The 288,358-nt window shown below is 40.0% G+C and overlaps 6 protein-coding genes across 25 annotated transcripts; 2 read left to right on the forward strand and 4 right to left on the reverse strand.

The window, feature by feature from the left end:
* Positions 1-14,865: 14,865 nt before the first annotated feature.
* On the forward strand, positions 14,866-121,319 carry GPM6B (glycoprotein M6B). Of its 5 annotated transcripts, none has more exons than XM_005516640.2 (8): positions 88,800-89,107; positions 96,391-96,510; positions 107,037-107,223; positions 110,689-110,845; positions 113,975-114,146; positions 116,025-116,098; positions 116,404-116,469; positions 118,809-121,319. In XM_005516640.2, the coding sequence occupies exons 1-8, from the start codon at positions 89,047-89,049 to the stop codon at positions 118,956-118,958; spliced, it is 987 nt and encodes a 328-aa protein (XP_005516697.1). In that variant the 5' UTR covers positions 88,800-89,046; the 3' UTR covers positions 118,959-121,319. The 5 variants fall into 5 exon arrangements, with proteins under 5 accessions (XP_014106006.1, XP_005516697.1, XP_005516698.1 ...); XM_005516641.2 differs by having other exon boundaries at positions 88,802-89,107; positions 117,169-118,951; XM_014250531.2 differs by lacking the exons at positions 88,800-89,107; positions 96,391-96,510 and adding an exon at positions 14,866-15,047.
* A 141-nt stretch (positions 121,320-121,460) lies between these two features.
* On the reverse strand, positions 121,461-152,141 carry OFD1 (OFD1 centriole and centriolar satellite protein). Of its 4 annotated transcripts, none has more exons than XM_088052287.1 (23): positions 152,126-152,141; positions 151,270-151,371; positions 149,272-149,472; positions 148,429-148,497; positions 148,316-148,343; positions 147,457-147,564; positions 146,607-146,743; positions 144,403-144,576; positions 142,374-142,480; positions 141,380-141,499; positions 138,938-139,011; positions 138,209-138,300; positions 137,874-138,063; positions 137,104-137,234; positions 136,564-136,675; positions 134,504-135,112; positions 132,062-132,194; positions 129,219-129,319; positions 125,568-125,687; positions 124,356-124,507; positions 123,600-123,770; positions 122,904-122,974; positions 121,461-121,918 (listed from the first exon to the last, which is right to left on the reverse strand). In XM_088052287.1, exons 2-23 carry the CDS (start codon positions 151,363-151,365, stop codon positions 121,873-121,875), a joined length of 3,042 nt encoding a protein of 1,013 aa, XP_087908413.1. In that variant the 5' UTR covers positions 151,366-151,371; positions 152,126-152,141; the 3' UTR covers positions 121,461-121,872. The 4 variants fall into 4 exon arrangements, with proteins under 4 accessions (XP_087908413.1, XP_005516695.2, XP_087908414.1 ...); XM_005516638.3 differs by lacking the exon at positions 152,126-152,141 and adding an exon at positions 151,503-151,633; XM_088052288.1 differs by lacking the exon at positions 152,126-152,141 and having other exon boundaries at positions 124,356-124,504; positions 151,270-151,611.
* Positions 151,681-157,528, forward strand: TRAPPC2 (trafficking protein particle complex subunit 2). 4 transcript variants are annotated; one of them, XM_088052291.1, is made up of 5 exons: positions 151,681-151,736; positions 152,556-152,665; positions 154,320-154,462; positions 155,199-155,286; positions 156,137-157,528. In XM_088052291.1, the coding sequence occupies exons 2-5, from the start codon at positions 152,573-152,575 to the stop codon at positions 156,233-156,235; spliced, it is 423 nt and encodes a 140-aa protein (XP_087908417.1). In that variant the 5' UTR covers positions 151,681-151,736; positions 152,556-152,572; the 3' UTR covers positions 156,236-157,528. The 4 variants fall into 4 exon arrangements, with proteins under 4 accessions (XP_087908417.1, XP_087908418.1, XP_087908419.1 ...); XM_088052292.1 differs by lacking the exon at positions 151,681-151,736 and adding an exon at positions 151,749-152,121; XM_088052293.1 differs by lacking the exon at positions 151,681-151,736 and adding an exon at positions 151,749-152,095.
* A 3,534-nt stretch (positions 157,529-161,062) lies between these two features.
* Positions 161,063-176,800, reverse strand: RAB9A (RAB9A, member RAS oncogene family). 7 transcript variants are annotated; one of them, XM_014248667.2, is made up of 3 exons: positions 170,085-170,220; positions 166,679-166,766; positions 161,063-162,144 (listed from the first exon to the last, which is right to left on the reverse strand). In XM_014248667.2, exon 3 carries the CDS (start codon positions 162,108-162,110, stop codon positions 161,505-161,507), a length of 606 nt encoding a protein of 201 aa, XP_014104142.1. In that variant the 5' UTR covers positions 162,111-162,144; positions 166,679-166,766; positions 170,085-170,220; the 3' UTR covers positions 161,063-161,504. The 7 variants fall into 7 exon arrangements, with proteins under 7 accessions (XP_014104142.1, XP_005516694.1, XP_014104152.1 ...); XM_005516637.3 differs by having other exon boundaries at positions 170,068-170,207; XM_014248677.2 differs by lacking the exon at positions 170,085-170,220 and adding an exon at positions 169,533-170,046.
* Positions 175,854-189,494, reverse strand: TCEANC (transcription elongation factor A N-terminal and central domain containing). 4 transcript variants are annotated; one of them, XM_014248639.2, is made up of 3 exons: positions 189,141-189,206; positions 186,855-186,956; positions 175,854-177,142 (listed from the first exon to the last, which is right to left on the reverse strand). In XM_014248639.2, exon 3 carries the CDS (start codon positions 177,132-177,134, stop codon positions 176,052-176,054), a length of 1,083 nt encoding a protein of 360 aa, XP_014104114.2. In that variant the 5' UTR covers positions 177,135-177,142; positions 186,855-186,956; positions 189,141-189,206; the 3' UTR covers positions 175,854-176,051. The 4 variants fall into 4 exon arrangements, with proteins under 4 accessions (XP_014104114.2, XP_014104107.2, XP_014104103.2 ...); XM_014248632.2 differs by lacking the exon at positions 189,141-189,206 and adding an exon at positions 188,853-189,129; XM_014248628.2 differs by lacking the exon at positions 186,855-186,956 and having other exon boundaries at positions 189,141-189,494.
* A 10,280-nt stretch (positions 189,495-199,774) lies between these two features.
* EGFL6 (EGF like domain multiple 6) lies at positions 199,775-231,099 on the reverse strand. The gene is made up of 11 exons (XM_088068717.1): positions 231,011-231,099; positions 227,828-227,937; positions 225,562-225,654; positions 222,626-222,745; positions 221,692-221,811; positions 220,598-220,732; positions 218,754-218,876; positions 211,662-211,985; positions 202,696-202,782; positions 201,082-201,347; positions 199,775-199,870 (listed from the first exon to the last, which is right to left on the reverse strand). Exons 1-11 carry the CDS (start codon positions 231,097-231,099, stop codon positions 199,775-199,777), a joined length of 1,563 nt encoding a protein of 520 aa, XP_087924843.1.
* Positions 231,100-288,358: the final 57,259 nt, after the last annotated feature.

Genomic DNA, 288,358 nt, shown 5'->3' on the forward strand with positions numbered 1-288,358 from the left:
TCCACTGGGGGAAAGCCCTGTCGCAGATTACCATGCATAAATTTCTCTGTTCCTATTTGAAATGTTCCCAATGTGGTGATGGTGTTTTCCCTGTGCAGTTCAGTTCAGAAAAAAAAGAAGAAGAATGGGTAGGGTAGGACTGGGCTGTTCTTACTTTTCAACACAATTTCCAGTTCTTGCTGTGGTTGACTTTTCATACAACTGGTTCTGCTAACAGAAGCAGAAATTCAGGTCTCAAAAGTATTTGTAGAGACCTCATATAAGACAAACATTGAATTCCTTTCCTACTTCGCATAAAGTGTAAAACAAATTTATAAAAATAAATATATAAAGGAAATTACCTTGCCTTTGGTTCTTGTAAGGATTTTTAAGAGGGTTTAGTAGGCTTAATATGCTATGAGGTTAGAAGGAGAGAGAACTGGATGAATTGTTCCCTAGGAACTATATACTAACTCCTGAAAGGGGGAAATATCCTACTGCAGACTTAAGAGTTGCTGCCAAATAATCTCATTTCAGGGGATGGGCCAGCAAAATGGGACATCTGGCCCAGACGTCCCATTTTTCTGGAAATTCAGCAGAACTTGAAAATTCTGTGTTGCAGTTCTTTTACTCTATCTCCCATGTCATTTTACATTTATGATAAATATCTCACATAAAAGCATGTGATCATGGAGGAAATGCAGCAGCAACTCAAAAATGCCACTTCCATCGTCTGTAACATTTGCCTTTCTTGCACACACGTATTATGCTGCAGTCCTCAGTCATAGGAACATGCACACATTGTTCCCCCAAAGATACAATGTTCCTTGGCCAGAATGCACCTGTGGTATTGCAGACTTGATTCTTCCTTCTCCAGAAGGTTGCACCTTTGCTTTCAGTTATGCCAGTTGTTGGTATAGTCCTGCCCAAAGGGAATTCTTCACTTGCTGATGGTACTGTTTCTCATGAGTTTTTCCCAGCTCCAGTAGAAGGAATTACACCCTGAAGTCATCCAATCAGTCTTGATTTCAAAAACTGGTTTCTTCATTTGTTACATGCAAATCAGGCTGATTTTCAGCAGAAGAGTTTGTGATTGGTTGAAGATGCTCTGAAGAAAAGAGAAAAATGTATTAGGTCTTTTCTACTACATTCTTAAATAAGGGAAAAAAAACCCTTTCAGAATTGGTGTGATATAAATGTAACATAGAAATGAAGCAATGATCTATTTCCTACGGAAAGAAAAGTTGCTTACTTTTATGCTTTGGTGATGTTGTCAAGGGCTCATGTTCTTTTAGAATTTTTTCCCCATACAGCAGCTGACAGCTCAGTGTGCATGTGTGTACAGGCGACCTAAGAAGAGACTGACTCAACCCTTTTGATGAGCATCATTTTCTCAATCAACATTACGGGTAAGTATTCATCCTTTTTGACAGGGGTCTCATTAATGGCTGGCTGCAAACATCTCACACTTGGAAAAAGCATTAATAAAAAGCAATCTAAATTTCAGTAACAGCCTTTATGAAGGATAAACATCACATACATAACACATACAGATTTGGTCACTTGTGTCTCTTAGTAAAAGTTTCTCATTCATTACATAAAATATGCTGTAAATATTGGTGTCTTCATGTCTTGTTGCACAAAGAGCAGTCTAGCTCTTGGTGTAGAAATTGAGAAAAGCAAGACACAGATTCAGCTGCTTGAGTTTTGAGTTTTAAGTGTGATTTTTGGCATGGTGGGCTGAATATTTTGGCTGAAAGAATTAGAGAGGGGCCAAGATTATTGCCCAAAATGTGAAATACAATCTGTCAAAAGGAAACATCCCAACTCTGTTTTCCTTCTGGTTTCTTAAAAGTGTAAGCTCCTGGAAAATGTATTATTTCATAAATAATACATTCATCCTGTGACAAAAAACTTTTTTCATGTTTGTGTGCTAATCAATCAGCTGTCTACCCTAACTTGTTGTCTCCTGTGTTCCTGCATGGACATAATAATATGTAAATAATAATAATAATAATAATAATAATAATAATAATAATAATAATAATAATAATAATAATAATAAAATTCTTACGGGCTCTTTTCTAGGTAGAATAGCAGCCAGTAAGGAAGGCTTAGCTGCTTCTGAAGGGTGGTTATAGCCAAAGTGTGTTCAAGGCTTCACACCTCTTCCTATATTCTCATGTAGCTGGAATTGCTGAGCTGGCACACAGTGACACGTGCAGAGGAGCTCAGGGTGGGTAGGTGACAGACCATGATGTTGCCATTTGGGTGTTGTGTTGGAGACCTGGCTGTCACAGCAGAGGAATTACTTGGACTCAGTCCATTCTTTGGAATTGGTCATACAGGCATCAGCCTCAACTATTGATATCAACAGGCCAGGAACAGCATGGTGTTGCTTGGAAAAAGTGGAGAAAGACATGTTTCTTTTGAGTTTTCTTCTCCTGAGCTTGCTGTCAGTAATTGAGATTCTCTGTGCATGGATTTCATTACACAGTCACAGAATACATTTTTTCCCCTTTAATCATGAATCCTTTTTTTCTAAGAAGGCAAGCAAGCAGAGTAAATGCAAACATACATAGTTTTTGAAAAGAAAATACTTTTCAGCCTAATGATGCCAATACCACTGCTGGTTCCCTAAACTACATTGAGATCTTCTACCTGCAAAGCCTTTTGAAAAACCAAAATACACCTAACTGCTATCCCCATGACTGTTGTTTTCAGCCATCCCAAAGACATACATTTGTGGGGAGAAAGGAATGAGAAAAGGATTGGTGGGGCTTTTTCTAAATAGAATTACAAGTGGTCCTCCTTAACTTTTAGTTTGTTTTAAATAAAAGCAACAATTTCTTGACTCAATAAGAAATGAGACAAAAAGTCTATGAGGAGTTATTCAAAATAAATTACACCACTGTCTTCAGATGTCCATAATCTGGTCCTTACTGATAGCTGGGAAGGGGTAAAAAAATACTATTTTATTTATGTCCCCTAGACAGTTGCCTTTGGGTGTTTGCATAGGAAGATAACCAGATTTCCGATCTGTTTATAGGGATGTTTAGAATCTTTCCACACGCTTCTACTGAAGATGAAGATTGAAATACCAGTCTTGAGGTTCAGCTTTCAGCTATCTCATGCATTCTTCTTTTCTAGTTACAGCAACCCCTCCTGTTTGGTGACTCAGCTCCACCAAAGGTTACTGTCATTGAGGTCAAAAGGAGTCAAGTTGAAAGACACCTAGTGCAAAGCTGTTTAATGTAATCTCATTTACTTGTTAATTTGGCCTGAGATTCAGTAAATCATTTTCATCTAGACTTGTACAAGCAGCCAGCATGGAAAAGTGTCTGCATTGCATTTCAGCAATCTTGATACTCTGAATCTCAGTCATCATGTCTGGTTTCTGCTACCTCTGGCAACAACGTCATCTCATACATTTCAGAAACTAATTAGGAGATTCCATTTCCTGTCACTTCCACGTCTGCTTGTTAATACTGCAGGGCCTTCTCACTTGCAAAGCATAATAAAATACCAGGAACATCCCAAATTTAAGTTGTCCTTTGTCAGAGAGTTGGAAAAACTGTAAATGTCAATATAATTACAGATTATATATTTTAGGCTTTTTAAGATCCTGTAATATCTTCCCCATGGACAGAAAGCAGGGACTTACTGTTGTAACAGAAATCAAGTTGAAGATTGAAGTATGTGTAGCATATTCCATGAAGTGGCTGAGTAATGGCTGAAGGCTCTCCTTCCGCTCTCCTTTCATGAAAAATGGTGAGGTTGAGCTAAAACTTCAGCCAGTTATGCTACAATGCACTTGAAACACACAAGTTTTGTCCATTTCTCCAAATAGAATAATTCTTACAGGACTACAGAATATGAATCTGAAATGGACTGTAAACCAAGAGCAGTCAAATGAAAAATCAACTGCATAAAGAGAAGGCAGTAGTATTCACTACTTTTTATCAATTTTCTCTACATGTGTTGATGAATTTAGGATTTCCAGAAATGCCAGACCACACTGCACTAGAGACAAGAAAGTATTTGTTAAGCAAAACATGACATTTTCATTGATACCGCACTGCAACAGAGTTGTGTCAGCACTGCCACAGCTGCTTTGTGGTCCTGTTTTGGTGTCACTGCCCTGGGTGTTGGGGGCACACAAGAAGTCTTTCCTTGGCACCTCCTCAGAGAAGCCCTGTAGCTGAGCATGCTCATGGCAGCTGTTTCTGTGTTATATCCTGGACCTGTGGTGATTGTCACCTTTTTCCGCTGGCTGCTGGACTCGGACGTGACAATGTACTGTCTTGCTCTGAAAGGATGCTGAGTGTGGGATATGTGTGATGACATGATGGTCCCATGGCAACAGGCTGTGATATCATCATTGCCAGATGGTGAATTCTTTCAGGGACATATCAGAAAGAACAGCTGTGTTGTGCTGTAGAAAATCCTTACTCCAGAACTGCTCTTCTCTGTCACCACAGAAAACAGAGAAAATGACAGACAAAATTTTCCCTCCTTTGATTTTCCTGTTGAGCAGATCCCTCTCCAGGTCACCTACAGCTCCATGTATCTCCAGAGTGCAAAAGTGCTTTATAGAGAACTTCTAACAAGATTAGTGTTTTTCCCCTCCTGAGTGTTTTACTTTACAAACATGCTTTAGAAAGTCCTGTACTTTCTCTGTCAACAGCAGTTAAATCTTGTTTAAAAGCAGAAAAAGAGCTGCCTTATCATCTCTTCCCTTCAGAAGCTCTTTTAGTCTAGCTGTGTTACTTGCATTTTCAAGTCTTAACAAAATGAAATCTGTTTCTTTGGCATGGTTAGAGCTAAAGCTTTTTTGTGGTAAACACATTGATAATAATTTGCAGCACTAGTGATTTGTGTTACTTCTGGAAACTGTCATTCCAGGCACAGCCTGCAGTGTGATAGTCCCCATCAGCATGATGGAACTGTCCACCTCAATCCAAGAAGATAGAACATCCTACTGGATTAAAATATACCAACTGCTTATATTGTTGGAATTTTTTAAATACCTTACTTAAAAGAAGTAATTAAAACAATTTTGTTTTGCTACTTCAACTTCCTTCATGACAGGCTTTTGAAGTCTGAATTTATGTAAAACTGTTAAAACACTAAAAAAATATAGCAGATCCTCAAGTACAATGCAGATTTTTTTCATTCTAGTAAGGTGCCCAAAACTATTATAATAACTGTAAACAAAATGTCTGCAAAAATTGTGTTATTTCTTGATTTTCCAAAGTTATTTTAATTTCCTGGTTTCCAGGATTAAAATTTGACACTTTTCTTATGTACTTCTTACCTCAGCACCCTTTAAAATGTTGAGTGGCCTAGCAGCTGCACTTTCAAGGCCTGAAATGTATACCTGAATGTATACTAAATGTAGAAAAAACACTTACACTGCCTCTCCCACCACTGCCATCACCGCCATGAAGCTACCTGGAATGAAATGGCTGTGCACTGTGATGCATTTTTCTGGCCACATCTGTAACGCTTTATATCTACAAGAATCTAGCTGAGCGCTTTCCTGGGCTTCTCATTGCCTCAGTTCTTTTCAGCACACCTCTCTTCTTGCTCCTTCATGTTCTTTTTCACAAAGACTCCTTCTTGGCTGTGTCTTCCCCAGCACATGCTGTTGTGCAGCCTGGTGATGCTCTCTCAGTTCCTACGCTCCTGTCTATCTCATGCAGGGAGGGCAAAAACTGTTGCCTGGACACTCAGTTGCCAGCAGAGCACATGAGAAGGACTAATGGAGTTGACCAGATTTTCTGGTCAGTGCCTCTGGCACCATTAACACTGAAAGAAGAAAGCACCAAGACCCTTCCCACAGCATTGCCCCTGACCTGTCAGTGGGTAGATTATTCTCTCCTCTTTCCCTAGCTAAAAGAAAATTTCCCCACTGATGTGCAAGTGGTGGGAATTGTGTCACTGCCAGTTTGTTTCTTCCCACTGCAGCCAATCGGCCAAAACCTTTCTAAAGTTGCAGTGCAGTGAACCACCACGATTCTGTTGAACACCAGGGAAAGCTTTTGTAAGACTTTCCCCTAGTGGGAGAAACAATTGCTGGATACAGTGCCTGGTCTTCACAATCCATCTGTTAAATTTATGTGCTTCAACAGTACATCTCAGTCAACTGCACCTCCAAGGGCAAGGAGTAACTGTAACTTGGGAGCTCAGCCATTTGGAAGACCAACCAGGCAACTGTGATTTATTCCTAACCAGCAGACGAGGACCTTGCTAAGGCAGTTTCTCAATGTAAGAATGATTTTATCTCTTTTTTCTCTCTTTTCAGCCCTCTTGGCCAGCTGGCATCCCGTTTTTTACTTTTCCAGCAGGCATTGGTTCAGTTTGGCGTGATCCTTCAGAGTGGGAGCAGTAGCCTATTTAGAGCTTAAAACACATAAAGACTGACTGGCTGGAACTCCAGAGAACAACCTAGAGATGAGGGCACTTAGCCAGACCATCTCTGCAACACCATTGTTAAAAGAACCTGATATGCGTGTTAAGTAAACATCAAATATGCAAAACCCAGTATATGTAACATGCAGATAATAGCATAAGGTAATGGGGCCTATCTCCAAATAAATAACAGCACCCTCATAACCACAGGCAGTTTCAATACTTTCTGTTCACTTTCAATGTCCTCTGGATGGGTCATATCTATGACACAATAAAACTCCCACAAGCTCCAGCAGGAGCTGGATTTAGTATTAAACCCTGGCTAAAATGAGGGAAAGAAATTTCTCTTGCACACAAAAAGGCAAAAGCTCAAGAATAAATGTGATCCAGGAAGTTATTATATAAAGGCATTGATAATTTCATTTGCATATAAAATAATAACAAGAACGGAAGCTAAATTATCCCATATATACAGAAACCCTGGGTGTTCAGGATTGGCTATTCATTATTCTCTTGTCATATAAAGCAATTCAGTCTGCAGCTGCATTTCTCTTACAAATCCAATTCAATCAAGAGAACCGAAACATCATTAGCAAACCCACTGATTTATCCACCAGTAAAGTGCTGATACAGGCCTCTGTTCCTGCTGCTAATAAATTTTCTGCATAGCAGTGTTGGCTCTCTCTAGGGATCTCCCATTATTCTAATGACTACAGATTTCTAACTTAACCACTGGAATTTTTTGACCTGAAAGTCTGTAACAGTAGGGTTCAAAACCTGTGGGAGACACAGGAAAGAAAGGACATGAGCCAAACTACCCAGTTGCATCAGAGATGTGTCTAGATGTAAGTTTAGACAGAGCAGCACCTGGTGCCTTAGAAAATTGCTGTAGTAGGACCGTTTTTTCCCCTTTTAGAAATACATTGTCTCCTGTTTTGCTCATCACTTCCTATTTCCCTCAGTGGGCTTGTCTGCAGAGCTTTGCCTCCCTCTCTGTACCTTTCCCTGGCTCCTGCTTGGCTTGTTCCCTTAATTGCCAGCCTGCCAGGCTCATTTACCTCTGCCTCAACCTCTGTTCTCCTACAGAACTGCAGGAAATGCTCTGATAACCCCTGGCCGCTGTTGTCTCTGGTTCCTCCTGCACATCATCTACCACCAGGGCTCTGGGCAGTCCCCTCTGAGCTCATCACAGCATCACTTTGTTGATACTTCATATGCATGAGCTCTTACCCACTATTTCAAGGCCTGGGCATGCACTTCTGCTTCCTTTTCAAGGTGGACTTCAAACAGTGTCACTTCTAACAGCCCAATGGGTGTTAGAAGTAATGTTGTCTTTTGGGAATAATTTTACAAGCTGCAGCTTCTGTAGCTTCTTTAATGGCCTTGGGTCATTTTGTCTGCCAGGTTCTTGTGATGTTTGGTTTGCCTGTAGCCCTTTCATATTTTAAGCACAAAGAAGCTATTTCCTTGGAATATTGGATGGCAGAATTAATGTTCTAGGCTATCTGGCAGTTACAAAACACTCATGTTCAGCCTGAACTTTATTTAAAAAAAAAAAAAAGTACAAAAAGTATGAATCTAGATTCACCTATGACAGTATAACTTGTTTAATATAGTTTTAATAAAAAGTTTTATTACATTCCTCACTTGGAATATTATTTTTCTATTTTCTGAACATGATATGGAGAACAAGAGTCAAATAACAAGAGTCTTAAAAAAGTGTTCTTTATTTGAAAAATACAGGCACTCCTATCTATCTTACGTATGGTATAAAGGAAGATAAAATTATTACCAATGTAAGATACTTGACACTTTCATTTACTTTTTTTATCTTTTCTAATTGAAGAATGGATACATATGGGTCACTAGTGTGTTCTGCTTTTATGTTTTAATCATGTACTTGTGCATTTGCAAAAATTAGCTGTCTGTACTGAAAGTAGGAGGAAAATGCCCTTGTTTAGAATAAATGTTTGGTTTCTTTTAGGAAAAAATCACCAGGTTTATTAGTCTAGGGAATGAAAATTTATATTAATCTTCCAAACTCAACATTTAATATCAAAACGTTATCATGTTAGTTTTCAAGTTTCTCAGCTGCATTTATCAGGTTGGGCTTTCTGGGAGGCCGCTCACTCATCTGACCAGAGTGGGTTGAGCTTTTCTACTCCTGAGTGTCACATTTCTGGCAGGTCTAATGTGTTTGGCTTTCTGTGAAGTCAGAAGGAGGTGAAGCATTTCCATGATGTCAGCAGATCTGAAGCCACACCTTCCTCCCAAAACCACATCTCACAGAGCTGATGGAGGATGTTGTGTCTTAGAGCCGCTTCTGTTTCAGTGTTAGAGGCAGTGAAAAACCTGTGGGGCTGTGCCAGCTCCTGTAGCTCCCACAGCCCAGGACATCCATCCTCTGCAGCCTGTGGGCACACCGAGGATGTTACATTATTGCTGGCTAATGGAGTCTTCCCCATCTTTCCTCCAACACATCACATTTTTGCCACAAACCACAGCTCTGGGTATAGCCACTCGGCAGAACTGGAGTGTGCAAAGCAGGGAGAGCAGTACAGAAGCAATAAAACATACTGCGTGTGGGAAGGGAAAATCCCAACACAAAACCCAAACCAGCATTTTGGAATGTTTCTTAGCAGAACACTAAAGCTGAGTGGCCCTTTAGGACAGAATTTAACGCAGTTTAGTGATACAGTTTAAGGCACCATTCATGTTTGCAGAGCAGCATTAAAACCTTCTGTAATCGGTTATGAGCTTGTACCTATTGACAGAAGTGAAAAAATGAGAACTAAAGTGAAATCAGCTGGCTGTTTCTTAGTCTCCATTGCCTAACTAGAGCAGGAAAAGTGTTAAAATGACTCCTGCAATTTTCCTCCCCAGTTTTTTGAGTTTGATTTTTCAGTTTGCAAAAATGGCACCTGAGAATGTTCTTAAATGCTCTATGTGCCTCCCATCAAAGGAGTTTTCTACTTTGGAAAAAGAGAGAGAGCCTTGTCTCAAAACATACTTTGCCAGGAATTCTGTCCTGATTAGGCTGCCTTGGAGCGCTTTCTTGGGAGGTTGCCATGCTGAAGTTGTTGGATGGCAGCCATGTGTTCAACACTCTCAAAATAAAGTCTTTTCCCTTAATTTGCAGTGCAGCAGAAAACTGAGGTTAAACCTATTGATGCCGCTGGAGGGTGGGGCTAACATACATATGTATGCAATTATTTTCAGAATATTGCAATGAGTGTATATATGCTCACACAGAGGTTGCTCTGAAGTTGAATACTAATGTTTCTTGGGTATGCATTTTGCCCCTCTCTGGTTTCTTCATTCACAAATTATTCCACATTCAAATCTCCCCAGTGGTACTAATGAAAATGTTGGATAATCCATACATTTGAGTCAGCTCCTCCTAAAGACCCTAGGCTGGCCTCTCCAGCCCACATGATCATACCTCACAATAGGAAATTAGCAAAGCACTTCAGTTAGTGTTTATATCCAAGCCTTCTAGACTGAACTCATCATCTCTGATCAATCTCAAATGAATTTTTGAACCCAAACGTTTTAGAATGAGGTATGTGGAAGAATGCCTTCATAGGATTATTGTATCATGATTCACATAGCAGGAGGTAAGACTTTTCTCTCTCTCACTTGGAGAAAATGTTGTCAGCATTTCTACATTTCACAGATCCATTCAGGAGTATAAAATGAGATGAGCTGTACATAAAATGAAAGGTTGTATCCACTTGTTTTTTTTTCTGTGTAACACTCATCTGTTTTCAGATTGTTGGTGTACTCTTTCACTTGCAAGCTTTCCACTCTATGTAATCCTTTACTGAAACCACTCATGCTGTCTTACACCACATATTATTTCCTACACCATTCCCTACCAGGTGTGTGTTATATCTGTGGAATGCAGACAGCTAAAGGCACAGAAGCAAGTGCATGTATCCAGAATAAAAACATATACATATATATATATATATGTTCTGTGCTTAGGGCAAAGTCCATAATATAGGCCTAAGTAAAAGCAGAGGTCCTAATCAATATATTAATCCTTCATTTCCAATGATATCTCCTAATTTTATTTTTGTGTCTTTAAAATCACAAAGCAACATTGTTAATTGTTAATTCCACAAGTGAGTTCCACAAGCGATATCTGAAACAGAGATGAGTCTATCTGTTAACACTGAAGATGCATTTAGTACTCCATAATTAACACCAAAATGGTAATCACTAATTTTCAGATAAAATTAACTGTGCTGCACTGGGAAAAAAATATGCATTTTGTCGAATATATAATTATATATTTTTCAAAGCAATCACTGTTTATATTTACATATTGAGAAACAGTTGTTGGAAATGTGACCTACTTGGTAATAAGAAGCATTTTAATTTTGAAAACTATTTATGTCTTATAATATCGTACCTGAATGTTAAATTCCAGGAGGAGTATCTACATGTTGGCTAAACCATATCAAATTACTTCTCATTTTTTCTCTTTCCCTTTCTCTCTTTTCCCCCAGACTAAAAAGTGCCAAAGATCTGAACCATTTTGTTCAGCATTTTGCTGGATGAACTTTGCAAACAGCTCTCTGCAGTGAGCACTAAAAAGTGGTCTGGTAGCAGCAGTTGGAGTCTAAAGTGGATCAGCCTCACATAATAGGTACAGAAGACACAGGAGAGCATGAGTCATGCCTCTTGATCTACCCTGAGATGCTGAGATGTGACCACACAGGTCACCTCTTCTTTACACACAGATATAAAGTGTACAAAGGGATCCAGTTGTCACCTTACTTCTCTTCAACATCCACAGCCTCTGTGAAGAGAAGATCACATGGGAGAGAAAAACCACAGTATGCCTCAACTGTACATGGAATCACAGAATCTCATTACAGAGAGAATGGCTGAACTCCCCTTGAGAAAGGTCTCAGAGAACACTCACTGCAACTAAAACCAGTTCTTACCACTTCTCATTTCCTTAAAGCTGAAATACATCCATGTTAACATTCAAAAGGAGGGTGTTTTATGGTCCCTGATTTTATAGGGTTTTGGAAATTTGCAGGATTTTTGCAAAAGCAAAAATGGAGTAGTACTCCATACACTCACTCTAATCCTCTGGAAAGTGGCCATGACTGGTATCCACTGACACTGCCTATGTAGCAGTCAGATGAAGGAATATCATGATTAACCATTAGCTTCACTGTTAGCAGAGAGAGCCATGGCATACAGCTGATGTGGGAGCTGAGAACCCACTGAAACACACAACCCTTTAGCACATATTTTTTATTAAACCACTGTCTTTAATGCACCAGAATGTTTAGTCAAAGCTAAAATATTAAGTGGAAACACACTGCCTTTGATTCTGTTTTTAACTGGGGAGGTTTCCTACCTGGGGCAATCTGTCTAGTTAGACAGCCTGAGGAAAGAGTGGGAGTGGAAAAGAGAGACGAACAAACAGGTAGCAGCAGCTATGACACCATTCCATCCTCAAAAAAGGGATTTGTTTTAGAGCTATGATGTTCTGCAGTGAAGAAGTGGAGAAACAGATGGAGTCTGGTAAACTAAAACAACAAAAAATAATTATATGCAATGAGCCTTCCCTTAATCTAGAAACCTGTTTCACCACTAATTGCTGGAAATGGTCAAATAAAGTAAAATATGATATTTCATACTGATGCCATGCCCTTGGTTACAACTAGTGAGATGCCTACATCCCATCTTGCCTCTTCTTGACTAATATTGAAGCTGAAGTTAAATTTTCTTCTGAACATGAAATGCCCCCCTTAAAACATCTCCAGAGAGGAACATACTGCTCCAGAAGAGGTTAGGAGGTAATCCAAGCATATTGCTACAGGGAGTGAAGGTGTCTTGAAACACCTAGTACCATGATTTAGTATTAGGGTAACTCTGCACATAGAAAAAATGTTTGCAGATCACCTAAACTGTGGAAAAAGTTTTTACCCAATGTAGACAAATTACATAAATCAATGCAGAATTCTAACCTTCACTTTCTCTTTTGTAGAGCAAATCTGCAACACTCATTTTATAATCCCTTGATGAAGAGATTGTTTGGATCAGTCTGGCTTCTGGCATAATTTACAGCAGGTCTTTAGCCCTTCCTTACAGCTACCAGTGATAGCACCCAAGGAGCCATTCAAATACAGAGGCTTGCTGACATGCTGGACACTTCAGCCTTTCTCCTTTACATTGTGTGCTAGATACAAGAGCAAGAGCATGGACCAGAACCCAGTCATAAGCCTTTCCCAAAAAGGGAAATACCTGTTTCTCCAGACATCTTGGTTCTGAAATGAAATCCATTAGTTTCTATTCCTAGCAGAAATTTCAAGTATTCCCATCTCCTTGGCCTCAATTGAATATTACAGTGTAGTTTTGTTTAAGGAACCAAAACTTCTGTCAACTTCTCTCTTCACTTATCAGAGACTTGGTAGCTCTGCGAGTGGAAATCCCCACTGACTGCTGAGCCATAACCAATATTTGGATAGCTGTTCTTTTTCTTATCCTTTGGAGAGAAAAATTACCAACATTTGTGAGAATGGCAGAAAGTGAGTCCCTCCTCTCACTGCAAATGTGTTGATATGGACAACTTCTTTTGCACTCCCTTAGGAATATCTGCCTCATACTTCAGTGTAAGTGTGTAAACCCAGTCTGGACAGCACTGACCAACTTCCCTTGAAGAACTCATTCTATGGATTTCAATGATGCAAAGTTACCTATAAATGTGAGTACAGTCAGAATTACAGGACATTTTTCAGTTGATTCTATTATAAATCAAGCTATTAATCAAGTGTGCTGTAGAAACTTAAAATAATATAAATTTCAACTAATTTTTATTTTAAAAAAGAAAATTAACTTACACCTTCACCAGCACATAGTGCTGCACACAGTGGGATGCTCTTACCATTTGCATTTTGTTCCTGCCATATTTCAGTGCTATTTAGTGCCACTCTAGTTAAGGGTCATGTGCTACTTCCATAATTAATCTAATTTTTCAAAGGTGCATAGCTCATCTACTTTAATTCCCAGGGAGGTCTGGAAGCAGCTTGCTAGTGATCAGCTTAGCTATGATTTTTTTTTTTTTTCTATCCTTATAAAATGGCTTACTCCATCAATCCACTTATTGCCTGTTAGAGGAGAGGCATTTACTCCCTGATCCCGCGTTGCATGGTGTTGAGCCCACAGAACTTCCTGGAAAAACATATATGTTCATTAATCAATGCAAAAGCCTCAGATCATTTTGGCCCAGGAGACTGTGATTTTTATGTTAATGGAAAAGAAACCACACATTAACATTGCAACTTTATAATGAGTGCACACACTATTTTGGGAGCAGGGGCCTGAATTTCCAAAGTACAAACTAATTTTCCTGAAAATTAGTGTTCACACTTCTGTCACTCTTTTGCCTTTGAATGTTATTAATACATTCTTAAGTAATCGATCTCAATTTGAGGTGAAAAATATAGTTACATAATTGAATAAATTAATGTGTTAATGATCATAGGAGGAAATGAAATATATCCTTACACTGCCCATAAATAAGAGAAAATTAGTGTAGTATTATTGTGGCAAAGACAAAGGAAATGCATGCCAAGTACCCAGTTAATGTAAATCAGCACAATCTGATTGATATTAGTCACTGTAGATGCACTTATTCAGTCTAAAGCACTGGCCTTTGCAACTGAAGCAATCAAACTGCTCTAATGGTAAAACTCCAATTCAGGAAAGCAACTAAACTCAAAAAGTGACCTTGCCACTCTCTCCCATCCCTGTCTTCAGTGTCTGTGAAGGATCACTCCTGTGTGACACTGTCATTTACCTCCAACATGTCTAGGTGTGGAGAAGGGGCTACTGGTAATCTCCTAAGGGAGATGCACCGATATGCGCCCGAACTCCCCAGTCTGTTACTTCCCGGTCCCGTTCACCGAATTTTCCCAAAGCACACATCCCTCACGGTGCTTAAGGAATGACAAAGTCCCTGCGAGCACCGTCATGCACGGCGGTGGCTGGAACGCCGCTCCCGCAGTGCCGTGTGACGCTGTCAAGAGGCGTGAGACGCTTCAGAAGGGGCTGTGAAGATAAGAATAACATTGCTGAGCACTGGTATGGACAGTAATGGAATGATGTCGTGTATGAGCACACAGTGCCCTTGCCATTGTCACAGTGAAACATAAGGGGCAGGTGTCTCTGAAGGTCAAGGGCGCCCGCAGCTCAGGTTGCCAAGGTTGCCCGGGCGAGAGAGTCAAGGCTCCTGCCTGGCCGCGGCCGCCCGTCCCTGGAGCCCCTGCGGACGAGCCTTGTCCCTTGTCCCGCTCCTGCGGGAGGCGGGCACGGGGCGAGCGCGAACCCGCGGCAGGCGGCGGTGGCCGCGGGGGGGCGCTGTGCCCCCTGCCCCGCTCGCCTGCCCCGGGCCGCCCCTCGCTCCCGCCCCTGCCGGCGCTCCCGCCCCTCGCTCCCGCCGCTCCCGCCGCAGGCCAGCCCAGCCCAGCCCGCCAGTGCCACAGCTGCGGCCGCTGCCGTCCGCCAGCCCGCTCACCCGGCACGGCACAGCCCAGCACGGCAAAGCCCGGCACGGCACAGCCCGGCACGGCACGGCGAGCCCCTGCCCTGCGCCCCCCGCACCGCCCGACCACGCGAGCCAGCCATGGGTAAGCGAGCGCGGCTGCGGCAGAGCCCGCGCCCCGGGGCCGCGGGGGAGCCGCGGGGAGGCTGGGAGCGGGGGCAGGTGCGGGGCAGCCCCGGCGGGCGGCAGCCGCCTGTTGAGCGCCCCGGCAGCGCGGGGAGGGGGGGGCGGCCGCCCCTCCGCCCGCCTCGCTCGGCGCCGCTGCCTCAGAAACTCCGCGCAGGGAGCGGGAGCGGGCACAGGGACACCCTGTCCGGCGGGACAACGGGACCGTGCTCGCCAGCTGCAGAGCGCTCCCTTCCTCTGGAAATAAACCATTAATGTGGATGGTGATGATGATAACAATAATGCAGAATGCGGAATGTAGTTTCGGAGGCGGTTGTCCATCCCGCGGTCCATCCCTCAAAAGCCGAGGAAGAGGCGCACTCGGGGCTCAGGGGTGGCCGTGGGGCCGGAGCGGCCCCGGGGCTCTCCGCGGGGCTCGGTGCCGCCGCCCGGCGCTGGGGACTCGCTCGGTCTCGCCCGGCTTCCCCTCGGGGTACGGCGGGGCGGGGGCGCGCAGCCCCTCTTCACCAGAGCCGCGTCCCCAGAGGTGCGGGTCAGCTTTCGCCGCGGTGGGAAGTTCGGTCGGGAGAGGGGGGATAGCCTCGGGACACGGGGAGGAGAGTGGAGGTGCCTCTGGAGATGGGCAGCGCCGAGTACTCCCGTGTGCCAGGCGTGATGCATTTAGGTGTGAGCGCTAGGGAATCCTGCGGGCCATTGGGATAACGCGGTGCGCTGTTCGCTCTGCAGCGGTGGAGGGAGGTGGGTGTGGGTGGAAAGTTGTGACTTCTGTTCCCAAACTTATGGGGAGGGTAGCGCTTGCGTGAGTGTGTGGACAGGAGCAGAAATAGGGCCCTAGGGAGGGAGAGATTCGTAGTGCACATGGGTCGGCAATCAGCACCCACCTTCAGCATTCCCATCCTTTCGGCATGGGACTTTTAGTACATGGGCTGCTTCCCGCGAGCTCTCTTTCAACCAACAATACATCCGAATTAATTAAGCAGTAATGAAAATTAGGTGGTTTGGAAAAAGAAAAGATAGAAAAATACAGAATCTTTGGTCTGGTTCGCCGCTGGCATATCATTGCTTAGAGGTTGCAACTCCTAAAGCAGAGCTATCAGTGCGTGCCCGAGTGTTAATATGCACATACTGATGCTGGCACACTCTCTGGTTTTAATTAAGAAGAAAAAAAATTAATTACTCAGCCAAAGCTAAAGGAAGCTGACAGAATTCCTATGGTTGCTACTTTGTTAAATTAATTCGCATCACCTAATTCCCTAATTTCTAAATGCTTATTAAGTGTTTTGTTCCCTAGCTTAGTAGAGATCAGACTCCTCTAGTATTAGTGTCTTTTTACTAATCTTTTTGTAAGTTTTCTGCACCCCCTTTAGTGCACAGTAAAGTACTGATTTCTGTAGCCTCAGCAGCTCTGGTGGTTGAAACAAACCAACAAGCTGTATTAGCAGCATCAAAAAGCTTATTTTTTGTGTCCATATTCTGATACTCATTTTTTAGATTATTCTTTTCCTGTGTGAACTTTTGATATTAAATGAAGCTGCACATTTTGCAGCCTCTCTTCTTGTCTGTATCTTACTATCTTCCTCTTAACTTACACTTTTACTGGCATGGGTTGGTGTCCTATAGGATTAATAAATGGGTTGATAAATCTTGGAATGGGAAGGGAAGAGGGATAGAAAGAAAGAAATGCTTTTACTGTCTTCTTGAAAGTATTGATTTCCATGTGAAATTGTTCTTAAATGTCTTTGCTGCTAAGTGTGTGAAAATGGTTTTCCTTCAGTGAATTAAGTTGCTGGCAGTTTGAAATCAAGACACTGCTTTAAATCTTCGTCAGTGATTCACCTTAAGGAGAAGGCCATCTTAATTTCAGTACTAAAATCTTAGAAAAGCACTAAAATTAGTCTTGCACATTGTGGGTCTGCAACAGTGTGTGAAATACATAATTTATGTCCATATAGAATGTGTTGTCCTGAATGTAGCAGTTGGGAAAAGGGGAGTGAAGACAAGAAAACTTTTCTTGAACATTTTGCTCATAATGATGATAATGACAACACAAAATTCCAAGGTCTACCGAGTTCTTTGCTTAGAAGCATTGTTGGATGACCAAGCTGTGTCTGAGTTAATGGCAGTTTGATCAGTCAGGAGAGGGGACTTGGAGCAGAAATTTCATATGAAGTACTTCAAAAAGAAGCCTTTGTCAGCTGGCAGTCCAGTCCCCCATGAATACAACGTTTTGTTTCTGTCATTGCATAACTGTTGCCTTGGCATTAGGTAGACTGAGGCTGATGTGATTGTCTCACCAGTCCTTGTGTGGAGCCCCAGTGCTGTTATTGAACTTCTTCATCTGATGGCAGGGGTGTGTTAGACTGCTTCTCATTAAGACAGTTTGAGTTGTCCTTGCTCACACTAAACTTTTATGTAGGACTGGCTTACCCAGGCTGGTTTTTGTTTCCCTTTTTGGAGGCTGAGAGCCCTATGCAGCCATTGTTCTTTGGGCTTTTGACTTCCTCAGCACTTCTGAAAATTTGGCATCCTATTTTCAACACCAGCTAGGGTTTGCACTGGCTGGATGGAGGGTCCTCAGTAATGACCAGTGCATTGCTTTGTGTATCTCCTGTGAGAAGTCCCACCCATGGGCATCTTACATTGTGGCACACACTCTCTAAAACATAGTGTTTCACTTAGAAAGTGGGGAGGGGGGCTGTTATTTTACAAAATTAACAACAAAAAAGAAAAGTGAAAACTTTTGGTTCCTAGAAGTTTGAAAAGCATGATACAACGTCATTTCTTGGGAACTCTGTGTTTTTGTAATTTTACACCTTTTCTTCTTTGTACTTTCCAAACTGTTGCTTTTTATTAAAAAAAGTAGCAGTGGGTACATATATTATATTTGAGTTGATGCGATTTTTGGAAAGAGATAAGGAGAACATTGTCTGCAAACAGAGGATGAAATGATGCCTGTCTTTATGTGGGTTCTAGTCCCATTTCTCTGAAGCCCCACTGCAGGAACTGCTGCCTTGTGGAGACTAAAGGCCTGGGAATTCCCAGAGGAGTCACACTGGGGCCATCTCCTGTCCTTCACACCTTTTCCAGCACATCTAGCTCCATCAGTAGAACTTGCTTCTGTGTACATGTAGTTCCTGCCTGCATCCCAGAGCAGACCATCCCTTTCTTGTAGGCATTATCTTCAGGAGTTCCAGCTTAGGGGCTGTTGCCATCCAGAGAAATGGTCCTTGCTTTTAGATGAAGTGTGTCTGAAGTAGGTTCACATATTCCCTAAACCAAGCTTTCTTCTTATAAACAGCTGTGGGCAAATCCTGAAAGAGAATAATTCTTTCTATTCAGCTGTACACTTCATTCAGGTAGGAGCTGAAATCTTTTGTGTCTAACATTAATAGTAAAATCGGATTAGCTTTGGTCACTAAGGATGGCTGGATTTCAATTTTCAAGTGTTATAGTCCATATTTTCTTTAATTGTACACCTCTTAAACATATTTAACCCCATTAAAAGAAAAGAAACTAATATTGAATTTATCTTCTCATAAGACCTGTGAAATACAAAATTTTATACTGCTGCCCTTCCTCTATCTCTGCAGCACCTGTTTGTGCTGGGTTTTTCATTTGCCTTCTCACTGTAATCCTTCTTGTCTGAGAAGGAGGTGGAGGAGAAAATGTTGTGCATTTCAGATATTCCTGGTATCGTAAACAATTTATGTTTTCACTATATTTACAGGTTCTTCCTCATCCTCTCTTTAAGTGTGTGGTTTTGTAATAAGGGATATCTTCTGTCCTGTGTGTTAATTCAATGTCTTCTAGATCTTGAATTGTTACATTTCAGAAATACATAGTGGATGATAGATTGCCTCTCTGGGAGGTCTGAACTGTCAGTGCCTGATTGCATGTCTTTTTCAGAGTATTCATACAATTTTTAAAACCAATTGAAGTCTCCAGGTGTTTTCTAATCATATAATATTTTGTTTTGACCTTTAAAGATCAATAATCTAACCCCTCTGCTATCTGCAAGGATGTCTTTTCACTTGCTCAAAGCCCTGCCTAGCCTGACCTTGAACACTTCCAGGGAAGGAGCATTCAGGGACAACTTCTCTGAACAATATTTAGTAATATCTAAAGTCTTTATCTAAAAAAATAAGTCCAGAGTCCATTTCAGGATAAGGTGAAAGAAAATTTGAAACCAAACCCAGTGAAGACCGCTTCCAGTTATCTCTTTTTTTTTCATCATACAGCAGTATCACATTGAACAATTCATTAGTGAAGATTTCTCTCTTCTCAGAGATACACAGTTGTTGAAGCCAGATGCAAAATAACACCTCTTATTCTATTTCCACTGATAGTTTTTGGATAGAAACGTGATGTTGTCTTTTCAAAAGTGGGAGAACAGTGGAATTTTGCTGAAGTGAAGCATTGCTGAGGGAACTGCCGTGTGTTGTTGCGTTGCCTCACTCTCCACAACGGCGGCTCTTCTCACTGGTGGATTTCTCTTCTGTTTGACCTCCCCACAGGCACCCCAGCCATGTGTGCCCTTTGCCTTTCCTCAGACATGCACACACCTGGTCCCCATGAGCGCCTGCCCTGCACCTGCCCAGGCAGCACAGCTCCTCTGGGCACTCCTCGCACCGTTCGCTGAGGTGCCGATAGCTCGCACAGAGACACGGGAGCTGCCTTCCTCGAGCCCACCTGTAAAAAATTCAACCTCTTCATGGCCCCGCACTGTTAATGTAGTGGAAGATGATGGAGCACATGGCAACCCACACTGGCACTGAGGTTCCAGTCTGGTGAGGCATGTGGTGGGACATTTGGGAGCTCATTTTCCAGGATTCGCTTATGCATGCTTGTGGCTGCATTGGTTTGAGAGAAATCAAGATTCTTTCTGTTCTTTTGGCTGGCTCCTTAAAATCCATTTATGTACAAGTGCCTCTGGGTTTGCATTGGTGTGAGCAAATGTAAGGAAAGATAGATTAGTTCTCATGCGGCACATCAAAGATGATTGTATCAAAGTGCTGGGTCCCAGCTGAGCCTGCAAGCCTCTCTCTGTACAGGTGCAGAGTCCTGTGTGGTGACAATTACTGGGTCAATACCCACAGTAGTCAAAGGGCAAAACAGAGCCCATCATGTCCATCTCACAAGCTGGCTTCTTCCAGGTCATGTAGCTTGTGGCCCAAAGAAAGCAAACTTGGCTTGACAGTACACAGAGAGGAATCCACATCTCCTGATCCCTTCCCAGCCTTTATTCTGCAGGCAGGTGTGAACTTGAGACAGCTTTGGTGCAGGGGTGGCTGTGCCAGTCAAAACCCTGTCACCACCCCCATAAAGACAGTGGGCATCAGTGGAGATGTCACCATCCAGTGTAACAAAGAGGTAGCATCCTATGCACCACTTAATTCTTAGCTGTTTGTTGCTTTCTATTGCTGCTCTGTCTTGGTGCTTTGGCAGTCTTCCTCTCCATAATTATTTGTCTCTTGGGTTTTAGGCTCAAAAGCTTGCATGGTAGTTGTGGCTTGGGAAACATTTACAAGCAACACAAAGAACTATGAGAATTCAACATCTTTTGTTCTCCCTGGTTTTGGAGCTCTTTGACTAGCAGTAAATTTCAAAATGTGAATGGAGTTTATGTTTCATTAACAGAAGGATGTGCCAGCCACAGAGCTATTGATAGGTACAAACCTCAGTGCTTTTCTCTGCATCACTTTTGAGTGTGTTTGTTTTATTCTTTGATAGTTGTGCACATGTCACACTTGGAAATTTTAGCCTAAAGTTACATATACAGAAAAGGGCTTTCAGAAATGTGTTTGTACTTTAATATTTGGGATACTTTTTTTTTTTTTTTTTTCCTGGGGCCAGATGTTGAAAAGGACTGTGGCTCAAAAATAGCTGGGACCTGGGTCATGAGCAAGACTGGACTTCTTGAACTCATTTGAAGTATCCAGTATAAGATACAGCTTTCATAATTTTGTTTGGGGTTTTTTGAATGTCAGTTAAGTGTATAGAGCAATTGCTGCATATTGCAGCCTAAAGCTCTTGTCTTTGAATACACTTCTTCAGTGGCAATGGAAATACAAGAATTGCCCTGGTGTAAACCATACATAAATCAGAGTTGGATTGCACTGAAGGCAAACACTTGAAGGCACACAAAACTTGTGCAGGAAGGAATAAGGAAGCAGCTGGCTTGCCTTCCAGGTGCTGGTTTGTGGATAAACAGACAGAAAGGACAACCTGTGTTAACAATGCAGCTGGTGGGGAGATCCAAACCCACAGTAAATGATGGGAGTTCAGCCAGAGGAGGATTATGTTTTGAGTAGTGCACTGGTTTTCTCAATATTGGAAATGGATACTTACTGGTTGTTTTGCTGAGCTGGAGCAGTGGAGTCTACCACTGATAGCTAAGTGGGAAGGAATCTAACTCCCTTATGCTGCAAGCAAGGCACGGCTGGGGCTCTCCAGTGTCTGGGTTCACCCTTTAGTCCATGTTTTTGCCATCCATTGAGGCTTCTCAGTCCTAATGCTGAGTATGTGTCAGTGAAGCTGCTGGGTGCAGGTGAGCTCTGTTTGCCTGTAGTCACCTGCAGACACCCTGTAGGAGCCCCCCTGGCTGTGTGGCTGCTCTTGGGTCTTAGCTATCTCCTCAAGAGACATTTCACACTTTTTTTTTTTTAATTCCATGGGTTTATATGTGTTTTCTGATGGACACAAATGTTTCATGGCATAAGACAGTGCTTTCATCAACTTAGACTTCTTTTTAAAATTTCTGAAGTTCGCGGTTCTGCAATTTTCTGTAAGGATTTCTGGAATGGAGTCCTTGGCACACACAATGCCAAAAAACACTGTGCACATCTGAGCTAGTGCAGAGCACTGGCTGGATCTTGAGTACTTTTTCATAAATTCTTTACTAAAGTAGTTTTAATTTTCTTGTTCTCTGTGTTTTCTGTATCTTATAGTTTTCTTTTTTCTTTGTTTTATTTTTTTGAAGGAAAAACTTTTGGAAGGTTTTAAGTGATTGCTACTTGTGTCTAAACTTAGGCTTTTGTTACCAAAACCGTGTTGACATAAATGTCATGCACTTTCCCAAACAAAAGCATAAAATGAGATTTTGTATTTGTTAAGCATACAGCTGAAAATAAGTTTGCCACATGGAACTTCCCTTGTGGGAAATGAAATGCTTTTCTTGAGCTGTTTAGGCGTGCGTTAAAAAAAAGTCATGAGGAAATAGAGATGTCTAGTGGGAGTATTTGGAGTTCTTTTGGTGCAAGCACTGGGATTTGCTCCAGCACATCTGTGGAGAACCCACAACTTGCAAGGTGTAAAAACAAGAACACTTCATGTAACATCTGCTCATGCTCTGTGATGGGCACAGGTACAAAAGCCTTGAAATCTCTGAGATACTTGTCATGCCATGTCAAGGGAATGTAACAGAATCCAGTACATGGTCTGTTACTGCCTGCTCTCCAGCCAGTGAAGTTATTAGGTACTAAAGCTGATAACAGTTACATTGAGCCAAAGTTTTGCATAAGCTAATGCGAGGAATGCAGTGCAGAGGGGGCTTTGCTATGTGTGACTGATGGAGCCCGCATTAGTAATTATTTCCCTCATGCAATGTATACCTTCACTTCATAGATGTTTCTCCCATCCTGTGCTGAAATTGAAATGGTGATTTCTTGTGCTTGGTAACTGTCTGATGAAAATCTCCTAATTCAGATTATGTCTGGAGACTTAAATAATGATGTGGAATGAAAAATTGCCAGATAAGTAATTTTTGCTGGGCTTAGCCTGCAATTTTTCGTTTCGCTCTTTAAATTATTTTTGAACAGTTTGAAAATACCTGTTTTTCTCCTCAAACTTTATCTATGAGAAGCCTACAATAGATACTTTATCTTAAACCTTCTCCTAAAATTCTTCGATATTTTTTGTGTTATCTGCCTCTGATATTCTTGCAATACCATGCTTGAGAAATTGTTGTAATCTATCACATACTAAATTCCTCTTATTCCTCGGTGGAAACTTCAGGAAAGCAAAAAAAAAAAAAAGAACAAGGAAGGAGTAAAAAGACTCAGAAAAGGCTGATTTAAAGTAACTGGCAGACTGAAGGTAGGTATTCAAGGAGGGGGTGGAACTGAAACAAAACACAAATGACGGAGCAGTGTGAGTCAAGACTCAATTGATTTCATCCTTGAAGTCTGCAGATTTCATTAAAATTATTTTATATTCCTGTAAAACTTTATTTCTGGATTTTTTTTATGTTTCCTATGGCTGTCATCATAAAATCTGCTAAATGTTTTCCCATTACCATCAGCTTTCTAGCTTGTCCAGAATGGTTTAGGCTCTTTCCATTATCCTCACAGAGCAGAAGTACTGGATATCATGGTCAAACCTTGTCCTTCCCTCCCTCTAGGCTGTTTTCCACTAGGTTTTTTTGGGCAGGGGTGTGTGAGTAGATAGTTCCCTGCCCCCCTTATTCCTGTTGGCATTTGATCCTCCACTGAAGACTTTCTCCATGATGTGACGTCTACAAGCGCTTGCTGGTTTTGCACGCATGCGATTCAAGTGCAGCTGTGACTGTGACTTGTACTTCCAAGTAACTGATGTACCTCTCTTAGAGACAGAAAACCAGAGAGACTTTAAAAGAAACAGCTTTAAAATAAACAGAAAGTCAGGAGACACTTCCTTAAAGCAAAATTAAGTGCTTTACTAGAGGGAGGTTGGAGTCTTAGATTTCTATTTCCACAGTAACAAAAAGGCATGGCACATGTGGAAGATTAAGTGTTGTTGCCAAGGCTAATGGAAATGTCCCAGCTGCTGTTAAAACCTGACATATAACTGTGTTAATTACTGCACACTGAGTCTTCTGTTCCTATAAGAACATGCAAAGAAAAAGGTTCAGGAAAATGCCAGGGTAGTTACAGTCAGCACTAGTTCCTTCTCCCTCTTACAAAAACACATTTAGTTGATAAAAATACTTTGTTTCATGTTTGATTAGTTGATCTTAGATAGCACTGGTACTTTTTGACTGTAGAGATACCTGCAAAATTGGTCAGTAAGATGGCTTTAGGATGACTATCTACTTTCTGAAGATTACTTACCCTCTTAGAAAGAATTATGTTCAGAGTGGTTAGAAAATTAGAAATGTTCCTTGTTTGTCACAGAGTTGTTAGGGTTTAACCAAGGGATGAGAATGGAAACAGTACCTGAGTTTCTGTTGGAAAAAACCCCAAAGAAACCCTGCCAGTTACTTGGAAGTGTAGTGTCTTTGTTCATTAGTTGTTCCTCTGGCCTGCTAACTGGGCTTCCTGTGCAGAACTCCTGAGAAGAGACTGATGAGCATGTCCTGGTTTTGGCCAGGACAGAAGTATTTTCTTGTACAGTAGCCATGAGGGGGCAGGGTCTGGAGCCTTGTGGGTGTATCTGGGTTGCTATTCTGTACCACCCACATCACTGCCAGCGATGGAAGTAAGGGACACCTGGGAGGAACGTAGGCATGGCTTGCGGGGTGTGGGGGAAGCGTGGCATGTGTAGCGTGTCTGCCATCGTTTTTCACTGTCCCAGGCTTGGTGATCATATTTGCCTGTAAATCACCCTCTTTTTATATACTTTTTTTTCTTAGTGTTGTTACTGGTACTGTTAATTTTCTTATCTCCTCACTGTTTTCAGTAACTTGTTCTTACCTCAACCCATAATCTCTGCCTTTTGTCTCCCATCAGAGAGGGGAGGAGGGGAGTGGCTTGTTGTTTTCTTTATAGTGAGAGTACTGTATTGGGGAATGCCCTTCCTAGAACAGGATGGTGGACTTCATAAGAAGACACAGAAGGGGAAAAGCAGTTCTCCAGCCAAAATGTGAGTTCCCAAAGCACTCCTTGCTCTTTCCCATCATATAAGATTATCAATTCAGAAAATACCATCATGCTTGTTTAAGTTATCTACTGTAATCCTTTTAAAAATACTTGATCCTTAAAACCCTTGTTTTTTAGGGAAGAGACTGGTAGATATTAGTAGGAGGGAAGCATGCCTTTTTCCTTCCATATGTGTTTGTGAGCGTGACTGCTGTGCCCACTTCCCACATGGTCAGTAGTCTGTCTTCTGCATGTGTGAAACATCCCTTATGTTGGCTCCTGTACCTTGTAAACAAAGTGTTTTCTATTGCCTTACTCAGAAAATATGTCAAGCTTTTTGTTACATATGTTTCATTGCTCTGACACTTGTGCTTTGCATTTGCATGTGGTTCTTAGATCTCTGTGGAGAGACATTTATTCTCCCTATCCAAGTTTAAACATAGGAGAAAAATCATGGAATTGTAGGATGGTTTGGATTGGAAGGTGCCTTAACAATTATCCAGTTCCAACTCCCCTGCCATGGGCAGGGACACCTTCCACTAGACCATAGCTCCATCCAGCCTGGCATTGAACACTTCCAGGGATGGAGCTTCCACAACTCCCTTGGGAATCTTGTTACAGAGTCTCACCACCCACACAGTAAAGAATTTCATCCTAGTTGTCTAATCTAAATCTGCCCTCTTCTCAGTTTAAAGCATTTCCCCATGTCCTATCACTACACTCCTTGGTAAAGGTCCCTCTGCATCTTTTTTGTAGGCTCCCTTCAGATACTAGAAGGTGCTACAAGGTCTCCCCAGACCTTCTCTTATCCAAACTGAACAACCCCAGCTCTCTCAGCCTGTCTTCATAGGAGAGGTGCTCCAGCCCTCTGATAATCTTTGTAACCTCCTTGGGACCTGCTCCAGAAGGTTGATGTCCTGTGCTGAGGATGCTGGACCCCAGGGCTGGATGCAATGCTCCAGGTGGAGTATCACGCTGGCAGACTAGAGGGGCAGAATTACCTTTCTCAACCTGCTGGCCGTGCTGCTCTTGAGTCAGCCCAGAGTACAGTTGACTTTCTGGGCTGCAAGTGCACACTGCTGGTTCAAAGTCAATTTTTCATCCACCAGCACCTCAGGTCATTCTTGGCAGAGCTGCTTTCAATCCACTCACCGTCTGGCCTGTATGCATGGTTGAGATTGCCCTGACTCAGGTGCAGGACCTTACACTTAGCCTTGTTAAGCTTGCCTTTGTTTGCTATTTTCTTGTGTCAGGCTAAATCACTGATATCACAGCAGTATCCCAAAATTGAATTTATCCTGAGCCTTTGCATGTGGTCCCAGAGACATTCAGTATTGCCAGAGACATTTTATGCATGCAGGTGAGTTTCACATCATGAGTGGACTTGTAGCAGTAACCTGTGCTCTCCTGTGGCAGACACAGAAGATGGAACTGTGACACTTAAAGCCATCAGGCTTGGCAGCTGTTGTGTACCCTGCTTTGTCCTGAAGGGGACAGCCGGGAAGAGCACCCTGGTGACAGCCTGCATCTCAGGCCTTCCACAGCACTTGGTATGTACTGTGCCAGTGCTTCCTGCTAGGAGATACTGGCAATTCCTTTAAGATCCTTCCCCTAAGGTCATCATGGCTTTAAGGAGCTTTTGCACTTACTGTCTTGGAAACTGCCTTTCTTCCTTGAGCATGTCCTGCCAAGGCAGCTGTGTTTCTCTTAAGCACTGAAGTTGATGATACAAAATATGAAGCTTGAGAGGAGGAGATCAGGATTCCAGAACTTCTTAGCTGTGTACTCACTGTCCGTGTCCCTTCTGTGGGAGACTGGAATGATCAGGAGATTTTGTGGCTGCAGGACAAAGTGTAGGCCATGGCTTGGACATCTGTGATCTTTTCTGCAAGGGTTTTTGAGGAGGGTGCTCATATGGCCTTTCTGGGCTTAGTGTGAAAGAAGACAAGCTTTTTTTTTTTCCTCCTGGTGTATTTTTGTTGTTGCTTTGTATGTTTGTTTGTTTTATTAATGAAATACAACAGAAATTGCTTTCTTCAGATGTAACAGTAACGTTGCACAAAAGAGTCTTCCTTGTGTTTGTGGAGGCTGCTGACAGTCTTTGGTTACATCAAGCCCTGTGGAGTAGGTGGCTTCAAATCAGAGGGTAATGAGGATGCCCCTGTATGTGCTATGGCACAAGCTTCAGAGTGTGGAAATCTGGCAGTGTTCTGCCTGGGCTGTGTAGCTTCTCTCCTCTCAGGGTTCATGTAGTAACCTAAACTTAATCTCTATTCACTTCATCTTAAATTGCCCATTAACTCAATCTTATGCTGGCATGCAGACTTTTTCGTTTCCAGTTTTGCTTGGGAACGCTAGCTCTTTAGTCTCTTCATGAAGCTGTGTGTGGGCTTACCTGCATTTGCATGTTAGGAGTTTGCTCAAGGAAATACCTTCCCAAATGCTAGCTCCAGCAGCTGTGTTCCCCTGCAGGCACGTGGAAGAGGCAGGGCAGCAGTTGCCAGCAAGCGTCACCGTCTTTTGTTTCACTCATAGCTATGGTGACCCTGGATGTGAGACCAGGAATGTATGCACTGGAGATGATTTAAGGAAATGTGCAGCACTGCATACTAATTGATTCAGGTCATGGTACTCACAGGATAAGTGTAGCAGCTTCCTGCCTCCCAAGTGGTTCCTGTGGTTCTGATGTGAACCTCTTTGGCTTATGCCAAGAAAAAAAAAAAACTGCGTAGTAATTAAAATTAACCTGACCTGCTTTAGAGGAGCCTGGTTTGAATTAGGGCACGATTATTAAAGCAGTATTTGGCTCTGCTAAATCTTTCCCTTTGCTTCCACATCATTCATTTCCTGCCATTCCATCAGCTCAGTAACTGGGGTAGTATCTGTTTATATGAGACCACTCATGTCTGAGGAGGAAACCAAGGCTTGGCTAACACAAAGCACAAACCTTGGTGGGATTCTGACAGGGTGAAGGGCTTGGTGGCCAACAGGGTCTCTGGCTGTCCCATCTCCAGAAAGCCAGCACTATGGGAGTAGAAAATGGAGAGTGAAAAGATAACTGTGTGCATAACTGACCTGAATGCTGTTCTTCTCATGGGTGTCTAAAATAGTTAACATAATTGGGCTGCTTGGAGTTTACTGCATAAATCCAAGTCCTCTGAGCTTTAAGGGCATTGCCTTTTATATCTGTGTGTGGGAAATTCAAGAAAAGCAAGAGTGCAACAGTTTTAATCTCAAACCATGGAAGCTTCATCAGTTTGAAGGCTCAAAGTCCCTTGCTTGTGGTTTTTGTTCCCATGAGCTAGACGATGTGCCTGTTTTGTCTTTATATGTAGACGACACCATTTTAAGGTTTCTTCAAGCCCTCTTTGTTGGCTGGGTAATAGGTAAACAGGTAAAATAATGATAAAATAAATAAAATAATTGATAAAAAAATGCATTAAAGCTGTTTTTTGAATAGGAGCATTTTGCATCGGGTTGTCTTTCCATCAGGTCACAACTACAAAGTGCCAGTTTCAAGGTCTCTCATATGACAGCTGTGCTGCTTGTTTTCCAAGACGTTTTTCAGACAGGAACCATTGGCAGCTGCTAAAGTGTTTTCCCAAATTCTTCTCTGGTGTAGTGCCTGGATGCCCTGATGCTCCTGCCTTGTTCTGCTGTACCATACAGTGGTGTGGTAAGGTCCTCCATGGTTGTGCTCTGGTGATGGAGTGAATATTCTTTTTTCACCATTTGTTTGTTTTTACAGTGTTTAAAAAGCTGATGTTGGCAGAAAAACAAAAACCAGTAGGATTAGTTTTGATCCAAACAAGCAGGATACTTGTATTAGAAAGGTCTTTCTCTCAAAAAACTGAAATGTTTCTTGGGAAAAAAATGTTTGACATGCACATTGTGTTATGCTGCCTTTTTTTTTTTTCCTCTGAAAGATTTGTCTCTGCAGTGAAATGAAATTGATCCGTAGTTTGAAGACTCGTATTGGACATCCCCTCAGCTTGGGAACAATTGGAAAGGGAAGCAAATATGAGTTGTACAGAGAAACATCATTTTTGGCTCTGATTTTCCCTGATTCTTCCTTTGAAGTTCTAACTTATCTTTTGAAAATATGAGAAATTAGAGGTTACTAAACATAATTTTCTGCACTCCTATAGAATGATTAAGCATTGATAATATCTAAACATGGCAGTCCCTTATCCCTTTTCGAAGAATCACATTTTTACAAGATACCATTAACCCCCACTAGCTGTAAAGTGTCTCATGTTCTCTAGAGAGCATCTCTTTGTGGTCTCCTTGCTTTTTGTGCAAGGATCAGTGTCCTTCAGAGAGCTGCAGATGCCTAGTGCTTTAACACTGCAAAATCTTTGCTCTTGGTTCCTGCTCCTATCCAGCCATTGTCTGTTGTAGTCCTCGAATGCTGAAAAAAAAAGTCACAAGACTTGCTATTATTTTGGAGGCTTTTGTTCGCTGTTTGTTTTCTGAGCATTTAGTGGCTGGTACTTACTTCAAATTTTCCTTCTTCCATGGTGATGAATGGAAATCTACTTTTTTTTCTTTTTTTTTTCCTCTCTTTTTTTCTATTTCATAATAAAAGATGAAGGCTTTCATGCTTTAGAACTGGGAGTTGAGCTGAGCACCAGATCTTGAGAAACTTGGTGATGCAAGAGGCAGTTCTAGCATGTTTCTGCTTACATAACTCTAGTACCTTTGCTATTGCTTTGGGGGAAAAAAAGGCTCAGTGTGTTCCACTTTACCTGCCCCTGGTTTTTATGCTCTTTTGTACAGGAATATGTTTCAGTTCATCCCTGTTGGGTAACTAAAGAGGCTCCATCAGTTGTTACATCTTTGTTACAAATGTGTAGTTTATAACCAATAAATTTGAGAGTGTGGGAGTGGGATTTTTCAGAGTATGTCATTAAGGAAGTGTTGCAAAACTGATGTAAGGGTCATATTCTTTTGCTCTGCAAGCTCTGCATTTTCCAGGCAAACTTTGCCATAACAGAGCAGTTAGGAAGCAGTGGTTAGTGGGTCAGACAGGCCCAGGGGGCTAAACTGAGGTTTGCTTAGCCAAATGTTAGTGCTTTTTAATCAACACTGAATTTTGCATGCAGCATTCTCTTCCTTCCCCAAAGCCATAACAAAAAAAATACAAGGGTGTTCAATTGGGTCATGCACAACATCTGTCCTTTACTAAACCAGTCAGGGAGGTAGCCCAGTGAGGGAAGAGAAGCTGTCTATAACTACTGTTAGAGTATCTTTTCACCACTGTGGCTTTGGCAGTCTGGGACAAGCAGCTGTCAATGAAAATCCGCGTGTCGTACTCAAACCCCAATTTAGAAGGAAAAGGAGAATTTCCTTTCGGATTTTGTGCTGGATTTTTACAACAATTGCAAAATTCCAATAAAACCAATGAAAATTGGAAGTGAAATTAATTTACAGTGCTGTGAAATAATTGCATAGATTTCTTTTCGCCCTGTTCAGCTTCCTTAGGTGTTAGGCTGCTTCACACTAAGGAATTGTTTTGTCAAATCTCTCTGCTGCCACCTGTTCAGTCTCCAGTAAATGTAATTAATGTGATGGTAGGAATGACAGAGGCTTTGGCCTCTCTTGTCTAGATGGTTTATATATTCTCCACCACAGACTATGTGTTAATTGGGCTATCCTGATAAGTTTCAATTTGCTTTGGTACAGGACTTTTTTGACGAAAGACTCCATGGAGGCCAATTTAACTTTTAAAAAGCCCATTGCAGTAAAAAAGCCTCAGTGAACATACAGTGCGGGCATCTTTGATTTGAAGTTTTTAAGTTCAGCTGAACTTCTTCCAATTAATGGGAGTTTATTATCACCCAAAGCAGGCTGAATCTATGCTGTATTTTAAGCTAAGAATCACAATTTACTGGATACTTACTGGTGGCTGCTGTGAAGGAACATAAGAGCAAAAACCTGTAATTTTCTTTTTTAAAGTTCTGAAGTAATTCACTCTTCCATGAAAAGAAATACAAGGATCTACTTTGAAGGGACTCACAAGGATGACTGAAGTCCAGCTCGTGGCCCTGCACAAGACAGTCTCAAGAGTCGCACCATGTGCGTGAGAGTGTTGTCCAATCACTTCTTGAACTTTGTCAGGCTTGGTGCTGTGACCACTTCCCTGGGGAGCCTGTTGCAGTGCCCAGCCACCCTCAAAGGTGAAAAACCTTTTTGTGATATCCTGTCTAAACTTTTCCTGACACAACTTCATGCTGTTCCCTCGGGTCCTATCACCAATCACCAGAGACAGGAGATCACAGCCTGTCCCAGTGCTTTCCTTCATGAGGAATCTGTACACTGCTGTTGCTTTACTGTTGCAAAGAACAGGAAAGTTAACTTGCTTTTGCCTTGTTTTGAGTGAAGAGCTTAAAAATAAAAGCAGTAATTATTTTTAGGGGGTGGTTTTCTACAAAATATTATGGCAGTGGATGACTTTCCTCTGAAACTTCCAAAGCCAAATAGTATTAAAGGTAATGAAGATTACTTTGAAGTGGGTAACTCCTCTCTGGAAAGCCTGGACCTACTGTCTTCTCATAATGCTCAGTGTTGGCCTCTCCTTTCCCATTATATGGCAAGCTGCAGAGAGGCAGTGGGTGCAAGTGGAAGTATAAAATGCATATCGATAAAAACCAAAAAACCAAATACGCTAGAACACGAAAGCAAATGCACATTTATTTAAATAACTGATTCTCAGAGGAGAACTGTGTTTCAGGGTACAATCTGTTAGCATCACATCCTGATTAGTATGGAAATTTGTCCCAGTTCAGAAATGCACTGGTGGATGTGTCTTCTCTGATGCACCAGCAAGCATCCTTGTGAGCTTTAGAGGCAATACTTGGTGTACTTGGCAGCAGAATATACAGACACATACTGAGTCTGCTCCTTCAGGGTCCCTATGTGCATGCTTGTGTTAAAAGAAATGTCAGAAAACACCCGTGCACAGCAGGCAGAATTTAGCTGATTTTAGACTTTGCAGTAGTGATTTATTACTATTGAAAATGTTTGCTTGCTTTAATGGACAGGAAAAGTCATGTTTTGTGTTAGACTTAGAAGCAGGAAGAAAAAAATGGTTTGGAACAGCATATAAAGCATGACTTGGAATAATTTTTATTTGGCTGAAATATTGCATTAAAGACCAAATGAAAGACTTCCTTAGCTTCATTTTTCAGGTAAGTAATTACTGAAATATGCATTGATACATGATAATCCAGGAAACTTCTGATTATAATGAAATCTACCAAACATGATTTACGCTATTAGGACAATTTTGGAAATGTGGTTGAAGATCACACCATGGAAATAGAGAAATGATTTGTGAAAGCATGGTTACTGGCCCCTAACAGATGTTTCAGGCTAGTAATGGGGCAATGTACATACAAACTTTGACTTGGAACTCTTTCCCCCCGCCCCCAGAACCACACAATACTTTCGTTTCTGCAACTCTATTGCTACCACTGTCTTTTTATCTAGAAACCAGTTGTGATAAGAAAAAACTTGATCTGCAGTGGAGTATAATTTCAAATTTTATACTGTTTCATAGTTGCAAAATACATTAATAAAAACCAGGCTTCTGACTTACGTGTTGGGAAATGCTGTATTGATTGAAAGGACTGCAGGAGAGCTTTTCTAAGTTGCATTGTTCAGTTTTTTGTAAAAATGCAGAAACATCCCCAAATGTGAGTTAATTTTTCAGTAATGAAGTGCTAGCAATTACTTTTACTGCAGTCTTCCTGGGTAATAATTCTTCTATAGATAGCTCCCCTTGTATGTGCATCTAATGGTATCAATTAATGCTGTAATACATACACTATTTCAAAACTGCATTATATTGTGAATAAACTTTCATCTCTGAAATGCTGAAACTCCTTTAGATATAACCATACTTAAAACTACATGTAGCAGCTAGGTGGCAGAAACTGTGCCTTTTTAAAATAAAGTGGTACTATAAATGCAGTAATGTTGCTTTGTGGTGACTGTTCAGATTCTTTAAAAGGAAAAAAACTTTGTGATACCTTTGTATTGCCAGAATTGTATCCTTTGAGAAGTAAACAGTAAGCAACTTCCTTCCGTTTTATTGATGGTATCTTTTCTCTAAATGTCTGAATGGTCAGAAATAGATTTTCTGTTGCATACCTGTGTTAATGATTTAAAAGCAGTGACTATTTCATGGGTTCATGTGTCAATGATGGCCCAGTCTGCTGGGTTTTTCTTCTGTGTAAAACGCTGGCCCAGCAATGTATGAAGGGGCTGTCTAATCTGTGAGCTACCTGTGCTGTGGCAACAGCAAATAATATTTTAGAGTGCACCATCTTAGCAAAGTTAAACAATTTAGTTTGTTTTAAGAGTCCAGTAGACTTACTGAAGAACGACTAAGTTATTTTGTGTGACAGGTTGGGAAATAAGTGCCTTGTTGCAAAATGGGGTATTTAAGAAAATGCTTGAGGATGCAGAACATATGACCTCTCTAAATGAACACTTCATGTGCAAAAGGTCTCTTAACTCTTGGCTTTTCAATAAGCTTGATTTCTTAAAGGCCAGGTTGGTTAGAATTTGGAACACATGAGCTGCAAGGTGGTTCATTTGTTGTGATGTTTAACCTTCATTAAATGAGGCATTAAATAAGAGTATATAACTACTAGACTCAGAAGACAACATGCAAGTTTTCCTCATAGCTGAAATTGTCAAGAGCAGGGTGTCCTAGGGCAGTGAGAGGGATTAGCATATCTTATGTGTATTGAACATTGAGGAACACAGGTCTTTTGTGGCAGCTGAATAATTTCTAGGGTTACTGTAAAGCCCTTTCAGTCACTCTTGCTTTTTAATGTCAGTTTTGCACATTAAAATTATTGAGAGAGCATTATGTTTTTGATTACAGAAAATGCAATGTGATTAAAATGTTCTTAAGAATCTTCCCAAGAGCTTTTTTTTATAAGAACAAGCATATTGACTTAGCAAAATGCTAAGCTGTTCATTAAGGCAGTTTGCTGCTGCCGCCAGCCTCATGTGATTTACATGAATTTGAAGTCATAGCTGTACCTGTTTCTTGGGTTTATGGCTTTGTGCAATTGAGTTGAATTCTTTTAGCCTACTTCTCATTAATTTGTTTACATATTCAACATGCTTTATGGGCAATTACTGTCTTCAAAATGCTTCAGTGCCTAAATGGAGGGTGATGCTGAAGAAGTTTCTCAGTGCAAACACGTGACTTAGAGTTGCAGATTTGATTCATACTTGTTCTTAGCAAGTTATCAGCTAGTGTGTGTGTTTGCCCTCTCCAGAAGAGTGATGTCTGAAAAGGCTCATAAATCTCATCCCTTTGCTTTCTTCTGTTGCAACCATAATGTGGAAGACTGGAAGGCAAAATGAGCTATAGCTTAGGAAGAGGCATTGCCTTGCCTTTAGGAAACCAATGGCAGATTTTTCCTGCAGTTTAGTTTCCTTCCAGCATTTTCATGGCACTTTCCTATCTATCTTTTTATGTGTGCTTGTCTAAATATTGAAATATTTATCATTTTAGAGGAGACAGACAAAATTACAAAACCCCCAAAAATCAAGCAAGAAAAAACCCTGGAGAAGCCCACTGCCACTTCAGAATTTTGACTTGAAGCTCTCTGGGCTTCTGCCACCTCTGGAGCTTCATAAATATGAAGCATGTCCCAGCTACCAACCAGCCTGTTACTGCTTTGTGTGTTTACATGGGAAGGCTGAGTTTCGTGGTCATCCAGACAGCAGAGGGACCTCAGCCTCTGCTACATGACTGAGGTGCCAGACAGCGTTTAGGGTTTTGAAAAGAGTAGCTGTGTTTCCTGGAGTTCGTATGCTTGGCTACTCGTGAGTGGAGAAGCTCTTGTTCTCCTTCCTGGTCTTGAGACAAGCAGTCCCTTCCTCTTTGTTTACCCATCTTTACAGATGAGTTTTCCCTCATGCTCTGCAAGTAAAGTTAGTGTACTCTGTCAGTGGTCTTTCAAAGGGAGGGAGAGAGCCCACAGCTGGAGCAGGGGAGAGGGAAGAGGTACATCTGCTGTGAGGCCCTAGTCCCTGCTCCACTGGTGACTGAGTGACCTGGGTTAAAGAGGAGAGGGAGCGGGTGGTGTGCAGGGGGATTACACTTAGAGAAGGGAAAGGCTGCACACGGAAAAGTGGAAAGTCATGGGAAAAGAAGCACTTCTTGCACATGAGGTTAATAAAGAAAAAAAAGAATTGTCTAAACGGGAAGTGAGTTAAAATTTGTGCTTGGGACCCTGTCAGTTAAATCTTGATTTATGTCTTCACACAACTTCTGTATGTAGTTCTATATATTATTACTGCCATAGATGTCAGTATATGCATTTTTTTTTGGATACGTAATGCGAGTAATGCAATGTGACATAAATCATCTGGAATTTAAACTCATGTTGTGCCCAGCTCACAATTTAGTACTTCTTTCCACTGCTAAATTGAGTTATGGTTTAACATCTGTTGGGACAAATTGGGCTACATGGCAAATTGTAAGAGGGAAAGTGTGTGTGACTATTAGTCATTACAATTTTAAGTGTAGCTAAATTCTCTTTATCTTTCAGCCTCCCTCATTTCATAAAAGAATCTTGATCTTGGCCTTAGAGCCACTGATTTACGTGGATGAGTGGTTTCTCACCAAGAAGAAAGGCTAGAGAAGAGGGCAGCCTCTCCTCTAGCCTTATGTAAGGATTCCTCATGAATTTAATATGGAATTCACAGTCTGGTTTAAAAGAATTTGGGAAGCTGTGTCAGTGATTTACATTTCTCAAGGACACAGGTCATCATGGTATTTTCAGGCCAGATTCTGATATCCCTTCTCCACCAAGAGTTTTCACTGCAAAAAGGTCCAAATTCAAAGGTTGACTGTAGCATATGTAATAAAAGCAGCAGAATTTTACTCTTTTTGGCTTTTACCATGTCCGCTGTGAACTTGAATAATGCTTTTTCATCATGTTTGTGAGATAATCCCTTTTTTTTCTGCTTGATTTATTTCTAACAACTCTGAAGGCCAATGAATATGGTATTTTCTGGAATGAAGTGTGTGTTTGGAGGCTGGGGGGAGTGTCAAGCTGTTTTTTGTCCTTTTGTTTTGAACTCCTCTTCCACAGAAGACGCGGTGTCCTACAGACAGATAGAACAATGCTATATTCCGCTTTAGCATCGAATCACAAGCAGGGTCTTTGGAATTAAATTTGGCGAATTGCCTGGATATGTCCAGTTTTTAACAAGCACTGCTTTGTGCATTAGCACCCTACGCTTCCTCCCTCCCTCCCCCCAGTGCTGCCACTGAAGAGAGGAGGAGAAACAAAAAAAAAACCCTAAACAGAATAAAAGCATCTGTTAGAGTGAAAATGGGGAAGAAAGAAGGGATGAAAAGGGCAGAAAAGATGTATGCCAGAATAGCTGTCAAATTTGTCAAAAGAGCTGGAGAGCTGGACTACTTTTTAAGTTAGTCACACCCCTGAGTATCTGATTACCTATGTATAATTTAATTTTTTATTTATTTTTTTTTTTACCATTAGGAACAGTGTAGATGCAACACAACCTTTTGTATAGAATGCAGCTCAGTTTTCATCAGAATGTTTGAATGCTCATTTACGAGGACTTTGTACCCAGGCATGAGCATGTGAAAATTTGACACTCCCATGTTCTTTCAGGGAAGGGCACTTGAAGATGATGAAGGCTCTAGAGAGTGAGTCGTATGAGGAGTGATTGAGGGGGCTGGGGGTGTTCAGCCTGGAGAAAAGGAGGATCAGGGGAGACCATACTGCTCTTTACAACCACCTGAAAGGAGGCTGCAGCCCACTGAGGCTTGGCCTTTTCTCCAGGGAACCTCCAGTGACAGGATGAGAGGTCATAGCCTCAGGCTGTGCCAGTGGAGGTTAAAGTTGGACATCAGGAAGAACTTCTGAATGGAAAGATTTGTTAGGTGTTGGAATGGATTGCCTAGGGAATGGTGGAATCACCACCCCTGGAGGTGGTTAAGGAAAGACTGGACACGGCACTCAGTGCCGTGGTCTGGTTGGCAAGGTGATATTTGTAGGTCAAACTCTGTGATTTCAGGGGTCTTTTTCAACCTAATTGATCTTGTCATTCTGGGGTTCTTTTTTTGAGTCTGCAATTGAACATGTGTTGTGGTGAGGAATATAGGTTATTACTGAGCATAATAGCTAAGTCAGGGTTCGACAGACTTTGAGGTACATATTAAAACAGTATTTTATTAAATATTATTGTTTGTGCTGCTTTTCTTTTTCTTAATTTCCTGAAGGATAAATAAATGGAAGTGTCAAGTTCAAAGGATTATTTTTCTTGAAAGAGATCTGTGAATATATTTATATGATGACCTGAAAGACAGTTACCCATGAAGAAAAGTACTATCCTACTGTTGGTAAGCTTATTGACAAAATGGTAGGTGAAGAGCTCCTTCTGGCCCCCTGGTACCCTGTTTTACTTTGGTCAAAAATGACTGCAAATCACTATTAAGGTACTATTTTTACTCTGCTGAAAAAATGTTTGTCTGGTACATTTAACGCAATGTGTCATTTCAGCCTACCTACAGAGAAAATTTCAGATTTAAATGAGGATATGTTCCTAAAATCAACTGCCTTGCAGTAGCTACATCCAGTAGTGCACTCCAAAGAAGAAGGAATCGTGAACAAGTGTGCAAATAAGCCAACCCGTTAATGAGAGGGGGATAGCAAGGAGGTGGCCCTCTGTGCTCCCCAGCTGGGCTAAACTCAGGGGAGCTGGAGTCACCAGACAAAGCTGAAAACAGAGAGCTGTAAAGCTGAGCGGAATTCTTGTAATTCTTTTGAACTGTAGGCAAAATTATTTCACAGTGAAAATTGTACCAGAGGAATGTATAAGCTCAAATATTTTCAGTGTAGAGAGCAAAGGGAAATCCATGGTCAAGTAAATGGCCATAACAGATGGCGGGTGTTTTCTGCATTTGCATTTTATTTTTGACCCAGGAATGAGGCTCTGGAGCAAATCTCATTTATCCTTGTGCACTGTGTTTTGGTTCAAATCTCAGAGCAGTCCTGGAGTCCATGACCTGGTTTCCTTTTGTAAGAAAATGGCCTGAAATTTGCCCTCCAGGAGGGCACTTGGGAAGTTCCCACCATCAAGGGTTGCTCAGTTCATGGGATCAGGTTAGAGTTGAAGTCACCTCCTCACTTCCGAAAGTGCATGGGTACTGAGACCTCAGCAGTGACTGTTCCCCTGCAAGTCTGCTGCTATTGCTTTGCAAGTTTATTTTTCAGTTGAATCTCCAGTGGCCACTTAAAACATGTTGACTATGCTATAGATAGCTTTTATGGTAACTTTGCACGTGGTTTTGGCATGCATACAATATGCAGGTCTATTTTCAGAAGATGCATAATCTAAGTTTTTTTATTTATTAAAAGATGGAAGCTAAATAATAAATCAGCTTAAAGTCGTACTTGGTTTGAATGAAGAGCCCAGCATTTTAATGCATTCCAACACCTTCACCTATCACTGTTATCAGTTACTAAAACAACTGTATACCAAATCTGCCAGCACATGTGTAGCTAGTAAACAGAAATAGTTGCATCTGATCACTCTTGACCATGTGTATGCTGTATTTTAAACCTGCATGTGATCTCCCACGTGCTGCCAGCCATCCACACTTGTTTTGGCACAAGTCTTTGTGAGCTGGTACACATCTGAGGGAAGCTGGAGAGGTGGGGAGCCCTTCTGAGGAAGTGGGAGGTCTGGGGAGCTCATACTTGTCCCTCTCTGCAGTGAGGGTGGGCTGTAGGCACCAGGGCGGGCATGGGCTCACCTGGCTGCCTTCATCAGCATCCTGAGGAATCCTGCAGCGTTGGTGAGGTTAGAGCACTTGTACTTGGGCTGTCTGGTGCAGCCTGGCAGTGTCCTGCTTCTGGCAGGCGATGTGCAGGGCCAGCTCTGGGAAGCACTTCCTGGCCCCAATGGGTGAAGGTGATGGCTACGGTTGGGGTTTTTTTTCCAAATCTGAACTACTCTCTTGAAGCAACTGGGCTAGCACATAAATAACATGAGCAGGAAAATGGGAGTTTAAAAACAAAAAGTCATTTCAGTAGTCTCTAATTCTGGGTGCTTAGCTAGTGACTGCTGCTAATCTGATTTGTCTTTCTTTGAAACCTAACCAAAAGCGTAAGCTCCTTGGGTATATGCTGCACACAATAATCATGTAGGTAATAAATCTGTGTAAACCTCAACATAGGTTTTCAAAGTTTCAGAGGTAGTTTTTCTTATCAGGAAAGCTAAAGAAAGTATTTTATTTAGTTTTTAATTTGCTTTTATGGCACATCTCTCTCCACCCACCATAGCTCCCCAGTTGTTCTTGAATAGCTGATCAGGGTTCAGAGTAGTATCTGTGCCAAGGAAATGGTGCATGTGAAAAAATCAGGAGGTAGAAGTTATGTCACAAGGGAGTCAAGTTATCATGACTCATTTCACTCTGCCCTTTAGATCTGATGCTTTTTTTTATTTGAATTAGTTTCTGTAGTTTTCCCTTTAAACTGTGTTTTGGTTTGGCAGAGCAGACTTGATGAGCAAGTAAAACAATAAAGTGATGCTGAAATGGTGGTGTTGAATAGGCTGTGGCACAACTTCTGAGATGCTAATAATTTATTCAGGTGGAAGGGCCAGCAAGATAAGAGTACCTCTGCTGTGAAGAAAGGCTGACAGAATTGGATTTGTTCAGCCTGGTAACAACTAGGCTTTGGGGTGACCCAATTGTGGCCTTCCAGTACCTGAAATGAGCCTAACAAGAAGGATAGAGAGAGACTTTTTACAAGAGCATGTAATGACAAGACAAGGGGGAATCTCAAACTTGAGAGTAAGATTAAGGCTAGCTATTAGAAAATATTCTTGACCGTGAGGCATTGGAACAGGCTTCCCAGAGAAGCTGTGGATGCCCCATCACTGGAAGTGTTTAAGGCCAGACTGGAGCTCTGAGCAACCTTGTCTAGTGGAGGGTGTCCCTGTCCACAGTTGTGGGGTTGGAACTAATTTATCTTTAAGGTCCCTTCAGACACAAGCTATTCTATGATATTTTTAGTCAGAATGGAGACATACCACGGCTTGTTGCAGCCCAGCAGTGGAAACCCTCATCTCTTGCTGGGCCTGATGGGAGCTGTGGCTCTTCTGCAGGAGGCCCAGGTCTGCATGGGGCAGGGCTGTGCACACCAGTAGGTGCAGCCAGGAGTGGCTGTATCCTCAGTACTGTGGCTCATTAGGGTTGGTTCTGTAGAGTGAAGCCACTGTTCATAAGGTCCCAGTGTCCTTGCTGAACATTTTACTGGAGGGTGGAGGGTCATGTCAAATTAGCCCTGATTGGTGTGCTTTGTGTACTCATAGAGCATCTCTGGGTTTAGCTGCACTAAAAAGAAAGTTTGTGTGCTCCAAGGCTACACCACAGTGTGGGACAAAAGGAGTGGCAAAAGGGGATGACTGGGAGATGTGTCAGAAGTGCACTTATCTCTTCATCAAAATAGTAATTGTTAGGGTTTTTTGCTCCCAGCTGTTCAGTTTCCATGTATTGTTGTAAGAGATCAGTGCTGATTTTGCCTGTTGAATTTAGCATTACTTTTCCCTGGCTATTGAAAGGATCACTGCAGTGCACCCTAGTTTTTTGTTGGTTTTTGGCTGAAGCACATCACTTAGTTATAATTCACATGATATTGTCTGTCACTACTGAATTGCAGCGTTGCCCTTGTCAAAACTTGGCTCCAGCTGTTCACCAGAGTGGTGTGAATAGTGTTTGAGTGTGCACATCTGGTCATTTTGGAACAGGTTTAGTACATTCTTTTCTGTGCTAGAGTTTAATTTGCAGCTGTAAAGCAGACAGACACAGCACTAAATTACTCAGTTTCAGATAAATGCTTTCTTTGTGACTGCTTTGTGAAAATGATTTATGGCAATACTCTTTATCCTGATATGTTTCTTTCCCTTCTTTTGCCACTTGCCCAAAGTCTGACATCCTACAACTTGTGTGTTAGTCTTTGCATCTGCTTACCAAGTATCTAATTATTACATAAGCTGAAGATGCAGATTGTGTAATTTAAGCAATAAACTGAAGTAGAAATTTAAATTGCATACTTTTTGGCAGTTGCTGAAATTGAGAAAAAAATAAAAATTGAACTTTTGCCCATGAGTACCAACAACTTCTCTGTCCTGCACTTGAGGAATGTTTTTGTAATCTGTTTCAATACTCTTAAAATAAAACTAGGAAAAGGGACTTTCACTGTCTGGGAGAGCCAGAAATTGATTCAGAAGAAGCAAAATTAGATTTTTTCTTTCTCACAGAATTTCACTTGGATGTGTTTTGATTAGTAAGGCCATTTTTCAGAGGGGAGCATGTGCAAAGATAATTACTGATCCGGCATAGATCTCAGTGATGCTCAGATTCAGCAGACTTCCATTTTCAAGACTTAAAGTAATAAACTGAAAGTATTTTTTTCCCTTGCAGGCTTAGATCTTGGTATTTCTTTCAAAGTAATAAGTGAAAGGAGGAGAAATGGAGGGCGCCTTTTGGCCACAATTGAATCTTTATCTCTGCTCAGCTTTTGACCTTGTCACTGGCAATGTCTTTGCCTCTTGCATCTTCTCTGAGTGAAGATGTTAAGGCTGAACCTGTTTTATCTTTTGCAGTTTCTAAGAGGATCAGTCTTTGTTTTTCATTAATAATGATAAATCTATATTAATTTTGTTATGAATCATTATAAGAAAGACATATCATTTATTCATTTAATTTGAGCAAAGAACTTGAATGCTTACAGTTACCTGTGTTACAAAGGTGTAAGCTTTTTGTGTTTTTTAAGGAATAGTGTCTTTCACAGTGAATTGTTGGACTTTGTTTCCTTCTTCAGTTCTCAATTGACTGGTTGAGAATGCTTTTTGTCCCAACTGCCCCCCAGCAATTTCTATCTGCATTGTTGCTAGAACCAGCTGGTGCAAGCTGTTACCACTTTGCTGCTTTGGCAGTTCTGGGGATAGTATGCTCAAGAAAGTGATGTTTCCAGGACCAGTCAAAGCAGGTGCTAAGTGTTAGACAGAGAGACCATGGGAAGAGTGGGTGATAGTAACTTGCTGTTTGTCACCTAACCTGAATTATTGTACATTGTTGCTCCTTTTTGCTTGGGATGCAGAGAAGAACTCGCTGCAATTATCTTTGCAGTCTTATCTTAAAACCCTCTCAATTTTATTCTGCTTTGTAAAATGACTTTGAAAAACACCTCATCCAGTTCCAGTAAAGAGGAAGCCGCCTAACTGCTTATTGGTTGAGCCATTGGGAAGATGAATAGTTGAAGTGGAAACCCAAGAAGTGGAAACAGAAGTGTTTGCTTTGTACCTTCATGAGCCAAGCTCATCAGGCAGTAGATGGTAGAAGCTTCATATTTGAATTCCTGTCTGGACACATATTACAGTGCTCTGTAATCTCTTGACAACCTTTCTACTCGTGTGGAAGTTATTTCTGTTGTACAGGCATTTTCCCTCTGCCTCAAAACAGCATAAGTGCATTGACTATGATATCTTCAGCACTATACACTCTTGTGTGTTCTCTTTCCCAACTTAATTTAGCTAAGTTAACGCACTGCTAACTTAAAATCATTAAAATGCACTTACGAAGTAAATCACTCAAAAGCATTTTACTCTTAAACTATAAATGATTTTCATTTGGTGTAGGTCAATTTGCAGCCACATGGCTTTTGCAGACTCCCGATAGGGAGGTGGTTTATGCAGAGAGAAATTTCTTTCTTTTTTTTTTTTTTCTTTTTCCTTTTTTCCTTTTTTTCTTTTTTTTTTTTTTTTTGAGCTGAAAGAATTCTACACCAATGTGGAAGGTCATGTTTTGTTTATTGGGAGGGAGGCAGTTTCTCAGATGGTTTTATGGAGCTAAGTTGGGGCTTGTACAGTTAAATTGTATTTATTTGCAAGAGATTACTACTGCTGTAAAATGAGTCAGTACACAGCCTTTGGGTTTTCCCTCTTCTAAGCTTTTGAAAATGCTTAATGCACATATGTTCACTGTCACATATATACATGAATATAAATACAAAAAAATCTCTTCTACATGGTCAGAGTATTTATCTAGTATTGTAATCCTTCTGTCTTACTATGAAATGCATATGTTAGATTTGCTGGAATATTTTTTGTGAATTCCTGTTGAACTTGCAGTTGAACTGCAAGTTTGGTTTTTATCCAAACACTGTCTTGAATGCTCTTGGTTGTTTTTACAGTGCAATTAGCTTTATTTTTTCTCTCTGTTATGGTAGAAGACTTTTGACAAGTGTGGTGGCTCTTAGTGAGAGGTCAATGAAACTGAAGTTATTGACAAACCTCACTGGTGCACGAAAAGAAGAGCACACTTTTTGGGGTACTTTGTTATGATCAGTGCTTGTTCAGAGGAGGATTCACTGGCTCTTCTCTGTTCTGTCAGTGTGCAAACCACTAAAATGTTCAAAGCAGATTAATAATGACTTTGGCTCCTTGATCTGTCACTGCTTTGTAACTGCTTTATTGAGAGATCAGAGAGGGAAATGTTTAGGGGACTGGAGCATATGAGAAAGGAGTCAGAGGGAAGGAGGCAGGCTGGGATTAAGGGGCTGGTCTAATCCCCAAATCATAATGGATGTGTGTAAGAAAGTGGAGGTAACACTTACATGTGCACACCACAAGGACAGAGGACAGTTGTCACTTGTTGCAATAAAAGCATTTTTTTTTTTATTTGACATAAGAAGAAAGAACTGTAGTGAGAGTGGTTAAGTGCTGGAAGTCACTTAATCACTTAGGTTATGCAAACTTTGATCTTGGATATTTTCAAAACTCAAGTGGTCAAGGTCTGGCAACCTAGTCTAACTTCAAAACTGTACCTTTTGTAAGCAAGACATTGGACTTAGTCACCTCGCAAGGCCCCTTCCAAATGACTCCAAATGGCTTAATTTGCACATTTCATAACACACCTTTGTGGGGTATGTACGGTCCTGTTTCTTCCCCCATTTCCCCTGTATCCCCTCCAGGGAAATACAGACACACAACTGTAGGAGGGATATCCCTGGCATGAAAAAGACTTTATAAGTTTATTATCAGTTACTTGAGAAGGTCCTGTCAGACAACTGGTCTTTCAAACAGCTGCCAAACTTCACAGGGAAACTTAATTCTGTGATTTGTCACCACCCTCTAGGTGAAAAAGATGCAAGTCAAATTTTAAATAGATATTAAAAAGATGCTAAATATTAGTGGGAACATGTTCCTATAACTTCTAAATAGCTTTCTGTGACCTTGTAGTCATATATAACTTATCATATATAAATTTTTGCAGTGTCCTGCTGTGAGGTGAAGATTCTGCAATGAGGTCAGGTTTCAGCTCTCATTTAATACACATTTCATGTCTCCTCCCCTCTTATACAGACTTAGAGCCTGTTACTATTTTTTGTTGATGGTTGATGGCAAACACCTTCAGATACTTCACTGATGGAAGATTTAGTCTGAGTGCCTGTTGTTTCAGCATTATGTAACAAGTCAGGCCATGATATGAGTATTCATTCACATGGTCACTGCAGAATGCTGAAACTAGGCAACCATAGATGGATAATTGAAATGGCATCAGTCAACACAAGATAATTTTCCATTTTCACCTTGAAATAGCAAACATTTATTTTAAAGGATTGATGAATTTTTAATAATTTCTCTATACATTAGCTAGTCAAAATAATTGCTTTACCTGTGACTGCCTCTGCTCAAGGATCAGGTCACTATTTTAAGAAGCCAGAAGAAGTAGTACAACCAGTGTTAGGCATTTTCCCCAGTTTGAAAAACTATTTTGTTTAAGCTAAGTGTTTTTTCAATTTTTTTTTTTTCTGCCACTTGGAATAATCAGTGACTCTTGTGTTTCAATTAAACTGAAAAAGAAACCAAAAATAAACAGGATGCCTACTACAGTGCTGGTTGGTAGCTGGGAGCTTGTTCTCACTCCTCAATCATGTAAAGGATCTACATCAAAGCTGTCAGTGTCACCAGTCACTCATTAGGCACATTAGCTACTAACGGGGGGGAGAAACCAGGGAGCTGTGGTGCACCTCAGTCATCTGTGTCACCATAGAACTGCCCAACTCTTCAACTACTTCCCTGTATGAATTGTGTGATGTAACTGATTTCATAGCCACAAAATATTTGAAATTATTGTTCCTTGTTACAGGATTAAAAGATTTACGTATTTTTGAAGTGTTTCCGCGACACTCATTGAAGTGTTTTGTTACATGCAGAAGAATGCTACTGAGTGTTTTGAGCCATCGAGACTGGCTTTTAACTTCTTGTGAAGGTGTGTTTAAAATATATCTGTTGTGTTTTAGACAACTGTCATTGAAATTTGCTGCTGTTATGTGGTTAAGGTTATTGTATTATAAGTTCATAACTGGACTTTTCCTGAATGGAAATACTGCTTTTGGGAAACTGATGACCAAACAGAGCAAATATGTATGTTGAATAGTTACATTTGTGGAGTGCAGCCAATACCGATGTGTGGAAAAAGTTGCATAAGTTTTAGGAGATACTGGAAAGATCTGGTCACTAATGAACTATAAAAGATTTTCAGAAATTAATGGTCTTATTTTTATATTTTCTATTGCTTTCTGTGACAACTTTAAGGACAGAGATGCCAAAAATCTGTAGATAAAAGCTGTTATGCATTATCCAGAGCATTACAGTAGCGTTTCTTTAACTTTATAGTTAAACAAAGAAAAGTAACTTCTACAAAATTTCATTTTAAAGGATTAGCATATATGAGCATAAAATAGGAAAAAAAGAGCTTAGCTGTACTGTTCCTGAATCAATAAAAACTCCAGCATGATCATCCTTACTTTACTGACCTGATGAGAAATAATTGTTAGGCTTTCAAAATACTGTTCTTTATGGCTGAACAACAAAATACCAAAGGAATTACCCTTTTCTGTCATGTACCATCGAGTAAAAGATATCTAGGTAGTTGAAACTGGTGGAGAAAGCCTTTATTCCCTCTGATTCTTTGGATCAAAAAGGAAATTGCAATGTCGCTCTTCATAAAACCCTGTCAAATGCCTTGGAATGGGTCTTTGCTTTGCTTTGAAAGGTGGGAGGTGTTGTCAGGGTGGTAGTTCAAGTCATGAGATGGGGCAGGGGTGAATTGTTGAGGCTAAGAGCTTCTCCTCCTCTCTTCTGACCTTTGAAAATGTCTTTGCCATTCACGTCTGCTGAATGCATTTCCTTTAAGTGCAGTAAAGGAGAATTTAACTGCTCCTGTCAGCTCTCTAATAGATACATGGCTGTTGGTGAAAGCACTTGTAAAGCAAAAAAAGGTGAATTAAATCTGGTAATCATGTCACCATGAGAAAACACACTGATATCTATCATCCCCTTGGTTCTTTCTCAGCTGCTTGCAGTCTCTGTGCAATTCCGGCACACATTTTTGTTACTCCTGGAAAACCTCCAGGGACAGACAGTGTGGGCAGCTCTAGGTGACCTCTTCTGATCCTTACACCTGGGGTGGACATTTGTTTTTTCCATTATTCCTCTCCCCTCAATAACTGTCTTCTCACAGTTTTGTAACAACCAATTGAAATTTCTTTTTATCATCATTTTAAGCCAACTGCACTATCTGTCCTGGGTGAATAGGGAGGACCTATTCTGAGGTCCTCTGATCCTCTTCACAGAAACCTTTCAGACATCAAAATCTTTTGTCATGCTTCTTTCTTTTCTTTATAGACTACCAGTCTAGTGGGAGGTCCATCAGAGTCTAAAAAGTGAAGATACCTGTGTGTTCACAGGTGTGTTCAGTAACCAATATATAGCATAATACCCCATAAGCAGTTGGGAAAAAGCATGTGTACACTTCCTTCCTGTAGATCACTCTTACCTTGATTTACATGGCCTTAATCTATAATGGTCAATTAGTGACCCATAATGCCCAGTAACACATAACTCGACAGAGAAGAATGACTTGGAAAAAGCTGGGAGCAGTAGTTTCTTAGAGTTGCTAAATCACCTATGCAGTCCAAGCACTGCCTGTAGGTGAATTGGAAAGGTGGGCTTACTTTTCAATAGCTGGGGTTTGTGACTGTGCACCCAGCCCAGACCTGAGCAGCTCTTCATGCCTTGGTTAGTCTCCACAACACCTGCAATGAAATGCTTCTGCTTGAACCATAGTGGGGGATTTTAATCTGGCCTTGCTTGAAGCTGCTGTTGTCATTTTTATGGCGTGCAAAGGGCACAGAGAGGTATTTCTGCTGCTTGGGTTCAAAAGGGCCTGCTGGTTCTGGTGAGCATCCCCATCCAAGATCCAGAAACAGTGCCAGAGAGCCTGGCCTGAGGATTTGTGGTTTTATGGTTTCTTAAAAATGTATATTAATGAGGTGGACTGTGCAGACTGCCTAGAGAAGTTCTAGATGTTGTCGCCTGAAAATCTTCCTGCTCAGGAAATAAAAAATGTTTTTTTAATGAAAGCTTATTTTGGATTAAGCAAAAGCTTAATCCAATTCAGAGTGGAGTTTACATTGGTGTGTATAAGCTCTGAAACAAGTCTTGGTTTCAGCTGCATTTGTTAGTCCAGTGACAAATTATAACTCCTAAATCAAAAGAATCTTGTCTGGGGGTACAGATGTGGCCTCTTGCATGTTTTCTGTGTACTTTTCATCATTAGTTGTTCTAATGAGGCAGTGGGATGGGGCCTTTGTATATATAGGAGTTTGAGGTGGTGGTTTAACTGGGGAAAAACAGGGGAAAAACAGCTGGTCTCTGTTAGTTTCTCCTATCAGAAATGGGATTTGACATCAGTAGATGAGGCTTTTCTGTGAACTGAAAGAGGATGTGGGGATGACAGCTTAACCCCAGCCTCTCAGTGAAGATTCAGTGGGATTTCTGTTTGCTGAATGCCACAGCGCTTTACATGAGGCCCAGGAAATACTGTCATATTATTTACTGTTTTTTCACTTGTGCTCTTCTGAATATAATAATGAACTTCAGACTGAAGAGAGGAGTTAAAACTGAATAATACATGAAGAGATTTTGAAGGCTGACAGTGATGAAGCTTGCTTTGATGCCTTGTTCAAACACTGGTCAAGACATAACTGAAAACCTGATCCTGTCTCCAGTCCCTTTTCCCCTTGGTGTGGGTGCCCCCACACACCTGCCTGTATGACTGAAAGCCTGCTCACTTGGGCTTGTGGTGGCCTCTGCTGGTATTCCTCTGCAAGGGAAAAAAGTCACAAGCCCAGCTGTTCTAGTTTGGTCCATTGAAAACATAATAATCCAGAAAATCTCTCCTTGTTAAATGAAGTTAGGGAGAGGGGAGATGAGAAAAGCTCTTCTAGTGCATCTGCTGTTGTGCCCCTTTGAATCAAGACCTATCACCAAGAGTGTAGCTCTTAAAGCTGAGTGTTCTTCTGCTGACCATTACGGGTTTGTTGCCTCCAAGAGCAGATGTGGCCTGGGAGAAACTCATCTTGAGCCTCGAAGCAGCTCCTGCCAGCTTTGGTGCTGGGTTGCAGCTGCAAGCCAGCTGGGGTCAGGCAGCTGGGGGAGTCGGGGTGCTCTGCCCTGCATGCTCCTCAGTTAGCCTTACTTGCTTTGGATCAGGAGTATCTGCACTCAGGCTTAACCTGTTCCTACCACTCCAGAATAATTCGATCCCACAGGTCATTCAAGCTACTTAGAAGCCTTCCAGCTGTCGTGGATGAAATAAAATTAAAAAAATCAAGAGAGGCCTTGAGCAGCATGTATCAGTGAGAGAATGCTTTGAATTGATTTGAGTACAGGGCTCTTCCCTGCTCCTGCTAGACCAGAGAAAGCATGTCAGTGGGTTTGCATACCAAGGGAAGCATTGTAGGAGAATGTGGAACTGGGACAAGAAACATCAATGAGAGAAGTTGGTGTCTAGGTTGTGTCTCCATCCTTCTCAGCTGAAGAGCAAGGCATTGCTGTGAGCAGCAAAAGGCCTTCTAGCTTCAGTTTAAGTGACTCTTCACATGCTTCTGAACATCGCACTAGGATCTGTTTGTAGGCTTTTGCCAGTGAATTATCGGTGGGGGAGAGGGGATCTATGGGTGGTTTGTCCACTAGGTGTGTTTAGTTTTTTCTAGGAAGTAGTAAAGTTTCCAAGCTCTAGGGTGTTCTGGTCCCTCCTGGCAGTTGTAATCCAAGGAAGGTGTAGGCTCCTCTTTGGGTTTTTTTCCCCTTTGGACACCCAAAGGTTGACTCTCGAGCCATTGGGGGTCAGAGCTTTTCAGATCTGTCTGTGAACTGAGCTGCTATGCTTATCTAGCTCATGAGGATGGCAGTCTGGTGCAGAAAGTCAGGCTGTTGGAAAGTCATGACCCAAAAGCACATGGTTTGGTTTTGAATGTTGTGCTTTGAGTTCATCAATTTTGCCTCTTGGTCAATAGTTAAAGGTTACATATTTAGGCTTTTTATCAGAAATAAAATCCAGGCTAGAAAATTTGGTTATGTATTTTGTTTTAAGCAACTTATAGCTCATGTTTAACAGTTGAAAAGCTGAAGCCTTGTTAAAAGCACTGAATATCATGAGACTTGAAATAAAATCATGAGATGGCAGTGTTGCTTCTAGCAGCTGATCTCTTTGGCAGTGCTTAATTTTCTAGGTCTCTGTGCAAATGCTTTTTGCTTGCTAAAAGCCTTGTATTGACAAATTACAGCCAAGGCTAAATGCATGATTATTTCCACTATCTAACCTGTTTATCAATTTTGTGTTGCTTCTGGATGTGTCAGTTGAATATCTCACAGACACAAATTAGTGCACTTGTTTTCCTGGCAAGGCATAGATTTTGAATATGGTTAAATGTATTTAAATTAATCTGACATCTGGGGATGTGGGTAGTGAGAACAGGTTTCCATGTTACCAGCTAACTTTAGCCCTGTAGCTGAGGAGACTCTCTCTGTGTAACCGTGTGGGGTGGCAGGAGGGAGCTCTGCCATACTCTGGCAGTGCTGGCTGTCAGGAGCGCCCGAAGGGACTGGCCTCTTGGGTGATGTGCTTCAATTTAATCCAAACCATTTCGACCACAAGGACATTGTTGGCCTAAGAACAACCAGGGAGCTTTCCCGTACAGGCTCAAATGATCCTTAAACTCCTTCTGGCTCCTTCTGTCCCTTTTAGCCTGAGTCTATTTAGGTGTGCTTTGAAGGAGGGCATTGCCAGTGGGGGTGAGGGTACCCTTGAACTGGTGCTATTGCATCAGGCTAAGGCAGGCAATGCTTTATCATTTTGTGTTTAAGTGCTTGAGATTTAAATGTGTAAGACCCTGCCTCCTTGGGCTTGCCAGGTACATCAAGACTCAGCTAACATTTGCCACTAGAAGAGGTTTCTGTGAAGTCAGTGTCACATGCTGCTTGCTTACTGTGGTCTGCTGGCACTGTAATAACACTGCAGTGCTTCCATATTGAGCTTGAAAAAGTGTCAGCTTACTTATGCAGCCCTTTAAACAGGATCCAGTCCTTAGCAAGATCTTTCTCTGTGGATCAAAGAGTAGCTATACTCTTTAGGCACTTGGAAGTTTTTTTCCCCGCGTCTTTTCTTCTCGCCCCAAAGCTTTCTTGCAGTTTGTATCCTCAAAGGGTGACATTTTTTTTTCCTTTCAGCTGGAATAATGGCTGCTCTTGCTGCACTTGAATAACATTGATGTTCTTTGAGCAGGGGGAGGCAGAAGCATTTCCTGGCTAGACAGCAAACCAAACTGGCACAGGAATAAGCTTTTAAACAGCGTGCATGCTGTGTGGGCAGCCTTCTCCAGGGAATGCAAGGATGGGAACTTCAATATATGGAATCTTTGCATGGAACTCAACAGCTTTACTGCACACGAGTATGTCCTAGAGAAGAATTGGCTGTGGCTGAGCACGGTGGTGACAGCTGCTTCAGAGCTATGGCAAACTCAGGTGGCCAAGCTTGGCTGCGTGATACCCTGGTGGTAGCCTCTTGGTCCCCTGCAGTGCCATGAGACTGTGGAAGCAATGAAATGTGGCCTAACAATGTGAACTCAGGAGGAACAAGTAAGAAAATGGAGGGTTGAAATAGAGCAATGAAATGTAAAAATATTCCTTCCTGGAAAGGGCTTTCATGCCATTTAGAATGGAAAAGAGATGCGCCTGAATTCTTCTGCCAAGATCCCCAGTGCATATTGGCTTGGCTTCAGTAATTTTTAATAGAATTCAACCTCAAGCACTTCCAAATGAGCAAACAGAAGCTGAATTAACTTAAAGGATTCTTCTCCCTTTGAAAGACAGAGATAACAAAAGAAAAATTCATTATAGATATGAATGAATGGATACCTGCCTGTCTCTTGTTTTGGGGCTTTTTTGTGTCACTGAAACTTATGTGTGGCTGTTCAAGCTCTGTAAGAGTTGTTATGGTGAGAGTTAATTTTGAAAGGCTGTAATTTACAGGTAGGAAATTATTCAGGATTTCAGGGAAAATTTCAGCAGTATATGTTCCAAGTACCCACTAACAGCTTTAATATACCAATTCCAAACCCTCAGGGAGTTAAAGGAGAAAGAGATGTAAAAAATGGCCAGATTCACTTGCTAACATCTGCTTTTGTCACTGAGTCAGGATACCAGGTTATTGCTGTGACACAGCTGGGCATCATTACTTATGTTTTTAAGCAACATGAAATTCCTCTTCCTGTGTTCCCACAAACATCATGCTATAGATATTTTTTCTGTGTATACATATGGACATGTTTATTTCCTAGGGGATGGATGGACTCTCATAGTGCTTATTTTCCCATGGTATTATTTCAGGACTAGTTGATGGTTGCAAAAGATAATTCCCCAAAGAGGAAGATACCAGGTCTAACTTGTTTTAAAGCTTGTCTCTGGCCCAGTCCTCATTAGTTAAAGGGGAGATTTCTTGCTGTGTACTGTGGGGTTGAGAAACCTGAAGGGGACAGCGGAATGTTTTGTTGCTCCACATAAAAGAAAATAATTTTGTCCTCCCAGTTGCTCCACCCAATTTTTTCAGTTAGGTGATTGCATCAAGCTGTGTGGATACAATCTGTGCTGTAGCCTGGATGTAATCTCCATGAAAATTTTGAGTTGTCTTACACAGAGTACCTTCAATGACGGGTTTGTTGAAACTTTGTCACCTTGTTCTCAGAAATGTCAAGTGAGGAATTTCATCTTGATTTTCTTAAGTGGATTAGCCCTGGCATAGCCGCAATGCTACTCAGTCTTCAAGGTGCCTTCAAGGTTGCAGTGTCATAATGGCTTAAGCAATATTGCTCTCAAAATGTGCCTGTTAGCAACTTTCAGCATTAATGATAAACAAAATTCATGTAGAAAAACTTTTCAGGGATTTTAATCTATCATAGTGCAGAATTGTTCAGCTGATACATAACTTTTTGTGCTTTAAGTGTCCTGGAATTCTGTTTTTTGTAGCAAATGCCATGTTTTAGAAACTGTTGCAGCTGGTTGACAGTCAATGTGTTTGGTTCAGTTAGTTTTGGAACTGAAATTCTAGTTCAAGGTTTTAAAGAGACAAGACACAATATTAAAGTGGGATCCTCTAATAACTTCAGGCATTTATGAGCAAACTGGGGGAGGAAGGGTGTGAAATTCTCTGCTAAGGACAAATGACTGGGAGCCTCGGGTTCACCTCTTGGCTTTGTGTCATGTTGAACTTGTGCCAGTCCCCTCAAAGCTGAGGATGGGGAACACTTGTTTCACTAGTGAAAATGAGCTATGAATGGATGTTGGTTTTGATGTGCAGCTTCCACAAGCAGATCAGTACAATGTCTGTCAGACTGTTTCAGGTAACAGTTGACAGTGTCACAGAGCATAGATTAAACAAGGGTTACACTTGACTTTGAAAATTGTTAAAATTGTTGCTGTTCTCGTGCAGATGTTGGCTGTTGGAAGGGTGTTTTGGGATTACAGCATTATGACTCAGAGGTGTCATCCTATCTCTTCAAGTGCTGTTTATCCATCTGCGCTGACAGTTTTCTCCTGACTGTGCAGGGATGAAAGGGAAAGAGACAAGTCTAGATCTGATGATTGGCTGTATAATTCTCATACTTCAAAGGCTATTGCTTGTTCTTGTCACCTTCTGCACTATTTATGTTGTATGTAAATCATCTGATCCACGTGGTACTCCTAATAATTCTCAAGCTGTTTGCCCAAGTTGCCCATCACTGTCTTTGCTGCTATAGAAACAAATTGTTCCCAGTTTCATAGGAGGAATATTTTCTTTTTCTGTGATTTGGTTACAGTGCATCAGAAATTGAGAGTCCAGGCATTGTTCTCTATAACCAAGTGCTTTTAGAAGAGTTTTTGGAGGATGCTGCCTAACATTTGTTGTTTGTTCTGTTCGGAAAATCAAGTGGAAGAGGTGGAGGATGGGTATTCAATCATATTTGCTACATTCTGTTAAGGGAAGCACTGCCCAGAAGTCTTGCAGCAACACGTCATTTTAAAAAATGAATGTCTGCCATTGTCTTTCACTTGTCCTTTGTACCTTCATGACAGTATGACTAGTGTGTTCCCATTGACTTTTTCTATGCCAGCATTGGGCAGCCACTATTTATTTCACAGAATCACAGAATATTCTGAGTTGGAAGAAACCCACAAGGATCATCGAGTCCAGCTCTTAAGTGAATAGTCCAATAGGGATAAAATCCACAACCATGGCATTACTAGTGCCATTTTCTCACCAACAAGTTCTTTGCATCATTGTGAACGAGAAAAAACAATCCCTATCTGTGGTATCTTGTGCATGCGCTAGGGGAATTTATGATGGTACAATGCAAACTTTTGCCTGCACTTAGCTAACTTGCTGCTGAATTGTTTCTAGGTATGTTCCCTGAAATCAATTAAATTGTTTCTTCTTTTTTAATGTATGTGAACAATGCATATTTTTTATGCATGTGAAACTTTTTTATGCATAGTGAAGGGTCTGGAGGAAAAGCTGTATGAGAGATGGCTAAGGTCACTTGGTCTGATCAGCCTGGAGAGGAGATTAAGGGAAGTCTAATCCTCCTCACAAAGGGAAGCAGGGGGGCAGGCACCAGTCTCTTCTCTCTGGTGACCAGTGACAGGACCCAAGGCAATGACAAGAAACTCTGACAAGGGAGGTTTAGGTTGGATATTAGAAAAATGTTTTTCATTCAGAGTGGCTGAGCATTGGAATGGGCTCCCCGAGGAAGTGGTCACAGCACCAAGCCTGACAGAGCTCACGAATCACTTGGGCAATGCTCCCAGGCATCACAATCTCATGGTGTGATTCTTGGGGCTGCCTTCTGCAGGGCTAAGAGCTGGACTGTGATGATCCTTGTGGTCCCTTCTAGTTTAGAATATTCTGTGAAACAAGGTATTCTGACATAGGCTGGATTGCTACTCAGACAATTCTGTTGACTTTCATTGTGCATATTTTTTTGCACAAACTTTCTGGTTCTTCACAATGGTGCCATGTGTATGTGGAAAGAGCTCCCTGTCTGGAAAGGTGATATTTAGCTTAATACCCCTTTCCCTATCAGGCCATGATCTCAAACATCTGAGTCTCAGATTCTGAAAAAATGTGCCCTGGTTTCACTATTGCTTTGTCCTTTTAGTCAAGGGATATTCCCTCCCATCTGTTTGGTTTGGGGTTTTTTGGTTTTTGGTTTGGGTTTGTGTGTTTTGTTGTTTTTTGTTTTGGGGTTTTGTTTTAGTTTTTTTTATTTTTATTTTTTGGTTGGTTGGGGTTGTTTTTTTGTTCAGCTCCACTTACCTGTATCCCAGATGATTCAGTCTCGGATGACAGCAGTCTGCTTTCTTCCCCTGGCACAGCAGGAGCCTTCTCCCTGAGCATTGTAGGTGCTAATGCAGTAATACCTTTGCTGATTGTGACGGCTGACAGCCTATGGCTGCTTCTTGGCAGAACAAGAATGCCCTCTCACAGCAGAGCTGCAGGGTGGGCACATCAGTTGCATTTTTGCATTTCACCAAGTGGAGAAAATTCGCATCAAAATGGGTGTGGATTCCCCTTCTTGGTTCCTTCAGTGGATTTTCATCCTGCTGTTACTGAGTATCTCTGCTCTGGGTTCTACCTGTCAGCCAAACTGTAGCAGTGTTTGATTTCAGATTTGGTGGGATCCACTGCTAACGAACTGAGGAAAAGGGAGAGGGAACAGAGGAATTGAGGATAATTTTGACTTACTGGGCTCTCAGATCAGGTCCTTGAGTGACAACTGAAATAGGCAGAGAATGAGCTGCATCACTCCCACTCTGTCTTCCCCTTTCAGTAGTTTCAACCTTGAGGGTACATTGTTTTAAGCATATCTAATTTATTTGCTCAATTTTTCATCCTTAAATTTGGCAGGAAATGTCTCAGAAAGAAGCTGCCCTTTTTATTTTATTTATTTATTCTTTTTTTACATTGAGGGTTTTAATGTAAAAAAAGAGATTTCTGTGAAAAAAGAATAATTGCAAGCAGATCATTAAATTACATACTAGCTGATGATACCTAGCTATCCTGAAGGTAAACCTTGGTATTGGATATGGAAATGAAGATGAGCTCTTTGCGCTCTTTGTGATTTGCAGCCAATGAAACTTGAACATGGAGCAAGAGAAGAGAAAGCTATCAGAAATGCCCTTTTGTCTACCAGTATAAGCAAGGGAGAGTGAGCAGTGCCCTGCCAGGAAGATTTGGCTGTGTGGCATGTGCTGCCATCCTGTTTTGAAGCAGGTCAGGTGTAGGGCTCAACAGATGCTCCAGAGCACGAAGGGTTGGAGGTGAGCGGGTGAAATGCTGACTGACTTGTGTTGGCAGATAGGAATTGAGGGATTCATTAGTCATGCTGTAGTCTCTTGTTTTGCAGTTTGTCATGATGAAATGAGAAAAAAGAGTTGGCTTTTGATAGCTGCAGAGGGCTTTTAAATACTGCAGGTTGAAGGCCGCTGTGCTTGAACAGTGTTTTCTTCTACAGCATTTGATCATTGAAACAGTTGTCTTGCAGATCAGAGAGACATACATGATGGGATTAGCATTACCAGCTCCTTTGATTGCAGAAAGTGCTGGATCTTGTTTTGGAAATAAGCAGAGAATGGTCCAAGGAGACTCTATTATAAATGTTTCTTCTGTAGGACCACCTCTTTCAGCTTCTGCAAAGTTGTGCAATACCACAGTTCTCATCTGACAGAATTAGGGTCTGTTCCAGTAAAAAACAGTCAACTGGAAGATAAACAATTTCTTTTTCTTCAAATCATCTTACTTAAAGGTACCTATTTGATACCCAAATATGTATTCTTCATCTGTGTTTGCTTGCTCTCTCCCCAGGAGGCTGTAATGTGCTTACTTGAGAGAAGCTTTGCCTTGCTGTTCTTCAGTGATTCATTTTTGTGTGGAAATTTGGTCTAGACCTATGCTGTCTGTCAAAGAAGTATAGGATATGAGATATGTCGTCCTGGTCACATCATTTTAATTTTAGATCACAGGAGGGAGGAGGAAGACAAACAAGTCTTTGCAACCACCTACATCTTCAGGGTTGAAGTCATAAGTGTCTAAAAGGGTGTTAGTAGAAAATGATAAGCTATGAAATCATCCATGTAGGTTGATAGATGGGTAAATATACAATGAAGTGAAAAATGCCATAGAATTAATAGTTGAAGAAACATGAGTATTTGTAACCTTGCTAATGTCTGTGGCAATATGAAGTACTCAGGAATAAATTAGAATAACAATGAAGGGAGTAAGCTTATGAAAAGTTTGAAATATATTCTATCAGAATTGGGCAAACATTTCTCAACCAGTCATATCTCAGAGGTACACTTCCACCTGAGAAAACACAGCCAAGCCTTGTGAAATAATCCATCCAAGAGGAAACCCAATTAATGGGCCATTTTGCAGTGCTTGCTTGGTACAGAAAAATGCAAAATTCCTCCTCAAAGTGAGATCAGTTTAAAGGGACTGAATGCTGGCAGCCCCTCAATGAGAGTCTTCCAAGCTCAGTTTCACCCCTTCTCCTACTGACATGTAAGTAAATAGAAAGGTTTAAAATAAGTGTTCCTCAGTGTAGTAAATGCAGTTTCACCAAAGTCTTTCACAAAGTTTTCCTCCTCAGACATTAAATGTTGTTCTTTCCCCATACTCTCTTCTGTCCTTGTTGCTCTGCAAGCATTGGAGATTTTTCATGTTAGCTGTCAGCAATTACTCTTTGGGTTCTACTGCTTGTCACAAATACCCTTTTAGCTCTTGCAGGATGGGACATAAACTGCCCTGTTTCAGACAGTTCAGGTAAGTATGATATTTCAAGAGGATTCCAGCCTTGGGCATTGTTCTTGAAACAGGGAACCTGGTAATTTTTTTTCCATTTCCATGTTAGCTGAAAGTATCCAATACAAGAAGCTGATGGTTGAGCTTTCCAGGAATGGTGCCTTTGGGGTGCTTAAATACAAGAGGTCACATTTGTTTATCTATTAAGGGGCTGCTTCTGGACAAATATGTCCAGGGTCCTTGCAATGCTGAGAATTAACCTGACAAAAACTGAAGCCCTCATCTTTGAATAGCTTCTTGATATATGTGCAGTGCGGGAGCAGCTTTTTTACACGTGTGTGGGGGGGAAGAATTGAAGCATTCGGTATTTCCAAAATGTTCTAACCATACTGTCAGTGTTGCTTAGCAGCAGAGGGTTTAAAATAGTGGTATTACTCAACAGTGTGAGCCACGTTTGCACATGGTAATGTTCTGTGTCCTGTATTGACTTGCTGCATTATAAAAGTGCTAAGTTAATGTAAAGAAAGTGAAGATAACTCACCTCCTTCTCTCCTAACTTGAGGAACAAATGGCTGAACAGTGACATGCCTTCCTTATGGTTTTAACAAGCAGATGCCCAGCACAGGGATTCCAAGGTGTGTGCATGCAGACCTCACTCGTGTGCAAAGGCATCTCACACCCCTGTGTGCCTCTGAGCAGGTGCAGCCCTCGACCCAGCACCCTGTGCTGATGCCAGCTCAGGCTGTGCATTTAGTGCAGCATCAGCTGGCTTGGGGGGGCCTGGCAAGGAACAGCAGGGACAAGAGTAGGTGTAAATAACACTCAGTGGTCTCCCAGCAGCCTAACTTCTCAGTCTCTGCTAATGCACATTCCTGCCACACTCATCTGCTTCCTGGGTGGTTTGGTCTTCTGAAGTGACGCTGAGAGTACCTGAGGTGGAGGTACCACTCACCTGTCCCACCTGTCCGTGGGAGTCCCAGCCTCCACTGGAGTAGGTCAAAGGACTTGCAAGACTGCAGCTGTACTTGCTGTCATCTCCAGAAGAGTGGAATATTGTAGTGATGAAGGCAATAGATCACGGTGGCATAAGCAAGAAGTTTGGTTCAGATATCAAGGAGTTCAAGGGTTTTGTCCTCTACAGGATTAAACTAAGGGTGAATGGTGGTTAATAATATAATAATTGTATGTAATACTATAGATTACTATAATAATATTATGTCAAGATAAACAGCTCAGTGTATTACATGTTTTACCTGCTTTGAAGAGCTTCAACTATTGCTTTAGAGCCATAGCAATACTTGCTTAGCATTGCTAATGATTTTCTTAACAAACATGACTACATATTATTGTGTCAAAAAAGGGCCATATTTTAAAGCCCTGAAGTGAATTAAAATAGCAACTGGATCTGTCTTTAGTGTTTTGTATGCTGTACCGTGGAAATAAAATGTTTACCAGATGCAGATATTTAAATGCTGACCTTAAAATAAGGCAAATATGTTTCTTAAGCGGATCTCTCTGTTTTTTTCAGTATTTAAAACCGTGGCCTATTTCTTCAGTGAAGGCTCATAAACAACCCATTTAAATGGCACAGTTAGAACATCATTTAAATTTACAGCTATTTTATTTATGCTTTGCCTGGAGTGTGGACCATGTTATGACAGGCATTCCCTCACACACAGTATATGAACAGTGGAGGAGTATGGCCATTAAGTGTTAATCTAAGACTGGGATTTGTGCATGTAAAATACTTCATTCAACCACTTGCAGTTTACAGGGCAATGTTTCAAAAAGAAACGTGGTTGCGCTTTTGACAAATAACACAGTATAAATTATGATGATTCATGTTAATTTAAAATGCTGGTTTAAAGTTTCTGAGAAGGGGAGCTGAGCTCAGTTAACTGTTTTGTGTTGGGGATAGCAATGGATTTAATGATTCCATGACTTACCTGCCATTGCTTTACCACTGTAGAGACTAAAGACACAGGGACAATGAAAAAATTGGGCTTTTTCCAATTGTTTGGAAAGATGATGGTTTTCAGTTGTTAAAAGAAAGCAAAACAGACATCCCATCTTAATCAGAAAAAGGACACCTGATGTGCCATGGGCTGACACATTTTTTCCCCCAGGAGTGATTATGAAAGACATGAAGGTCATATGAGACAACTCGAATTTCCCTGCACGCATTTTGTACTTCAGAAAGCAGAGACTCTCTTGAGATGTCAGTTGCTAAGAAAAATATCCTTGTATTTCCAATCAGGCAAGAGGGACTTGTGAAACCATCCCTGCAACCTCCTGTCACTTTGTTTCAAAGTTCCTGCCAGTGGAGGTGCATTCACAGGAGCCCAACTTGTAAATTCTTCAGGTGCACAGGAGATGGTGCAAATAATTTCTGCACTACTGGCTTTCCACACTGGGGCCATATGTTAGCCAGCTGATGTCATATGCAGACTGAGGATGTCGCTGTCCTGTGCTGCCTGGTTTGCTTCTGAGCTGGCAAAGCGTTTTAGAGAGTGTGATTCAAGGGTAGTGCTTAAGGACACACTACAAAGAGGAGAGAGCTTTTTCAGCTGGGATCCCTGTCAGTGAATTGCTCTGAACAGATTCTTGGCTGGAGGAGAGGAAAACTAGGGGATTGGAAAGTGCTCAGCACAGCTCAGTGGTGCATAGGTATTATTTACCACGTCTGGTTAGTCCCTGAAAAAAATATTTCTCTGTATAGTGTACATACATGTACATACATATGTGCTATAACCAGCCTTGAAATGTTTATCCTGTATTTCAGAAGTAACTTGTTCTTGTGATTTCTAGTAACAGTGCTCATCTATGACTTGTTTTCTAGATGGTTTCCAATGAACAAAAAAATTTATTTAGTTGGAGAAAAGCAGCTGAATTAAAATTAGCTGTCCACGTACACAATATTGTGCTTTATATGACTGGCTGCCCTTACTGACACACAGAGATGAGCAGGATTTATTTCATCAAAATCTTGCTAGAGCTTGAAGTTTTTCACAGGTTTGCAAGATGAGCTTTTAGTACCCTTACATGACTCACCTGGACTTCATCAGAGCTTGGGTTTGGCCCTTTGACAGCATTATTTCTGTGTATGTGCTCAATACAAGTGTTGTCTCAAGACTTGCATGTTGCCTTAGATTACCAGTTTGTTTTCTCAGAGGCCTGGTGACTCCATACAGGAGCAGGGATGGGATTCCAGTTCTTTCTAACACCTTTCTTAACTAGGTTGGTGTTCTTGTTCCTTTTTTGTGTGTCTGTGTGCTTAGGATCATGAATATAAATTCAAGCCTGTTGCTATATAAAGGAAGCAGAAAGCTCCACTTTCAAACTGCTGCTGGCACAAGCCCAAGTTTGCCATGAGTGTCTCACATTAGGCTCTGAGGCCAGGCCAAGCTGAGAGATACATTTCCGGGTTCTCTTTGGCTTTAGAAATTGGTTTTACATCTGGAGACAATGCTTCCATGAAATGCTTATTCCCTTTGGGCAGAGCAGATGTGGACCCTGCACACAGGCCACGTTCCCGCACCCGGATGTTTGTTACGCTCTGCTCAGCTGCTGCTCTGAGTTCCTGGCTCCCGCAGGGGTTGCAGTGGCAGAGCTGGGGAGCAGCACGCTCCTGCTTAGACGTATGATGGGTGATGGGCACTTCAGGACAGCCAGGTGAGCCTCTTCTTAGTGGGACCCAGGAAGGAACCTTTGTCTGCATCTTCTACCCCTAGGCATACCCAGGTGAATTTTTCTGGTCAACCAGACAAGTGTAGTGAATGTGGTGGTACTTCTATTTGTGATTAAGTGTTGCATAAATTACTGCATAAAACTGCACTGCTGAAGTGGTATGCACATGCCTGACCTAAGTGTCTAAGTTCTTGGACTTTTGCACCCTGCCAATTCAGGATCTAAATAATGAAAAACAGAGCTCAGCTGCATTGTTATGACTTCACTTCCCTGAAGTTCGTTGCTTTCCCATGTTTCCCAGTTGTGCTGTCTTTGCCAGCTGTGCAGGTAGTCATCAGCTGTGGGGAGCTCTTACACATGTCATCTCCTCTTCTGGGATGACTTAGCCTTTTGCTGTTCCTCACTTTCCTTCTTGCTTTGAAGAAAGTTTTTCTTCTTAATTTTTTCCCTACAGCCAAATGAACAATGTTCATTTGTTTTTGTTTAAACCTAGGTCTTCTGCTTCCAAACACAGATTAGCTTGACTCTGCTTTTCTACCCTGGAGCAGCAGTTGCCAGTAGCTGAAAAGGAATTGAGCTCTAAGTGTTTCATTCGTGTGTGCTGCTGACATGTAATTAAGGGGCAGGCCAGAATGTGGCAAGCTGTGGTTTTGTGTTCTGTCTCTGCTGCCTGGTAGATGCTCATGTTTAAAGCATCCGTCTTGATCTTTGCTGTTAAGGGAGAGTTCAACAGTTCTTCTCCAGGGTGAATGTGCTCCTGACAGTACCTGTGTGCAATCTGGTATGTTTTGCTAGGAAAAGCTCGACCTGAGGCAGAGCTGGGGTCAGCACTTAACTGCTGGCTGAGGTGTGCTGCTCAGTGCCCTGTTTCTTAAGCCTGCCTTTTTTCTTTTGGTGAATAGAGGTGTCTAGAAATCAATCCAGGAGCTGGTACTTGCAGAACTCAAGGCAGTGTAATATTGGGTGGATATTTTTGGGGTCTGTCTGCATATTTCCTGGTGGTCTTCCCTCTGCAATTTAGATGTCTTGGAGCTGCCAACACTTAGTGGTGTGTATGAGCTGTAGGATGGGGAGGTGCAATGCAGTCGTAGATATCTCCTTGCTGCTTCCTGCCTCCTCCAGCCTATCTCTGTTGCTGTGGCAACTTGGAGCACCTACAGGCATGGAGCTGTTGTTGCCTATCCTTGCCTTCATGCTTCATAATCCTCATATTTCTGTGCCTCTCAGTTTATCACATGTTTTAGGACTTGGGGTGTCTTTTGACCAAGGCTAGAAACTGCTAAATTTTTAGGAGGGCGTTTGTCTAAGACAAGATGTCATAGATTACTTTTGGTCACGCTGTATTTTGTGTTGTGATTGTGTTTGATTAAAATTCCTCAGGCTTCTTTTCTGAGTAAAGCAAAGCACGTGGTCATGCAGTGTCCCAGTCACACGGTAACAAAGGACTCCATTGCAACATTTCATTAGAAGTCTGTGTATATCACAGTTGCTTCCATTTCCAATATCAAACCCACTAACAACCCAAGGGAAAGTCTAATGTGCTGTCCAGCTATCTGCAGCTGTCTGGAAAGTTTTTTTGCAATCCCCATTCTCTGTTTTGTTAAATATTTTCTTGTGCTCTTTTCAATCATAAGATTTTTTAGTTTTATCAACTATTAAAAAAAATTATAATGATCCAGAATCTATTTTGCTGTCACTTCCTTTAATGTAATACTTTATCTTCCGCTAATTAAGCTCTTTATCATGAGCAATTGCTGTCATCTTATACAAACAATTGCCAAAAGGTTATCTTCCTCTAATAAGAGCACAGGAAATTGTGCTAGGGATTACAGGCCCTGTGGAGGTTTGCCAATAAATCTTCTACATAAAATATTTGTAGTCATTGTAATTGAATACTGTACTTTATGCTAGTGTGGAATCACATTCCTCCCTCGAGTTCATCATGCCTAAGTCTTAGGGCTTTTATGGTGCTTATGTGTTTAACATGCACTTGCTTCTGCAGCCAGAAAATAGATTTAAATTACAGAGGAAAGAAAATGGCAAATGTTTTACTTATCTCCATTCCTGTGCTACAAAGAGTAGTAATACAGATGCAGATACAGGCCAGTGGAGGGGAGACTGTCATGCCTGAAGGGCTGTGGCAATGCCTGTTGCTGATATGCCTGTAGAGAAAGTGCAGGCAAGAATGAGGGGCATCAAGTCAGACTCATCAAAGCAGATTTGGTTTCATGGGGACTGTAGTGAAATTATAGTGTTTCACCCTTCATTTCAGATGAAACAAATTCATGCAGCTTTTCTTGCATCTCTTTCCTTCTGACTTGGCTTGTGGTTAATAGCGACACAAGCTAGAGAGAATCTAATTTGTGCATGTCCTCTGCACCTCTGACAATAATGTATGTGTGCTGGAGAAAAATGTATCAAAACTGAACAGGTCACCATGAATACTTCCAGCCATCCCCACTCCCACTTGGCTCATTCTTTGGTTAATTAGATTGTTCTAGTCAGGAGTCCTGCAAAATTGAACATTGGGTGTTAGAATACAAACAAAACTCTTTCTTTGTTTAATGGTCTTTTGACTAATGGAATGCTTTCTTGATGATTAAGATTAAATGAGATCTCTGGAATAGGATCATAAATTTGGTGTTGGCTCCAAAAGCTGAGGTTCAGAAACACCTTTCACTAACAAATAACTATCTCAATTTTGCCCATTGTGCATCCATCTCTAGGAAAGGCCATTCTTAACATTTGTGTGATGTGCAGTGGTGGGGTGTACCTCTCATGGCAGGTCCTCTCACATCCAGCTGATCTGTCCAACTCTCTGGTCTGGTTCATCACCCTAGCTTTTCCTCAGCTTTCCTTTGTAAATTATGGGGGTTTTTTTGGTGCAGATAGGATGTCTTTTGGCTCTTACATGTATTAGGATCTTATTAGGCAAGCTGCATTCTGGAGTGTTACCTATCCTCTGATCGAACTCATGTTCCTTAGTACATCAGGAGCTTTCTTCTCATTCATTTAAAACATCTTCTCACTAGTTTAAAACACAGCATTTGAAATGGCCTTAAGTAATCCAGTTCTAGTGCTTATCAAAATACAAAATTAAAATAAAAGCTAAATTTCAGTTTTATAGTGTATTCAATATAAAAATAATCCAGCCTCAGTGAAGAGTTTTGAGTCCAATTTTTCAATGCCTGAGCAGGCCCCCAAATCTGCTATGCAACATGCAAAATGAAGCTCCCAGTTACTCTGAAGCCAAAACTGGCCATTATAAAACCTCTGTAAGCTGGCTGCTAGTCTCAGCTCATTATGAGGGAGGTCATTCTTCCTTACAGCAATGAATGTAGCTTTTGAGTACATTTTAAAAGTTTCATTTCATCACAATGTGGATGAATTGTTTCAGTCGTGATCGCCTGATGGGAAACTAACTTTCTTCTTCCTGGGAGAAAAAATAGTGTGTTGATTCTTGCAGCAGCTTTTAGAACTGCAGGATGTGATTTCCTTGATTCTTATTTTTTTTTTTTTTTTAAAGACTTGAAGATTTTTGCACTAACAGAGGAATTTTTTCCTTTCTTTTTAATACAGAGTAGTCAGTTTTCTTATGAAATTGGTGAATATGCAGAATAAATTTTTCAACAGACTCTTTCTGTACATCATCTTGAAGTGTTTTTTGCCAACAGTGTTTTCCATTCCTCCATAAAAAATGTGTGATTGCAAAATGCTTTAAAGAGTGTATCAGTTTCAGATTTGGCTGAAATGGTTTAAATAGGGGAAAGAAAACAAGTTTGTTGGTTTTTTGTTTGTTTGTTTTTGTTGTGGATAATCTTTCATACCCTAATTGGAAGAGTTTGAAGAAGACGCCAGGTTCATTTTGGAGATGTATAATAGAATGAAAAAACATGTCCTCAAGCCAGTACACAAGAATTGCCAGTGAGATCCAAGGAAATATTTTCTTTTCCCTGTGAGAATGGTTAAGCATTGGAAGACATTGTCCAGGGAGGCTGAGAACATCCTAAGAGAAACTCAGTGCAGAACTGGCCAAGTCCATGAGCAATCTGCTGTAGCTGACCCTGCTTTGGCCTGGGCATTGAACTGGAAACTACCAGGAATCCCTACAACCTAAATTATTCTGTGATATTAGTCTTCTTTGTATGAGCAATATCTGTGCTATTGGATGAATTTGCTGTTCCGTTATACAGTTGCATTTTCTGCATGATCGTTGACAACTGCAGAGAAATAGAGAGGGGGTGGTTTTGGTAGAACTGAGAAGTTTCCAGCAGCAGATAGCTGGTGAGCAGCTCCAGTCAGGAGTCCAGTGCAGCCAGCTGCTGCTCATTCAGGATATTATCCTGCAACTGTGGATCAATGGGGTGGGTGTGTACAGCACTCCTTGGCCACTTTGTGAGGACTGTCATGTTACTACCTCTGAACAAGTATGCCCAGCCTCGATTTTCATTATGCACATTAAAACATTTGTTGGTGAACAGAAATGGTAAGTTTAAAGTACTATATAGCTTTACTTTCCCTAATATTGCCAGGACCAATGTAGAAGAATCCTATCTCATACCACTAGTCCCTGTATGCTGGGAAAAACAGATAGCAGCGCTTTCTAACACATCTTCTCCCAGCAAAACTCCAGGACTTTTTCCAAGTAAGTATGTGCTTCAAAACATGTTTAAATGTTACATTTTCACATGACTTAAACTAAACATTTAAAGTATCATGGATATTCCATTTTAATCCTCTGTAATCTTTTTGATTACTCTGTGGTTGTTGGCTATTGACTGCCTGTTGCTGGAGAGATTCAAGATGATCAAAAAGGCATGTGTTATGTATTGCTTCCTAACTCAATAGATCAAAAAGGGAAAATTCCTTGGCATTAACTATGTTTAAATATTTCAGCAGAAAATCGTTATGGCTTCCAGAAAATGTTCTCTGTTTCCTTTCTTGCTATTCAGAAGTAATTCATTAAATCAGGTTATTTTAGTTTTTAACATGGATGTGTCAGTGCTATCCTGTTGCAGGTCCATGTAAATTCTGAGCTATAAACATCAAAGAAATTCTGTATCAATGAGGTGTGTGGTCTAGGCTGGAAGAAGATAGATAAGAGAATTTAATTTCTGGCCGCATTCTTCATATTGGTGTCCTTAATGCTTATTTTCTAAGGTGGTTGGTGACAAGGAGGAGTACAGACCTCATGAAGCACTACATAATGTTCATGAAAGACAAAGTGTTTCATTTTCAGATAGGTATGAAAATTTTTTTTTTTTCTGAAAACTCAGACAAATAGTGTTGATGTATCTTCTATGCTGTATAAAGTTGCACAAGCTATTTAAAACTGTCACACTGAAGAGCTGAGATGAAAGTCTTTGTGGCCGTTAGCTCTGACTCAAAAAGAAATCCTTGGATTTTTTTTTTTGTCTCTCCCACCACCCTTAGAAGTGGTAAAGAAATTCCTTTAGTATTAGCTGTTTGTGAAGTACCCAAGCTGTATAGTCCAACCAGCCTAATTAAGGGTGACTGTTACATTCTTATTTACCAATAAGGGGAAAAAATACATACGGAAATTTTGGTCACACCATTTAAACAGTAAAAAAATGCTATTGTGAATGAATTATACGCAATGTAAAATGTCTTCATAAAAATCCAATGTGCTTCAAGTCAATGCTGAAGTGGAAGAAGTGGTGCATAGATAGAGGGGAATGATGATCTGTTTTTTATTTAATTTAACCAGCTGAGGGTGGTGAAGATAGTGTATTGTTGTAGTTAAAAAAAGGATTGCATCTAGAACCCAAATCCAAGAGAGGAATAAAGGCAGTTTGAGACCCATACAGTTTGTGATGGATGATGGAACATGAGCTCTTGGTGTAGAGCACTCAGAGAAGGGGTGCAGCTTAAACCCAGTTACAGGAGTGATGAAGATTCAGTACTGTGTGAAAGGGTTTGATTCACATGAGTTGCAAGGGGAACAGTAATTGTAGAAAAGCTGCCAGGGAGTGAAGTTTTGCTATGATCCAAGAGCAGGTCAGTCTCTGTGTGGGGTAATATTTCTACCAGTGGACAGAGTTTGGATTTATAAAGCAGTGGCATAACAAGTTACAATGTCTGGAAGCTGGAACACAAAATACATGCTACTAATAAGTAATATTCTTTATTATGCTGATGATTCATCTATGAAAGAACTAAGCCATAGATTTAGCAGGTTCCTCATCTGGCCAATTCTTTCAAGATACCAGATTAGCTATCTTTCTCCAGAGGAAATGTCATAGCCTTGTTGGAAAGGTAGAAGACAGTGAGATGATGGAGGACTCGCTGGATGAAGCCTTGTGGGCTATAATAATCTGGAAGCTTTGTGATCTGGAATAAGTCTGTCAGGAACTGGAGTGAGGCCATCAGGTTTTTTCAGATAGGCTGCTGAACAGCTGTCAGACACTAGCTGCCAGATAACATAAAGAATGTGTCCTGCGTTGCCAGAATGTCTAAGTGATTTTGGCAGTGGAAGGAAATGTGGGCTTGCTTCATAGTCTTTTCACCACAGGAAGGGATGATGCATATTATAATCTGTTCTAGCAGAGCATTTGTTTGGGCACCAGAGGAAACAAAAGAAATTACAGGACAAAAGTCCAGATCAGTGCCCTGTGGAGAGGGTAAGACCAGGTCTTGGAGGCTTTTACGTGCAGTTAAGTTTCACTCTTCAGGTAACTTTTAGAAGAAGATCACTAAATCATGTAGTACTTTTTGCTGACAGTTCTGACTTGTTTGAGTCTGTTATACATTGTTGATTGAGAGTAGCTTCTACTGGACTCACCAAGGTTAGAGATGGGAAATTTGTCTGCTTTTACATATCTTTGGTCCAGCAAGACTTTCTTCTCTTTGCTTAGGCTGTGCCAGTTTGGAGCTACTGCCCTTTCACAAGTGTCAGATCTGAATGTTGTGCTTTACATCCAAATGGATGCTAACTTCCTGCTGATTTAGGTATCCACTTTTCTCAAACCCAATCTCCTGGGGGTTTATTCCCCTCGTGGCAGGTTCACACAGCTTGAGCTGCAAAATGTAGACCATGGAAATATTGAGAGGGAAGCTCCAAACCTTTTCATTTTCATCTTGACTCTTCCTGTACCACTTAAGCATGTGTCCTGTGGGTTTTGGAATTAGCACCTAGACACCAGTCTAGCTTGGTGGGTCTTTATGTGGACATACTATCTGCATTTAAATTCCAGTAAGAAAGTCACCTTCTGATGCTGCAGTTGGTCTTGTCCCCCTACCTATCTTGTGACACCCTGGCCTGATATAGCACTGTATCACCACGTGTTGGGGTGGTGCAAGGGTTTGTCTCCTGCCTGTTAGGACAGGCTGAGGTCTCAAGGTGCCAAGTCTTTCTCTAGAGCCTTCCACATTACCAGCTTCTTGTCATCCCTCTTCTCAACTTTCTTATGAGAAAGGGATAGAGATGGCAAAGACATCAAACAAACCTGGAATTCCTCAGTTTATAGAAACAGTGATGCAGTCTGTGGACATAAAATGGGTAACAGTAAGGAACCCTAGACTGTATGGACACCACTGAGCTCTGTCTTGCTTTTCCTTGAAGGTGCCTCATCTGGAGAGAGGCATGAGGAACATACCAGTGCTTGTCAAGAGAGATGACTGTCAGCCACTCCCAACTTCACAAGCTGATAGTGAAGAATTACACTAAAATAGTGACTGCTAAATTAATTCTAATCAATTGGAAATCAAGAACTGAGAAAGGATGAATATACTGCATAAGTACAGCATTGTTCATATAGCATAGATATTTAAAATGTTACTTTCCTGCTAGTACTGAGAATCTGCTGGAAGTCAGTCTTAGAACATAATCCATTGCAATGAAACACTGCAGAGAAATTATGATTAATTTTCTATTATAATAATCATATTTATATATAATTTTTGACTGTTCAGTTCTGTGAGGGACTTGTATCTCTAGGAAAAAAATTCAGGAAAGCCACCAAGGTTCACATGAAAGTGGGGATCAATGCATTTTCAAGTACATTTATTTACTCAGCCAAAAATAAGCATGTGCAAACATTATAGGGTTCAACAGGAAACCAGTGAACCAGCTAGCTTCCAAAGGAAAGATCTTGCTATCTGTTTCCACAGAAAAGCACCTCTAGCCATTACCATATTTTGAAAGGCCACTATTATTGGGTATTTTGTTCTGTAACCCGGTGTATAATCAAGACTAGTAAGAGAAATTTAAAAATTATTTTACAGTAATTCAGGAGTAGTTCAATACCATCAAAGACAAATCATTCATGCTATCCCTCAAGTGCTTTTTCTGTTGTTGTTGTTAAATCCTTGCTTCTTTCTGTGAAGTATCTGCTTTGCTTTGCTGAAGATTCCTCACATCTCACACAGAAGGTTCTCTTCCCCACTAACTCCAGGCTGTGTCTGTAGGTCAGGTCTTTCTCCTCATAAACTGGCAGTTTGCATCTCACGTGTTATTGGGAAGTTCTTACAAACTTCTTGAATTCGTTATGCTTTCTGCAAACAGTGCTGCATTGCAAACTCCTGCATGGTGCTGTGCATGGTGAAGGAAAAGAGCATAGCTCAAAGTTCTTTGGGCCATTATGTGCTCTGGTTACTTCTGAGTAGCAGCCCCCATGTATGGGGCTGTATACATGCCTGGTGTTGTTTTATGCTGCTGTGTGAGAAAATGAAGCAGTGCAGCAAGATCTGAACAAAAAATTACCACCTTTTACCAAAAATGTATTTTTTTCATACCAACTTTTCTGAGTCTTCTGCCTTAATTAATCCTCTTTCTTGATTATTCACTTAGAAACGAGTGAAGTGCAACAATTCACAAAGTCTACTTATGTACATAGAGCCATGAGGTGTATTTACGTATAGGATGATTGCTTCCATGTACTTTCCCAGGAGTTTTGTGACTAGCTGTCTGAGCTGGCAGCAGAACTGAATTACTGGCATTGTAATGCCTTGCTGAGCTGTAGTGGTGCTTTTGGAAAATATCTTGGGTATCACATGCTTGAGAGAAAGATGGGAGTGCCCATCTTCTACTTGTAGTGAGAGCTAGGGAGAATAAGAAGAAACCATTGTCAAGTTCAGGTGTTTACACTGCTGTACCTGCATTTGTAATAAACAGGTATTTCCCTAGTCACTGACAAAATGTTGCTTTTCCTCATCAGATGAGTCAATTCACAAAGAGACAAAGTTTCTATACCACAAGGGCATTCCTGCCAGAGGACAGATTTTTGTATCAGATACATCAAACAGGCTGAAATTATATCTAATTAATGACTGTGTAAGCTGGCCTTGTGCTAGAAGGCCATATGTTCATTTGTGTAGACATGATGAAGACAGGCAAACAGCATCTGCAGAGATTACAGATCTGCCCCAGAGCTGCTTACTCACTGTGAGGCACTTGATGAGGAAGGCACTGCTAATGCCAACTGCCTGAAGTACCACTGATACTCACTGATTGTACATGATAATATGTGAATTTTCATGGCACGTTGCTGCCTGCAGTCTTTTGTCACTATGGGATGGGGTCCCCAGCATGTTGATTGGTTGGGGGTACCTCATTTGTAGAAGGGCTGGGTTGTGGTAGAAATGTTCAGGTACTCAGGGAAACCTGTGTGTGAGCACTAACATGGCAGATAGTTTATAAGTGTTTGTTTTTATCAGGAGAAGGGAAGCAGGCATGAGTGGGAATGGCTCAACTGTGTGGAGTTACAGCTGAGAGCTTTTCTCCAGCCTGTGGGAGCAAAGTGTCTTTCATCATTAAGTCCACTAGTCCTGAAGATGTGTACCATAGCTAGCAGGAATATGTGTGTGCATGTACCGCTGTTAAGTATATTTCTAGCCAATGAGGGAAGGGAAAGTGTGTTTTAAAGGCATTCAAATAGTAGTTCAGTGTAAAATCCCTCCTGGAAATCTCTCTCAGCCTTTGAGAAGGCACTGAGAGTGATTTTTAGTTGTTTTTCTTTTCTGGTGGAGTATATTGATATCAATTATATTTCAATGAATGAATAGGAGACTTTGGGAAGAGCCAGAGGAAAGTAAATAATTTTGCTGTGATCCATTTTGCTAAGATGAATGGTGACCATTTACCTTTCACCAGATTTGTTTTGCCTCACTGGGGAGATGATGGCTTGGATTGAATAGGCAGAGTCTGGAGAAATTCTATTGAGCTAGAGGAGAAAGGAATTTCTTTGTGCTTGAGGAGTTTTGTATTTGTCCTCTGGGATGAAGGATAAGTCAAACAGGCTAATTTTGTAAAACTAAGTCACGTCATTTTTCCCCTGGTATTTTTGCCATATCAGACAGCTCTGTCTTTCTAATACCATTTTTCTTCTGACTCTTATTCTGCCAGAACCAGCATTCTGGGTAGATGGCTTCCAGTGCTCTTCTGCCTGTGAAGAAGAAACATTAGGCAAGAGTCAGAGAAGGGATATTGTTCAGCTTTGTGGCCACATATATCCTCACTGTCTCCGTATAGGAACCCTTAAATCCTCCAACAGTGAGGATTTGCATTAGAAGATTGGAAGGTTTGTAGTTACTTGGCAGTGATATGGAACCACTTTTACACTTGTCTGTATACCATCAGTGGGCAAGTGGACTTTTCTGATCAATTGCAGAAGAAATTGGAGAGATTTTAGTTGTCTTGGTGGGTTTAGTTCTTAATTATCCTTTTGTGCCATTCTGTTGAAACGTGTTTGTTAATCGCTCCAGAGTACTTTAGCTTCTTTCAATATATTGAATTCCACTTGCATGCTTTTAAAAGTGTTTGCGCAGCATATGCCTTTCTTAGGAGTATGGGAAATATCCACAGTCTGAAACAAAAGTGCAGTGTTCCAAACTCAACATCCATGTTGTTATCCCATAAATTAGTACACACTGTGCTGTTACGTAAGTTTGCCTTGTGTCAGAATAATAAAAGCTGAGTGTACTAAAAAGCTGATAAGCCTGCCATGAAGAATTACAGTGTTCAAATTTTTCTGCCTTAAGATAACACCTGTTGCGTTACTGACATGCTGGTAGTATAGTGTATCTTGAGAGCTAGCATAAAAAAGAAAAAAGAAAAAGGAATTTTTCAGGCCGTTCAGGTCTGAGCTTTGGCAGCCTTGAATTTAGTATTGTCTCAGAGCCACTCTTATACAAAAGGACTTCAAGAAAGCACAGCTGTTCTGTATTTTTGGATATTAAAAATGGACAAAGTCACTTTTCAGTAATACTGCCATAGCCTCGAGGACCGAATGCAAAAAACAAGCGCTCCTTCTGTTGGCAGGTGGGAAGTTCAATCCCTTAAAAGGCAAAATAAAAAATAATAAAATAGATGGTTGTGCAGATTCTGAGGATAGCCTGCAATGAGGGTGAAGGGACAAGTACCCCACAGCTGCCAGAGAAAATCACTGCTGGCTGTGTGTACGCATAAAGTGACAGCGCGCTTCCAGCAGCCCTTAAATGAGTGGCGGGGGGGAGAGGGGAAGTTCACCCCTGCTACCACTGTTCTGCACAATGATCGCCTTTCTGGGTGCTGGGGTCACAGCTGCTGTCTGGAGATTATGTACAGAAGCACTCTTCTTCTCTGGAGAATGAGGTTTCCTGGAGGATTAAGCACAGGCTGAAAGCAGGAGGAGTTATTCAGGAGGGAGACAAAGACCGAGAGCCCACGGCTGTGACAGGCAACAGGGGCGGAAGACTGAGAGCAAGAACACAACTGCCAGGATTTGCTGCTTGGATGGGAGAGCCTTCATTTAGGGATCCTGAAGTAGTCCAGTTGTGGGGTGGAAACCCACTGAGGATTTGGCATGACCTTGCTTGCTGGTAGGACTCAAAGTGTCCTTTCACACTCATGTGGGAGGTGGAAGGAGTCTGAAGGGCTCTGCCACCATTTAGTATTCAGAAATAGTGATCAGTAATCTGAACCCCCATGTAAAGGTATATATGCACTCCCCATCTGCTCAGAAAGTGATGCTTTTGGCATTGCCTTCTGTCACTGACATGTTCCACCATGACTTCTGAGCCTGCTGCTTTGGTGTTTCCTTCTTCCCTCTTCCTTCTTAGCGTCTTCTTTTTTATCTCCTTTTTTTTCTTTCTTATCCTGCTATTTCACCTCTTGGGTACAACATTCCCAGGCAAGTATCCAGAATATCCTTCACCCACGTATCATGTGCCAGCACCTCTGTTTTGTGTAGGAAGGTCTTCTATATTTGAAACCAGGGCCATCTGTCTCAATGCTAAAAAAAAAAACAAACAGGTTTCTTGCAGTTTTCTGTAAGGGCAATGGACACAGTTCTTCTGCATAACTTTAAAAGGAAAAATGCAACCTATTCTATAATAACATCTGAAACTTCTATTTATCAGTTCTAAAGTTAAGTCTTATTTCACCTACTGGATCAAATTTCCCACAGATCCCATATACTGGCAACTTCTTTTTAGTGGCTTCAGAATCCACTAGTGCTTTTTATAATCTGAAACAAATTAGTGCTGCACATAATGTAGGAAAGGAGAGGTGGAGGCAGAGGAGGCTGACAATGCATGCGTTCAAATGATGTGAAAGTGCAAGTGGGAAAAATTTGACTGAGTTGGTAGAGCTTGTCAGAGGGGGTTTCAGGCATATCATGTATTAGGAAAGCATAGCTATTTTAAAAGAATGAAACTTCTTAAAAGGGGCAGAATTCCAGAAGGATGTTAATGAGTAAGTATTGGGTGCCAGTGTTTAAATGTAATGTCATGGATGTTAATTGTTGTTCCTGCTGTATGGATATTTCCTAAGTGCAGCATGACTCTTAACCAAATCACTTTTAAAACTTTATTTCTATTCTTTATTTTCTTTTAAAACTTTATTTCTATTTATTTCTCTCACTTTGTAAAATCCTCTCTAAAAAGGAGCAGTGTCAAATAAATTTATAAGAATTAAAAGACTGCTGTTACAGCTGAAAATAGTTCATGCTTTTGATGTTACATTTAGGCACAAACATAAATAAACAGGAAATCATACAAAAATTTTTGAGAGGAGAAGCTCAGTGTGAGGTAGAAATGTAACCTGTGCTACTCACTTCTGGCCCTGGCTGATACATTGTTAAGAGCAAAATGCTGAAGAGTGCTCATTTGCAAGGAGGAACTGAAGCAACTTTGATTTTTTTTTTTTTAATCAGAAGTCTTGTGAAGAGTACTGATGACTGCCCACATCTGGTGAATTGGATTAGAATCTAATTAGTATGCAGAGTTTAGAAAACTTTTGTAAAGTTTCAAAAATAGTGCAGAGGAAAGAAACAGCTTTGCTGAAAATTCAGAGAAGAATTACTGTTCCTCTGAGCATAACTTGAAAGTAACTTTCCTGCTCCTTCAAGATGTGGCTGTCATGGATGGTAACCTATTTTATTTAACATTTTCTGTTTAGATAATCCATTAAGTCTAAAGATATCTGTAGTATCTAATTGACCCCTGTAGCTGAGAGTCCATCTGGAAATCTAGGCACATACTGAGAAAGATCAATAAAGCGATTTTAGTGTTTGTGAAAGCAATTTTTGTGGCCTAGTTTATGCTTCAAAAAGAATAATACACCTGTCCTATGTTTGTGAAGTACCTCAACAAACACAAAAGGATATCCCATTTATGTGCTTACTTTTTCAGCACTGTGTTGTAATAGCATATTTCCAAGCAAAAACATACTTTCCTCTTTAATCTCATTCACTTACATGTACATCAACTATTCTGTGTAAGAAAGTGTTTAAATTCAGGCTGAAATGTGGTCCAGAGGAGAAATGAAGGCAAAAACTTCTTCTGTAATTCTTACGGTAGAAGAATAGAAATTCTTTCCCCATGTCTCTAAATTTAGGGCTTACACCAGCACTGAGAAGTATTTTTTAAAAGAAAATGGTGATTTGTGAAATAGAAATTACAAATATTTTAAGATGCAAATGGCTGCTTTTTTGTCTTCCTTCTCCATTGCAGTTCTGAATGTCTGTTGTCTGCGCAGCCTTAAGGGTGCAGTCTCTTTTTCTGTGGGACTGCACAGGGCTTATTTACAGACCATATCCATAACAGTGCTTCAGCTTGCAGGGGTGGAAAGTAGAGCCCACTATGTATTGGTAGTATATATTTTGTGTCCTGAAGGAAAAATCTTAAACGGTATTTATGAGAATGGATCGGCATAACACTAGCAGATGATTCAAACTGTGGAAAAATTACATTTTACTCCTCTAGGGCATCCCACATACTTAGTTGCTACATCTTGGTTTAGTTGAGATTTTTTTACACACACATATATATATAAAATTTTTTTTCCTCTTTGATCTATTTAGAAGAGAGATAAAATTCTGTCAACATCTGTGGTGACGTAACACTGCAGATAGAGCATAGGTAGAGAGAAAGGAGGACTGTGTCTTTTGGGGAGAAAAGGGTTTATAAGTATCCAGGCCCTTGAGGGTTTCTGGGTTTCTTGGCTTCAGTAGTACAACTCTGTGAGGAAGCTCTCTGTAGCAGAACACAGGCTATTTCTCCCTGGTTTGGGATCAGCTTGTGCAGCATGTCTGGGACCATGCAGGATCACTGTGGAAACGTCAGTGCTTGTAGAACCATGGGCTCTGTCCAGCTATTGCTCCCCAACTAGGATGCAGTAGGATGCATAGGATGACATGGGGAAGCATTTACTTCTCCTCTCACTCTGCTCTATGCCTATTTGCACCACTCTCCTGATCTTGGTAGTGATGTAGCTGGTGGCCCAGCTCTTCAGTATTTGGAATTCTCTGTTTTCCAGCCTTGATCTGAAAGGAATTTTCTGTTTTATGAATCCTGATCCTCTCTCCAAGGGCAAACTTGAAAACCACAATACTTTTTTCTTTAACATCTGTGTGTCTGAATAAGTTCTGGGACCCTTGCATTTGGAGCAGAAAATTTAGACTAGCAAATTTCTACCATTTCCTGAAAGGACTGAAAATCACCTCTGCCTTGATATATGCAGCAAGATTCCCCAAGTCAGGGCAGTGTTTAGAAAGTAGCAAAAATAGTAATGATCCTTGAAATCAGTTTTTTTAGACTGAGTTAAAAGGACAGGAAAGGAAATGTGTGGAGCTTGTCCTGCTTCACAGCACATCAATCTCTTGTGTGAGTGCCAATAGTTTTGGGGTTTGGTTTTTTTTCACAAGTTTAATATAGAAGGACAGAAAACTATTTCTGCCTACAGGAGCAGGCATAGTGTATCCTGCATTCTCTGTGTCTTCCTCCTCTCACTGAATGCTGAAGCGTGAAACGTATTCTGAGATGTTTCTATGCTGTGCACTTGCACAGCAGAAAACAGCAGTAGGTGGGGTATTGGAAAAGTTAATAGCACTTTACTCAATGTGGAGGTGAGAAGGTAGTTTTGTTTCAGCAAGACAGTGACTCATGATGCCAAAATGGATGTGATGAGGGTGGTTTATTTTAGCTTAGATATCACACATACCTGTTGAGGTCTGAGATAAAGCAAGCAAACCCTCAGTAAGCATACTGTCAGAGTTCAATACCCTGTAGTGATCCAAGTTGTAAAAGCCTGCCTCATCACATGAGAACACAGAGCGCTCTTTCTGGGGCTCTCTGAAAGGAAGAGTGGTGCCTTTGTTGGCAGGGTGCTGCCCTGTGCCAGAACACCACAGCGGATAGCGGCATGTGCTCTGTATTCATCGTTGGTCTGAATCCAGTGAATCTGAAGAATAAATGAAATTTGAGAATATTTCCTCGATTGGGGAGTGCTGTGATCAGGTCCCATTGGGTGTCAGCAACGTGAAAGGCACTGCTTTACCCTGGTCTGAGTTCTTTCACTTCCTTTCTTCTTCATACCCCAAGAGGCTGAAGAGAAATTCTGCAGGTGAGACATAGTATTTCTAAATAAGTGGAGGGCTTTTTTTCTCAGCTTTCTCTTTCCTTGGTTTAAATTCAAAATTATGACACTGTTATACCTGAAGTTTCTTTTGACAGACCTTCACTCCTAAGAAGCCTAAAATCTCATTGCTGAGTTTACTGGACCTTTTTAATGGGCATATCTCTTACTACCTGTGGTGGGTTGACCCTGGCTGAACATTAGGTGCCCTCTAAAACCACTGCCCTCCTTAACTGGGTAATGCAGAGAAAATGTAGCACAAGTCTCATGGGTTGAGATAAGGAGAACTATATATGAATGGAGCTGAGATCTGTTTTATTTAATTTTCTGTGTCAAGCTGTTGTGGCATTTGATTCCAAAGGACTCATCTCAGAAAGCGTGCTTACAAAGTGAAGTTCTCATGCCAGTGTGAATGAGAAAATCAGTCTCCATTTTGGTCTTCAATTCCTCTTTTCTCCTGCCTAGACTGCTTTGTTACTCTCACCCATCTGTTAACAACCTAATGAAGGCCTCTGAAGGGCTTCTTAAGTCCCTTCTACTTTTGCTTTGCCATTAGACCTTCCTGTGGTAACGTGGCAGCCTTGTCTACTATTTTGGTACCGAGTTGTGAAATGCCTCAGAGCATGGGAAAATGCATGTCCAGACTTTAAAAGGTAAGTTTCATGTGGTAGTAGAGAAATTCTGCCAAATAATGTGTCGTCCTCTCCAGGCAGATTCCTTAGTGCCCCTGAAAAAACACATAAAAAGTGAACCAGTGGCTACTGGAGACTATAAAAAAGCTTTTCCGGGAGTCAAGTTGGCAGAGCTGGCGCATCAGAGAAGAGTGTGAGTCACCAGGGATCAGACCCTTGGGCTGCAGACACTCAGTGTTGCAGAGGACCTTGTGGTGGGAAGGGAAGGTCCCTGCCGGAGGGAGGAGGATGTCTATGGTCAGACCTCAGTTGCTGCTGAGCAGTTGCCATATGGACACTACTGTGCCAGTGCCATGAGCTCTGTCATTGTGGTGGAAATCAGTGAGTGAAATGCCTCTCCTGCCAGGTTGTGCAGATCTGCAGGGGCTGGCACTCTGCGGGAGGGAGCGCGGTGCTATGTGGGCCGCTTGGCACGTGGCAGGGTGGCAGTGGATGGTTGAGAGCAAAGTGCTCATGCACAGCAGTTGTTGAGTATCTTGAGCATTGCTGCAAGAGAAATCAATGAGGAGATGGATCCTCATCCTCAGGAAAGTTTTCTGAAACAGAACAGAAGAGTCTGAACAAAGCAGACATTTCTCCTACAAGACTCCTGCAGACTGCAACCCAGGTTTTTTTCTGAAGAGCTTTTATATCCATCTCACTTGCAAGCTGCCTGCCTAGGATCTCATTGGCATTCTGCTTTTCTGCTGTAATCTCATGTTGTTAAGGAGTGTGATTTTTCTTCTTAGCTGTGCCACATATAGAAGATTACATAAATACTGTGGAAATTTTGGGAGAGGGAAGATGAAGAAGAAGAAGAAAAACTAAACCCAAACCACCAAACCCATCCTCTTAAGAAGCATTTTGACTTTGTAACCTTATGTCTTCCTCACAGAGAAAATTCTGTTTAATGTAGGAGGAAGGAAGACACGCGTCTTTACCAAGAAAACCACAAACTGGCTTCCTAATGGTCCAACTGTGTTAATGAGCAATTACAAACACACTGAGCTGAGGTAGATTTATTCTCCTGGCAGCTGTTGCCCAAAGATGGTTTGATGCAGGAATGCTTTTTCCTCTTCTTCTGCGTTGAATTCATTTCCATCTCCTTCCTCTTGCCCTCTTTTCCTGGGTAAATAGAAATTCACTTTCCAGTGAAAGTGGAAAGCCACTGAAGCCATTTCATAAAGGTGGTATTTCTGAGGTTCAGCTCTCCTGTTAAACCAAAGGATAATTCCAGGATGGGTAGAAGGCTTTTTTTTTTCTTTTTTCTTTTTTTTTCCCTGTTCCTTACAGCCCAGCGATTCAGTTTATCATTTTCAAAAGAGATACTATCAACGGTGTGCCTGATATACAGGGCTAAAATTGAGCTTTGAATACAGGACCCTTTCTACTGGGTTACCATGAATGTGTTCGAGTTCTGAAACCCTCGAGGACAAGGTCCGGGCAAGTGTTGAGGGCAGCCGGGCAGGCTCGCTGTGGCTGCAGTTCAGTGGTGCACAGACACCGCGCTGCTCTTTGCAGTATCCAAAGATTGTCTTCTTCCTCTAAAGTCTGAAACCGGTCAAATAATAAGATTTTATCGGTCGTGCTTCCTTCTTTACAGAAGGAGTGAAAATTTGTTAAATATGCTTGCAGCTCGGGGAGGAGAGGAGGAATAAAACTTCAAGCAGTGCTGCTAAAAACAGCCTGGGCTGCTTTTGTTTGGACGTGCAAAACGCAGCAGCTTAATGCCTCCATTGTATGCAGGGGGAAATATGCTAATTCAAAGCACATTTCCCATCAGAAGCCCTTTCAGGCCTGTCATCGCTGAGATATGAAGGCTGATAAAAGCGGGGAGCAGGGGCGGCCCGGGCTCTGGCAGCGCGGCTGCGGGCATTGTGTGCTGACGGGCCCGCTCACCCGTGAAGGCCCGGCCGGGCGGGTTCCCATGGGCGCCTGGCCTGGCCCGCGGCCCCGCCGGGGCACGGGCCTGGGCCCCGCCGCCATCGCCCAGCCCGCAGCCTGTCACCCGCGGCTTCTCTCTGGGTAACACGAACAGCTACTTTCTGTTCGCTTTAAGTGCGGTTTTAGCTGAAATAACAGATTTTTCGTGACAAGGCCTCCATCGCTGCTTTTCCAAGTTGCCAATGCGTGCAGGGCAGTGGCGCTGAGCTCCCTCTGTAGAGTCACCTTCAGCTCGGGAAATGGGGGATGCTGCAACTGGCAAGACTTCTTTCTTCTCAGTTATACAGCAGAACTGAGTCTCTGAAATGCTGCTTAGTCTATTACCATATTATATGGTTATATTTGAGGTTGAAATAAATGTATTCATGTTTGGTATGTGCTAAAACTCTCTAAGCACTGGTCTTTAAATACTGACTATATGTATAAAAGCCTAGAGTTCGGAGTTTTTTTTCCTTCTCTCTTAAAGTTGTGTAAAGGTCTTAAAATGATGAGGTTTGTCTCAGGACCCAGTTGGTCCAGAACTAAGGAGATGCTCAGTTTACTCAGGAATATATTTTCTGTCTTCCTTTAAACATGTGTGTATTATTTTATTGTAGAAAATTTGAGATTTAGTGAACTTGACGATCTGATAACGTTGCTATGATATTTGCTTGGAAACAGTTTGAAATGGCAATGAAAATTTAGTTATAGTTTGTTTGCCTCTATAAACCTGCAGTGTACTAATGGCAAATTAAACTAAGAAAATGGATTGTGTTTGCAATCTGGTGATGTTCTGTCTGCAGTAGAAGTATGTACTACCCTTGAACACACAATTAGTTTCTGAGGACCATGGCTGGAATTAAGTGCTTATAAATACTTTTAAAGCTGTGGCTGGTCTTCAGTTTCTTTCCTGTACTAATAAACTTGTGAACAAGCTGTTTGGGCTGTGTGATTTTGGCTGGGCATGAGAAACTGTAGTCTTTTTCTGCAACCTGTGGGCAAGTCTTTGAGCTGCAATGAGAGGAGCTCTGTCCCATGTTAAGCAACATGCCTTTGGTCACCTCCAGGACAGTGAATGCACACTTGATGTAGTAGTTTTTTTCCACATAGAGTTCTTCTTACAGACTAAAGAAAGACTCTTAGCCAGAGCCTTGGGTGTTGTTTCTGCCTTGTGCTTTTCTCTTGTTTTTATATTAGGGTTTTTTCAGTATCCCTTCTCCCTTTCCCTGGTTCCTTAGCTCCTTTCTTTTCCTCTCCAAATGGTGCAGAAAGGAGGAGCAGATAATTGTACTTCAGGAATCACTAGTAGTGAGATATATGGAAGATGTGTCTTAGTACTACTGAAATCAAAAGTGCCTGGGGCATTTTCAGTAACTAAAGTGAGGGCCTACAGGGGAAGCACATAATGAGATTGCTTAGAGTTGACACGTAGGAAGCTCCAAGTGCAAGGGAAATGGTTACAAATGTGCTGAAAACCAGACAGTAGAAATAAAATGGGATGGGAATGATACAAGGAACAGATGAAGAAAAGTAGATGCTAAATGAATTTCACTCTGAGTCATGACGAAGTGCAGAAGTGATGCCTTTCAGCTGTTTAAAACAAGTGAATGCCATGTTTGGAAAGAAACAGTAATGGGGATGTAACTAGAGATCGCTCAGAGGAGGGTCTGGGTGGTTTTGAGGCAGCAGGACTGGAGGCCATTTCAGAGGCTGGGCCCCTGCTCCTTCTGGAGAAGCCGCTTCTTCTGCACTGACTGCAGTGGGGCCCTGGCCATTGTGCAAGCCCTCCTTTGTGCCAAGCCTCAAAACCTGCCGGGCCACAGAATGGCTCTTCTCACCAAACACTGAAAGGCTCCAAGCTTGAGACACTTGGAAAATTAGGCGAGACAAAGTGTTGAAAATGTATACTCTAGGGAATAATCCTGCCCTGGCAAGGGATTTTACTTGACAGCCTATCTGGGAATCCAGGCTGAAAGCTGCTACTTTGTCCTTAACTCACCCTATAGCACTTTTGTCTCAGAGCTCACTTTGTATGCAGGATCACCCACTGCCGAGGTTCGGCAAAAATTAAGGCGTGACATGATCCAGACTGAGCTCCAACCACACTCGTTGTTAGCAGGTTAAGTCATTCCCTGTTTATAAAGGTAAAGGGGTGGGTTTTTTTTCTTAATTGTGCTGAACTCGCTGAGTGCACACTTAGCCTTTTGTGGGCGCAAGTGAAAGACCTGTAGAACACTTGGGCGGCGTTGTTTGTTGTTCTCTTCGGCACTCTCAAAGGCTTTGCAAAGTGCAAAAGAACCACTACTTTAGACATGACTGGGATCCCAATCGCTGCAGCTGGAAAGAGGGGACTGGAAAAGCTAGACCAGAGAAGTTGCTTGGCACATATTTAGTCGATGAGTTAATTGGACACTCTCAACGTGGGACTTGTTAATGTCCTGCTGCTTTCCTAATGAGGATATCTGCTGTTGCAAAGAATACAGTGATTAATTGGGGACCCGTTCATTAGTGTCTTAACTGAGGATTTCATGACTAGTGTCTTATGTGTGAACAGAGACTATATTTGCAATTCAACAGGCAGTCCAGCATTGCACGACAGAACTGGTGCAGGATCTTTCCCAAAGTATAGTTTAATTACACTGGAATGGGAATTTTCTGTTTTACGAAACAGCTACAATCGTCTGTAGCTACCGATGCTTTCAGCTACAGATGCTGAAACTTCAAACAGTGAATTTCAGTACCTCATACTAATCATTATTTTGATGCTTTCTTTTACATCAACATTTTGACTTTTGAGTTCACTGGGTCATTCAAAAAGTTGACACGCAGCTGCCCAACAATCCATGAGTGGGTCTAGAAGCAATGTATGGCAGAGCCTGGTGCTGGTTTTCCAACCCAGGATACTGTGATGAACGGGTAACAATGCTCCCAAGGTGTGGTTTAGCTGTGCTGCAAACTTCAGTCTGATCTTGGGTGACTTGGTTCCTGTCCCTGAAACCTTGAGCTGGAGGAGTCTGTAGCAGTCTGTACAGTGGGATGGCTGTGCATTCACTATCAAACTGAATACCTATTGCATGACACTGTAAATTAGTATGCATTCCTCATAGAGGTTCCAATGATGCTCATATGGTTTACTGTTCAATAAAAATACATATATAATTGTATGCATTTTCTTCATGTACATATGAATATGCACACGTGTTTTCTGCATGTGTACATACAAACACATATCTACATCAGTGGTTTATGCATAGAATCCTTTGTGACATTCTAGGAGGATTCTTCATCCTTGTCCCTCCCCATGAACCCCCAGTACGCAGTGTGAGGTACCCTTCTACAACAAGCGCCCCTGCTTTCTTTTTGGGGAGCTGGAGGGTTTTGCACTTCTTTTTATTTCCCTACTTTATTCCATACTTTGTGAAAAGACTGGACTGAAGCCAAGACTGGAGAACAAAACGAGCACTGAATAGATGAGAGATTGTAGGTGGGATGCTGAAGTCTATGTGAAGAGTGGGAGGGCAATTTTGAAAATCAGAACTGGATGTAAAGTTAACAGGATTGTATGATTAAATCCGACTTTGTGTAGCAAAAGGGTATGTTTGTGTCAACTCACTTATGTTTATTTATAAGTAGAGGAAAAAAAAATAATCAACAGGTAGCCTCCCAGTACCAGTCCTGTCTCAGGCTCTTGTGTTTTAGATGGAGCAGCTGTATTAACAGGAGTATATTATAATAATACCTTTGCTGCCTTCTAAATTGCTGGCAGAAATAGCTCTTCTACAAGTACAAGAGGCACTTCTACTTGAGTGCTGGCAAGTGCGACATAAATATCTAGGATGCTATTTCAGTATGTCCAAGTATTCAGAAGCTCCGGTTAGTTTTCTGAGATGGCAGTAAGCTTTGACAACAGCGTTGGAGAAGAGGGTTCACAGCAAAAGCTAAGTATGTTGGATTGTCTTCAAAGTGCAGAATTAAGGCAACAAAGAAAAAACTTGAGCATATTATTTTCCTGCTGCAGTATACATGGCAGAGGCACGATAGCTGAGAATCTCCTCTCAGTTGTGACGGACAGAGGGGACAAGAAAAGGTGGTTATGTGTGCCAAAGTCAAAAACATAGCCCTTAAAATTATGGAGAAGCATTTGAAGTACCGTTGAAGGCTTCATGTTTTATTCATGTATGTGAGGATCTTGCTACTGATGAAGAGAAAAATTTATGGAGATTGGGTAACTCAGAGCCTTGTTTTGCTGCTTCATTGTAAAGTTCAAGCATTTGAAACCTGCCATGCAGTACACTTTGTAGAAGACTATGCCATAAAATTGTGGAGTTGGAGTAGAAGCTGAGGATAGCCACTGGAGCTGGAGCTCTGAACACTTGCGTAATGAAAGCTGCTTCTGTGGGAGATGCTAGGAAGTCTTTGCTTTCATTATCTGTATTTCTGTGCTCTTTATGCTGTAGTCTAAATGGGGTCTAGTTTGTCACCATATTTCCTTCTGGCTTGCCAAAAGCATGGTGCTACTTCAGGCAGCCTACAGAAGAGTGATGCAAGAGGTGATGTTGCTTCCAGCTTAGTTTTAAATGTATGCTGCTTTGTTTTCATTTTTATTGTCTTTCCTCAGAAGTCTTTGGCAGGGTTGAGATTCCTGTATTTTGTCTGTCAAGAGTTTTGAATTATTCTCCCCAGATTTTTTCTTTTTTAAATACAAGTTTCTAAAACCCAGGAAAATGTTACTAAGGCCCTTAGATTCCATAATATCCAAGAATCCATAGTTTTTTTAAATTATTTATTTCCTTCTGTGCTGTTCTGCCTTTCATAAGCAGAAATGGAGCTCCCACCTGCTTAAGAACACAACAACTTTTTCTTTTTTCTTTCATTTTCACTTTCATTATAATTCTTCAGGTTTTTTTGTTTTTGTTTTTTTTTTTTTTGTAGACTTCACATCTCTGCAATCTGAGCCATCTTTGAGACTAGAATTTGCTGAGACCTAGCTACTGGAAAAGCCATACAGAACCATCTGTTCACTTACTAAGGGATTTTTTTTTTCTTTTGCATTCCAACTAGATGTTAGCCACTGGTGTATGTTGTGGATCTGGGCTGTTTATTACCTTCGATTCTCAGCTGTGGCTGAGAGCAGAGGAACTGCAGTGGTCCAGCTGGAAACAGGAGGGCTGGACAGGGAACTGTATGAAACTCAACAAGTGAGTGACATCTCCTTTGCCTGCTGCTTGCCACCAGGCATTTATCTTGGCAGCAGTCATTGACATCTTCACCAGGCTTTGTTAAGGGAGTCACAGCACAGGCATCTGCACACTGTTAAGGTTTGCTTACCCTCCTGGACTTAGCTCCACTGGTTAACTCAGTGATTTTCTTTGGCTGCAGAGATAACCACTATCCTTGCTTAAGCCTTTATTTTTGCTTTTTCTTACAGAAATTTGAGACTGAGACCCCTAAGTGCAGTGCAGACTCATGTCTGTGTTTTATACTGTGGTATAAGTGCAGTTATTTTCCACTGTTACTTTTTATTTTGGATTCCATTTTCCTGGTAACTTAGTATATCAGAAAGAATGAACCCAAATTTTAAATTTTTTTGTAAAGTACTTGCAAGATGTATGACTGCTGAACAACTGAAAACTTGTCACGCTTTGATTTTATCCACATGGAAAATTTGCCTGCTTTTGCATAAGTATTTGGATTGGGTTTTATAAGCAAGTCTTCGGTAACTGGTCTAAAGCTGAACATGAGCAATTACATTTCACCAAGTGGCTTCACGTGTATTTGTTCTTTCTCTTAAATATTTTTTAAAAAAAGTATTCTACAAGTTGTCTTTAAAATTAGTTGTTTGGACTATGTGTCAGTCTTGTTTGAGGGACAGTCTCTGTATTTTAACTTCTGAGTCTTGGATCTCATAGATAATCTGAAATTACTCTTCAGCTATGTGAGAACACTCTTATTACAGTTCTATGAAGCCTTTGTAGAAACGGCAAGTGTGTATTCATCTCCTGAAAGCTTGTGAAGAATTTGCTGTAGCTTATGGTAGAGCTTCTCAGCCTGCAGGAATGTAAACTAGATTCAGTGACATTAAAGAGAGATGTTCAAAAGGAACTGGCACATGAACAGAATAGGGATTCTAATATATTTTTTAACTTCTGCAATTGTGCTATTTTAATTGACTGAGCAATATGATTAAATGTGTGGTTTGGAGTTTTTTGGGTTTTTTTTTAATATCTAGATAAAATAGATTTAAGCATTTTTTTTTAAACTCTTTTGCAGTAAATATGACTTGGTCCACAGTGCCGTCACATACTTTCCTCCACTGCTATTCATCCTGAGGTTTGGCAGTAGGCTCAGAGCTGTGCTTTAGCAGCAGAAACCTTTGCTGCTCAGCCCCTCTCCTCATTTTCACTTTTATCTTGTTCTGCAAATAAAATGCTGGGTTGAACTTCTCAAATGTAACCTGCCCTAGTTGCTGGTTATCTAAATAAGCTTGGTCTGTACAAGCAGGTTTTTGTTGAATATCAGTCTTACATTTTTATTTTTTTTTCTCTTTGTGGCTAAATCTTTTGCTGTGTTGTCATAGGCATAAACTTGATGTCTCCCAGTCTCATCACATATTATGACAAGGATGTATCTGTTTAAGGGAGGGAACATTGAATGAGACAACTTGCTGTCTGAGATTAATGCTTAAAGCACAAGATCAGCACCCATGTTAGCACTGGAGGAAATAATATTTTTGTTTTATTTGCTGTATTTACCAATGATGGTGTAGAATTTTGAAAATCTAGAAATTAGTTAGAATGATAAGTGCTTAAAGCCTATCATACATTGCAGCAATCCAGAAAATAGTAAGAAGGGAGGGGAGAGAATTTTACACTCATGTATCACTTGAAGCTTTTAGAGCATGATTTAGTAGGTAGGATTAATGATTTTGAATAGTTGGGCTTGATGATTTTTGAGGTGTTCAGTTCAAGTTTTTGTGAAGGTGATTCTGGTATTGTGCACTGATTTTTCATTGCCTATTTGGAGAAGGGGTTATTCTGGGGAAACAGTCGAGGAAATAGTCTCTCAGCCTGTTAGTTTTGGGTTTCTGAAATATCAGGAACTCTGAGGTCCTGAGTCTGCCTAATAAATTTTGCTCACCATTAGGAAAGTGTGCAGCTCTTTGAAGGAGTAAATCTCACTGGTAAAGAGGGGAGGGCTGAAGTCACAGGTTTCCTCTAGAGACAGTCTGTAACCAGAGGTTATTTCTTATGTATTTTCTGTTTAAATAAAGGAAATTCCATATTATGTTTGTATTTTCTGTGTATTTATACTGATAAGTGTATTGGTACTGCACCACTTGAATCAGGTTATAAACAGGCCTTTTGTAACTTAGGATAGTCTGAAGGGAGGGTTCAGACTTTTAAAGTTTTAGACCTTCCAGTCTAAAAGCAAAGATCATTAAGAAAGAGAGATCTAGACTGTGACAGAAGTACCTACTGCACAATGAGGCATTCCAAGAAGAGAATTTTATGTCAGAAGCAATCAACTGCTTTGACCAATGACTAAAATTTGTGTGACTTTCAGCAAGCAGGGTGTATTTGGATTTTCAGTCTTACTGATGTTAGATGGGGAAAAAACCCCACTCTTTGTATAAAACTTTTCTTTGTATAATTATTATACCAACAACTTTTACTAATGGTTAAAAGAATATGGCAAACACATCACCCATGCTTTCACCTTTCAGCTGATTGTTACAGGGAGTGTGTTTGCAGTGCATGGTCTTGCTGGGGAGGGATTTCAGTCCGTGTGGATTGCTGTCTGTGCACTGGAGAGGAAGATTGGGGAAATATGCCTTGCCACCTGGGTTGAGGTGTCTGCTCTGGCTACTCATTTGATTACCTTCAGGAGCCCAACCCCTTGCCCCACATTGGCTCCTGAGGATACTTCATGCCATCTACAAATCCTGCTTACACAGAGGTCTGCTGAAGTGGGAGCTTCAACTGCAGACTTTTCCTGGACTCCAAGGAAGCATTTTAGGCAAATGCTTGACATCAAATTTTGATGCTGTGATACGAAACCTTAGGATACGACCAAGATCTCCCGGCAGCTGTGCTGAAGCCTGAAGTCTGAGCAGTAATGCCCAAAGCAAAGTAACAGCTGTGTTGGCTGTGGTGAGAGAAGAGGGTTTGTGCATGAATTTCTTGGAAGAGACAGGAACTTTCTGTAATGGTTGGGTCTGAGGGCTTTTGTGTTTTTCACTAGGCATCTAGAAGTAAAAATGCACAGCAAAATTGTGGGTGTAGTTACTTCAACCAGAAGAGACTAAATTGCAGCTACAAATCTTTGGACTGCTTCCCTCTTCCCACTCTCCTGTTTGAATCTGTTATAGGGAGCATTCAGGGTGTAGGTTTTAACATCCCCTGCATTTGCTGAATCTGCTGGGCGTCTTTGCAGGCTGCAGAACTGCACTGTGCTGGACCACAAAGGCCATTACTCCATGCTTGCTCCACCATCCTACACACACAAAGGAGTGCCTTTGGGCACTTGTGCCCTGTGCAGTGTGCTGCACTGTAAGGCACTGAGACAAGCTAAGTGACAGGCAAGGTTAATTAGCCTCAGTACAGCCTTAAATGTGTCAGTTGTCCTGGGTTTTGGGAGGGGAACAATACCTCTACGTGGTGTTGCCCTGCTCTGTGGCTCCCCAGCACAAGAGTGGCTGGGGACACCTAAAGTCACCTCATGCAATGCAACAATGGCATGTCTTGAGTTTGTTGCTCTCAAGTGCAGCTTATTTGATCTCGCTGCAGTCTGTCTGGACTTAGAGAAATGATCAAGCGTGCTGAACAGCAACTCTGTGCTCACTCCCAAGCATGGCTTTAGGTCTCTAGTGGCAGACCTCCTTTTAAAGCCCAAGTTGTGTTTTCTTAAACATTTTATCTTTCAGAGTGTTGCACATGCATTTTAGGTCACTTGAACTTGCTTCCTGTCTCCTTGCTTGGATATTTTTTTTTTTCCATTGTGCTTGCAGTAAAAGAAAGAATTTAATGTTTCCACGTACATACATATATGCCCACTTTTGCTTTTATGCTTCTCTCACAGTCTTTTACCGTGGGTGAACGGAACTCTCGGCAAAGAAAGCAAACAGAGAGAACAGACCCATCACCCCCCACCCCTTGAAAGAGCAGAGGGCATGTGGAATAAATCAAAATGCAAAGCATAATAACAAGGTCCCATGGGAAAGGGAGCCCTGTGATTGTATGCCGGCGTGCACTCCCCTTAGAGACGGCGGCCGGGGGGGCTCACCTCACAGCGGCCGGGGGCTCCTTTCTTTCTCACTTGCATCTCCCCTCCCGATGTCACCAATCCTTTCACTACCCGCAGAATTGATTAACATTTGTTGGGAGACGGGGAAAGAGGGGAAGAGCGGAGGGCAGGAGGAAGGGGGCGCGGGCGGGTGATGCCGGTGCCCACGGTGTGGCAAGCCGCGGCACAGGATGGCTATTTTATAGCTGGGGACCGTGGTGACGTACGGCTGAGCGAGCTGGCACGGCTCCTCGTGGACCAGTCAGCGGAGCGAAATTGAAGCTGACAAGACTTTTCTGGCATTTTGGAAAGGACTGTAATCTACTGTAGGGGAGAACAGAGCCGCTCAATCACCGCCGCTGTAAATAGGAGACGGAAGGGAGTGAGAAAGGAGGCGAAGAGAAAAAGTGCTTGCTGGGGGGGGAGGGGGGGCGGCATTTTTGGTGGATGGTATGAAGCCAGCCATGGAAACTGCAGCGGAGGAAAATGCAGAACAAAGCCAAGAGAAAAAAGGTACCCAGGGGTCTTAACAATAGCCTGTTTAAATCTTTTCATTCAGGGGGCTTAAAGAGGTTTAGGCCAGTTTTGTCACTTTTTCAGATAGCTCTTAAACAATCATTACTGCATCTTCGGGCTTTCAGCCGTCCTTTCCTGCATGGCTTGACAATTAATAGAGCACCAGCCTTTCTGTCTGCGTCTGTATTTGCTTTGAATCTGTCCTAACCCTACCCAAAATGATGCTTGCAAAAGAAGTCTTCTTATTGCTGCGTCTTTGACATATTTTGGTTAATTTGGTTTACAGAGGTAGCGTGTGCCTGTGTGTTTGCATGTTGTTTTCGGAGCTGTAATCTAGTGTTTTCATCGAGACTAGCCATGTAACAAGGCTTTGCAATGCAGTGTGGGAGACCTAGGTTATAGCAACATATAATAGATTATAATGTCACACAGCCTTCGTGTAGTGAGCTCGATGCCAAATGCTACTCTTTTTTTTTAAAATTCCTTTTCCGTGGTGTCATCTGGCAAATTGTACTTTTGTAGCTATCTGCCTGCACTATGATAAGGGGGAACAATGGAGCGAGTTTTGCAACATTAGATTTCAGAAATCTCTGAGAATTGCTGCTTAATGGAGAGAACAATTCCATGGTGATGGTTCTGTGATAGGGAGATGGCAGCGCTGAAAGAGAGGTGCTTCATCCATCCCAGCTGTACAGGTTGATTGTTTGGTCTGGAGTGCTGAACTTCAGAGCATAAATTCAACTTACAAGGGATATTTTCTTTCTGTGTTGTATAATTTGTGTCAAACAGCCATTCCTCTTCACTGTAGCAGGCTGCTGAATGATACAGCAGCAACAAAATTATTTAAATTTCCACTGGCTTTTTACTTGAGTCATGGTACATTTTTTTAACCTGTTGTGTATCGTTTATCAGCAACCTGAGTATCCCATCTGAGTATTTCATAGGCTTAAGCGGCTGATAAACAACTAATGCATTTCCCCAAGCAGAATTCTTTCATCGATTGTTAAGCAGTTCAGATGTAAACATGATAAATCCTGATAGTGTCCAGTAACTGATTTTGTTTTCCTTCCTTGAATCTGACTCCTGCTACACACTTCATATAAAACAAGCTTCAGTTTCAAGTAAATGAAATTTGTCAAGTGATTAGACATAGTACTACATAATCCCTTAGGGATTTCACAAAAGGAGGTCCACTGATGAGAGATTAAACTCTGAAAGCCATTAGTGTATGTGGACAATAACCCACCTCACTGTAGATTTTTGAGTAATTAATGTACAAAATGTCCTGAACAGATTGACTATAAAATGGCCTTGAATTGATAGATCATTCTTCAAAAATTCCAGAAATTCTTTCTTCTGATTGACGAGCTTCTTTTAAAGCAGTGGAATTCATGTTACAATGAACACTAAAGAAAGTTATCCGTATGCATTAGCAGCTGCGCAAAACAAAATGTGTTGCTGAGTGTGTTTATGATGAGTTTATGGCTTCCCTTTTGTTTTGGCAAGGATGAAAGCACAACATGTAGAACAGTAAATCTGCTTCCAAGTCAAGGTGGTTGATCTGTTGCTTTCATCAAATGCAAGCAGGGAGCCTCCTATCCCAATGTTGCCACAATTTCTTAATTTTTTCTATGATAATTTTGTACTTTGGATCTGTTACATAAGTATATGTGTGTAACACTTGTAGGCTTTGTTCTTGCCAGTTCTAGGATTCCTGAAAGTAACACATGGTCTCTCACATTATGCTCTGTATTTCTCTTCACTTAAATTCTCAATATGCTTCACAGTAAATTAAAATGCAGAAAGCTGAAACAGTCCTGCTTCTAATTTCTATAGCAAAACAAATAGACCAGATCCCCCTGCAAAGTTACTGCTGTGAAGTGATCATGGAAGAGACATATTTGGTTTTGAGGAGCAGATTTTCCAAAGTCCTAAATCTGTCGAGTCCAGTTGGGATTTCAGATGGGCTCAGCAGGCATCAGGTACCTCTCAAATGTCAGAATTTTTCAGTCTTTCCCTGGCAGCTCCTGTGGAGGGAAATGAGATTTTTCTCTGTGTAATGAAACTTGCAGGAAAATGCTGCTGCTTTATTTTGGGGTATAGAAAAGAAGACCCCTTAATTTACTCTCTGGACCACATCTGTTACTTGTTATGCCTCACATGCTTGCCAGCCTTGCAACATTTTCTTCTTCCTCTAGGATCCCACCTGGACTTGGTAATGGCCATCCTTTGTGAGATGCCCTAGATCCAGTGATTTCAAGGCAATTGCCACAGATTGAAGCAGTTGAAGTCCTATGACAGGGTCTCTTAACTCTTACTTCTAGAAACTTATTGCAAAGCCTAAGGAGATAAACCATCATCTGAAGGGGTTTGGGAGATGCTGCTACTGCTAAGACTGAGCAAGGGAAGATCATGAGCATTCTGCTTTGGGTATTCAAGTTCACTCTCAGTATGCTTTTCACTGCCAAGTTTTGGGGAAAGTATCTGCATTTAACTAATAGCAAATCATGCTTTTAAGCTAAAGGGTATTTTCCCTTTACCAGAATTTTAAACTGCATGTTTCTGGGGTGTGTTTTCAATGCAACGACCTTCTTGATGATGTGCTGCAGTTTTGTGGAATAAATACTTGGAAGAAGTTGGGCTAGGACTACATGCTGTCTGTGTACAGGGCTCCCAATACTTGTGAGGACCCTGGTGAGCAATGCTACTGGAGCACTTGGCATGAACAGAGAGGTGTGTTTTCAGTTTGAGCACCTAAAGCAGTCGTATGTGAGCAGTGGTGCCACAAAGGTATTGGTTTGTGTTTCCCATCTCTGTGGCAAATGTGGACAGCCAGCTATTTTGGACTGCAGTGTAGCTGAGACAATTTGCACAAGCTAATGTGCCTTATGAATATTTACAGATGAATAAATGAAAATGGTTGAAAATTATTTAGATTTTTTTAAGTTTGCTAAACTGTATAGAATTTCCATTCTATCTTTTAATAATTTTCATGAATCCCCTGCCTGATTCAGGCAGCGATACTACCCAGCTGATGGATTCAGTGTTTATCTGACATTTTTTTCTCTGCACCCAGATGAGTGGCTGCTGCCCCAGTTTTTTTAATTGGAATTGGAACAACCCTCATGTTGATGGAGATAAGAAATAAGTCAGCTTTATGCTGTGTATCAGCAGCCTTTATCAGAGGAGAACACCATGAAAGCTGAAGCAAAATGTTTAACAGATACTTTGCAGGGCTGCAGGACAGATTGGATGCATTTTAAAGATGAAGGTTTACAAATTATTATAAATGACAGGGTTTATCTTGCAGGCATTAAATTAAATCAAAATGTGAGGACTGGGCAGGCAGATTTACTGAGGTGGAATAAATAAGAAAAACGAAATGCCGTTTTGCATCAGCAGTGAAGGATATAGATCCTGATACACATTAACAGAGACAAGAAGTTTCCCTTTTCATTTAACTGTAAGAAATACTACCAAGCTGCAAAATGAAAAAAAAATGAAAATAAACCCCAACTGTGGATGACCATGGTGAATTCACCAATTACAAGATGGAAGAAAGCCACAATATCAGGGTTTAGGTTCCTTATATAAATACATATGATGTTCAAATTGCTTATGCTGTGCTGAGGAATAATGAAGACCAGTTTGAGCAGCTGTACCAAAGGTCCCTTTTAATTGGCTCTTCCCTGCTTATGTTCTCTTGATAAAAGAAGATCTTGTGCTCAGTAATTGTTGTGAGCTTTATTATTCTTATGGTATATGAAGCCATGTTTCAGCTTTTAAGCTCTAAGTAGTCAAGTGTATGCTAGTAAAAAATAGAAAGAAAATGCTTCTCTTACACTATTGCACACAGTTGTACAGTTGTGTTTAAATGAAGCTGTAAAGTGTGGTGTGAGAAAGGAATGGATTGTCGTGCAGTTTATTTCACTTCTAGTAAGGTTATTTTTACACAGTGAGCTTATGACATTTTGATGCATCACAGATGTATTTTTCATTACAACAAATTGAAAAAAAAAAGTATTTTTTAAAATATGTGTTATGATCATCAACCAAAATTTCAAAGGTACCCACCTAATGTTAGGCTCACACAGTGGTATCAGAGCTGTCAAGCCATTCAAAGATTTTTAGTATGCTGCATATTTTTTCCAGTTTAAAGCAGTTGATTGATGTTTCAGATCCACTGACAACAATAACTGCTGTAAGTCTAAGTTCCTGAAGAATACGACTGTAGGAAGAGAGGTCCAGCCCTGGGAGAATCTGGGACACGCGATATTCTAGGGATAATAATTTGGCAGGCTTAGTGATTTAGGTTTTAATGAATAGGATTTGGTTTCTAAGTAGGAGGGGGTTGAAAAATACTCAGAGAATGTACTCATACTGGTCTGAACAACCTCATGAAAGCAGAAAACCTAGACATATGTGCCATGGGATATGGTAACAGGGGGTGGGGGAAACCCAGATGGCACTGTACGCGCACAATGGATTTTGCAGCAGGAGCAAAGGGGGCAAAGAGGGGGGGAGGGTCTCCTTTAGTTACTCTGACCCTTCCTCATTTTCTGCCCAGCCTTGCTCCTTGTCCAGTATTCATCACCAGACCATCAGTGACCAAACACCCTCTCTTCGCTGCCGAGGACTGCTTTATCAACTGAGACAGACGAATATCAACACTGTGTTTCCTCCAAAACCATATGATAAAGGCAGCAAGCATGAGGATGTTGAGCACTGTGAATTTGATTACAGGCATGCAAGATGATTCATCCCAATGAATATTGAACACCACAGTCGCCATCCGTGTGCCTGTGTGGCGTGACATGAAAACACTGTCAGTTCTGTGTCTTTGCAGGATTGAGGACAACCTGGTTCTGACAGGAGGCCTCGAGCTGTGGGAGCTTGGCTGTGGGTGGAGGGTATTGTAACCTAGACCAGGGAATGCAGTTAGTGCAGGTAGTTACTCAAAAAGCAAAAGGTAAAGAAGCCCTGAAGCCTGTTTCCTTTCCCAGCTCTTCAGGGTACAGTTAAATTCCAATGCATACAGACTGTGTGCAGTAGTTGTTATGCCACTGGAGCCTGGGGAGTTTTTGACATGGTGTTGATTTTACATGAGTGGGTCCCAGCAAAGTCACCCAGAGATACTCTTCAGCTTCAGAAGTCGTCTCAGGCATGCACTAAGGGCTACCAAGGAGCCATTGCTAAGTGGCTCTTTGCAGAGCAGTGGAAAAACTGAAATTCCTTATGGAGTTTGAACTGCCTCCTAATGAAAGGAGCCCTGTTACTGCAAAACCAGAAATTGCTAATTAAAGAAACCAACTCCATAGAGTCTTTTTACTTACGATGCTACAAAGTTTACATGATGTCTCCGTGTTTCAGGGTTTGATGTTTCTGCTGCAGCAGACAGGTGATTTCACCAGCATTCCTCCAGGCTAAGAGAGAGAAGGAGCTGCCTGCTCTGCTGCTCTGAACAAGTGCTTTTTGTTGCCATTGCAGGAGAAATCTCAAACTCGGGGTTCAAGCTAGTAGGATAAAATCTTCTTGATGTCGAAGGTTTGGTTTAGATGCTGCTGCAGTGCAAAGGAATAATTCTCTTCTTTCTGGAAGTCTTTGCAGCTGGCTATTTTTAATTTTCATTAATAAAAGTAAAAATCTGAATCTGTTACAAGTGTCCAGTAAGTAGCCTCAAAAAGGCAGGGAGCAGACATTGGGGAGACAAAGAAGAGGAGGTATGCAATACTAGTGAAGAATATTGTTTTCCATTTTGTATCTGATTCATTTATTATGGCATTCCTTGTGATCTTCCAAGCAGGATTGTTCCTCTCTGAGCAGAAGGAGATGATATCATCCTGAGAATGTGCAGTCATTTTGGAACAGTACTTTCAACACATTTTGAATTTTGTTATGCTCATAAGATGTGTAACTTGTCTTTCCTAAGAGGAAGACTGAGCCATACAATACAGAATAATGTCTTCTGTGGAAGATTTACTGATACCTGCTTGCTGGTTTGTGTGTGAGATGCAGAGGAGAAAATTACCAAGCCACAAAGTATGCTTTAGAGAGCCATTGATGCTAAATTTATGTACAAAACCCAAAAGACTCTTAGTATCGGAGTTCATTTACTGATAAAGAAGACAAACGAATTCTTGGTTTAAATCTCTAGATCCAGCATTTGGATTCAAGGCCAAGAGTTTTTTTTCTTCTTGATGTATGCTAATGTGGCTGTGCCAAACTCCTCATTGCACAAGCTGCAAAACCACATGAGAGGTACTAGGTGCAGGACCTTCTGAGCCCCTCATAGACTATAAATTTATGGCATTTCTACTTCTCCAGCCTGCTGAAATTTGTCTCTAATCTAGTCTACAGTAGATGGGGTTTTCATCCTCACAACCTTCACTTTCTCCACGTGCCCAAATGCTGCTGAATTGGATTTGTTTAAACTAGAAATGATGGTTTCTCATTTAGAAATTCCCCACTGCAGAGGGGGACTCTGGTGCATTTTGAATAAAGGTCTGTCAGTCTCACCCTGACAGCTTTGACAAGGCCATAGTGGTACCAAAGGGGGACATGTAGGCTCAAAAGGGGTTTGCTGTTTCCTGCCTCTTTCAGAGACTCAGAAACCCTATGGCAATGAGTGTGCAATGAGTGTGTGAGTGGGTGAGGTGAGTTACTGCATGTGAGGTCTTGTTGCTGGGCTTCCTCTGAAAAGACAAGGAGAAGCAGAATTGCTCTTCTTGGTCATGAACCTGGAACAAATTGTTTTTGACACACTTGGTCCAGATTTTTGGATGCTAGCAGAGCCTAGGTGAAATAAAGCCCACAAACTTATTTTTTAATGTAAGAAAGTATCAGAGCAAACCTTTGTGTTTGCCCTACCTTGACATAAAGCAATAACTTTTTTCTTTGACAGCATTAGAGACTTTTTAAAAAACAGGTAACATGATTTTCCATGACTTTACCTTCCTTTACTTCTGGAGCAGAGCTTTTTGTCATGGACAAAGAGAGTGACACATGAGAGTGGGTGGGGGTAAGAATAGAGACCCCTTCCTTATGTGTTTTAACTCAAATCCTAGGTGGAGTTTCAGCTATTCAACCTTTCTTAACACCTGTGTGAGCATTTCCCTGTTGATCATCCCTCCTAATCTCTTCCTTTAGTCTGTAAGGTTATGTTATTTCACTTCTGAAACTACAGTGTGTTTTTTGGGCTCTTGTTTTTAAAATAAAATTACTAAAAGTACTGAACTAAAACTTACTGGTGACACTGACTTTTTACCACCTAAAATTGGCAGTGATCACCAGACCAGAAATGGAAATTGGCAGGTACCACTGGATGTACAGGAGTTCAAGGCCACACCGGTACCATCATGTGCCAGCATTGAGAGGCAATATTAGTCCTTTGGGGATTCAAGGTAAATAAAGGGCTGGGTGAAAGGGAAATTAAGAGTTCAGAAATGGTAGTAGCATAAACTTAATGCTTTGCAGTAGTCCTAACAATTTAAGATAAACGTTCTTCTGTTTTTCTTGTTTTGTTTGTTAAGGCTGTAAGGAGTCTACTTCTTTTATATGAATACTTGACATAAATTTCAATTTTCTTGTTAATGCTTGAAAGACAATAATGGGTGTTGTGAGGGACAGCTTCCTTTTAACTGTGCTCCCAATTGCTTCTAAACTCTTTACAGATGAGATGAAATAGTATGGGGATTTATGCGGATGAATCTACCAGACTCATCAGCCACAAATGCAGAAATGACACTAAAGCAGTGACAGCACATCTGACTCACTGGTATCCTACAATATGCTTCCTAGACAATATTCTGTGGTTTGGTTTGCATTTTTCATTTGCTAGAAGCACTAAGTGCATATGTCAGAGTTTAGGAGAAGATACCAGGTGATGCTGTAAAAATGGTTTGGTGATTCCACATGCCTGTCCTTTTGATGTCTGGCTTGAGACCTCAAGATCCTATCTAGTTTTTGTGAAGCTTTATTTTAAGGGTCTGTGGTGGAATTGAGTTTTGAAGCATCTCAGAAAGGTACCTGAAATCAAGCCTATGATTGATCACATCAGAAAATTCCAGTCTGATTGATGGATAGTACAGAAAGGGATGTATATGCTCAGAGACAGCCTTTGCAGCTAGCTCTATCCAGAATCCTCTTCTCTTTTCTCAGAGCTGAGTGACTGAAGCCTGCTTGACAGCTTGTTTGCTGGAGACGCCTGCCTCCGCATCAGAGACTTTAATAGCAATGCAGGGAAATATTCACCAATGCTTGCTGCCTCATCCTTCCCCTTTCCATTATATTTTCCTTCTCTTGTACTTTAGGATTCAAATGTTTATGTATTTCAAATATCTTTTCCCCCCAAATACTTAGGTCACCAATTATGATCTCTCTGTCTTCCATATCAATATTCATTTTGACCATATTTTATGCCAGGTTACCTGGGTGACAGGTTTGGGGCTGCCAGAAGACATTTCCAAACTTCACATTTAGTGCACATGGGATATTTTACACACAAAAGAAATACTTCAGGAAGTAGTGGTAGATCATGAATACTGGCTCCCTGGGCTGTGAAGGACATGGAAGGAGCAGGCTAGACCCTTGGTTATCAGGGTCTTGGGCCCCTTCAGCTTCCCCAGTGATGAGACATGTCCATATGTGCTGGCGCAGATGAGCCAGGACACGGAGATGCACAGCCTTCTGTTACAGCAGCTGGGAGTCTGGCACCTAAAATGGTGCTAGAAACCCTTGTTTAGGCAGCTGAACCCTTTTCAGTCTGCTTTGGGCATCTTTCTGAACTATCATGTAGGTAAATATCCTGTCATGAAGGAGTTGAGGATTAAAGGGTTCCTGTTGATGGAGTAAAAAACCTCCAGAGCCCAGAAATACCAGTTCAAGGGAAGATGTTTTAAATGGCTGCACTTAAAGAAATTAAAAGTCTTTTAGGCAACAGTGAAACCTCTCTGAATGGGTCTTGAGTAAAACCAACCTGACAATGATGGATTAGCCACTGTGAAAATGCTGGTCTTTGCTCTTGTCCCTTAGCTTGGAGGGAAGATATCACTTCAGTCCCAGCCCAAATCCCTGCTATAAGATGCCTCCCTTCAGCGCTGGCCTACAGCCCCCCACTGCTGGATGGCATTGGCTGCTGTGCTGAGATAACCTCTCTGCTCCTTTGACAAATCACAGGATTTTTTTGGGTGCCTTTGTCTCCTCTGCCAGTGTCCCAGTGGGCATCACTATGAGGGCACCTCTGTGGCAGTCCTCATAGCATCTGCCTCTTCTCCCAGGGTCTCCACATACAACATGATCTCACTTCCCTAATTTAAGCTTGAATCCAGCTCTTGAGCAACAAGGGAAAAGTCAGTGTGGGAGATTCACTGCAGTGCTGGAGCCAAGACATCCCCAGAACACCTGCAGGTTTAATGAGCCTTTCAAAATGCTAAAAATTTTTTTTTCCCAGAAAGCAAAGTACCATCTTTTTCTCTAGAAGTTGTTTAACATGAGCTTAGCTGTAGGCACTATTCCAGGTCGGGTGGGTGTTGTTTGCTTTATAGGAATATTTTTTCTTTTTTTTTTTTTTTTTTTTTATTGAAAGTTGCTTCCCCCAGATGCTGGGAGGTGTTTCAACATAAGGGCATGTGAATGTGGAGTATCTCACTGAAACAGCCTTCCTGCTCCTTTGCTGAAACAAACTCAAGTTTTACAAATGATGTGGTGAGGATTCAGCTGGGGAAATAATTGCATGAAAGCTGTTGCAGGGCAAAGGACTTCTCCAGTTACAGTTCCGTTTTCTTATTACTCCTCTTGTTCCATAGCTGGGTAAATGTCTGGGAAGATCTTTGCATCTTCAGGTATCTCCTAAATTGAGAATTTACCTCTGAGTCTGAGATCTGCCAGGCTGGAATACATACACACATATACACAAACACACAGGTTTTGGCCCTGTTTTCAGCTCTAGGGAGAGAGAGGTTGTGTTTCTTGTTTGCTTCTTTATAGCTTAGGGAGGAGTCAACTGGGGAAGCGGTGGATAGCAGTGGCTGAAATCCAGTGTGGCAAAAGTCTTGCTCTCCTGCTGTGTGCTGAAGGCTGGTGGAGGGTGAGGTGAATTACAGCTGGCAGAAAGGTGGAGCTAAGAGTTTCAACTCCAGTCTTCCAGGTAAGATATTCACCTTTGATTAAAGTAAAAGTCAGCTTTCAAAATCATGTCAGCCAAGATACAGGTGGGTCTGGAGGATGGTTGGATCAAGGAAACTCAGATGTCCCTACAGATTTTCACAGAGCTGTGGAAGTCACCCATGGAACTGAAATGCTTAGGTGCCTTTGTATTTCCACACTGAGCTTGTCTAGACCTCCAAGCATTTGGATATCTTTGGCAGTTTGCCCATTGCTTCATCTCTTTTACCTTTCTACCTTGAGTTTGTCCAAAATTATTGCTTGGGCTGGCATCTATTGAAGCAGCAGTTCCCTTCATGTTGACCCTCCTGAGTGTTTCTTCAAGAAGGAAAAAATAAGGGAAACAAGGGAAGGGAGGCCAGGGCAAGGGCAGAAGGAAAGGAGGGTCTTCAGGCCTGTTGAGCAGTGAGTTGTTGATGTTTCAGCTGGGAGTTAACAGCCCCAGTTTGGACCAGCAGCTGCCCTTGCTGGTACAATGTGTTTGAGCTTTGAGCTCTGCATGCCAATGAACACTTCCACACGCTCAGGCTGCGCTGAATCCCAAGTGTTATTTTGGATAGTAAATACTAGAACAAGTCTCCAGGAGAAATAACACCAAAGCTTATATCAATAATGCCTGATCTGTCCCTTATGTGAGAAGTCTCTTTTTAAATCACCAGCTTAATTTTTTTCCTGCAGAAGTAGCTTAGAGCTAAGAAATATCACTCCTCAAGAATTCCCATTGAAACCAGTTTGAAGTAAGGCCTTTTCCAAAGTATAAATTAGGTATTTTTCTTCTGCTATGGATTCCAGTGTTTCATAGGCCAAAAGTAAAACAGAGAAGACATGAATTAAAATGAAGTTCTGTCTGACCTTTGTCCAAAAGCAGTAAAGCTGGACAAGAGCAATTCTCTCATCCCACCATCTCATGGGGCATTCTGCCTGTGCAGGTCTGACTCCTTTCTCTCATACAACAAACACTTGGGATGGGCACTTGCAATAAGTATGGATGTAGTGATTCCTATTCTGTAGATTTCACTGTCTGATGAAGATGACTTCAGAACACCTGTGAGCTTAATGAGCCTTGCAGAGGTTGGAATGATACAGATGGGGAGTGAGTGTATTTCACTAAATTTGAAGAAGTTAAACTAGATAAGGCATGTAAAAAAAACATTCAGATTATCTGTCTTTGCATGAAACAGGTTTGGTTCCTGCAACAGGAGTGTAATTTTTTTCCTATAAGAACTGCTGATTTGGGAGGAAGAGATTTGGAGGAAAAAAAAAGAGGGTTATGACTACTGCTCTCTATTCTTAGAGTCTTCTCTGCATCATTTAACACCATCCAGAAGAAACAAATCTTGCCTTGGTAAAACAGCCTTTTCTCCAATTTGAACATAAATTTTTCTTTAGTGAGAGAAAAAAAAAATAGTTTTTTCTATGGATGAATTTCTGAAAGGCTGCTTGGTTTGTTTGGGCTTTTTTGTTCATTTGCTTGCTTGTTTGTGGGCTTTTTGTTAATCGTGTATGAAAAAGAAAGTGATTTTAAACCTGTGCTTACTGTATTTTTGCAGACAAATTCAGGAGCCACTTATTATCATTACACATACAGTACCACAGAGATACTTGGTGCTTTGTGGATTTGAAGAAGGGTCTGCTAATGTCTCCTCCAGGCTGTGAGATTTTTGTTCTTCATGTGCACCAATTCTCCTGCTTTCTCTGTGTTGCTTTCCAGCACAGGAGTTGTGAGCAAAGACTTTTAGTTCTCTTCTATGCAAGAATATGGAAGCATCTAACTCATAACAGAGAATAAATACCTTCTCTGAAGCAGGGACTAGCTGTACAACAGTGCTGAAACCAAATATCTTGTATCTGTAGCAAGAATAACTGGGGAAGTTAAAGCTGATGACTTTCAGAAAGGAGCTACTTGTTCTTCAGGTAGCTCTTAAATAGTAGAGGTTGGAGTGAGGTTTGCTGGATGGATCAGACTACTCCAGATCTCACAGGTTTTTACTTGAAAGAAGCATCTTGTGCTGGCCACTTGGAGGGATAACAGAGGTGGTCTTGCTGCATTTCAGGTCTGATCCTTTGTGGCAGCCCTGATGGCAGTGTTCTCCAAGGTCATGTCCCCTCCATCACAGGGACTCTGCTGGCCAGGAAGGAGTTATTGATTAACAACCCTGGAAGAGGAGAATGCAAGTACAGTGGGGAGATTATCAATCTGGCTAGACTAAAGTGCATTTACATTAAGTTTCCTGGCTTTCATGAGTTAATTTTCAGTATAAGTTAATTTCAAGAACTTCTTACTTGTGTAGGACAAAAAGGCAAAATTAGGAAATACTGAACTTGAAAGGAAGTTTTCTGTGGAAGAGCCTTAAGAGTTTTGTGGGAGGAGAAGAAAGGATTTTCTCTATTTGAGTTCATCACTTATTTAGTCTGTTTAATGTTAATCCAGAAGTGTGGTGAGCATTTATTCTAAGTAGTAATAGCAGTTTATCTTTGTGTCATGTTTGGTAAATCAGCAAAATTTAAGATGAGCAGGAATGGGTAAGGCTAGAGCTTGAACAAATACTTCCATGTGATTTAATGCAGAGCCTTTTTATTTTAGTCCCTTACTAAAGCATGGAGAGAAATTTGTCACAGGCTTTAAATTTATGCACATAAGGTTAAATATTTTATTGTGTTATTGCTACTGACCCTTGGCTGCAGGTGTGGGTGACAGATGTGAGGAGTTACCTTATTGCAGGTTCTGGCTTAGTCTCATGCAGAGAAGAAAGGTAAATTCCAGTTTTGCTTCTGAGGTATTAGCCTGTTCCCACATCCCTCACTGCTTCTCCTGTGGCTGCCAATCATGCAGCAGGTAGGAAAATGTAAATCCTAGCATGCATAAGCCATTCAGAATGGAAATTTTCAAAAATATGGTGGGTGGCAGACAGTAAAACTGGCAATTGCTTTCATTTTCTGACAAAATTCCATGGTGATTTAGGCCTCCAAGGGTATTATTCATGCTTGGTATTGGGTAATCTTCAGTACTGGGGAAGCAGGAGGTGAATGTCAAGCACTGAGTTGTCCTCTTCCATTTATTTGTGAATTGGGAGTAATGGTACCAAGGTTAGGCTCCTGTGGATGTGTAGTAATGAGCCTAATTTACAAGTGATAGCTTTGCTTAAGATGTTATATGGTGCTTTCATTTAAGGTGTTATTTAGTGCTTTTTTCCCCCTTGCAACCTTCCTTCTGTTAAAACAGTTCCTCCCCATGTGCTCCCTGAGCTGTGGTGCTGAAGCCAAAAGAGATTGTGGTTCTGTGGTAGAACATGATGTGCAATTTCTGCCCTGTACTAGCTGGACTTGTGTCTGACAGGCCAGCATTTCTTAAAATGTGTCACACAGGTACAGGAAGTAAGTGGTGAGGAGAAAATTAGGCCCATTGCTTTATCTTTCATGGGAGAGGAAGAAACCAAACTTCTAAGGAAAAGAAAGTGGGAACTAGCTCAAAGACAGCCACTAGCTCCCTGAAGTGGAAAACTTATGAAAGCTCTTTCCAGGTTTTCTTGGTTCCTTGGTTTTTTGTTCCATAGTGACCTTGACTATGGGCTAGTGGTTAGAACCTGAGATGCCTTGAGGCACTAGTTCAAGCTGGGCGGTGTTTGGAACATTAGACAATAGGCTGGTTTTCTGTCCAGGAGGTGTGGATATTCCTCCTTTACATCATGTTTTTCATGCTTTGCTTTGATGGATGGCTTTGTGAACATCAGCCTGTCTCAGCTTTTCAAGTCTAGGCTTCTAGAACTGATGTCTGATCTTCCTAGAGCAAGCCCTAGGAATACTCAAGGAAGCTATCTGATCCTATTGCATTGTCTTTCATCATTTCCAAAAACACAGATTTGACCTTAGTAGGATGAGGTAGTGTGTGAGAACTGCCTCTTTTTCTTTTTTCTTTTTATTGTAAGACCATTTTCCATTAATTTTCTATTACCTTGCCATTCTGAGTTTAAATCTTAAAGCTGTACTTAAAGTACCAAAGGAGGTTTAGCCACACAATCACCATTTGGCATGGGAAATTGAATGGCTAAGCCCCTGCATATATGCAGTAGGCTGTACACTGCTGAGCAGATTGTATAATTGTTTATCATACATTAAGCAACCAATTGCTGATTTATGTACATATGTAGGTTCATCCTTTACCAATTTCCTGTGACTGATAGCTTCCAGGAGATTAAAAGAATGGCCGGTTCCTGTTTCTTTCTCTTCTCTTTATTTTTGTCCTTTAGCAGGAATATTTGTGTCTGTGTGTGTGTGTGTTTAATAGCATTCGTTCCCTAGAGAATAATCTCAGTCTTTGTTTTAGCTGGCCTCCTTCTGAGAGTGTGTTAAATCTGTAGCCAAGATCACAGGCAGCTCTGGGCAAATCATTGGGCTGTTATTAACCTGCCTCCATGGCAACTGCTGCTAGCCAGCCTGAGGACAAAAAATGTTTTTATTCTGCTGAGTTGCACAAAAGGTTCTAGTGATGCCTTGCACAAAATGGCCATTGAAAAGGAAGATGCAGTGATGTGTGTTTGTGCTGTACAGTTTCATATTTAAATCGTTCTATACTGTTTCATTGGAAGTGGATATAGAGCTGAACAGTTCAGTGTTTTGGACATATGGAAAGTAAAAACTAGCAGAAAATTGGAGGTGAACTCATTTTAATACTACTTATTTTTGTCGGCTTGAGTTCACAGGCCTTCAGCCTGCAGTTGTCATCAGAGTGTTATCAAGTTATTTTGTGAACATGAACTAGGTAAACATTTTCCTGGGGTTTCAGCTGCACTGTGTGAAGATAGTTGCTGACTTCGAGTTACAAAGAGAGAACATAAAGGTTTCCTGGAAAGCTTTCTGATTGTTTTCAGAAATCTATGCCTTGCTTCAGTGCTTCTGTGGGAAGTTTGGTAAGCATATCTTAGTTCTTGATGAGCTTCAGATTTTAGCTGGTTTTGAAAGCTGCTCTTAGCAGTACTGTTTTAGGCTTGTGTAAAATTATAAAATTGGCCATATTGCTCAGGCTAGGCATGGCTTTAATCTGCCGATAAAGAGTGTTCACAGTGGGATCTGGGAGGGAGGTCTGGCAGCCCCAGCACTGCGATGAGGTTGTATCCTGCAGTTAGTTACCCTCTGGCAGGACGCTGTGAAGTTCTGCTGTTGATTTGGGTGCAGGATGACTATGGATGGATGGATGCTGTCTCTTGGAAACCTGTTGGTTTGGGATGCTTCATGTGCTTGCAAGCTGGCTGTGTGCTGTTTCCAGGTGTATCAAAGACTCTCATTCCTGCTTTAATCTTAGGGTCAAGGTGAGTAGCTCCTGCAGTCCCACATTTGGGCAGTTCTCTCTGCTCAAAATAATGTGGTTGCTTTAGACACCTCTGGGGGTGTCCCTTGGCTTTGCTCTGCACTGAGAAAATGAAGGCCACCCAAATTCTGTGATGCTTTTTTTACTTGGACTGCAGAGGAAGACAAAGAGTAAGGCCACAAAGACAATCTGTGCATCTGCCAGCTGCTAGAGAGGTGAGAGGGGGTCTGCCACTGTTGCCTTGTGTTCAAGGGTCTGTGGATTAGTGGTAGAAACTGTCATGTGTTTGGGTAAATGATCCAACAAACTCCTCAGGGCAAATGTTATGCCAGTGGCCTGGAAAACTGGCTTGGAGGTGTGGGGTATTAAACATCAGTCCTGGGTCTAAACCAGTTTTTAGTTTTGTTAGGCTGCTCCCGTTTTTTGAAACCAACAGCTTTTCTTTTGGATCTTGTCAGTCTCTTGGTTTTGTTTCCAGCTGTTTTTATTTCCTGTCTTTGATAGGATCCTTCTGCAAAGCAGTCTGTGGGATCAGCACAATTTAGGTCATCAGCATCTCTGCACTAAGCAATGATCAGGTGTTGGGTCTCCTGCTTTTGGAGCGTGGCTCAGAAGGTGGTTTTGTGCTGGGCTGTGACCACACATGTGTTGTCTGCTGGGTCAGAGCATGGTTACTTTTGGATAATCTTTCATGGCTAATCCTGCACCAGGTGCATGCATTTCTTGGATTAACTCTGGGAGGTTTGGACCTGACCTGGGAGCAGATGCTGCGGAGGCGAGCCAGCCTCACGTGTATGGCTTCTCTTGTGTGTGAGCTGTTCTCAGGCAAATTCCCCAAAGCAGAGGATTGCTCTGCAAGGTTTGTTGTCTGAACTTAGCTCTGAACCTCTGTGATAAAATGAAACCCAGAGACGATTTCCTCTGATAGTGTGCATTTGGATTTTGTTTGGCCTGTCACTGCTGAGCTGCAGTGTTTTTCATTTGGCAGTATTTTTGTCATGAAGATAGTTCCTACTGAGTGGACTCCAGCTGTGGACTAGGCTATAAAACCTTCCCAGCCTTGTTTCTATACAATTAGATCTTGTCTGCAGTTAGTGAAGTAGTGTTTCGTAAGTAATTTTGATGGTGATAGCTGCTTAAGCTTGACTAGGGCATTTGCTGGTGACTCTCTAAAAGAAGAGTTTCTTTCTTATGAAATGGGAAATCTTTCAATTATTGGATGCAGATTATTCTCCAATGTGTCACGGAAGTGCCTGCTCTGCAACTCATTCATTAGTGGGAATGGGAGGGGGATAAAAATAAACTTGCTTCATGTGGTGGCTGGAGACTTGCTGATCTTTGTGAGGGTGGGAAGATGTGATGTCCTCATTTGCCAGCTGTCTCCTTGCCTTCAGATGCTTTGTCCATGTAGCGCCTTGCCGTAGCAGCAGTGGCTGTCCTGCAACGCTGGCCGCTCCATTAAGCGTTGTCTTAATGGCTTGTGTTTTGCGCAGTTGTATGAAATGCACATTAATGGAGACAGCTTAATGCCATCACCCTGAAGTAATGAATTGGTATGGATTGCCATTACCATTATAGCGCAGTTAAAAGCTGTGTTTGTTTCCGATTTACATTTCCCAGCTCTGTAAGCAGATGGGTTTTCAGGCCACGCAGTTGGAAGGAACCTGGCAATTCAGCTGCAACCTCCTCATTACAGTGTTCATACAAATAGCAGCTCTGGGGGGGTGTTTTGTTAACTCAGACAAGTTAAACAACGCATTTCAGTTGATCATGCTACTGCAAACTCTATTCAGGGATCACTGTAAATCCAGGGTATCCTATAAAAAGCTGGAAATGTATTGCCTACATGCAATGCAGTTTCATACAGCTGCCCTCGACAAAAATCGTTACTCTTTGGATCCCATTCAATTTTTCCTCTATAACCTCATGTGGATTTATATAAAAAGATAACTTGGGAGGCCTGGGAGATGGTGGGATAGTTAAGTTTTGTGGACCTAAATGTATTCATCTTCCAATGAAAGTGCCTTTTCCAAAAGGCTTCATTGTCTTGAGTATTTGCCTCTCTGGCTCCCAGAGTGTTGCCATCATAGCTGGTGCTCCTGCCATTAGTAAAGCTGAAAGATGGTGAGCTCTGGATGAGTAGCTGAATTGCAATGGATCACTTTAGACAGTGATTTTTTTGCTTTTTCCATTTCATAGGCTGTCTCATCGATCTCTTGATCCTGTAAAGACAGGAGCACTCAGCCCACTTTCTGGGCTTTGAGTCCATACCAACAGATCTGTAGGTCACTGCTTTAGAGGGTGATGCTGTCTTGTACCACCTATAGATTTTTTGCTTAGCATGTCAATGCCTGGGCCTTTTATTCCCTGTGGCTTTTACCAAGTGGAGGACAAATATTCTTCTCCTCATAATTTGCTTTTTGCTCATGACGTTTCTTTTGCTTTCTCTCTTCTGCTTAGGTTGCTTTGAATGTTGCATTAAGTGCCTAGGAGGAGTGCCATATGCTTCGCTCGTGGCAACCATTCTCTGCTTCTCGGGGGTAGCGTTGTTTTGTGGCTGTGGCCACGTGGCGCTCACGGGAACCGTGTCTATCCTCGAGCAGCACTTCTCCACGACTGCCAGTGACCATGCTTTGCTGAGTGAAGTGTAAGTATGCCTCCCTTTCCCATTAGTCATCGTAAAACCCTCATGCTAAATGAGTAGAGATGGATTCAAACCTCGGTCTCCATCCCTGAGTATTAGGTTGCTTGTTTTTGTAACAGCACTCCATCATTTACTGGTATTTACATACAAAGAACGAGTGTGTATCCTAGTACACCTGTTTATATTGGGACCAGTACTATTTAATATCTTCATCAGTACCACAGACAGTGGAATTGAGTGCACCCCCAGCCTCTTTGCAGATGACACCCAAGCTGAGTGGTGCAGTTTGCTCACCTGAAAGGAAGGATGCCACCCAGAGGGACCTTGAAAGCCTTGAGGGGTGGGACTTTGTAAACCTCATGATGTTCACCATGGGCGAGTGCAGGGTGCTGCACATGGTCAGGGCAGTGCCCAGTATCAATACATGCTGACAGATGAAGGGATTGAGAGCAGCCCTGCCAAGAAGAATTTGGGGGCACTGTTGGATGAAAACCTGAATGTGAGTTGGAAATGTGCACTCGCAGCCCAGGAAGCCAATTATATCCTGGGCTGCATCCAAAGCAGTGTGACCAGCAGGGTGAGGGAGGTGTTTCTTCCCCTTTAGCCAGGTGAGATCCCACCTGGAGTACTGCATCTGGTCTGGGTGTGCTCAGCATGGACCATGTTGAGCCCATGGACCTGTTGGAGTTACTCCGAAGAAAGCCACTGAGATGATCAGAGGGCTGGAGCACCTCTGCTGTGAAGGCTGAGACAGTTGGGGCTGTTTAGCCCAGAGAAGAAAAGGCTCTGGGGAGACTTTACAGCAGCCTTCCATCAGCTAGAGGGACCTACAGTAGAGCTGAAAAGTGACTTGTACCAGGGCTTGTTGTAACAGAACAAGGGGTAATGATTTTATTTTAAGAGTAGATTTAGTTTTTGTTGGTGACATAGAGTTGGAAGGGATGTCAGGAGTAATATGGGAGTGTGGTTCTGTCCATCCCTCTTCAGAAGAAGCTGGACTGGTACATGAATAAAAAGAGAGAAAAAACCTGAAAGATCTGCAAATGTAGCCTTGGGACATAACCACTGGTGAAATATTTGGGTCTTTTATGTTCCCAAGGCTTCTCTGTGAGGCCAGAGGAAGGCCTGAAGTGCTGCCTCGGATGCCCAGGCAGCCAGCCTGGCCGTGTGTGGCTGTGATGGGGGGGTCTCTGTGACAAGCAGGGTAGGCATGGCACATACAGGAGTGCATGGGCAGCAAGCCAGACAGGTGATATTTGAATGAACTGAATATTCACTCTGATATCAGGGTCCTGTGCAGCACACTTAATTCTTATTTTAATTTCTGTTGTCACTGACTCCATGTATATGCTTGCAGGCATAGACCTGCCAGTTTGCTGCATAGCCTCTGAGCACCGGTGCCGGTCCCACAGCACCATTTCAGGACTCCCCCTGTCCACAGGACCCTCTGTACCCTGACCTGCTCTGGGACTGCTCCCCACTGAGGTCCCCACTTCCAGGACTGCCCACACTCAGTCCCTGGCTGTGGCCAGCAGTGGGTCCCCAGCTCCAGGGCATGAGGCACCAGGGCCCTTCAGTTAGACATAACATTTACTGAGAAAATGCAAGCAGCTGTTCTTCAGCATCTGGGTAACAAAATACCCTGTGCTTGCATCAGTCTCCATTTAAGCAAAATAGAAGAAATTGCAAAAGCAGCAGTCATAGGCAGCAAGTTTTATGTTTTGGAGAGTTGTTGACAATGTTTCTTGTCATGTCAGCACCAGCAGTTGGGAAAATGCATAATTCCTACCAAAGCAGCTCAGGGCTCAGCTCTGTGGAGCCAAGGGGGTGGCAAAGGAGAAGAGGTGTTATGAAGGGGCAAATTTAAGGCTATAGCAACATTTAATATAAAGAATTATATAAATATAAATTATAAATTATAAAATTATAAAATTATAAATTATAAAATTATATAAAAAAATTAGTAACACACCCTTTGGAATAGACTTTTTTAACTGGTTTTCCTATTACTAATTTCTGGTAGCAAGCATTGAGTCTCTCCTGGACTATTAATGATGGTGAAATGATTTCTTCTATACTCTCTCAAATCCCAAGTTAATTTTTTCATTCTTTACAGCACATGTGCAACAGATTTATCCAGTTATTTTTAATCAGTTTGGAAAACAAAGATAACACTTTTCACATAAAATTTGGAAAGAGCAATATCCTATTTTGATACAAGTGTAACATTTACTATATAAATTGTAGTCATCCATTTTCTTTAAGCTAAAACATTCAGATGCTCTTTGGAGATTTATGCCAGCAGCTACTTAGTGGAGAGTGGCAAGAATCAGAAAAAAATACCTTGAGCAAAAGCACATTTATCCTCAGAAAACTGGTAGTGTGGTCGTATAAAATTAACCTCTTGGTTCTGTGAATAGTTTCATCCAAAATAACCATCCCAACAATTAAATTTTAAGAAGTTCCAGGGAAATCGTGCTAATAACAAAATATGACTTTTGAAGACCAGGAGTCTTGTATGGAAGATCTGGCATTCTGGTCCTCCAAAACAATTAGCTTTTATCAATCTGATTGATATTATTTAGAAATTATTCTTTTCATCTACCTATTCTAGCTAATGGAAAAATACTGTTGTTAGTGCATCATTACAGATGATAGTTTTTTAAGAAATCAAGAACTTTCTCAAAGAACATCTGAGGGAAGTGCATACACCGTGTGCCCTGATACGATCATACTGTGAGTGGTTCCAGAGGAAATGGAAGCATTTCCTAAATAACTCTTCCATTAAAAAAAAATTAAAAAAAAAAAGAAAAATTAACATTTTGAGGTGCTCAACACTGCTGTGACTTAAAGCACTGAAACTACCAGCTCACTTGGAACCCTTCCAGGCTGTAGAGCAGCCTCAGGAGAAGTCACTGCATGTTTGCTGAGTCGTGTGTCAGACAAATATTGCTGAATTCAGAAATTTTTACAAACTTAAGTTAATCGGATTTCACAGGTGGAAATGGTGAATTTCAGGGACTGCTTCCTTTCCCTAAGCCAGAGGAATGACCACAGTGCCTGATAGTTCAGTCAGGGGTTCGGCTTCAGGCTTTGCCACTTCAAAGCCCTGCATTGTCCCTGTCAGCCATTCCCAAGTTAGGTGTCAGGAGCAGTAAGAGAAAAAAGAAAACCTCCATAGTGGAGGGGTGAAACTGCAGCTTTAACATGATGATTAACACCTGTCAGTGTAAGGACTGCAGCACCAACAGTGGATGCTCAGGTGGGTGCAGGACTAATGCACATCAGGATCGCTTACCTGGGAAGGAGCACAGTTGTAAGAGTGTTTTCCTGCAGTCTGCTTGCTTAAAATGCAAAGGAGCCTTGAACTTCTAGGAGTTGTCTCTCATTTATTATAATTTAAGAGGATTGACTTTATTTTTTTTGGACTGAAATCTAATTATATAATTTCTTTATTTTCTGTTTTAGAATACAGCTAATGCAGTATGTAATTTATGGCATTGCATCATTTTTCTTCTTATATGGAATAATCCTTTTGGCGGAAGGTTTTTATACAACAAGTGCTGTGAAGGAGCTGCATGGAGAGTTCAAAACAACAGCCTGTGGCCGCTGCATCAGTGGAATGGTGAGTGGGATCAGAAATGGGAACAGCAGTCTTTGCTGGCCAAAACCTGTTCGGCTTGGTTTGACTTCTGGGTTTTGAATAACAGAATATTGCTGCCTTCTTTGTTTAAGTCCTTGTGGGTGATCAGGGTCAATCCATGTCTTGGTTCTTCTTTGAACTTCAAGGGTGCTTGGTTAAATCAAAATACTGCAGAAGGGCTGGGTGGGGGCTGCCATGGCCTCTCTGTCGTAAAGCTGAACCCACTGGTCTAAAGTAAACTGAGGAGACTGCTAACTTTAAAACACTTAATGCGAGCCAAAATGAAATTTGTCGCTTTTAAACATGGAACACTTGAGTGATTCTTAAAGGCAGACTGTAAAATGGCTGTGGTTTGCAGAGCTATTTAAGTATCAAACTGTAATGGCTCTGACTTCCATAGTCAATTGTGCTTGAGTGTCTGGATGCTTCAACAAACAGTAATGAATGAATGAAGCTTCACAACATCTTTGCACTTGAACCAAGTATTGATTTGCAGATGGCAAAAGGCAGACACATAGAATAGCGAGGCTTCTTCACAAAGCCAAAACACGTAGAGCCCTAAAGTTACCAGCCATATTCTCTTCGGTATACTTATGTAGTAGAACAAAATTGTAAGCAAAGTTTAACTAAAAATAAAACTTCAGATTCTCACCCACATTGTTCCCAAGGGCACACTCTGCAAGAACAGCCATAACTATGTTTCTGAGAGAAGATTTCAAAGCTATTACTGAAAATCTGAATTCAAAGCTCGTAGTTATGGAGGAAGCTAAGCAGTATGACAGATCGCCCACGGGAAAGTGTGGGTGAAAAGAGAAGAGGCTTTTGATGTGATTGTTGCATTTTAATATGCAGTCTATATCCTGAACTTAAAAAATATGTACTTTCAGCTGGTTAAATACAAAAGAGATGCATGTTTATTTTCATGAGGGTTAGCAATTTTCCACTGCGCTGTTGGGTACTTACTGAATTTTTCAAGACCTAATAAAAATAAGGCATCTGATAATTTTCCAGTTAAGCAGCTATTTGCTCAGTTTTTTTCTATAAAGTGTGGTCTTCACTAAGGAGCAAAATTAGATCTAAAGCAGTGTTTTCTAAAGATCCAAAATAAAGTAGAAACATACACATCCATGCATCTCATCAGTGCAGACAATTGCTTGTGCAGTTGAGTAGTTGCAGGCACATGATTGTCAGCTTATACAAATACCAGTGTGACACATGGAAATACGGCAGAAAAACATGTTTTTATGTTTGTCCATATTTGTCCACACAATGAAGGAGAGAATTTACCAGCTGAGGAATGGCTTGGAGCTCTGGTAAGCTGCATTAATGTTTGGTTCTTACAGGAAAAGTGCCTGTATGCTGCTGTGTAAAACCTTAGGGCTAGAACAAGGTTTGTGAGAAGATAAAATGTTTAACAGACTAGTGACTGCAGCTGGGTACAGGCAACAGGCTTTTGGACATACAATGACATTCTGCCACTTTGATCAAGAGCTCCTCTACTTCTTTCTTTACATTACTGAGCGAAGTCCTGAAAGGCAGTCCCATCTTGCATAAGGTTGTTAAAGAAGACAGATTTCCATCTTCCCTAAATTATTTGTGTTGGCTCTGGTAATGCAGAATAGCCATTTCCCACAGTTACTACATTAAATGTGAGAGTGAGTATATTTTTTTCTGTCTATTTTAGGACTTAAAGGCTTTGTGCACTTCCTGTCATGCACACTTCCACGTATGCAAACTCATTATTTATTTGTAGTGATCTACAGAAAGTCTTTAACTTGGTCCTCTTGGTCCTTCCCAAAACCCAAAGAGATGTTTTCAATTCTCACACAAAACAAAAAGGTCTGGTATATGGCGCTATCTAATATGAAATAGGGTATTCCAGTTGAGTTGTCTATAAATTAAAATTCAGCTGGGGTTTTATGTGCCATAGTTTTGCCATAACTTCCACCTCCCCACACAGCACCTGCCTTGACTGAAACCTAGCTGTTGTTCAGCTTTGGCTCTAACACTTGCAGGATTACTCTGGAAAAAACCTGTGGGGATGCAAACTTCCACCACTGCCCATTAGTTCAGTCCCTTGGTTCTGGGTCAGGCTAACAATCCTTCCCCCTGAGAGCCTTTCCCATCCTTGCTGTTGTCCTTTGGCACACAAATTTTAAGTAAGATAGTAGAGCACCAGTGCTTTACTGAAAGTAAAGCCTTTCCAGTCCACCTACAGCTAAGAACTAACAGTGAAAAGAGAGCCCAGGAGATGTAAAAGCATTCCCCCGCTTTCCAAGTGGGATCCAAATCCTGTTCTCACCAGGAGGAGGGAGCTAGGAACTGATGCCAGAGCTGCTGTTTCACCATAACACTTAGAAGAGGAGGGAAAAGAGGGAAGGGGCTTGGTGAGAGGAGAAAGCTGGATATTTTCAAAGCAATCAATGCCACATCTTCTAATTTAACCAAAGACAATGCACATAATGTAGGTTTTTTTTTTTAAAAAGCAAACCCAAACCAGCAAATTTTAGTAGATAAATCCATGATTCTCTAAGGTGAAGTAATTAATTTTCTGCTTGGTAATGTGTATTAGACCAGTTGAATCCTTCTGATCTGCTGTTAATGGTCATGATATGTTTGCAAAAATAGGCATTTTCAAATGTTACATTCCAAATTTATTTCAATACATCAGGGAGTGTGGGGGAGCTCTGTGAGCATCGATTCACTGTGTGGTTTTGATTTGCAAGTTGTATAGAAATGCTAGTATGTTACAGTTAATTTTAAAAAACCCTTAAATTGATTTTTGCTGGAATTTATTTGTTTTAGCCTACAACCAGCATCCCTGCTTAGCTGAGAATCTTGAGAAATCAATGGGCTGCTCTTTCATGAGGGCAATCTGTTTACTCAAGCAGGCTGATGAAAAAGGAAATGTCTGAATTACTCTCTCTGTAGCACTTAAGCTACCAAAGTATTTGTAAGCAATGAGAATACTGATTTATGTGCTTGAAAATCAAATGTTTTCTTACTTGAATTCTGAAAGTATGCTTAAGATTATTTTGAAGTGTTTTTAAGGAAAATGTAAGTAGTCTTTTCAAAGAATAAACACAAAGTGTTTGTGTTTTCTCTGCCCAGTTTGTTTTCCTCACCTATGTCCTTGGAGTGGCCTGGCTCGGGGTCTTCGGCTTCTCTGCTGTGCCTGTCTTTATGTTCTATAACATATGGTCAACTTGTGAAGTCATCAAATCTTTTCAGACAAATGTGACAGTTCCAGGGGACCAGATCTGCGTGGACATCAGGCAATACGGTACTCGTTTTAATCCTGATTAAATGCTTTATCCATTCTCTTTGGTCTGTCTTCAGTAGTTTTGTCTCAGCCTTATCAGATGAATCAAATGAAAAAGCATCTTCTATATCTGAATGTGCTAATACTTTTCTAATTAATTCACATTACACTGATCTCTTTCCAGATGCAATCAATTTAACTGAACTGACAAGTCACTGATCTGAAATGATTTTGTAGCGGTTTCCAATACTGTAATATTAGGTTTGAAAATAGATCAGCCTCAAAATAAACTTCTTGGAAACAGTGTGGAGAAATAGATAACCAGATTGTGGGTTTTGAACCCATATGCATATAATCTGTTCTTTCAGAAAGCTGTTTTACATTTAAAGATGGAGTAAATGTCTGAATGTTGCTCTGACAATTGCTTTTAGTTAAAAAACCAAAAATCTGCAATTAAAAGTCTTCCATAACTAATAATAAATTAATACTGCTTTCTGATGGCATGCAGAAATCTGAGGGATAATAACTTAAAATAAGGTCAGGCTTTTCATTCCTTAAGGTGAATTTTTCATGAAGTTAATGTTTTCAGCTTCCCCTGTGTAGAAGACCTTTTGTCACCATTACTTTTGGCTTCATCCTAGCTAGCATTTTCTAGGAATGTTTCTTTCATTGGACTAAGTCATTCAAAGCTGAGAAAATGGATTCAAAGTTGAAAAAGTAAGAAAGCTTGGCTTTGCTCTCCTGTCCAGGTAAGTGCAGTAGAAGAAAAGACACACTAATTTTTAAAGCAACTCTTCAAATCAGTTAAACATATACATTCTATTTTAGCAGCTCACAGCAAGAAGCTGGGAAGACATTTTCTTCAGCAGCAAAGCCTAGGAGTGAAGGGAGATGTGCTCCTCCACCTTCCTGCTTCTCCTGGTTGTTCTGCAGCTCTATTAGTCTTGTATAGGGCTGTATTGTTCCCTTGATCAGTAAAACCATTTGGGTTTCAGTGTGTGGTGGGAGAGAGCAGCTCCCTATCAGACAACACGTGTCACTGAACTTTCCTCAGATTTTTTGGGTGGAAGCAATAGCTACAAGGCTCGAATTGGACGTAGCAGTTGCAGAGAAGCAGCTTTTACAGGAAGAAAATCCTATGAAAACTTTTTGAAAGCCATGCCATTCTGAGATAATTTCAATGACAATGCTTATAGAGTTGCTAATTCCAACCAGCTGGGTTGAAATGCAAAGTTGTATGGAGAAACAAACTGTTTCTCTTAATTCAAATAGGTTTTGCTTAAGCTTCACATCTATTACAGGCCTAAAAGTTTATGTTATTGTAAATCTGCTAGAATCTGTTGACTTTTCAGACTTTCAATCATATAAGAAAAGTAACTGGGAGTATTTGAGGTATGACAGACTGAACTTTCTTGTAGCACTGTTCACTTGATGCTTTTTACCTACTGGAACTAAACCAGAAAAAAAATCCTGTAATTCTTCCCTCTAGTTCTATATTCACACCCCTCCACAGTAGTTTCTTGTTCAAGCAGAACCTCATCTAGTAAGTGCTACCCTGAAAGGTGCCAAGTACCTCTGAGATGCAGATTCTCTCTTCTGTGCTGAGTGGGGGAGTAGGCAGAGTGTGCAACTGGACCCAAAGTGCAAAAACCCAACCAACTGTTTGGCTGCCAGATGGGAAAAGCTCATCTGAGAACACGCCTTAGCAGCAGCCCTCAGTGTGAGGAGAAAGCATAACCTGAGGGAGTTTGAATTCCTGCTGCCAGCTCCAAGCTCTGCTGGTCAATGGACGGATGCCTGGAATGGGAACACAACTGGCAAGTGGGTGAAAAAGATGAGAGGAATGGAAGGTGTGTGTTGATTGCTAAAATTAGTGGTTTCTTTTCTGTGGTATTTCAGGTATTATCCCTTGGAATGCTGTACCTGGCAAAGCCTGTGGCCCAATTTTAGAGAACATCTGCAACACAAATGAGGTACAGAAATGTAACCTGTGTGCAGCTTTTGCCTACAAGTCACTTGGGCACCTTGTAATAAATACTTCATGGAAGTTTTTGGAGAGAACTCTTGCTGGTAGTATAAAGAGATTGCTTTAAGTGTAACACTGAACTAGTTGTTACATCATCAAAAAAAAAATTATTTTCACATTTTTATTTTCTAAAGCTTTGCTACCGTGTTACAAAGATGGTTTTATTATCCTTATTCTCTAGAACACTTGAAATACAATTTATACTATTCCTAATGAATTACTTCAATGTTTTTAACATGTTTTTTTCTCTAGTTCTACATGTCTTACCACCTGTTCATTGTGGCTTGTGCTGGAGCTGGTGCCACTGTCATAGCATTGGTGGGTAGTATTTTTTGTTGTTTTATAATAAAAATGTTCATTTTAGGCTTAAGATGCTTTAAGATTAAATTCTGTATATATTAAAAGTAGTGATACTAGACATGAATGAGGATGAGCTGTAATCACTATTATTTGCTGCTATGGTTTGGTCATCACAAGTCAGCAGGTCCCCAACTTTTGCTTTAGGAAGTCATCTTAACCCGCCTCCCCCATACTTAGGAACAAATTATTTGCATGTCCTTTCAAAATCCTACTTCTATCCACTATTTCTGCTTTTATTTCCACTATTTATTTTTGGTTTTGTAGTTTATTTGATCAGCTGCTTGTAACCTCTTGGTTTCCTTTGCCTGCAGCCAGGCAGATTGACTGGTCCAACCCTGCAGTGCCCGTTCCAGGTAGCAGCGGGGAAAAGGGACGTTAACCAGATGCCTTGTTCCTATGTCTAATGCGTCCTTTAGTGGCCAGCTTCTAACCTCCTGCCAGCCAAGCCCTGGTGTAACACTCACAACTGGCTGACAAAATAGCCTTAGGGTTTGCACTGGGTTGTCCTCCCCAGAGAAATGGCAGGTTATTTATTTGCATCTTCACCATGTAAGGAGCTCAGAGTAACATCTGTTGTAAAATTATCAAGAGTTGCCCAAGTGGGCTCCAGCCGTCACCTTGTTGTATCTTACTCTCCTGTATTTTCTCTTCCACCAGCTGATCTACATGATGGCTACTACATATAACTATGCTGTTTTGAAGTTTAAGAGTCGGGAAGATTGCTGCACTAAATTCTAAATTGTATAAGCCCAGTAAAAAGCTGCATTGCGTAGCTTGAAATACCACTGACACCCTAGACTAAAAGTCTAGCTTTCTGAATTTTGTTACAGTAATTGTAAATAGCTTCAGTAAGCATCGTTTAGCTTATCAAATTAATGAAATGACTTCTTGTATATGAACTATGATGTGGATGAGATCTGGCTATGTTTTCATGTTGAGAGGATTCAGTTACTGTAGGGGTGTTTATAAAGCATCCTTCTGAAAAGGGGATGTTTTCATTTCAGGTCTCCACTTGATTTCTAACAGTCATCTCAAACAAATACTGCAACAGTTCAGGGTCAGATGCATTAATTTATTCTTCACCATGAACACCAAATACAAATCCCCCCCAAGCATACAAAATATATATGGTGTGAAAGAAAAGGAATAATAAAGTAGTGCCATTCTATGTTGGCAGAGATCAGAAGCCCAGGTATTATGAATAAATTTCCTTGTGTTTCCAAGTGATTCCATGGATGATGAAATCACTTTCTCTTACTCTTAAGTAAGTGCCAAATGATGCTCTTTCTCTAAGAAAATACATCCTTGTCTTAGCTCTGCGTAAAACAATCATTCTTTCTTTTGGACCCTGAACTAGTAAGAAACAGCACATAAACAGCTTCTGCTCTTGTATGGCTGCACTTTAGTAACTGATTTCTCAGTAGCCAGATCTCAAAAATGTAAGTATGACTGCACAGGAAGCAAAACCATGCAGAGATCACAGGGACCTTTCTACAGTGTTGGGGGTAAAAAGAAGGAGAAGCAAATCAATGTTTTCAGATGTAGATGTTTTTGCATGACATATGGGCAAAAGAAGTTGGCAAGAGATGAATGCACAAACTAGAAAAACAAACACGTAATAATTTAAAAAAGAGAACCATTTGCTATATACAGTATAAAACTCTTCACCTGAGGTTGGACAATGGAAGCTTAAAATGTAGCTATAAAAATACAGGATTAAGACTTCTTAACCCAGAGATTGCATGCTTTTGCTTAGTTTTGGACTCATGTTTTGATGTTTAATTTTTCAATGTGTTAATGTAGCCTTGTTCGCATAAATAAAACGGTTCACAGTTTCAGGTTTTTTTCCAGGGGGAGGGTGGAATTCTCATCTGCTTGTTGGGGGAAAAGACCTGCCAGGCTCTGGGCTGGGATATGCATAAACACCACGACCTTAGAGAGCAGTTCTTCTGAGCACCTCGTAGTTTACAGATTCCGTATATTGCCACATACAAAACTGTTTTCCTGCTTCCCCCATTCTGCATTTTAATTGACCCGTACAACTCTGTAGCTCATTTTAATATTGTTGTACTAACTTTCTCTAAATTGTGAATAACCAACTGAACTATTAGCATGCCAAATTCTAGAGATCTTTGAAAAATAGCCTCTGTGCTTGTTTTAATAACAGAATGCTTATTAACGTAGAATAACTATTTTTTTTTTGGTCGTTATTTTAAAGAGCGTCTATTAATCTGACTAGCAGCTTGCTTTGCCTCTTGACATGCTCACTCGCCATCATGCTCACCCTTCTCTTCCAGATCCACTTCCTCATGATACTGTCTTCTAACTGGGCCTACTTAAAGGATGCAAGCAAAATGCAGGCCTACCAAGATATCAAAGCAAAAGAAGAGCAGGAGCTTCAGGATATCCAGTCTCGGTCAAAAGAGCAACTCAATTCTTACACATAAATGTTTGCCACAGTAATTCAGCAGAAGAGTTCTGTAGCTCTGACAAATCAGCAAATAGCTGCTCTGCAGTACAGATGTGTGTCTAGCAAACAAAATTATAGAGAAGTGTAAAAGCTTCACATTCCAGCTCCTGGAAAACTTTTTTAGGGAAATCTTCCGTCCTTTCTAACAGAGAATGGAGGGTTTATTCCTGGCATTTTAAAAGGCAACACTTTACAAAAAGTGACCAAATTATTCTTCTTTGAGACTTGGTATTTAATATTTGACTTATTCTAGAACATGACGCCCTGCACAAAACGGTGGCAGGTGCCCCAGCTGAGCAGGCAGTAGATCTGTGCAGATCTCAGGCACATGCACAGTGCGTGACTGAGCACCTCCCAAAGGAACTCGTGCCCAGCTGGGGTTTCTGAGAGGAGCTCGTGTCTGTGTGATGGCACAGCTGCAGCACCTCCCAGGCTGCAGGTGGGATGTTTGGGAACACCCACACCTGGGCCATGGGAGCAGCTCCACCCCTGTGCCACACGCTGCCATGATGAAGCTGTCACGTCCCTGTGCTCACCTGAGGGTCCAGCAGATCTCCCAAATTCTAATATTTTTATTAACTATTTACTGGAATGTAGATCCCTGGATCTGGATAATGATCCCCTTCTTTGAAAATAAATGTCAGCTTTGCCTTAATATTTATTTTCTATAAATGTCTTAGCATTTATATGGTGGCAGGAGACCATTATCCTACATTTTAAGCACGTGAAAGTGTTACCTTATTAAAATGATACTGATCTGACTATTCCAAATGAGCGGATGAGAAAGTTTGCAGAGTTTTACACAATAATAAAATTTGCAGCCATAAAAATAATACAGGATGTCCACCTTTCTCTATCTTGGTGCTTAGCAAATTTATAGTCAGTGCTTATGTGTTTTCCTTTTTACAAATTAATTAGCACACTAAGAAAATGTGGTGTTCAGAGAAAAAAACAACAAACAAACTGGTGCCATTTTAAAGTCATTTCCCATAGAAGTCTGCCTTCTAATTAATGTTTTTTTTCAGAAGCATTCAGTGATATCTTGAGTATTAGTGATGGTATATTTGGTGTTTGTTCTATATGATATATATATATATATATAAATGTTGGGGGGGAAAAGTAAAAATACATAATTCATTTGAAAAAATTAAATATTCAAGTCATACCCCTGCTAAGCTGACGTGTGGTTTGGTAGTTTTGACTGTTTGCTGAATATACATCAAAGGAAGCACAAATTCCTTCAAATCAGTATTAAGAGAAAAGGCATTTTTGGGGGGGATATTAACTTCAAATATAATTTCTTTTGTTAAGTATTGAAGTCTAATTTGACAGTTTCAAAAAAGGGGCAAAGTTGATTGATGTAGAGCAAATACGACAAAATAGCCTAGTGTATGTTCTTACCTGTTGCATGAAGGAGACATTTCTACAGCAATGCAGGTGATGTTCTAGCCCAGTGTTTGCATAAGGGTAATAATGGAGGCAGTGTCTTAAAGCCTAATTCTTTTCTAATTCAGTGTAGCTATTACTGGGAGTTTTTGAAGTTTTGTTTAAGTAGTCTAATATTTTTATGTAAAGAGCATTAAATTTTGCTATGTATAAATTTTTGTAACCTAACAGTGAATCAATATTTTCTATCAGTGCCAAGGGCTTCCTGTAGTTACATCCAAGTGTTAAAATAAATATTTGTAGATAATAGACAACACTTGTGTATGCTTATTTGAACCCAGACCTACAGCTACTCCATGGCAGTGCATCACTAGGCTTTATGTCTCTATCCGAGGTGAAACATGTTCTGTTCCAGAGCTCCCTGCCCTCTTGCATGGGGCAGGGCTGCCCTGCAGGTGCAGCTGCAGCAGCAGCTGTGTGCAGCATGCAGTAGTGGTAGTTGTTCCAGGCCAGCATAATGCAACAAGCACTACCCCTTCCCAACATCCAACAGGAGCAGTCACTCAGAAATTCTGTAAAGGCCAGAGTGGCTGCAACAGCAAATTAAGCAGCATGCAAAATTAGAGTAACCGCCACATCACATTTTAGATTAATTTCAAAAAGCAAAGTTTGTATCTGTCATGGTTTTGGTACGTTGTGTTTAAACATCCAGTGAATTCAAGACAGAACTTTGTTTTTTGCCCCTAAATTCTGTCAAACTTGGCTTCATGTTCTTGTAGTTAGGTCAAGATGAGCAGCCTCAAATGCAGTGCAAGTTGTAATATATGCTGCCACCCAAAATTACTTCATTGATAAAAACCTACTGTATTTTATACTGTAAATAAAGTTTAATGATCTTGCCTATAATCTACCTACAAAATACAAAGCTTAAATAAAGATGAGTTAAATAGCATTTTTATTTTAATCTCTCCATTCTGGGCTGGTTAATACCAACAAGGTGATACATGAGAGGGACTGCTTTTGAAAGTGGCTCCTGCCCCTGCAGCAGAAGGGACACCTTAGTTTGGGTCTGTCACACTCAAACTGTGTGAACCAAGTGCCTCCACAGGATGCCTTTAAAAACAGGTGATGAGGGAATTTCTTGTTCCCTTCACCCACACTGAACCATTTGGAGAAGGGGTTGGGGGGTGGGGGTTGGGAAAGTTGACAAGGTTTAGAGGAATTCAGTGCCAACACAAGTCTACCCAAACATACTGATCAGTTTCTGTTCCCTGCTTTGTTCTTTCTCTCACCCCACCCAAGGGCTTCCTCCTGGATTAGTAACACATCAGGACTCCCTGTTTGACTTCAGTGACAAGTGACGAAACAGATCAAAATCAGCTTTATTAATTTATAATTACACAGCCTGCCGTGTTGGTGCCTAACATTTATTAAAGGCACAAAGCTACTTTAAAAATATCTCATCATAATAATAATAAAAATTTAAAAAAATCAATAGCTATTGTTCACCAGAAGCTTTCATCCACATCTCCATGAGAAATGTCTGCAACACTGTATTGATTATCGGAGGGAGGAAAAGAAAGTGGTATGAGTCCAATGTAGTTTATCTTAAATCTTAATACTCATTTTAAAACGGAAGTTAAGAAACTGCCTTTGCTGCAATTCTCTTGCTGTTTCAGTGAACTGCTGGCAATAAAACCAACCCAAAAGGAGGAGAATTTGGACCTTAATTAACTGAAAGCCACCACCTCTATCTCAAAAAGCAGAACTATCTTCTGTAGTGCTCACCCAGTGAAAACAATACAAGTGGTGCCAATTCAGGAGCAGCAGGGTAGGGTCTGTTAGGTTTAACAGCACAGATAATAGTGAATCATTACTGTGGTTATGGTGAACCTTTATGGGTTTTTTTTCCTAACTGCTCTATATTTTTTGCTTATTTTCAATTCTACATCTTTGAATAAACTGAAATATTTGGAAGAGGATTGTTTGGTTTTTCTCTTGCAAGCAACTAAAGCGTATCTGTATTTATCGATGCCTAGAGAGAACCAGAGGAAACGCCTGGGTTGTTGTAACTCAGTGCAGGCAGACAAAATCTCAGAATAAAGTGTCGTAAAAGTCCACAGTGGTGCTGAAAAATCAAAGCTAGGAACAGACTATGGGTGAGGTGCAGCACAGACCTTCACCCAGGGTGGCATCACCCAAGAGCAATCCCTCAAACTCCAGCTCTCTGGGAAGGAAGCTGGATGCTGCTCAGTTGCAGGTAGAAAGTTGTGAGTGCCACAACTCCTGAAACAGATCACTGAGTGCAGCTCTCATATGTGAGTTCCATACAGTGCTTAACTTGCATGTACAAGAATTTGAAGGATCCTCAGTTTTTCTGACACAATTGCTTTTGATTAATAATTTATTTTGGTTTCTAAAGAGATAGATATCTCTTAACATAATCCATACTAAAATATTAAAACTATATATTAATTTAGAATTATTATTATTTGTTAATATGGAGTACTAGAAGTGATTAATACAAAAGCCTTACCTGTCATCATTTTCAGTATATAAAAGTCCTTCTGAAGGTGACACTTCTCTTATTTCTTCTTTTTTTGAATCCTAGTAACCAAGAGGAAAATACACTTTCTCTATCCACTTCTAATGTCAAAGTAGCCTAAAAATAGTATCTGTGTTTTTAATGCTAATAACTGAAAATAAAAATAATAGGAACCAACCCTATTTCTACAAATGCTACATTGGATCTAGAACAGTAACTCTTTGGAAATTTGGGATCATGTCTAAACAAAAGCATCCTGCATTCCTTCACTGAAGTAATGTCCACCCATACCTCTTCTTTAAAAGTCCAATTTTCCATCTTCCCAGAGTAAATTCTGCTGTGTTAGAGGAACACAAACTGATGTGTGCAAGTTCAAACTATATTTAAAAGCAGTTAAAGCTAAAAATTGAGGACATTGAAATACTGTCCTATACCTTAAAAAACAAACTAACAAACCTCCCACCCAGAGGACACCAGCAACCCTTACAGAATAAAGTTTTCAGTGTTTTTCCTTTTGCATCATCACACTTTTCCAATACAAATCCAAATACTCTGCTCTGCAGGTTGTTACATAAAGCTTATAAACGAAGAAAAAATTGAAATGTGAATATTGTTTTCATTCTAAGCATGCCCAGCAAGACACAAATTTGGTCAATATTTTTGGGACCATGTTTTGCTGATAATCACCTTGTTTTCTGGTTCCTTCTCTCTGCTCTGCTGAATTATTCTCATGTATTTTTCTAATGGATTGGAAGGAGGATCCTTTACATTATTTTCAGCATCAGTGTTACTGTGCTCAGATTTTAACCCCTCTTTATCTTCTATTTCTTCATCTGTTTTTATCGAGTCTTGGATACACTTTAAGACAAAAATAAAAATAAATACTGATTAGAAAAATACATTTATACCTTACTACCTGCAATACATGCAGAATTTAATGTAAAAATTTTCACTCAGTAAAACATGCCAGTCTAAACAGCATTAAACAGGACCTAAAAATCCAGAATACTAAACACAAAGGAATTAAGCAAACGCAAGGTCTCCTTATACCCTCTGCTTCCAGAGTACCCTGGACACCCTGACAGAAGCTAATGAACAGATGGACATAACATGTTCTAGTGGTGTCCCACCTGCAGTGGCCACACCACAGAGACAGCAGATGTTCAGCTTGTTCCAACAGCATGGTGACAGTGGCCATAAAACTGTAGCTTCCAGTTACATAAGAAGGGAAGGGAAGGAAAGGCATCTGTTTCCAGTGAAAAAGTCACTTGGCATAAGGAGACACTCTAGTGAGACTCTGGTTAATCACAAAAATACATAAAATAACTCAGTCTCTACTACTTTCACTTAATGGAATAAAAATCTACTTTTAACCAAGTAACACATAACAATCCTGAAATGCAAGGCACTACAAAACTGCATTATTGTCAGAAATTAAATTACTGCCTCGTTGTTAAGCTTTTCCACTTCTTTTTGCTCGCTTTCCAAAGCTTCCTGTTCTTTGTCTCTTCTTTCTTCTCTTGCTTTCCTTTCTTCTTCTAAGACTTTCTCAGCTTCTCTGTTCTCTTCTTCAATCTGCCTTTGATCTAGCACTGCTGTGAAAAATTATTTCAACATCTGTAATTTGATTTATGTAGTTCAGTAATCACTACAAGAGCATCCAAATAAGTACCAGGTTCTGTATAACATTAACAGTAAATTAAAAACAACTGGATATATTGTTTGTACATACACCAAACTTATTCTTGGGTATCAGTTAATGTGTTTTCCCACCTCTAAACATTTTTTAGTCTGATAAATGTCTCACCAAGAGTTAAGGAGTAGAGCCAAAGTACAGATCAGAGATCTGACAGATCTCTGCACTTCTCTTTTCTTTCATGGGCATTCTCATTAAAGCTTTAGTATCCCAAAGTCCATGTTACTATATTCTTTCTCCCTCTGCAATGTGGTTGGATACAATTCTTTATATTTGTAAAGCAAAGTATTTAAAACTCCTTGGAAAAATTATTGCAGGACACACTGCTGATGTGATCAATGTATTTAAAAAGCTGCCTACGAAGAACAGCATTAAATAGGAATGAGATGGGCAAGCTAAGGACTGGGAATCATGAGAAGCTAGAAAACTCTTTGAATAAAAAGAACCATAATGTTTCCATCTACAACAATTAGAAAAGCAGCATATGCTGACTATATATTATGAGATACTATTCTCATCAACCCAAAGAATAAAAACTGCATTGTGATAATACAATTCATCAACAGAGTCAAGAATAAATTTAAAAAAAAATCCAGACAAGCAGTACTTCAAAACATTTAATGTCTCACTCCTATCAAGAGCAGAAATTATATTTAATAATTATCCTAAAGAAAAAATAATCATCTCACAAGAGGCTGGACAGGGGGGTGGGATGGGTGGCAAGAATGTTTAAATTAAAAGCAAATTGAACTAAAACCAGGATGAAAAAAGTCATCCTTATACAGAAAAGCAAAGGAAAACACTCCTTTCTCTTTATTACAGAAACGTCACTTTCTGCAAAATTTTTCAACCACACCAGCCTCTTACACACCTACAGACTCTTAAATATTTGGCTTTCTGTGTTACACATTTGACATTTATAAAGGGTACTTTCTTTTGTGTCTGAGCTGAGAACTCACTTAAGTCCTGCAGTGAAGTGGCTGTTGCTGGCACGGGGGCTGTGACACAGTTTCCATGGACGATGCCCCCAGATGGATTCAAGACATCACTTTCACACTCCTCTGGTATGTCCCCCTGATCTAGTGAAGAAATTTGAACAATGGCTTCATTATTTTGTAATTGCAGAAGTGGAGCACAGCAATGGACACAGAGTGTGGGAATGGCTAAATTAGAACACAAAAATATCAGCACTAATTAAGCATTTTCCCTTCAACTTGATCATCGCCCTAAGAATTAAGAATTATCATAGACTGTACTTGCTTCCTTAATTACAGAATTGTTAGTTTTGAAATTAGCTATTGGAACACATCTGTTTACAAAGCCAAAACTGAAGAAATATACAACAGAAACCCCAAGATGTTTTCATTTCTTTACATAATCAAGATAGAAGTCACAGAAAAGTTGTATGTCCAAGCTCAGCTCATTTTTATGCATATAAAAATAATCTTTAACTATTTGATCACACGCTCTTTAATGGGGTCCTTGCCTTCTTCAGTGCACAGGATGGATGCTGCTAACTCAGATATTCTACATTATACCACCTTCTCCCTGTGCAAGGTTGGCTCTGAATTCACAGAAACACAATTACTGTCCTTCCTCTTTGATCATTGTTATGATATTCAACTGCTTTTAAATTACTTATTTTCAAAGTATGCAGACTGCTATTATCTCATTTGATGGGAGATAGAAAAAAAGAGATAAAACAAGATGTGGCCATTACCTCTAGACAGCCAGCCTGAAATACACAGGACAATTCTACCAAGCACTTTGTGTAACACAGCACAGATACCCTATATATCTCCATAGGTTTTGGGTAAGGCTTTAGAAAACATCAATTTTTCATCCTTCATATACTATCAATGTCTCAAGCATTTTTCTTTTTTACATTATAATAAAACTGAAATACTTTGCATGAAAAAAACCAAGTCAACTAAACTTATCAGCATCTCTCTAAATAGTTGGAATTTCTTTAAATTAAAACTCTTTTAAAGGAACTATAGATGACAGCATAAGAGAAAATTTCTGTCCAGCTGTCAACTCCAACCAAGTTAGGAGCATATTTACAAGTTTCTTACAAAAGCAGGAGGAATTCCTACCAGCTTCACCTAGAAAAATAAATTCTATATATGTGGTATTTTGTAAAATAATGGGCTATCACACTCAAAATCTATTCTGTTTTGTTGTTCTCTCTCTAAATTATAAAGCTATCAACAACATTATTTCCATATAAGCATCAGGTGTATATGTATCATCAAAAAATTCCTTTCATAAATTTGTCCTGGTTAAATATTACTTCTAACTTCAAAATGACTGCTAACAACATAAACAAAGAAACCTAAACCAAAACCATTAATAGTGAAAAACAAAATATTAAATTAACTACTCTGCAAAGGAGAAAAAAGGTAACTCTGTACACTTTCACTCCCTTTTTAAGAGTGGACAGCGAGAGATGGTTTATTCCCTTAAGATGAGCACATCACCTAAAAGCAGTTGCTGCCAAGAGAATATGCTGATCTTTTCTTTCAAGAACTCACTCACAGTAGGACTAAAAGACTTCCATATTTTCTGGTATGTCCTTTAATTCATTGTTTTTCATACTGTTATCAACTTCATCCTTCACTGTATCTTTTTCCGTATTTACTTCTTAGATTTTACTTTCTTACCCACCTCTCCCTGCAATTTCTCCTGAGCTACCTCCTTCCCTTTTCAGCCAGTCTGATTTCCTCCTACATCCTCAGATTGTCTTTCAATGCAGGCTCACCCAACTGAAGTACTGCTGATTGAGAAATCATCAGGATATGTGAACTCTTAAAATTATTGACCACTACACATCACCAAATGATTCAGTAGTACCTTACTTAGGCACAGCACCTACTCAGTCCTAATTGCCAAGAAAATGCCAGTCTGTTGTCATATTTAATAAAAGAAAAGTGAAATATGTAAATGTATTCCCAATATCTCCCATACAAAATTAAACAAATAAATATAAGTCCAGTTAAAATGTGAGATGAGTAGAAACCATTAGTGTCTACAGGCTTGCTTCACATTCAAATAATGCATTTAAAGCTTATAAAAGAAGTAAGTGAGATAAATAAAACCAACTGAGTAATGAGTATTTCACAGAGAAATACACAGATGAAGCATTATCTTCTGCCAGGTACCACTAAACATAATCAGCATATCTGCTATTTAAACAAACATCTCTTTTGGCTGCTTGCTTATATTATAAATATATAAATAACATTATTAATTATAAATAAAATTATTAAATATTATACAATATGTAATTAAATTTAATATATAATTATATCATTGTATGTAATAGTTATCTATTTATATAATTATATGCTATTATAATTATATAAATACATAAATTATATAATAATATATAAATAATGAAAGCCATATTCTCACAGGGTCAGGAGAGTGAGCAAGGGCTCTACTCCATCCTCCATATAACCTAACCACAACCAAAAGAATAAGCCAGTCTGAGATGCAGGAAAACACACCAGCTAGAGTCACTGGTTTCAAAGAAAGTATCCCTAACTCTCCCAGACAACAATCACCATCTTTTCACCAACTATGAGTTTAGTTACACCACACAATGCCACATGTCCACGAAGCCTCAGGACTTTACAGACCTCATGAAACCTAGAAGCAGGAAAGGTTTTCACATCTTTCTCTTTGACAACTTCACTTACTTTAAACCCACAGTTTCACGGTAGATAAGGCTGCTCAGGTTCAACATTAGGCTGTCATTCAAATGCTGAAAAACTAGGTAAGGGCAGTAACTGTGCTTAATTTCTCACTCCATATACAAATGGCTAGAAAGTTTTATTACCTTCCTCTTTCTACAACTACCTTAGTTACATCAAAGATTTTTGAAAACTGACCCTGCAGCAGACAGAGAGAAGGAGACATTTTATAGCATGCAACCAACAGAGAGCAGAAATGCAAATAAATAAAATGCTGACCTCAAAGTAAAAAATAGTTAGGACAAAATTCAAGTTTCAGTAACTGAAACACACATTCCAAAACTACTCAGAGATGCTGATTAATAAAAGCATAATTGCAGGAGTTCTACCAACATTTACACACACAGCAACTTCTAATTCATACTACTATTTAAGCTTCAGTTAACTGAAGGAAAAACCAGGAGTGCATGCAATAGCCACAGAAACTTATCTTTAGACTTATAACCTGGTTCTAAATTATGAAGCAAGTATAATAAAGCCTCAATTTAGTTCACATACTAGTACAGGTTTATGTTTAAAGTAAAATTCTACACATTTTAAAACATTCCAAAGCAACCATCAGACCTACAGCATCAATCAGACCAAGTTTATGCAAGATTTCGGAACAAATTCATGTTACAAATTTCAGGACCAGCTCAATTCAATGTCTGCTTATTACTATATACACTTATCTAAAGATGCAAGAATGAAGAAAGTGAAGAAAGTGAATCCCTCATCATCTGTGACATTTTCCCTAATTCCAAATCAGTCAGAAATTTTTCTCTCCACCTAGTCTTAAAACTATAAAGGCAATTGTCCTATAACTGTTAAGCCCTAAGGTGTTAAACAAACTGTCTGAAATGCACTAAAACTTACCTTCAAGAGTATAAATGTGTTCTTCAAGATCCTCATACCTTAGTTTCTCTGGTTTCTGGATATCACTGAAATCATGTTTATCTCTTTGTTGACTGTGAAATCTGAAAAAATATAAATGCTGAACTTTTAAGCAAATAGCCATCTGAAATTCACTCACAAGCTAAGCAACAGACTAAACTGAACCTAAAATCCATGAAAATTTCTGACTCAAATTTACAATATTTAAATCCAGCTCTATAACTTTTAATAAAAATCCACTCCATTCTCCTCCAGCTTCTCCCCAAGGTCTTTATGTGACATAAAATTATTACATTAAAACAAAAAAGGAGTATGAAAAAACATAAAAAAGGAAAAATACAATGAATTGTGACAGTCAACTGAAATTAAGAATTTGCCTTTTTAAGCTTTGTGTTACAGTTTAATTCCCATTTTGATGTCATCTTAACAGATGTGTTTGAAATGTATTAGGATTAGATGTCTGGCAAAAGAGATGCAGGGGTGAAAATCTGGGTTCTATCAAAATGGGGTTAGTGCCCTCATTCTAAATCCCCCTTTATCTCATCAGAAAGATAATATGAAATAACAATGTCTCCCACGTGACCCAGCTACTAAACTCTGACCAGAACTAGAACAGCAAAAGGAGTGCAGGTCACTAATGAAATTTGGCATCAGCACTTCATAAAGGAGCTTACTTCACACCAGCTGGTGCTCTTCATCACAGCCTGTTTGTGCTTACAATTTCTAAGGAATACAGGTCTTCCATGGGGCAAAAGTGGAGAACAAACAATTCAAAACACACTCCCAACAATGAGATTTGTTCATAAACAAAAAGTGAATCTGGGCACAGACAAAAAAAATCTGCATTGCCAGGATAGTTCAGTGATGTCAGTGGGGAAAAATACCCTGTAAATTAAATAGGACAGAGTAAATGAAATTTCAAGTTTTTGGAAATCTATTTCATGTTTTGAGTCTTTCCTTCACAGAAATAGCTAAGTGCTAAATAATTCTTAAGGGTGCAAAGTTCAAGGACATGCACGTCACTTTCTTCAATACTGTGTCCTGTACCACTCCTAGAAAGACAGAGAACCCACTGCCACAGTTACAACCCTCAGGCCTAAACAAACAATTAGGTAATAATCTGCCTTATCACTCTAGTCTTCCTGCCTGTGTTTACTGGCTTCTTTCGTATCATTCATATCTTGGAACATAAATAAACAAGGAGCTCCTGTAGTCGCAGAAGCAATTGTTCTTCCCCACTGACTGAGGTCTGACTTCTAACAGCTTGTCACAGATGTTACAGCATCATATTTGCTTTTCTTTTCTTTTCAAAGAAGCTCCCATTGCCACTTAAAATCTACAGGTCATAAACTAGTCCCACAATACACATCAGTGATGTGGCATTTGCCTAACAATAAGAGTAAATAACTGGAAAAGCCCACACATGCATTTCTCAAATATTTCATGTACCAGAAAACAGTCCAAGGCACGTGAAATCAGAATATATGCAACAAAATAATGGTTTTTTTTAAATAAAGTCTTGGGAAAGCAGTAAGTTCCAATTACTGGGACCTTATACCCTTGCTTTGTCATGAGAAACCCAAGAAAGCAACAACAAACTATAGCTGCCTTCCCAGACCCAGGTCTGTCCACTGCAATACAATTTGCTCATACTGTTCACTCTTCAAGCAGGATGGAGTCTACAAAATCCTTCAAAGTACAGTCCCTCACAGGATTAGAGCATTTTCCTCTATCACCTTAACATGCAGGTTAACATTCCAGCTTCACTTTTTAAGGTCTGTCAGAGAAGTACAAGAAATCTGAGACATACCACAGAAAATGTGAATGGGTAGGGAAAGGAGACACAGCCTCACGGGAATACTTAAAGGAAACTGACCTCACAGTCCCTAAATATCCCCACAGCTCATTTGGAGGACAAAAAACATAAAGGCTCTCCCAGAATTCTAAAAAGATAGGAGATCCTCTCTGCATTAAATGTATGTTGAGGCCTTAATAACAACAAAATAAGAAAGGCCTACAAATGCCTGCTAGAGCTGTCCCAGCACAAGCTGTCCTTCTTCAGCCATCAAATCAGGAATGATAGTTAGCAGGTTAAGGACAATTCAATTGCCTCTTCTTAGGAAAAAAATATTTAAAGTTAAATCCTAAAGCTGCTTCTGAATATTCAGGATTCTTAGTCTTGGAGAGTGGAGGCAACACTGGCCATTAAAAACAGAAGAACTCCAGACATGGAAATGGGAGATACAAAGATGAAAGAGAAGTCATTTTAATGCAGCCTAATTTTGTCAAGTTATTTATTTACCTTAAAAAGATCTTAAAAAAAACAAAACAAGAAAAGAGAAGAGTTGTGCTACCCATCCCATTCCCACATGCAAAGGAGACCAGAAAATCCTACTTTAAAAACAGGCATGTGAACAAGCTCTTCAGAGAGAGAAAAGAAGTAATAAATTTAGCATTACAGCTTGTTAATGAATGAAGTGAGAATGTACAATTGCCTCGACTTAAAATCTCAAACAGGAAGCAGAAATTCAAATGCTTCAATTAGCAAAAGCTAATTAGTCAGGTCACAAATGTGAAAAATAGAGACACAATAAAAGAGACATAACTTTGCTCAGAGCAAACCAAAGTGTTTGGGTTTTTTTTCACAACTAGGTCCCACCTGAGGCATGATATTTAAAATGGAAATCCTTAATCATCTTTAGAAAAGTTTTCACTTACAAAATCATTAGCTTGCTTGATTTGTAAAAGCAGCTATCACTGTGAATGATTAGATAAATGTTTCTTTAAAAAGCATGTTAAAAATCTTGCTTTGTAAACAATGTTACCTGATTTTCTGGCCATGACTGGATGGTGAAGAAGGAACAGACTCAGAAGATGAAAGCAAATATGGCTTTGAAATAGGAGAAAGAACCTGGTCAACACTCCGTTGTGAAGAGGTAAGGGATGAGCTCTTGATGTCTGCAGAATAAAAATCCCACAACCTGTATTAGTTATTTGTCCTACTATTTCTCAGACAAGGCTGGTTGTGTAATACATGTATTATTGGTTCAATGTGCATGAACTTAGGAAGGAAAACAAACACATGAGCTAATTTAAAGGAAAAGAAAAAACTGCATAATCCTTCCACTTGCAGTAGAACAGCTGTTGGATCTGCCAACTGTGTTTTAGAGGACATACTTCTTCCTTTTGTTCTCTAGAAACAGGTGCTGACAACTGAGTTGCACTTAACCTCACTTAAAGGAAAAACAAACCTCAGACTCACATGTATGGTATCTTCTACCTTTTTAAATTTACCCTAAGTTGTTCAGACTGGTATTTCCAACAGCACCAAAGTTCCACAGAAGCTTCCAGAATGACTTAAGAGTTTTCTAGCAAAATTACACCTGCTGCTTCAGCCATCTCTAGCAGAAAATAGTAATACTACTGGTATATATACATTCTATATAATTATATATGTTATATATAATTTACTGGTATATATATACCAGTAAAAAAGCACTCCTCAGAAGACTCATGAGACAGAAGTGACATCTCAGTGGGGAAGCAATAGAAGTGGGAGCTGACAAACCCCACTAACAGCACAGTTAGCATTGAAGCTAACCTTAACATCCTATCACACAGCTGCAGCCTGGTTTCCTACACTCCACACCACTCCATTTCTGTAACTCCTGAGTCAGGTAATGAACTCCTTTGTTATTCAATTCTTATCCCTCTCCAGAACCATTAAGCAAAGAACGGATACAATGGGGAAAAAAAAAAAAAAGAGATCTGCCATCCTGTAACTAGCTTCTGAAAAGTACAAAGACAGGAAGGATTGTTCAGGTTATGCACACAACTAGTTTTAACATTTCCTAATTTTTTAACAAAACCCTAGTATTATGAAAGATTTTGTCTGTGTGCAGTGCTAAACAAATAGTCTGCGGGTACTTTATACAGAAGCTGACAGAGAGAACTTACAACATGAAAGATTGCTTTGGAAGTTCAAATCCAACATGAAAGATTGCTTTGGAAGTTCAAATCTCAAAGATGTTTTTAGTAACAGAGTATGATGTTCTACATGCAGAAACACAGAAACAGCCACACTGTAGCAAATCAGGGTTTGTAACCTACTTCTAACAGTGCCCATTACCAAACAAAACTAAACTAAAATTGGAAAAGGAGAATAATAGTATCTTACTTCGGGCAACACCCACCCCAGCCTTTCTCGGATCAAATATTTTGGATCCTCCTGGCAGAGAAGTTTTATTCCTGCATCTGTACTTGTTCCCACAGAAGCGATGAGTTATACAACTTAGTCATGGTATGAAAAAGCATTTAATTTTATTTCCTTTCAATGTTATGGGATTCTGGGGCCTGTGAAACGCTAATCAATTGATCCCTTTTCACCTTTTCCACATCACTCATTGTTTTCCAATTTCCCACAGCACATCTCAGCCATCTTTCTTCCAAACTAAGCTGTCCTTGTATTTAACCTTCCTTCATGGAGAAGCTGATCATTATGTTTTTTTGTGTTACTGTCTCTTTTTTTCATCCTATTAAATCCACTTCAAGCCAGGGTGAAAAAAATTGCATCACTCAAGGAGCAGATGTACTGCAGATTTGAAAAAAACAGATTTTTTTAAAAAAATCCTGTTTCTATTTTGCTTGCTTTTCTGAGTACTGTCCTAAAAAAACCAAAATAAAACCCTAAGCAATTATTAGTGACTGTGATATTAGTAGAAAATTAAAATTTTTCAAACACTAGATCCTTCCTCTTTACAATTGCTCAAGAGTATTTTATAAAGATGTCACAGCAAAAAGAACAAACAAAAGGAAATCTGGACCTTTCAGACTGGAAAGAGAAGCCACTTTCACTTTAAGAGAAGCCAAAGACACCTTCTGCCACACTAACTACAACAGAAATGGTAGAAATATAGGAGAGTTAAGAAACTACAAATAATGTTGCAAAACAGTTATACTTAATAGCAAGTTTTGAATGAAACTATGTATATCATAAGGTTACACCTGTAAGGATTTATAGGGCCTAGTCTTCTCCTCAAATGTTTAACTTCCCTTAGAATGCTTCTCCCGCACTTGTTTCCAGGAAGAAGCAATGCTCCAAGCAGCTGGTATATTCTGTCACCTGCAGAACCGCGTCTCCTGATTTCTCCTGCATCTTAGTAAATAATGAGCAAACGACTAAAACTGCTAAATCTTAGTGTTCCCAGAGCACAAGAGGAACAGGAAGTAAAACCCATTATTGCACCCCATTAACAACTGTGACTTACCATCTGGAATTTTCTTGTTACTGAGGTCTCTTTTCGGTTTGGAAATGGGAGTAGAAGAAAGGCGTCTCGAAGAAGATGCTCCTCTGTGTGGTGACGTTAAGGGAGATTTAAAGATATCGACCTGCCCAGTTCTTTTGATGTGTTCCTCACCTCTTGCACTGCTCAGAGGGGAATGTGGGGAGCTGGGATTATCCTCTAACAGTTCCTGCTGCTGTGTAGTTAAAGGGTGTCTACTAAGAGGACACTGCAGAATTAAAGGAGGCTGCATCTTCCTTGGTGTTCTGCTTGCAGCTGCATTCAGCATTACCCTGTGTTGGTAATTCCTGTAGGCTTCTTCCAAGTACTCGGCCTCCTTTTCCAGCTCCATCACCCTGGCCCGGGCCTGCGCGATGCACTCCAGGTCAGAGTCCGGGGAAGCGCTGCGTGGCTGCTGCCGACAGCCAGGCCCTAGCACGGTGCTGATCATCCCCACATCAGGCAGGACGGGCCTCCTCGGGAATGTGCCGTCCACGTAAATGTCGGGGGGCACCATCCTGTCACCGAGGAAATCGAGGACAGAGCGGTCGACGAGCGATGGCTTTGGGTTCCGATACACCTCATTCTCCAGGGCTAAATGGTAGCAAGAGAAAGCGAGAGACACTAAAGAGAGAGACCTATAGCAAAGCAAAACTAGTAAAACATGGCGTTTAAAGTCTAATTTAACCAAAATAATTCTACCACAGAATTGGCTTACATTTTGGGAATTTAATGGTTTAATTGAAATTGATTTAAATGTATTTTTAATACAGCTCCAAAGCTGCAAATGTCCACTGCTATTTTTTAAATATATAATTCTTCCACATAAAACTACCTTTAAGTACATACTCTACAATGCTATTTTTTAAATTATGCTTAAGTAAATAAATAAACATGAAAACATTACCACTTTGGACACATTATAGCTAATCATGTTGTTAAAGTCTAAGGAACACAGGGCATGCCACAAGTCTTAATTGTTTCCCTTTATTTACATCAAAAAATATTTTTTTTTAAAACAACACAGCACATAGAAAATGTTGGTTTGGTTTTTTGGGTTTTTTTTCATTAAAAGTACTCTAAAATTGTCAGTTAAACCGAATGTTTTGGGGCAGTCTGCTTCCTTTCACTTGTACGTTTCAACAAGCCCAAAAGACCAATCTATAGGGCTGTATCTTTCAGCAATTTACAACCTCGGTTTTTTCCTACATAAGTGGTACTTAAAGGACTTCATTAGCTCTGATGTAAAATAAAAGTTCCTACAGTACTTTCACTCATTTAATTAAAACATGTATTTGCTATTTGATGTAACAAATTTCCAATTCCAAATGGTACCAATACATGTATCATAAATGTATGTATCAGTCTAGTGAACAGTATAAAATATAAAATACTGCATGGAGGCAACACATGTTGTAATGTATAATCATGTCAGAATTTAATTCCATATTTTTACATTAAATATAGATACCAACCCTTTTATTTATAATATCTGATATTAGCAATGTGACAGACAGGCATCTTTAGAAGTACATTTCTTCAGCAGATTGAAGTGCTTATGTAAGTGTCCCTGTTTCTAATGTCCATACGAGATAAATTAAGCTTAGGTTAGGCAAAAATTATTAGATTTGACTAAATCTGTTTAAGAGTTAGACTTAAATTTCTGAGGTACAAAATACAATTTCAAATTGATTATTTTTATTATGAACGTTCAAGATTCAAAACACATTAAAACACAAGTTGCCTGCTGGAAAATGTTGTTTATGTTATCAGCAAACATTAACGTCCGTATACTGAGGAAAAACAGACAAAAATATGCAAATGCTCAGGGAGGAGTATTTTTCCTTCCTCGTATAGGTTTGTTTTCTGAAAGGAGGTTGTAATGAGACTCCTTTTTAAACTGGGCTTTAAATAGATTTTGATTTTAAACTTTAAAATCTACTCCCTGGTGATGTGTTAGTTTTACACGACTGCAGTTTTTTTAAGCTTCTGGAACTTCTTACACTTGTCCTTCATTAAAGACTGCTCTGGTATAAGATACAAACCTGCCTGTGTTTGTTTCACTTGCAGTTTCAGTTCTTCAATCTGCACATTTAACTTCCTGACAGTAGCTTCAGAGTCTAAGAGCTGGGCCTTTAACTGGGCACAACGTTCAATCTATAGGAAATCAAGAGAAAAACAAAAACCAGCGTAATTAAAACAACAAGAATAATCTCAACTGGCTGAATACTTGTTTCTAGGTGTTTTTCAGGTCTAGTCCTGAAAAACATATATATATAGTATCATATATATATATATATATATATATATCAGACCATATATACATAGTATCCTACTGAAAGTCAGCACTGATAATTTGGTGACTCAGTAAGACTTTCTTGGTTATGTTGGGTTGGTTTTATTTTTCAATATTTTTTTTGGTGTGGTGATGTTTTATTTTCTTTAGAGTTGTTTACATAAAAATAAGCACAGTACAAACAATCCTCGTAACTGCACGCCAAATAGCCTGCACAGGCAGATGGGTAATTGTGAAAGAGACGATGGGAAGAAGAAAAGATTCAAATCATTTAGAAATAATAATTTACCTCACTTTGTAGCTGTTTTTCCAACATCTGTTTATGACTTTCAAATTCATCCAGCACCAGCTTCTTAGAATGCTCCACTCTCCTCAGCTCCACTTGGCAGGCCAGGTACTCCGCCGAGGGCTGGGACATCTCTACCCCAAAATGAAAACACCAGACACTCAGACAAAGAATAACAAGTGTGCACTTTTCTGCACAATACCCTGTGAACATGTAAAGCTGATCTGATTTTAGGAAGATAACAAGGCTTTGTCTGAATAAAGTACTTGAGGATATTTTTCTTCTTCCTTTTACAAAGGACCAAAAATCTTCATTGGTGTAGACCCAAACTGTCCTACACTGAAAGAAAAATACATATCCTTACCTTATGTAACTACACACATCTCTGGTCTCCTGTAATTTGAAATGCACATTAAAAATACTTTGTATTTATTACTGCAGTCAGGCAAGCACTTAAATAATAATACCATGTTCTTTTAGCATTATTAACCATACTAATGCTATGGTTAGAAATATTGCACTGCTTTTTTCAGAGGGTAAAAGGGATATCCTTCCACATTACAGCTACTACTTAATTCAGGATTCCTCCAAGACATACAGAAGAAAATAAACTCATGCCAAAGGCTGCTCAATTATGCACAAACACTAGCTTGGGCTTCATGCAAACTACTAGCACACATAATACAAAGAAAGCATTTTAATGAAAATTTACTCCTAAACAAATACTTGTAGAGAAACATAAACAAGGAAATAACTAAATCATTCACACTGACTGTCTCGAAGATGCTGGTTCTCATTCCGAGTCTCATCCAACTGTTGCCTAAGTAGTTTATTCTGCACTTGGAGCTCCAATTTTTCCTCCTTTAGCAAAGGATAGTCTGACACCTCTTTCAGTTTTTCTGTCAACAACTGATTCTGTTTATTTACCAACAGAACCTGGGCCTTCACTGATTCCAAATCCAGCTGCAAATAAAGAACAGTTTAGAAGCTTATGAACCATTGTACTACTTAACAATTGTTTTTATTTCACATTTTCTTTTTAATTTGTAACATACCTCAGCTGCATCAATTAGAATACAGACTTCTTTAAATTCATATTTACAATTACCTCAAGCTCTTTGGTGCGTGATACAGCTTGCTTGAGTTCCTCCTTTTTTGAATTAACAGCAGTGGCTTCTTCTTGCAAAAGCATAGCTTTCTCTGCAGGGAGGATTACAAATACTGAATTAAAATTGATAGAGTATTACAGTAAAAAACTCAGTAAAAGAATCAGCAGAAAACAGTTTTAAGCTACTAAGCCAAAAATTCAATTTAAGACATAAAAATGACTGAGTGTCATACACACACATTCAAAATTAAGTAAATCATGCTGTATATACAAATGTATACATATGCATATACACATTTAGAATTAAGTGAATTAAATTCATATGCCTGTGATATATCATTTCTTACACATTCCTAACTTAGAAGTCTAACCCTGTTATCTATTCCGGCTCTCTTCTGCAAGCTCCAATTAAACATCTTGTGCACAATAGATGCAGAAAGTTGCAACTGTGCCAGGGTACAGTACCAGAGTTCAGTTAAAGCCTGAATGAGCTAGTAGGACTTCTGAAAGAAATGGGACACTGAAAAAACAGGAATGCTTTGCAGTCTCAGTGCAAAGCAGCAGTTTATGATTCCCACTGCATTCTGAACAGCAACGAGTTGCTGAACTGTCATCTGCTCTGATGGCTCTTCTGTCCCTTATACCACTGAACACCAGGACTGTTTAGCATATGACAGTAAAAGCTCTAGAGATAAACAGGTACTTTATCAATCTCAGAAAGATGCTTACCTTTATTTTTTTTCTCATCTTCAGTAACTTTATTGGTTCTGGCTATGTATTCTTCTTTTAATTCAAGCTGGTATCTAGAAACAAGCAGAATTATGTATTCCCAAAAGATGTGTGTGCACACATGCACATGCATTTGTGTTAATTCCATTCTTTCCCAAACTAAACTATAATCACACAATTATTTTTTGACAAAATTAACTATCACAGAGTCACCAAAATGGTTGGAAAGGGCCCTGCCAATCATCTCATTCAACCACCTCCTCCAAAAGCCAGACTCTTGCTACCTGTACAGCAGGGCAGATACGGCTCTTCCTAGCCATGTCTTGAAAACCTCAAAGGACATATATTCACCATCTCCCTGGATGATCTGTACCAATGCTGCACTACTCTTCCAGTAGATTTCTTCCTTATGTCCAAGCTAAATCTCCCAAGCCACAACTTCCAGCCCCTGCCATATGGACTCCGAGGTCACATTTGAGATTCTGACTCAAATGGACTATCCTAACAGACTTTACCAAGCCCTTTCCAATTTCTTCATGACTTTTTTGAACTGGGGAGCCCAAACCAGGGCATGGTATTCCCAGCATAGCCTTCCCCAGTACATTTCAAGAGACAATAAGTTCCCTCAGTCTGCTGACCATGCTGCTTCTAATCTTACCCATCACACTGTTTTGCCTTATTTGTGAGAGCATGCTGCTGGCTCATAATCAACCTGGCATTCACTGTAACTCATCCACCTCCTCAGAAATGAAGCTCCTCAGTCAACTCCTTTTCCCCATTTACACTACCTCATAGGGCTATTCTGCCCTAAGCACTGAGCTTTGCAGTTTCCCTTGTTAAAATTCCTAAGATTTGCACTGGCATGATTCCCAACCTTGTCAAAATCTGCCTGAACTGAGAGAGACTCTGCCATTCATTGTGGAAATGATTCCTCTTAATTAAACCTCATGTTCAAAGCTGAGGATGCTCTGTGCCCATATCCAGATGAAGGCGTTGGACAATAAGGGCCCCAGAACTGGCCCCAGGGGTTCTCTGCACACCACCAGTCACCAGCCAGACACTGAGCACTGCCCAGGTACACCACTATTCTTAGCCCAGTAGTTATTCAACAGTGTCATTCCACTGAACTGGAATTTACAGGAGCTAAGAAATCTCAGCATTCTGCATGACTGGGACATAATTATAAATGGTTTCAGATATAGCCAAATCCATCCTCCTGCATTTTTGCAAATGGTCCAGACCACTCAGATCCTTCCCCAAGTATGGCATTTAATGTATATTGCAAAAATAAAAAAAGATTGATTTTCTAGCAAGCATCAGTACTTCTGTATAATAAACAGTAGTTTTTTAATATTTTTCATCAATAATTTGGGACAAAAGGACATGGATTTTGTCTTTCTGAGCACCTGCAGCATGCCTTAAAATATTTTGTATGTTGATAAAATAAGCCAAGCAGTTTATCCTTAAAATACTTTGCTTCTCCTCATGTACTGAAAGGACTTTGCAATCACTCTTAGTAACTAGCTGTTATAGACTAGATATAATAAGATACCAAGTGAGTCAATTAACTGCATTTCACTGTTCTCTAACAAAACCATCAGAGGCTGAGGGATTATTTTTACCAAAACCTACTGTCAACATCTTTGTCCTTTAATTTAAAGACCTAAAAACACAGATCATACTGCTCACTGGCTTGCAATAAAAAGTAATGATACGTCAGTCACTTGCTTTAACTGCCCAAGACAGGTTCATGACATACCAAGAGCACTTGTCTGCATTGAAGTATCAAGGAACCCTTCAAGTGACCGAGGTACTACAAGGAAGTACAATAGCTAAGTTAGGAAACACCTCTGCAACACCCCAAAAGAAGTCACAGATGATGACTGCCAATTCCTTAAGACCAGGTTCAAGCAGAAGGTAACCAATAAGAGGGAGATCCGAATCACACAATCACTCTTCAAAAATGGCAAAGGGTGAAGATAAGAGCAAGTCTGTCTGTATAATGGACTAGTATGTCCCTCACCCCTTTTCCAGGAAACTTATAACATCACTTTAATGCCAAGTTCCCCTTCATGCCTCTTCTGCATTTGTAAAGTGGTCAGTTCTTTTAACTGTGGTCAAAGGAAGTAACAAATACTGCTTCAGAGCCTCTTGTCTAAATATACAAGCTAATGTCAGATCTCTTTTCCAGATATTGACATAGCATTTAAACTACAGCAGTAATATAACCTATAACCAAAAGATAATTATTTTCTATAGTAAATTTACTAGCAAATAGCTATGCAGTAATGTAAAAGACTCAATCTGACTAAAACAAAAACATGTGCCCATTTTCAAAGTCCTTGCTTTGATATGTTTTTCAAAATAAATCCTATAGCATTTTTTATTCTGTTTTCATAGGAAATATTATGTATCCCATTAGAAACAAAAAAAAAAAATTACTTTAAGAGTTCTGTCTTCAGCTTTTGGTCATATGTCTCCTCTATGTTCTTCACAGCAACCTCACGACGCCGAAGTGCATCTTCTATAGCTTTATTTTTCTCCTCCTGAACTTTCTGGGTGCTGAAATATCCAGAAACATACAGACAATAACTGGTTATAAAGTCAAAGCTTTAGCCTGGGGTTTTGTTTCTTTTTCACAATAACATTTATAGACATCAAAGGGCAATGTGCTTGTTTGGAATACTGTAGCAATTTGAAATCATCATCAGCCTCTGTCACTGTAGTTCATTAAGAACATGGAGATGTGACACAAACTAAATTGCCCTATTTAAAATTCAGTACCAATCAATTATGCAGCTATCCCGGGTTAACCCTGGCTCAGTTTCCCACACCAGAAACAGTTCAGAGGAGAGTGTTGAACATGCTATGCTATTCTATCAGCACCCTCTGCTGGGCTGATAAAAAAAACCCAAGTTTTCTTAGCAGGATGCTCGTTTTGCTATGGAAAACAGATGACAAAGTAACAACATTAAGTAATATTGAAAGTTTGGCCAAAAATTGATTAGTTACTTTTTTTATTTAACTAAAGAAAACTGATCTTATTAAGGACAAATAATTAAAAAATCAACCCCAAAACATAGGACTAATGAAGCAAAAAATTAATGTGCATATCTCATGAGTATTACGGTCACATACTGTGTTGTTTTGGGGTTGGGTTTTTTTAATTTAAGCATTTAAAAGTGAACATCTGGTTCCTTGCCTGCAAAGCAATACTGAATTTTTTTGGTTGGATGAAGTGGAATAGAAAAAAAACCAGAAACATCTTTTTGTATGGGGTATCCCTGCTAATAGGAACAGTATACAATACTGCTTAAAATATAAAACATAAGTTCTGGGATACATAATCTATTTCAACATCACAGAAGCAGAAACATCTTGAGACAAGTTTTGCAGAAGCATCATTTAGCATTGTACATATCCTTCAGCAACTTACATTTCAAATGCCTCCATCCTTTGCTTCAGCTCTGCCTCCCTGGTCCTTATGGATTCAATATCTTTCAACAGACTTTGTCTCTGAGCATACACTTCCTTTGCTTCTATCTGAATCACAAAATATTATACTTAGGTTTACTTCACTGTAAAACTTCATTTACTGTTTAACACACTCAAAAGGATCTTCCTCAGGGACTGACTGATCTTACTCCCATAAATACTATTTATCTAGTAATTATATGAAATGACATCCAGAATCAATTTTGATTATCTTTTTTTAATTCCCTTTCTACTTTTACTCAGAGTAAAAATGTTTTAGATGGAGTCACTTCTGCCTACTCATAAGCACCCTTCCTTTAAGAAATAGCACTAATTAAAACTTAGGTAAAAGGGAAAAAGATTTTAAAATTGCAGAATAAATATATTCAAACACATGACTTTTTTTAATAAAAAAGTTTAGTATGTTCTTCACAAAAATGTAGTTGAAGAAACAGATACCAAAACCCACTGATAAAACCTGACTTAAAACTGAAACTGAGCAAATGAACAGCCTTTCACTTTTTGCAGTTTGATTTACAGAACTCATAAAAATTGTAAAAGGGACTCTCATGTGATGAACATGAGAACCAACACCAAAACCCATATATCTTCCTATTAATAAAAATTACTTTATTTGCCCTTAAACACAAAATACATTATTTCTCAAAAAAAACCCCAAAAAACTAAGAAGAAAATTATGGTTTTTCCATTGCAAAACCAGCACAGCCATATGAACCCTTATATCAACTTTGAAAGCCATGTGCATTTGACAGTGCTGACAGATTCAGCTGCTGCCATTGGTACATAAATTAGAGCTGTTTCTCAAGCCACATTTCCTAGACATAAAGTCATTACAGTGAAGGGTTAAATAACCTGACATCTTTAAAGTAAACATACCTGAACTCTGTTAAAAGAAGCCCCAGGTAAATGAAACAAAGTTCTCAGGAAGTGCAGAAGCTGACAAGAGTACTCAAAGATTTATACACAATACTTGACAGATATGTTGATCTGAGCATTGGTAGGGTTTTTTTTAATTACTGAGTTAATTTCATGACCACAGAAGATGGATAGCATAACATAGGTGTTTTCTTGTCAGCTTCAAAGTACATAATCATGAAATAAATTCACGGCATGGTGATAATGTTATAGCAATTTCTATAGGGACCTGCACAACTACTTTGTTAACCAACACCACATGTTCTCAGGGAAAAAAACAAGACAAACAAAACTATAAAACCACCACACCAAAGCAAAAATACAGTTAGCATTTGTGGATGACTATTATTTGGATATGAAGGTCTACTGCAGATAGCAGAGAGATGGCAAGGCAAACAGGCATCAGAAAAGCAAACAAACTATTCTTTCAAAAACTGAGAAGTTACAGCTTGAGATCAGGATAAGCAGTTGAGAACTGTTACTCTGTGCTGTAGTAACAGTTACTACGCTGGCAAAACACCAAGAGTTAACAGCCCAGAGGAGTAACTCATCAACACAAAAGCATTCTAAAAAATGAAATGAGATGACAGCTTACAGTAAAGATGGAGGTTATTCATAATATTCAATATATAAAACCAAACAGCATATCTGTACTATACAGGCTATTTATTCAATTTTGGTTAGAGTCTTCTGAGCAGCTAAAGAACTTATGAGTAACTAAAAGCTAAAAGCTATGTTCAATTTTCTGTGAAAAAAAAATCAGTGATCTGAATTCAGCAAAATTATTAAAACAGATTTAAAAGTATTTATTACATTTAGATCTCAGCTTGCAGAACTGTTCATTTTCCAGCCATCTCTACTTAAATGTTTAACCATATTAATTCTTGCTGTTGCTAAATGCATTCCCCTATTTATAAGGACAAATGTGAATTCTAAGTTTTCCCTAACAAGCCAAGTAAGATCTGAAGGTAAATATCCCAGAGATAAAAGAACAGTCTAATCAACTCACTGAATCATTTTGCAATAGATTAGGAAGAAAATATTTGGAACTTCACCTCTTGTTGCTTTTGAAGCCTCTCAATAGCATTCTTTTCACGAGAAATCAAGGCTTCAGACTTTGCTTGATGTGTCTTCTCTAACTCATGGCGCAGCTCAGAGATTTCTTTCTGGGTCTGCACTTTCTCCTCCATTTTAATCTTTGCTATTTCAACTTCTTTGAAATGTTCAAGCTTTTACATAAAGGAGGAAGAGAGGATTAAATAGGTCCATCTTCAAATCAAAAAAGACAATTCCTCCTGAGACAATTCAAAATTTCACCTTGAATTTCCTCTTAGGAAATAATAAATTGATAAAATTAATAGAAATTAATTACCATGATAAAAGTATCTTAGCAGCACATACTACCTGCACATCTCACAGAGTTTTCATGATTTTACACAAAACTATCAGCTTTAGACAAGAGCAGAACAAAAGACAATGAAGAAAAATGCACTGCTGGAATGATACTCTTCTTGGAATTAAGGAATGGCCACAGTCTTTTACTCCTCCTCTGACAGTTGTCTCTTTCCCAAACAACCACTTTTGACTAGAGATTCAAGAACTGGCAGAAACAGACCCACACTGAGTTGCTCAGAAACCACAGAAATTCACCTAGACATAAAATGAAGTGCCAGAAATGTAAAAAAATGCAGAACACATAACTTCATCTAAAGAGCGTTACAGAATGAGACTGACTTCTAAGCACAACTAAAAAAAAGTAAGTGCCCATAAACAGGTAAGTACAAATCTTGCAACTGCACAGAAGAATTGTTGGGAACATGATTCCATACAGTGTGTGAAGGACAATATATGTGAGAGCGAATGGGATTATAAAGAATTAAGACAAAAATTTGGAAGAAAATGGAAAGCAAGCATGCAAGACAAAAATGTGACAAAAAAACGAGCAAAAGAATAAAAAGAAAATTACAGGAAAATTTTGAGACTGGAGAAAAGATTAAAGAGTAGAAAAAGCACAGTAGGACTATCTGATCAAGGAATTCAAGTCTGTGGGCATAAATTTTGTGAAAAATTAAAGAAATGGTGAGACAGTACAGCATCACTTGTATATATGCAAATTTGGTTAGAAATGTCTTACAGTAATTCACGTCATGTTGCTAAGGAATTAAGGTAAAGCTAATTGAATTTAGAAGAGATTTACACTTGGTTAAGAGTCCCATCTCCTTTGTTACAACTGGTTTGCTTAAACTGATACAAACTTAACAACATATAAATTAACATGTTTTACATACTAAAAAAGAGCCAGTTGGGGAATAAAGACTAAATGAAGAATGAAGGTAAAGAGAAGTTTAACTCTCCACAGTACTACTTGTCTGGCTGAATAAATGATGACTACACTGAGTGCCTTTAAAAGTGTGTGGAAGAATTCTGATTATTAGATTATCATTTTTATATGCCAATAAACTACTGATCTTGACAGAAATTAATGAAAAATATATTGAAATGAAATACAGTTGATTTTTTTTTTCTCTACAAATAAACAGATGATCTTGACAGAAATTTATGGAAAAGAAAAGAAGATGTATTTAAATGAAATGCAGTATATTCCCTCTGCTCCATTTTTCAGACAGAAGAATTATCAACGGATTATGTGACAAAATTTTAATCTTATTTCTGAAATGAAGGAAAATTTTCTAGAAGGGCTGTCTTCAATTATACGATGAAAAAATATCAGAAATTATTCATAATACTGTCTGTTATGACTTTAGAATTTCTGTGCAGTGCTTTGAAATAGAATGCAATTCTCATCAGTATTAAAAATTATCTGTCAAGCTACACAACAGCAATTCACACATCTCAGTTGCTACGCATCATATTGAAATTCAAGCATCAAAATCTTAACTGGGAAGGAAAATTAAAACTGTGGTATAGAGTAAACATTTCTCCATAAAACAAAATAATCAAATAGCAGATAAAATTTACCATATTAAGACAAACAGAGTAAGTAAATGTTGTGTAACAAATTAATATCAGAATAAAAAGCTTAACATTCTGTGCACATTTAAAAAAAAGGGGGATGACAAATACACGTTATATCATCAAATTAACAGCAGATATTGAATTAATTTAGCCTTTTTTGCTTGTTTTAACTAAGTATTAGTTAAATACTTTGTTTTCAATTTACCTTAAGTATTAAAAGTTTGCAATGTGTAAAGTCAATATTAACAAATGTCTCCCTCAAATTCATAAAACAGAGCTATACCTTTTGATGCATTTCTTCTTGAAGCTGCTTCTCTATTTCTTTTCTATATTCATTAAGTTTTATTTCTAAAGATTCATATTTCTGATGCTGAGGATAGGAGTCTGCAAACTGTTCATCAATCAGCTGAAGCTTCTCGGCTACAAAAAAGCAACACATCCATCGTAATTTAGAAACACTTGCTGCAGCTACCTTACCAAAGACTGCAGGAACGTCTCCCTGTGCAGGACATTCCTCAGCTTATCCAAGCAGCACTATCATAAAAAGACCTGTGTGGCACAAAATCAGAGGCAGTACAGAAATGCCATTTATCTGCTTTATATATACATATATATAATCATAACATATACCTAGGAGGAGGCACTTGCCTGTTTAGGCACTATTTGTGGTATTACACATTCATTCTCTTTACCATGGGTGGACAAGAACTTCCTTTTGCCTGCAACTTTTAGCTTTTTTGTGTTCATATATTAACAACACCATGCATATTACACATTCAAGAACTCCCAATCTATGCCTAACTTGCTCACAGAAAGAGGACACACATTTACAGTTCTGTTCTCCAGAACATATTTCAACACATAACATTTACAGTCCATTTGTCATAGGTCTTAGCTAAATGGCCAAAACACATGAGGATTTAAAAAAAAAAAAAAAATCCCATCCTGATTTTGCCTTAAGAAAATTTAGAAATCCTATGTTCTAATGATAGACATGACTTTTATTCATTACCACTTTAGGCTGCATTTGAGTAGAGTAATGAAATAACACCACTGATACAGTATATATAAAGCCACACCATATATCAGGATGAAAATACCTGGGGAGATTTACTTACACAGGTTGAACTTACCAAGAGACTCTCTGTAAGGAGGCACTGAGGTGGTCTGAGTTTCTGTGTTGTGAGTTTCCCTGTTTAGATGATGTTCTGTAAGTCCGATTAAAATTTGCATAAGGAAACCTAGCAAGATCCAATAGATTAGTTAGTTCTGACTTCATACCAAAATGGAATTTAAGCCTCTAATTAACAAAGCAATCCTCAACGTACAAGAAAACCTATTTGATTTACAGAAAGAACAAGAATTTCAGTAAAAATCAATACTAGTAAACAATTATGGCATAATTAAGCATAGTCTAGTCCATCTCAGTCAGCAAAAGCTGTCCTTTTGCAATTTTTCTTCCCAACCATGTCTCTTGACTCCCAAGGTCAGCTGAGAGTGAAGATTAACTATGAGGCCTTTAGGCCACAGGGTTTTTGAAGATCAAGCTCCTTTAGGTTATACAGTATAGCTAGGTTTCATCATGCACATATAAGAATTGTTTCTTATACAATACAATGGAAAGTCAGTTAAATCTGTAACTAGTTTTTGAAGTATATTCTGCCAAAAACCTGAGTTTTCCAAGTTAGTATGAAAAGCCTCCAAAGAGCATTATATTTAATACCTGATTACAGATTTTTCTCGTATTTCCAATATACAAGTTATTTATTTTGTAAGTGAACGTCAACAGTTAATCCACACCACAAATACGAGTTGGATAATCCTGAAATACAACATTCATCTTGGTGTACTGCAAGTTTCAAAATCCAGCTAAATCCATATTACTCCCATACCAACACATGCCCAAAAAATCTGAATTTTCATTGCACACATCTTAACAAAATGAAACTAACACAATTATCCTTGTTTGCATCACTTGTAAACATTTTGTACCTTTATTTTCCTTCTGAGTTCCTGAAGTCTGTAAGAAAAAAAAGAAGTTTTAGCCAGTCTATTTTCACCACCACTGTAATTTAAACTTATTTTCAAAATCAAAATAACTTTACCAGTGATTTGTAAAGACTGGATTTTGGATTGATCCTCATTAATTGAAGAAGATCTTGCATAGTCCACAGCTTTGGGGAAAGAAAGATCAGTTGGAAAAGGTTAAATAATTTAAAATAATTTCAGTTTTGCAACTGGAACTATTTCACAGTTCTAAATGTTTTCCATTTGTAAAAGATCTATTTGCTCCCTGCAAATCATTTTCAGAGGCCTGCTGTTCTACATTTACTTATCTTCAGTACTTCAGACATATGGCAGCCAGCATGTAGCTTCATCATCAGCTGAAGCTGTGAAAAGGGTGTTTTGTTCCCTTCTCATCCTCAACATGTGCTTGCTACTTTCCTCATCATTTTTCTTGATTTATCACCCAAATCAGATGAGCTCACTAACCCAAATGATGATTAACTACTCACCAGGTCAAAAAATTAATTTTCAGTTAGAAACAACCTCACCCTATCACACACTTACAGAGATGCAAAGGGAAGGCAAGGACTGCCCTTTTCAACCACACTTTGTAGTTAGAACAGCTTGAACTGACCAGGAACCACATCTTCAGTGAACTGAATGGCCAAATAAACTTTTAGCAGATTCAGTTCCCAAGTGCTCTGCCATACAGACAGATTGTGACTGTACCTCTCCAGAACAGTGTCATTAGCTTATTGCCAGTTAAAAGTATTCATGAAAATGACCCTGAATGACAGAATGTTGTGTGGAGATGATCAGAAACTGTACTTAGCTTTGTATTTTCTATCACAAAAAAATTATCTTTTCAATTGTTACAATATGACAGCCCCCAGAGAACAAAGCTCCTAGACATTGTGGAATAGGCAAAATACTGAACTTACCTTCTTCTTCTCTAACCCACTTTCTGGAAAGAAAACAGAAAGTGAATATTCGTAGCCACATCTCTCTAGATGATCTGCCACCAAACTGTTGGAAGCAGTGATCAAAAGTGAACCATCTTCACTTGGAACCATCTGTGGCTGTAGCTCTCCACTCAAAATTGGGTGCATTAGTTCATGGATTAGCTGGTTTCGGAGCTGTGTCTGATACAGAAAAAAGCCATTGTATTATCAGTTTACATGGGATTAAATGAGTTTTAATTTTTCAAAATCCACAGGGAGCCTCATTTTACTTTTACAACCTACAAACAGAACAGAGCAGACTAATTTTGGCAAAATCTAGAAGTGTGCTATGAACACCCTGCTTTTTTTCAAAACCCTCTAATGATGGATACAATGAACTCATGACTTTCCCTCAAAATGTATCAAACGTAGGACTAAAAAGAAGCTCCCAGTCAAGAGCTCACACAAACAACAATCTTGTACCGTCATTTTCAGATCACTGCTTTCCTGTTTTCCTTCTCTTTTGCTTAAATAAAGCCTTCCTGATGTGGCCTCCATTTCAGATGTTCTTGGAACCCTCACTGGTCCTCTTTTGAGTCTCATATCAAGAAGTAGCTCATGCCACCACAAAAGTAGGGCAAAATAAACAAAAAATTCAATGTCTTTAATATGAATTATTTTGTGGGGAAGCAAAAGATTACTAACCAGACACTTACAGGCACTAATAATAATTAAATGGCATTTTTAAATTATTTATTATTACAGTGAGTTACAATAGAGAAAAAAAGCAACCTAAAATCAGCAGATCTCCCTTCCATGAAAGGAAGAAAGAATTTTTTTCATTACACAGTTATACAAATTTTTTACATAAGATCAAGACATAAATAGTGTTTTAAGCTTTCAACAGCAGGTATGCAACAGTGACACAACTGAATAGAGGTGGTATGTTACCCAAAATGCAAAATAAGTAGCTACCAAAACACAACAATGCCAGATCAGCAGACTAGCCTGATATTTTAGCACGGTTTTCCAGAGAAATTAGGCTGAAAACAAGATTACAGAACTACAGAGTATTCTGAGTTGAAAGGATCATTGAGTCCAATTCTCAAACACAACTGAAAAAACTGTTTTCATTATTAATTTCTGAACTTGCCCAGTTTCAACCAACTTTAAAGTGGTATCTCAAAAACAACCAAGAACAGACCTCTTATACGTCTTGTGGAAAAGTGCAGGTGGAAAGCAAAGGGATGAATTCCCATCCCTAATAAAGAAAATGAACTGAGAAATAACTTTCTAGACAAGGAAAACAAAGCAAGAAGATGGACTTAAACAGAAAGTTACCTGATAGAATATTAGTTAAGTCAAGCGAGAAATGGTTCAAGCATTGCAAGCTTGGGATGGAAAACAGTAATGCAAAAACAAATTGTCCTGAAGAGGAAATTCCTGGCTATAGGATGATCAATGTTACTTTTGAAATACTGATCCTGAGTTTTTTTCCTAAGACATTCTACTGAATGAACAGACAGGAACAGAACAGCTCAAATAGTTTTAAAACAGGAATGTAGTATTTTAGAAGTATTATTCATAGAACATGCTTACTTATCATAGTAAGTCATCACAACATAGCTTACTTATCACCTGTAACCTAAGAGATCCTTTCCTATTTTGTATTCTAATTTATTGTTCTCTCCCCGTTTTTTGTTTTTTTTCAAGCATGGGTATTTTCTAACTCCTAATACAGGCTTTTAACCTTCCTGAAAAAAACTCCGAGGCCAAGGCATAATAAAAAGACATTCTGTTTAGGGAGAACCTCCCATACCGGGGGGGGGAAAACCCAAACACAACGCACCTCCCCCCCACCCCCGATACTAATTAGGTTGTGGCAAAAATAATACTTTGTGGAGAGAGTGAAACTTGTACTCGGCATGGCTTTCAGGACTCTCAATGTTAAAGCAGTACAGCGGATCACAGCTAGCACCTGCTGAAAACAAAGCACACCTTAAGTGTGTCCAGTACGCCTCGGCTCTTAAAAGTCTGATACAGCTTTTTCCGGAGTTCCTCTTGGGACAAGGTCTCCCTTTCAACCGAAGCCATCCTGACCTACAACACCGAAACAAAAAGGGGCATTACGGATTCGCAGCTCGACCCCGCAGCCAGCGAAACGCGCTCTCGCAGCCCCCGCCTCCCCTCAGCCCGCTCGGGTTTTCCCGGGGCAGCCTCCCGCCACCCACGGGAGAGCGCCGGGGCCGGGAGCAGTGCCTGGCAGCGGGGCCGGGCCGGGCAGGGCACAGCGGGGCAGGGCAGGGCAGGCCGGCTCGGGCAAAGCGGGGCAGGGCGGCTCGGGCAGAGCGGGGCAGGGCGGCTCGGGGCCGCGGCGGCCGCTGAGGCGTCACGGTGGCGCCGGATGGGGCGGGCGCGGCGCTTCCGGCGGCCGCGGGCAGGGGCTGGACGGGGCGCGGCGCAGGGTAGGCGGCGGGCCCGGGCGGGAACCTGCGGGCCCGGGCGGGACCCTTTTCCCTCCCCGCCTCCTCTCCCCCTGTGCCGCGGGACCCCCTGGGGACGGCAGCCCCGCGGAGTCCGGCCCTTCCCTCGGGGAGGCCTTTCCGGGCATCTCTGGAGCGCCCGGCGATGGAGCCGAGGGATTGTCCCACGGCCGCCGTGTGCCAGGGAGGAGGCGCCTGCCGCCCTTCCCCTTTCTGCTGCCTGTGAGCAGGGCCCGCGGCGAGACGGGCGAGGAGCTTCCTCGGAGGCGGGGGCAGCGCGTTACGGCCTGGCATCGCTGTGTCCGGGTGACTGGGAGCTCCCGGGGGGCGGCAAATCATCGGTGGGCAGGGCAGGAATTGGTTTTAGGTACCTCGGTTCACTTCCAGGTCCACTTCCCGAAAATATACTCCGGCTCCCCTAGAATCAGGTTGGGAGGGAACAGAGGCATCTGGCCCAGCCTGCTTAAGCAGGGTCGTCCTGGAGCACAGGGCACAGGATTGTGTTCAGACAGTTCTGGAACCACTCTAACTTCTCTGGGCAGTCTGTTCCAGTGCTCAGTCACACGCACAGCAAGTAAATTCTTCCTCGTGTCTGGGTGGAACTAACTAGGCACCAGTTCTCATCCTGGTGGTTGGCTGCACCAAGAGCTGGGCCCCATACTCCTGATGTTCATACCTAAATGTCTATCTCTCTTTAGCCTCTAGTAAATATGAATGGGAGCACGTTGACTGGTTTTTAGGAGCTCTTCTACATGGATTAAGAGTTTTTATATAGATTTATAAGCATTTTTGTCTTGTAAGGAGCGTTGTTTTGAAGAATGTCTGGAAGTTTCTACTTCGTGATAGTTGGTCATCATGATAATCCCATATTTGAAATGGAATTTCTGCCTCCTGGAAAAGTAGAGTCGAAGGTGTGTTTTTTTCTCCCTGTGACACTCCTGTGATTCTTCCATAATTTTACAGTGTATTAGAAGCATGACCAGCATGTTGTTGAAAGTAGTAGCTACTGTTTTCTGGGGTTTTTTTAACAGAAATTTTGTAATGGGGAGTAGAACTCTAGATTTCCCAAATATCTTTAAAAATCTTTTCCAGATTATACTAGTTCTTCACAAAACACAGCTTCCATAAATATTCTCTGCTGCATGTTATAGAATATGTGTCTTAGTTTTGCTTTGGTAATTTCTCTTAGTGTGCAAAGGTTTTATAGTAGCTGTTCATTGTTTAATGCTACTTACTTTTAAGACATATACAGTAATAAGGTAAAGTGAGAAACATAAATTTAAAAGCTGTATTTAGTCCTTTATTTATGCTATGGAATACCTAATTTTTTTAATCATCTTCATTAGTCATACTTGCTTTTAAGTAAGGAAAGCTAAAAACTTATATTGATAAATAAAGATTTTAAAAATGTGAGAAATGTAATGCTACTCAATAAGTAGTGTTTCTAGTGGGAAAAGAACAAATCTATCCATAAGTGGCATTACATCAAAGAAGAAATAGACTTCAGAACAAAAGTGTGTGGATCCATGAGTGTATCCAAAATTGGAAGTATATGCTGGTACTAACTGGAACTGCATGACATCCTCTCTGTTTTGTAGTAATGACCCATGAAAGATCATAAATAAGGCTACTCTGACTAGATTTTGTGTGAGGATGTGTAAAAGCTGATTTGAGGGAAAAACTGTGGGGTGAGCGAGGCAGTAACAGCATCCCTTTACTATGAGAAGCAGTACAAAACTGCTTATTTATCCAGTCTAATAAAAGCTTCCAGTGTGGTTTTGTCCTGTATCTCTTCTTGGCAGATGTCCTTTGGTGTTCTAGATTATCTACAAAGTACACGGGCCAAACACTGTGATCACTCTCATGTTTATTATAGGAAGAGGTGCAATTTACATCTGCAGGCATATATTTAATACTAGTTGCAGGATGCTTTTCTGCCCTAGGTTTTAGAAAAAAGAAGACCCCAAAACCAAGAAAACAATTCTGTTTCTAGGTAAACAACATGAGAAAAACAGAATCTTTAGGTGATTTTATCAGCATATCTGCCTTCTGTATCTGCTTTTATCTGTCACCCAACTTTTACACATTGTAACCTACAGGCCAATGACTGAAACTTACTGAAATGTTACAGTCCAGAAAATGCTACATTTTATGTATGATATGTAAATATCACAAAAACAGATGTCTGGAAAGAAGAGAAAAAGACATATGACAGCCTCTGTTATGGAATAAGTTAGTGGTGGTAGTTTGCCCATCAGTAAACAAAAGAATTCATGCTTGAGTTTATTCCTGGGATGTAGTACAGGCTTTACTGATTTTGTTGCTCTCAGGACTGGTTTTGTGATTATCTTTTTATTATGACCTCTTTTCTCCCTTGAAACCAAATATCATGGCAACATACACTAGTTTCATTTAATTACAGGATGGCACATGTGACAGAAAAGCAAGGTATATGTAACATTATGTAACTTGAACACTGGTTCTGTAGCAACTTGAACAAATTATTGTTTACATTTCATTCCTTTCACTGAATTACTAATCTACTGTCTTCTGGAAATGCATTAGGATGATCATCGCCATCTCAACCAGTTCATTGCCCATGCTGCTCTTGACCTCGTAGATGAGAACATGTGGCTTTCTAACAACATGTATTTGAAGACTGTGGACAAGTTTAATGAATGGTTTGTTTCTGCTTTTGTCACAGCTGGACATATCCTTCCCTATTCTCTTTCCTTATATGTATATAAGAAAACCCTTTTCCCAGAAAGAGGTAAGGTAGATAAAGTGAGTTTGGAACAGATTTCTCTTGCTACTCACAATTATTGTTAGTCATCTGCTTCAGAAAGAACTATGTTGGGAGGCACAGCAGCTGGGAACAGCTGGAAAGGTGAATTTTTACCTTTGTAGGAGCCAAAGTAGCATAATGAAATGTGGTACTCCCATGGAGTAAAGAGGTGTAAGAGGCTCTGAGCAAGCTTGTATGATTCTCTGTTTCCACCCCTTTGACCATGCTGTAGGGGAGAAGTGGCAGTGAAGATGCGTGGTGGCAGTCACTCCAGTGGTGAAAATGCAGTGTCAAGGCTTGATACTATGTACAGGTAGTCCTAGAACTGTTTGTTGTGAAACATTTGTTACACATACCAAGTAACACTGAATGGCATTTTAACTTCAGGGCTACACCGCAGAGGTGCAGAGAGCATAGTTTTAAAAAGAACCACCTTGGATAGAGAGGTGATTATTTTCAAATAGGGGGATGTTAAAATATAAAGGTAATGCTTTCCAAATTTCATTGCTTCAATCACTTCTTTAAATGCTTCCTCCTATGAGTCACTGCTATTTCATGTACAGCTAAACATTTTAGGTATATGTTGAATTAGGTGTAAATACTTATCTCAGGATAATGTCTTTCTTATTTGTAAAAGTTTTATTCTCCTTAATTATCGTACATATGAGATTTATAATGCTTCATGATGTAAGGCAAGAAGATGGCATTAAGAACTTCTTTACTGATGTATATGAGCTGTATATAAAGGTAAGAACTAATTTTTTACAGTCTTGCTGCACTACTTCTAAGTATGTTCTGCTGTTTGTGCTCAGGCACAGCTGTATTAACATGTTTTCTTCTGGGGGCCTGTGTAAGCACCCGTGCAGTCCGCATCAGCCAGAGCTGGTAATGTATGACAACAAAGGCTTTATTCTTCATTAAACAGAATAGATTTTTTGAAATTGCTATAAGCTGTGCTCTTTTAGACTTCTTCACTTCAGTGATTTTCTGTAGAATAGAATGGTTTGGGTAGGAAGGGACCTAATAAACCCTCTAGTTACTACTTTCCTGCCATGGGCAGGGACACCTTCCACTAGACCAGATTGGTCAAAGCCCCATCCAACCTGGCCTTGCGCAACTCCAGGGGTGAGGCATCAACAGCTTCTCTGGGCAACAGGGAACTTGTGGGGCAACTTCTTGTGATGCATTTTGTGGTAGTATGGTGTCATTAGTGATAATAATGAAAGGACTGTTGTACAGAGCCTGATAGCTTAGCTCTCAGAATACACAGCCCTTGTTCTCCGATCCTGGTGGTACTTCCACTAGATGAGGTTATGGCAAACAGTCATGGGAAGCATCACCATCTCAGCCTCCCATGGGCACTAAATAATCCTAATTTCCAGTGGTGTGATGGGTTTGTTCTGAGGAGCTGGTGCTAGGGGATGGCTCTGCATCATGTACAGGGAGAATGCAAGGGCCTGGAAAGCAAGAACTGTTTAGGAGGTCTGTGCTCTTAGTGGCACTAAATAGGCTGAAAGTTAGTAGTAGATGTCACCTGAAGTAACATTTTTCAGGGCGGGGCATTGTGCTTACTGATGGGTTTCTCTTCTTTCCCCAGTTTGCAATGAATCCATTTTATGAACTCAATACTCCTATTCGATCCACTGCCTTTGAAAGGAAAGTCCAGTTCCTTGGGAAGAAACACCTTTTAAGCTGAATAAATAAGTTTTCTGAGTGAGTGCTTTTTCCCTGCTTTCCTGATTGAACTGTCGCCTGTATGTTTTATATTCATCTTCTGAAGACTAACTGGATGCTGAAGTAGCTTTCTCTTTTGCCAATATAGATAAGGACACCCAAGCTTCTCTGGTTAAGAATGTGTATCTCAAGAAGTTTTCTTTTATGTGGTATGAAAACCAAGTTTTAAACTGTCAGAGGCTACAGAGGTACAAAAGAAGAAACTGAGACATTATGTGTTGATGCATATGCAAAGTGTAAGCCTCTGACAGAGGGTGGGAGGAAATCAGACCTAAATGCAAAAGATGTCGCCAGTCATCTGGTTTAATATGAGCAAAAGGGAATTCTTGACTGTTTGGCCTAAGTGCTTAATCTTATAAACTTTCCTACTTGTATTCCTTCAATAGAGAACTCACTCTGCAGACCAACCAGATTAACATTATACTTTGTAGTAGTAAATCAAGCTTCTATTTATTTATATGTAATTGTATGTATACGAAGTGCTCAATAAAAATTGGATAGATTAGAAAAGCTGTCTCCAGTACTTCCAAGAAATTTTGAGGAAAACCCCTAAAGTTTAAAAGTGTGTATTTTCAAATTTTTGATATATTTAGTGCAATACACGTTTAGCTGCAGTGTTGCACCAATGAATGAAGCAGACCAGAGCATCCAGATCTGCCCTGACATTAATTCTAATTCACACATGAAAAAACCCAAACTAAATTTACGTGTTTAAATCCACGGGTTTTTCCCATTATTTCTGCAACTGCTGAAACTTTAATTTTGTAACTAAATGTAGAGGAGGATTTTTGAATTATGAAACTGTGTTTGTTAAGGTTTCAGAAAGACATTATTTGGCCTGTCTGGCTCCTATTCCACTGTAAAATGTTTAGGAACCATTTTGCAAAACTTAACATCATTCCAAACTAGTAAGTTTTAAACAGATCATTTGGCATATATGTACCTAATACTTTGCTTGGGTTTAGTCTTAAGTATTCTGTTCCTTTTTGCAGCAAATCTGTATAAGCTATCTTCTTGTACTTTTTTGAACATGTCTGAAAAGTAATTTCCAAAGGAAGTGGCATGCTGTTCTAAGAAGTATTTTGCATAGTCTGTATAATTAAGGGGACCACATGTGTATGTGCTATAAATGTATAGTCAGTCATTATTTCTGCACTTACTACTAAGCTATCACTGTAAAATGTTCCACAAGAAAAAAGAACGTGATAAAGAGGTTGCAATATTTACCTTAAATAAAAGATGGAATGATGTAGTATGGATGCCTGTTGACTATACTTGAAGTGATTTAGAAGAAAACGAGATAACCACAGTAACAGTACCTGGTGGGGTGGCCAGTGAAGATGGGAATATTTGTCTTTGCAATGTTATTGCATACAAACTGCATTGTACAGCACTTTGGTAATGTAATTTTATATAAGTATTTTTTTTTCTTTTTTCTGTATACATGGAAATAACAGAAATACACTTAAGGTAAAGCATTCTTGATCATGGTAAGGAGCCACTAAGCTGCAGTTATTTTCTGCCTCCTCCCCTGTAACATGATGGCTGGAAAAATACTAACAGTTAAAATTCACTGAGGAATAATCATATACTTAGCAGGAAGAAAAGGCTTGGCAAATATGAAGGATTAGTGCTAACAGTTTCTACCACTTTTAGAAGCTACATTTTTTATAATTGCATTTGCTGCTGCAGTAGGACATTAAGTAAAATGAAAGCATTTTCTCTCTTTCCTGACTTCTGAAGTCAAGGTACCTGTTCTTATGCCTCCCATGCATCTTTCCCTCTTCCCTGTGAATATAGGAATTGTAGATGAGAAATGTCCTCAGGTCCACCTAGGCTTCATGAAAACAAACTGTTACTGGCCACAGGAATGGAAGAATTACATCCTAACTCATCACCTTTGTGATTGAGTTTATGGTTCAGGAGCATTGTCTTGTGACAGAAGTCTGAAGGCCTTGGTGAGGTAGCTACAAGTTCTCTGTACATGGACAAACACTTGTTTATGCTTTAGTTTGTGACTCTTCAGTCAGCTGAAAGACCATTAGCTGAAGTGATGGGTGAAAATTATCTTGTGGTCAACTGAAGTCACAAATCTGCTCTAGCTGGGAAGGCTGCAGTTCTGGCACACTTCAGTGAACAGTTTCTCAGTGAAAAGACACCTCCTTTGGAAGGATTATCTTCTACCCTCTCAGGGACTTAAGAGTAAGAATTCAAAACAAAGTCTGTTGCAGTACAAGAAAACAGATAATCTGCATTATGCAATAAAGGCAATAAAAAGTTTGAGTTAAAGGGACTAGAATTACCCTAAGTCATCAAAAATCAAGCGTAAGGAGATGAGAACATTATCACAAGCTAACATGAATCAGCCTTAGTAAATATGGGCCGGAAATGTAACTCAGACTCCACTTTCTACAAGGTTCTATTACTGTTTAGGTAACCTATCAGGTTACCTGTACAGTAAGACCCAGGTGAGGTGTGGAGCAGCTGTTAAAGCAGCATTTGTAAGCATTGATACAGTTTGCTGTGACATGAGCTCAGCTGTCCTAGGTAGCTTCTTCTGCCCCTTTCCATTCTGCTCTCTAACAAGTACAGCTTTCAGCAGTCCCAGCAACCTGCCACAACCGTAGTTTTTCCTCTTTATTTTAAAGGACACCTGGAACTTTGTGTACATGTTACACAGTATGCTGTCAATCCACAGAACTCCAAATACTGCTAACAGGACCCTCTAATATTTGAGGTGTGCTAGCTCTTGAAATAAGTCAGCGAATTTAAACATAAGCCACAAATGCCTACCTTACATCCATATGGAACGATACCTAGCTTTCACAAAGTACAGAAATCAATGTTTGCTATTAAGCATTATGATTTTATACCTGTCACTTACAACTGCTTGTCAGATTTTTGATTCTGTAGGCACTCAGTAGTTTCTCTCGGAGATCAATTCCTGACCTAAACTTAATTTCTATACTGTGTTGTTTTCTACAGCATGTACATGCCTGTTAAGTGTACAGTTGTGGTGCAGCAGCACCCAGGGCACAAGTAAAACACTTCTATGGGATAATGTTTTAACTTTATCAAACCTACTACTCAGATGGAGGCTTGGTAACCATGCTAAATGGAAAGGGGAAAGATGAGAGAACTCAGATGCCTAGGCACAAGACCACAGTGGTTCTCAACCTCAATTTTTTCTTTTTAGTAATCTTATCTGAATGGTATCTATAGTATTCTAGTCACAGTATCTTCAGCTCCTGTTTTGTTTCAGCCTTAATCTCTGCTAAAATGAATGTTAAAGGAAGCTTTCAGTTGTAAGGTAGAAGTTTTACAACAATTTCATGTCACTAGCTTAGTAGCCCCTAACACAAGCAATCTTAATTTCTAAAGCTTTTTGCTTGCTCATCCTAAGATTAAGAGGGATTTAGCTAAGCTTTTCTTCACAGATCTTTTCATTAATTGACTAGAAATTAAATATAAGTAGCAGTTCAACCTATATTTAACTGCTCAGGGACTGAAGTTTAAAACACAGTTGTGCTGGTATAGATGCAGGACTGCAAGACTGAATCAGACTTAGGAATGCACAAAAGACAAAAAGATGGCACTTCTAAGCAGAGTAGCAGATATGCAGAGTAAAGTTGTCCTGGACACATTCAAGCAAGCATAAAATGCATACAGAAAAGTGTACTAAGAGCAACAAGAAGGGTTTGTTTTTGCAAGCTTTACTTCCAAATAATTATACCTGGTACAGATTGATCAGAAACTTTCAAGACAAAATGCTTGCTGGTAATGTTCTCTCAAAAAAGGCTTTTCCATTGAAACAAAAAAGTTGTTGTACAGAAAGCAGTTGTTTAATTAATAACATGGCCTGTCCTACAGCCTCAGACTTCCTTTCTCAGACCACATGTGTGCCTGTCAGCCATCAGATTACAGATGGAAGCAATAGTGCAGTAGCAATTTTGCTATTGCAAGGACAGTGGTTACTCCTGAGAGCCAATATTGAACAATTTCTCATACAAGTATTCTACCACTTAAACTGCACCTGAAAGCCTAAAAAACACCTGTAGTTTTGCCTGCCTGACTGCAAAAGACTGTCCAATAAATACAGAACTTGCTTCTGTTCATCATTATTAAATGAATTCAGTAATATAAAAGACATTCTTAAACGTAGAAGTCCATATCCTAAAATAGCAATTTTAATAAGGATCAAATTCAGCTCAAATACAATGTATAGTTATATATCTGTATTAGGGCTGAAAGCTGTCAAAATCTACTGTAAGTCAAGAGTGTCCTGAGTTCTCTACATATTGCTAATCCTCACTATCACAGTGCAGGTATTACTGGTAAACACATTCATAGCTCAGGTTAACAAGAACAAGAAGTTTTGAGTTTGTAAGGCTGTACACAAGGAGTTTTCCTAAAAAACTGTCACAATGTGGATCCTTTCAAGAGCTATTAAAGCTGATTGAATAAAGCATTTCTTTTCCAAAAAATAGTTATACTTTAGTTACTCAGATTTTTCACCTAATTGATCAGAAACATGCTAGAATGGACTTAAGGCAAAGACACATACTAATTTTAAAAATTATCAGTATTCTGGATTAAACCACTGAAAAAGTAGTGCAGCATTAGAATAGTAGATGGGAAAAAATGAACATTACATACACAGGAAATTTATTTCCTACTTATAAACCTTCACAGCTTACAGCAACATCAGGCAATTAGAAGACCTGTATGTAATTTATATTAATTTATAATAACCATGTTAGAGATGAAGTACCACTCACAGCAAAAGGAATGTAGTGAGACTGAAGTTTAATATCTAGCATTGTTAAGAAACTGACATCTAACGAAACAAAAGTGGAATGCTGATTTCATAAAAATATACACATAGAAAAGTATCTTTGTGCCTGAATTCCAGAACAGCTTCTCCAAAGTCCTGCTTCTAGAACTTTCAAGTTTTAATTATATTCAAAGTATTTATCATTTGAATAAAGTTGGCAAATCACAATCTTTTATTAATTGTTTTACTCAATGTCTTCTTAAACAGAAAGCATCACTAATTCAGTAACGGGTCACTCATAAATGGAGATTTTCCTTTTTCTCCCCCATGAAAGCAGCAGAATATTATGATTTTTAATATCAAAGTGAAACCCATTTGTTATTCTATCTACTACACCTTCCCCATTCTTTTATAGAGCAAGCTAGTCAACAGTAATTTGGCAAAAAAAAAATTTAAGTCAACAACAAGATGAACTGGGTTTCGGTTTCCGATGAAGGTTTACTGTATCTGTTTGAATAAAGTGATCTGATCTATCTTCAGAGGCTAGAACTCTTCTAACAGCTTCTTCAAAGGCTGCTGCAACATTAGTGGCATCTTTTGCACTGGTTTCAAAATAGGGATGGTTGCCATTATTCCTGCACCAGTCTTGGGCTTCTTCTGTAGATACTTGCCTTTCATCGATATCAACTTTGTTACCCAGTATCACAAATGGAAAACTTTCAGGCTCCTTGACATCTGCGTAATAAATGAATTCTTTCTTCCAGTTGCTTAAGTTTTGGAAGCTCTGAGAGTCATCCACGCTGAAGGTTAGCAGGCAACAGTCAGAACCTCTATAGAAAGGAGTCCGCAAGCTCCTAAACCGTTCCTGACCTGCTGTGTCCCATATCTGCATTGTAACAAAATGTCCATCAACTTCCAACTCTTTATTTAAGAATTCCACACCTATTGTATGAAACAGCTGTGCATCAAACTTGTTGGTGACGTATCTGTTCATAAGGGAACTCTTCCCAACTCCACCATCTCCTAGCAGTATTACTTTAAGGAGTGATGATTTTGCTGCCATTGTTACTGGAAAAGATCCTCCTGGTTTCCTAGACCTGCAAAGATTAAGGAAATCATTAAAAAGGAAAATAGTTGTGAGCAGCAAATTTTGCATAAATATCTAGAATGTGTTTTAAATTCCACCAACATCAAGTTTCATGTACAAAAACAGGACTCCACTAAACAGATTAACTGTAGATACACTTCAGTAAGAACATCCACTCAAGAATACCAAATTTAAGAGGTGTCTCTTCTACAGGCTGCAGTCTGCATCTAAGCAGTATGCTGTATAAATTACTGGTCTGTCACTTAAAACTCAAAAAACTTCCGAACTCTTCAAACCACCCCCCTTTGTGCTGAAGGGCTATCACATCACATTCAACAAGCGCTATCATTCATTTATGTTCACTGGAAAAAGTTAATGGAAAAAAGCAGTGAGAGAATTTTATAGAGCATGTGCCTTGCACTAGTCACTTCAGTGCTGTATTTTATTACCAAAGTTATTTTTTAAACCAATGCACTAGGAACACAGTTATCTATGGAACATGCAAATGCTGTAATTTTATTTAGATGAGCATCTGATAGTTTACAGTTTACTGCTTGCAGAACAACACTGATGAATGGAATCCTATTAAAACTACCACAAAAGAAAATTTGCTGTTGCTACTTCAGAGATACTCAAAATGCCACATGCCAAGCCCAAGGTGTCATATGCAGTGAACTACAATGTCAGTTCAGTCAGAAGGTGTCAACTTCCCAGAGTAAAACTGTCAAAAATTCTGGAAGTGCTAGTGAATAGTCTGTCTGCCAGCATGGGGATGGCAAATTAGTGACACCAAAGAAGGCTTTTTAACTGTTAGGCTTAAAACAAAATTTTAAAAAAAAATCCTTTAGGACTAAAATAATTTGCTCATTAGTGCTTTGTACCCAACCTTTGCCCTCACAACTGTAGTGTCATCTAATACTGTAAAATGGTTGTTTAATTGCTTGGGAGTAAAGTTTCATTTTAACAAGCCCAAACTGAAGTTTCTGTATGAGGAGAACTGTGTTCCTAAACCTGCCTGATAGTTTGGGCTTCAGCCCAAACAGGATTCTCTGAAAATAGCATCTATTTAAAATGGAAATGGGTCATAAGTTGCCTAGTCCCTCTCTTTCTTTGAAGGAAGGAATGTGGTCTTGCTAGTTTGTAATTAGCATTACTGGCATATACATCACACACAGGGTGGCTGTAGAATTAGTACCTGATACAAGCTGGTGTGAGAGTCATATGACTCTGCTGCCTTACAATCAAGGCCTACAGTAGGAGCAAGAAATTTCAGGAATTTTTTTTATCAGTGACTTTCCATCTTTGAGTATTTATTTTCTAGACACAATCTACATGAAGACAGAAGGAGTAGTTTGAAGCCTCAACACAAAAAAATGTCAAAATACAAGGAATTGACTGCTTCCATTGAAAATTTGTTGAGATCAAGTAATTTAGATCATTCACACTGCATAATTAACAGCATTTATAAAACCTTAATTCTGTACAGGTTTATACAGTCACAAAACTGCTTAGAAGCTACAAGATAGTTCATTTACCCTTCAGAGAGCCACGGGATAATGGCTATGGGCTCAGGTTATGAACACATTTTAGTGCATGTGAGAAGCCTTACTGGAGTCACTGGACTACTTGCATATGAGTTGCAGGTTTATGCTTAACTCTTGAAAATGGTGCAGAGTATTTATTTATTTATGTCTTCAGTTTCTATATCAATAGATAGGAGCTGCTTCTTAATAAAGAATGTTTTTGTGGGAACAGAGGGTACTGAATGTTCTCCTGTTCTTCCCTACCAGCACAGGGAACAAGTTATAATTTATTTTTCCAGTCCTGCGGAAGTCAGAAGTTCCCTGAAACACACAATGTGCATAAATAACTGGCTTAAGTAGTTCTGACTAGTACTATGCACTTGTTTCTTCAGTATCTGAGTTTTTATCAATGGCAGTTATTATAATGAAATTGTCCACACTTTAAACAAAATACATGTAAGGAAAGTGTTAACAGTATCTACTACTTTGTGTATCTAGAACCTGCAAAGTTAATTTGCACGATTTCAACTATGTGGGCCATTCCAGCAAGGTCTAAGAGACTGATGACCATAAAATTAGTCTTAGGCAGACAATTACAGACCAACCACAAACTATTAAAAGTGGACTAAACTGGTCCTTTTAACACAATAGTTACAGAAAGAGTCTTCTGTAATGTTGCAGGCAATGTTGCTTTTCAGGACATTCAGTTGCCACAGCTGTCATGCTAGGCTAGAATTAAGTTTTTGTAAAGTTTTTAATCCAAAATAATGGAACATACGTTCAGTCATTTAAATAGATGCAGACAAGCTGTATCTGAAGCACCAAAGAAGCATGTTTAAAAGTATTAACAAGTATTTTTTTCTGAAAGCAGCAAAGACTTTATACATTTACAGTTTTATTTCTGTATAAGGGACTCATCTGCAGCTGCACTGATAATGCAATTTAGAGTATCTGCTGAACCAGAGTAGTATTTTTCAGAACAGTAGACTGCTGCATTTTTTCCTGATTGTACATCTTTAAATAAGATTTTTAAAGAGCTCAATTTTTGTTGTTTTTTCTAAAGTTATGAAGCCTTAACATTCCAATAAATAATACAATGATAAAATACTTAAGACACTACAAGAATTAACGTTATTTTTCCTATTATAAAACTTATTTGTATAATGTGTTTTGACAATGTTTTTGAAAGGGATGGTTAACACAGAATATGATGTTAATTTTTCAGTTTAAATCATTATTCATCATCTGAAAACAAAAAAAGAGCTTAGTTCCTAATGTGCTTCTGATTGTTTTACCCAGCATCAGGAATTGCAAGACAGTATAGAATAACAGGTAACTGTTCCAGTTATTTCATAGTAAGCTACACAATTAGTTAATTGTAAAAAGTAATTGCAAATTTAATTGTAAATGTAAATGGTAAGAGTAATCTCAACCTAGTAGACAAAAAACCTGTAACAAGAATAATTTTCCCTCATGTTCTTCTATTATTTCAATATTCAAAGAAAGAGCAAATAAATAAAAAGCAGCCCCACTCTGGTTCATTTTGGTAACCATTTCTGAATTGCTTCTCCTAGCTAAGAAGGATTACAGTGCTTAAATAACTGACTTCAATATTCCTGTTAAAAGCAGGGAACATTTTCTACTAAATGTAATTTATAACATGATCATATACCATAACACAAAAAAATAAATTAATTGTTGCCTTTCAGGATGTCCCTTTCAAACACTAAAAATAATTGCAAGTCAAATATTTCCACTATCAGTCCAAATATTTGCTGTCACAATGAAAGACAAAAAGCTAAGCAACCTCAGAAAAATCAGTTTGCATTACAAAATCCAGTCCTGCAAAGCTTAGTGAAATACTATTGCCTTGTCCAGTCTATCTATCTAGATTGTCTTACTTTCATATGTCAGCTTACTATCTGTCTTTATTCTGAGTGCAAATACCTTTCTTGCTCAGAGTCAGCCCTCAAAGAAAAGCAAGATTCTTGGTCTAGAAAACCACAGCAGCAACATGTAAACTCAAGTCTAGAAATTTGTCCTTTTTTACTATAAAAATAACTGCATAGATTAAGAAGGACCTGCTCACACCAGTGTACTGAAGGCTGAAGACAATTGCTGAACTCAAGTTCTATAGAAAAACAGCGCTAGCCAACACAGTAACTGCATTGTATCTATAATGTCAGCAAGCTGCAAACCCCCACATAAACTATTAAGCAAACCAAAGCAATTGCACCCCTTTACAGTTTCATTTTTCGCACACTGACACACTGCAGCACACTATTAAAAACCCAAACAAAAAAAACCACACATAGCAACTGAAACCTCCACTCCCCTTTTTTAACAGGGCACCAAAACCTGGATTTGAACAGAAATTTTGTTTCAGTTATCACTGTCATTCAGTGGTCACTGATGAACTACCTACTACACAAAACCAAGACTAAATCTAAAGGTTTTCTTGAGGATATATAGCACACTGTTCTTTAACTGAAGCTGTTAAACATAAAACAGACTCAAGTTTGTTCCCATCATGTAAGTAATTATGTTTACTTACAGCCGAATATGCTATCAGCTAAGACTTACTGAAAAAAAAGGGCCATCTTTGATCTAAGAAAAAACATTGAAGCTATGGGCAAGCAGAATTAGCAGCTCTACAGTGTTCAATTTTGAAGCTTGGTCACAATTTTATTTACTAAGCCACCATATTTTGTTAAGACACTGGAATCAGATTAGAAGTTTAAAAAGGCACACCACTGCAAGTATTTTGACTGAAAAAAACACTTGCCTTTCAATAGAAATGTAAACTCCCTCCCTCATTAGTAGTTGGGGTTTTTTTTCACACGAACAAAACATTTGATAATAATTGCCAGGCTAGCAATAGAAAACTGTTTGTTAGTTACAGCAGCCCATCAAAGAATGACATTAATTGCTTCTCTGTAAAATGTCTGAAAAGAAGTCCCAAGAACTACGAGAGTTGCAGCAGAAAGTGCAGAATCCAAAACTACAGTTTTCAACACTTACTGTTTGTGAAGGTTTTACATTTCTCAGCCCTCAATCACTACAGTGGTTAAACTTGTTGCCTATAGCAGATCTGCAAGTTTCCAAAAATCTGAAAAGAAAAGAAAGGACAGAAGCACATTTTCTCACTTTTCTCCCCTTAGCCAATCATTGATTTTATATTTGGGAGGTAGTGGTTTATACCCTGGTCAATTAAGTGGCACAAGAAGGCTTTTTTAGTGCATAAGAGACCACTTATGCACTAAAGCGTGTTTGACCTTGAAAGACTTTTTTCTCAGTTCAAAGGAAAACAATCACATATGAAGTCAAGATGCTACAGGCTTTGTACTTTTGAATGTGTTACAAGCAAACACAGTAGTCAGCCTCCAAACTGACCCTGCCCTCCCCTCCATGGGGCATTGACGTAAGAGCCCTGGATCAGGAACACCCCTTTACTGACAGTCACTTGTCAGCTGCCTGGAAGCCCTTCAGTCGTATAGCTCAACCTACCAAGGTCCTAATCTCCTTGCAAGTCTTCCTTCCTGTATCTGTGATTTCAACACTGCACTATGAAGACAACCTGTCAGCAAATTATTAAACATCTATCCAAATGAAAATACAGACTATCTGAAATTGCCTCTAGTTGTAAGCAGCCTAGACATGCTTGATCTAACACCAGAATATCACTAGAATTTCCTTGTAATTTCTTATATGAACCCAATACAAAATGAACTTGTCATTCAGATGTTGCCACTCATTTGGAGACCTAAAAAGTTGTATTTGGGGGTTTCTTTGTAAGGCTGTTTTTGACTCCTTTGAAGCTCAGGATTCTAGTTCAAACAGTTGCCTGGCCTGACTCAGGCCTGTGAAGAACCAGTGGCCAAGGGAAGGAACCCTAAAGTTCACATAACCCTTGGATCATTAAATCATTCCAGTACTTACTGCCAGATTCACTTCATTTATTCTAACTTCCAGCTAGACACAAAGTCAATTAGCAAAATTTCTCAGGAGAAATACCTACACCTATATCTCTGCCAGTTTAATCTTGCATAAGCCTAACCTTCACCCCCAACCCCATTCCCCAAATTCAAGTAGAATGAGCAAACTTATTTATTTGGATTTAATTAGAGTTGACATTTCTCAGCAGCTCACAGTTAAACATCTTCCAACTTAAATATTCTATTACTTTTGGCCAACTTCAAAATACTCTTCAGTGCTGCTACTCCTGTTCCAACATTGCTAACAATGCCTGAGCTATTTAACATTCTCCTTGCAACCTACTTCTCTATTACTGCTTCCACTCTTTCAATAACTTATCCAGCAATTATTTCTGCCCAAATGTGCTCATCTTTCTCCCCTGCATTAGTTTCCCTTTTCCTTCAGGGAATCTTGGTAACAGCAGCCTCTCTTGGTACAAGGATACCTCGTACATTCATATTCTTCCCTGTATAACTCTTGTGATGAAAGCCTATCCCTAAGGCATTAAGTGGGTTACACTGTACCAGGCCAACACACTTGTCTGCTCTGCTGAGAATGAAAACAAAAACAAAACACAGAGGAGAATGAACAGTATTACGCACAGAAGAGAATGAACACTATTAAAAAAAAAAAAAACAAACGACAAACCCTAAGGACTTCTTACAAGCCTTTTTGCTGGGAAGTTTTTAGTCATTGTGAAACATTTATGTAACATACCAATCCTAAGGAGCTGGAAGATCTGTTTCCCATAATTTATTACCAAACTGACACAAAATAAAGCTTGAAATCTAAATATCTTATTTGACCCTCTGCAAATTTTTTTCCCACATATTTTCAGTTTGAGGAAACTGATGATGTTTGAGCACTCCAAAGCAAAACAAGGAGTGCTAGAACAGGGTTTTGTTTTTTTTTTTTGTTTTGTTTTTTAATACACACTGTTTCTTTTTAATTTTATGGAAAAGCCTTACTAAAATTAGGGCAGCAAAGATAGCTCTATACAACCTGAATGAAGACAGAGAAAGTAACAGTTAATCATAAATTTGGTGTTGGTATGAAACATAGATATAGCTGTACCATCCTTTGGTTAAGTTTCTCTGAAAATAAAAGTGCTAAGAAAAAAAGGTTTTGGATTTATTTTGGGTATGTCTGCTCTCCCTCCAGTCTGCCATTAGAGCTTGTTACCTTCAAAGCTACTAAAAGTCATGGAAAAACACTTTGAAAAAACAGAAAACAATCCCAAAAACTCCTAGTCACACACAGCCACCCTTGCTCTAAAAAAAGCAAGCACTGACAACTCCAGTGTTGCACAACACTTTAAAAGTAAAGACAAATAAAACCCACATGCTTATTTAGTGCAGCTGTAAATTATTGTGGACAAGAAGGAAAACAACACATAGGATGGGAGGCTGCATGACAGTTACCTGCAGACAAGCATTTCAATTCCTGAACAAAACTTAGCCAGGAAGTTCCCTACTTGACTGTCCCACCCCAGTTAATAAAACTTAAATGTTCTCTATATATCTAGTTACAGGTAATCTTGTTATAAAGTCCACTAATGGAGGTTTTAAAACTGTTTTTCTTGCACCATTCTGTTATCCACTCAGTTGTTTTGTACAAGTTATATGTAACACGGATTTACTTACACCGAGAGCAGCCCATTAAGCACCCAGACGTAAGCGATTCCCAGTTCTGGCCCATCCCTATCCCTGCCCTCCCCAGCCATGGCCACACCTGAGCCCGCAGAGCCACCTGCCGCCACTGGGAACTCCCCTGGCCCTGCAGAGGGGCTGGGCCGAGTCACTGCTTCAATAAAGAAGAACTGAAACCCAAAGGCGCGCTGAGCAGGCGGCCCCTATCCAGAACAGAGTCCATTAGGTTGGAAGGGACCTCCGAGACCAACCTCTGGCCGAACAGCACCCTGTGAACCAGCCCACGGCACTGAGCGCCACGTCCAGCCTGTCCTTAAACGCCTCCAGGGACGGTGACTCCACCGCCTCCCTGCGCAGCCCGCTCCGAGCACACAGCAGCGAGAAAAAGGAGCTACAAGGAGCTGTAATACTTCTGCTCCCAATCTGAAACGTGTTGAGGACACCGGCAGGAAGCTGAGTTGCACCCTGGCAGACCAGAGAACTCTCTCAGACGTGAGGAAGCACAGCGAGGTCGGCGACCGGCCAGGCGCCGGCTGAAGCCGCTTCCCAAAGGAGCCGCCGCCTGCCCCGGAGTCACGGGATCGCGGATCACGCCACATTCCCCGCCACCCGCACCGGTTCTGGGGAGCGCCCGGGGCCCTCTCCCACCGCGGGCCCGGCCACGGCTGCCCTCCCGCTCCCTGGAGGCTGCGCCAGGGAACACCGGGGAGCGCGCCTGGCATATCGGACAGCGGCGGGGGAGAGAGCGGGGAACGCGGCAACAAGGGAAAGAAAAAATAACGCAACCTGACTCGGCTCCAGACCTCGGGAAGGGAGCTGCCGCCGCTCCCGGGCGCGCTGGGGAGGCCGATCCCTGCCCGCGGGAAGGGGCTGTGCCCGCTCCTGCCGCGGCTCCCGGTCCCGGGCTGCGCCACCGCCACCGGGCGCTGCGGAAGGAACGAACATGGCGGACGGGCCGGGGGCGGGATCCGGCACCACGTGACACGGCCCCGCCCACCGGGCAGAGGCCCCGCCCCGACGGGAAAGCGGAGAGCCGCTCAGCGGGGAGCTGAGGGAAGGTGAGGGGATGGGAACAGCGGGAACAGGGGAAACAGCGGGAACAGGGGGAAACAACGGGAACGGGGGGAAAACAACGGGAACGGGGGGAAAACAACGGGAACGGGGGGAAACAACGGGAACAGGGGGAAACAACGGGAACGGGAACAACGGGAACTATCGTGCCCACCGCCAGAACAGGGCCGGAAAGGCCCATCCAGGGCCATCTCTCATGGATCACTATCGTGCGCCGTCTGAGAATGATAACACTGGAAAAGATAACACTTTCATATTGTTGTAGAATGTCCTGCATTATTAAGCTCGAAAATAAAGTATTTATAAAGTATTTGCCGGACAGTTATTTATTAAAGGCAGTAGTGTCACTCTGCTCTACTCTAAGGGCCCCAGGTATGCAAACCCAAAATTGTAAGGCAGCTTGTCGTGGTTTTTAATGACACAGCTTCACTTTACAAGTAGAAACATTTAAATCTGTGCACGTGCCAATGAAGGAATTCAGCGAAATACAAAGCACACTATCTTAAAAAAGTAGGTAGGCACTTTCTGTTCCTGTAGTAATTCAGAATAACACCAACATGACTGTTTAAACAAGATCACAGGGAAAAAAGCTGAAGGAAACAGTGACAAGAGTATTTTCTGTGCTCTTACAACCTCCCCATGAGGGCAAAATATAATTAAAATGAAAAAAAACCCAAGAAATTAAAGAGGTTCCTACACCATCAGGAGGAACAGGTGATGACAAGCGTAAGTACACCCATTTGCTCAAGCAGTCATCACATGCTTCTGATCATAAGGCAGATGCAATCAGACTGGAATTGCCACTTGTAGAGTTGTCTTGTTTTGGATCAGACATCAACACAGCCCAAGGAATGGGAAACAAGATCTCAGTATTATCAAAAGGAGATGGCTCCTACTGACAGCAACAGGATTATTAAAAGGTAGGCCATGCTAGAGGCAAATCTTATGATACCAGACCCATTTTTATCTAACAAAGCTACACTTCAAACATTTTTAAGTGCTTTTTTCCTGGAATCTGCTTTCATCCAATTCTAAAATGAAATGCAAGTGCTGTAGTGGTAGGAAAGTTGACTTTAAATTATGGTCATTCTAAGGTATATAAGTTCTGATCAGTTATGGCATTATTTTATGATTTATAAAGAAGAAAAAGCTGCATTTAGAAGTGAAGGAAATAATTACTCTGTTTTGCACTTAATACATTTTGGAGAGAAGCTATTATGTTTTTGTTTTGAAACAACACTGGATTTTGTTTTGAAACACATTGGATACATGTGAGGAAATTTAGAATTACAGGATAGTTTGGCTTGGAAGGGACCTTTAAACATCATCTAGTGCAATCACCCTGCAATGACTAGGGACATCTTCAACCAGATCAGATTGCTCAGAGCCCTGCCACCATCAGTTTTGGCAACCTGTTACAAGGTTTCATCACCCTCGTATAAAAACTAATTGCTAGCCTGAATATAGGCAGTCTGTCCAGTCTGGATCTATGCTCCTTTCTCATTCTACTGGAACAGGCTCTGCTAAAAAGTCTGTCCCCATATTTCATATAAGCCCTTTTTTAGGTCCTGGAAGGCTTCAATGAGTCTTCTCCAGGCTGAACCACCCTAGCTGTCTAATTTTTTCCCTATAGAAGAGGTACTCCAGGTCTCTGATCATCTTGGTGGCCTCCTCTGGACCTGCTCCAACAGGTCCATGTACTTCCTGTGCTGGAGACCCCAGAGGGATGGATGCAGGACTGCAGGTGGAGTTTCATGAGCACAAAGTAGAAGAGCAGAACCACGTCCCTCAACCTGCTGCCCACGCTGGTTTTAATTCTTCCTGGGCTGCAAGTTCACATTGCCAGCTCATGTCCAGCCCCTCATCCACCAGCAGCCCCAAGTCCTTCTCCTCAGGGCTGTTCTCAATCCATTCAGCTCCCAGCCTGTATTGACACCAGGGGTTGCCCTGACCCAGGTACACCATCTTGTACTTGGCCTCATTAATTCTCATGAGGATCCACTTGGACCCAGTTCTTCAGCTTGTCTAGATACCTCATTTTTTCAAGTTCTTTTTAGAAACAAAATTATTGAACTTCTCAGATAAGATGTATTTTTATTTCCTTTACATGGGAACAGATAAGAAAATAGAAAAGAACCCATGGTATAACCATGGCTACTAGGCTTATGATTTTATAGGCATAACGGAGCATCATAGGGTTAGGGTTAGGGTTAATACACATGCATGAGTGCTTGAGGATCAGGAAGTGAAGGCCCTTTTCCCTGTGTCCACTCCGTTACATACCATGTATGTAACAAACCCAGCAGCTGCTACAGAACACCACAAATTGTAGAACAAATAATGCCTTGATAAGGCTGGTCACATGAAGCACACCTGCCCATCCTGAGGTCAGACAGAAGAACATGCCCAGCTAGGAAGCAGTTTGAAACAAGTGCACCAAAATCACTCCTGTTTAAATTCTGCTATAGGGCTGTCCCTGTCCAAGGCCCTGTTTGACCATCCCAGTGGGGGGAGTAGGGCTGGGGCAGTGCTGGTGGGGGCAGCTGCTTCAGATTCCCATGGTCAGCAAGAGCCCCATTATGGCTCAGACACTGTACAAGCCCATTCCTGCACCCCACCTTGTGCACCAGTCTCCATCAGACAGCACGTCCCCACACCTGCCCAGTTCTCACTGGAGTTTTGGCAGATTATCGTCCAGACCTGCCTTGCTCTTGTTTGGGTGCTGCCGGACAGTGACCCTTTTAACTGAAGCCACTGTCCCTGCATGCCTTGTCACCCACCATCCACCCCTGGCTTGCCTCCCTCTGTGCAGCAACCCAGCCTTGCTGCACCCTCACATGCACATTTTCATCAGAAAGCTGACTCTGCACCTTAAGAATTTTGTTCACAAAGGTGTATTCATGAAGTGTTGTTATGCCATGCCAGAGAGAATAGCACAAAAAACATCCAATGGCAAATAAAGGGCAATTTTTTCGTGTGAGTAGAGGGAAATTCTGTATCAGCAAAGTTCTCTTATAATAAGAGCTTGTGAATAATACTTTTTACCATCTATAGCTGGCAAGTAGACTATGTCCCATCCTGGCAAGAGATGACATAGTCTCAGTAAAACATGACTTTGTCACCTCTTGGCTGAATTACAGCAGTACAAAATAAGGGGATATGAAGTCATCTGCCTTTATAGCTCTGTTAATACCAGAATGCAGCAAGTCAGCTCCTGAGCAATCCAAGAAATTATCAAAGTGCTCTTGTTTCTTTCCATATCTTCCAGGTAGTCAGTGAATTAGGCCATTACACCCTGCAGATTCCCTGAAGGACTGTAATTCAACATATTTGCTCCTTAACCACAGTCTGTTACCAGCTAACTTTCCTCCTTGGCACAATAAAAGGGCTGGTTTTTTGTTTAAAGAGTTGCAGTTCTTTGCTTTAGTAGCAAATGTAGATAGCACAGCAGACGGACACTTTAAATGATAAATAAACAGTGCTAATTTCCTTTTCATTTTGAAAAGAAGAAAGCGTTATAAACAACAATTGACAGCTGAGTACCTCCCTAAAAAGTGCACAGTAAGAGGGATATGACAGAGATGGAAAAGGCACTTGACAGAACAGATGGAAGTGGATTTGGCAGGGGATCTCTAGGAACCAGAAGGAGTTTGGTTACTGGTGTTAAGGGAGCAACATTGCCTACAGTTAATAGAACACTTCAGATATGGAATAGTATATTTGTTTTTACATAGAAAATTGTGTGAAGTTCATTGTTAAGTCAGCTCTCATCTTCATGACATATATATCACAAGTTCTGCAGCTACAGGCTGCTTGATCTTTGAGGGCAATTTATGTTTAAGACCTTATTGCTGCTGTTAAATCACAGTATTCAAGGAGAAATTTACAGCATTTCTGGAAAACCCCATGGAGACAAATACAGACTTTAGCCTTGTTCAGCATGTTTGTCCTCTGTTTGTGGGGATCACCACTAATGACATACTCCTTGTAGGAGTAGCAGCAAGTAAACCACACCCAAATGAACTGTCTCTGCTTAAAATAGTTCAGAAATCTTTTTCTCACCTGGAATGAATTGAATAAAAAATACTTCAACAATATCAAAGAATCTCACTTTTCAAAGTTTTCTTTTGTTTCTGGACTCTACTCCCTGTACTCCAGTGATCTACACCCTCCTGCTGCTGTACACACTATGTAGTTGCAAGTTGGCTTTTTAAAGAGATTTTGAGACAAGGCATATATTCTTAGCCAGTCAAATATTTTAAGCCTGCAGTTACACATTTAGTGATGGGCAGTTCAAAAGAAAATGATGTTACATATTACATCACAAATATAATCAGTGTTACAGATACAAATTTTATCCTTGAAATATATTCTGTCCATATATATTCCATGCCTTGTAATATTTCCCTTTGCCAAGATAAAACTTGGATGATCTCTGCATTACTGGAATGGCTTCAAAACCAACTTCAGGCAGAAATTATTTATAAGTTGTCCACAGCTAAAATAAAGTCTTCTGCTGCATGGTGTTCTGACACAGCACAATGCTGGCATAAAGCTCTCCTCAACAGGACCATGACCTTCAAAATGACTGCACACAATCCTGTGCTTGCTGTGATCCACTAACACAGGAGTGTTTGCTCTCCTGAAGTTTCACTGAAAGCTAACAATAATACACAAATAATTACACAAAAATACCGCCACGTAAGCAGGACTACTTGTAAGTATCAATTCCAGCACACAAGTAAGGGCTGGGAAGGAAGGCCAGATAGCAACTCCTTGGTTACAGAGTTGAACACTGGGGGTCTGGCCTAAAGCTTTAATGTGTATTTTACATCAGTGCAATTCCCCTAAAACACACATTTTTACATGATAAAAATGTAAGTAATGCTGTTGAAAGGTAATTGTTAACCCTTCATTGAATGGAAAGATTTCTCCTCTTTTTTTTTCCCAGTAGAATATTTTAACTGTCTCTTTGCAATTTCAGGTTACACATAATATTCCCCATATATAGATAAAAGCTTGTCTTTCAGTCCTGGCTGACATTTAGTTCACCTACACCTGTTTTCTCATCTCATGCCCCCAACTCCTTTCTCTGAGAGGTCATGCAGCTCAGCCCAGAGGAACTGACCAGCCTCAGCTGTGTCTCAGTCAGGTGGGTGCAGAACTGTCCTCAATTCCTCCAGCAAATACCCTGCAGGTTTCTCTGCTCTGCTGATACATTTTAACCTTGAAATGCTAAATGCCTGTTGTGCATTTGTAAAAGATACAGGTCTCTTACTTTTACAGCTCCCTTAGTGGGAATATTTTTTTTTTAAATAAATACTTCTGGTAAACAATCAGTGAAAATCCTGTTGACTCTGGAACAAAAATATGGATAAAAACTTCTGCCATTGGATTTCCTTCTATTCATTATTTGTGGGTAATGTGCACTATATAAAAATATTAATTTTCTCAGTTCAGGACAGATGTCCTAGTTCCAGAGAGGATATCCACTCAAGAAAGTTATTAACTCCTATTAATTTTATTTATTACATGTAAGATTCATTCAAGCCATCTTTAAAAATACATTAGCAGTTTTCTGATTTTGCAGTTTTTAGTGGCAGCACCCACATAGTATCAGCACAGAATTTAAAATTCCAGTTTCAACAGAGGTACGTTCTCATACATGTTTCCAAGCCCCTTATGAAAGAGGGATAGCATTACAAACATATCCATCTGCTGTGATACCACTGTTCCCCACATTCATTACAAATAACGTAAGTCAACATTTGTTCATCTGGATTTGCGCTTCGCACCCAAGCTGGAAGAAAGAGAGTTCCTCTGGCAATCATAGTGACAGTGCAATCAAATTTTTCACAACGTCTGCACTTTACTTTGTTTGTCTGTGTGCCATTAATAACCTGTGGAAGCTGATGTTCCTGAACAGATGATTTTGTGTACGCAGCCCTGAGCTGTTTCAGTTCATCACTGGCCATTTCCATCACTGTCATCTCAGCAAAAGCCTTTGGGCTCAAAGTTCCTGAAAAAAGGTTATGTTTTAGGTCGCAATTTTTAGGGTTCTTAAGGTTTGAGATTTTACTTCTGATGCAATTTTTGTACTTTTTATCATTTTTAGCATGAAGAGTAAAAATATGTTCTTCAATCTCTTTAGCTAACTCTAGCCATTTTACAGTTTCTTCTTCATTTTTGCCAGAACCAATCAAAGCTTTATAAAGAAGATCTACACATTTACACCTCAGAGCTCTCATCAGATCCTGCTGCAGACTTGCTTTGCTAACAACAGATTTAGAATCTTCATGAACTGTGTGTTGCTCCTCAAAAGAAGAATGCTGATTCATACTGCTTTGTGCGTTATTACATACCATATTTTTAACAGTTTGTGATGGGACCAAAATGTTGGAACTAGTACCATCTAATGCCTCCTGCTGACATGGTCCTTCAGACAGTGACTGCTCTCTAGGAACTACACTGAGATACTCAATTTCTTCTTTCACATCCACAGGATCTGACTTTTTAACTTGCATTGACTGAGCACAGTTATTCTTGTAAAGTGCTTTCCACCTTGACAATAACTGCTTTGCTTTCTTTTTCAACTTGCCAGAAGGGCAACTCTTGAGTACTCTATATACAGCCTTGGTAACTTCTGTCCCCTGAAGATCTTCTACAGTCATATCAACATCTTCAAGTTCTTTAAGATGATCCTCAATATCTTGCAAATTGTTCTCAGACAGCAGTTTTTCAATACAATGGGTTCTGTGTACAATATTTTTTGGATCAGACATTTTTAAACCTGGAAACAAAAAAAAAAAAGATCATCACCTTTCCTTCAGTTATGACATTAATTTATCTTCTGTACATTCACAAAAGGTTTTATTTTCATTTTATGCTATTTTACACTATTTTATTTGTATATATCACTGGGTTTCCCACCATTTTCTTGAAATAGTGTACAGAAGTCCAAAACACCATTCTGGTTCCTACGTGACTGTCAACTTTTCACTTGCTATACAAGAGATCATGCTACATCTCTTTCAAAAGTTCCTCCTTATAGCTATCAGAGAAGCAAATCAGAGTCATGACTTTTACCTGAGGTCCCACTGCTGCCCCTTCCCTTGCTAGTTCTTGTACCATATTACAGATGAATTATCAAGATGGAACAGCTCAAAAACAGTGACACCTGCGAAACAGTTTCAAAATGCTGACATCTACTAATTTTGAAAATTCTTAAAGGTTAAAGACAGATCCCTCTATATTTTCTTGCAGCTGTAGCATTATTAAAGCATGCTCCCATATATTCTGAGGCATAAAGGAAAATCAAAGGGGGCCTTCAGAATGCAGAATCTCATGGTTTCAATAGTATTTCCTTTTGATTTCTTTTCATCAAGCCCTTTGATCAAAAAATTTTCAGCGCATTGCTACTGCAAGTTGGCATGCAAAAAAATTTTTATATTCCTAACATTATTATTCTTGCTGAAAAGAAGAATTAAATGTAGAATGCAGAAATGAATGGTGTGTTGTAAGTGTTGTGTTCTTTTTTTTCTGCAGTTAGCCTTCTAAGTTCATGCATGAAATCAGTGTTTTGTCTGAAATTGCATCCATTGTGATTCTACTCCAGAAAAATCATCTGCCTGACAGAGACAAGGCTTGCTACACGCATCCATATGGGAAGGAGCTCATATGCCTGTTTCTTGCAGCATCATTGTTTCCATGATGAAAACTCCTGAGAACAGGAGTAGGGAAGGGACAAGAGACACAGCTTGGTTTTTTGCACACTCTGTTGTTTCTATGACCACCAGCAGCTAACTTGTCTTTTGCATGACAGAAACAAATTCAAACTTTAGGTAGGACCTCAGAGCTCCACAAAAGAAAAGGACAAAGAGGATAAGACTTCACTTTTTTTCTACAGAAACAGAACCAATCCATCATCCACAGGAAATGTTCTCAGCATTCCCTTAAGATGTATTTAAACACTCTTGTCTTATGTTTTGAAGTCCCACAAAACCTCAATAATGGCAATTACAGAAACTGATTTATTACACACGAAGTTTCAAACTCAGAGAAACAGGATGCAGTTTTCACATATTTAAGTTGAGCCCTCTGCATCATCAAACTAACAAGAACATGTGAGTGAATCAACTCCTCTGTTCTGCTACAGGAACACAGAGGCTGTGAACAGAAAGGAGAGCATTGTCATGTAGGAGATCCCTCACAAAGCAAGAACAGTTCCTTGTCTCCAGAATACCAAGAAGTTGACATTAGAAAATTATTATCTGCTGATTTACTGTTTCCCATGCAATCCAGGGAAGAGTTGGTGACAGTAATATGTTAACCCAGTATGAATCCCCTATGCATTAGAATCAGTTCTGCTTTTCCAGCATACTCCACACTTTCTTCAGACCTTGTGTCTATCCATGTATATGTTGCATTATGCTTACAAACCTTAAAATAGACTATCTAAATGCAAGATTAAACAAAAAATTCTCAATATTTATATATATATATATATATATATATATATATATATACAAAAAATATATAGGACTATGGGCACATGAAGAAATTATCACACACAAGCTTTGCTGATAATTTGTCAGTGCATATATTTCTACCCTGTGGCAAAGGTGAGATATTTGCATCTTTCATTGAGGACTATGTGTCATTGAAAGCTTCCTCTCCAATACTGCAGGGTGATCTGTATGTAAGAAGTCTGTATGCAAGATCCATATGCACAGTCTGTGGCTATCATCTACTTCATGGTAGTGGTCCTTACTCATCATTATCAACCTGACCCTACACAGCCCCCCAGCATGGCAAGGCTCTACTTTAGGACTCTTACACTATGGCAATAAATTAGTTATTAGAAATTTAAAACTTTCTTACTCCTGCACTGACTTTTTCAAATTCACACAACAGTAAATTCAAGTTTGTAAATGTTTTGGCAGCAGTTAAATAAACAAACTGAAATCATAATATGGACACCAAATTATAAACAATTATTTTAAAATAATTTTGGAAATTAAACTACCTAATAGACTACTAATATTTAAGTCAAAAAAATCATTTCTAAGGAAATGCTTTTCTCAAAATGTATGAATTATAGCAAAGAGGTAGGATGGAGTGACTCCCTTCAAATGCAATAAGCAAAGTTAGGTAAAAGTAACAGAAAAAGTAATTAAATATTTTAATGGAGATGGATATTCATTGGTAATTGGGAGAAGCATAAGAAACAGCAGAAAAAAACACTGAATAAAGGTAATAATCAGTGACATCAGAGAGGTCTCTGCAGGGAAAATATTCTTGAAATGGTCCTGGCTTTATTGTGTGTATCTAGCTTGCAGAAAATTATAAAACCTTTCAAGGTGAAAAGCAATATATACTTTTGAAATATTACACTAACTACTCAAGCATAAATTTCATTTTGGTTTCCAAATTAAAAGGAAGTGTGGTGAAAACCACACACAAAAAAAGTTGTTTGTATATTTGTTTCCCTATAAATCAAATAAGGACCAGATTTATCACCAATGTTGACACTGATGCCACTGGTTTACACAAACAGAAATTGAATAAAGATTCCCAAACTTATAAGGAACATATAAAGTAATCCAACTTCCAAAGTTTCTTTCAAAGAATGAAGCAAAGCTCATTAATACTGGGGAACATACATTGTATTTCATATTAAGTCTGAATGCCAAGCACCTTTTCTCCTTTCCTAATCAAGGCACAACATTATTATGTCAGACAACTGTAAAAAACACATGTTTCACATTCTTAAAGGGAGAAACTTGAAATTACTGATGCAGTGGTAATACTGCAGTCAATTTTCTAGTCAAAGTTCACTGGGAACCCAAGTATAGCAAACCTGAGTTCTTCCCTGCTCAGACTGCTGTTTTTTGAACTCTGACGTTTCTGTCATAAATCAGAGAGAACAGTAAGTTGGGAGAAGCCCCAAAAACTTTTGAAGAGAATGCAAGTATGTCACAGAAATCACACTGCAATTCCAAATGGAAAATTATTCTACCACTTGAGGGAGCTGCGGCATAGCAAACCCGTGGAATCTTTTGAAATATGCATGAGAAACTCTAGCCTTCCAAGAAAAAAGATAAAACAATTACTCGATAAACTTAAGGAGGCTTCACATTTTTAAGGTACATATTTGCCTAATTTTGGCAAAAAAAACTGTGCAGAGTCCATAGATGCTGGGATACAGACAGGAGGGAAAGAGTATATCCCTTATCCAATTATTGTCCATACACTGCGCTTTGATATTTTTCTTTTAATTTGGAATTTGACCACTTTTCTACCTGATTTAATGCAATTTGACAAATGCTGCTGAGCAAATATTTATAAAATTAACTGAATCGAACTCCGTCAGCACTGTTCTGCTGTGTTGCTAATTCTAAGAGAAGAAACCTGAGAAAGACTTGGTTTTTTTCTTAAGTTATAAAATGAATCATGCATCTTTGTTAAGGTAGAGATATAAGAAAAAGAATGAATGAACGAACGATAGTGTCACAATTTTGTGCAGCAGAAAACAAACATCCTCAACCCTCCCACAACTGCACAGGGCATTTCAGTTTAGCAATGACAGAATCACAGAATGGTTAGGGCTGGAAGGGAGCTTAAAGAACACCTAGTTCCAACCCCTCTGCAACAGGCAGGGAAGCCATTTACTAGACCAGGTTTCTCAGGTGCCACCACCCTCTGAGCAAAGAATTTCTTCCTACATCAAATATAATTTATATATAATCTAATATAAATCTGCCCTCTTTCAATCTAAAACCACTGACATTTGGTCTAGCACTATCTGCCCATATAAAAAGTCCCTTTCCCTCCTTTTTATAAGCACCTTAAAGTACTGGAAGGCCACAGTAAGGCCTCCCCAAAGCCTCCTCTTCTCCAGGCTGACCAACTCCAGCTCTCTCAGCTTCTCTTCATGGGAGAGGTGCTTCAGCTCTCTGACCATCTTTGTGGTCCTTCTTTGGACCTGCTCTATCAAGTCTTTGTTTTTGTGGTGCTGAGGACCCCAGAGCTGGATGAAGCACTCCTGGGGGGTCTCATGAGAGCAAAGTAGGGTGGGAGAATCCCCTCCCTCAACCTGCTGGCTACGCTGCTTTTGATGCAGCCCAGGGTTGCCATGGGCCTTCTGGGCCACAAGCGCACACTTTTGGGTCATATCCATCTTTTCATAACCAGGAACTCCCAAGTCCTTCTCTGCAGGGCTGCTCTCAGTGATTTCTTCTCACAGTCCTGTATTCAAGTCTGGGTTTGCCCTGACCCGGGTGCAGCACCTTGCACTGGGACTTGTTGAACCTCATGAGGTGCTCGTGGTGCCCACTCCTCAAGTTTGTCCAGGGCCCCCTGGATGGCATCCTGACCTGCTGTTGTGCCATCTGCACACTTGCTGAGGGTGCACTGATCCCACTGCCCATGTCACTGGTGAAGATTAAAGTCCCATGAGAGTCCTGAGGGACACCACTCATCACCAGCCTCTACCTGGTCACAGAGCCACTGACCACAACTCTCTGTGTCCATCCAGCAAACTCCTTATCCACTGAATATGAATGAGTCCATCCATCAAATTCATATCTCTGCAATCTGGAGATAAGAATGTCATGTGGGACTATAATAAAAGCCTTACAGAAGTCTAGATAGATGACACTGGTTAGTCTTCCCTTGTCAACCCTTGCTGTCACTCCATCATAGAATGCCACCAGATTGGTCATGCGTGACTTGCCATTAGTAAAGCCATGCTGGCTACCTTGAATTACCTTCCTGTCTTTTATGTGCCTTAGAACATCTTCTAGGAGGCTCTTCCTAGGTACAGAGATGAGCCTCACCGGTTTGTAGTTCCCTGAATCTGTTCCCTGGATCTTCCTTTCTCCTCTTTTTAAAAATGGAAGTGATGTTTCCCTTTTTGCAGTCACCAGGGACTTCACCTGACTGCCATGACTTTCCAAATATGCATGAGAACATCTGTTTGAATTCCAAGCGTACACTGAAGGTTACAAGGCTTGTATTTACAATGAGACTCTGTAATGCTGTGCTGATGAGGCACTTTCTTGCCAAATCATTACAAGCTCTCTGACTGCATGGTATAATGAGTCACTTGTCTGTACAAGAATAAATGATGATAATCAATAAAAACCTTGTAAGCCAGTTTGCTTCTAAAAAAACCCCAAACATCGGGCTACCTCAGGTTTAAAATATGGCCATCTTGTAATAATGCCAAGTTGAATCAGAACATTTTTAAACAGTAAAATGACTAAGAGAAAAAACAACAAACAAAACAAAACAAAAACAACCAAAAAACCACCCAGCTGTTAAGAGCAAATTAAGTCCCCAGGAAAAACACTGTCCTCTCCAAAGCATTTGGGAAAAATGCTTTGCCTTTGCTTTATACCTAATCTTGTACAAATCCATAGTCCATTTTGTCTTAACCCTGAAAAAACAAGACAAACTCAGAATGCATTCAAGAAAGTGCGTATGAATGTCTTGGAAGAATGAATACCTGCCTTCTTCTTCCTCATCCCAACCTCCATTGTAGGCGAGCTTTTCTTCAAGAAATTCTATGTAATTGGAAAAATATCCAGACTACAGCCCAGACAAGGATCAGAAGTCAAGCACTCCTACACACAACAGTGTGTGCTGGTTTCAGTTGGGGTAGAGCTAATTTCCTTCACAGTGGATGGTATGGGGCTGTGTTCCGGATTTGTGCTAGACACAGGCTGATGACATAGAGAGGTTTTTGTTATTGCTGAGCAGGGCTTACACAGAGCCAAGGCCTTTTCTGCATTTCCTACTGCCACACTGGTGAGGAAGTTGTGGGCGCATGGGAGACTGGGAAGAGACAACCAGGACAGGTGACCCCAACTGACCAAAGGGATGTTCCAGACCATCTGACATCATGCTCAGGATATAAAGTGGGGGGAAGAAGGAAGGGGCAGGGACATTTGGAGTGATGGAGTTTGTCTTCCCAAGTCACTGTCACATGTGGTAGGGCCCTGTTCTCCTGGAGATGGCTGAACATCTGCCTGCCCATGGGAAGCAGTGAATGAATTCCTGGGTTTGCTTTGCTTATGTGTGCAGATTTTACTTTTCCTATTAAACTGTGTTTATCTCAACCCATGAATTTTTTGGGTTTTATCCTTCTGATTGTCTTCCCAATCCCACTGGTGGGGCCATGAGTGAGAGGCTCCCTGAGGCTTGGCTGCTAGCTGGGGCTAAACCATGTCATGGTGGAATAAATGTTCTGCAAACACTGTGTTAAAAAACATCAATGCTATAGCAGAGATGGTGCATAGCACAGTCCTGGGAACACCAGCTTACTCTGGGCAACTCAAATCCCATATAAACAATGAAAATTATCAAATACTATTTTACATTCAAAAGCCTAAGCAGAAATCAGAGAATTCTCACAGCCAGCCTCCAACCCCAAAAACATTTCTTCATCCTATCTACAGTGGGAGAGCAAATATCAATGATGTCACAAGAAACCATTTACTGGAACTTTTATTTCATCTCTGCAAAAATCAGAGCTCTTCCTGCCTCTCCACACCTAAAAAATTCAGAACTAGACAGAAGTTCATCTTCAAAGAATAGCCACATAAATAAAGCTAAGTGAATACAATGAGAACTGAGGCAATACAACAGTGTTATTTCCAGCTGTCCATGACCACTGACACCTCACTGACCAAGAGTCACCTCTCACTCATAGATCCAGAAGCACTGGAGTACACAGTACTAATGTGGAGAAGTAGCTTTGTTCTGTATCTTTTACATCAGTGACTGCTTGAACCACAATACCCTTGCCTAATCTGGAGCTATATTGTCTCAACACTGCATTTCTCTCAGTGAAATTCCCAACAGCTTTCTTCCCAAATTAGCACATCTGAAGAGGAGAGATGGTAGAGTGCATCCCATTCATGTGAAGATGCACAGAGTATCCTCTTTCACAAGGTCAATTTTTAATACTTATTTGGAGTTGCCTCTTCTAGGTGCCCCCCTCTTTTAATTAAAAATTGAATTCTTATATTCTTTAAAAAAAAAAAAGATAAAACAATCAATAGAGCACATAATGAAATTCTCAAGCCTCAGGGATCAACCCCAATGCAGAGCTGTCAGCATATTTTTCTAATAAGATCAAACATGCATGGATTTAATGAGATAGGAAAAGCTGTTGTCCTTACCAGACTGCTTAGACACTGCCTTCATTTGACATCAGTATGTAAACCAGAGCTCACAGAAAGGTTCAATATATTACAGCTACACCAGATGAATTAAACCCTGTTCCATGGCAAAAACTAAATGAGAAAATCCTTTACAAATTGAACAGCTACATCTGTTTCAAGTTCCAGGATGCTCCACTGATGTTAGAGAGGATGCACATCCCAGAAGAGACATTACCTTGTTAATAGCTCCTTTTAATAACTTAATTTACAGTTAAACTGATTCACACTGGAAGATATTTTAGCTTTTCCCATATCCCATCTTCCCTAAGCATGTAAATTTTTCTACTGAATGAAGTAGTTAACTACTTGAAACACTGAAAATGTTACAAGTAATGCATTATTCCACTGATATAAAATCTTTATTTTTATTGATATTGTTGACCTTGTTAATAAAATAATTTTAAGGAGTTAAAAAAAATACTTTTAACAAGTTACAGATTACAAGTGTCAAGTAGATGTATTAGCTAATCTCTTCCACAACTGGACAGATATATAGATTCACAATATATTCTATTACTTTATGATCCAGGGGGCAATAATAAAATGTATATATAGTTCTGAGATATTTTTCATCAACAGTTTTATTGGTAATTATGTATAAATGAAGTGGGTATCTATTTGCTTTAAAATTTGTACCACTTCACAAAAAGAAACATTTGCCTTGTTTTTCTAAGGTACAACCAGATTATTTTTTATTCTAAAATCCATTTCCTAGTTTGGGCACAAGGTCACAGAAATGTTGCATGGAGCTCTCTGGATTTTCAAATTTTCATGACAAAGCCTTGTCAAAGCGGGCAGAGGAATCCCTTTTCTCTCAGCCACTTCAAATTATTTGTCAGTATGAGGTACTAGCTGGGGCTTCAAGCAGGTCAAAAGTCAGGCTTTCGACACACAGGGAACATTTTCTGAACATGAACTCCCATTTTTGGCCTGAAGTGACAATACACAGGAAAATAAGTGTGTTGAGTGGAACTTAAGCAGATGACTCAGACATGACTTAATACAACCTAGCTATAGTAGAGACACAGAGTGTGACATGTATTTTGCACTAATTAACCTGAGCTGCTACAGTAAAGTTTATCATGAGATTCAGGCTTTTGGTGCAGCTGCACACAGTTTTTCACAAACTTACATTTTACAATATTACAATTTTACATTTACTATTATTTTACAATAATTTTTGTGATTATATATTAACAGAGTCTCCCGCAAGCTAAAGAGTACAGCTTATCATCAGCATAAAAAATCCAAGCTTATTAGAAATACGTCTGGTATTTTCCCAATATGTCTCTACCATGAAGAGCAAAACTTAAACTGAGCCAAGCCGAAAATGCTAATATCGGCTAATCCTTTAACATCACCTGCCTCAGTATTGAGCCAAAACTTCCCTGTGTGAAAAAGAGCTTTTTGCACTTTGTGAAATTGCTGCTTCTAACATTCATGTTTTTCCAACAGTAGCAGATTTCAGGAAAAAAAATAAAAAAATTGTTGTTAAATCTGACAGACAATGTGAACAGTGTTCCACCATTTTCCACAAGGAATAGGATATAATAAACATTCTTCCTCTATTATAAATATTCTTTCCTCAAGAAACATACCTGGCAAGAGAAATATGATCTAAGCGGATTGGTGTCATCATTTATTAAATAACTGCTTTTATGCAATATAGTTTAGTCTCCTAACTATTCATCTGGATGAATGCAAATGTTCATATTCAAATTTCCAATCACTTCAGACAGCAAACCAGCTAAAAAAAGTTCAGGAAGGCTGTGGCATCTCCAAGTAGAAGCCAGTTCTTCAACATACTTTAACTGTATTGCCTTATACAGGTAACAGTTACAGTACATTAAATGTGTCAGCGCTCTTTCAACACCACTGGGATTGTATCACTCAGCTGCTCTGCTCCCTCTACTCAATGTCTGTGCACAAGAAATATTCGTAACATTGTCCTCTATCCAAAGACTGGGAAATCATAATTCAAAATTCCCAGAACATTGAGATTGGTTTATACACTATAATATTCTCAGCAGTAAAAAAAATAGGAACTCTTCTGAATTTCTTTTAAAAATGTGAGCCTCAAGTCTTCCCATCCTTCTACTGCAGACAAAATGATTAGGAGTTTATACCTTTTCAAAAAGGAAAGGTTACAGTATTATGCAAAACAAGGCTCCAGCAGCCAGTACTTGGAAAAAAAAATAAATCAGGCTTTTACATATTCTATTATAACTACAAAAGACTGAAAATTCTTTTCTTGTTTACCTATAAAGATGTTACCTTTTATGTTCCTTCTTGGCTTTACAGCTTTCCTCCACTATTTTATAATATCGTCTTAAATTTCTTGTTCATCTACCCAACGAGAATTAGCACTTTTTAAACCTACAGAAAAGAAGAAAACGTTGTGAGCTGCAGGTTTAACACTGGCTTTTAAATGAGAGATATCATCAAGCTTCCTTATGTGTCCATCTATTTTTCAGTCTCCATAAATACTGTTTATAGCCTCCTGCAGATGTACCTATTTGAAACCTGGACAACCTCAATTTAAACAACACTTTCCTGAGGTGGATCACACCTCCTTCTTTCAACTGAGCTCTGCATTGACACAGAACTCCAACAGAAAAGACTGTCTTGAAGTCAGAAGCCTAAATCAGTTAGTAAAAATGTACTTAAGACATATCCATCCAAAGCACATTTGTTTACTTAACACTTTAGAAAGAAAATATTAATAATTTTGGAGAGAAATAAGCAATTCTTTCTCTTGGAACACATTTCCTTGACAAAATAGCTTTAAGGATTATTCTTATTCATATACAAGGAATTAAATTCTAGCACGCTACAAGGAAAGGTAAATGTTTAGTTTGCTGTGTCTTTTCATGGAAAATTGTGCTGACAAATTCATATAAAAATGGATCATGTAAGTAATAAAAACATGCTTTATGAACTTCTGCAAGCTTTTCATCATTTGTCAGATGAACACTGTCTTTTCATTGCTTTGACATTCATTTTTTTAGTTAAGTCTTGGCTCTATACTATTTTTATTTGTCATTCCATTGCCAGGGCCATACTTAGATTATATATCACTTTGTTGTTGTTTTACAGGTTTTCCACTGAAAAATAATAAAACTTTTTTCCTTTTAAAATAAATCCTCTGTATGCAGGAGAGTACATATGGTCCTGAAAAGGCCATCCATCCTGAATGGACAAAGAGTATGACTTAAATGGTATTTGTAAAATAGTATTTAGTGTCTGCTGACATTCCTTATGCTAAAATATGAAGGAGTGAAAGTACATAATTTCTTAATACTTTAAAGCCTTGATAAATGACCCATGATGTACTGGTTCAAGCAAGGGGTGAAATACACTTGAAATTAAATGGATTTTTATATATTTAACTATTAAAATAATACTACATTTAAAAGCATGAACTCTAACTTCTTTCTATATTTATGCCAGCATGTCTTATTTCAAGACATCAATGCTGCCTGGAAACCAATATAACAAATACATAAAGAATTCCCGTAATAGCACCATTACAGATAACCAACCATCCTGCAGCTTCCAAGGTCAGCCTGTTATGTGAGTGGAATTACAGTCACTTTCGGTATAAATCAGAAGTGCAGTTACGGCAGCGGGGAGCAGCAGCCCAGCCGTGTGTATCTGGAAGCAGCTGACATTCACTTGGCGTCGAAGCCAGCCACAGGTGACAACCTGTCCTGGCCGACGTTGGGGTCAGGCTCATGCCACCAGCGGCTGAGCATCACCACTGGAACCTCCATCTCAGTCACCAGCCACGCAACCTGAGGGAGATCAGCCTGCAAACCTGCCTGTGTTCACTTGCCAGGAAATGGCTGGGCCAGCGCACACTAATCCAGAATGCCACAGGAACGGTAACTCTGCAGGTTCTTCTCCAAATTCTTCATTAAAACTTCACAAAATAACAGAATTAATTAGATTGGAAAAGATCTCTGAGATCATCAAGTCCAACCTATGCCTGAACACCACCTGTTAACCAGACCATGGCACATCCTCAAACACCTCAAGGGACGGTGACTCCACCACCTCCCTGGGCAGTCCATTCCAGCATCTAATCACCCTGTCGGTGAAGAAATTCTTCCTAATGTCCAACCTAAACCTCCCCCGGCTCTTCACAGGCGTTCCTGCTGCACATCCCCGGACCCGTCTAGCTTAATTCTGACGCACTGCTGTCTTGCTCAGGGGCGAAATGCCGCCCCGCACAGCCGGGGCAGGAGGAAAAGCAGGCACGGCCCTACCTACCAAACCCCCGCTTCTCAGGGCGCTGTTCCCGCGGTTCCCCGTTCTCCTCGGTCCCGAGGGCCAGCTGGGGCGTGCACCGAGTTGAATGAAGGGCGAACCAGGGCTGGGAGCAGCTGGGCGGTTCGTGCCTCCTGCGACTTTCCCCCGACCTCACCGCCAGCGCCAAGGCAAGGGCGGCGGCTCCTCAGGCACTACTGAAGCGGGGAAGCCGCACTCCAGCTGACCCCGGCGAAACACAGCGCTGCTCCCGCACGCCCCGTGCCCTGGCAGCCGGGCCGGCGCCCTCACCTCCGCAGCGGGGCCCGACATGGCGGCGCCCGCCCCCTCCCCGCTCCCCCGCCATCTCCGCGCGGCCCAGGCCCAGGCGGCTGCGCGCTGGCCCCGCCGCTGCCGGGGCTCTGCCGGGCGCCGGGCTCGGTCAGCCCCGCTGCGGCCGCGGGGTGTTCCCGGAAAGAGAAACCGCGTCCCGTTGTGCCAGAAATAGCGTGGCCAGCAGGACCAGAGAAGCGATTCTCTCCCTGTACTCGGCACCGCTGAGGCCACCGCTGTGCCCGATTCTGGGCGCCTCACTCCGGGGAGGATACTGAGGTGCTGGAGCGTGTCCAGAGAAGGGCGGCGGAGCTGGTGGAGGGTTGGGAGCAGACGCCCTATGAACAGCGGCCGGGATAGCGGAGCTTGTTTAGCCGGGAGAAAAGGAGGCTTAGGGGTGACCTTATCACTCTCTACAGCCACCTGACAGGAGATGGTAGCCAGCTGTGGGTCGGCCTCTTCTCCCACGCAACTAGTGACAGGATGAGAGGATATAGCCTCAAATTGTGCCGGCAGAGGTTTAGATTGGGCATTAGGAAGAATTTCTTCACAAAAAGAGTGATTCGATGCTGGAATGGACTGGTGGCAGGTTCACCATCCCTGGAGGTGTTTAAGGAAAGTCTGGATGTGGCACTCAGTGCCATGGTCTGGTTGATAGGGTGGTGTTGGGTCAGAGGTTGGCATTGATGATCTCGAAGGTCTTTTTCCAAGCTAACTGATCCCGTGATTCTGCTGTTGGATGACCATGGCAGGTGTATTCACTGTGGGCTCCTGTGCTGTCCCGGGGCTGCCACGGGGTGAATGCACTCCCGAGAGGGCAGCAGCCATGGAAATAACTTGCTCTCCTATGCAGCCTCAGGTGTGAGGGCTCAGTTTTCACTGAGGCTGTTTTGGGCATGGATCTGGCACATGACGTGGCTGTAGGGTGAAAGGGACACCATGATGCCCCATGGCCTCTGTGCAGGGCATGGCCTTCCTTTGGTATCTGTCTGTGTGGCTGAGGGAGCCCTACCATGCTCCTCTCAGCCCTAAGATGAATTAAAATAGATGACATTCATGGGATTTTAACTTTAACCTCAGTCATGATATGGTCCTTCTCTGGCAAACATAGCTTGGAAAGGCAGTGTGGCACACAAGGTAAATGAGTATCAGACCTAAGGCTAACAGAGAGCAAAGAAAAACCATTGTAAAACTTCTTGTTTTCAACATGGTACTGTGTTACTTTTGGTATAACCAACTAGTCTTTTGGATGCTAAATGGAGCTATTGGTATACACAGAGTTAAAGAAAAGAAATATAAAAATTTCACAGGGTGACAGCTTTTGGATATGATGAAGTCTGCTGGACATGTCTGATTATGCAGTTGTCTCGGTTCTAGAAGACGTGTCTGCTAGAGAGAGCAGGAGCTTCCCTTGGGATGAAAGAATGTAGACCCCCCCTCCCTCCGAATTATTATAATTTTGAAATCAAGGGGCTTTCAGGCAGAGATCTGGGGATAGGAATAACAGTTCTTTACTAGTATAACCAGGCAAACAAACAACAATAACTACAGCATTAACAAGAAAACAGAAACAGGGACCCCGTGACAGCTTTCTCGGCTGAGACGGGATGGAGGAGAGGCTTTGTTTTCACAAACCCCTCGGGCAGTCAGTCCCGGTGCTCCTGCAGGGCTCCGAGGAACAGTCGGCTGGAACAGCAGGGATGAGCTGAGATCCTGGGCTGGTGGCTGAGGTGTATCAGCAGGAATGAGCCGAGATCCTGGGCTGGGGCTGAGGTGTATCAGCAGGAATGAGCTGAGATCCTGGGCTGGTGGATGAGGTGGATCAGCAGGAATGAGCTGAGATCCTGGGCTGGTGGATGAGGTGTATCAGCAGGGATGAGCTGAGATCCTGGGCTGGTGGATGAGGTGTATCAGCAGGGATGAGCTGAGATCCTGGGCTGGTGGATGAGGTGGTATGATTTTTTGATACATGTTTTTGGTTTTATTCTCTAATGAGGTCTTTGTTGCCCTATGCTGTAATCTGATTTTACCTACCTGAAGGTGCCAAATATGTTTTTGCAAGAACATAATGTACTGCAGACCTCTTTTTCCTTATTTTGACATAATGAACATCGCCATTACTAACCACACAGGGAAAAAAAAGCTTTGCATTGTTGTATAGGATGTAAAAAAAGACTAGATAAGTAATTTATTAAATTACTGTAGTGAACCAGTTTATCAGTGCTCATCACTGAGTGATCTCAAACCTTTCCTTGCTAGTGCTGCAGTGGTTGCATCATACATGATTGCTAATGCTGTTCAATTCTTCACTCACTCAGTTTGTGCCAAACTCATGAATTTATCAGTGATTGAATATGTGATACAATGATTAGCCCTGAGTAGCTGAAGGCCACAGTTGAAATGAGGCTTCCTTTTTCCCTTGTCTTTGCGTGTCACATGGCAAAAAAGTGTGTGACAAAAAGTATGCCAAAGAGTTTTATGAAACAAGAGATCAAGAATTTGAAGCATGACTGTCCAGAAGTGGCACAGTAACATACTAGCAGAACAGGATCAGAACCTTCCATGTTCAAATGTGGCATGTCATCCAGTGGCCTGTGTTACATATTTTGAAGTATTTCTGCAGCCTACATATGTCAGGAATTTAGCACCAGCTCCCATTGCTATATCCAGGAGTTCAGTTTTGTTTCAGTTTGTCACTCCAAGGCTTTAAATGCCAGTTTTTCTTAGTCTTTTTGTACCTGTGTCATTGTGAGAACAGTTCATACTGGATTCCTTTTGTGCTCAGCAGAAAGTGCCTTGCCTACTACAGAGGCATAGAGTTCCTTTGCCAGGAAATCAGAAAAGGAGCATGGTTTTTTCCTTGTGATTAGCCCTCCTTTGAGACAGGATCAAAACTGAGGATGCCCCTCCTGGTTTCTCACTCAAAGGACTATTAATGGAATCTCCATCAAATTGTCTTTGATCTAATGAATAAGAGATCATTATTCCAATTTCCCATTTATAGAACTGATGCAATAATGCTTTCTCAATTACCTCCAAAGTAAAGCAAATCTAAAAAAATATGATTGAAATTTTGCACTCTTTAAATTCATACATATATGTATACCTGTGTAATGATATAGGTGTATGTCTTTGTGTTTGTATGGTTTTCCAGGATAATATCAGTGCTACTCTAATGGTGATAACTTCCTTGAAACTTCAGTATTGGCTGTGATAAGTATCTGCATTTCTAGAAACATAGGCTTCTATTCAACAGATGGAGATATTCTGCCAGCTGATAAAGTATTGAGTATCCAGAGAACTATTTGGAAAAATGTTGGTTCATCATAAGGTTCCTGCACAGAATAGTATGTGCTTCAAATAAGCCTCTATAATTTGGGGGATTTTTCCTAAAACAATTGTTCTTTTTAAAGAAAACAAACAAACGAAAAACAACCCCAAATTAATGGATATTATTTATTCATAAAATTATTTTTTATATTTTCACTTTATTTTTAAAATTGTGTCCTATCTTAATGTCATAATAGGACCTCTGACATTCATTTCATGGTCCACCACTGTAATTCTTCCTGGAGAGCTTTCTTCAGTTTAATATTTCTTTGTTTAAAGGTTATCCTGTCAATAAGTCTGAATTTGTATTGATTTTAGAGTTCTTAGGGAAAAAAAGCCAAAATTTAGAACTGCAATTCTGTTCTTGAAAAGGCTCCCTACCTTTCTATTAGCAAGTGCGGAAAAAATCCCCAAACCATAATATGAACCATGAAGCAAAGCATTATAATGAAATAAAATGAAATTAAATAGGGACCAAAGTGTTTTGAACAGTCATCTCCCTCCATCCTTAATGTGGAAGGGAATCCTATATAAATGTCATATTCAAAGACTGAAAATCCAAGAACTGGTGGACACTTTGGGACTTAGACTTTCAGTCACAGCATTTGAAGTGTGTTGATTGACACAAAGAGTGACTTTGTGAGTGGCTGTTCATTTCAAGAGTCACTTTCACATTTTTAGGCTCTGATCCAGTTCTGAGAGGGAGGTGGATGAGGCCCTGGATTTCCTTAGGCTGGCATTGAGCTGATGCTGTTTCTGGTGAGATGAGATAAAGCCTCCAGCACGGAGCAGTGGATGAGCTTGGCAGTAATGCTGCTCAGCTCTCCTGATATGGCTGTCCATGCTGTTTATTTCCATGTCTTGAGATTGCTGTGCATTTTCTGTAACACTGGAACGTGCTGAATTTAGGATTATGAGGATGATGCACATAAAGTTAACTGGGTAGTGTTGATGAGAGATATTTCCCATGTGTTTCCTGGCTCTTCCTCCTGGTATGAATTCTAGTATATGGTGGGGGTATCATACCACCTGGAAGACCTGAAATTGAATTGCCAGGAGGATTATGAAGAAATTCTGCCGGAGACAGTGGAGTGTTATGAAGCCTTCTGAGTAACTTGATTAGTTAAGCACTGAAGAATACTTCACTTGAGGGAAATTGAGATAAGCAGCTGCCTCTCTGTGCCTCCTTTTCTTCTGTGTTGGCAGTGAACCAGTCTGGTGTTGGTGAGCCAAATATAAATTTGCTGTGGCAGCCCTGGGGTTGTTTATATACACACAGTGCTCTTGAAATAGTTACTGGATGTTAAAGAAAGCTCACAAACTGTAATGATGACCATTGGCTCTCCTCCTGAAGGAACCAGCAAGTAGCTCAGCTACAAAGTGATCCTGTGTTCCACCACTACAGGACTTGGTGGTCTGCAATGCCAGTACAGGAAATATGGGGAAAATATACTGTATCTTTTTCAGTGCAAGTGAGTTTCCAGAAGAAAATACAGTCATTCTCAGATCATTTTCCTTAGAGGTATTAGCTAATTTGGAGCCGCTGACTATACAGATATAAAGAAGATTGATTATTTATTCTTATTCCATTACTTGTGGTGACCTGCAATTAATTTTCATATCCCATTTGCTTGCACAGTTACTCAGTATCACAAGATGCTTTGCAACCACCTTTCAGTTTAATTCTCTTGAACCATAAAGGCGAACATTATTATCTTGCTATTCACACCTTCACATGCATTTTCAATAGTGCACATACTTGGGACAGTCTACAAGTGCCCCCTTGCCTCTACAAAGGGTGGCAATTTTAAAATCATGGAAATTTCAAAGAAGAGAAAGAAAATTAGGACTCCCATATAATTACATCCTGGGCAGGAAGGTGATGCTAATGATTAACTCACTGTAAGTGAACATGTGGCTTTCTTGAGTACAGTATCTGTTCTAGCACTTTTAAAGTCAGCTGTTAACATTACTTAGTTTGGAATAAAATTAATGCTTGAGGGAAGGATAGTTTTTTGTAGGTGATTTTGAAATATATTGTTTCTAATTAGTTTATGGCATGTATTTCTGAAAGTTTTATCATTATTTTGTACCATTTTATCATGTTTGTGACTTCTGTTTTTTTTATGGCATTGTATAATTGTAAATTGAGTTGTTTTTCAAGTGGGAAGACAAGTCCTTGTGCAGTACACAAAAATACCATGAATTAAGATATCAAATATAGCAAGAAAATATAATGCAGTGAGTCAAAGCACAGAGGTCACAATAACTGTAATAACCTGCAGTGAATCAAACCCCAGGGATTTAACATTAAACTGCTATCAACCTGAAATCAAAGGTTGAAATCAGACTCCGGTTGATTGCTTTATCCACCTAAGTCAGATTTACTGACTGTGCTCCAGAGGTGTCCAAGTCAGCAAACAGATTTTGGGCATCAAAGTTAAGCACTGTACAGCAGCAGAAAGCAATGGAGCAGGGCAGTCAGCTCTGGGCAAATATTTCAAGCGCCTGAATGAGCTTCTAACTTTGCTACTGTCTTTATAAAGAACAAACAGTAGAAAAATAAACATGTCACCTTCTCTACACAACAAAAAAGTGGCACTTCTGCATGTGAACTGCCTCCTGGGAATGATTCTTGGAGCATTTTGACTCCCAGGCTCTTCATGGGAATCATTTGAGTGAAAGCTGGGGCTTGGGCCCTGTCAGAACATACCTCAGGAACTATTTAGTGCTCCTGCAGACCATCCTACTTGTTGGAGAAGCACCATCTTTTCGTGGAAGTAAAAGGAAGCACATAAAAAAATAATTAAATGCTGTTTTAAGCATCTCTAGGGACATGCTGTTTCCTTTATCTCAGAACTTATTTTTACCAGAATTAAATACACTAACTGTTTATCATATATTGTATTATTTTACGTAATGTTTGTAAATTTTTAAATAATGTTTGTAATTTACATAATTGTGTAACTAATGTTATTAATTTGAAGTATTTTCTTTTCTTTTTAGATTAATTAATAAAACACTCTAAATGTGTGATTGAAGTTAGCCTTTATCTGAAGACCTAAAAGGATCACTTTTAAAATGATTGCTCAAATCTGTTGAAAGAGAAGTTTCTGCTCAGGAGTATATCTGAAATAGAAATTGGTATAAGGCATTACAGAAATACTGAGAAATCGAGAGGTTTTCAGAGTATCAGGCTATTTAAAAAAAAAAGTCACTGAGTCACAGAAGGCTAAATATTCCCCAGCTTAACATTGCCCAAGTAAAAAATTAATAATCAGTTCTCTCAACAGTTGTATAATGTACCCTTCCTGAAGGACTGGGGAGGGTCCAGGAGACTGTATGTCTAATTTTGTTGAAATCAAACTTTAAAGTCAGGTATTTGAGAGGTTAGTAACTGTTAAAATTAGAAATTCTTTTCCATTAAAAATCTTTTGCTGTATTGAGCTTTAATGTAACAGTTGCACATATGACCAAACAAATGACTCACACTTCACTGCTATTTACCTTTTCAACAATATATTGTCATGAGTTACAATACCTCCAGTACACGCATTTGTATGAATCTGTCATTAACAATATAGCAATTATGAAGTAAATATGAACAGCAGTCATCGAAAACCTCTCTTCATTATCTTAATGTTTTTGATCCTGAAAAATTGCATTAGGGAATATTTTTTTTTAATATATAAAATACCATCTAATAGCTGGAAAATATTTTTAAGTTCCTTTTAACTGCAGGTTAGAAGATAATCACCTTTTGGGAGCATGCTTTGACATTTCCATGTATTCAAAGTGGTCAAAATTAAATACCTCTGTCAGTTCTTTTGGCAGCTGAAGAAAAAAGTGATTCAAACCTTTTGTTACAACACTGAAGATTAAGTGATCACATCTGTTGAGTAGCTTTTGAAGGATGCAGCATACATTCAGGCAATTAGTTAGAAGCCTTTTTTTTTTTTCCCATTAACTTGCAGGCAGAGTAGTCTCTAAAGTGTGTTATCAGTCTTAAGAGTTACAAGTGATGTTATCAAAGTTCAAGCCACTTGATTACAGCATAACTTTAACTTGCTCAAATACCCCCAGTGCAGTTTCCTTGCTGTCTAAAATAATCAAGCAGATAATGGATTTCACAGTAATGGAAAACTGTCAGAAACATTTTGAGGCATTAATGACAATAGGCATATTATGTCCTTTAACTCATTTCATCTGAAGGAGAAATATGTTTTGCCCTTAGCAGTTCCATCTTCAGAATGAATGTTGCAAACAATATCAGTTAATTTGCTGATGCACTGATGTGGTTTATATGATTATTACTGTTATTTTAGATTATTCATTCTATACAGAATGAATTTATTTTGTTGCTTCTGTAGAAGCTATCTTTGAATTTATTCACAACAAAAAAAGGTTTCAGTTTTTCTATTCAGATCCTATTATGCTAGAATTATGATCTATGATGCAAACTATCTTGTATATTATAATCCATTGCAAACAAATGGGAAATCACTTCTGCATCGACTACAGAAGGCCTTATGGCAGCTGTTGAAGTTAGCTGGTACTGATCTGTGCACATAACTTTCTTACTTATTCCATGAAATACAAAATCTTTTTGACTTGACTTTTGGATGGAATTCTACCACTAAAGTATTGGTCCCAGTGATGATTCATGGTGGGTTATGATTCAATCAACAATAAAAAAATATTAGCTCCATATTGACTGTGTTTACTTGCTGTTGTTTTTGTAGTGAGTGATTACCCTTTAGATATTATGCCATTCACAGGCAGTATTTATCTTTCTATGCCCAGTAACTGCCCATGCAAAAATGCCCCGTGCACTTTTTTAGATGGACTCATTTTGCTCCACATATATACATCATTTGCACTTCAAACACTGCAGCACTCAAGACTGTAATGATTCTTAGGCTTCTTAGTATTTAGAGGTGCTGCATAAATTATTGCAATTATTGCTGTTTGAAGCTAGACACAGAATTTTACTTCAGTAAAATTGAACTTCCATTTTTTTTGATCTTCAGTAAGAATTGTTCAAGTTCAGAGTCAGACAAGGAGGGGAGAATCCAGAAAAATACTTGTTTCACTCTTCTGCCTCACTGTGACCAGGTTATTCAGGCATCCCGAGGTCAATCACAGTCAGCATGCAATTTGATACTGAAGGAACTTTGCCCTCATTTTGAAACTGCTAGAGTCTTTGCCCTTAAAATTGCTTTCCCCGAGTCCTTTTTCTGCAATTTCCTCAGCAACTCCAAAGACACCAGGAAACAGATTCCCATGTCAAAGCTGAAGTCCATTTATACTTCCCAGAGCATCTGTTTTGTAACACAAACCAGTTCTAACAAAAAGCTGCATTTCCTGGTTACGTAGACACTGTAAACTTTCCAGATAGTTCAGTTTCACCTACCCTTTCCTCAGCTGTGTGCACAGTGCAAAAATACTGTTTCAACAAGAAATCTCTCAAGCATCCCTGACTTATTTGATGGGTGCAATTCAAGGTGTTTGAACTGGTGTAGTGTTTTTGTTAAAAAGCTTAGGTTCATATCGGCTGAATTCTTCAAAATTCTTCAGTGTTAAAGTACAGAATTCTGTTCAGTCATTTTGGATGTACCCTTCTTCATACAGAAACTAAAATAAGAGAGTCAATAATAATAAACAATGAGCAGCCAGCCTGGAAGGGGATACGCAGAGCTAAGCAAGAGAAAAATGTATGCGCATGTATTGAAATGAACATTGCCTGAACCAGGGCTTTTCTATGGGCTCCTCTGTTCTCCTAGAATCCAGACCATTATGTACATTCTGCAGACATCACAAGACAAAAATAATGTTCTTATCTTTCACAACATTGTCATTTGACTTCCTTTCAGAAAAGATGTATCCTGGATTCTGGTCCCTTCTCAAATGTTATATACACACATTTGAAATGCACTTGTGAGCATGGGCAAGCATGGCAGTGGGTGGAAGCTCCTGCTCTGGGGGAGAAAGTTCTGCTCACCTTCCTGCTCCTGGGGATGGTGGATAATCCCCACCGTTTTTCTTGATGTTTGAAGGGTCATGAAGGAACCCACAACAAAGATTATTTTTTCAATTGTGTCAGAGGACCCTTATTTTGTGGCCACTAGGTCATACTGTCTCCTGGACAATGAAAATCATTCTTTCTCACCTCTAATGGGATAAAGTAGGCCTGCAATCCAGCAGGAGCCTTTTGTTCCTCAAGGTCAGTACATAATGTGAAGCTTCTTAAACATTAATAATGGGTCATTCTTTTTGCTCTTGTTTTTCTGTGCCAGTTGGTAACATCATCTGTTAATGGTGAACATTTATTAAACTATAAAGGAATCATTTCTTAACACTGATTTGTGTGATTCAAAGACACTGATGATAATCAAGGTATTTTACATACTTTATTGGTAATGAAAATATTATTCAAAGACATGAATCCACTTACAACTTGCTTAGCTCCATCAAATGAAGGCCTTCACTTTCTTCCTACTTGTTCAATAGACTGAATATTTACCTTATGTCTAAGATAAATTATTTGTCAATAAATTTACTTTATAAAAGTTTAGGGCTTGATGTGCTTCTAAGGTCACAGACCCAGAGGGATAACAAAATTTGGGAGGAAGGGTGTGCTACTGCAGGATGTCCAAGATAAGAAGAATTTAACAAAGCCAGCTCAGCACAACTCAGCAATAGTAAACACTGAATATATACTAGATAAGTGGAATGTATCAAGATTAACAGCATGGTTCTGCTTGGTGTGCTGGCTTTGTGGATTTACCTAGCACCCATCTTTGCACACATATTTAAATAAACATCTTGGCTCTGTGTGTGATTGCCTTCCTGCACACAGGGTGATGGATTTAATTTTTGGAACAACATACCCACTAAGAAGTTAATTATGTCACCAGAAGTAGTAACATTCTCTTAAACATTGCATTATGTTCTTATGGAGTAGAAGAAACTAAATAGAAGACTAATGAATAGACTCAAGAAGATTTTTAAGAAATAAAAGCATGTAGAATTTGTAAAAGAAGCTAGACAAATAATATTTCAGAAGCCCTGAACTTGAATTATAAAATACAGTAGTATTACACTCAATGCATGTATTAAAATTAGAAGAACTCATAAAAAAGTGTAACCTGCATCTTGCACATCAGTTTTCTGTTTGCATTGTTGCATTAGATTCAAGGCACAATTTTATAGTTTTGGGTTTTTCTATGGGGAAAATAATACAAAAATACACTACTAATAAGGCAAATATGAAATGTCCATTATCAGGTATCTTCTGGGCATAGACCAGAAATTAATATAACATTGTCCACTCCAATTTCTCCAGTTTTACCCTTCCCACGTTCTGATTCAAAAGTGACCTGTCATAAAAAAAGATATGTATTAAGGGTGAAAATGTAGTTTATCCAACCATTTAGCAACGCTTAATTAGTTATAAAAGCTAAAAGCTATAAATGAAGAATATTTTATAATAACACAGGACTTAATGACTTGAATCTTTGCCATTTTTAAAGCTTTTGTGCATTATTTGAACTAGATTTAAAATCCTCTGCACAGATTTACAATACCAGATGGATTACTTTAATAAGATTATTTACTTTTATTGTACAAAAAATGCAAATTGAGTGAAACCCTCTTATAATAATGTAGTTTTATCACAGCATGTGATGCTCATGCATTTCATTTATTGAAGACATTACAACTGTTAATTTCTGATCAGTTTGGATTCTGAGGTTTTGTGTGTATATTCTACATATATTTACACTCTCTTGTATGTATTGAGTATAGTATGTATACTAAATATTAAGAGGAGGATTATTTTAATGAATAGGATATCTGGGATTTTATTTTATAGTCTGATTCTCATTTATTTAAGGGCTTTTCCACATAATTCCAGCTGTGCAAAGGATCTTGAAAAGGGCTTATATTTCCTTTATGTTCACTGTATCCAATTATGCAGTAGAAGCCTTTCCACAGGACTGAAAATGTTCTATTACACAAATGGAAAGCAGACCCCAGAATTCGCAGAGAAACTGCCTGAAGTCCTGATTGAGGCAGTTTCCAGGCATACATCTGTGCACATCTGGTACGCCCTGCTCCTGAGGTGATGGCCCCCTTTGATTATACATGATGTCTCCTTTTTCGCTAATGGTCTGGTTTAGTGTAGTTTGAGAGCATCCTTTTCTATTCTATATTCTATTCTATATTCTATTCTATATTCTATTCTATCCTATTCTTCTATCTATAAAATTTTCATTTTTCCAGGCATGTATGTATGCTTCTGTTGCATGAGGTTTTGATTACTTGTGTTAATTTATGATACGATGCAATATTTTTACAAAATGACAGAATTACTGGCATTAGTATTCTAACAAATTAGGGTGATTCAGTTCTGAAATTAAAATCAGGTGATAACTTTTATGCCTTCTAAAATGTGGGCTCCTGTTTCCCATTTCAGATAAGCCTTTTGATTGCTGATGCCTATAAAACTGTTGGTGGAACACTTGAGATATAGGAAATTAAAGAGGCATGTTGGTTATGGTAGTTTGTTTATAAACTGTGTAATACTTACACTGTTGGTTGTTTCAGCCCCCTGAAATATATCTATTTTTCCAGTTCTCCACTTTTCATCTTTTCCTTTGTTCTCTTCCCAGACAGGAGCAGTTTTTTTGTTTGCCAGGAAGACTCGAAGCTTTCCCACTTTCTCACCAGCAAGCCGATAACTGAAAATCAAGCAGTAGCTGCTCTTTGGTTTGAGGTCAGTGAGGAGAAGTTTTAGACGCCCCAAATCATTCTTGTGCCCCACAAAAGCTGGAACTGCCATGTAGTAGCCATCACCTTGTAAAAAGAAAATAATTTTTTAAAAATCATCTTTAATGCACTTAATGTTATTTATTAGCAATGTGGATACATGTTTGCTAAGAAAATAAGGGGAAGCTGAAGCTAGTTTACTTGAATAATTTAAAATCACGCTGGAGGAAAGCAGCAGGGAATGAATGTACTTAGCAGGGAATAAACTTGTACTGTTGGAAGTCAGATCAGTTTACAGAGGAGATGAGTTCATATTTCACTGGCAATTACAGTCATTCTTCTTTGCACTATCTTTTGAAGGCAAAACCATTTGTTTTTCAAATGCAACAGTCTGAAACATGCTGGTGTGCCTCTGTGGTCAGATTATTTCAGTACTTGAGCTAGTTCAATATTCTCTCCACTGTTCTCTGCACAAATTCATAAGGGAACTGACAGCTTATTTCCCAAGTCTTGGAAGACCAATGGTGTGACAAATACACACAAAGCCTTAAAGGAATAAAACATCTAGGGCCATAAATGAAGTCATAATCAGCATGTGTAAGTTCAGGGAGACAGGATAAGGCCAGGGTGCTTTCCTGGAAGTGACAGCACAGAAAAGGGATTTAGGGAATTACATGGAGCAGGAGAGGAAGGATTAAATGAAGAAGGACTGACATAGAAACACTGAGAGAAGAAGGAGAGAATGTGCGTGTGGGAAATGGTGTAAACAGCCACTGGTCACTACTGCAGCAACTTCTGCAACATTTCTGTGTCACAGAGAAAGAGAGATCCTTTCAAACAAATTCATCCAGCCCCAACATTTTATGTACACCCACTCAGCAGTCCCACATTGCTCTCATGGAGCTCTTAGGTTTTAGCAGGCTACCAATTGTACCTGTTCATGTATTGGCTGTTCTTGAATAGGCCCCTTGCCCTTGGCTTATTCTGACCTTGTCTTGCAGAGTTTGAAATTTCTGAGCAGTTATCCCAGTGATATTTAAGCCATGTGGGTGACTACATTGCCACATCCATCTAAATGACAGTGGATTAAACGTGATTAAACGTCCTACCACTATTGGAGAGACAACACATAGCTGAGGTTGTGAGCTAAGGTTTCCATTGCTTTGTAGTTGCAATTCTGAACAGTTATGTTCTAATAATTTTTTTTACATTTTGATTTGTGTTGAAATATGTCACTGATTACTGTTTGCTATTGGACATTTCAAAGAAACAGTATCTACTTCTATCTTCCTCTGCCTCCTTTCTTCTTTTACAAAGATATCCTACTGATAGAAAAAAAAAAAATCCTGGGTTCTGTTTCTGCCCCCCACCCCTTTTTTTTTGGAGGGGGTAAGCCATCAAATCAAAGCCTATTAGATGGCACATATCTAAATACCTCTATCTCGATCAGCAGGATTCCAGTCAAAGTCATCATCAGCATCTTGTTTCCAGTCACACACCCCTCGACCGAAGCTGCAATCAACTGGAAAAAAAAATTGGCAGAGATAATAGGAGCACTATATCCTAAGTACTGTTAAAACATTTTGCTCTTTATTCATCCAGTTATTAATGTACAGATCATTCTAAAATTATAATCTTAATTCAGAGTGTTGACCTAGATGCTGCAAAAAAGCAAAATAATAGAATTTATGTAGTGATTCTTTATTTAGCTCAGTGTCTTTTTACTGCCAATCTCACATCTGCACATGAATTTATATGCTGTGACTTCTGTATATTGAGGGCCTGCAAATCCCCAAGTATAGGTGGAGCTGTTAGTGTCGAACTCCAGCATCAGGAATTGTTTGAGATCTGCCAGCTTTAGAGCTCTCCATTCTCCATTTTTCTACACTGCTGTAGTTGCAATCAGCTCAAGTTCCAGTTCTATCCATTAAGAGAAACTGGCCTCCCATGAGAAGAATCCCTTACATCACCATCTGATACTCCAACTACGTGGAGCTGGGAATAGCCCAGATCAGTTGACCTTTAGAGCACACCATGGCCTTCATGACTGCAGTTGAAAAGCATTACACACACAAAGGAACACTGTGCAATGCAAGCATGACAGATCAGATTAAGAGTAATACGTCAGCCATCTGAATTTCCTCAGCAAGAAGCATCCTTCTTGTTATTTTAATACATTTTATCATGAGACAGAGACATGAACTACATGGCATTTAGAGAGCTTTGTTGTATAAATCCATTGTTTCTGAGACTACTGCTTTTTAAATTGGAAAAAATGTCAACCAGTATATCAGTGTATTTTTTTTAAGATAACTGTGTGCTATTCAACATGTTTTTGTTTTAAAGACAATAGAAGCTACTTTATTTTTTTATGACTATGAAATTATTCAAGTGAAATTCAACTGCAAGCCAAGTTCTAATGTGGGGAAACTTTCTATGCATGGGTTATAAATAGTAAAAGTATGCTTGGAAAAGGACGCATTGGAACTGGTTGCATAGTTTGGCCAGATACTGTCTCTAACATGGTCACAAAATCTTTGGTTTATGTTAAAGGCTTTTAAACTGATTCTGACTTGGCTAACACAGGTTGCCACAAAAAGATACAATAGATAGGAAAATAAATACTGTATGATAAAAATAAGCCACCTTCTTGCTCTGGTCTTGACACTGGAATTTTCCTCTGTGCCAGGTGAGGGCCAAAGGCAGCTGCTTCTTTTACCTTGGGAACTAGGGAAAACAACTTGTCAAGTACTGAGTCACCACAGGAACAGAAAATGGAACTTTATTCCTTTATACCAGTTGATATAATTTATTTAAGTCAATATATGTATTTTCCACTCCACCATCAATTCCATATTCCTAACTGCCGTTAGATACTCTGAATTTTAAAAATTTGCTTAAATGCTGTCTTCCATAGCACTGAGCCTTCTAACCTATAAGCACTGGAGCTACAGCTCCATTGAATTACAAATTCATAAGGTCATAAAATGTTGATCATTCTTCAGTGGGCTGATCTGCTTTCTTGCTATAATGATCAAATTGAACTGAACTCTACCAGACAGTAGAGACGGTAACTTGGCAGCAGTTGGCCACAGCAGCCTCAAAAATGGATAATGTCAGAGACATTGTAAAAGCCATACACATTAGGGCATCAAAGGCCCACACATCTGTATTCAGGGCAGCTGGTAGCTGGTGCTTCTGTAACAGAAGCCCCAGAATGTTATTTTTCTGAAGTCACACTCTCCGCTAGGGTGCATGTTCTCCTGTATACCTGATCAGTTCTGCTGTCTCCTGGGAAGAAATGCTCCAGACACTGCCCTTCCCCTTCCTCACCCTCCTTGCTATAGCTGGCAAGTACACATTGATGTTTTGATAACTACCCTAAGCTATTTTGTAAAAATTGGTTGATGTGTCTTGTGCCAAACTGGAAGAGTTGGTAAAGCAACACAGTCAATGAACGTTAGGAGTGTTCTCTAAGATTCTGGCCTGAAAGAGGTGGTTACTCAAGGAGCACTATTTCTCAGTCTCAGAGACCAAGGGAAATCCTCTTCTGTTTGGTGAGATAGAAGCTTACATATTCTTGTTTATACTAAGTAATCTCTAAATTAGTATAATTATTTTAAATTAATTTTGAATTTAAATGATTAAGCTTTTTTGTATTATTTTAAGTGATTAATAGATAAATGCACTTACTAAAAAAAGAATCAGATGTTTCAACTTCTTTATGCATACCCTGTGTAAGTAACTAATCACACATGAGATAAGGGAAAGATCCACTTTCACTAGTATTCTATCCTTTGCAAACACATAAACAGATACCTGTGATATATTCATGACCACCTATGAAAACAGGAGGAGCTTAAAAGTGCCATTTTAGAGGACTGAGGGAGAATCCTTTGGGTTACTGCTTCGAGAATATGTTAGTGGAAAGCCTGAAACAACTGAAGTTCACTTTTCAGCCACACCCTGTGGGCAGCTGTGCCAAGAAAAGCTCAGAGTTCCTCAGAAACGCCAGATGATAGGAGCTATGGAAATTACTTTTCCCTACTCAGCATCGTATCATATATGCAAATGCCAAATATTTTAAAAGACATTACTTTCACATGGATGCACATTTGTTCAGAGGGGAGTTTTTTTCCCATGAGTTTGACCGAGCTAGGGCTTTCCATTTAAATACTCCAACATGCTCACATATATTCAATTTTAAGAATATACTCAGAAGCGACTGCAATCCAGAGCCTCCTAGCACCATAAAGGCTATGTCATCCACTTAATCTTTTTTCACCTTCAAAACTGTAAAAAATTGTGCTGTGTACACCAGTGAAAACACACACTAACAAAGAGGCCCTGGAGGCACTTCCAGAAGCGCTGAATTGAGCCGAGGAAGAAAACTCATGCAATCTTCTGAGCTTTCTGATGAATTCCCAGGAGTGTGTCCTCTCTTGTCCTTGTAGCTTTCCCCTAATCTGGACCATTGCTTAGATCACCTGCATAATATTCATACTTAAGGCAAGGATTAATATACATATTTCTCCAAATTAATTTTTGTTTACATATACACATTTAGGCATGTCCTGATTAGGTGTTAAGTTTATTCTCAAGCCATAAACTTGGCCTTGTACTTGGCAAAAGAGGCTCAGGCTGTGAAAACCCTTGCCAAAATGAAGACAGCTATTAAAGTATGATCAGTTTTGGAAAGAGTGGAATGATTTAACAGAAGACAACAGCTGCCAAAATGATTTATTTGTTAAGTTATTGAATTACACTTTAATTCACTTGAGAGAGATACATGCAGGTGTAGCTATGTGCTATCAAGTGGAGAACTGTCACAGATATAAAGAGAGTCCAGTTTTGTTTCCAAATCTATTTTTGTTTTCAGTCAGGCATTACAGGCAGGTTTTGTACTCACTGAAAGATATCAGCTGCATATATGAGAAAAGTTTCAAAGAAACCTTACTGATTGAAAAGCGTCTGCATTGTACATCAGACTATCCTCACACATAGCCAGGATCCAAAGTTTACTCCCTCATAAGTAATAGGCAGGAGTCAGAATTACTCTTTTTAGCTCTTCTGCTAGCAAGTGGGACTGTGGAAAGGCAGGTCTCATCTCATGTTCCCCAAGAAAAAACTCTCACCAACAAAAGTGTGTCCCACTCTAGGCACAGCAGAGTCCCTCCTTCTCTCTGCAAATGCCCTCCCATCTACTTATCTACAGAAATAGCTATTTTGTAATCTCTACATAAAAACCCTTGCATATCATGGTGCCACATGTTCTTAACCACTATGTCATCAGGCCCATTTAAGAAAAGCAAAACCCAGAAAAACAGAGTGTGTTTTTCTGTAAAACTGTAAAAAAATCAAGCAGAATGTAAGATGTAGTAAATTTAAGGTGAGCTTCTTATATATACGGTATACCACTATGTTGGACTCACAAGAATGTACCATTTCTCTGCTTCTCTGCATAATTACATTTGCCAGATGTCTGACATGTATAGCTATGACCTGAGCTGTAGTCTGAGCATTAATAGCTCACAGAATGGTGTAATTACCAAAAAAAAAAAAAAAAAAAAGATTGAGAGCAAACATCATGATTAACTGAAGGACTTTTCTTGTTCAGCATCAAGAGCTGTGAAGCCATAAGGGAAAACAGTCCAGTTTTAGTATTGCCAAATACTAATCCCTCTTTATCATTCTTGATGCTACCAAAGGAAGTGTCTCTGTGTAATAATGTGGCTGATGTGGCTGGCTACATGATACTACAGGAGTTTTAAATATTACATGAATTTCATAAACTGATTAAGTATAGAATATAGAATTTAGTTGCAGTTGGCAATACCATTCTGAATTACCAGTGGTAGCCAAAAGCACTATAATGTTAGAAACTATCAGAATTAACGTTGTGCTTAACTATTTCAGTGGAGCTTGAGTGCAGCATCTTTACAATCATTCCTTATATAACCAAATACTTTGGTCCAGCTCTCTGTGTCTTCTACCATATGGAGAAAGGGCATTTCTCTTTTAATAGAGAGCTTTCCAATACTGTAGTTTACTCTCATTTTTATTGAACTATTAAATAATAATGAATAAATAATTAATGACAAATAATCATATAAATAAGTAATTGGTCTATTAATAAATAAATATTCCTATCTATTAAACTGCACCTTTCATGACAGAACAAGCCCTTCCTTCCCACTGGACAAGGCAAGAATCCCATGGAAAACAGTAATTTGAAGTAATTTCAGACGGTATCATAAGATAGAAAAATATAAGAAAAATATTTAAGTTTTCATTGATGACCTTAATTTTGACATTTCTTCTTTAACTATTGTGTGTTGTGTGTTTTTTTTAAAAAAAAATTGGTAAATAGAAATTCTCAGGAAGGTCCAGTATTTTGGTGGTTGGGCCTATTTTAATAATTTCCATCGCCATATAATATTTCCCCTTTTTCCTACAATATTTTTCTATGTCTCCCTATGTATTTATTATGTAGTAAAACTACTATGATAAAATAATACATCAATTTAAAGAGACTTTTCTATTTTTCCTAATTAACAAATCTTCCCAGAAGACAAACAATAGCAATATTAATAATATAAAAGGCAGATGCTATGTGAATACTTGAGGGGATTATATGGAGGAATTTAATGTTGTAGTAAAGGAATCTGCTGAATAGACATCAGCAAAGAAAGGAAAAAGGGTACAAATTTATGAGCTGTAAATTTGATCTAATGATGTTCTCTGAAGGATCACTCAATAGCATTAAAATTGAAAGTGCTTTTAAAGCCAAATGTCCAAGCAATTAAATGCCTGGATCATGACTGAATTTTTATGACAAGGGTTAAGTACAACACCTGGAAATTTAAAAGGAAAGAAAACAAAGTCAAGCAATCTATCTGAAATGAAAATGAAAACGGCACAATGCTTTAAGTCCTTGAATCACAGCTGGTATCAAACAAGAAAGCCACAGATAATAGAGAGTTCACAAACTTAATGAAACTACATTGTGGACATGCTGCTATCTCTTCATGGGGCAGCACACCAACTTTCTGCCAGAATCCCCTAGCAAAATAAAATCTCTTCAACAAATTCAGTATATAAATCTCTTAAATCTGTAAGGGAAAATTCTGGCCAAATGTGTCTGGAACAAAGGCAGTATAGGCAAAAATACAGATGAACCATAAGCAATAATATTTTCAAGCAATAATATTCATTGTTTCTGCTCTTAGCTGTAGTCAGGTAGACTCTGCCTCTCTGCCTAGCCCAGGTATATGGTGTTCAAATGCCCTGCTTTTGTTGGGAACGTCCTTAAAAAAGAATCTCACCAATCATCATGACAATATATTATTTGCATTTTCCTATGGACAAAGGATTTTCCCTGTGTGCCTTCACTCCAGTTGAAGCCTTGAGAATTAGTGTGTTCCAAGTAATGCAGCACTGATCACTCAACTGGAAGGTTGCATAATGCCCCTCTTTGCAATTGCATCCTGTCATGTAGCCCAGTACAGGAGACCAAGTTCCTCTTGCATCACCAGGCAGACTGCAGAGCCCTTTGTCATTTTAACCACAACCCAGGGTGGCCCTACCCTAGGACAGTATTCCTGGCAGTCCTTCCTGACCTGTCCAAGCAGGCCAAAAGAGACACCCATTGAGAAGTCTGAGTTACATCCATCCATCGTCTGACTTGGGTTTCATTGGTTTTTTCTATTTTTTTTAACAGCCTGCCTTGCCTCACAATTGAGCAAGCAAAAAAGGCCATAATCCTTTATAGCACAATATTTCCAATAAATATATCTGTAACTAACAAGAGTATTATTTGTAAATATTTAATTCATTATTTACAGTAAATATTAACAAAACTTATTAATACTATGCCTCTAAAAGTTCAAGACCAGCAATATTCTCACAATTCTGTTAAGAAATAAAAGCTTTTAACCCTACAGATATCACAGCTGCAGAGCAACACACTCTTGCCAAGGGTTAACCTCCCTTCAAGTTCCACAAGCATTTTGCTGTTAATTAACAGTCAATATTTTTGTGTCTTGCCCAGTCTAATCACATTCAGCCCAACATATCTGGTCAATCCACACCACCCTCATAGCACACGTAAGCTCCCCATTAGCTTACCCTCATGAAGAAGCCTGAGTACCTGAGAACCCAATCTTAACAAATGTCAACATATATCTTTCAACTGTCTTCTGCTCACATTCTCCACAGTTTCTGTAAAATTATGGCCAGTTTTGGATTAATTAGCATGACTGGGAAGAGTTTTGTCCCTTTTCAGGATAGTATTTTGTTGGAAATATATGTGAAGCACAGTTCTCTTAATGTAAAAGTGTGGCCATCAGAAGACCTGTGTTTTATTGCTTCTAGTGAAAGAACAGAGGCAAGTCACTTAATCCTTTGATCTGAGACTCTCAAAGGTATTTGGCAGTACCAGCACAGCAAGGATGAACCCCAAGGGTAGTTTGCCATACAGTGAAAACTTCAACCCCAATTCAGCATCAGCTCCTGCACCTTCCACCCCTTTTAGGCAAGTAATTTATGAAGGGATCCTCAGAAGATGAAAGGGCTACTTCTTTAGAGGAAGTGGCACATGCTAGCCAGGAGTGAAAGGCCAAGTAAAGCCATAGTTTGGGCCTTAGGCCAGTGGGAGAGTGATATCCTGAGTACAGAATTCTCCACTTGGGAGGCATGGCACCATTAGTAAGAAATTTGTCACCGTTTCATCTGATTAAAAGCTGGCAAACAGAAGTCTCTTTTTGTGTGCAGTTCGGTAGCAGCTGTTTTTGTTTTTTAGAAAAATTACTGATTCCTGAATTGTGATTTTATGTGCTTATAGTACCAGAGAGAAATCCAAGCACCTTCCAGGATGCAGGTCTACATTCACTATTTTCTAAACTACTTTGAAATGCTTGGTTGAAAACTCAGAATGAATCACAGAATCATGTAGGTTGGAAGAGACATTTTTAGGTTACCTGGTCTGACTTCCTGATCAGGGTATTGCTCAATGCCCAGTTTAGTCATATTATGAATATCTGCAAGGATAGGCATTTCACAACCTCTCTGCATACCTGTCCCAAATTTTGTCCACCTTCATGGTGAAACAGTCTTTTAATTAAATCTAATGAGAATTTTTTTTGTTCCAACTTATATTCATCCCTTCCTGTCCTACTGCTGTATATTTTCAAGAAAAGTCTGTACATTCCTTCCCTGTAACATTCCATTAAATAGCTGAAGACATTGATAAGACCTCTTCTTAGCCCTCCCCTCTCAAAACTGAAAAAATTTATCTCAGCCTCTCCTCATGTTCTCCCTGGCAGAGCACTGCTAGACTCATGCCAGTGTGTCCTCATTTGTCGTGTAATGGCAAGTGCAAAACTTGCCTTTTACTGCACAGCATCTTCCTAATCAGTCATCCCAAATCCATAATGCTGCACGAGGCTTTTCTCTCCCTTTCCATCTGCTTTTGTTGAACTTCATATCATTCCTGCCAGTCTACCTCCACAGCCTGGCCAGATCCCTTTCATAGCAGAGCTGCTCTTCAATGAATGGGCCATTCCCCCCGCTTTGATATTGTCAGCAAACTTGGAACATGCCATTAGCACCCACTGTTAATATTTGCAGGAAGGGAGAAGACTGGCAAGCAAAGTCCTGCCTTTGTTCTGTTTATCAGTTCCCTAGCATAACTGGAGGGAGAAATATTAGTCTATATCCTTCATTAAACTGGAACAGGCCAATTACCATTGAAAACAAAAAAGAGGGCATTTTTAGGAGCATGACTTTGGCAAAGAAGCTTGTATGCTCCAATGCATTAAGTGAATAATTACATTTTTTTCTTGGCTGCCTTACAGAATTACGATCATACAGACCATTTTTTTGCAGAGGACTTTAAAATTACCTTTCCTTTAAAAAACATGTACTTATCTCCCTTTCTAGATTAAATAGCAATAAACTGAATGTTAATTTAATTTTCTTCATTTTTATTATTTTAATTTTAATTACTGTGGGAAAGTATCATTTTTCTGTACTTTGGAAAGAGAAAATATAATGAATGAACTATTGACAGTGTGTATTTTTCATGGTAATTATTTTTGCTGCTACCTTGAAGAGTGTTTGAGACAACTGTACTAAAAAACTGTTATAATAATAGAATCACTTGGGTTGGAAGGGACCTTAGAGATCATCTAGTTACAATATGCTGTAAAATTTCTTGCTGTGTGTTTCAAAGTTTTCAGATGTATTTTCAAAAGCATTTATGAGAGCCTAACCATCCTATGATTCTATGATTCATTTTCTGAAAGTAAATTCTGATAAAGTGTCTGTAATATGTGTGAAGATTTTTAGTGCTTATACATTTTTACATTGAAGCCAGACATTTTAAAAAACAAAGAAACTTACAAAAGACATCCCCTCTAAGGCTTCGCTCATCAATTTGGTTTTCAAAATCTTCCTTCTCTTCATCTGACTCTTCTTCTTCCTCTTCTGCAGCAGCTGCAATTTCTTTCTGTTCCTCACTGTAGCTCCCACCAAGATCAATACCACCTTCATAGTCCAGCAACTGCAAGTGGGTCTTAGAAGGTGGTGTCTCTGCTGCTTCTGGGATTGCATTCTTGACTGTTTTATGCTTTTTCACACTGCTTTTATGTGCAAGAAGTTTCTTAATTGTGTCCTTAGCTGTTCCAGGGCTTCTTGCAATTTCCTTCACTGCTTTTTGAGGGATAACTAGAACCAAGAAGAAAATAGAAAATATTCATCTAAGGAATCATTCAGAAATGACAATGTTTATAAAAGGGACCATGGTGTCCTTTACAAGGTCCAGAGACCCATATAATTAAATTCCCTACTATGAGATATAATCTCAGTTCTGCAAAGAACTGAACATACACACAGATATCCAGCTCTGTTGTACAGACAGCTCTGAGTTACAGTGAAAAGACCAAAGAAATCCTCAGTAATGATCTCTTTGGACTCCTGTCTAACACAGGAATACCGCAGGCAATAGAGCCCCTTACTTAAATTATTTTTACACTGGAGTTCAGGCAAAAAAACCCAAAAATCCTTCTTCCATTTTTGGATTAAATTGTCCATGGAGCTAGGATCCCCTCCACAACAACTGCAGCCTAATAATAATAATAATGAGCATTTCTCTTGGCTATCCTTTGTGAACTCCTCTGGTCTAATTTTCCTTCCATGGCAGGCTGAAAGCTACTGAAATGGAGGATATCAAGCTCCTCCAACATATTTCTTTTAGTTCTTATTTAATTGTAAGGGGTAAACAGCAAAATTCAGAGAAGCATCCAAGAATGCCTAATTGTTACCATCTTGCAATCCCAAAATGGAATAGAACATAAATGTAACATTTCCTGAAAAATTACAATTTTATGATTCCTCTTGGATGTGAAATATTGTATCTTCATTTTGGATAAAGTGGTGTTCTTTTAATTACTCTGGAATTACCCTTTGGGATACTACTATCAAATGTTCTGCACAACCATGTCATAAACTACTGACAGTTTGAGTCCTTTATTGAACTACCTAGGAAACAATGAAAGCTGAGCTGTTCTAGTGTGTTATAAAAAAGCTCTTTCATAAAGAGAGACTATTTTCATCAGTGGATCAGAATAGCCTCATATACTGCTTCCCATCTTTGATTCTCAATCAGGATTGATGCTGCAGTACCTACAGTCTTTTAGGATTAAAAATTATGGTGGAAGACAGCTATTTTTATTTCCCTCTGCTTCTGCTGTCTAATGATTTTATTATCAGGGCAAGAGTATTTTGCTCCTCACTCTGTATCAATGAAAATTTTATAATAGTTCTTTGAGACAGATGGACTGGACTTGGAACCTTGGGTAGTACTATTTTCTCTGTGCCTCTTCTCATGGAGACACAGCAGAAGGAAAAAACACCAGTAAATAAAACAGAACTGCAGTCTAGTAGGAAAAGAGGAAAGTTCCCTGAATTTATATTCACTTCTGGATAATCCTATTACCATGAATTTGTCACATTTTATTTATGGCAGGCACAGCTACATGCTATTTAGTATGTCAGGAACAGAATCAGACTCTTGGTGGGCTCACTGTAGCATTTAGGTGGTTTTGAGATTGCTGTTGGAGTAAACAGATGCCAATAAAATGAAAGTCAAACTTGAGGATTTGTTCTTCCTTTCTTTTGGATAAAACTTACAGGCTTGCTTGTCAAATACTGGCAAATAAATTCTTTACTAACACTCCACTAAGTATCCTCTGGAGGATGATGTCATGAAGGATGTAAGGTTCCCTGGATCTAAACTCAGCATTCAGCAATAAAAATTAACAGGAAAGCTTAATAACAAACAAATTTCCTCTTGTCTGTCAGTAGCAAGAAACTTCATGCTTTCAATAGAGAGGCTATGGGGATTTTCAAGGCCACAGGACTGACTGCTCAGCAAACCTGAACATCTGCTTTTAGTTTCTGCTTTGAAGTTTTCCTCATGAAATGGAAAATTTATACAGTTATATAACATAATAACTTCTGCGGTGTCGGAAAACTAATCTCCTTGTATGTGCAAAATTTAGCAGTGTGGAAAATCAACTGACAGGAGTGACAAAAACAGGGGTATGAAAATGTATAAATTCCCATGTGCTTGCAGACTCCAATTTGCTGCTGCACTATGAAACTGTCCATGCTTGTGGAGACAGAGAGTCTAGACACTAAGCATACTTTAGGACACAGCACTTGTTTCCTTCCAACCTGCATTCATCTTCAGAGTAGCCAGAGGTGTAGATTTTAATGCCCAGCCATAAATTGCAGGACTAATGCAATGTAAAGATACACCACCTTAAACTCAGTCTGTTCTTTTGAATCTATGGCCTGTGGACTTGCTTAAATGAGCAGTTCACTTTCTCTGGCACTCTAGGGTGCTACACCTGAGGTAGTGATTTTTCAGGCCTGAACATATGTAGATAAATGCAGACATGTTAGTCACAAACATTTGTGCACTAATTTGTCCATGTAACTGCAGAGAATTTTGGAAAGTGCAAAGAAATGTTGAGCATTCTACCCCAGCTCTGCCTTATGTAACTTTGATCAGGAAGCATGCAGATTAATGCCTCCTGCTCATGCAACTTCTGTTTATTGCCTTAATATGAAAATATCTCAGTTTTCAAAGGTATTTTCTTTCTTTGAGTTAGAGAGAATTAAGGCAAGAAGTAGAAAAACAAAGGCAAACTGTGGCTGAGGGCTAAAAGTAAAACTTTTCTGTCATCAGCTTTATACAAAATTATAAACCATGGAAACAGATTGGTGTAGGATGTCTAATGACCAAGTTGTGAAAGTTGAGTTGAAAACATACAATAAATGAAATGAAATGAAAACATACATAAAGAGCATGTGCCAACCCATGGACTCTGTGCTGCTTTGTGTAAAGGGAAGTACTCAGCATGATACAGGAGACGGACACACAATGGTCTGTTTTTCTTCCACACACCCTGGGCCTGCAGCTGGTGCTGGCCCTGACCATACAGGGGATGCAGAAGGAAACAGCTTGCTCTGCACTCCAGCAGGCACTCCACTGCTTCCACTTTAACACCTCACAGAGTATTTAAAAACCTGGTGAGAGACATGCCTTGATTGGCTTACAAATCCTTTCCTAGCTTCCTTTATAGCTTCTGTAAATAAGAGCTGAAGAAGTGGTGAGGGAGACAGACAACAATCTACCACCTGTAAGTGCAGTCTGTGGATGTGAGTAAAGATTAGATCAGCATGACATACTTCCAGCAATCATTCTAAAAGAAGTTATCGACCTCTTTTACATATTCTTAAGTTAGTCTGAAACCTTTCATAGATAGGTTAAAAGACAGATTCTGGGCTATTATTTTCTTCAAACATCATGGGACATCATCTGTCAATATGTGTTCCAACTCTATTTAATTTCTAAAATTTTTACTGTCTTATTTAGGGAAGGATACTTTGAGAAACCAGGGCAAGTGTGTCATGCTGGACTGTGCTTAATACATGAGTACACCAGCCAGCAAGGCACCTAGTAGGAAATGTGTGGTGACAAAAGCTTAAGAGTTACTCATTGAAGAATGACAACAGTATTTGACTCCATACTGAATTAAATTTTAAGAATATCACCAGCAATATGACCACAATAGTTTTTGAAGCTTTGAAACTTTATTATGTCAAACCAAGCCTTTCCCAGGACTGGCAAGTTAATAAGAAAGCAAAATCATATATAGTGTTTGAGAGTTACCCTATCAGCAAAAAATGAACGGGTAATACAAGGGACAGAGATAGAGCTGGCATGAATTTTTATTGACATTTAGATACCCAGCAAAGCATAACGAAGAAGAGTAACCTCTGCCTCTAGCTGGGCAGTAACAAGAGTGTTATTGTTGAGCTCCTTAGAGACATGCCTGTAGACTTAAAGATAGTAATCCTTTTTTATTATTATTTTGTAGGACCAAAAAAGTGAATCAAAAATATTTTTTCCCCCCAGGAATCTTAATTGTTTATGGAATCTTGTGAAACTCTATTCTAAAATAAAAGCTGAAATACACATAGAAGCATGTGGCAGGGGAAATGGGGGTTTTCAATGCACAACAGGAAATCAGGAAACATCAGAACCTGAGAACAGCAACAGATTGCAGCAAGATAGAGGCCAGATGTGGAAATGACTAGAACCCTTTTAGGGATCATTCAAATTGATCCATCTCTATGGATTCTCAAACAACGTGTGTGCTACAGACAGTTTGGAAATGGTGTCCAATGTTTCAAACATATAGGAGTGTGAAATGGCAAAAGCATGCCTCAATAATCACAGGTCATATCCATACCAGCAGCAGTGTTTACAGCCTGAAGTTTCAGCAGCCGTCTCCAAGTTAGTGTATTGACATACAAATTGAATGAAAGAATTTCCACCACCTTCTTTGCAAAGGTGCACTTAGGAGGTTATTTGATGGCATGAGATGTAGCCACAGGAATTATAAACAATATGCTTAATTTCTTTCTTTTTCATTTCCAAAAACTAAGTTATATATTAAAATAGTTTTCATTTTTTTAAAAAAGCAAATACTGCTTCCATGGCAGCCAGCTTTCTTTTATACTAGAAACAATTGCTATTAAGAACTAATGCTTCCCTATGAAAACAGGATTTCAGCTCTGTGGGAATAATTATGTGGAGTACTGGAGACTCATTTAAGAACATTTTGGTTCAGCTGCAGCACAAGGTCTTCTGGGAACTGGAATGGGCCACAGGAACTGTAGCCATTGTCACCAAAAGAAGTGTGAAGCCACAGCCTTCAGCCCCTAAATTCCCAAGTTGGTGTCCTCATCCCAGTAAACTCAAAAGCAAAATTTCTTTTGGCTTCACTAAAGGCAAGGCTTTTCCACAGCTGCCATGTGACATGGAGAACACTCAGTGTTTCACTATTGGCTGGTACATCCAATTGTTTGTGTCACTGTTTGAAAAAAACATGTTCTCCAATAGCAAGACACGTCCTGCCCCCATCAGTCACACTGGTGAGATGTTCTTGAAGATTTCAGTGTAAGGCAAATATTGAAACACTCAGAGCTAAAAGAATCTCCTCCACTTTCCTTGAAAAGAAAAGGTGTATGTGGGGGAATTAACTCCAGGGAAAGCAGTCGGTATTTAGCATCTCTACATTTCAGGGTTCACCTACAACTGTTTATATTTTAATCTTCCTCTATTGTTGTTTACATCTTTCTAGCTGGACCCTCACCCTTTTGATCTGCCTGTGGCTCTGACTGCTCTCATTACTGTATGTTATTTCTCTGTCCTCTCTTGTAATAAATCTCTTTTCCATTTAGTGTGTTCTATTAAGTTTATGAATGGCATGGATCCTTCCTCTCCTAAACAACAAATGGACTTCAGCAACTGGAAATGCGACAAGAGGAAGTAGGCAGAGGGCAAACTATGTAAGAGAAACACCTGTGAGAAGATAGGAATCATCTGACTTCAGAAGTGATTTTTTTACAGGGCTAGATATCTAAAAATTTATTTCCGCAAGTGAAAATATTTCTGCTATTTATATTTTAGCAATCATTATTGTTGAATTGTTTTTGCTTGACAAAAGACTATTTTATACATAGAGTTAGCCAAAAAAAAAATTTCCCTGGAAATTTTTACCTTCTCATTAAAATGAAAAAGCCAAATAAATGAAAAAAAAAAAAACAAAAAAACAACCCAAAAGCAGAAACAAAAAAAACCCCAGACTATTTTTATCAGACATGTATTTATTCAGCATTTCACCTGTGGTACATTTTGTTTTAACAAAACCATACCAAGATGTGCCATGTCACTTTGCTTTGATATCCAGTCAAATACATCCCTCCATTTCAGTGAGCTGCAGTGACATATCACAAGATACGTGGTCTAGCAGGGAACCTGGCTCATAACATTGAATTTGAATAGAAGAATGTTCTAAACAGCTCTGCTGTGGTAATCTATGTCCATATCAAACTTTTCAGTAACAGTCAGATTTTTTGTGTAAATTTTTTGCTTGTTAAAATTCAAAATTTTTTTACTGGAAGTTGAAACTTAACAAAATGGTGCTCTCCTGTGCAGGGCCAGGAGTTGGACTAGTGGGTCCTTTGCAACTCAAAATATTCTGTGAAAATAATAATTTATCAATGTGTATTGTATGTTGTATGCTGTAAATTGTATGTTTCAATTGCTACTATAATGGGAGTAGGAACATGAATAATAGAGGGACTCAGAGAACATCTGTGATCATGAAGCATAATCATAAGATATGTCTGATCGAGGATTACTTGAAAAGACTTATATGTTATGTAGACTTCATCTGCTACAGACAAAAACTTTTTAAAAGTTTGAGCAGGAGTCGAGTCCTCTTGAGGAAAACACCTTTAATGATGCTGCAGGAGAAACATCTGCCAGGATTAATAAAGGTATGAATTAAAAGGTTCATTTTAAATATAAAACCAAGAACACCCTTTCTTTCCTTCTTCTTGAAGGGTGATATTCAGTTAAAGTGGAAAATTACATCTTTATAGGGGGTCTTCTATATTCAATAGACAAAGGCATAATTTAAAGTGAAAACAGTTTAACAGAGAAGTCATGGCTTTCCTCCCTTTTCTCATTTTTTACTAAATTAGCTTGAAACTCTTCTGGGAGGGACTGCACATCCCTCCAAGGGGCTAAACTTGGGAGTTCATGGAGAAATCACAGTAAGCTTTAAAACCATTTTCTCTGTTTCTTTAAGACAAAGTCACTTCTCTGTTCTACTTGCAATTCCTAGGCATATTATGAAACTTGGAGACTTACAGGCAAAATTAATTTGAGCAAGTGACACTTGTAGTAACTATGCTATGAGCCATGCAGTTAATATATTGTTTTGTGGAGAGGTCTTGCTTGCTTGGTATTGCGGCACTGCTCAGCGTGACTTTTCTGAGAACATGCCTTGTAACGATCAGTTACTGGAGAAAAACAATACAGCACTATTCCTGACATCCAGTGGTACTCACCAGCACAATCAAATCCACTTCCTCGGTAGCCCTGTTTACATCTGCACTGGAAGGACCCTTGGGTGTTGAGGCACTCTGCATGGAGGCTGCACCTGTGTGTATTTGTCACACATTCATTTACATCTGGGGGAAGACATAAACACTTCAGTGAAAACTGTGTTGAAACCCAAGGCTCCTGACAGCCTGTCTGTGCCACCCATCTCTTTCCAGGTACCGTAAGCACTGATGTTAGACCAAGCCAGAGCAGTGACCATCAGAGACAGAAGAGTTCACACTAGGAGAGAATGCTTGGTGTCAGCTTCAAATGTACAGATGTTGGCATATGGAAAACGTAGAGTATCCCAGTAAAGAAGGTTTTCTGACTTTGTGATATTCTGACTGAGAACAGGATTCAAGCTATAGGTTGTACACACTCTTCTGTTAACAAAATGCACAAGGCACCGAGACAACATGTGACATCATTTTAAAAAAAGCTCACCAAAACATTCACATTCTTTCATTCACTGTAGAAAGAGTGCAATGAAAAGTATCCCTGAGCATGCCAAGATGTCAAGATCTTTAAGCTACCTCTCATATTCCAGCATATATATGATGCTGCATGAAAAAAGGTATAATAAGGAAAATGTAGTAGAAAATACTACATTCAACTCACAGCAAAATGTACAGGCACCAAGAGTATTTGATTTTGCTCCATTACAAAGATGTTTCTGATTTATCCCACGAGGGAGTTATGTTGGTGCACAAATATTTGTACCACTCACGTTTTATCCAAATTGCATCATTTTTTAGCAGCTGACAGGTCCTCTCATAGTGTAAGTCAGCAAACAAACAAGTATCAGGAAGACTGACTAAAAAGTCTGGTGTGTCTGAACGTGAGATTTAGGTTTGCAAATAAAATTTTGACTACTGAGACTTTTCCAATTTTTCCCCTGTGCACACATATTGTATGAGAAAAGAAAACAGTCTTTCCACTTGAAGTGAAAACTTAAATGAAATCCAAACTTAAGTCTCCAAACCTGCCTTATGATCCCACCTTATGCCTCCCACCCCTCACTTCCAGTATCAATTAAATATAAAGAAATCCTATTAATTCTCTTTTTTATGCACATAGAGTAGTTACAACCCTTCCAGGCCCTTGTGTAGTCAACAGCTTGAACAATACTCCTGCAGTAGCTGCTGCAGTAACTTACACTTTGCTGTTCTTCCAGCATTTAGCAAATGGATTGAAACAGAAGTGTATTTTGATATCTGTTTTAACACCTGAGCATGTCAAGATAACTTTTTGCCTGTATTTATTTTTATTAGAGAGAAACTTTGTCACGCAACAGAAACCTGAAAAGTAATGGAAACCTACTATTTTTATAATTTTTTCCCCAAGTTCTGTAAAAACCATCCAAATAACTGTTTTTACAGTCATGAAGGAGCTTCACATTCCACAGTAATGACATAAAAAAAATATATAGTGGTACTGCTTATTCATCACAGTTTGAAACCAAGATAACAAAAAAATGCCTCTTTAACTAGACCTTTACCAGAAGTAGCATTTTTTTTTTTAGTCAAGGGTTGCCAATGTACAGCAACCTCTTGCACATCTTGGCATAATGAGGTGATTTAAACTGTAAGTGCCAGTGATTCGGTTTTCCATAAGGCTACAGAAAAAAAAAAAAAAAAACAAACAGAAAAAATTCAAAGGCCCATCAAGAATATTCTCAGTGTGACATCTTTTACCCAGTTCTGAGGCAGCTTCCCCAGGACAGGCCAACATGCTGGAGGCAATGACAGGGAAGAGGCACTCTGTGGGAATAAAAAGAATGAAGAAGGAACATCCATGGGCTAGCTCTTACCTACACAGTTGTAGCGACTGCTGGTGTATTTTAGTTCATAACCCAGCTGGCACTTGCAGTAGAAGCTTCCAAATGTGTTGACACATCTGCGGTTGTATGAGCAGACAGCTTTGCCAGTGGAGCACTCATCAATGTCTACAGCAGGAGAAGGGATGCTGGTCAGATCCATGGGAAGGTAAAATGGGAAAAAACTCACTGGGATTTGCATGGGAATGATTTGGTCTTGGCTGTCACAAATAAGCTTAATAAACAAGTCTTATAATTTCACACTTGGTGATGGCTTTTGCACGTGTTCTTATGAGTGAAGTAGTAAAATGTGAACTAACTTAGTACCAAGTATTATAAGGAATGCTTTCTTCGCCACAGAAAACTCACAGGTAATGTTGAGGCTTCTGGAGAAAAATTGAGAAGTTTGTATTGTGGGTCATCACAATAACAGAAAGCCCCATCCAAACAAAATACCCAAATCCTATAGCACATGATGTCAGCAGGGCAGCTTCCTGCAGGCAAAGCATGGTAATTAATGGTCCCATTCCAATAGAGAGAAACTGAATCTGTTGATGACTCTAAATCATGTAAAAACATTGAATTATTTACTGGGGATGAGAATTATCCAAAGAATTACATGGCCAATAGTTTAAAGAAAAAATTAAAAAATAATTATGAAAACTTTATGTCACACTGAGAGTAACAAGAAGCATTATTTAAGCCAGTGAGGAGGGTTAACTACAGTTACTGCTGAAGATGAATAGATCACGTGGACACAGGTCGAGGTATGGTGAAAGAAAGAAGAGAGTTTATTTTTCTTCCCAGGATTCATAGGCTTGTGACCACGGCCAGGGATTGGATGGTCAGGATAACACTTTCCCACTGCACTGGCCATGAGAGATGCCCATCACAAGACGTGTAACAGAAAGAATGTACACATATCTATGTTTACAGTTACTGTCCTGGGAAAGTCCTTAGAAAACTATGTTAGCAAGCTCAGAAGCTGAGTTTTCAGGGAGACAAACTACTTCCTAACCTTTCCCCAGAATCTTATGGCTTTGGGGATCCTGCAGAAAAGAAGCTGAGAGTGAGCTCTCTAACCATACCAATGCATGTCCTTCCATTTGGTCCCAGCTGAAGGCCACCTGATGGACAGAGACACTGCACCTGCCCTTTGACTTCTTCACATCCATATTGGCAATTCACCATGGCACATGTCCTAGAACCTGAAAACAGTATTTAAAGTCACAAGAAGAGCAAAATTCTAGGTTGGAATCACACAGTTTTAAGTTAGATATGGATGAACGCAGAAATTATTAAGAACAACAAAAAGCCATTCATTATAAATAAAGCTGTTTATAAATTAACATATAAAAATTTCGGGAGTCCATGAGATACTTTCTATATTTTCTGTCACCAAAAAACCAGAAGCTTCCCCAGATCTGAAAAATCAGGTTGGCTAAAAAAGCAGAATGCTTTCCATTTCATGCTGGCTTAAAGACAAAGAAGACAGGTAGAAATACCTGCTTTCACAAGTTTAGATAAGCCTTAGATCATACAGCAAGTGTTTGCAAGAACAGTTTTCATCAGCTGTCGAAAGCATATTAACACAAATAAATCAGTTGTGGAACACAGAAAGGTAAAGCAAGGAATCATGGCATGCAATTCAGCACAGTAAAGAGTAATCTGTATTGGTGCTTTGCTTGAATACATTCAGTCATCCTTATTCAACAGATGAACTGGCAGGACTATACACTGAGATCACACTAGCTGTTCTTCATCTGAAGCAACACTACTAAAGACTTTTACTTCTATCAGGACCAAAACACCTCTGAAGACCAAAATATAAGTATGACCTAGTTTACTTTACCCAGAAACTACCAAATAGGAAGCCTCTTTCAGCTGTGACAGTACCAGAGAGCAGGGGCAAAGACCCTATCCTGAATAAGCTAAATCTGTTCATCACAAGAAGAAAAGCTGCTGGGATTGAATGCGATTAGATGATTTTGGTGCGCCTGTTCCATCAGCTCTGTTACTTACTTGCACATGTGCCATCTGGCATGAGCATGTACCCGTTGAGACAATAGCACTTGTAGCTGCCATGTGTGTTCATACATCTGTGCTCACAGGGACGTGGCTTCAGTCCACACTCATTCAGATCTGCACAAGTCATTGGAACAGAGTGAGTGCTGGGATTTTATACATAAATTCATGCATATAGGTGGATAATGTTGCCTAATGTGTGGAGTTCCCCAGAGTGAAATCGTCTGGATGGAAAATCAGCCAGCCCCTTGCAAGATGAGAGTTTAGCAGACCATCTGGCTGAAAGACTGCTAGTAAAACCAACATACACAGACCTCTACACTTGAAAAATTAATGCAAACTCTGGCCGCATCTGGCAGCTTGTTAGGAAGAAGTGGAGGGGTGGAGAGAATTGTAGCTAATCTTTTTTTGGGAGTTTTTAAAATGGATTTTTTCCGATTCTAGCCCTCTAGTTGACCCCTGTATTAGAAAGGCAAAACCATGAGACTAAGAATAGCAAAACAGTTTAAGATAAAGTGAAGCAAAGATTTTTACTTTAATTTTTCTGAGCTACACACTGGCACCAAGGTTATCAGTAGCAGAAATGAAATACAATATATGATAATAATTATGTAACTTTAAAAGGATCTCAAAAATCTCAAAATCTTGATAATAAGACATCCTAAATCCTTCACAAAATCCAGGATTTAAAGGCTTTTCAGAAACTAAATCAATTTCAAATTCCTAACATCTGCCCTTCACAGGGAGAAAATGAGAATTCAAAAACATTTGTTTATGTGGTATAGGGTGAGCAGTGCTGACAGTAATATTTGGCCTATGACAAGGGGACAACATCTATGTTTTTCACTTCCACGACCTGACACCTCTACCTCTTGTAGTGATTGGTAAATAGACAGAACTCATTTATAGAATGCACCAGCATATGCAGGCCATTCAATATGTGTTTAACATCACATGTGACTGAAAATATAATTTTAGTAGAGTTGCAGGTCTCCAGGCAAGAACTGAGCTTGTGCAACTCCACTTCTAATGGGAGAAGCATCTGTTGTTGTGTCACACTCTGCAGACCACAGGAACAAAACCTCCAGGCCATTCAAAGCATAAACTTTGTGGAGGTGCACAAGTGTTTGTTACAACTCAGTCCAGGGAAGAGCAAGGGTTGTGTTCTATTATTTTCACAGGGTCAGTTTTAAAAAGGACAACCTGTCTGCTTGCAAATCACACTGGATTTTTGTGCTACTGTCACTCCACTAAATAACTAAGACTCTCTTAACAAAGAAACTAGAAAGCAAACTGGACAACAAACGTTATTCCATTTAGACCATACATTTTCAAAAGTGCTTATCTGCACCTATCTCTCACGATGTGCAGATAGCATGCACAGCTCTAAAAAAGGACCTATGGAGATAAGGCTAATTTAGCTCAGACTTGGTGGCAGACTAATACAGTCCCCTTATCTCTGTTATTTCAGTTAGCTCATGTTAAGCTTGCTCAGCAGGACATTCTGCTGTAAGGACAGACCAAGGCTACATCTGCCAGTAAATTACAAGTGGGTATTAGCACTCCTGACTGATGGAACATGACCACCTATACGGCTATACTGTTGAAACAAACAGCTCTTGGACACTTCTGGCCTGTACCAGCCACCACCTCACTGAAAAAAATCCTGGCCATGCCCCAGAAGGTAGAAAAGCCTAGGAGCTAACAGGGAATTTGCATGTGTAGGTCTGTGCAGAGCTTCCTCCAAGCCTCAGTCTCTGAACCTACCAAAGTGCACAGAACTGACCACATTGCCTGTGGAGAGCATGTCAAAGGCACATGGAGTTACTGCATGGAAAATATCTAAAAGCTGAGGGTTTCTCTGCTGCCTTTTAGTAACATTTAAGCTGCCAAATAATTTTTGAGGTTAAATTTCTGCATTTAGAGGCTGAAGTTTTAAGTGGTACTTATGTATTTGTTACATATAACCACAGCTGCTGTTTCCCTTTCCTCTCTAGAGGTACTGACAATTTAACTTCTTTCCCTGTGAGAAACAGTAAAAGATGGATTTTTCCAAAATACTTAATAGCACAACTTTAGGGCATATTGTTTAAAAGATACTGTGTAATAAATGGGCTGTTTTGACTATAAAAAATGTGTGTTAGCATGTCAATGCAATATTTTCAAGCAAAGTCTGCAGGAGCTTAGGAAGGTAGCAGGGATAGACCTAGTAATTTTTGTGGCCTTTATGTCATGTTTCCATCATAACACCTACAGTTCACTCACCTGCCTCTCCATGCACAGTGATCTGCTCCTTTCATCTGATCCAAGACAGGAGTCTTGTATTTTTGAACAGGAAAACTAAAGCTGAGTTCTTATCAATGTGTTAACTGAAATATTTCCAAGTCGAATTTCAAGTTTATGAACTTGAAAATGGGGTTAAAACGTTGCACTTAAAGTTTCTGAAAAGGCAATTCTAAGGACTCCCCATGGTGGTTCTCAGAAACACCATTAGCATATACAAACAGCCCAGGCAGATTGATAAATTACATGTCTACCATACAATTGCATGTCTTTCTGACTAGAAGATTCATTTAAAAAGAAGCAGGGGCTGCTAGTTAAGAAAATAACATGGGTTCTGGAATTGATTTCCATCTCTTCTGATACCTTCCTATAATAATGTCTCCTTACCTTACTCCTCTAACTGTAAACATGAGAGTTTGCCCTTGTCATCAGCCCAAAGGAGATATACAATATAGATTCAAACTTTTGCCTGCTAGAGGAGGCTTAGAGGTTGTCTGGGATGCTGATGATGCAAAAGTCTTAAATTCTGAAGTTCTTCTACATAAGCAAGAAAACACCCTGGTTTACTGCTTTGGAAGATGACAAAAACCATAGTACAGGATAAGGAAACAGAAAAACAACAATCTCCTTTCTGGAGCATATGCACAAACCTTGATTACAGGTTTTCCCTGTAAATCCAGGGAAACATTTGCATTTGTTTGGTCCCATGCACTCGCCATACTTGCAACCATGTCCACAGGTAGCTGGTGGAGTCAGGCAGAGAAAGGAAAGAGAAAAATGAAAAGTTAGAAATATTCTATTTGAGAAACTTTTGCCCTGCTTAGTTGCCTAAAAGGTTTTGCACAAGTTCAGCATCCTCCATACCTCTCTCTCCCTCTAGTCTGAGCACAGTAACTACTGATTAGCACTTTAGTTTGGCTTGTGAATAGTGGTACTAACATGAATTACAATAATTTGGTCTTTTCCAGGTTTGTAAAGACAAAAGGTCTCTCCTTCACTTTTTATTTTTATTCTGCAATGCTTACAACTCACATTTAGTTTTGTACCCTTGCCTTTTCCCTTTTTTCAGGAAGCCTATGTGAGATGCAGCTGGCCAGCAGCTTGAATTGCTATGCTTGGCATCTGAAGTAGGGAAGAGGCAATAGCACTCTCCTAGAGCCAAGGGGGACACATAATCCTACAGCAGTTCACAGTCTTGGATCTCCTCAGTTAGAGCAGAGGAAAGTGTCTATCCCATGGTGGAACATCCAGAGCACATCTGTCATCAGGCAACTGTCCTTACCACACATCCCAGCAAGTGTAATTGCATCAGATTTACAATAATTTGAGAGGGCTACATTTAACCTGGATGCATTAAAAAGCAACCCTAAGTCCTCTGGATCATAAATCAGAAACTAAATGCTGACTTTTATAAGCCTTAAGGCTCCTGAAATCCCTCTAATTGTCAGCATGGGGGTTATTCAGGAAGAACAAACCAAACGTGCATTTATATCATGACAATCTCTGAGGGAACAGTGAAGGAGTGTGCACCAGGATGTGAATCTTTATTTCTTATGTAGTTAAGCTGGTCTGCGAACTACAGGAAAGCTTAGTTACAATATTGTAAAATTAACATTAAAATTCATTTTTCTGAATTCAAGTATCTTCCCTACATTAACAGATACATTCCGATGTACTGAAGGTACTAACTCTGTGGATTGAGGCATTTTTCAACACTTCTTCCAGCTTTGAATGCAATGTGGCACACTGCAAGACCAGCTTGTTCCCCTGGGATCCAAAGAATCCCTTGGGGTGTTCTCCCATGGGATGGACACATTTCTCTTTTGTAACTGAGAAGATGCAAGACTGCAAAAGACCAGCTTGCAGTACTAGCACTGAAGCAGAGAAAAATACCACATCTGGATTTACAATGCAGAATTACATTATAGGTGGCTTAAAGTGATTATCCAAAGAAGAGTCTTCAAATTTTAAAACAAGACAAATTGAAAACAAGACAACCTACTCTACCGGCTGATCAAAAGTTATATTTGCCAGTTAACCCTCCAGGGATTAATTTGCATCAAAACTAAAGTGCAATTAAGCAATGCAAGGAATACTACAATAATCCCTGTTTCCTTTTTTAAAATGGCATATAATATATACAGAGCAGAGACATTTTAATTCCTTCCCCTTTTAGTGTATGGATTTTCAGCAATAAATAATCTTAAGCCTCTGTACAAATTCACTAGATATAAAAGGCCAAACTCTCTGGGACAACAGGTGCAACATCTGAAAATTATTTCTAAAACATATTTTATGATTTTGTTGTGTTTCTCCCAAGTACAATTGGAGAGAGAGATTCCACACTGCATTCTCCTTTGGCCTTTTACAAATTAGAAGTGTCTTAAGAGTCATTGTCTCTTCATTAAGCAAATGATCCACAGACCAGAACACTGGCTGGTTACCCAAGTTCAAGTCAGGGGCACTTATTGCTTGAGTTTTATTTATATTTTTAGAAAGTTAAAACCTTCTGGTTCTCAGAGGCTGTGTAATCTGAAGGATACCAACTGAAATAAAATAATTCTAGGGGTCCTCATATAGCATTAGAAAACACTGCATTTATGGCACGTACTCAACAGCTGTAACAGCATAGCCACTGACCAGAGCTGTGCAAGAGGTTAGAACAGATGGTTCCTTCTGGACCTAAGAATTTCTGAACATGTGAATTACATGAATAACATGTGTTATTCACTCAAAGCTCTGCTTTTTTTGAGGAGATGGTCTCTCAAGCACGTTTTATTCTCTCTCTCACAGAGTTAGGAGATTTCACTCCTCAGAAGTTTTCCTTCTGTAACTTCTGGCAGGCATGTAAGAAACCCCCTTATTAGTACCAAGTATGCAGCAACAGAGAGGAACCAGACGGAAAGTTAATGTTACCTTCACAGTGGCCCTTGTTCTTTCTCCAGCCAGGACAGCAATCCAACCTGGAACCGTATCGACACACCCCAGGCTGGCTCTCAGCCCCCAGCTGCCCATGAGCTCTCGAGCTGCATAGGGAAGGACAAACACCAGCTCCAGCAGGAAAATGCTCTAGCCCATTCCTCTGCATTCCCCTTTGTACAATTCTCTTATGTTTTATCCACTGTCAGGCATTTTGATTTCACCAAACCTAGAGCAGTGTTCTAGACAGGAATGCAAACCTGCATTTGATCAGAGAAACTGATGATGGGATGATGGGAATGTTTCACCTGCAATAAATTAACTGTGCAAGGTAAACCCTTTCTAATGAGAAATCAACAAAGGCATAAAATACAGCCAGCTCTCTTGCTAGAATGAGTCATCCTAATATCAGTGAAGTCAATAGGGCTGCCTCAGTTTGTGTCACATGAATAACTGCATCAAATATATGACACCATAACAGACCACACTATTGCCTCAGATGATGAAAGACTGATTCTGCAGAAAAGCATGTTAAGAACATCAGTCAGCCCCACAAAAGGTAGTGACATGCAGGCTCATTGCCACTGCATATGTGCAAGGTGATTGCCTAAGTGCAGACAGTCCCAAGCACTCTGGTTGCATGAGACTCCCTGGCCATACAATTAATGTTAATTTCACCTGCCAATGAGCCCAGGGGCTTTAAAGTCATTGTGCAGATCAACAGCTGCAACAGTTGGAAAACCTGCCATATTTGTTGCCAAAATTATAAATCTTATGGAAATTCACAACTGTGTAAATCTTCTAGACCTCCTCTGTGCTTCTATGAGTGCTGTGGCTTTAGTTCTCTTCTCCCTATGCTTGCTGTTAAGTTGTCCAACCACATGCCTGTCCCCTTTATGAAATTTTGTCCTCTACCCAAAATCCTCTGTCCCCATTGTTTTATCCAAGTCATAATTTAAATGCATTTTATGCATCAAATGCATAATTTAAAATGCATTTTCTTCAAAGAGTCCAAAGTGTTGGCTTTGGCACAGAAAATTCCTTTTTTGGTAGAGCTTTGTAGTAAGTGACTTGGGGTACTGAGGGGGACAACACACTGCAACAAAAATCTCTCAGTGGGAAAAAAAATGGTGGAAAAAAGTCATCAGGCATGAATTTTTGCATTTTTTTAGTTTGATGCACAAAAAAGGTAGTATTTTATTACATTAAAGGAGAGCTTTGCATGTATCCTCCTGTGCTCATCTGTAATGCACTCACATCAAAACAGTTCCTGCAAACATCACTGAGGCAAACTAGTAGAACAAGTGTATGCATACACTCCAAAGACACAAGATGTTACTCCAGGGTTTTCTTTAGTAGCTGAACCACTGGAACTAGAAGGGAGTTCAGAGGAAATGCATAAGCTCATGTATCTGAGATACTTTAAACAAGGACATGGTCTTCATGTCAGCTGGCAAGTAAAAAAGCTTCAGTGCTCGAATAAATTGTTCTAAAGCCACCCAACCTTTGCCATCAACCCAGTGATGCAGCTTACAGGAGTACGTGTACTTGTATACAAACGCCTTCAGGCAGGTGAAAAAGTGTGTTGAACAGCTAAAACTCCTCTGTGTGTATCTGTGAAAAATCAGCATCCTGCGTCTGCATCTACAGACAATAAAATAACTTTTTCTGTTTTGTTATTCACATGCTGCTGGCTTACATCACTTTCAATATACAAGTTAAAGAACATATGTTCTGCTTGCAGACTAGAAAGTGGCCTTGAATTCACCTGGATAGTAAATGTACATTCTGCTTGCATGCCAGGAAATCCCTCTGAATGCATCTGGACAGTGCTATCACCCCCCATGAATGTTAAAATGCCTAAGGCCTGGAGGAAGAAGAATCTCTTTCCAAAAAGTGCTCATTTTCACAGGAAAAACTGATTCAGTAATGTTTTATTTAACAATTTACTTAAAAAAAAAAAGAAATTATAAAGTATATAATATCTCTCGAGATTTCAGAAAAAACTTTCCTTAAAACTGGGAAATGTTCCATAAAGCTGCAAATTAAATTAACATAGCTGAAATCTATAGATATTGCCCTATAGGTTGAAAGGCTTGTTCTGACTTCCACAACAAGCATCAAGATAAAAGTTACCTTTGGCAGAGGGAATGATCAACTAGATCCCAAAATCTGGGAGGAAAGCCAGTTTTGCCAGGTTAGACCCTCTCACCCATGAAGAATCAATACTCATCAGCTTAGCTATTTCTATCAGAAGTTCAGCAATTGTTGAAAAAGAAATTTAGAAAGAAGAGATTCTTTCAGGCAGGCAGACCCTTTCTGGGAGAATGTCACATGAACTCTCCTGGATATTGGAGAAGTAATGTGGACTTGAGGCACAGGGCACTTCTGATCCCTCCTTGTCTGATATTCCTGTAGGATTTCAGAGGGACTACCTAAAGTATCTGAGTGAGATGACTGGACTTATCACAGACTGTTCAGTGTGCAAAAAATTCCTGGCCTTGAAGAACCTGCAGCCAAAACATGTGACTGGAAAAGAAAGGCAAGAGAAGGCACACTGTGCAGGTCAGACCACAGCACAGGTCAGTGGAAGAACAGTGTCTGAAGAGCTCTGTCCTCTGAGAGGCAGCACTGGTGCTAAAGGCAACAAGTGACTACTTAGCAGTCCATGGTACCCAGGGAGGAGAGAAGTAATTGATTTTATGAGGCTGTGGTACTGCTGACAGCACCATGTGACATTTAGCAAAGAACAGTGAGGATGAGTAGTAAGCACAACAACACAGGACTGCGTGAGTTGAGGTGACTGAAATAAAGAGCTGGCTGCCTTAGCTGTCACAAGATTATTGTGAGCCATTAGCACCGTTTTAAACTAAGTGGGACTAAGTTTCACTGCTGCTGTAACCTGTATCGCTGTTATGGTTTAGGAATGGTATTCCCCAAATCAGTCCCCCCTCCAACACTCCCCACAACCACACACCACCCTCTCTTGCTCCCCTAATTTCCCCTCACCCGTCGCCTTCGAGAAGGATGGAGCTGAGAATTGGAGGCACAATAGGCAAAGATCGCAGGTTGAGGTAAGAACAATTTACTGAAACAGCAATGAGATAAGGAAATAAGCAGTAACAGCAACAATACTAATAACAGAAGGTAGAAGAAAATAACTATTTCACATGAAAATACCCCAATAGAAGACCAGACAGGCTCCTTCCACCATGATTTGTTGACTGGAAGGAATCCCTTCTCCCTGGAGGAGGGTCCTTTACCCCCATCCTCGACAATGGTGTGAGGTGGTATAGAATAACAAATGTGCTTTCTCTAGGACATAAGAGCAGGTCTGGAGTTCATGAACTTCCAGTTCCTGAGGAGCTGACCACTCAACAGCCTCACATGTGCTGGAACAGCACACTGACACTTGTTGATGACAAATGTTTCTATTCACAGGTCTAATATTAAAGAAATAATCCACAAAACATCTTGAAGGCTTCATATGCAGTTGCTGCGAATCCTCCCATTACCAGCTATTCCCTTGCTGCAACACCTCCGCTTCTGGAGAACTGGGAGAGGGAACACTGGATTGGTTTGGTCTGGAGTAAGCGGTTTTATTGATCCTCTCTCAAAATCCCGTTGTTTCCAAAGCATACCCGTCTCCACAGCACCCAACATCTGTCACGACTGGCTGCCGCTGAAGGGTAGTTTATGCAGGCAGTCCAAGAACCGGAGGTGCTCACACCTTACCACAAATGGTGCAGCTGCTCCCCCGTTTGGACCGCCTCTTTTCCCAGAGCAGGAGTCCCCAGCTCCGGTGCGAGTGTCTCTGGGGAGCGGCTCACACGCCCGCTGGAGCGCTCGGACGGGCGGGCGCCGTTCAGCACCGGGGACGGGCCGCCGGTGGGGCGAGCCCCGCGGACAGGGGAGCGGGAGGGACCCGCGTACAGCCCGTGCACACCTCATGTACAGCCCGTGCACACCTCATGTACAGCCCGTGCACACCCTGCGTACAGCCCGTGCACACCCCATGTACAGCCCGTGCACACCTCATGTACAGCCCATGCACACCTCATGTACAGCCTGTGCACACCTCATGTACAGCCTGTGCACACCCCATGTACAGCCCGTGCACACCCCGCGTACAGCCTGTGCACACCCCACGTACAGCCTGTGCACACCTCGCGTACAGCCTGTGCACACCCCGCGTACAGCCTGTGCACACCCCACGTACAGCCTGTGCACACCCCACGTACAGCCTGTGCACACCTCGCGTACAGCCTGTGCACACCCCATGTACAGCCCGTGCACACCCCATGTACAGCCCGTGCACACCTCATGTACAGCCCGTGCACACCCCGCGTACAGCCCGTGCACACCTCATGTACAGCCTGTGCACACCTCGCGTACAGCCCGTGCACACCTCATGTACAGCCCGTGCACACCTCATGTACAGCCCGTGCACACCCCGCGTACAGCCCGTGCACACCTCATGTACAGCCCGTGCACACCCCGCGTACAGCCCGTGCACACCTCATGTACAGCCTGTGCACACCTCATGTACAGCCCATGCACACCTCATGTACAGCCCATGCACACCTCATGTACAGCCTGTGCACACCCCGCGTACAGCCCGTGCACACCTCATGTACAGCCCGTGCACACCTCATGTACAGCCCGTGCACACCTCATGTACAGCCCGTGCACACCCCGCGTACAGCCCGTGCACGGCGGGGAGCGCCCGACACCCGCGGACCCGCCGGGAGCAGCGGCACCAGCCCCGGGCGGCCGGAGCCGCCGGGAGGGGGGGCTCGGTGCCCGGCCCCTCTCGCCCGCCCCCGCCCGCGGCCCCGCTCACCTGCCCGCGGTGGCCAGCCCGGTGGCCAGCCCGGCGGCGAGCAGCGCGGCGAGCAGGGCGCCCCCGGGCGCCGGCACCATCGCCCGGGAGAGGGCGGGCAGGCGGCCCGGCCCCGACCCCGGCGCTGTCCGGCTGTGCCTCGGGATGTCCCTCCGGCCGTCCCTCGGCGGCAGCGGCACCGGAGCGCGGGCGGGCGGCGGGACGGGGACAAATAACCGAGCGGGGGGGGGCGGACCCGCCTCTGGCCGCGCTCCCCCTCGCCTGCAGCCCGGGCGGGCAGAGACCGGGGCGGAGAGCGGCGGTGCTCCCGGCCGGAGCAGGGCAGGATGTCCCGGAGCCGGGCACGGAGCCACGGCGATGCTCCCCCGGGGAAAGCCGTGTCACTCCGGCGGGCGCTGCCAACCCCGGCCCCAGAGCGGCCGCTGGAGGTTTAGTCCCCTCCGCAGCCGGCGTGTCCCGCTGGATCTGCCTCCCCTCGCACCCGCTGTCCCCCGTGGCAGCGCTGCGATGGGTTTCCATCACCGGGAAACTGCATTGGCACCGAAAGCTTTCCAGGCTTTGCCTTGCAGGACCATCCCTGAACAAACTTCTTCCAAACTGCTAAGTATTTGGATATTAGAAAAAAAACTGTCAAGTTGTTGATATCTACTGCTGATTTCTTCAGACTTCTGAAAGTACTGAACTCCAGGCTGTGGAATATAAACCAAACATGTGAAACCTCTTTTGATACCCAGAGGTATCAAAAGATGGAAAATTTAGCCCCAGGATTCAAATGAAATCTAATTAAAATTCAATCTACTTAAAAGAAACAAATGTATGCAATACTGTTTATGTGTTGCACAGGACGGCAAGGACTTTTTTTTTGTCCTGGATGCTGGACACAAAAGCCATTGTTGGTTTGCAGCTGTGCTGATGTCTTTCTGAAATGCAGCAGTACCTTGAGGCTCTCCAACTCCTTTGACTTCCTGTCTGAAGGGAGTTGGGGTGGACTTGTCTGTATGAGAGAAGTAGTCTTTTGATTTTAGTCAAATCAGCACTATGTAGAAAGCACACTAATTACTTAAAACTGAATTCAAAGACCCATGGTTTTTATTATGAACATTTATTCCAACAAATAGATATGGATGTATCGAGTCAAAATATTGACCAGTGTTCAAGACAAGTCTGTTTTTTTGTTGTTGTTGTTTTTTGTTTCTTTTTTTTTACACAGTGACTTGTGGATAGGTCTGTCTGCCCTGGTGGTCCTTAAGTAGTATTTCACATTGTCTGCTGGAATGGGACTGGCCCTGGGTCTCCCCCATTCCCCCATTCCCTGTGATTTATTAGGGAAATGTTTATTGAGGATGTAGTCATGGCTGTTTCCCAAGTGAAAGCTAATGGGCAGTTTCTGGACTATCCTCCCAATCTTGCTCTGAGCTCTCACAGGAGCTCTTTCCTACCAATGTGATATAAGAGGGGCCTGTGGCTTCTAGGGTCATATATATCTTACATATATGTATACATACATGTCTTACAGGAATGTCCCTCAGCTTTTAGGAAAACCTTTCTGTGTTTATACAATTCTGATCCCAAAGCATACCTCATGGCTGCTGTTGTTCATATATTGTCTTGATACCTAGAATGCAAAATGTGAAATTAGTGGCATGAAAATTAGTTTTCCTATTTCTAGACTAAACACAGTTCTTGTTATTGTTTCATAAAATGCTGCCCCTAGTTTTTGGGCCTTAGCTATGTTTTGTATGCCAGCTTGTTTTCTCTGGACCAAAGTGAGGACCCATTATAAGACTGTTTTGCCCACAAAAGATGCTATTTCCCATTTGGGGTGAATGGACATAACAGCTCTGAATTTGTATGTGAATTTGTGTAGGAGTCCTGCTCATCCCCCCTCATTTCCTCCTTTGCCTAACATGCTGGGTTGTATCAACAAGAACATCACCAGCAAACAAAGATGAAGAAATAACTGGCCCTCTCTATTATTTATATATTATATTATTATATTATATCCAGGACATACCTGGAAAACTCTGCTTAGGGTTTTCCTACTTGTCCCACTTGCTACTTTCTCTCTGAAAGTTACTGTGGAACAGCTCCATAGACTCAGGGACCCTGGGGCTTCCATGCAGAGGAGGAGATTCAGTCTCCCGAGCATGCTGAAGGTACACAAAGTACAGGCCCTGACACAGCTCTGGCTGTACCATGATGTAATATGCTTTTTTCCTCTGGGGCAGTAGCTCTAATACTCAAAGGGATGGAAAGGTGGAATGGAAGCTGGTCTACGAGGCTGTGGAAGAGAACTAGATTTGCCCCTTCCTTTTCCACTCTTTGAGTGTCCCTTCCCATGGAAAGGAAGGGGTTACATTTTCAAAGTAAGCCTTGAGCTCTGAAAAGTGCTGCCAGTCCCCTGTGAAGAGCCCAAAACCAAGTATCTAATACATAATGCCCCCCATATGAGCCCTTTTTTCCCACCTGGCCAATCTTAATTGATACCTACGCAATCTATGTGTGCATCAGGGATTGCCATTTCCAGCAGCTTCATGAATGAATGTAATAGGAGATCACTGTGTGGTTTTCAGGGAGGAATTTTATAAGTACAGCTTCCTGGCTTTTGATGTGATTTTCTTTAGTTTCAGGTCTCCTGCCAAAAAGATTTAGACATTTTCTCCCTCAAATTATTTCTCTGCATACTAGCACAAATCTTTCACTGCTTGACTATATTAGCCTATATCAAAAATAATTCAGTCACTCTTATATATAACACTTTCCATATGGTAGCCCAATAACATGGTGCCTCTTAGTAGTGTTTGGGTTTTTTTCTGACAGAAAAAAAGCCACAGTGATTTGATAGTTTGTTCAGCCATACTATGTTTAAAAAAATGTGAAGTTCATGTAATCTGTGCCTTTATTTTGTCACATTAATAAATGCTAAATGTTAATTGACTATCCTGTAATTCAGTGCTTTGGAACTTTAACTTTTGACAGTTTGTCCTTTTTATTTGAATTATCAAAATGTAACAGTTGGCAGGTGGCAAAAGAATGAAAAAAACCCTAGGGATTAAACCAGGTAGGGTCTGGACCTATCATGTGCTTATTATGGGTCCATAGTTGCTACTTTTCAGCTTTTGCTAATTTGCTGTTGGCTTTAGAAATTACTGTATGGAGATTGGCAGTAGGTTTCTGTTTTACTTGGATCCCAGGTTCTATTCTCATTTGTTCCCCTCAAGCACCTCAGTGCTGGCATGCTCAGTGACAAAGCAGAAACCTCAGCCTTGTGGGGATGCACACACTAGGTGTGACTTTATGCAATCAATAGGAGGATCTTCGTGGTTTCACATCACAAAGGTGTTTGGTCCTGAATTCTCAGATTACACTTCTGCTATCATGGGTTCAGCTTCTCTCTGTCTTGATATTTGGAGAAGGTGTTGGTGTAAAATTCTAACTTTTCTTATGCTGTAAATAGGAATTATTAAATATCTATTTAGGAATCACAAAGGACTGATGAAGTTGAAATATAAATACTTCAGCTAAAACATTTACATAAAGATAGACTAAAAAATAGAGCATTAAGGACTGAAATATTGCTATAACAGCAATCATGGCTATATCCTTTTTTTTAGTGAAGTTCCATTTATACTGCTAAGTAGTTTCAGATCAAGTTATTTTATGGGTTTTCCATGGAGTAGAATAAATAGAGAAATAAAAGCAAGCCATTCATATTTTTTTCTCATGAGTCATTTTATCAGTTTTAACAGACTATTTTGAAACAGTAAGAAGCATGAATGGCATTCCTGAATTGGAATTTCTGAATAGAATCATGGTTATTAAATCAATTGAGCTTATTTGTTATTTTAGTTTGCTGAGTTCTGCTTCAAGATATCTTGAGAAAAAAAATAATTCAGGTTCAAAGTTGAAATTCTTGCAGTTATTTAACTATGATCTGAAGCTTTAGGGAAAACTATCAAATATCCAGAGATTTATAAGACCTAGTAATATTCTTCATGGAGACTATGCATCTGAGGAAAAGTTGGCAGACTAGATTGTTAAAGGCAGAGCACCAGGATTACCCAGCTTCTGCTACTAGGAAAATTTAGTTGTAACCTCAACCTACTTTTTAGCTGACACTATAAAATACTCTTAGAAGTGGTCTGTTTACATTCCTTTGATATTTGAGAACATTTTTCAGATTTCTACCATGGTTAAACTCAGCCCCGTGGCCCTTGGGACAATGCTTGCTGTCCTTTGTGGAGCAGGGAGTAGGAATTAATTGACAGGATCAGCCTGGATCCCAGATATGCCTAAGAAGGGCTCAGTATATATCTAACCAAGTTATGGTTTCTATGAGGGAATCCTTTTTTCTGGTCAAAAGTAATTGCAAGCAAAAAAGTTCAGTGTTTAGGAAAAGCTCTGTATTGCATTATGTTTAAATAATTAAAAATCACACACTCAAGATGGTGGGTGGCCCAACACAGCATGAAAAAGAGCCTGTAAAAATTATACCAGTTGGGCTGGAGATAACTTTTCTAAACACAAAAGTAAGAGGTTTCACATGTTTGGTTTATATTCCACAGCCTGGAGTTCCAAGTGAGGTTATAAATTTATTTGGTAGAAGCAACTGAGCTGAAGGATATATGTGCCTGTTTGATGACTGGTTCAGGAGAACATGAAGAGCTCAGGAAAAGCTGAAGAACTTTATTTTGGCAGCTAAGACAAAGGTCATTAAATGAAAAGAAGACAACATGGAACTAATGAAAAATCTGAGGGCATCATAAATTAATATAAGAATGGAAATGTCTACTCAAGGTTTTTGGTTTTTTTTTCTCTTTTTTGTGTGTGTGTGTGTGTGTTGGTACTTTTAAAACTGTTAGTATTGGTGTTGGTCCCAGTCTGAGATCCAGGGAGATTTTTGAGCTGTATTTCTTGCATAATCAGAACTGTCCTCTTGAAACTGATCTGCTATCTTGCTCCAAGGGCTAGAAATCTTTGCAGACTTTTGGAGTTAAGCATCATTACTTTCCTTGGGTGATGTAGACATCTTTCACCATTCAGCACTTTTGTTCCATGTCACTCTGTCTTCCAGGTGGCACTTAATCTCATTGCTGCATTTGAGAGGAGGCTCCCAAGGAACCTCATTGGGGTTTTTCCAATACTCAAAGGGGGATCTTAAAAAAAAGAGGGAGAGTGAAGCTCTACATGGACAGATAGTGAAAGAACAAGGGGGAGTAGTTTAAAACTAAGAGAGGTGAGATTTAACTTGGGTATTAGGAGGAAGTTCTTTGCTGTGAGGGTGGTGAGGCAATGGAAAAGGTTGCCCAGAGAAGTTATGGATGTCCCATTCCTGGAATTGTTCAAGGCCGGGTTAGATGGAGCTCTGAGCAACCTGCCATAGTGGGAAGTGTTTGAACCAGAGGACCTTTAAGGTCCCTTCCAACCCAAACCATTCTATAATTCAGCGATTTGCCTTTCTGGGTAGACATCTGTCTCTTTGGTTTTAACCACTCTGTCTTGGAACCTTTTCCTCCAAAGTGTATTCCTCTCCTTTAAATTTTGCATGTGACCATATATTTCCTAAGCTTATATGTGGAGATGTATTATTACAGATATTTTTAAAAATAAACATCTGTTTAAAATCTAGCTGTTGCTAATATGCTGTGTAAAGTTAAGAGTGTGCCTTAAGTCCCTCCTGGAAAATTATTTGGCTGCTTTTCTTCCCTCTTCCCAACTGTGTACATATTGTAAATAAATTTGTACTCTGAAGCCACAGCCTTTCTCCCTTTCCTTTCTCCTTTCCTTTCCTTTCCTTTCCTTTCCTTTCCTTTCCTTTCCTTTCCTTTCCTTTCCTTTCCTTTCCTTTCCTTTCCTTTCCTTTCCTTTCCTTTCCTTTCCTTTCCTTTCCTTTCCTTTCCTTTCCTTTCCTTTCCTTTCCTTTCCTTTCCTTTCCTTTCCTTTCCTTCCCTTCCCTTCCTTTCCCTTCCCTTCCCTTCCCTTCCCTTCCCTTCCTTCCCTTCCCTTCCCTTCCTTTCCTTCCCTTCCCTTCCCTTCCCTTCCTTTCCTTTCCCTTCCCTTCCTTTCCCTTCCTTTCCTTCCCTTTCCTTTCCTTTCCTTTCCTTTCCTTTCCTTTCCTTTCCTTTCCTTTCCTTTCCTTTTCCTTTCCTTTCCTTTCCTTTCCTTTCCTTTCCTTTCCTTTCCTTTCCTTTCCTTTCCTTTCCTTTCCTTTCCTTTCCTTTCCTTTCCTTACCTTTCCTTTCCTTTCCTTTCCTTTCCTTTCCTTTCCCTTTCCTTTCCCTTTCCCTTTCCTTTCCCTTTCCCTCTTCCTTTCCTTTCCCTCTTCCTTTCCTTTCCCTCTTCCTTTCCTTTCCCTCTTCCTTTCCTTTCCTTTCCCTTTCCCTTTCCCTTTCCTTTCCTTTCCCTTTCCCTTTCCTTTCCCTTTCCCTTTCCCTTTCCTTTCCCTTTCCCTTTCCCTTTCCCTTTCCTTTCCTTTCCCTTTCCTTTCCTTTCCTTTCCTTTCCTTTCCTTTCCTTTCCTTTCCTTTCCCCTTTCCTTTCCCTTTCCCTTTCCCTTTCCCTTCCCTTCCCTTTCCCTTCCCTTCCCTTTCCCTTCCCTTCCTTTCCTTTCCCTTTCCCCTTTCCCCTTTCCCTTCCCCTTCCCCTTCCCCTTTCCCTTCCCCTTCCCCTTCCCCTTTCCCTTTCCCTTTCCCTTTCCCTTTCCCTTCCCTTTCCCTTTCCCTTCCCTTTCCTTTCCTTTCCCTATGCAGAAACATCTGCTTTCTGTTACCCTCTGTGTCAAACAGAAAACAATAACAGTGCTCATTAGGAAGTTTCCATGTTTAACTTTTGCAGGGCGACTTCCAGAGAAAGAGGACCTCCCAGTTTTTTCTTGAAGAGCTTTGTTATTTTCTCACCATAAACCCTTCAGAAGGCTTTTGGCAGCTCTGTCATGGTGCTCAGTTTCTTGCCAGGAAGCCTGACCTCCTGAAATATCCCATTCCTACACTCTTCAGTCTTCAATCACATTGGGTGGTGTGCTTACCACAGTAACTGCAAAATGACTGCTGTAAAAATAATAGCTGTTGTTTCAAAACTTATGAAACATTTCAGAACCTCCTTGTTGATACCACTAACAAACTGTTTCCATGAATGCACAGTATGGCTCTCAACTAGTCCACACAGATAACAAAAGCTCAAAAGCATTCAGTGTTTCAGCCTGCTTGGTAGGTGTTCTTTCTTTTCATCTACAGTTACCTGTGGTCAGTTAAGGAAGATGGAAAAGCTCTGCTTCTCCTCATTGCTCAAGAAATGTGGAATATGTATTATAAGAAAAAAAATCCTTAATGGAAAAAGAAGTTAGTAACATAATATTGATGAATATTAATTTCTAGATGACTTCATTATCTGGTTAAAAGTCTTTTGGACTCTTTTAAGTCCTTATAAGACAGGTCACCCTTATGGATGTGGCTGTACAGTGTTATTATAGATGTTAGACAGAGAAATTTGTTGGTAAGTGACATAGCAAAAGAGATCAGGTCTAAAAGGAAGGGAAAGGTGAAAGTTGCTTTCAAAAGCTATGAGTAGGTTCAAGTGTGCCTGATGGTCTGACACCATGTGGGACACAAAGGACCAGAGAAACCGGCTACTGAGTCCTTGTCACAGCTCTGGGGTTCTTCAAGGTTGGCAGTGATGAATTACTTTTTAAAGAACTATTTCATGTCCATTTAGGAATAGTGTTTATTCTCCTGTTGTGATAAGAGGAGGGAATGGTGTGTATGATGTTCTGCAGCCTTGTTGTCATCCATTCTTATGTTCTCAAAATGTCTTACATTAATGAGTAATTTCTGCTGAGGTCTTATCACCATGTGTGCTGTCTGGGTTTGACACATTCCGCAGCCTGATTGACTGGGAACTGCCTTGTTCATTACATTATTTTTTTAACCCTTGTTCTGCTGTTTTCTTCTAGTGCTGTCTCTTTTTCTCACACACATTTCCATTCATAATTAACTCTTAGCAACCTCAAAACCTTGGTTACAAGTCTTTCCAGCCTGGTTACAGTTCTAGGAAAACCTTCGAATTACAGCTGTGCAGCACTCAGGGAGTGTGAATTTCTCCATATCAGGAAAAGACAAGAGTTGTGTGTGCTTCATCATAAAAACATAATATGGCAAACAATACAACTCAGGAAACTGTAAAGCTTACAGGAAAGCAGAATGTAACAAAACCACACACCTTCTTCTAAGTATAGCTGCATAAAATTTGTCAAGGAGAGGCCATCTCTGTCCCATTCAAATACTGCCAGGCTATGTGTCATATTGCCAAGACTGAGAAAGCTTTTAACCTTCAGCTTGAGGATTATCTTTCTTTTGAAGAATAATAATGCAATTATTATCTGTGGAGTATAATGATTTTTTTTTGACTGGCCCTGGCCCATGTCAGAATTATTATTCTGGAAAAAGAAATTTTCACCTGAATAGGTGTTTCCTATGTATCTTCATTTATATGGGGTCTTGATGTCATTGCATTTGAAGAAGCAAGGACCCCATAACACAAATTTGAAGAAAAAAGATAATTGTAGGCTAACAGTGCAAGACAATACTGACTGTAGGATTGAGTAGACAGTTGTATACCTGCTGGTTTCGTTTTGAAATGTTATATCCTGCTGGTATCTGCCATATTTGAACATGTAAGAGTGTTCAGTTTTTCTTTTCAGCTGTGGACTGAATTCCCTGCTTCTCTAAAAGGGAGTGCTTCCATTTTGAAATCTAAAGTACTTCTCCATTGCACAGCATTTAATATTAACTTTCTGTATTCAGTGCAGATGGATTTATATACTGCCTGGCTTTTTTCTTTCTTTCTTTTTCTTTTTCTTTTTCTTTTTCTTTTCCTTTTTCTTTTCCTTTTTGTTTTTCTTTTTCTTTTTGTTTTTCTTTTTCTTTTTCTTTTTCTTTTTCTTTTTCTTTTTCTTTTTCTTTTTCTTTTTCTTTTTCTTTTTCTTTTTTTTTCTTTTTTTCCCATTACTGGTTTGGCTAAGCAGACAGGTGGAGGTGGATAAGTATATGTGCAGGTTGAATGGATGCCAGGTATAGAAACCATCTGTATGATGTAATCTACAGAGCTCCACAGTGCTAGTAACAAAACCAGACTCATATCAGCAGTTGCAAAGATTGTCTTGGTGTGATTTTACTGGGCACCATGTGTTTTGTGTATCATCATTCTTGACCATGTGTAGTAACTTCAGATGGTTTATAAGAATGAGTGATGGCTAATCCTTTTCCTAAACAAAAGTTCAATTTAGGCTGGCTGGAATTACAGGCTCTTTGTAATTGTGCTTGTGCTGTGTAAATGACCACCATGAGAGGTTGGACATTGGGATATTCCTTAGCAAACAGACACCTACAAACATTTTAGATCCACATGAGCATGTGTAGCGCAGGGTCAGTCTCATTGTAACAAGTATTTTCTAAATGCCACCACCTGCAGGCAGACAGTGCAAAGTTCTCTCAGAGGAAGTGCAAGGATTTCAGAAGCTTTCAAGATGAAACTGAGGACTGGAAAAGTTTATTGTCTTCAGCTTCTGCTGTACTTCTTACAGTCTCAATTCTGCTTTCCCACTATGGTTCTGTCAGCATGTGAAGGGCAAAACTGAATTATATTTATACATTTCCAAGTAATTCTGTTCTTTGTGGATCCCAACATTTCTGTACCTTAAACACTATCTGAGTTATATATTCACCATTTTCTGGGAAAAAATTCCAAAAGTGGGAGTTCTTGGTCTATTAATCATATCTTGATAGAAGTGTTCTGATAGGAGATGAAACGGGTGAACTCCTCCTTTCCAGAAAGTTGGGTCAATCATCTACCTTGCTCAATAATTTGGATTTCAATACCTTTATCATAAATTTCAATCACCACAATGAAAAGATTAAGTATCCTCTCACTAGAAATAGCAGAAATTGATATGCCATTGTTTGAAATTGCAGTTGTAGCTAATGAATCCTTCTGTGTCTTTATGATTTTGAGTCCATCAGAAAGCTGTCTTCCCTTTCCAATGCAATTACAGTAAAACAGACACGTTTATTAAGCCTAGGTATAAATCATATAATATGCAGTTTGTTAAAAAGGAGACTCTAGCCTATGGGAGGTATCCAGTGCATTAGTGGGGTAATACTGAGCTCTGGTGACAGTGGAAGCTGTGTAGACATGGGCTATGCAAGCTGCAGAATGCAATGAAAAGGAGGATGGATTAAAAGTGAAAAGATGAATTGTGATCCAGAACTTGTGACTGCCCAGCACATCTTGCTGAGAAAAAAGAAGGAATAAGTAAGAGCTTTAGAGTGTTAAAAACATTTTGTTTCAGTGTTTAAAGAGGGCTGTCTTTCTCATTGACCTTTATGTAGGATATGTACTTTCCAGTTCTTGAAATTAATGCTGTTTATGGTATAAATCTGAGCAGTTAATAATGTACAGAGAGGCAACTTCTTGTCTGCATCTCTTGGAGGTGGAAACCAATGGACAGTGCCCTGTCTCTCCACAGCAATCTGTTTAAGAGAGCAAGGTTACATCTCCTGCCTTGAACAATAGTGGTCTCTGGAGAAAATCTCAGCTTTGTGTCACAGCGTGTTCATTGCTTTCTGGAGGCAGATTATAATCTGAATAAATGCCAGTATCTTTCTGTGCTTTAATGTGCACAGTTGTGCTGGTTCTCTCCATTTAATTGGACCTTTATTTCACACTTGTGCTGCTAATTGATAAAACAGCCCTATGTGAGGAAAAATGGCAGGAAATACCAAGTAGAGAATTCCCAGCCATCTCACAGCAAAATCTGTGCTCTTTTGTCCTGCACACAATGTGTTGCATTCTTTTTTCTATTTCATAACTCCATGTGTTTTATTTGCCTAGAATGGAGCTCTTGATTTAGAAGTGAGTAGGTCAGTTCCTGTACGTTGGGGCATTCCTCGGAAACTTCAGCCTTTAAGCCCTGATCTGTGACAGGAACTAAGTGGCTGAGCATGGATTTCATGATTCAGGTCCATACAGGAGTGTTATGGTGGATTTCTTCAACAACCAATTTTCTGAAGAAGTATCTCATCAGAAGAAATATTTTTTCATCTTTTTTCACATATTTTTCTCTTGGTTATTTTCCCTTTGAGGATTAAATTGACATGTAGTTCTAGCTGAGAAGGATTTCTGCAGGGACTGAGAAGTTATCCTTATCTCTTTTAACAAGCCCCATGTTCAATAAAACACAAAACTAAATAGCTGATGACCTGTAGTACATGCGCAGTTTGGAAGTTTGATATTCAGGGAGTGTGTCCTCAACTGTCAATAATCATCAGCTGTTCACAGTATAAACATGGTGTGAGCAACCAAGATGGGAACAAGTCGTTAGAGGTATGAAGAGACCCTGTAGTTATCATTTACTGCAGCAATTACAGCATCTGAAGGTTTTTTCAGACAGGCCAGAAATCCCACCATGACCATTCCTCAAGTCTTCTGCTGGTGCTGGTCTGGAATTTGACATGTGAAAATGTGGCAGCACCATAGCACCAAGATGAAGTAATTGATAACAAAAACACATCACAGGTTGGAATGATGATGCATAGTTTATGCATAGACTGGATTCCTCTCTTGGGTTGGTACTGCCTGATAGTGGTGTTTAGATACTCAGGGTCAGGATGGCAGCATAAACCAGTCTGTACTACCTTCTACTTTGTTTCTGGAAAAGGTATTTATTTTGACTTACAGGTTGTGATCACAGACATATCAAAGATAAACAAGAAGTGATCCATTGCCTTCGGTAGGCAACCTAACCCAACATTTATGGTCACGATGACACCAAATAGGCTCTCTGCATCACACTGTTAAATGACATTCCTTGCTGAAAGATGAAGAAATTGCCTTGCATTGCATGTCTTAATGTTACTGGGTTGTTTTTTTTCTCTACCCTCTCTGATTTAACATAACCTTAACTTGGTGATTTTTGGTATGATTCTGAAAAACTTGTTCTTTTCCTGCTGGGACAGTGGCTTTGTTATTAGTGACTTGAGAAGAAGTGGAAATAAGTTTTGATAACTTGGGAAAATTCTCCTCTGGACAATAAAACATTTGTTTATATTTTTTAATTTATTCCTCTCAAAAGATAGCACAGCACATAGAACAGTGAGTGAGTAAATGCCTTAAACAAAACTGGTATAAATCCCAATGCATGCAAATAGCTTCTAATGAAGAAACTGAATTATGTCTGGCGCTCCACAGCTCAGAAGGGTGCCTTCCTCTACTAAGCATTTCAGAATCCCCAGATAGGTCACCCTGATGATTATCTCCTTCTCCATTGCTATGAAAGCTCTGGGTTATTATTTCTCTTGTCTCATTCTTTCATAAGACACACAGCAATAAAACTCACTAATCTGTCCTCCCACAACACCCTGCTGATAAGATGTGTAAATCATAAATGATTCCTTTCAATTACAGTACATTTGTTTCAGAGAAAGATGGAAAAAATAAAGTGGGAACCTAGGGAACTGAGTACTGCTTTTGCATATCTTCAGAGAAAATTTTTATTACTAGTACTAGTAATAACCCTCAAATTTTATTCTGGAAGAAACCTACCTCTTATCATGCCATCCTTTCTCAGACCTTGGATATAAATTGTGTGTTTCTGTGACTGGTTAGTTGGACTGATTGACTGATTGATTGATGGGAGCGATGCCACTGGTTATTGCCTTTTCACAGGAAGCAATCAGGTTGCTTCAGTGTGATATTCTCTCTGCTGTTTTGTCACCTGTTTCAAGGCAAGCCTCCATGCACTCCAGCCACCCCTTTACATATATTTACATATACCTGTGGATATGAAGAGATAAATCAATACACATAAACACAGATGAGCTCGCATTTGAGGTGCCATGTCACTTGTCTTTAGCAAAAGATGGACCCTTGGTATGGTTCATTTCTACACCACAAGAAATCCAAGGTGTTCAAACCTAGGAAAAATTTTTTCCAGTTCAAATGTTGCAGTCAAATGCTCTCCTTAAAGGATACAGAAATCCAAAAGGTGGTAGGATTTTGGAATTGGGCTTTAGTTCCCTAGTTCAGGAAAACACTGGAGGCAGTTCATAGTCTCTTTTCAACCTTCTTGCATTCATGCTGTAAAAATGCTCCAAATCCTGACCAGAATTCCTTCAGGCTTATAGGAGGTTTCTAACTTTTGGACAGTAATTTGATGTGCATTTTTCTATCTGCATCTTTGTATTGAACATTACCCATTTCCATCTGCTCATTTTTCTCCTCAGAGCCACACTATTGTGCTGTTGTTTCACAAGAATCTGAATGCTTTTTTCCTGTGAGGTATTGATACTGAGAGTCAGGCCTGAGAGAGAGATTGATGAGTTTTCTGCTCAAATATATTTATATTATATGCGAAATTTTGTTTTGTTTATTTTGAATTGGGATTCCCTCTGCTCCATTACTAAATGATGCAGAAGCAAAAGGAAGACTATGTACTTTTACACTTTGATTGCTTCCATAGTACCAAAATGGGAGAAAAACCATCTTATGGTACAGAAAAACAGAAAGCCTAATTAACTATGACTACAATTTGAAAGTTATTTTTTTATCTTTTTTTTTTTTTTCCTGTGGCCCCCTTAGTGAGCAAAAAGATGGATGTGCATGTATTTTTGTCAATATACCAGCTTCACTTTGTGGGTTTACAGACTTTAAACAGATACAACTTTGTCATTAACTTCACTTTGGAGAGGCACTGGGGGGTAGCTTAGATGTAACAGAGACTGAGAAAAGGTGGAAAAACATTTTTCCTTTATTGCTAAAGGGGGTATCATTATTATCTGATTTCTTCCACATCTCTCTCAAAAATGCATATTTAGGGTTTTCATAAAGGTGCCAGCTGTAACAAAATATTCTTGAAATTGAGAGATACTAATCTAAACATATTTTTCCTTTTAAAAATACTTTTGTTCAAATTAACAGTAAAAGGAATAAAAAGTGTTGTTTCTTTGAAAATTGCCATTAAATCTGTCAAGAGGATTATTACAACTACAAAGCTATTCCTTGCAAAATGAGTTTGTACAGTAAATGTTGCCATTGTAAAATTGGAGTCCTTTTATAACATCAAAGTGATAATATAACAATTGTCAAATTGATATAATCTTTCTACTAAATTTGGATTATGTATGTTGAATATATGCTCCACATTTTGAAAACGTGTTTGTAAACATGCTCCTACACCATTACTTATCTTTGAGTGGATAATTTCTAGAAAGACTTTAAGGGCTGGAAAAAGGATACAAAGGGTGGAAAAAGATTTTACAGCTCAACAGGCTAGCTTGCAGATTTCTGGACAGATCCTAAAAATAATTTTTTCTTCATATTAGAATTTCCTCCCACAGCAGAACTGAGTCTATGCCATCATATTATAAATAGAATTCAAAATTTAAAATTATCACCAGGCAGCTTATGAAAAATAGACATTGAATATGGTCTGAATTCAGACAAAGGGATGTTCAGGCCCATACCTAGTTTAGTAAAAGGAGATAGATAATTTTTTCTTAAGCTCTTGTACTGAAACTTTGAAATTTTGTGGGTTTGGAACCTGACTATAGCATTTGTTTCTTATATGGTGGCAGATAAACTACAAGAGAAAATTACCCATGTTATGTGGTCACAAAAGTCCAAGAGTTGATAATGGCATGGTTGCTTAAATGCTATTTCATTATGTCTAAATTCTGTACACAGATATTTACATAATTTTATTCCTCTCAGGGTGCTAAAAAAAAAGTTCTCTCTGTATTTTTAAAATTCAAATCAACTTGTCTTTTTTATATTACAATTCTTAGCATCTGAATTATTTCTATAGTAAGAAAATACTATAACTAGCAAAAGGTGAATCATGCCAAAAATGTCAAAAATTGAGATTACAACAGTTTTAGGTTCCTTTTCCTTTCTGAACAATGACAGCAGAGTAGACCTATTTTGCTTTTAAAGATGTGCCAAGAAAATGATGTGTTTGAGTATGGTTGCTTGAAAGCCTACAAGGTTTTTAGTACTTTTGTCCCCCAGCAAAAGCAAACACATTCCCTTACTACCTCTCCTTCAGGATACATGGTGGCAGTGTGTCCAGAGCGCATGGGAATGTACTGCAGATGATGAGCTAGACAAGGACCCAGTGTCCTGTGCCCTGCCAGGCTGGATGGTGGATGTTTGGCCGCAGTGCCTGTGTGTTACCAGCTCAGTGCCACATTTCGGGCTGAATTGCACCCAAGTCCCATTAGTTGTAGATGGAATTGCTTTGCACACACTGAGGATTTCTGAGCTTTCTGAGGAGGATGCTACATCAGATATACAACTGTGTGCAGTGATATACAGAAAATTGGATATATGGCTATGTTAATCCTTGCTTCTCCCTGCTCTGCTGGGAGCCTGTCAGAGTCAGGGTCTGCCAGAGCTCTGAATAGGTTTTGTGATTGCAGCCTTCGAAGAGGGGGACGCTGCCTCCCTCAGCTACAGGATAACCGTGTTTCATGGTCATGCTGAGCACTTGAGCACATGTTTAATATCACAAATGTCTCTGTTTCTGTGTCTCTGTAGTAAAATACAGGTCTCAAGGTAGCACTTAACCTCTCTCAAGCACCAGAACAGGAAGGAGTGTGTTCATAGCATTACTGAGCTGGGGATATAAAAATTAATGGAAACCAGTTCAAATACATTAAAGCTTTTGTGCAACGCTCATTTTTTGAGATATTATGTTATGATATTGGTTAAGGATGCCTGTGTATTTGTATCTTTTGTTCACTTGCATCACCAAATTAGGAGTTAATTAAACTTTTAAAGACAAATTAAGTATTATCATTGAAATGTATTAATTCCACACAAGTTTGGCATGTAAGTAGGGAACTTTGACAAGTAGTAAATGATATTCTGGTTCCAGTCCACCCATTAATAGCAACCAGGAAACCAGAGAACAGAAAAGGATCAGATTCTGCTCTGGGATGTATTACAGCTTGTCTTCTCAATGGGAATTAAGTATGTGCATTCAAGGGAGGAACTTGGCCTTACAGCACAGTTTTTCAGACCTGGCTGTATGACAACCTCCTGAGACAAAAACATAAACTATACTGTGTCTGCTGTGAGACTACACTTCTTGGGAAAAAAAGAATCAAAAAAAATGCTTCTCACCCTTTTTCTCATCTGTGAAGTGATCTGTTCTCCAACTTAGTAAAAGGGATTTGAGACACTTTTGTCTTTTTTTTGTTTCTATTGCTTTTTCATCTTCATAGCTTGTAGATTCTGCTGTGTTATTCTGAGACGTAAAACTGTATTTCTTTTAGCTCTTGAATATTGACGATTTTTTGCCTTCTATATATTGCCAGGTCTTGTTTTGATATCCCAGAAGTGTTAGTGGGACTTGCATACCCAAAAGGCTGTTAAAAGGAGCCTAACAGACCATTCTTCCTTCCTTAGAAGTATTTGGTTTAGATATATCGTGCACGCCAGTTACCCTGATTGAAAGCACTTGTAGGCAGGGAGCTCATTACCAGTGCAAAGCCATTGCATCAGGAGACCATTCTTGATTATGTAGAAATTTTTCTGAAAAGAGGTGAGTGAAATTTGCTACCTGATACTTGGTTTTATCTGGTGGTGGCTCCACATGCTTTGGGCTGTAAGTTTGACTGTTAGATTTGGGTTGACTAACAGCATTTAGCTGTGGCTAGAAAAGAAGCTGGAGTAGGTGAATCACATTCAAGGTGATTGCTACAGGGTGCCCTCTGCTAAAAGCCCTAAATTAATCAAGCCTTTTCTTGACAATAAAATTAATAAAATTAATAAAGCCTTTCTTGATCTCAAATCCTGCAATACTTTGTCAAAATCTGTCTTGAACCTTAATGTACTGTGGGCAAAGAGAAAAGAGAATTGGTTGTAAGTGTAATAAGCCTGTGAGGTACTATAAAAAAAATCTACTGCCAAAGAAAGAGAGCTGAAGCTTGTTAGTCACCATAGGCAATGTAGGTCCTACCCTTAGTTTTGGATAAAAGCCTGTTGAAATTCTGTTGTTGAAAAGTTCCACTTATGTAAAATCCTGGAGCAGTATAGGAATTACTTTCTTCTGTTGAAATGTAAATTAAGAATACATATTGAGCTTTTCAGTCACATCATTTTGGCTTTGAGGTTGAATTACACAAATTAGTTATGCAGAGTCAAGCACTTAAGTCATGCACTTAAAGAGAAGATTATTTAGTCAGCAGTAGAATAGCTGAAGCAAATCACTGCATAAGTCCATTGTACAATAAAGGTTGAAAGTAGAGATGCACAATCTGAAGAACTTTGAATTTGCTTTGCTTCATTGCAACAAGAAGGAGCCTTCAGAAAGGGGCCTCCTGAGGACTTGTTTCCCAAGTATTTGGAAGTTTCTGACTGAGGTAACAGCTGAATGATCATCTGATAATCAGGATAATCATGGTGATCTGGTAATCATGCTCATAATGGTTATCATCTGGCATTAGCTATTGAGCTGTCACTCATGTTCTGTTAAATAAGCCCCTGCTTTTGCATGATGGGTGGTGGTTTGATTGTTATGAAGTTATATGGACACATATAATGGTTGGAAAAAGTGAGATTTACCTTATCTAACTCTATCTGACCAATCTCCAGCTGTGGGACATGTGAAGGTGACTAGGTCCTTGCTGAAAAGTGAAGGAAGGATGACTTCCTTGTGCACAGACACCCCAGCTTGGGCAGACGACTCTCAGCTGCCACTCTCCTTCACTGTACTACAGAAAATGTTCAAATCACCTCCTTACATATACCAGTTACCTCTAACTTTCTGGTAGAATCAAATCATCATAATCTAGATCATTAGGAAATGAAGTAATCTCATCTGGCCCTTTGGGCAATGTATGTCCAAACTCCACAGAAGAAAGCAGGCTTCTAACTTATTTCCAAATATATCTTAACTGGTAAAATACAACAAACTGATACTGATGAAGAAACATCTGTCTCCCCAAAGAACAACAGTTTTCCAGGCACCAGACACTTCCACCTAATTCATGACAGTTATTTAGGATTTGCAGTAGTTTGAAATATAGTTTTTAATTTATCTAATCTTAAAACAAGTGGCAAATTAAGTGACTATGCTCAAAATAGTCCTTAAGGATTATGTCAGAAGTGGTATTTTCTTATTTTTCTGAAAGAAATGTGTTTACTAGCATCACTATTTCCAGTCATGTGTAAATGGTCGTAGGTATATTTTGATTTGTTTATAGTAAAATACGCAAAAATTCTGTATTTAACTTTGTTTTCGTGTCATCCACATGAAAAGATTTGGAGGCCATTTTTTTTTTTTTTTACACTGTTGTGGAACTAAAGGAGATACTTTAGGATAGAGGAACATACATGAGATAAATTTGCTTGAACATTGATTAGGGAACCACTAAATAGGTGCAACAGCCTTTGCAGTGAAAGGAGATGGTGATGGAAAGCTCAGAGGGAACTGCTGGATCTGAGCTGCGGCAGTGCAAACCCAGTCATTTGAACTGTAGTGTTATATGGTAACATAACTTGAGAAATTATTGTCTTTCAGTGCAATGCTCTTTGGTGGCTGCAAGAATTTTAACATCTCACTTCTCACTGATTAGCTAAGGAATGTTAATATTTCTAACAAAGCTTTCACATGTAATTCATATGCTGCTGAAAAGTAGTTTGACACTGTAACTTTAGGACAAAATATATGATCATACAACATAATATCTGAGGATACTTGTGGAGGGTTTTCCAGATAAGAAGCCCTCCTGTCTGTACAGAGCCAATTATTCTTTACTGCCAGCTGTTCAGGAGAAGTATCATGAAATTTTAACAACAAATAGACTTTTTAGGAACTAAGAAGTATCCAGAACCTTAGGATGACCTGCAATTATATGCCTTCAGCTCATTATTTCAGTAGTAACATTTTGTGAAAGATTGGATGTGAATATATCCTGTCTCTTAATGTAAATGCAGGAAAATTTATAAAATATCTGAAATAAAATTATTCTTAAAAGCAAGCACAGACATGAATATATAACACACTAATGGACAGTGAGTGAGTCCAGGTTAGCTTGTAAGTAAAAGCTTGTGAAAGGGGAGCAGGAAAATCAAAAAAAGTAAAAGAAGGAGCACAAAAAAGCCCAAAAGACTGTGCAAAAGCATTTTGTCCAGGAGAGGATAAAGAATAGGAAGAACATTTGAACTGAGTACTATCAGGAAAAGGTGCTCAAAACAATTAACAAACCTTGATTTTTCTTGAGCGTGGGAAACCAGAACTTTTGAAATTATTTGAAAATACTTTTACAGAATTGCATGGCAGCAACATTTGTTCATGTACATTCTACCTACCTGGCACTGAATACTTTTTTTGGCTAGTTGTCCTTGTCTGAAAGCAGCTTGGGCAGTGGGAAATTGTCAGCTGATTTTATCAGAGAAAAATAGTTCAAACTACAAGATTTAAGGGATAGATTTTACTGAATGTACAGAATAACATCCAAAGAATCATGTTAACACAGTTCATATCAAATGCTTTGAAAGATGGCAGTAGTGTTGAGCATTTATAACAAAGAAAATACAATGATCTGCATTGTAGAAAAAAATAGTCTGGTTATAATCATAAAAAGTGACTGTACAGCATGGAGAATATGTTTCCCCTACTGAATTTGGGAGTGTGCTTCAATTGTGAACCATATCAACCTCTGAAATGTGTCTTTGATCCAGCTTAGCATTTTTAGGAAAGTAGATGTTGATAAAATATTTTTGCCCAGCTTATAGAACAACTAGTAATATTTTAGAATTAGTGGTCTGAAAAACAAGTCTTAGCTTTGAGGCTTCCTCACTGGTGTGAAATATATGTCAATATCTGCACATCTCTTCTGAAGTTAAACACTTTCATTCTTTGCCATTTGCCTTTCCCATTAGCTGGCTGAGCTAGTGTGCATATGGGTATTATCAAGAATTGTGCATTTTGGGGCCTGTTTCCAGTCTGAGCGAAGCAGTCTGATTTCAGATAGGTCACTCAAATGACCTGATAAGACCAAACAGCTTTTCTGTTTTACAGCTGTAGACACCTGACAAACTACTAGAGATAACTGCACTTTACAACATGTATCCTCTTACTGTGTAATTGTATAAAAAAGCAGAGATATTGGGAAATAACTGGCATGAGTGAGACTTTATTATGAATCTTTCTTATTACGGTGGTGCCCTTCAAGATGGGGACTGAATACTGTGCAAACAAATAAAACTGAATACATTGCATTTCTCATCTATTGGACATACTGACTGTCATCAGTTCTGGAAAAATTAATTGTATAATTTTTAAGGATTCTTCCTAACACAAAGACCATTAAAGCCAGAGGAATGACTCCTTTGTAAATGTTGTTGATTTTTGATTCAATTTTATAATGGAACTGTAGCTTTGCTGTTCATGCCCTGAGTAGAGAACTGCACACATGAAGAATGTGAATGTCTTCTCCAGTGAATGTCTCCCCCCAGTCAGCTCCACACTGCTCTTCTTTGGCTTTCACCACTGCAGAAAGCAGCTCACATGTCATAGAACTGGAGGACACAGATGTGGCAATTTAGGAACTTCCAAACACTGACCTCTGGGAACTCAAACCACCTCCTGCTTGGTCATTCTTATCAGATACCTTGTCAGTCTGCCCATTCAGAGTCATGCTCAGAGGCAAGGATACCAATAACCCCGTGAGATGCTATGACATTATCACTGGAATCCAGAGAAGAATGCTGGCATAAAGTAGACAAAATAAATCTAAAAATGGGCCTGGAGTTGTGCATGTAACTAGAAAGATCATTGATAGTTTAGCTAGAAAAATGGAATTTAATTTCCCCACAGAAATCTGTGAATGTCTCATCTTTCCTTTATACTGTTGCCTAACCATGTCTGGAACCTAGACCGGGGTGAGAATGGACTGGGAAATATTTCACATATGGGAATATATGGCATATATTTCAACTCTGTGTTCATGTATATATGTTCATGTATCTTGCAGGTGTAATGTCAGTAGTTGTCAGTTACTCACAGACACATTCTTATCTTTTATCACTGTTCACATCATCTTGAACTTTAAAGCCTGGAAAGAATGCATTTTGGAACAGCAAACACCTTCCAGATCCAGGTGCAATGCAGTGTGTCCAGGAATGCTCAAGGCTAAGTCCTTTTGCAACTGCAGTTTTGTTACCTTGGAAAAAACAGAACTGACCATTGTTTAAGGAAGTTGTGTAGAAGTTGCCTTTGGTTCTTACTTGGCTGAAAGATATGCCGTAACTCTGGATATGTCACTGGGAATCCGTGTCCTGTGTACAATATGAGAAAGAGAAGGAAAGTCATACAGTGGATTTGTATGGCTTCACTCAGTACTAGACCTGGATAATATTTTAAATTTTTCACAATTAAAAAAGCACTGTTCAAGGCTGTTTCCTCAGCTGGCCTGTAGTTCCAGAGTCTGCCAAAAATGCTGTAGGTGTGTTGAAGAATCAGACTGAGAAGAATTACACATTCACAACACTCAGATGATGTTAGAGGATTTATTTTTTCTGAGTAGTCAGACAGTTTCCTTGCAATTATATTGCACATCATCTTAGCCTAGAAGCAATGCTGTGGAATAAATGAAGTGAGAGTCACTGGATATTTTTTCCTTTTTTTCTTTCATCCTTTAAGAAGCCAGTAGTGATACTTATTTATATTTTTTTATCTTGTTTTCCCAAAAAATAAACTAAATTCACAGTAATTTTATCTGAGGGTGTTCTTTCTTATTCTGCTCTTAGAATCATTACATTGCTATTCAGAGATAACAACTTACTGAAATGTTCTGACATTTACAATGGCCATTTTCATTAAGTTCTCTCCTTGAGTATCCTTCTGAATTTTGCTTTGCAGTCATGGTGACTTTGTAGGTCTCAAGGGATCCTCTTTTACATAATTTCTGTATTCTATTGCTCTAAGGGCTAAAAAGTTTAAACAGAGAGAATTGGAATTGTAGCAGCTATAGCTGGAACAACAGGACTATTTAGAAATGATATATTATAAAACTAGAGTTATATCTGAGGAAACCAGAAATATTCAATACAAATATTCCTTGTAGAGTAATGCTGAAACCCACAGTATCTCCATCATAGTCCTGAAATATCTTGGGTTTGGAATTTCTATTCCCAAACCTACTCTCCTTAGAGAATTTATTTGCTTACATTTACAATTTATGTTTGGAAATGGTCTGTACTTTACCAGATCTAATTAGCATTGTACAGTAGATTTTATTTATAAATATCATTCCTTTAGAAAGCTTTTTGTCTCAGGAGAACTGCATATTGTTCCATTAACAAGCTTCTCCCCTTCTGATATATTTTTGTGGAAAAAAGTGCATGGTTTAAATTTTCTGGCTTATCTATGGTAGGTCCCTGAAGATGATGGGTCATTTTTGGCTGTAGGAGATGGCACTGGCAACACTGCTAATAAAAGTAAAATATCATAGAAATTAACACCAACCCAAATTCACCTCTGAAAAGAGCATCAGTCGGTTAGCAATAAAAATTGAGGTCTTGCATGTGGCTCGCTCTGTCAGTTCTAACATCATCTGGAATACTGCACATTCATCAGGTACTTTGTCACGACTTTGGCAGGAAAAGTAATGAATGGAAATGGGGAGTTTGTGTGCCTACATCCAGTAATGGTTTCATGTACTTACATGCAATGCTGATATGCTGATGGCTGGAATCCTAGAGCAGCCACAGCAGGTCACAGCAAACCCTGCAACCTATTTTCTGAGCCTTATTGCTCATTTTTCATACTGCTGGTAGCTCTTACTACATGGAAAGGAAATTGCTGATTATCTATTTTTGGTATGATTAATCTTTGTGACTTATTTCAGATTCCTTTTTACAGCCCATAATTTCTCTGCTCTCAGTATGTCCTCAGGAACTCTTAAATTAAGGAGCCCACAGTTTATATGAGCCTGTCTGCTATATTGTCAGATGTTACCTTTTGCCCATTAATGTCTTTTGAAGTTCTTGATTTCTAGCCAAATATCTGACAGTAAAATCAGTATGATGCTTCTATCCCATTTCTGGAAATAAGTTAATTAGACTCCCTTAGGGTCCTGAAAAAAAAGCCTCTTATCTTTTGTCAGTTTAATTTCTGCTGTATCCATTTGTGTTAGTGCTATGTGAAAAAATACTCTTATTCTATTGCCTATTTAGTTCACCTTTTTATTAATTTTTGGTTGCTTTTCACAGACTTCAGAATTTATCTTAAAACCAGTAATCTGGAAATTAGAAAACAAGATCTAAAAAACATATTTCTATTAATCTTGCATCTCCTCAAAGCATAAATCACAACAACTATTACAGGGAGTTAAGCTCATGTCAGAGACAATTTTGAGAGGAAAATTGTGCAAGAATCAAAAAGAATGGGAAGTAGGAGAGAAGAAGCTCCTGAGTGTTAGCACTTGTTATCATCTGCAAGGATGTGCATCAGCTTTCAGAAAAGTAATTTTTCTTTCTTTTATTTGTACAGCTCCTTCCAGTTTAAATGAAATGATTTGCTGAGAATTGCTACTGATAAAAGCATAATGGTTTAAAAGGTCTATGAAAGGCAAGTGAATGAAGTGGAGCTGTTTAGTCTCTTCATTCTGGTCACTCTGTACTCAAAAGTAAATTGCTTATCTCTAGTTCTGCCTTATCTAGGAAATGTGTGCATTATTGCATTTAAAGATGGTAATTTTCCAAACAGAAACATGCCTCATGATATCTGCAGTTGTTTATCATTCATATTAGAATTAGAATAAAGGAACATAAAGTTAACTCCAGTATAGCCAGTTACTCCAGTAAGTTCCTTTTTTATATAGAAAAAGAAAGCATAATCTACAGATATGCATATTGTACCCTTTTGGTGTGGTAGTGGTCTGTTTGTCAGTCTTTATATGGGTTCATCCACAGCAATGCAAAGATTAGGAGTCCCCAGAAGTGATGGTTAAAAATACCCTGTACCTAACTAAGAAGGACATAGAGCTGACACAAATTCATCTCAGAGGAAAATAAACTAATGGACCTTGAAGTAACTGAAAATACAGTGCCTGAAGAAAACATAGCAAGGAATAGAATCAACTTGCTGTGTTTGATTACACTGTAAAAAAAAAATTGCAGTTCTCACACTAGTGGGTTGAAGAAATTCCCAGCTTTCATTTTGCTTTGCTATTAAAAGGCTTCCTTTATATCTCAAGTCTCTGGCCCCATTTTCTATGATGAAACAAAGCCATTAACCAATTGATAACTCTACCAAAATGTGACTTTCTTCCAGTGAGGAGCTTTGTATGTGGCTTTTCAAAAGTGAGAACTCTCAGGAGTTCTCAAAGTGCATTCAATTGCCCACAATTGCTTCGGATAGGCACTATTCAATAAAGTCAATAAATAAATTTACAGATAAGAGTTAAATAATAAGATCAGAAAAGACATCTCCCACACTTAAGAGTAGTGTAAACTGGCCTGAGAAGGACCCAGGAGGCCCTTATTGAGTTCTGAATATTGCTGAATTGCAAGGCTAGCAGCTGCACTGCTGTGTAAGTACAATAGAGCAGCATCTGTTGGCCAACACCTCAGATTAAAGAACAGCCAGTCTCATAGGAGAGCTGCTTTGCTGTTTTCTTCTGTGCTTCCATAGCAACATAACCTCAGCTACAGCCTTCCTCTCACACCAACATAAAGCAAAATGCATTCATGTTTCTTGGCTCACTAAGAGCCTGCTCTGTGCATGCCTTAAGCATCCCACTGCACAAGTTCCCTGGCAGCATCCCACTGTCTCCGTGTAAAGGGAGATGCTCTGAGTGTCAGACACTGTCTGTCTTTGATCTTCCTCATTGCCGGCTCTTCCTTATTCTCCTTTTGCCAAGAGCAGACAATTTTGTGAGAAGCTCACTTTTCTTCTCCCACTCCTGAATCCACCACATTCCCCCTGCCAGGGGTCCTGTGCTCAGCCTGTGCCCTCCAGGATTCCTGCTCAGGGGCAGGAGCAGCACACACGATCTGCCTCTGCCTCTTCCCTGTGTAAGTTTCCATCCCTCAACAGAGGGGCTGAGCAGGGCTCTTGTGTTACTACAAGCCTTTAGTGGAAGCAGTCATTTGCTTGGTAGGTAACTTTAGGAAGTCAAAAACACCTTTCATATTTCTCCCAGATTATTATATTCTTGGCTAGAAGACTACTAGTGCCTGGGATTCTAGAATTCATGAATGCCTCAGGAAAAATTATCCTAAGAATCATGGGTGGAGAGAAAAAAAATACCTAAATTCTCTTGAGTTCAGCCTAAATTTTTACAAGTCAGGCCTGGTGCTGCACTCCTTCCAGAATTGTGGGAAGAGAAGAATCCAGCTTTAATGAAGATTTTGGGGGATATCATGCGAGTGCATGATGACCTCTCATGTGACTTGGCTGGTGCCCTCAGCCCTCATCTTGTGAGGTGGCCACAAGACGGAGTCCCTGATTAGTGTGAATCATCAGGACACTTGATGCTTTCATGTTCCTTCCATGGCCTCTCCTAAAGATGTAAATTTCATTCAAATTAAAAAAGAAAAAAAGACAAAAAAAACAGGAAAATGAGGAAGTTTCCAGGAGTGTTTGGGTGGTCTCTGTTTCCTTTATGCTCCTGATTTCACCAAAAATTGCATGAGCCTGTTCAAGTACCCATATTTTTAATTCCTTACTAGTGTAGCAAAATCCTTCCCTCTCACTTTATGTGCTTTCACCCTACAGACTACCTGAATATCTTTAAGGATATCATGGTCATATTCTTAAGGAGAATATACTTAATTTAAAATCTTTCCTACAATGCAATATTCTATGATTCAGTTTTTGATGCACAGCATAACATATTTATACAATCAAGTTTCTTATTAAACATGAAAAGCCAAAAAGCATTCCTCCTGATATATTACTATCCTACTTCACATCTTTCTTTTCTTTCTTTCTGAAAGAAGCTGCCTTTTGGGATGTCTTTTGGGAAGCTGCATTTTTGAGTGTCAAAAGGAGTCTGGGACTCAACTCTTTTGGTTGAATTATTTCTCTGAGATTCACCATGAAGATTCCTTATATTTCCTTGTCAAGGTCCAGCACTGCAGGTTCTAAAGGGGCTGCTGAGAATTTGTTTGTTTTAGATACTGCAAAATAACAGTCTGGGGATACAGTAGGAATTGGATCTGGACTAGCAGTATGATTAACCTATTCTAAAGCAGCTGTTATGGATTTTCTACAAAATCTGGTTCCAGATAGGGAAGTGTTTGTTCAATTATTGCTACACATACCTTGTTCTGCTCTTCTTTTGATATCATCTGCTATGGCCATCTGATAAAGTTTTTACATTTTAAATATGCAAATGTTCATATCATGTTCCATGTATGGAATGAGTTCTTGTATTATTTCTGGTTTTTGGCCTCGAGGATGAGAATTCTGGGATAGATTAGATCTTTCTAATGTGAGGATTAAGCTTTCAGAACTCTAAACCATGACAATTGTAAAAAGTAATTAATATTTAGTGTGATTTTTCTCCTAGTCTTCAAAGGCAACATGACTTAAGCATACTAAAGCAGAGTTTTTAATAATTAGAATCACCAGATTAAAGCAGAGGGGTTGTTTTCTTCTTACAGCAAGTAAAAACATTCATCATCAGCTACAGAACCAGTTTTTTAATCTAATGGCTAAAAATTGCCGTTTTCACTATCTGAAAATTTTTGCCTATAGTTTCAACATGACATCAGCTTAGATGAAATAGAGCTTCAGTGTATGGGTTGAAATAGCGGGGAAAATTGGAATTATCCTGTTTTTATTTGGTTTTATTATCTTGTCTTCAAGTATAGAGAATTTTCCCTTATATATTCAATGTTACTTCACTTCATATATCGCATCACTCTTAAAGATATTAGTATTTTTCATGGCTTTTTTGGGCTCTTTTTCAGGCACTTCATGAAAGTCAAAGATATGATCTTTGCATTGAAGAGTCTGAGGGAATGTGAGGGTTTGTGTTAACAGATAAGCTGTACTTTAATTTAAATCATTCTTGACAACATCAAACATCCAGGTGTAACATAATCTGATATTGCAAATTGAAATTGATGTATGAATAGAGTTATCATATATTCAGATTTTCCTAGTTTGCTTTTTTTCCTTTACCCAGAAACTTTTTGAAGTCTTTATGTGTGCTGGGTCCATTTATCCACTGATGCAGAGCTGCCTGGTCAGAGGGATGAGGGATCTTGCGTAGATACCAAAGTCAGCAGCTGTAAAACTGTATCATTTTTATTGTGATGGTGCAACTATACAGGTAGAGGAAGCTGCAAGGAGCAGATGTAAGCTGGGAGCAAGTTAACACATAAATGGACAAGAGAGAAGTTATCTCTAAAACACTGGCTGCTGCCCGTGTTCCTGACCCCACACAGCAAACACAGAGTTGCTTTTCTTTCCTGACCACATTTATGCAGACCCTATTTATGGTACTTCACAGGTTACTTTTAGGCAGTTGCTGAAGTGTCCAGGTGCCCTGTAAGAACTTCTCCCCAGCCATGGAGTGCTGCTTTGCAGACTTTCCCCAGCTTGCCCAGTGGAAGTTCAGACCTGAGGATAAGCTGCAGCCTCCCAGCATCACTAAGTTCACTCTTCAGATACGTTTGCAGACCTGTTTCCTGATTTCACAGACCACACTTTGGAAACCTCTGCCAAAACTTAACTTGCCTAAGCTGTATTGAACCTTTCTGAATATTTCCAGAGCAATTCCCCTTTCCACACAAACACAGGAGATGCCATAGGACATAACAGCATGTGCTGTTCTGTGCCTGGTGCCAGTGCTGCTTAGTGCTGAGAACCAGGGCAACTTTCTCGTCTTGAACTAGTTGCAACTTTCTCTTTTGCCTCTTTCCATTCTTTTCCAGTTCCATGGTAAGGGAGAAGTTGACTTACTTGTCAGGGATCATTTGCATTTCAGAGACCTTCAAGGAATTAGATCAGGGAATCTTCTTGCATTTGTTTATGGCACTGAAGTCTGAAAGTCTGAGCAGCAGCCAGCCACTTACCACATGAAAAATACATTTTAAGAAGCCAATAGGATGAACACTACTCCCCTACAACTTAGTTTCAACTTTCTCTTTCTCTGCTTTCCATCCTTTTCCTGTTCCTTGGTAACTTGTCAATTAGACACACTCCTCTCTTGCTCTTGCTCAAGACAAGCTTGTTTGCATAGAGAAATCAGTGTACAGTAAATGAAACTGTGAACTTAATAACTGTCTGGACATCTTATGCTATTTCTCTGCTTGAACACCTACAGAGCGTTGTATGAAGCAACTTTCCTTAGAAAATACAGAGAGCTGCTTCAAGACTCCAATGGATCACAGGCTGTAAATCCACACACCTCTTTATCTGTATTTTAACTTTTTTTTGTGTAGATAAGCCAAAAAATAATACTTGTCTAAGAATTTCTGAGCTTAACAAAAATTAAGCATCCAGGTCATGACTAGGAAATTTAGCCTTTCTGTTGTTATCAACATGATCTCTAACTGTAGTATGCTACAGGTAAAAACCAATTCACTGGTGGAATCAGCTGCATACACATTGTGGGAGCATTTCTCAAAGGTGCAGATCCTCTAAAAATCCAAATGCAGCACCAGCAGCAATCAGTGTCCAACAGCTCTCAGAGAGACACCTTTGGCTGTTCTTTGGGCTTTTCCACTTGAGCTATCAGTTGGAAGTTTATGTAATATACTGTAATGCTATACTTCAGTCAATGAGAGCTGGCCTGTCCCCACACAATTGTAGGGTGTCCTTTCTTGTTCTGATGTCTTCTGTTCTTCCACAAAGGGAATTTGAATTCAAATGGGTCTGAAGATGGAAAGCACTTGAAAAACTTAGTATGATTTCAGAATGTAGAACTGCAACCTGAAATATTTTTAAGGTGCATTGTGTGTTTTTTATTTATTTTGTGGTTTTGCTGATGTGACTCATATTTGCCTGACCTCCTTCTTATGCACAGAGATGTCAGACTGTGACATGCATAAAGAAAATTCAGCTCCTGCTTAATTAAACTCATCCAAGGCAGGTTTGGGGACGACAAAGTTATCACCATTGTTGCGTGATAAGATTTTGACTTTTTAAAAAAATTGTTTTCCTTTATTTTGCTGTCACTTCTAATACTACAACTCAATTTCTCTCCCAGATAAAATACCTATGACTGTACCTGTAGCTACCCTGACTTTAATCTGATGCCTGAAAAAACCAAATCCCTGAAATAAAAAAAGTGTACAAATTTGAATTTAAAGAGTACAGAGAATCTGAATATAAAATTGATCACTGTTTTTTATAAATGCCTTTATTCATTATGCCACTGGATGTACCTTAAACTATTTCAGTTTATTAAATTCTCTTTGAATACTTTTGAAGTCTCTAATAAAATATTTCTGAAAAATCCTCTCTGTTTTATGGTCGATAAACATTAGACTTCTCAGCCTGTAGGTCTTAGTGGCATTACTAACACCAAACCTGGCTAAGAGGAATTGATTAACTTGCCACAGATTTGGATGAAGAGTAAGTGACTGGATGTACTTATTCTGAGCAAGTCTTTCAGCATTCTGGTGTTCAAGCTGTGGTTGTGTGAATCGAGATCGCCATCCCATGGCTACTCACAGGTTAGTTTTCACGGGAATTCCCCTCACCATCCCTCTTTGAAGGGTGTTTGTGCTGAAACAAAAGGGAGCACTTTGTCCTCACCATGTATTAAATATCGTGTTTTGCCATGCTGTGCGCTGTGTAAAACTTCCCAGCTGCCAAAATCTGCAAATTTAGTTGCCTACAACAGGTAACTTTCACAGCTGTGAAAAGTCACCAAAGGGTAAGAGAGCACAGGGAAAAGATTAAAACAGAAGTACGACACAGATTAAAAGGAACTTGTGTTATAGACCCCTATGTTATAGGGTAAAAAGTTACAGATATTTTGTCATCCTGAAAGAAGTAGTTTGGATGCTGCTGGTTGTCAAGCTAAGTGCTGCAGCAGAGCCATCAAAGGATCATAGAATGGCTTGGGTTGGAAGGGACCTTCAAGATCCCCTTGCTCCAACCCCCCTGCCACGGGCAGAGACACCTTCCACTAGATCACTTTGCTCAGGACACCATCCAACCCAGCATAGAACACATCCAAGAATGGGGCATCCACAGCTCCTCTCAGCAACCTTTCCAATACCTGCAGAGTATGTTTTCTAATATCTAATCTAACTCTGCTCTCTTTCCAGAACCTTACTTGGTGAAAAGGCAAACCGTGAGGCTACAGTAGTTCTGTATTTGCATATTACTTCTCATGATAGCTAATCCTTCATAGATGTTTTTAAAGACACTTTCTAAGATAAGTTGACATCGCTGCTCATTCTCCAAGTGTTTTCTGAAGCATGGCTTCAGAGCTCTCTCAACCTAAGAATACAGTTTCTATTTTCAATAGAAATCCTCAAAGTAAATCCCAATAACTGGAGGAAAAGACTGAGCAGTTTTCTGTTTATGAAAGTCAAGTAGCTGTTTGTTTAAGACTGCTCGTTGGTACTGTCCCACTAGAAATGGTTACTGCAGCTGCGAATTTTTGAAGAGAGCATTTATGTAGTTATCTAATAGAGGTTTCTGCTGAATATGTATATTTCCTTCACTGCATTGTGAAATTGCACTAATGAAATCTGAAGACATAGCCATATGTGAAATTTAGGAGGGGTGGTCTGCACAGGAGCGATCTATAAATGTAAGGAAATCAGCTGAACCTATAAAGTCAATACATGTAAATTACTGTATCTGAAACTCCTCTTTTGAAAATCTCATCTTTGAGTAGAGATATTTCAGTTTATTGCAAACTAAGCTAAAAAATTACTTTACAGCACTATGTAATAGGCTATAATTTAGGAAGTATGAAAAAATCCTCTTGTGATTCTGGTTACACTTAATTTAAAAACTCCTTTCTGCAACTATTTACCTCCATTAGCAGCCAAAGGCTACTGCCTTTATCCATTCAATTGGTGCAGGTTCAGTGAGCACTCTTTGACCTGCTCCAATATAAACTTAGGCAAACCACATTTGAACTCTTTTTTTTTAAAGTGATGTAATTTGTGTCAAAGCTTTGAAAAAGACCTTTACTGGCTGAATTGGTAGAATAACATTTATATGATACAGCAATAATCAGCTGGAGGAAGGTGGCAGAATAAATTTAGAGCCAATGTAAATTCAGGTGATTTTCTTCATCCTGTGCAGTTCTTGGGTTTTTATTGGCAAAGCTCAGGTTGGACCAGAATCAATGCAACTTGTCTTTATCATTTACCAAAATCCCTGAATTAGATCTTGTTCAGATTTTCTTGGAAAAAAAACACTATTGCAGTACTGTATTATTTTACAGATTAACTGTGATTTTATAATTTTTTTTTTTCTCCAGAATGTGATGCCAGTCTACTTTGCTGCTTTGTTAATCATGGATTAGGATAATTAGCCATGCTTTTAGTGCAGTTTAATTCACTGATTGCTAACAACAGAAATTATACAGTAGGTTTATTGATGCATGACCATTCTTCAGCTAGACTGTGACCACAGTCTAATCTGGTTATATTTCTAGTACCTACATCCAGCCAGCTCTTCTGCTGGCATCTCTTCTGGTTTAGTCAGTCACATTATACCCTGTAGCACAGCCAAATATGGCCACACGATGGAACCTCTAAATGTACAAAACTAGTTTTATTCATATACTTTGTAAAAGGAGAAAAAACCATCAAGTATCATTTACTCTCTAAAAATGATGGAAATAAACTTTTAATTATTCTACTGTTAGTGTGTATAATGTTCATATGGAGAGAACACGGGTGGTTGATTTTGCACCCTTGAAATCATGTTTGCTATATTGACATAGCAATATAGCCAGTAGGTGGCAATACATATTTAATTTAGTAAAGGAAGGCAACTCTCCAGCTCCAGTTGTGGCACTCAAACTGGCTTTGAGCCTTACCAAGTAACTCAGTCTTCAAGAGTCTTGCCAAGTGTGTTTTGTCAGCTTTGTAGCTGAAGTACCTGCGGTGCAGACAGGCAATTATTTGTCAGAGCAGTCAGACCTGGGACCAGCAGTCTCCTATTCTTCCATGTATTCTATGTCTCATTAGGAATTTTTTCCTTAATATATAAGGATATATATATATATATGACCTTTGTTTTCCATGGGTGATACAGAATGCTATTTTCTATAGGATATGAAGATATGAAGAAGGAAGAACTTGTATATGAAGCACTTAACACTGGTAAGAGTATAAGAGCTGCAATGCTCAAGAGGGCTTAGTATAGAGCATGAAGTGTATTCTCAGATTAAGGAGACATTGCTCTTATAAAGCATTATATCCAGATTTTTTGGCAACACTGCTATCAGTAGCTGCTCAGAAGTGTATGAAAAAAACACAAAAGGTCTGGTCCTTGAGCTGTCAATTGATTAGCTTTGTTTTCTGAAAACAGATGTCAGGTGGCTCTGCTGTTCAGACCAACTGTTCAGCATATCTTCAGCCAGAAATTTAATATGAGGTGAGAATGAAAGAGAAGGACCAGAGAGAAGAGGGTAAACAAGAGGCAGATGGTCCATGTGTGAACCTTGCAATGCCAAACAGTGGATTAAGATGCTCTTTTAAAAAGCTGCTTCACAACCTGAAAGCAACTGAGAAAAGTTACATTTCCACTAGCTACAGAATGAGCAAATTTAGTCTGCTCTTCATCAGAACATCTCCAATTTGTCAAACTGCTTTAGGAGATGCTTGTCTAAAAAGAGACCTAACAGCAGTTGATTACTGCTCTGTAAGTAGAGGGAAGCATAAAAGTGCCATCTCTCTGCATGGCTTTGTCCAGCCAGTTACCACTGATTATCTCTGGGTCAGAGCTAAGAAGCAGGTGACCTCTAAGAAAACCCTTTGGGCAGTCATTTGCCCATTTGCAACACTGCATCAAAGTGCTTCTTCAGTCAGTGTTCCTGCCAGGATGCTGTGCGATATCCCCTGTGACTGCAGTGCTCTGGTGGGTTGTGCTCACACAGCGAGTCAGCTCAGCTGCATGGAGCTTTGGTATGGAAAAGTGATGTCTGTCGACTTAATTATGGGTTCACGAAGGAAGTCACAAAGGAGACAGAGTGGTAGGAGTCTTCTAAAGACTGCCAAGTCAAGAAGATTGTGGAACAAAGCTTTTATTAAAAAACTGGAAGAAGTTCCCTCATCACAGGCCCTACTTCTCATGTTGAGTCTTGAGCCACTTTGACATCTGCTGAATGAACACCAGGCAGGGTGCAGGCAAGTTTTTGTCATTGTACCGGTGACAGCAGTGTCTGCTGCACCTGCAGGGACAATCGTGAAAAGCTGAAGGGTGCTAGTGACCCAGGAGCTAAACTCCTCTCGTGGATGGTGGGAGAAACAAGAAGCTGGCCCCATCTGGGATAAGGGGAAAATTACAGCGGGAGCAGAAAAAAACACCCAAAAAGACAGAAACCAACAGAATTATTGATAAGTTCCCTTTAGATGTGCTGTGTGAAACACCAAGAGGTGGTGGTTACAGCTGACTCAGGGCTTCTCTTGTGAAAACTAAAAATGGTTCATATCTCAAGTGTTTCATGGGAACATATCAATATTTTTGTCCAGTTTAGTCAGGAAGAGTTTCTTTGTTCCATGCTGGAATATCCAGGTGGGAGCAACTCTTACAGCCACATGAGATGGTGAACAGAACATTTGCTTGGTGTGAGTTCCACATCCAACACTTGCTGTGACACTATTTACAAAGGGCATTAGAAGTTACTGTGACCACAAAGACTGTTATTTGGGGGCGGAGGGAATGTGGGGGGATGACTAAGGTTAGGGATTAGTGTGTCAGATTTCTTTTACTGCCCTTTTTGGAGCTCTTTAAATAATTTAAATATACATTGAGCAAAGAGTTGAACATGACTCTCTTGTTTTGCACGTGAAAGATCTAAACACAGGGCTGCAAAAACTTTTGAAGGAATGGAGGAATGACAGCATCCAAAGTCTCTTTTTCAGGACTAACCACTGACTTTATATATCCTTGCTGTGTACCACAAGCATAAAGCTTGTGTAGATTCCAAAATTTATTATTGATTATCTTAACTTTATTTAATTGAAAACATTGAAAATTTCTTGTAGAGAAAAATAATCTCAAATATAATCACAATATGGGGATTTTCTTCCTGAGGCAGTTTCTTTTTTAGAAAAGATGATTCCTCTTCCTGAGCTGAGCTGCCAGAACTCTTCCTTTGCATGAAAGGAAATTACAGTTCCTATTAAAGTGTCACAAATGTCATGGATGGTTGGCAGTGCAGAATCATTGCTACTTGTTGAGTAAATGTGTCCAAGCAGAGAATAAATTAATAAATCCCCATCTGAGGTTTTGGGGTGGGGTAATAGAGAACTGAATTAGGGTATTGTTACTATCCTAAATATATCTGATACCAAGCTGTAGCAAAATGAATTGGCACAACCAACAAAACTGCTTTTCCCCACCCAGTGTGGGTAAGAGTGGGCAGATGTGGGGTGTTCATGTGTAGGGACAGAAAATGCAATTTTATATCAGGAAAGCACAGCAGGTAAGGGCTTCTATTCCTTCTGCTACAGACTTAATTGTGAGCTGTTGGCCTCAGCACAAATTCAGCAGGTGGAAAAAAGACCCCTATATATCTCATTTCCAAAGGTTTTACTGTGTTTCAGTGCTCAATAGTACTGGAATATATGTAAATATTGGTATCTCCTGTCACTCCAGTGAACTTTCTTTTATTGTATCCCTGAATGAACACATTATTTGGGAGTTTACTGGTGACTGGTGTCTCCAACAGTATGACAGTGAACTCCAGGCCTGTCCATACCACAGTAGCCAGATTGTGTTGGTAGAAGTTCCCGTTGTATCGTTAGGAGTTTGCATGCTTGAATTCACACTTTGCAAAGCTCTGGAGAAGTGACAGTTTACACAAGATTACAGAGGATGAAAGAAGACCTTTATTAAGTGCATGTCTAACCAGGATGAATGTCTGTGTAGGCTGGTGACCTAGAGGTAACAGTCTTGATTGTGTCTTGGGCATGTAGGAGCAGAATGGTCTCAATGCATGAGCTTTTTTTTTTGGAATTCACTTTTTTAGTGGCCCTAAAGAATGCAAAACCCCTCAGTTTAAGACATTTTTGAGACTGCAAATGTTCATTCAGGCTTTGCCTCTGAAAGTGCAGGGTGTTTGCTTTTTAAATAAACCTCTTTGTAGATTTTCTATGGGTAGCAGTTGACTGATGTTAGATTTTTGCCCCCTTGTCACACTAACACTCAAAGACTTTTATTTTGAGCTATTTGTGCTATAAAGAAAAAAAACAAAAATGGGTACTCAATGCTGTGTCTACTTTTCTAAATAAAACAGGACCAGCATTAAAGCAGATTTTTAGTGAAGATTTTTTTCCATTAAAATGACATATTGTCCAAAAGGTATGTGCTATTTTTAAGATTTTTATACTGTAGTCTTTAGAATTAAAATTTAAAGGGAATATTTTGTGGGCTAAAAGGAAAAGCAAGATGTTTAAAGACTGTATCAAATGTGCTCTTATGCTTAAAGCGAAGATTAAAAAATTTTTTTTAAGCAAGTGTAGTCAGGAAAAATTCATCACTTCATACAAATACATTGTGAGCACTGAGTCAGAAATGGGGAGTAATAACATCAATATATTCATCTTAAAAAATGTTTGGTATGAACACACTTTCTTTTCTCTATGCCTCACAAATCCTGAAAATGCAATTCTGTTCTGGATTTTAATTTCTACCAGTGAACTGCCTCCTCTCAGTACAATCTAATAATTCATAAGGTACTGCCATGCTGAAAGAGAGAATGGGGTTAGACTCATTAAAGGCCCTAGGCTGAGATGTAGCTCCCTCTCCAAACTCCTCTGGTCACTCACCTTTGCCTCTTGCTGCTGAAGGGCTGTTCAGTGCACGCACACCAAGCCTGTTTTCACTGGAGACACAGGAGGCCAGTTCATTGTCCAGATTCCCCAGTCAGCCATGTGCTTTCTGAGTGATTCCAACCAATTCATGCTCAGACCCTCCAACACACAGAAGAATTTCTGCCATGTAGGAGTTGGGCAGCTCACTGTGTTTGAGAATCAGAGCTGTAAAATCTCTGTGCTTCTGGTCTCTCCCCGTGCAACTGGGATTTGAAAGCAAAACAAACAAAACACCCAAACAACAAAGTCCTTCCCATTTCATATATAAGAAAAAAAAAAAAATCACCTGAGGCCCTCACAACATTGTAGTGGTTGAAATCTGAAGCCATCTTAAAAAGAAATACCCAAGAAAAGAGAGTATCTATGTGGAAAACAAATATAAGGACAAGATCTATTTTAGCAAAGATCCTGCCCTGCTGGAAACCTAATTATTAAAGTACAGGGAAAAGAGTGGACTGACCCAAGCAAAGGCAAGTGGTTCATCATCTCAATACACATGCTCAAAGCTCATTTTCCAGCTCAGCTCCTGCATTAGCAGAGCAGTAAACACCATGATTCCTATGGAAGAAAACTGAGGTGTAGGTTAAGGTTTCTCTGCCCAGATTTATCACTTGGGTTACTTTCCTACGGTAACTGCCTCATATATGAATAGAATATAAATGTGTAAATGAAATAGAAAATCTTTAATAGAATAAGGGAAGTTAGTGTGAGACTATTTCCCTCACAAACCCAAAGGAGAAAAGCTTTAAAACATCTATGCAATAGATTTCTTCTTGTATGCATAAAGGAATTCCAGTTTCTTCTCTGTTAGCTGCTTTGTGAGTTTATTCACTGGTCAGATAGGATTGATTATGCCTTACCATTAATTGTCTTGACTTACATTTATGGATTTACTTGTTTCGAAATGTACTTTTACTCACTCCCTGGATTCCAGTCCACTCTATCCTAAACAGAAGAAATTTGAGTTCCACACTACTAATGTATTACAAGTTACAGCAGTTCTAATACAGGTTTTGTGCCAGGGTGCAACATTGGTGGTTGGGCTCTTTTTCCCCAGGACCAAGATTGACGAGAGAGACTTGTTCAGGCTTAGTTGTTTATTCTTTCCTTATCTATATTACATATGTACAGAGTACAAGAAGCTACACACACTAAAATAGAAAGGTGCAAAATGGAGAACGAAGGATCTCTCCAAGGTCTTTTATGTGTCTGTTGTATTGTATCTAAAAATCTTGGTACCTCCCAAGGGTAAAACTCACCTCTGTTTTGTGTAATGTGAGTTCCTACCTGAGAACCTTCTTTCCCTTCCCCCTTCCCATTGGCTGTGACCTCCCTGCATCCCCTAATCACCCCTGCCCCCTGGTATAAGAGATGAGACCCAGAGCATTTCGGTCTCTCTCTTGCCCCGGATGGACGACAGACAATAAACCCGGGATTACTCCAGCAAGTTTGAGCCTCCTGTGTCTAGATACTTTGAGTCCGTGTTGTATCCACTCCAGGACCCCCTCGGCCGCCTGTGCCCTGAGACGAGCAGGCTCTCACCACGGGGGGTGGGACAGAAGGGTCCCATGGGGGAGGAGGATTGCAACATGTGTCTATTTGTCCAATAATCAAATGCCAGGTAAGTTATTTTTCTTAGTGACCCAATGACCCAACACATGTGTGTTGCACTGCAGATTTCTTTGTCCAATCACTCACTATTACCAAAAAATCCTTAGAAGAAGAAGGAAGAAGAGAAAGGGATGACGCCCTAATCCCTCCATATTGTCCCTCATTCTCTAATATAGCTTAAACCCTAAACTCTAACTTTCTCACCCAGTGACTTAAGAAAACTCTATCTACTTACACACTCACATTCCCAGTTTTTCTGCTTAACTTCAAAAGCTGTCTCCATGGTGTTATGCTAAACTCAGTGCTCTCTTGGGTGTCAGAGCCAGACACCACAGATAAAGGCTACTGACACCAACAGTTTTGCAATGCTCACAAATCTGGAGGTGGTGCAAGAAGGTAAGTCCTAGAATTACAGAGTAGTTTGGGTTCCAAGGAACCTTTAAAGATCATCTAGTCTAATGTCTCTGCAATGAGCAGGAACATTTACTAGATGGCGTTAGTCAATAAATACTTTATGCTAGCAGAATGAAGAAGAAATCATCCATCTTTAGAGAGCAAGAAGAATATTTTGTTTACAAGCACCTAAATGGACTAAGCCTGAAACTTAGTTCCCAGCTATGCGTGCTGAGCACCAGCCAGCACCACTCACACTCCCCACAGTGCTCTCACTGGAAGCAGCGACACTCAGGCACCTCTAAGTCTCATTCATTCTGTAATGTTAGTTTCCAGATGCTGCAACTGGGGGCAAATTCTGTCACATTAAACATACCCCAGTGAATTAGCCATCTAATTTAATGAAAAAGGTTTTCTTCTATCCAACACATAAATGTGGTCATTACCATGGTCCTTGAGCATAAGATGCTGCAGTCATACAACAGACATTGGTCATGGAGAGTCCAACTGCCCTCTACTTTCTATGTATGCTTCCCTGGAAGAAGGAGAAATACAAACAGAAGAGGCATTTTGTATGCATTTGCAATGTGTTGCACACACATTGTCTGCTGTCTTAAGATGTGTTAACACTTCTAAATAAAAGAAAAGAATAGGCTCAACTGTTTTTTACCTGGCAGTCTCCTTCTCCTATCTGCTTCCCTGGCTATCTGACGATATCCTGGATGAAGCTGCTCATAAGCAGCTTGGACCTGAGCATGTCCATGTCTTGGTCACAAAACTAAGGTTCAAAAATCCCCCCAAAATATAGATAGATTCCAAATATCCCTGTTGTACTTCCTTGCTTTTGCTTATGTTTAAACCAGACTTTTGGAAACATGTTATATCTTTAAGCAGTGGCTTGGGGTATGTAATTTTCACATATTAATAGCCTAAAAGTATCATACAGAATTTATTCAAATCAACAGAAGCTTCACTAAAAAACAGTGCCTGGAATATTACATTTTTTGCTTGCTTCTACCTCTCAACCAGGAAATGAATGTGTCTGCTGAAAAAGTGTTTGTTGTTCAATGAACTTTTCAGTTCAGGAAGATCCATCTGTCTTTATTTCATCCATCTTTTCCACTGAAAGAGAGAATAAGTTTCAGTTTTCAAAAATCTGATTATGTGGCTTGCATTGCAAAACAGGCAAAAAAAGCGCATCTGATTAATTTGAAGATTCCCATTAGTGACATAAAGAACACAGTTGGGTTTTAATTACTGTTTTCATACAACCAAGATGATCTAACAAAGCTGATTATTTTGGTGTTTGCCATTGCTTGTTTCTTTAAAAAAAAAGCAGACATATCTTTAAAATTTTTACATTATTTTAATTACAAACCACTTCAATAATTTCTTTAATCAACTCTGCTATAACTAGTTCAAATTAATTCCTGCCCATAACATCTGGATATTGCAGTAGTGCATATGCTCTATAAAAACATACATTTAGATCAATCATATCCTGAAGCTACATATGGATGAAACTGTTATTCCACCACAAAAGAGAAGAAAGTGGATGTCAACCTAGCCAAAATGTGCACTAGGTGTGATGTCAGGTACTTAACAAAAAATGAACACTGTCATACTGGGAATTCCGTCCATAGCTTTGATCCTTGACAACTGCACTTAAAAAATGCCATATGCACAAAAGGATGAACAGAATATTGTTCTGCAGTTTTCTGGGAAAGCACAGAGGCCGAAATATGTCAGAGATCAATACAGGAGACCCAGTAATGAAACACAAATATATTGCTCTGTGAATTTACTGTTCAATTTATTCAAAGGTTTTTGGGCAGGTCCTTCTTCAGTGTTGAAGGCTGATAAAGGTTTTGTGAACATTAAATCCCCATCTACACCCTTATGCAAACCCCAAAGGCCCATGACATCCCTTTTGCTTTTTTGGGGACCTCCCAGAGCTCCTGGAGCTCAGAGGGGCGTTAGCTATCTGCCTGTGGGTTGAAAGGCAAATCACAGCTGAGATGGGGTTTAAGAAACAGTTTCTGGCTGCCCCTCATCTGTGCACATCCTGGCTGGGACTGGAGCCCATCTGTGCAGGCATCCCCTTCATTTCTGTCCTGGCAGGAGAAAGCGGTATCTCCTTCAGAGCTGAGCCTTCGAGGAACAGAGGAGGATGGATGCAATGTGTCATGACAGGTGTGCAAGGCACCCCGTGGGCTCTAGCCACGCAGGTGAGATTAATACAAAAAGAAAAATGGGAAAATGAAGAATCCACAGTGAATGCCTGGTTTAACAGCCATGAACTGTCCATATTTCAAATACTATTTTCTTCATTCTTAATGTGACTGTACAATGATGCTTTCTCTTTCATTCTCTTCAAAGACGTTACTTTTAAAATTTCCCTTCACCTTTGGGTCCAAAACTTTGCTTAAAATAAGCATGGATTCTTCTGCTTTCTATCAGGATGAGAAAACAGTGACACAAACTGTTTTGTGATAAGCTGCTCATATGATCTTTCCAATGTGGCCTGTAACAAGGGAGCAGTGCAAATTTTACGAGGAAGCCCATAAACTTCTCAACTTCAGTCAAGCCTCTCATTGTGAGCATTTTATTCGTATCAACATTCTTCCCACTCAGCTTCTCATTGACCCCACAAGTCAACACTTGCTGGAAAATATCACCCTCAGAGAACAGCCTGTTTCCAAATGACCATTGTTCATTTTCATTTTCTTCTTAGATCTTATCTCACATACATTTCTTCTGAGAGCCACCAGTGGTAATCATCACCTCCTTTCCAAGAACATGTGAGTAAATAGCTCCAGGGTGTTGTTCTTTATGTAACTGGGAGTTGGACTGGGATGAAACAGAGGAGGATACTGCTTAAACAGAGACTGCTTGATTGTTTTGGTGAATCCACAGCACTGCATAGCTGAGCAATATTGTCTGTGTAATTTAAGGGACTGTTTCATTTGTGTCCTTGTTGTACGTTGGTGCACAGAAAATTTCTTCCTTGTTCCTGCTCACAGCCGCATGTACGTGTGTAATTTATCTTCATCATGCCTAGGCATAAAGCCAGGGAGGGCCATGGGAAAAGCTGTCCTTCTGACTTTTTCATTTTCCTGTATGAAGAGGTTCCTGTGTTTGCTCAGCTGGGGAGAGCTGCTGCAGGCTTCCTAGGTCTCCTGCTGAAGTGGCACCAGGATGTAGTGCTCAGCCCAAGGGCTCTTCCCAGGGGGAAGGCCAAGCAGCTCCTGCTTTCAGACAGTGAGGATGTTTTGTAAGTAGCAATGCAAGAGCTGAATATTCTGAGATGAGAACCTAACCTCAGGCACTTTTTGAGATACATCTTTATTTGTAAAGAACAGAGGTGTTTCCCAGCACTTTGGTGCTCATTGTTCAGGGCTTCTCTGTGACTCCAGAGGAAATGTCTGGGAAGGAAAACTACCTTTGCAGATGGGATCCCAGGCTTGGGATGTGAAGTTCAGGCTGGATTCTCTGTTGTTTCTGTATCCTCCTGGAAGGGGAGGCTTGCTTTCACTTAAAGCTACACAAATCCTCTGAATAAAATTCAGCGTTGTTGATTCCATGTAGTGTGCACAAGTGACAGAGGCAGCTTGCTATCCTTACCTTCCTCAGTGCTATCCTTATCCTTCCTCAGTGGGATGCACAGATCATGGGTTACACAAAAAACGGCAGGAGACATATTGCCTTCCTTTAAGAAAAACCTATTGTCTTCCTTTAAGAAAAGCCACTCCCTTAGAGGCCCTTTCCAGCAGCAGCCCGCGGTGCAGAAACTCGGGATCACGGACACATGGAACAGGAGCCGCCGTGCCCGCCCCGCTCCCGGCCGGAGCCCCCCGCGGCCCGCCCTGCGCACGGGGCTGCACAGCCCGGCCGAGATAACGGGGAACGGGCCGGGGGAGCCCAAAACACAGCTCAGCGGCGCCTCGGGAGCCGGCTTTTCCTCCAGAGAGCCTGGGCTGGGCCGGGGCTGGGCCGGGGGCCGGACCGGGGGCCGGACCGGGGGCCGGACCGGGGGCTGGGCCGGGCAGGGGGCATGGCGGGGGGCTGGGGGCGTGGCGGGGGGGTGGACCGGGGGACGGACCGGGGGCCGGACCGGGGACTGGGCTGGGCGCTGGGCCGGGCAGGGGGCCGGACGCGGGGCCGGACCGGGGGCCGGACAGGGGGCCGGGCCGGGGGCTGGGCCGGGGCAGCGCTGCAGTGCCGCCGGCCGCCAGCAGGTGGCGCGGGAGGACGCGGCGCTGGCGGTCCCGCCCCGGGGGTGGGTGCGAGCCCGCGGTCCCCCGGTCCCCCCGCCCTGAGCGGGCACGGCGGCGGGGAGGGCACCTCCGGGAGCCTCTGACAAAGGGAACCCGCCCCTGCGCATGGGGAGGGGCGGTGCGGCTGCTCGGGCGGGAGGGATGCTCGGCTGCGGGCAGGCGCCGTCTGTACGAGCAGGGATGCGACCTGCTCCGCGGCTCCGCCGTCATGGACTTGGAGGGAGGGAAAGGAGCTGGTGCCTGTGCGGTAAAGGGGACCGATCCTCACCGGCTCGTCCCGCAGCAGCAGCTGTAGCACGTCCGGGGACATTTTGGCAGGAGCGCTCCCGGCTCAGGCAGCTCAAAGCCCGTGCGGAGCCGTGCGGGAGCGGCTGTGCCCGCGCACTGCAGGACGCGCGGGGCGGGAGGCAGAGCCTGCGCTCAGGGAAAATCACAAGCATGCAATAAAAAGCCCTTCAAGCACCGAATGGCCTCCCTTTAATCTATCAGTAGCACGGAGAATCCCCAGACAGCCCCCGAGGAGCCCCGGCTCTTGTCGCTGAGGTGGGGTGTGCCCGCTGGGGCAGCTCTTGGCTCCAGCGGCTGCAATGCGGCGCTTTCGCCCCGCTCCGGCAGCGGCTCCCCAGCAGCCGCACTGCCGGGAGCGCTCGGCAGCCATCGCCGCCCTACGGCCTCTCGGCGCGGCCATTGTCAGCCTGCCAAAAAGCAGCAAGCCACAAGTCTTCTCTGCCGAGTACGAGATTTCCATCGTGTCACAGGGCTAAGCGTGGCAAGAAAAGGAACAATTTTTAATGCGAATTCTTTCAGACTTTTGTTTACGTCTTTGGCCAAAGCCCCCGAAAGCAAATAGTTTGCGTGTTTTAAAAGGTGGCAGACTAGTTTTTTAACTTCTGGCACTTTTATCAGTATATTTACACTCTGCCCTTGAACAGCATTTGTTAAAATTACCAAGCACTGTAGTATTTTTCCGATTACCTAAGATCAACACCCTCATTAGTAGCTGGTTTAATCCCTCAAACCTCTGAATATCTGGAGACATTTTAGAGATACATGTGAACTGTGTAACTTGGTCTTCATTTACTTGATGCAGCAGAGAAAACCAGAGTGCTCACAGCATTTGGGAGGAACCGAGGAATGCACTGCCCCTCTTTACTAAGGCTCACTAGCATACAGCTTTTTGACCTTGTATAATACAGGTGAAGAAACTACTCAGCTGCTGTATAGATCTACAGTTATCTGTCCATGAGGTATAGCCCAAGAATAGGAAGAAAATGTCTAAAAATCTTTCGACAATTCTATGTGCTAGAATTTGAGGAAAACGTGTAAGCTGCTCTCTGAGCCATGTTTCTTTTGAGTGTGGCTGAATGTTACTGTGAGATATAAACTGGCTGCAGCAGGCCAGCAAACATTTTTTCCTGTAGTCTGCTGAAGCAGCATTGTGTACTTTTTTGACTCCTTTTTCTTGAGGCTACTCCCATTTCAATGGCATCTCAGAGTCTTATAATATTGTTATTTGTGTTCAAGGTCTACAAGCCTAAAGTTTCTAAGGGATCAGATCTGGTACAGGACTGAAGAAAGGTGACCTCTTAGATCCCTGGTTTTGGGCCTGGGATTTTCAATATGAATTGGATATCTAAATTGCAAGTATAGGTAACAGGGGAGGCGGCTGGAGTTGATAATCAAAACTACACAGTAAGTGGGAAGGTACCTGAATTTTAACTGGTATGAAGCACAGGTACCTTTTGCCAGCTCACATCCTGCAGGATGCTCATGCTAAACAGGACTCAGAAGAGGCTTAAAGTCATCCCACTGGATGCATAAAAAATCATGCATTTATTTTCAAAGCAGTCTCTGGTAATAGCGTTTTTATGTAACATTTCTCTACTTGCCTGAAAGAACTTGGGAAGTGGGAAAGCTGGGGCTGTTAAGGAATGCCCAGTCTGCCATTGGGACACTGCTGAGGCTGTCCAACTGTGAAAAAAAGCAGCTGAAGATTTGGAGATGAGGAATGTGTGGGAACAGACTTAATAGTTCAGGCCCTGCAATCCACTGGTGAGAACACTTAGCAAGGAATGGGGAGTGCAGTTTCAGTCCCCAGTATCTGTGCACATCTGTCATTTGATGCCTCACTGAATGCACAATGGTTATAAAATCTATCACAATTAAGATCTACTGCTCCAGCTTGTCCATGGTTTTCCCATTATTTTATTTTCTATTTCACAAACAGGATTGTGTCTGTGGTGCCTTGCTAAGAAAATGCTGTGGATGTGTGTTGATGTTCACTGAGCATGCCTGTGAGCTTGGGTCCCCTGGGAACGTAAGCGGCAGGAGCCTGGTTTGTAAATCTCCGGAGGGTGGTAGGCGCTGAGAAGCACAGCTTAGACAAGGCAGTTTCTGGGAATGCACAGAACTACAATATTAGGCTGGCAAGTATAAAAATAAGATGGTTTCTACAGTGGTTGTGATTTTTTGGGATTTTTATAAAAATTCAGTCTAAATTTTACAGCAGTCTATTGAGTTCACAAAGCCTCAGAAATATTCAGAACCAATTTTCTGACTGTCCTTACACTTATATTTTTTTACCAGCACTTTTATTTCCTTTTCTTTGTTCCCTTATGCAGTTTCTCATGTGGGTGTGAGAACTATGTAATGTGTTCCCCTGCCATATGGAGCAAAAGTCTTGAAATTATCTGTCTTCTGTATTAAATCTCAGCTGAAAAACACAATTTGTTGTGTTTTCTGACTTCTTCAGAGGCAGTGTTGCTTCTCATCAGTTTTCTAACAACACCAGTTTTGTAAAGGGGGGTTACAATTTGCCTCAGAGATAACAAGAAACAAAGTCTGCAGGAATCTCATTCACATGAGAGTTTTGCTCTGCTTGTGCCTGGATGTGATGAGGGTGCTCAGTGAAGCTGGTGTCAGAGCTACACCCAGTCCCTCAAACAGCCCTGAAAGGAGCATTGCACCGAGAAAAGCTTCTGGATGCTCTGCTTTGACAGTGAGTGGGTGGTGACTCCAGAGAGACAATACTGCAGAGAAGTGGTGGCCTTGTAGCTGTCTCATTTGGTGTCCAGTTCCAAGACATCTGTTAATTTAACATTGTCTGTGAGAGCTGTCGGAGCAAATGGCTTGGAAATGAAGTGCCATAGGGGGAAAAACCCAATGCCATATAACACTTCTCATTAAAAAAAAAATATTCTTAAACCCCTTCCATCCCCTCTCCCTTTGCAGCTACAAGATGCTCTGTCATTGTCAGTGACTCCCATGCACAGGGTGATTAATCACCACTTTAGGCTGGCAGTTTATAGCTCATAAATACTTGGGTGTGTCAAACTGTAATGGATCCCTTAGGAATGACAGTACTGTTTGGACAGTGGCTGAACACATCCCTCTGAATTCCCATCCCTTCAGCATAGAAAATGGATTTTAATGGTCACAAACAGATGGTGCCCATGAAAGGGAGAAAAAACCTCCAGATTATAGTTTATGTCAAACAGGGTAGTGAAAATATCCTGCTATATTTAAAGCTCTATTTTATTAGAAACAATAATTTAGCTTCAAGCAGTTGTGGTACAATAAAAAACCTCCTCAATATTACTATTAGCAATAAGTGGGTCTCAAAAGACACAGCAGTTCTGTTTAAATTAAGTAGGAGAATCTAAATTCCAAAAGTAGGGTTCTATTTTAGCTTGCTCTTGTTTTGCTCTTGCTTGTTTTGTTCAAATGAGAGAGATTTGATTTCCCTAATTCATCAGTCAGGGAGCAGAAACAGTTAAAGTGTCCTACAACCCAGAAGAATATCATTAACAACACCTTAAGTTTTTGAGTTTTATCTAAGTCAGCTGGAAATCTAGTTATTTCCATTTATTGCAAAGTCAGGAAAAAAGTATCCATGTTTGGTCACCCTGAAATAATTATTTCAAGCAGGATACTGGACTGCAAAATCCTAGCAATTTTGGTTCAATTGCTTGTTCAAGCCTCAAGAGAGCACATAAACATTCATTAATGCACAGTTTATGTGTAATACAATGATAAATACAAGGCGTGTTACTGACTGAGGCTCAGATACACAAGATTGAAATTTCATTGTAGACACCTCTGTGAGTGTGATTTATGAAAAAAAAAAAATCCATATAATGCCTTAGATATTTTTTTTCCATTATCACTTGAAATCAGTACCAGCAAACCCACCCAGAGTCCTCCGAGTCCTGGACTAAAGCCTGTAACACACCAGTTCTTTGCTGGTTGTGGTTACAGGTTTGTTGATGTTATCTTCTCTTTATGATACTTTGAATCTTACATCCCTGCCCAGTTTCAAAAGGATTGAATGCTGTCTTTCTCCTTCTGCTTTATCCAAAAGAGTGCAAAGGTGGTGGCTAAGGTATGTCTTCTGAAGTACTAGGTACTCTTCTGGGTGCCATTTGCCTTGGCGGTAGAGTTCATCCTTGAGCCATGTTTTAAAATGTAAAAATATGCATAGATAGAGGGATAACAGGTATCTGAGAATATCTGTAGACCTTTACGCGAAGAATCTTTCTTCTGCACTGACATCTCTTACAGGGTGGCCGGAAAAAATCACATCCCTCTTTCCACTCTGTCACTGACAGGTGTTGCGTATTATGAAACTAAATATCTAAGTGCTTAACACTGTGTAGGGATTCTAGACTACGACATGCATTCCTAGCATCCAATGTCTAAAGCTTTTTATAGTTCCTGCCTGGTGTGTGTCTCTGGAGCCAAAAGGAAGGTTAAGTGGTTTTGCTTCCTCTGATATCAGACAAAGCTTTCAGTGAACAACTTTCAGGGCTTGCATTCAAAGGATATCTGAGATGGGACCTTGCATGACCAGACTAGCAGGAGTGGGTTTGCTGCCCTGGTGTATTTCTGCAGAGCAGTGCCCTGCAAAGCTGAGTAGGAAGGTTCAGCACTGCCCTGTCACGGCTTGGCTGAGCAGTGATTAGGTTTTCATTCCCAAATGTGTCATCTGTGAGATTTGCATGCCATTTCCGTGATGTAAGGGGAAAACTGGAGGAAAGTTGTGATTAAACTGCTGAAGTGATTGATGTAGTCAGTTTCTGTGATCCTGGCCCATGGCCAGCATCACTGGGAAGCTGCAGTGCCTGGAAGCACAGGAAGCACAGGGATATGGAGCAAACAGGTAATGGGCAAATAAATGGGATGCAATATGTGAAAATGCAAGAAAAAATTAATATTCTGAAGACAGTGTTCTTTGCTGTGATCTTGTATATGTGTCCTCTTGTAGTATGGATAATGGCACAAAGGGGAAAATTAACTTTCAGAGTTAAAAACAAAACCTGAAATATTGTTCGTGACATGACCAAGAGACTTTTATGCTTTTTAAGAGAATGCAAAGACTCAGCCTCTAACTGCCTCTGCAGGGAGAGATGAGAAGCAACTGGGATCACAGCTGTGTTGAGTTTGTACCAGAGAATCTTAATTTCTTTACAGGCCTTTTGTGAGACTTAGAGTAGACAAAGACCCAATATTTGTCTCTCTGGCCCCAAACCAAGCATGTTACAGTTGATTCTCCATCTTACTAACCTCCTCTGAGCTCTGCTGGAAGCCAGTTACTGACATTTGCACTGCATGGAATGTGAGTATTAGTGTGTTAAATCAGCACTAGCATACAGTGTTGTCAGCTCCTGTTTTTTATGAAGAAATAATCACAGTTTTTCTTTAAGTCTGTGCTCCTGGGTCTGTATGAGTAACCCAAAATTCCTTAGAGAAGGAAAGAAAAAGGAAGAGAGAAAAGGAGGGAGAGAAATGGAGAGAGAAAAAAAGAGAAAAAAAAAGAAAAAGAGAAAGAAAGAAAGAGATAAGTTGAAAATATGAACCAAATATAAAAATCAAAAGAAAACTGAACAATAGAAAATGGAATATGCTTTTTGATGATCCTGATTTTTGTGGCATGGCCAATCACTTTTCAATGCTTAGGCCTGGTAAAAGTAGAAAAACTACAGAGAAGTGTAGACAACATTTCTTGCAGATCTTTCTAAGGAAAGAGAAGTGAGGAACAAAGGGGACATGAGAAGATCTTTGTCTTTTTCTCAGTGGGATGAGCATGCCTGTTATTGTGTGAAACAGAAGGCATCAGTGTATGCCTGGTGGCCCTCAGAGCTTCAGGCCATGTGGGTGATTATTGGATAGCCATGGCTGGAGCCTGGGAGAACAGTACATGTTATTACAGGGTAATAACTGTGGGGTTGGTGTGTGGGGTCTGGGTAGCTGTCCCTTCCAGGCTGCATGGAGACAACTGACTCATTTCACAGGATGCCCCTCTGATGGTAATAACTTCTAGTCCCAGCTAGCTGGAAATGGATGGGAACCAGTGACCTGGAGGTGAAAGGTGCTGTATCCCATTCCAGTGCCCTGAGTCACTGGTGCTCTCATTACAATGAGCTTTCTGTGCCGTCTGTAGTGTCGCTCTTGCTTTGCTGCTTGCCAGCTCTGCCTCTGAGCTGTGGTTAAAACAAATGCACTGCTTTCCACACACTCTTCCCCTATGGACCCATGTTTATTTTAAAAGCCACAGAGTGTGTAGACTATGACTGTATTGCTAATTACAAATATCACCTTTTGCTTTGTCTTTTCTCACTTTGAAAAGCCAGATCTTTGGTAAAGGCTGGAGACCATACAACTCATAGCAGTGTGTGTTGTGGGCTACCAGATGTGAGAACACGAGCTGTGAGTTCAGTGCAAATTATTCCTGTTCCACATTTTGTCCCATTTTTTCAGCAGTGTGTCCCTGTATTTCCTGGAAGCTGGTAGCACTTCAGCCAAGGAAGCTACTTGCATACAAGTAGAACAGCTGCTGTGTGTAACATGCTGGTCTGGCCTGTAAGGTTTGCATCTTTGTAGTGTCCCTGAGACAACAGGGTTTAATACTGCCTGCATCTAAGGAGCAGCAGGGGAAGCTTGTCTATCTAACTGACACTTGTCTAGACAAGTCAATGCCCATAGTGTACTGATGACATGCATATGGAAATGTAGCTCATTATTTCTGCAAGTACCATTCAGCTCTGCTGTTATGCAGCTCCCCACCTTATCTAGAGTGGCACACGCTAGATAGACACTGCATGCTATGTCAAGGCAGGATAGACTTATTGTGAGAAATCTACACACACAAGGCACGTTCAGGAAACAGTATTAACTAAAACTATTTCCATCATCACTCAAAAAACATGGAAAACCTGCTAATTTAATAAAATAATGTAAGAAGAATCAGGGGGGTCTGAATGAAACTCCCTCCATTGTGCTTCCCTTGTTTCTGTCTTGGGTTGGTTCATGTTTGCCTGAAGTACAACACTAAAGCACAAATCCTCATATGTGTGTTTGCTCTGACTGGTTAAAACAATGCCTTGATACTATTTATTTTTGCGAAATGAATGCAGGCCTCTGTAGAAGCCTTGTGCCTCAGTGTTTTGCAGTAAAGGTCAGGAGTCTATTCATGAGACTTCCAAAGTGTTATTGTTAAAACATCTCTTTGCTATGTCACTGTTTTCCCTTTCCTCTCCTCATTCAAAATAACACATTGTCATTAGTGACTTATAAAGCTCTCCCTCTAAGCACAGCATATCCAGCTTTCCTTCATTTTTTCTCCCCAAGCTTCCTTCCTATTTAAACAAAGAATTGTTTTGGTCATTTGGGACTGAAATATAGCCTTGCTATCGTGAAAAAAAACAAAAATCACTCTCTTTTATGGAGTGATTTATAAGCACTGTAGTTCTATTGCTGTTGTGAGCTGCAGCCTCATGATTTGTTAAAACAATCAAGTTATATTCTAATATGGACATTGTTGCAATGTTCACTCTAACCTTTCTGTAGCTAATGTGGCCAAAACTTTAAGCTTTTAGTATATCAGTCGCTTTATGAACCTTTGTAAGTAATACTTCATCAAGAAGGAAGGCAGGAAGGCATGCTATTGTAATCCAGTAATGTAGTGTACAATTAATCCTCATACACATAATTGCATATTGTCACTTTCATTACGTATCTTGATTTCAGGCAACTTTAACTTGGCTTTTAATTTTTTACTCAATGATTTTTAAAGTAAAAAAATGCCCATAAGATCATCCAGAATGGCATTTTCAGTTATTTGGACTCTCATTTATTTCTTAGACAGTCTTTACACTGAGCCTGGTGTTGTGTCTCTGACAAAGTCGTGTTCCTTGTTAAAGTCACCATCTCTCATCTTGAGCACTCTGACTGGTGAACCCAAAACTTGTCCAGTACATGCCAGAAATTAATCAGTTCATTGCTAGCCTACTTGTTTTGTTCAGATTTATGTCTTTATACATTGAAATGGTTAATTCTCTTTGATTCTACTATATTTTAAAAAAAAATAAATTCTTCTTGGGAGAGCATTTACTTGCCTATATAACCCTGTTACCTCTCAATCTCCATCTTGGTGACTTGAGCAGAGCGAGCTCTGTAGGTGTCTTGTTGAGGCTGAGAAATATTTTCTGTGCCTTTTATAGCACTCTCATGAAATTACTGAATGGTTTCTGAAGGAAATGCAACTTACATGATCACAAGTGTCTGTCTAACACCTTCCCACACTTTTCCTCATACCTTACTAAATCCTTGGCCACTTTAAGTCCAAACTGTCAGAGGGGTGACAGTCTCATTATAGCCTGTATATTTATAATTTTATGAAAATAGTTGCACTGTGAGGAGGTGATACACATCTGTGCTACTGAGAAAGGAAAAGCAGCCAGAGCCAGCTGGCCAGCCTGTGCCCATGGGCTACCGAGCCAGCATTGCCTAAGCAGGGCCATAGTGAGAAGACAAACACATTAGGGACAGAAATTCTTACTGCATAAGTAGAATAGAAAGAAAGAAACAAATAATGCAATTTCATAGGAAACCAACCTTCCTAAATTGTTTTATGAGCTGCAGAGCTAATCCTGAACCTCAGGCATAACTACTGGATGGAATGCGCCCTACTCAGAAGAGACCTTCCTGTAAAGCATATGTAGGTGATACAAATTTAAAGATGCTAGCTGTGTCAATCATTATTTTCACGTTGGGATTATATTTTCTCTTTTGGGATTTTTTACATCTCTATGCCTATTAATTTGGGCTTTGTTGATACAAGCAAACATGTTATGATTATTTGGCCAGAAATGTGCATTATTTGGGCAAAAATTCTGCATTATACTACACTCTACAGTGTTTGAATAGAAGCCACTCTGTGTGAGACATTCCAGACTTTCCTCTGTCATGCTATGTGTCTGCCATAACAACAGAATAAAATACTCCTACCGGCTTTGACAGTCAGCCACCTCTGGTATCGAATATATTTTTTGGTGACTCTTACTATCCCTACCATGTTCTCAATTATTATCCTGCCTGTTGCCTTAAGCAATTAATAACACAAATTCTGATACCCCCTGCCCCCTCATAGTGACAATCTGCCAATTCCATCTGTAAATGTATGGACTCAGGAGACAGGCTATCATCTCTTGGAGGAAGCAGTTATGGGACAGTGCATGTCAGCTGGAAGATGAAGGGCCCTGTGCTCCTTTGAAGAGGTGAGTTTCAGTTCTCACACTCTGTCATGTCAGTGATTTTGGGATGAATGGCCACCTGAGGTCAAGATGATTTGCATAGAAACATTAATGATGGTACAGTGCAGTGTGTAGAGGTCAGGGATGTGCTGGTGATCAGCATTCAGGGAGCTCATGGGACGACTGTCATGCACCTGGGAATGGACTAAAAAGTAAGAATGTAAAAATTGCTTGCTTGTAATTTTAGACAATTTACAGGTACTTATAAATATTTCCTTTGTGTTTGTATTTTTCAAAGAAAAGTTCTTTTACCAGTGTTGTGATGATATGAAGCTATACTTCTACTTGCAGAGCCTTTGGCTGATTCAAAGATCATTAATAAATTTTTTAATCATGAGAGGAAATGCACACTTGATATCATGCCAGAACAGCCACATTTTCTGCAACAGAAAAAGAGGTTTTGACAAATTTTGTCTAATATATTATATTACAGATGTATATTTTATATACATAACATCACACAAAAATATAAATATATAAAATATATTTTTATATATATAGAACATATAACACCATTATAATACATTGCTATATACTTTGTATATTATATATGTATATTATAGCATCAGGTTCCTTGCTGCAGTGGCATTTTCATTTAGCATTTTTGATAGTTCTGAATTTGTTGTGTCTGAATGGCTAACAGAATGGTTGTAAGGAGGTAGCCAGAGTTGGCTTATTATGTGCAGTAACCTAGAACTGTGAAAGGTACAGCAGCATAAAACAGTGTTGTTTGGTATAGAAAGCAAGGGGAGGTGTTATGAGCAAAGGGAAACTAGGCTCAAACGGATGGAATTATTTGTTCTTTGTTCCTGAGCTGTGGAAAATTTGCATCATTTGCATATCCTGAGGATATTGCAGGGCGCAGGAGTGTGTCTGAACTGGCCACAACACGTGTGTAAGTGTTTCAGGGAGAGCTGCTTGCAGTGGCCTAAAGGAGGGTCAGGGAGTGAGTTAAGGGTTTGCTGGTGTGGACAAGCAGAAACTATTCTGGGCTCATTCTCTTGTGCTTCTGCAATGGCATGCTCCACAGAGGGGTAGGTGAGGAAACCTCAATCCCCATTGACTTTTGTCCTCAAAACTTTAACAGATGGTAAATTTGGTACACATCTATTAACTGCTGATTTGTTATAGTCACTGAACTTTAGAGTCCAAGGCTTGAATTTGTTGCATTTCATCTTCCAAGTACTTCTCGTTAGCCATTATTTTTGTTCAATAATGACCCTTCTCACTGTAAATGTATGTAGGCTGTAATCAAGTAATTTCTTAACCACTTGAATAAACATAAATAGATAAGGTTTTTCAGTGTCCACCAAGCAGCTGCATTTTCCTGCTTTAACCATCCATCCCTAAGCTCTTTGCAGACTTTCAGCCTCTTTTTTGAAGCTGGATCTCCCCAAAGGACACTGTTCTAGCAGTGTGCTTATGGGTGCCATATGAAAAGAAAGTGTCATCCCTTTGCTACTCAGTATTATTTCTGTTTCTTCACCCAAAAATCTTTTAAGCTTTTAAATATGAGGTGTTCTGCACAGTCAGCTGTCTTGTAGAGCCCCAAGGCAGTTCCCCATTGTGGAGGGTTGATCTCCACTCTTTCTTCCCAGCTGCCCAAGCTTCTGTTTTGAAAACACATTTTGCTTCACTGGCCATGGTGTACAGGAGAGACAAATCGCTCTGACTGCTCTTCTAACCTTTGTGATACCTGCAAATCTTAGCAGCAATTCTGGACTTATTTTTAGATGATATTCTGCACCTTCCCCACTGTTTTTTAAAGATCTGGTATAAAGAACCCGTCCTTGTTTAACCTACCATATCCTCCAGTGACTGCTAGAAGATTGCATTTTTATTGCTGTTAATATGGAATGGCACATGTTGAATAGGAAATCACATGCTGCACAGTTACCTAAGAGTATGAAGTCCTCATACTTGCTTTTTGAGTGAAACTTGCTGCTTCTGAGAACAAAACCTGATTGATTTGACTTGGCAAATTTCCTTTAAATTATCGTCTGTAACCATTTCACAGCACAGCTGAGCATTCTCTAACTAACTAAGTAGTTTAGTTTAACACACATTTTCCTGTGGCTCATGAATTTATCCTGAGAGTGCACACAAAGATTTCTATCATGAGTCATTGATCAAAAAAGACTAAAAATTTTTTCTTTACTTTTTATTTTGCCCCCTGAATTAAATTGGAAAAGGGAGAACTTAGATATCTGTTGTTCTGGTGCAAATGCAAATTCCTTCTGGTGAATGAAAGAAAAAAGTGGAGGGTGTGAATAAAACAAATGGGTTTTTTTAGACTTGATAGATGCATGGAGAACACCAATAAAATCAGTAACTTTGCAGGCAAAAGTATGGGTCTGGGAAAACATTTTCACTTCAAAAAGCTATTAAAAAAAAAAAGGTGGGAGATTTTTTGAACACTGGCTTCTAAAATTTCACATACATTATTATCCATCTGTAGAAGTTTGAGTGATAGCTGTGTGGTGTTTAGGAAAATTACTTTCTTTTCTTTTAATTCACAGGAGAATAAACCCCTTTTCCATTTCTCCAAGTTCTTCTGAAATGCTTGTTTGGCAGTTGTTGAGAAGACAGAAGAAGAAGGCCCAGGTGGAGAACTTCCCCGTGTTGTACTTCCTCTTGCATTTTCCTTGCTCTTGCTCCACACTATGGACTAGGTACAACACAAATCAAGATGCTGGATATTAGCTACACGATTTTGGAGGGTACCCAGTCATAAAGAACTTGATGCAAGGTGAAGTTTTCATTTTGAATGCTTAAAAGTGAGCTTTTCAAGACTTTTGTGTGTAAATACAGGGAAGCCTACACAAGAAAGCGCCTTGATTAAAACACTTCTTTTAATTGCCAGTCTCAAATAGAGGAAGCTTGATTTCACTCCATGTTCTCTGGAAATACCATTTCTAAGAGAGCTTCACATATTGCTCACTGATTAATTGCTTCTTTGTAGTTTGATATATATTAAAAGAAAGATATATATATATTATTATTATTATATATAAATGTTTCCATTCTTTTGTAATTTACACAGACAACAGAGCCATAAGCCATGAAGCTAGCACAACACCTAGCAGTAAAATGCCTACAATTTGTTATGCAGTTAGTTTACAACTTTAGTTCCTTTTTCTTAAGAAATACAGATTCCTTTAAAAGTAGTTATTTAGCATTAACCTCTGGTCTTCTTCCTCTCTGAGTCAGCTGCATTGCCGCTGTTCATTTGGAGCCAATGGCTCCCAATGAGACTCTTTTGTGGGAAGCACATTGTACACCATGGTATTGAATCACACTCATTTTCCTAAATAAGGATCTACCAAGGCTTTCATAATCACAATATATTTTTTCATACTGTCATGGCTTTCCCTCCAGTCTCCAAGAGGGAACAAGAGAGCTAAAGTAAACAATTTTTTCCCTAGATTTTTTTCAACTTAATATACCTTCTATTATAGTAGTAAAACAGGAGGACAACATACTGTAGGAGTGTAATCTGCATGAAAGAGACAGCACATGCACAATTCACAGAATTTCTCTGCTAGTTTAATGACTGATAGACATGATCAGAACAGAATTCACAAGGCAGACTGCTCTTAACAGTGCCTGTAAATAACAATGCTGCTCCCTGTGCTGTAGAGTGAGAGTAATCGTCCCTCTGTCTGCCTTTGATAGCAGACAGATAGCTGGGAAGCTTGTCATTCTCTCCTAGGTTGGTAAGTGCCTAAGGAGTCTGTGATTCAGATTTAAGTCAAAGGAAGAAGATACCTTTGAAGAGATTT

Source organism: Pseudopodoces humilis, chromosome 2 (genome assembly GCF_049639895.1).
Source record: "Pseudopodoces humilis isolate 2021_Gansu_Grassland_sample_001 chromosome 2, ASM4963989v1, whole genome shotgun sequence".
NCBI classification, from domain to species: Eukaryota; Metazoa; Chordata; class Aves; order Passeriformes; family Paridae; genus Pseudopodoces; species Pseudopodoces humilis.

Bases quoted from the DNA above. Each gene is read 5' to 3' on its own strand.
- RAB9A (XM_014248651.2), bottom strand. From the start codon at position 176,764: ATGGTACTAGTTCCAACATTTTGGTCCCATCACAAACTGTTAAAAATA. The intron at 162,145-176,714 runs GTATGTAATAAC...TAATCTTTGCAG, and splicing joins CACAAACTGTTAAAAATATG to GTCTAGGAAACCAGGAGGAT.
- TRAPPC2 (XM_088052291.1), top strand. From the start codon at position 152,573: ATGTCTGGAAGTTTCTACTTCGTGATAGTTGGTCATCATGATAATCCC. The intron at 154,463-155,198 runs ACATATCCTTCC...CTTAATTATCGT, and splicing joins TCTGCTTTTGTCACAGCTGG to ACATATGAGATTTATAATGC. The intron at 155,287-156,136 runs GTAAGAACTAAT...TTCTTTCCCCAG, and splicing joins TATATGAGCTGTATATAAAG to TTTGCAATGAATCCATTTTA.
- GPM6B (XM_005516640.2), top strand. From the start codon at position 89,047: ATGAAGCCAGCCATGGAAACTGCAGCGGAGGAAAATGCAGAACAAAGC. The intron at 89,108-96,390 runs GTACCCAGGGGT...TAAAATTGGCAG, and splicing joins ACAAAGCCAAGAGAAAAAAG to TGATCACCAGACCAGAAATG. The intron at 116,470-118,808 runs GTGGGTAGTATT...CTTCTCTTCCAG, and splicing joins GTGCCACTGTCATAGCATTG to ATCCACTTCCTCATGATACT.
- OFD1 (XM_088052287.1), bottom strand. From the start codon at position 151,365: ATGGCTTCGGTTGAAAGGGAGACCTTGTCCCAAGAGGAACTCCGGAAA. The intron at 148,344-148,428 runs GTAAAGTTATTT...TTTTTCTTACAG, and splicing joins CCAGTCTTTACAAATCACTG to ACTTCAGGAACTCAGAAGGA. The intron at 138,064-138,208 runs GTAATTGTAAAT...CTTTATTTGCAG, and splicing joins CACGCACCAAAGAGCTTGAG to CTGGATTTGGAATCAGTGAA.
- TCEANC (XM_014248628.2), bottom strand. From the start codon at position 189,195: ATGGCGGGGGAGCGGGGAGGGGGCGGGCGCCGCCATGTCGGGCCCCGC. The intron at 177,143-189,140 runs GTGAGGGCGCCG...TTTTGTTTCCAG, and splicing joins TGTCGGGCCCCGCTGCGGAG to GTTTAAAAATGTCTGATCCA.
- EGFL6 (XM_088068717.1), bottom strand. From the start codon at position 231,099: ATGGGGGTAAAGGACCCTCCTCCAGGGAGAAGGGATTCCTTCCAGTCA. The intron at 222,746-225,561 runs GTTTGTGCATAT...TGACTTGTGCAG, and splicing joins AGGGAAAACCTGTAATCAAG to ATCTGAATGAGTGTGGACTG. The intron at 211,986-218,753 runs GTGAGTACCACT...TCTTGGTTCTAG, and splicing joins AAGTGGATTTGATTGTGCTG to TTATCCCTCAAAAAGCAGTG.